Source organism: Ictidomys tridecemlineatus, chromosome 12, assembly GCF_052094955.1.
Source record: "Ictidomys tridecemlineatus isolate mIctTri1 chromosome 12, mIctTri1.hap1, whole genome shotgun sequence".
NCBI lineage: Eukaryota > Metazoa > Chordata > Mammalia > Rodentia > Sciuridae > Ictidomys > Ictidomys tridecemlineatus.
In genome coordinates, this window is record NC_135488.1 from 44,585,196 (window position 1) to 44,873,553 (window position 288,358).

The window sequence follows — 288,358 nt, forward strand, 5'->3', positions numbered from 1 at the left end:
GAACAAGAAGAGTATTTTCTATAAAAAACCTAGAACGTCCTTGGAGAAAATAGAGAACATGTACCACCTCCTTATTTATATTTATCAGAGAATTTTTAAAAAATGGAAGGGGTGTTGCAAGAATTTCACCCAATGCCAAGTTAGTGGACACTGTCCCCAAGAGACCTCCTGCACTTCTGACACCAATTGCAAGTCCGTGGTGTTTCCAGAACGACTCTCCCCTTTAACAACTTGTTAGAAGGACTCCCAGCACTCAGTGAAAGATGTCCTATAAACAGTTACAGTTTTTTACAGGGAAAGGTTTCTGATTAACATCAGGCAGAGTCCAAGAAAAGGAAGAAACAAACAAGCAAAAACACAGTTTCTGTTTGAGTAACTCACTGAGGAGACAAGGCACAATACCTTCCCAGCGTTGACCGATGCCAACATGGAGTATTGCTCTGCAGGGAAGCCAACCTGAGCTGCAATGTCCAAAGCTTTTCCTGGCGCTGTCTTCTGCAGGCACAATCCGTCCGTGTGGCTGACCTCAGTGTCCAGTCCTCATCCACCAGCATGACCCAAAGCTCCCACCCTGTTACAGAGTTGGCCCATCTGGTGTGGTCAGCCCCCATGCTAAGTCACATTGTTAGTACAGACACGTAAGGACTCCAAACATTCACTTCCTGTGTACCCTACTAAAGATGATGCTGGAATTTGTGTTCTCTTCTAGAACTAGGAAGAACACTAGAAAGAGGTGATATATACTTTTTAACAGATTGCAAAAAGAAAGAAAGAAGAAGGAAAAGGGAAAAATTTTAAAAGCCTACAAATATTTTACAGCTCTATTTCCTCACCCTTGAGTCTGCCCGTGTGACTTATTCTGATCAAAACCGTCTCTGCAGACCGTGACGTGTTTGTTCTGTTTTCTGGTGCTGAGGATGGAGCGCGGGGCCTCACACCTGCTGGGCAAGTGCTGTATCACTGAGCTACAGCCCAGCCCTAAGACCTTGCTGTTTTTGAGAAGGACTGGCCAGCTACTCTGTGGGACGCCCTGCACTTTGGGTTCTTTTCGTGTGTCCTCACGATCAGATCCACATCGTGAACCTCCGGAAGGAATATCACAAAAGGAATGGCAACCTTCCTCCGGGCTGTGCTGCATCCATTTTGCTTTTGGAGAACTTTCAAAAAATCCTCACACAACTTCCTCATTTTGACCAACAGAGTGTGGCGGGGATGACAAATGATTTCCAAACATAGGCTCAAGGGGCCTTTGCAGATCCTGCTCTTGTGCTGGGCATTTTCCCTCAGCCGTGCGAACAAGGCTGGCCTGCTGCAGGATGAGAGGCCCTGCAAAGAGAGGCCACCCCAGCCACCCGAGCTGGCCAGAGTCTCCAGACCCAAGAGCATCTGCACTGGTGGACTGAGCAGAGGGGAGGCCTCGGCCACATGGAGGGCTGAACAGAGCAGAGGAGGGTTGGGCCAACTCTGCCGAACAGCATGGACCTCCCTTGGCCTCGGCAGAGGAACAATCTTAATGGCAAACTCGTAGAAATCCAAACAAACACAGAGTGATCGTTAGCTTCAGGAAAAGCAAGCGTCATGCATGAAATAAACCACCAGGCCGTCCTATGTGGCCCAGCCTTTGTGGCTGTGCCAGGGGAAACCAAAGTGGGCTCACTGTCCCTTTCCAGACCGTGTTGTTGGAAAGAGACGATGGTGTGAACACCCGGAAGTGCGTGTTATTCCTATCCCCATAAGAAACCGTTGGCCAGCACCTGCCCATGGCCCCACGTCTAGGCAAGCAATGTCACTGCCTCCCAGGTCTCCCCAGGCACCCAGCTGGAGCGGGGCACAGTCAGGGGGACACCGCCTTGTGCCCTGCTCCCAGGGCGGCAGGGCTGCAGGGAGGACTTCAGAAGACACCTGACATTTCAGGTCAGCCCCTGGTCCTCTTCACGCCTGGGTTCACTCCCCCTGGCTGCCCTGAGCAGCGGGCAGCCTCCATCCCCAGAACAGACCTGGGCTTCGGCAGCTGGGGTGAGCCCTGGAGTCGGGGCTGTTCCTGGTTCTAGAATTGACTCCGATATTTAATATCTTTAAGTTGGAACGGACCTCGTCAAAGATCTCTCCCCTTCCCAGCTCTTAGGAGAAACCATGGTACAGGCTCCTGACTTCCGGCCAGAAAGGATTGACATTTAAGCGACCAGTTGCATCTGAGGCATCAGAAGCCCCCGGGGACTTCCAGCCATCACTGAAACGTGCTGACAGTACAAATAGGCAGGGCTCAAAACACTGGACCAGATTCAGGGCACCGAGCCCCAAATGCCAAACAGCGGGGGGTCCCAGGCATGGCCTCAATGCCTATTTTTACAAGGAAGAGAGTTTTGTTGATTTTTTTTTTCTTTTTGGAAGTACTAGGGATGGACCCCAGGGGTGCTCCACTAGTAAGCTACTTTCCCAGCACTTTATAATTTTTTTATTTTGAGAAAGTGTCACAGAAAGTTGCCCAACCTGGCCTCAACCTTGCAATCCTCCTGCCTCAGCCTCCCAAGTCACTGGGATGACAGGTGAGTTCCTTAGCACCCAGATAGGTTTGTTGATTTCTTTAACCATATGAATAACAGGCACTGAGCCAGGCACTGTGTTGTACTCCTGTGATCCCTGTGGCTGCAGTGGCTGAGGCAAAAGGATCACAAGTTCAAAGCCAGCCTCAGCAACTTAGCAAGGCCCTAAGTAACTCGGCAAGATCCTACCTCTAAATAAAATGTAAAAGGGGCTGGGGATGTGGCTCAGTGGTTGAGCATCCCTGGGTTCAATTCCCGGCACCAGTCATCATCATCATCATCATCATCATCATCATCATCATCACCACCAAAGACATTTAAAACTATATAATTTTAAAAAGGGAAAGTAAAAATTCAACATTCGCCTCTACACGTTAACTTTTTAATGATTATCTTTTCAGATACGTGAATGGACATACACACATATCCACATATAAAATTCTGTTCAAATGGACTATGTACACAAATAATAGCATTTTCCAAATGTAGTCCTCCTTCCTGCTGTTCGCATGCCGCTCCAGCAACAAAGCTAATAAATTCACGTGCATTCCTGAATACCTTTCCTAGACATCATTTAGATATAGACAAATAGAAGTAGGAATTTTGGTTATTATAAAAGTGGCCTTCATTTATACACCTTTCTCTGCATCTTGCTTTCATCTCTCAGGAATACACCCTTATAATTACAATTTTTATGTGTTAAATTGACACATTCAGATAGTTGGTCAAACATTATTCTGCACATTTTTTCTGAGAGTGCTTTTGGATGAAAATTACATTTAAATCTGTACAATTTAAATGAAGCGACTTGAAGTGGCGAGCCCTCTCCAATCAGTAGACGGTCTCAATAGAGTGATATGGGCCTCCACAGGAAGGCAGAATTCTCCATCTGATGGTTTTCAGATTCACCCCCACCATCTCCCCTGCTGGATCTCCACCAGCTGACCCACACTGCAAGTTTGGGCTTGCCAGTCTCCATGATTCTGTGAGCCTTGAGCAAATCTTTCTGCTTTATATGCATTCTGTTGATTCTGTTGCCCTAGAGAATCCTGATAGCACAATCATTTTAAACACAGAGTTGCTATGAAACCCAGCAATTCCGCTCCTAGGTGTATTCCCCAGAGAAACGAAGGCATATTCACACAAAATCTCATACACAAATGATCATAGCAGCACCATTCCTCATCACAAATGCCTATCAATGGGTGAATGAACAAATAGAACATCACATGTCCATATAATGGACTCCATATCCACATTATTCAGAAAAAAAAAAAAAGGAAAAAGGCATGGATCCTACTGCAACAGAGATGAGACTTGAAGACAGCATGCTAAGCCAAAGACGCCAGACAGGCCAAAAAAAAAAAAAAATACTATGCTTTTATTTATCTGAAATGTTCAAATTAAGCAAAGCAACAGCAAGCCTAGAGCTGAGGGCATGAGGTAACTGGATGGTGGTGACTAAAGACTATGGGGTTGTGGAATTTCTTATTAAAATGATGAAAATGTTCTAAAATTAAGTGATGGTGATGATTGCATAATTTGGGGAATTTAATAAAATCCCCTGAATTTAAAAATTAATACATCAAGGGGCTGGGGTTGTGGCTCAGTGGTAAAGCATTTGCCTAGCATGTGCAAGGCCCTGGGTTTGATCCTCAGCACCACATAAAAATAAAGAAAATAAAGGTATTGTGTCCAACTACAACTAAAAGATAAATATTTTTTAAAAAAATTAATTCATCAAAGCACAAAGCAATATGAGCCTCCCTTTTGTGATAGACCTGCCCAGGATACATAATTAGCATACAATTGTGATGAAATATCAAATACACTCAAACTGAAGAGCATCCTGCAGAAGAGCTAATCTGTATCTTTCAAAAACGAAGGTCAGCCGCGGGCAGCGGCACACACCTGTAATCCCAGCGGCTCTGGAGCTGAGGCAGGAGGATCGTGACTGAGACAATAAGCAACTCAGTGAGGTCCTGTCTCTAAGTAAAATACAAAATAAGGCTGGGGATGTGGCTCAGAGGTCAAGTGCCCCTGAGTTCAATCTCCAGCACCATCAAAAAGGTCAAGAGAGACAGTAAAGGACAGAGGAAGTGTCTCGTGTCCTGGAATGAGGACACAAGACGCGCAGTGTGCACCCTGGGTTGTGCTGACCCTGCGTCTGATTCTAGAGAACTAATTCTTTTTTCTATAAAGGACATGAGTGGGACAATTTTCTGTGCACTAAGTAAAAGAATCACACCAATACTCATTTTCACACTGCCACTTATGTCATGGTTATGCAAGAAGATATCCACATTTTTTTTAAGAATATATGTGGAAATATTTAGGCAAAAAGAAGATGCATGAAAAGTCATCTATATCAACTAGGGTGAGGGAGGCATGGGTGTAATAAAATTTTAAGAACTGAAGAAGATGTGTGAATGGGAATATGAGAATTGTTTGTGACACTTCTGTAACTTTCATAGATTTTTGCCATTATTCCAAAATAAAAAGTTAAAAAATACATCATAGCAGTATTTCCTAGTCGCTCTTCTATGTCTAATTCAGGCTTCCAATGGCTGCATAGTGTCCTGTTATTTGGATGCACAAAGTTTATTCTACAGACCAGCATTGGTCCTGCAACCACTTTTCAGCCAAAAAAACCAAATTATATACATAAATTCTTATGTCTTGGCACTTTTATTTTCATAGAATAACATGCTGGGGGTAACGTTTCTGAGAAGAAAGTTTGTTTTAATTTTAAGTTTTTAAAAAATTATTTTAGTTGATAAATTAAAATTCTACATATTGGTCATACATGGCATGGTGTTTTTACTTATTATTTCTTGTGATGCTGGTGATTGAACCCAGAGCCTTGTGCAGGTGAGGCAAGCACTCTACCAACTGAGCCATATCCCCAGCCCAGTATGGTGTCTATACATTGCAGAGTGGCTAAATTGAGCTTATTGACTTATGTATTATCTGACACGCTAGTTATGGTTTGAATTTATGACGTTCCCTCAAAAGGCCAAGTGTGAGACAATGCAATAATGCACAGAGGCAAAATGAGTGTATTATGAGAGTCTTGACCTAATTGGTGGATTAATCCACTTGAATGTGTTAACTGTAAGGCAAGTGGGGTGTGGCTAGAGAAGAGGGTCACTAGGGTGTGCCTTTGGGGTTATAGTTTTTCCCTGGTAAGTGGAAATTTCTCTCTCTCTCTCTTTCTGTCTCTCTCCTTCCTGTTGTCATGTCCTGAGCTGCTTTCCTCCACCATTCCCTTCTGCCACGATATTCCACCTCGTTGTGGGCCCAGAACCATGTATCCAGCCATCTATAGGTTGAGACCTCTGAAACAATGAGCCGAAAGAAACTCTTTTCCTCCTCTGTGTTATTCTTGTTGGGTTCTCTGATCACGGTGATGAAAAAGCTGACTAGACAGAATTCAATACCCAAAAAGTGGGGGTTTTGCTGTGACTAACCTGACCATGTGGCTCAGAAGCCTTTGGAGCTGGATTGTGGATGGAGGAATTTTGAAAAGTTTAGAGGTACAAGATAGAAAAGCTTGCTGGGTGTGGTGGCACATGCCTGTAACCCCGGTGGCTCAGGAGACTGGGACAGAAGGATCAAAAGTTCAAAGCCAGCCTCAGCAACTTAGCGAGGCACTAAGCAACTCAGTGAGACCCTATATTTAAATTAAACACAAAATAGAGCTGGAGATATGGCTCAGTGGTTTAGTGCCCCCAAGTTTAATCCCTAGTACAAAACAAAAAAAAAAAAAAAGGAAAAGCTTTAGGATATTGCAAGTGGATCTTAGTCACCAGTTCTAGTGGGAACTCAGAAGACCAGAATACTAATAGGAATGTGGATAATAAAGACTGGGCTCATGAAGTTGCAGAGGAGAAGGAGGACTCCATTGGAAACTGAAGTAGAAGCCATTCATGTTCTGTTCTGGCCAACCCTGTCTACACTTGCCCAGGAACTGAGACTTTCTGTGAGGCTGAATTTAAAGATGATGGACTGATCCATCTGGTGGGTGGAGGAAATTTCAAGCCCACACAGCATTTAAGAGATGACATGAGTATTGTTGGCAGCTTTGAGCCACGTTTACCGTGAGGATGAGGAGCAGAAAGATTCCTAAAACCTGAATTTTGGCCAGAAAAAGGTGAGTGAAACTGGCACCCAGGAAGGTGTGGTTAAAGGAATTAGAGCCACTAAAGAAATCCTAACTTATTTATCTAGAAACAATAGAAAAGATGGCTTGAGGGCATCTCGGAATCGGCAAGACATACTTACCTGAGCCTTAAGAGTGTAAAAGTGAAAATCCCTTGAGAGGAGGCCATGGGGACACTGTGCTGCATGGGGGAAGGTCTCCTAGGAACGCATTTCACTGTGGTCAACCACCCAGCACTCAGAGGTTGCTGCAGCAGTGGGCCTCAACCACGGGGGCTGGTTCTGCAGGAGTGCAGGGTGCTGGCGTCCGGGGCCATGGAGGCTGCTGCTGATTAAAATGTGCCAATCCTGTGGGGTATCGACTGGGGAAAGCTGGAGGAATGGAGCAGAACAAGCCAGAAGGAGGCCACGTGGGCTGCCATCAGTGAGGTCCCTGGAGAGGAGCTACACCAGCCCTTCGGAGGGAACATCAGGATGCCATGTGCCCCAGATGCCAAACACGAAGCTACAAAACTCGTTGGTCCTGCCTCAGTTCCATCCCTTCTTTCTATGCCCTGCGTGCTCCTTTCGGAACAGACATGTTTACATTATATACGGTCTCCATGTGACTTGCTTTTGATTTTTACAGGGGCTTCATGCTGAAACCATTAACATTGCGGGAACTCTCGGAAATGGACTAAATGTATCTTGCGTTGTGAGGCAGGAATGAGCTTTTGGAGGCGGGGGGTGGGGGTGGGGGGTGGGGGGGGGAATGTTATGACTTGGATTATGTGGTGTCTCCCGAAAGCTCATGTGTGAGACAATGCAAGAAGATTCAGGGGTGAAATGTGCTGTGAGAGTTGAGATCTCATCAGTGGGTTAACCCACTGACATGGATTAACTAGGTGGTAACTGCGGGCAGGTAGGGTGTGTGGTTGGAGGAGGTAGGTCACGGGAGTGTGCCTCTGGGTGTATATTTTGTCCCAGTGAGTGGAGTACATCCTCCCTCCCTCCCTCCCTCTTTTCCTTCCTCTCCCTCTCTCCCTCCCTCCCTCCTTCCCGTTGCCATGTCCTGAGGGCTTTCCTCCACCATGCTCTTCTGCCATGATATTCTGCTCCACTTGCAGCCCAGAGCAACGGAGCCGGCCATCTATAGAATGAGACCGCTAAAACTATGAGCCTGAGATAAAACTTTTCCTCCTCTACATGTTGTTGTTAGGTCTTTTGGTTAAAAAATTAAAAAAAAAAAAACTGACTAAAATAATACTTATCCTTTATGTGTGTATTGTGAGAACATTTAAAATCTCTCTCAGCAATTTTCAGGAAAACAATGCATTGGTATTAGCTCTTTCACCAGGATGTAGAATAGATCTCTTCATGATTGCATATTGTATCCTTTGATAACAGCTTTCCAACCATGTCACTAACTCCTTGTTGCCACCATTCTCCACTTCTATGAGTTCAGCTTTTTGCCTTGTACAGAGTAGAGGTCATATAGAACTTGTCTTTCTGGCTTATTTCATATGCAATAATGTCCCCTAGATTTATTCATATTGTCACAAATATGAGCACACCACATCTTCTTTATCCATTCATCCATTGATGGACACTTACGTTGATTCCATATCTTCATTTTTTTGATTTTAATAACTACTTCTATATTGTTTTCCCCAAAAAGGCTACACTACTCATTTTTCCAATGGTATATGAGACCTTTCCCCAGATTCTCATCAATTAATCTCTGTAAGTTGCCATGTTTTAATTTGTATTTCCCTGACTACTTAGTGAAGTTCTACACCTTTTTATGTCAGCATTTTATTTGATTTTATGAAGATGAATTGCCTATTCATACAGTTTGTCCATTTCTTGTTTACTAATTTTCCTTAAGTTTTTAAGCTCTTTTGCAATCTTTCAATATGTATTAAAAATCACCCCTCTTCATTATCCATTTGACTTCTTACTACCCAGTTGATTTCTGCTATGGTTTTTAAAAGTGTCCTCAAATGCCCCAAGCCCATGACGCTATTGGGAGATGGATGGATCTTTAAGAGGGAGTTCTAGTGAGAGGCCTGTCAGTCATTGGGGAGTGCCCTCAAAAGGGATCTTGGAACCCCAGCCCCTGCCTCTTCCCCTTCCTTTCATTCCTAGCCATGAGTGAATGGGCTTTGTCCACCCAATGCTTTTGCCATATGTGCTGCCTTACCACAGTCCCAAAAGCAAGGGGCCAACTAATCATAGACTGAAATCAAATCTGTAAAACTGTAAGCCAAAATAAACCTTTCCTATTTTTAAGTTGATTGTCTCAAGTATTAAGTTATAGTCTTTGAAAGTTGACTAATACAACTTTATTTATAGTATAATTTGCTATTCAGAAAATTTTATTTAGTCAACTACATCTGTCTTTCCTAATATACTTGTGAATTTATCGACTTGGCTTCCACTGTCTTCGCTATCACAAGGGTAAAATGATGTTGGTTATATTTTCTTTTATGATTTTTATTTATTTGTACATTTTATATTTAATTTAGATGGAATTTTGAATATGAAGGGAGTTCAACTTTGTTTTCTTTCCTTTTTAGTGCATGGCTAGTGGCACCAGCAGCATGGCATACTCAAATCATAGACCAACCCAGACTCCATGAATAGTCATTAGAAGCCAAACTACCTGGTTTGGGACCCCAACTCTGTCACTTGCTAGCTTAGTTAAGTCACTTAGCTTTTCTGTACTTCACTTCTCTCACTTGTGTAAAACGGGGTCATAATACAATCTACTTCACAGGGTTATGACAATTAAATGAGTTAATGGAAATGCTTAGTACAGTTCCTAGAGCAGATTTGGAGTGAAATCAATATTTTTTCATGGTGCCAGGAATTGAACCTGGGAGTTCATGCATGGCTGGACAAGTGTTCTGCCACTGATCTACACCCACAGCCCTGGAGTCACACTTAACATTCATCTTTTTCAGATGCAAAGCCTCTACGTCCCAGGTCTTAGGGATAGAGGTCTCAAGTACATGGTCCACAGGTGGGCAGGACTTGAACCCAGGGGAACCAGTGTGTCCTCCCACAGGGAGGCCCAATCTCCACCAGCAGGCTCTCCTTGCCACAGGGTTCTTGGCTCTGGTCTCGAGACTCTCATCTGGCCCAAGGAGCAAACTCCCGCAGGACCAAGGCCACCACCCCCTACCCACATGCCAGGCAGTCCCTACCGCTGGCCTGACTCCAGAGAGGAATCAGGAAGTGGGCAGTTTATGAGAAAGGCATTGGGGTGATCTTCCAAATTTCCCCTTTCCCTCCAAACCTCCTCCGCCCTTCCTGGTCACAAAGCCAACTAGCCAGGCAGCGGACAGGGTGGGGGCATCCTCTGAGGCTTTACCACTTGCTACCTGTCTTCACGGCATTAGTTTCTGAGTGGCACCGGCTGCAAGGAATCCACACATCACAGACCAACCCAGACCCCACGAAGACTCATTAGAAGCCAAACTGCCTGGTTTGGGACCCCAACTCGGCCGCTTGCCAGTTTAGTCACTTAACTTTTCTGTACCTCACTTCCCTCACTTGTAAAATGGGGTCATGATAAAATCCACTTCACAGAATTATGACAAGTAAATGCGTTAATGGAAATGCCGTGTGAGTGTGAGAGGTACGAGTGCACTGCATGTGTACACTCTTGGGCACAAGACACCTGGGCAGAGTTGTCCTGGGCCACACTAGAACATGGTTAGAGACTGAGGTTAGGGAAGAACCAACTATCATACTTGTACAGATTCATGTGCTCAGAAAACAGGAAAGTTGGGGGTGGGGACAGGACCTTTTCCTCCCGACCCCAGGTTCCCAGGTAGAGGACTTCTGGTCTAGAAACAGCTCTGCCACCCGCCCTTCACCTCCACCGAAGAGAGAAATAAGCGAAGGGGCGGCCATTGGTGCACAGATCTTGTTGGGTAGAAAACAAAACAAAACAAAACAAAACAAAACAAAAAAAAAAAAACAAGAAATGCTTGTGATTGTTGGAAATCTGACCATATTTCTGTTTTTTCAGCCTGGTTTAATGTCCAAGTTTTCCTGGGTAATTATCTGGTTAATTAGGCTCAGCAGGTCCTAACTTTTCCTTTCAAATATCTAGAGCAGAAAAACAGGGATCAGAGAATGGGGTGGCCATGTCCAAGTCTTTTGGGCCATAAAGCCACATTGATTGTGCAGAGTTGGAGCAGGGATGTGTGGGCAACAGAAAGGCAGGCACCTGGCCCCTCCATTCCTTACCCGCATCCTTCCCCCTACTCCCGGTGTCCTTGTCCTGGTCCCTTTCTTCTGACCACTAAGGACAGAGTTGCATGTGTTTGGAAGTGCTTCACCCCTGACCCACATTAGCCTCCTCTAGCCCAGAGAAGAGAGAAACGATTGTAAGAAAGGAACCGAAGGCACAGATATGGCCAGGGCCTGCTAAGCTCAAGGGAGCTATTCCAGTCGTTCTGCTCTGGCAACCTGAGAGGAAAAGTTAGGATCTGCAGAGCCGGAAGGGATCCTCTTATGGTTACCAGACTCAGATAGGCCATTTGTTTTAAAGCCCTTTGGAATCTGCTTTTCCTCCGCCCTGGAAGTTTTGCACAGGTGGTCTTGCTGCTTGCTCCTCCTCACTCACCATTTTGCAGAGACAGGAAGCTGTCCGCGCACACAGGGAATCCCCTTCCCAGTGGGAGTGGCCTGCTGGGGAGGAATTCTGAGAAACAGCCAAGAGTCCAAAGCAAAACTCCAAGTTGTAAAGTGCATTTGCCAATGAGCATGGCCTCCACAGTTTTGAGAAATCAGATATTTCAAGGTTTGACTTTCTTTTCCTGGAAAAGGAATGGGAGACCTATTCCACCCCCAGAGTAGGTTTCCTGCATTCGCTGAGCACACAGCACTCACAGGAGCATTTGTGTGTGTGTGTGGGGGGGGGGGTTCGTTTGGAGCTTTCAGTCTTTTTTTTCCTGCCAGGGTAGGGCACCCCAACTCTTGTCCATTTTGCGCTCCACATAGATCACTGGAAACCCTCCTCCAAAAACTTCAAGTGCAGCCTGGAGGTGGACACGTGTCTTCATGTGTGAGTGTGGCCTTGGCAACCCTGTCACCAGATTGACATCAGAAACGGTGAGATCCAAGGTGACGGGTTAACAGGACTCACGTAGCATGGGAAGCATTATTTAATGGCAAAGGCACATTTTAAGAAGGTTGTGTTCATTTTCTATTGTTGCTAAAGCAAATGCTCACAAGCTTAGTGGTGGAAAACTGTACAAGAGCATCACCTTGCAGTTTGGGAGTCCAGAAACTTGGAATTTATTTTACCAAGTGCTGTTGGCAGGGCTGTGCTCCTCGGTGCGGGTCCTGTTCTTCTTCAAAGCCAGCAGCCAATCCTTTCCACATGGTGCTCTGCCCTGCTGCCTCCCTCCCGTGAGGACCTCGTGACTGCAGTGGGTTTACCCAAGTAATTCAGGATTCTCTCCCTCCGTCTCAAGATCCTCAATTTAGAAACTTCTGCAGAGTCCTGTTCACCAGGTCCCAGTCACAGTTTCCATGGACATCTTTGGGGACCCCGATTTTGCTGTCACAAAGGCTTTATCTGTGCAGCCAGTCTCCTTTGCCTGGGGACCCTCATCTGCAGATCTACCCAGCCATGGTGCAGTGATATCTTTAAAAATCCATCTGCTCTGAATAGACTTTTTTTCTTTGTTATTATTCCATAAGCAAGATAGACAGTATAACAACTATTCACACAGGATTAGATATGATCAGTAATGTAGAGATGATGTGGAGAATATGGGAAGATACAAGTGGGTTCTATGCAAACATTACACCAGATTTTAGAAGGGACTTGAGCATCCTCCGATTTTGGTAACCATGGGTGTCTAGGACCCAATCACCCTTGGATACTGAGGGACAACCCCATATTGTAAAACAACATGCTAGAGAAATACACGAGGCAAAGATGTAGAAACAACCTAGATGTCTATTAGCAGTAAGATGAATTGACGATCCTATTTTATTCTTGTTCTTTTTCTTACTGTACAGAAATAAGGATGAACCATGAGTCTAAACACCAATATGGGGGAATCTCACACAAAAAAAAATCTGGAGTGAAAGAAAGCAGGAGAATTATTACACATCATCTGATCCCATTTACATGAGGGTCAAAGAAAAATAAGATCTGTCGTGTCGGGAGGAGGTTGGTAGTCAACCTGTGGGGTGTGAGAGTTGTGACTGGAAGTGGCCCAAGGGGATTTCTGGGGTGCCGGAAAGTTCCAGTTTCCTGATCTGAGAGCTGGTTACATGGGTGTGCTCTGTTTGGGGAAATCCACCCTGCTCTGTCTACAGAAGGTTCACTTTTTCAAACCTATGTTATACTTTAATAAGGAATTACATTAAAAGGCAGAGGAGAGGGCAGGGGAAAAGCTCAGCGGTGGAGTGTGTGCTTAGAGTGTGTGAGGAACAGGCTCCAGCCCCAGCACACACACACACACACACACACACTCACACACACACACTCACACACACACACTCACACACTCACACACACTCACACACTCACACACACTCTCACACACACACACACTCACACACACTCTCACACACACTCACACTCACACACACACACTCACACACACTCACACACACACACACACTCACACACACACACACACACTCACACACACACACTAGGAGCACTTAATAGGAACACTGTCACAGTCTATTTCTGAGAAAACAGTCTATTCCCACTTCTCCTACCCCTTCCACTGAATCCAAGTCCAACTGATCATGAGGGACAGGATTCAACAATCAAAAGAGGGGAAAAAGGCAAACTGAACAGGAACCTCAGGTCCTGAAGGACAGCACCGTTTTGAGTTCTCAGATTTTCTTTTCTTCATTTTCTCTGTACCCCGAGCATGGGCCCAGGAGAGACCTCTAACCCAGAACTGCCCACAGTCATAGCAAATGAGACTGCAAACAGGAAACTTGTGCCCTTTGTCCAAAGGGCTGAGGGAAGGTGGGAGCACAAGTGTGCCGAGAACACACTCCTGTACCGACACCAAGGCCCGGGGATTTCTGAAGCAGACGCTGCCCAAGCAGAGGGACCCAGCCCTGGCCACACACCCGTGGTCCTGCAGGCTCCTACTCTCCCAAACCTCCACCAGCACCAGAGAGCACCCTAGATCCATGGCTCCCACCCTCAGCCCAGGGGCAGTGGCCCAACAGACTTCCCTCTCCGTCTCAGTGAGCACAGAGAGAGAGAGAGGGAGAGAGAGAGAGAGAGAGAGAGAGAGAGAGAGAGAGAGAGAGAGAGAGAGAGAGAGAGAGTAGGAAGCCCACCACCACCTGGTGGCTGAAGGAAAGGTCAAGGGCAGCCTTCTCCATTCCTGCAGGGAAGGCTCCGGAGAAGCCCTTGGGGTTCTTGTGGGCAAGACCGTCAAGGACTAATGGGGACCTAAAGTGGAACCAGAAAATGAAAGACCAATCCAAGCCTCAACCAAGTTGTCAACTGAATTACTGCCACAAAAGTAGACCACAACCTGAACGCCACACCAAAACATGGCAGGGCCTGCTGAAATGGACATTTTAATAGGATCAGTACCCTCCTAACATAATCTGCAATGTCCAAATTAGAAAATCACTTGTCATGCCCCAAACCAGGGAAACTGCAGCTTAAATGATGCCAATGTGGACATAAATCACATGTGGACCTCGGGTAAAACTGCCATCATAAAAATTGCTTCAACAAGCAATTAAAAATCCACTTGAAATAAATGAAAAAAATATGAATTCTCAGCAAAATAAAAGTTGTCAAAATAACCAAGGGGAAATCATATAAAGAAAAGTAAAATAATGGAAATTTAAAGTTCACTGGATGAGCTCAGTATTAGAATACAAGTAACCACAGATAGGATCAGTGAAATAGAATTCACTTACTCTGAACAACAAAGAGAAAATAAACTTAAAAAAAAAAAAATGAACTGTCTCAGGGACCTAGCGTTTATGTGCTCACTGTCCTAGCAGGAGAGGACCATGATTGTGGGGTTAAAAATTATTCAAAGAAACAAGGGCTAAAAATTCCCCCAATCTGGTGCAAGTCATAAAATTAGAGATTCAGGAAGCAGAGTGGGTCTCAAAGAGAATATGTTTTAAAATATGCAAACTAATATACTTAATAATTAAACTTCTGAAAATCAAAGACAAAAAATAATCTTTATACATTGCTTTCGATTTTATTTTTGCACTGTTGGAGATAAAACCAAGGGCCTTCTGCATGCCAGGCAAGAAAGAAATGTGACCCATCGCCTAGAGGGAAAAAATGATTTAAATGATTGCTGGTTTCTCATCTGAAACTACTGGGGTCAGAAAGAAGAATGAAACATTTTAAAATGAGTCCTGAAAGTAATCAAGAACTATATTCACGGACTGGGGGGGTGGCTCAGTGGTTGAGTGCGCCCCTAGCATATGACAGGCCCTGAATTCGATCCTCAGCACCACATAAAGATAAATAAAGGTATTGTGTCTATTTACAATTAAAAATAATTTTTAAAAAAGAACTGTATTCTTGGGGGATGGAAATAGGAAAGTCATTACTTTTGTATGTTCATACATGACCAGTGTAACTCCATATCACGTACAACCACAAAAAATGGAAAGCTATACTCCATGAATGTTTGATATGTCGAAGCACATTCTATTATCATGTATAAATAAAAAGAAAAAAGAAAGAATTTTTTAAAAAGCTATATTTAGTGAATCTATTTAAGATCAAAGAGAGAATTAAGGTTATGTGTTACTACAGAATTGCCCAGAAAAAAATGCCCAGAGAAAGGTATCATGATTTTAATGGTGATTCCTTAAAAACTAATGATGTTAAAAATCTTTCCATGGGCTTTTGAACATTTGTATATCTCCCTTGGAGAAATCTCTCTTTAAATCCTTTGTTGATTTTTAATTGGAATTTTGTTGTTGAATCACAAGAATTCTTTATATATTCTGGAAAATAAACATTTATCAATATATCATTAGCAAATATTTTCTTCTATATAGATTTTCATGTTTTATATGCGGAATATATTAATTGGTTGTCTTTTCACTTTCTTAATGCACAACAGTTTTTCATTTTGATAAAGTACGTATTATCTTTTTGTTGTTGCTTGTAATTTAGATATCATAAGAATCCCTTTAAATGTAGGTCTTTGCTCCATCTTGAGCAGATTGGATATATGGTGTGGGGTAGGAGTCCAATTTCTTTCTTTTGCTTTGTACCTGGAGTCTGACTCAGTACCATTTGTTGAAGAGACTTTTCTTTCTGCCACTGTATAGACTTGGTGTCCTTGTCAAATCCATCAGCCAGGTCCGAGGAACTCCATGTGCAATGCTTGTGTCTGTGTTGTCGACTCTATACCACCTAGACGTTACATCACCGTATATTGGCACTAAATATAATCATAGGAGGGGCAAGCTTTAGTTACGTTTTCCCACTGAAACACATTCAGACCCTGAGACACATCCTCAGCCCACCCATATGTTTTTGAAATGGTTTGCCAAGTGGCTTATTAGCAGAAAGCTAGATAAAATCAAAACAGTAAGAATATGGAAAGAGGAAGGAAAATAACATGCTAATCACCGATTGATATCTTTGCTGTTGACTCACAGTTTCCTCGAGCCAAAAGGGGAACAACTAGGGACATGGGTCCCCTCAGCAGAAAGGGAAAAGCGTCCCAGTCCCTCCTCCCTCCCCCTAGCCTTGCACACAAATTCTGAGACACTTGTTACGTGGAGCATTTTGGACAATAAGTTCCATAAGAGATGTTTCTGGTTTTGTTTTCTTGTTTTTTTCCCCAACAGCATTGTGTAACAATGAAGAACTGTATTTCCTACACGTGTTTCTGTTAGAAATCCTCTCAATAAAGTCTCCAGAGTTGTCCTGTCGGGAAAGGCTGGTTTCAACCAGGTAAAACAGGCTGGTCCCGCTGAGACCTTCCCCTGGACACTCTGACGTGCTCTCAGGAAGGGGCTGAACTTCTCTTGCCCCTAGAGACCTATTCACATGTGGTAGGTGTTCTAGGGAACAACCTAGAGAATACTGCTGTAGATGTTCTTCTCTCAGGGTGTCTTACCTCGGCCTGGAATTTGGTCAGACGTGCACCGGGCCAGGCTCTCTGAGGAGGGCCCAGTGTTTTGCTATTCCATGTGGCTGGCTCCAGGCAGAGGGATGGGTAGAGAGCTGATAAGGGAACAGGTGGGCTGGCAATTTTCTGTGAGTATTTTGAAGCCTAATTGGTATTCTTGCCCTAAAAAGGATGTAGGTACAGGGGCATCCGTGGATGAAACCTGAAGTAGTTTGGGATTCACGTGACCCCTGGAGAAAGCAATCAGTTGTTAAGATTGTGAAACCTTAACACCCCAGGGATTTGGGACACCAAGATGCCTGAGTTGCAGTTCTGAATCATATGGCGCAACTCAACAATCTTGCATGAAGAAATGCTGATGCGTGTTTTTGTTGTTGTTGTTTTCAAAAAGAACGTGAAAATTTTCATTCACAGAATCAGACTGGTCAAACTTCTCATAATCTCCTTAAATCTCTATGTAATACTGTTTCTAAAGGTGTTCCATTTAGTAGTCAATAGAACACTGCTATGGTTTGAGTATAGGCTTAATTCACCAACAGGGCAGTGGTAAGAGATTGTAGGACCTTTAACAAATAATTAGGACTCCATTTTCATGAGGGGATTAACTCCTATGCAAAAGCAGGTTGTTATAAAGCAAGTTTCTTTCTCTTCCTTCCATATATGTCCACTTACATTCTCCTTTTTTTTTTTAAGACCCTCAGCAGTAGCTGGTTGGAAGCATAAGTTAAAAGATTCTGATTTATATCTCCATGAAGCACCATTCTATTGAACCTCCAGAATCATGAACCAAAATAAACCTCTTTTCTTTTTCTTTATAAGTTATCCTGACTCAAGTATTCAATTATTGCAACAGAAAATAAACTAAAAGACAAATGCTGTAATTTTGGCAAACGCTCAGTTTAGCTGTTCTGTAGAAGATTCCATTTCAAGAGAGTAGACTAAAACCATCCCCCCCCTCACTTATTACCATTAAGCATATATCCAAAAAGAAATGAATACAGGGATTGGTCTGCAGTGGAAAAAAGTGGGATTAGAATATTATCCTGGGAGAAGTCAAGTGAAGGGAGCTAGGCTAAGATACATGCAAAAGAAGGGTACAGGGGGCCAGGGAGGAAGTCTCCCTGGAGAGGCTCAAGGGCTTTAGAACCAGAGGTGATGGGTTCCAAGAGACTGGCAGTCCAGTCTTTATCTCTAAGTGAAGAAACGAAAATAAAATTCCTCTTTAGAGAAATGGAGATTACTGGGCAAGGATAGGCCCATTTTGTCAGAATCCAGGTGTTTAGGAGATTCCCAGCAAAGACTTACCATTTAGCCATGTACCCAAAGCTCCCCACCAGCTCTCCCATTCCGACCTAATGAGGAAACAAACCTGCTTACACCATAGCAGAGGAAACTTACACCAGCCACCCAAATCAATCAGTCCTAAAAACATCAGATGTGTGCAGGTAGGAGGAGTGCGAAACAGTAAACAAATAAAAAGGTGAAGCTGGACAGTCACAAAGCACAAGTTAAAAGATTCTAATTTATACCTCCGTGGAGGAGATCCTACATTCATAAAACAAGAAGACAGTGCTATGAAAAAGGAATAAAAACTTATAAAAGAGCTGACTCAAGTAATATTCAATGGTATTGTTGTTGTTGAAAAATTGTTTACCTGCACCAAACTCAAAAAAGATATTCTTTTATAGTATACTTTAGGGGTATTGCTGGAGTGCTATTGTTTAACCTTTCACATGTAGAACAACAGTGATTTTGTGTACCATATGAGGTAGGGTTGAATATATGTATTTTCATATATGGACATAAAATGGCCCAGTTTCATTTACTGAAAAAGCCCTTTTCCCCACCATCTAGACCTTGTCATTAAGTGCCTCGTATGCATATTTCTGAATTTTATTTTACTTGATTGGTTAATTGCCTGTTCTTGCACTGATACCTCACTGTTACTTCATAATAAATCTTGATATCTGAAGTGAAAACATTCCAACTTTTCTTCTCATTATTATCTTGAAAATTCCTGTCATTTGCTTATCATATACTTTAGTTTGCCACTTTCCCCACTGCAAAAACAAAAAGGCTTCTGGGATCTTAGTTGGGATTATATTAAATCTATATAGATTATTTTAAAATAAATTAACATTTTTAAACCTTCCAATTGGTAAATATAGAATAACCCATTTTTTCATTCTTTAAATTCTTTAGGTTGTCGGTGTAGAAGTTTTGCAGTTTTTATTAAAATTATTTCTAGGATTTTGATTTTTTAAAAGCCTATAATAAATGGCATATTTATATTTTTATTTTGGAATTTTTGCTGCTGAACAGAAATATAATTGATTTCAAGAACTTTTATTTTGAAATAATTATAGATTCACTGTAAATTGAAAAACCAGTGGAGAGGTCCCTTTACCCTTCTAGTTACTGGGAGATTGACACTGGTACGATTCGTAGACTTCTTACAGATTTCACATCCCCAGCCTTTTTTTAATGTTTTATTTTGAAATGAAATATGAAGCCCCAAATTAGAAACACAATACCATAAGGACAATGAGATACTTCTACATGCCTGAGAAAATACCTAGAATACAGAACACTGACAATACCAAATGCATGAGGCAACCAGGACTTTTATTTACATTTAAGGTGGTAAATCATGCCAGGGTTTTTATCTGCTATCTATGACTTGTTTTTTTTTTTGTTGTTGTTGTTTCTGTCCTGTTTCTCATTCCTGTTTTCTTTTCTTGTATTCCTATACAAGTCTATCTTAACTTGTTGAAAGTGTTTTGAGAGCATTGGTTTTCTTAGTAGTTATTCTGTTTACAAATTCAGTTTCCTCAGCAGATAATAGGTTGATTCATGCTGTCATATTTCTTCCTGTTATGGGTTCCAATTTCTCCACATCCTTGCCAAAATGTATTTCCTGTTGTTTGAAAATAGCCATGCTAACGAGCAAGAGGTATTAGCTTAGTATAGTTTTGATTTGTGCTTTCCTTATGATGAGTGATGTTTGAGCGTCTTTTTATGTGCTTTCTTGGCTACTTGTGCATCTTCTTTGGAAAAATGTCATATTCAAGACCTTCAATCATGATTTCATAGGGTTAGCTTTGTGTTATTGGGTTGTTATATAGTCTACATGTTAACCTCTTATCAGATATGACTAGCAAATATCTCCTCCCATTCTGTGGGTTGTCTTTTCACTTCACATTCATGAGTTTTCCTGTTATCAAATATCCATTTGATTTGATTTGATTACAGTTCTGCAGAAATTTTGTCTTGCATTGAACATGATGAAATGATCCAATGCAACTCCAGTATCTGCATCACCTGTTTCTTTCTATAGTTTTTTTTTTTAATTTTTATTTTTCAACAGGCTTATTTTTGCCCATTCCTTGGGATGCCTGGTCATCTCTTATCTCATGCCAGGCATGTGTATAAAAAATTGAGACAAAATTTGAGGTTTACCAAAATTATGTTCCCCCCCCCCCACACAAAGAATGTGTTTCTTGGGAAGTAGTTAGAAAGGAATGACTACTATTAGGGGCTAATTCAAAGTTGGGTTTTAGTTTTTGAGAAGGACCGGCCTTTTCTTGATTTGCCCTTACTCTTAGGGTAAGCCTTTGTAAGGTACTAATAAAAAGATAGGGCTCTCTTATTTAGCGGGCCACTGAGATTTTAAGACTCACAGAATACCAAAAGCTCTGCTTCATTTTCTAGCTTCTTAGCTTAAAAATTTTTATTAATTCATTTTGATTCATTGTACACAAATGAAGCACTTTTCATTTCTCTGGTTGTACATGATGTAGCATCACACAATATGTGCTGTCGTACATGTACCTAGGGTAATGTTGTCCATCTCACTCCACCATCTTTCCTGCCCTCATTGCCCCTACCCTCCTCACCCTCCCTTTGCCCAATTAAAGTTCCTCCATTCTTCCCATGTCACACCCCCCCCCCCACCCACACACACTATGGATCAGCATCCACCTATCAGAAAGAACATTTGGCCTTTGGTTTGGGGGATTGGCTTACTTCGCTTCGTGTGATCTTCTCTAACTCCATCCCTTTACCTGCAAATGCCATAATTTTATTCTCTTTCAATAGATACCACAGTTTCTTCATCCATTCATCTATTGTAGGGCATCTAGGTTGTTTCCATAGTTTAGCTATTGTGAATTGAGTTGCTATAAACACTGATGTGCCTGCATCACTATCAAATGCCGATTTTAGCTCCTTTGGGTATAAACCGAGGAATGGGATAGCTGGGTCAAATGGTGGTTCCAATCCAAGTTTTCTGAGAATTTTCCATACTCCTTTCCATATTGGCTGCACCAATTTGCAGTCCCACCATCAATGTATGAGTGTACCTTTTCCCCCACATCCTCACCACACTTATTATTGCTGTATTCTTGATAATTGCCATTCTAACTGGAGTAAGAAGAAATCATATTTTTGAGGTCTATAAAAGTTAAACCTCAATAAAGCTGTTTATTTTCATTTTTTTAGTTGAACATGGGACACAATACCTTTGTTTTACTTATTTATTTTATGTGGTGCTGAGGATCATACCCAGTGTAAGACAAGTGCTCTACCACTGAGCCACAACCACAGCTCCCAATAAAGCTGTTTTTAAACGAAATGTAAAGTATCTTTAAGAGGTTATGGAGTGATCTCTGGGCCATTATTAATAAGAAAGGAGGGGTAAGTGAGGTCAGCAAAAGAATAGAATACAAACTCATTTGTTTATGTGTTCTTTTAAATTGGAAAGATACATTGAAAATGAAGAATAGTTACTTGCCGAGGTAAGGAAGACACTGGTGGAGAAGGGAGGGAAACTGGAACTCTGGCTAGACTTTCTTCTGCAGATTTGACTTAAGATAATATTTTATATAATCATAAAACAAAATTAAATTGAAAAGCAACACATAAAAATCTAAGACAAAATGAAATATTTACCAAACTGATGGTATAACCACTCTAAACCCAGAGTCCTAGAGAAATAGCCGATTCCAGGGCTGGGGTGGGAAATGAACAAAAAGAACTTAGAAACTTATCACACCAGAAGGCAAGAAAACTACCAAAGACCACTACCATCATATCTAAAATACTGAGCATCCAGTGTGAAGAGGCTGCTGCTGACCAAAGCTTGAGACCACCTGAGCACTGGTAATCCCGACTTTTCAAAGAGAGGGGACCTACCAACCGCCCTCAATGTGTTACATTCATTTAGATCTTGATTCAAATACACTGTTTTTCAAAAACACTATGAGACAACCAGGGACATTTGAAATTTGAATATTTGATAAAATAAAATTTTCATTAGATTTTGATGTGATAATTTTAGTGAATTTGGAAAGGATGCGGAAACATTCATGGATAAACTGTTGTAATATCTAGGGATTGCTTCAAACTAATCCATGAGGGATGAGGGGTGAGAGAATAAATCAAATGGTTAGCCACAGGTGGTGATAACTGAACAGGGTGATAGAAACAAGTCCGTTCTTCTACTATTTTCACACGCACCTAAATTCTTCCACTATAAGATATTTTAAAGTGTTATAAACTTAGCCCATTACTTATTTACAAATTGTGCACTTGATCTAGATTTGCTCCACAATAGTCAATGCAAGAAATAGACATTATCTTCAGAAATTGAAGCCAACTAGCTCCAAGCCGCCACTGGTTAAAATGTCGACACATCCAATCCGTGCAGTTTTGGTGGATGGCTGCTTCTCTGTATGATCGTACTAGGACCCTTGGGGCTTAGGAGTCATCTGGACATAGTCGGGAGGCCTGGAGCCCTTGGCCCAAGGAGATGCTCACTGTTCTTATCCGTGGGCTCCGTGCCCTGAGGCTCTGCCTCCTGTGACTGTATGTCCCACAACATGTCAGCTCCTCAGAGGCCTTATCACCTGGAGGCAGTTTTCAACCAGCAGAACCTCCTCCCAAACTCGTGCCCTGCACCAGCTTCAGGAAACTCACCCTCTCCCTGGTTGGACACCATCATTCTGCTCTACTTGCTAAAACAACGTCCCACAGACAGGCTGGCCAAAACAACAGAAATTCACTATTTTACAGTTGTGGAGCCTGTAAATCTCAGAGGAGGGTGCCAGCAGGTTGGTTTCTCTTCAGCCCTCTCTCCCTGGCTTGTAGTCACCTGCCATCTCGCTGTGTCCTCTCTCACTTCCCTTTGTGTGGTACACTCCTGTCTTCTTCTTTTCCCCACATCCTTGCCAAAATTGGTGCAATCATTGTGGGAAATAGTATGGAGATTCCTCAGAAAACTTGGAATGGAATCACCATTTGACCCAGCTATCCCACTCCTCGGTCTATATCCAAAGGACTTAAAATCAGCATATGATAGTGATGCAGTCACATCAATGTTTACAGCAGCTCAATTCATTATAGCTAAACTATGGAACCAACCTGGATGCCCTTCAACAGATGAATGGACTAAAAACTGTGCATATACACAATGGAATATTATTCAGCCTTAAAGAAATTATAGCATTTGAAGATAGATGGATGCAGCTGGAGAATATCATGCTAAGCAAAATAAACCCATCCCCCAAAACCAAAGGCTGAATGTTTTCTCTGATATTCGGATACTAATTCACAATGAGGGGCGTGGAGGGGGGCGATTAGGGAAGAATCGAGGTACTTTGGACTAGGCAGAAGGGAGTGACAGGAAGGTAGAGGGTGTGGGGATAGGAAGGATAGTAGAAAGAATTGAACATTATCACCCTATGTACATATATGATTACATGACGGGTGTGATTCTACATCATGTACAACCAGAAGAATGAGAATTTATACTCCCATGTATGTATCAAAATTCATTCTACTGTAATGTACAACTAATTAGAACAACTTTTAAAAGCCCTTGTTTCCAAGTACAGTCACATTGAGGATTAAGGCTTCAATTAATATTGGTGGGGGTACACAAGCCATTCCACCACAGAACCCTACTTTGCCTTCCCCTACCAAACTTCCCCAGGTGGCCCATTTTCTTAAACAGAAGTCTTGACTGTGAAGTTGTCTTCCAAGTGGCTGGAAACTTGTTTTGGTCCTGAAAACTTGTCATTTCCTCTGGTGGGAACCAACAGGAGCTGTCCTACTATCTCTCCCAGCTGCAAGAGTAAAACACCTCATACCAATAAATGTGCATATTACAAAATAATGAACCAGGTTCCGTGTCAGCTTCTCTCCCCTCTGGCCTGACTTCTCTTCCCCACCAGTTTTCTGTCTCTCTGATCTTGAGCTTTCCTCATAACATGCTTCTCTCAATGCATTATCCAGAGCCCCAATTTTCCTATTTTTAATAACAATTTCCATTTGATACCAAAGTGCAGTCTCCAGACCAGTAGTGTCAATACCATCTGGAAACTTGTTACAAATGCATATTTTCTGGGTCCACTTTAGACCTTGAGAATCAGCCATCTGGGGAATCAGTCACCTGCTCCAACAAAGTCACCTTATAGGGAAAAATGAAGTCTGATGCATGCTCCAGGGTTGAACACCTATGTGTTCATACCTATACAATGTCTTTCTCACCTGAGCCTAGCATTGCACCCTTCTTGGTGTTCCTTCAGGATCTCTATGTACTGTTCCTTCTTTTCTCAGGATGAATCTGAGCTAAAAATCAGAACTTCTTCCCTCACTTTTTACAGTAACATCAGTGTGATGCACAGAGGCCTGTACAAAGCATGATAGTTTGTCAATATTTATTGAATAGATAAATGACCTTACGCATATAGATCAGGAGACACTTATTTGGATGCAGATATTTCATGTTTTTCCCCCCTTTTTCGTACTCAGGATCCAAACCAGAGGCACTTTACCACTGAGCCACATCCCCAGTGCCTTTTTTTGGAGACAGGTTCTCACCAAGTTACTGAGGTTAACCTCAAACTTGCAATCCACCTGCCTCAGCCTCTTGAGTCACTGGGATTATAGGTGCGTGCCACCATGCCTGGCTCATGTGCAGTTTTATGTTGGTTAAAAAATAATCTCAAATAGTTGAACTTGATGATCCAGTGTTGGAGGAAGTCATCTAAGATGGGCTCAGGCCTACATGACAGGAAGGCATTACTTCTGGTGGACTGCATCAAGGCAAGATACACCTGCAGCCAGCTCACCAGAAACCAGAAGTGTGTGAATTAAGACAAGGGTTGTCCTTTGACACCAGTCAGAGAGATTCTGACCCAGACCCCCAGGTCATAATCTGAACTTTTAGAACTGTACAGGTTGATTCAGAACAACATTCAGAATCTTGTTAGTGACTAGGTTACATATAAATGAGCCGTGAGGACACGTTATCCAGCTCCCATGGCATTTCTCAGTTTCTATCACGTGGGTCTTTTCTCCATTCTTCCTTTCACATTTATACAATGGCAGGGACCAGTATTTATTTTCCCTACAACTATGTAAGTCTCTGAGAATTTCATTTCCCAACAGGATAGGCCCTCACTTGCTCTCCCAGGTGACTCAGAGGTCCCTGGACGAATGCTATCCCAGTGGGCAGGTCCTTCCGTCTAAAACCTTTCTCAGGAAAAGCGGGCACCTGGCTGTTTAGATCATACATCTTGGGACTGTATGTGGGGCACCCTGGTGGACACCCACCTTCTCTGCAGCCTTGAAGACATGAAGAGGAGCCTGGAAAAGACAGATCAGTGTTAAAATCTGTTGCGTTCACCTTATAGGGAAAAATGAAGTCTGCAAATCATGACTCTGCCCACCTTAGATTTTGGCATGTTTCTGTTAATACAGCCAGAACAAAAAAGTTTGTTGGGAGAAAAATGGTTTTCGAAAATCCGCATTTTTAATGAAAATGTGAATGAATGAAATAGATCGGAACCACACCACCCCACTCCCAACCAGCATCACAGGTAACATTCCAGTGGAATGTCAGCCATTCTACAGGCATTTGGCTCCAAACCATTAGTGACTTATGAGCTCTTTTAAAACACACATCAAAATACAAGCACTGAGATACAGAAAAGACAGCTGGTATTAGCCAACCAAGTCCTAGTCCTGGATCCTCCATTAATAAACTCTAGAACGATGCCCTGAAGGTTTAACTTTGAACAGCTCAGTATGGTGTTGACAATATTTGCCACAAAAGACTATGGCAGTGTCTATAAGGCCTTTAGCAAGATGGTAGCCATCAGCCACAAGCGTCTATCGTGCAGATTATGTCTGGTGGGAATTAAGATGCAGTATGTAAATATACACATTCAAGTCCAAAGTCTTTGTAGAAAAAAAATGCAGATTATCCCATTTTATAAAATGTTTGGGTTGGAAATATTATTTTTGAACATATAAGCTGAGTGTAATATATTAACAACTTTTAAATGAATGTGATATGTCAAACTAGAGACCAACAAAAATTATGGCTTGTGTTGCCAAGTTGATCTATTTTTGTGTACAACTTATAAGTTTTTCCTGCTGCCCTTGAATCATTAAAAAGTATTCCAAGAAGTATCTTTTCAAGTCCCTTGTCCATTGATTGAGATTACGTTATTCTGTTTTTACATTCTTTGAGTTCTTTATTCTGGTTATTAATCCTTTATTAGATGGATAACTGGCAAAGATCTTCTTCCATTCTCTATGTTGTCCTCTCAAACAAATGGCCAACAAAAATATGAAAAAAAAATGCTCAACATCTTTAGCTAATGAGAAAATACAAATCTATACTATATTGAAATTCCATCTTGGAATGGCTACTATCAACAAAATAAAAACAAACATTGGAGAGGATATGGAGATAAAGGAACCTTTATACACTGCTGGTGGGAATGTAAATTAGCACAGTCACTTTGGAAAGAGTATGAAGATTCCTCAAAAAACTAAGATGAGACAAATATAAACCAACTAAACCACTTCTGGGTATATACCTGAAGAATGTAAAGTCAGCATACAAAAGAGATACCTGTAAACCCATGTTTATTGTGGCACTATTCACAATAAACATGGGTTTACAGGTATTTCTGAGAAGAAACTTTTATTAGATATGCAATCAGCCTAGGTGATCATCAACAGATAAATGGAAAAAGAAAATATGGTGTATACACACACACAAAAAATGGGCATTGTTCAGCCATAAAGATGACTAAAATCATGTCATTTTCAGGAAAATATATGGAACCACAGCAACATTGTGTTACTGAAAAACCCTGACACAGGAAGGTAAGTATTGCATGCTTTCTCTCATATATGGAAAGCGTGGGGGCGGGGAATAAAAGGAAAAAGAAGACCTGATAGTGGAAAAGGGACTTTCAGGAGGCGGGAAGGGGACCGGGGACAGTGGGGAGGCAGAAGGGGAAGCAGAGAGAAGGGAAAGTGGGTGTGACCAAAGCACAGTGTGCGCCTGTATGGAAATGTCAGTGGAACCCTTCATCTGTACAATTAATAAGCATTCACAATTACAATTTTTAAAAGTACCCCAACATTATGGGCTTCTTACATTTTTTAGGTTCTTATCTTAGAATATTAACTATTTAAAAATTACGATCAAATACCTGTGAGCAACATAATTTTCTCATTACAGAACTAAAAAAGCAAATTTGCTGCCAACAGAGATATTCTCCACACTCCAAAGCATGGCATTATCTATTCTCATTGTTTGACCTTCAAAGAAATTTATATCTTTGGCCCATTTATTGATTGGGTTATTTGGGTTTTTTTTGGTGTTTAGCTTTTTGAGTTCTTTACATACCCTAGAGATTAGTGCTCTATCTGATGTGTGAGGGGTAAAAATTTGCTTCCAAGATGTAGGCTCTCTATTTACCTCACAGATCGTTTCTTTTGCTAAGAAACTTTTTAGTTTGAGTCCATCCCATTTATTGATTCTTGGTTTTTAATTCTTATGCTATAGGAGTCTTATTAAGGAAGTTGGGGCCTAATCCCACATGATAAAGATTAGGGCCTACTTTTTCTTCTATTAGATGGAGAATCTCTGGTTTAATTCCTAAGTCCTTGATCCACTTTGAGTTGAGTTTTGTGCATGGTGAGAGATAGGAGTTTAATTTCATTTTGTTGAATATGGATTTCCAGTTTCCCCAGCACCATTTGTTGAAGAGGCTGTCTTTTATCCAGTGCATGTTTTTGGTGCCTTTGTCTAATATAAGACAAGAGGATATTCAATCAATCAACAAATATATGAAAAAATGTTCATCATCTCTAGCAATTAGAGAAATACAAATCAAAACTACTCTAAGATACCATCTCACTCCAGTCAGAATGGCAGCCATTATGAAGACAAACAACAATAAGTGTTGGTGAGGATATGAGGGGAAAGGCACACTCAAACATTGCTTATGGGACTGAAATTGGTGCAGCCAATATGGAAAGCAGTATGGAGATTCCTTGGAAAACTTAGAATGGAACCACCATTTGACTCAGCTATCCCTCTCCTCGGTCTATACCCAAAGGATTTAAAAACAGCATACTACAGGGACATAGACACATCAATGTTTAGAGCAGCACAATTCACAATAGCTAAACTATGGGACCAACCCAGATGCTCTTCAGTAGATGAGTGGATTAAAAAAATGTGGCATATATACACAATGGAATATTACTCAGCAATAAGAGAATAAAATCATGGCATTTGCAGGTAAATGGGATGCAATTGGATTAGATAATGCTAAGCGAAGTTAGCCAATCCCCAAAAAACAAATAGCAAATGCTTTTTCTGATATAAGGTGACTGACTCATAGTGGGGTAGGGAGAGGGAGCATGGGAGGAATAGACAAACTCCAGATAGGGTAGAGGGGTGGGAGGGGAAGAGAGGGGGGCAGGGGGTTAGCAAGGACGGTGGAATGTGATGGACATCATTATCCAAAGTACATGTATGAAGACATGAATTGGTGTGAACATACTTTATATACAGAGATATGAAAAATTGTGTTTGATATGTGCAATAAGAATTGTGATGCATTCCGCTGTCATGTATTTTAAAAAGCAGTTAAAAAAATAAAGAGCATTATAAATTACTTTCACTTGCTATATATACTGGCATTCATGTTTAATTCGGGTTGGAAATCTGGGAACAGGTGGCATCATCTTCTGCAGCCCAGAGGGTTGCTAGATAAGAAAGCTCTCCAGGGCCAAGAGGACAACACTGCCTGATTTCATATCCAGCAGGGCCTGCCCATTTTCTGTAGTGGAAAGTCTAAGAGTTCCCAACTTGGTTACAGTGAGGAATTTGTCAGGGAGTTAGCCACACCACTGGGAGCCGGATGTCAAATGTACAAAGTGTTCTACAGAGAGGCCCTGGAGAGGGAGGGTGCTCATGGTCCTGGAGCAGGTCCTCTATCTTGCCCACTTCTGCACCCAGAAACTGTTGTCTGAATCCCCATTTGCTCAAGACCATTCACATTTATAAGGAATAGCAAAGCCATTTTGTAGAGAGATTCAAAATATTCTTGAAAGGTTTATAGACCATTTTTCCTCCTTTTCCAGTCAGGTAGGCAGATGCTGGAGGAATCTCAGACCCTACATCCCAACGAGCCTTCCTCAATGGGATGGGCTTGGCCAGCCATCGGGGTTTTCTTTTTGACCCTGCTGGACAGCTGATTGCTCCTTTTGTGTCAGGCCGATGCTGCCCTGTAAGCTCTACACACTCTTTCTAGCTCTGCCGCTTAATGCCTCTCCAAATAAATTAAGCCAACAGGGGGTACACTGAATCTCTTCCTCAGGCTGAGAATGTGTATAAAACCTTCAGCTTGGTGTCTGGTGCACAGCAAACACACACAATCCCATCGCCATCACTGTCATTAATACTATCCCCAAAGCTTTGGAGTTCTCAGCTGACTATATTTAGAAATTTACATAACTACATTTACTAATTATTTGTTGTTATTTCTTTCATCCAATCTTTATCAGAACTAGTTTATAGTGTACTTTCCAGCAGGACTGCTCTCCTATGATGAGGCTGCAGCTGGTCTAGCTCTCAATGTAAGTGTATCCAAGTGTGACCTATCATCTCTCACTTGTTTTATACAAAGTCCAAATTCTCATCAGCTTTTCGGGCAGCTACATGCTGTTCTAGCTAAAAATTATGAATCTTTTGCATATGAGCCACAGCAAGAGGCTTTGCTTTATCCTCAAGAATACACTAAGCATTGTTTTAGTTACTCATTAGTGCCCTCCTGTTTCCCCACAGGATCACCATACCTTAAGACTGCCTAGTACACAGAGGGTTGCTCAACTTGTTCAACTGACCAAAATGCCACTAACTTCCCAGAAGTTTACTAGTTCCCGCACTTACGCAACCATGAACCCTGCAGTGGGGGTGGGAGTGGTACACAAGGCCTCCTGGGAGGCAACACTGAGGAAGCATCCTTGATGCCAATAAAACACACAGGGCACAAGACAGGAGGATCCTTTTGAAACAGACAGGTGCATGCACCTATCCAGCATGAGAAAAGGAAGCAAGCCAGCCCTTAGGGAGAACCTACGTATCTAATCTTCAAACACAGAGAGTGTGTCCACCAGCCCTAGCTTGGTGTGGTTGGAGGCTCCCCAAATGGTCTGCATTCCAATTCTTGAGTCCCTGGACCTCACCTATCATGAGCCTGACACTCAAACTGTTTGAGGGAGGCAAGCCCTGGGTTTCAACAAGCTCCAAATGACAATGTACCTTGGTAGGAACCTATTTCTGCGGCTGCTTTTGGACTGTTTTGCAACTGAGGGATGAAAGATTAACTTCAGCTTTTGCTTAAAGGTGAGGGACTGAAGGCAGATACCAGTGACACAGATTAAGAACCAAGTGTAAAAAAAAAAAAAAAAGATACTGACACATGGGACAATGTGGATGAAAAAGCATGGTACTAAGAAGCTAGTCACAGAGGAACACAGTGAAGCGTGGTCTCCAGAGGCAAATCTGTAGCAATGGCAAGGAAGTTAAAGGTAAGCTAAAGCCGTGGGGGAGAGGGTTGGAAGATCAGAGGATAAGAGCAAGAGCGTAGGGTATCCTGTTGGGGGCAGTAAGATTTGTGAATTATGACAGTGATGGATGCACAACTCTGTACCTTAGGTGGGTGAACTCTAATATGGGAATTATATCTCAGTAAAGCTATTTACAAACATCAAGAAATCATTCAGTATCATTGACTGTAAAAATTCACTTGATACCGGTTTCAAAGAGATGTAGTCAGGTTTGGGTTCTGGTAAATTTGACGATGCAGGATCCTTGCTCTATCCACATCCATCCCCAAACATCCTGGGAGGTACACCCTATCAGATTTTTAGATTGAGATAAATATCAAATGCACAATCTCTGGACGCAAGCTATCAGACTGGAATCAAGAATGGAACCCTTGCTGTGTTACCAAACAACCCAAATTCCAACTGGAGTATAGAAAGGTCAGTCTAGAGCCCAGCCTAGTGGTGCTCCACATCCCTCCTGGCTGGTTGGCTCAGCTCTCTACCTTACCAGCCCCACGCTGCATGGCAGGGCAGTTTCTCTTGGATTTAACCCCAGTTTTCACTTCATGTTCATTGACAAAACATGAGCAAAATGTTTGTGTGCTAGTTTTCTGAGGGGCAGAGCACAAATTCTGGACTCACTGGTTATTGGATCTGAGAAATAACATGCACACACTGTATCCAACAAGAAATAGTGACAAAAGAACACCACGCCAAGTCATCAGGGCATAGGACAGGACATGCACAGGCAAGTTAGGGCAGCCCAAAGATGGGAGTTTCTGAAAGACTGAAGCACACACAGTATGATCGATCTTAAGATGAAGGGAGAGACCAGGTATGAGAACCTCATACAAGAGCACTCATTCCTCTTGCTTAAGAAAACGTAGTAATTACTTTCCCCAACCATTTTACTTTTTAAAACATTACAGCTACTTCTCCTAAAGTATTTTTTAAAGTGGTACAAAGCAGCAATTTTACTGCATCTTTAAATGTGATTCCAAAGTATAGAGCAGGTGTCAGCTATGGGACTGATTTGATTCTGGCTGCTTTCTTTAAGTGAAATCTCAACCAAACCAGTGGAAAGATGGAACAGGAGGACTCCACAGCAGTATCAAAAAAACCTCTATACCAGCTGCAACAAACTTCAAGTAGGACAAGAAGAGCAAGAGCAAAGGGCATCCTGTTGGGGCAATAATATTTATGAATTTTACTCATCTGGTGGCATGGGTATTTAATTTTGATTTTAAACTTAGAGAAATGACATTTCTAAGCACAAAGCGTTTATCAGTGGTTGACGTAGCATGCACAGCCCTGAAGGCACAGACTGCTGGTGAGAAATTATACCTGGCAGACCCACAGGGCATGGATGAGCTCATGTTCAGCCTCCACATTACATCTGCTATTTATATGTCAAATTCAGAAAGGCTACTTTAACTGTACTACTGGGTACAAAATATCATATTATTTTACTTTTCAATTCAGTTCAGACTTGCAAAACTCCAAACTTATTTCTTAAGAATCAGCTCTATCCCATTTTGACTTCAGAAAACTGAGGATGGACAGCTCTTCATCTATTTCTGAGAACTTCATGCAAACATCTGTTACTCTTATAACTTGTGCTGGTGATCATCAGGGCTGCTGGAGACAGCATATTTGGAAGCCAACTCTGACACAGCTGGAGGGTGATGAGAGGGAGAGTTACACATAAAACAGGGTGCTCACACAAGGGAAATTTCTGAAGCATCAGAAGGTATTTGAAACTCATGCCACATAAAATAAGGTGTCATTTTTCTTTATTTTTAAGAGGAAAAGGGGGGATGGGGACAACAATAATTCTCAATACACAGTAGACAAGTTAGCACTGTACTGGGAAAAAAAAAAAAAAAAAGGCCATGTACTTGCCACCAGTCTGCACTGCAGCTTCATGATTAGTGAATTTAATGCTGTCTATCGTTTGTATCACTACTTAGCAAACTTATAATTGGCAAAATTAGGGATTATAAATCACCATAAGTGTCTACAACTAAGTCAATAACCTACATATCCATAAAAATCATTTAAAAATAAACCATAAATATGTGATGCACATTAGTATAACAAAACCATTTTTGTAAACATTTTCTCCAACATAAAATGTGCATGATAAAAAAGTAAAAACACTGCACTCAGTACAAAAAGGGTTATTCTGATTTACAGAAAGGTTCTATTGAAGCTCTGGCTATACCTGGACACACCTGGGCTTTTCTTGTTTCGAAGAGCATTCCCAAAACAGTTCCACATTCCACATTTGATATATAAATTGAATACTGTTTGCTTCTGCAAAATCCCCATATTGGCACTTTTGTGGAAGGGAGGGGAATAATTCCTTCTCTAAAAGAATCTTGAGATTTCAATAGCTCACAATCTTTTATGAAGGAATCTCGCTGGCTTCTGCATTAAACTGTTACAACTCAATTTGGTTCACAAGGAGATGAGGCCAAGAAGCCCACTCCAGGAACCCATCCCACAAAGACAAACAGCTGTCCTACTTCAGCAAATCAAGCTGACAATGGATTTAACTATGCTCAACTCAAATACTAAGAGAGTGCCCACGGTGTGCCTGGGCTGTGCCAGGAGCACAGGCGGAGCTGACAGGAGGTTAGACTCCCTTCCCACACCCTCCTGAGGCAAAGTTCTAAACATTCCAAATTCCAATGAGATACCATTTTCATCATGTGCCAAATACCACTTAGATATCTGCCCATCTTTCACAGCTCTCTAAAGGCCAAGGAAGGGGCTGTAATCAACTAAACCATTCCTTCTCCTCTGGATAGGAGTGTTTAGCTTGGCATCTTCCATCTAATGAAAAGCCTAAATGTAGAGAGAAGATCAAATCAGGAATCTGATTCTGACTGAAGTCCTTTGGTGATAGAATCTGGCCTACTTCAAGTTCCTTTCACTGGTGGGATTAATTCTTCACCCTTCTCTGGGTTAACTAGATTAACCAACAGAAAAGGACCAGTTCTTCCTGCTTTGGCCATTAGCACTACAAGTCACATCATGGAAAAAACCATTTCCATCTCCTCGTCCTTCTAAGAAAGTAAGGCTTTCTCAACTTATCTAGTCTTTATGGGTATGTACATCTGGGTACTTCTTCTGTGTTTGGGAGCAGATGTATTTTCTTTATTTTTAACCAGATTTTTGTGGTTTAAAGAAGAGCCTTTGGGAAAAATACTGACCAGGAGGACGAGAATGAGAGCTGTTAGAATAAGTGTCAAATGGGACGGAAGCTGGGCAGAGGCTTGGCAAATAGGTGCAGGCAACTGTTACATTTTGGAGGAAAGAGAAAACAGTTCCCATTTTCATGTTATAAAAGAAAACCAGAAAGGAAGATCAAGCCTACAAACATGATGCTTCTGTCTGGGTAATGAAGAACAGAGCAGCTCTCATGCAATATTCCCACTTGAACACCAGAGGAAGCAAGACAGCAGAGCCATGGCTCTGAGCACTGTTCCTGCACCAAGACACGAGCACCCTCAGAGGAATGGAGAGATGACCAGGAAGCCATGAAACAAATCATTACTCAAGACATTTATTACAAATGTCACGAACATATTCATAAAGTAAAATTAGTTTAAAAAACAGAGAACAAGAGAGCAAGTGAGAAGACAAGAGCCAGGGCTTCCAAATTACACCTAAAACACAGGAAGATGCCATCTTTATGAATAAGTAGAATTAACTACATTCTTAAAATAGTTTTAGTGCATCGCATTTTTAGAAAAGGGACATATCCTCACTCCCCAGAAACGGTTCCTGAAACACTAAACAGTTTGTGTGACTACTCTAACATGATCACCTGTCTGCTACCAGACCCCCAATGGAAAACAAAGAGATCTCATGTGTTGTAGGCAACAGCTGCCCTTCAACCACTAATGGGGAATCTCATGAGAATAAAGCATTCTGCTTTCTAAGCTTAGACAGCAAACTGCATCAGCCACAGGATTATTTCCCACCATCATGGACAGTTTTTCTTGCATCTGCTTAGATTTCTGACAAAAATAACAAACCTCAATCTGATAGTTTTGGTATTAAGATTAAATTAAACATTAATGTTTTACTCCAAAAACAAACTAAATCACCTCTCAATGCATTAAAAACAATGAGGTAGGCAAAAAAATAAACATGTAGGTTGAATTTTTTTTCTTCTGCAAGTGCAGACTGTGGTAAAACTGTTGTTGCACTTCTAGGTTTAAACAAAAATTAAACCTTTAACTGAGGCAGTGCTAATACTGTCACACAACAAAGTTCTGGCCGTTAATACAAAATGCACACGTTCTCTTTTTCTTTTTTCTTTTTTTAGAACCATTTGCACATGATTTAGGCAAAACTTGGTACACAGAAAAAACGACTGAATTCTTGGCTAGGATACCCTTCCCCCCAAAAATTCAAAGAAACAAAATGGGACCCCTTAGCCCACCCCACCCAAACCCCACCCACAAAAAAAGTTATCCTAGTAACTGTGTCTTTCACATTTTATAAATATTAACTTCTTAGACCTGCACCTTCTTCTTTGTCCACATATTGTCACATTACAAAAAAGAAATGTCATTAAATACATTGTTAATGTTACTATATTAAATCTGCTCTCTGCTTCAGCAAACTGCTCCTTACACCACCACTTTTCACCTCCTTGTGCCCATTGCCAACAAAACTGATGGCGTGTTCATTGTCGCCACCTTCAGACACCCATAGGACAGAGTTATTCAGAGACAAGGAATTCTGGAGCTGTAGGAAAAGGGGTTCTTTCCAGTCTGATGCTCAACCCCAAACACTTCTAGCACCGATGGTAGAATCTGAACAGCACCAGCTGCAATGCAGCCTTGATTTATTTTTAAGAGGGGGAAAAGAAGAAAACAGGAATAAACTGTCAAAGAGAGGAGTAGGAAGGAAGGGAGAGAGGACCAACACGTGAGGCCTGCACACACAACTGTCCTGGCTACACCGGTGCAGCTCCAAGCTCCAGTTGCAAGGAATTCCAAGTTCTCAGGATCCTGAAGACTTTAGAGATCAGCAATCCCCAGATCACACTGCTTCTACCAGCTCAGAAGAGAAGTCCTGCCTAATGTCATGAAATAAACCTGACTGCTGCCACCAGACCGAACAGAGGCAAAGAACACCTGCAAAAGAAAGAGAAGTGCAGTTACCAGGCCTTTCAGTACCTTCCAGCACTCCAAACCATATAAACATACCCCAAACACGACAGTGAAAAATTTCTTTAATTAATTTAATTTACTTCAGAATCTATCAAAATTGTAGTCCATCACCAAACTCCATGGAAAATACACCATTGCTAAGAAACAACACAAACTGAAAGAAAGCCAATAACATAAGGTAACATTACCTTGTCGTTGCGTTCACATAAGAATTTTAGTCTCTGAGCCCTTTTGTGCATAAACACACCATCCAAGTGACCAGTTTCCACAGATCGGATCTCTATGGCCTTCTCGCCCCAGCCCATTGTCTGATTGGACCGGATATATGCTTTCAGGGAGGGGAAAATACAAATTGTTAAAGGTAAGAAAACAACCTTATGTGATATATATGGACACGTATGTACACACACACAAACATACCCCTAAAGCCCTTGTATTTGAGGATTTTGTTTTTAAGGATTCTGTAACCTCTAGTCTACCTCTGCTGAACTAATTTCCCTTATGCTTATCTTCAGAAATGGCCCTCCAAATGCAGTTTTTATCATTACAGTCATGAGAGAAGGTAAGGGTCAGAAACTTTGAGTAGACAGATATAGGGACTTCACTGCAACAAAACCAGGACAGTCTGGAGTATAAACACAAAGCTACTAAAACTTCCATACCAGCCTCTGTTCCTGAGTGCCAACAGTGCTTCTAGTTATGGCAGAGATACTCAAGAGTAAGTTTTCTCTCTATATATACTTCCCACAAAGCAGTTAAAACAAAACAAAAAACACATGCCGATTTTCTCTGGAAGTCTCAAGGATTAAATGAGAGACTGTGGTAACAGTTTTTAAACAGTATGTATGAGCTGGGCTGGAGGTATAGTTCAGAGGCACAGTGCTTGCCTAGCCTAGTGTGCCTAGGTAAAATCTCTAGTACCTTATCCCCCCTACCCCCACCACCATACAAATTACTTGGGAGTTTGTTCTAAAATAGATCTATGATTATCCTATTTCCATGGTTTACTATCTAACTTTTCACTCTTTCACTCCTATTGCCAACAACTCCACTAAATGCAAAATTAGTATGAGAAACAGATGCAGTCTTAGAAAAGACTCCACTTTCATAAATGCTCCCAATCCCAGGTGCTACGTACCTACAGATGTTGGCATCTCTCCCCACTGCAGAACCACATCCTTGGTGATCCTTCCATATGTGTTCACATAAACCCCCTCATCTTCATAGCACACCAGAAGCTCCATCCCATCCGTGTTAGGGAGGATAATAATTGCATGGGGTTTGATGCTACACTGGATCTACAGAAGAGGAATAGAGCACAGGGAAGCATGTGTGTAGCTATTTCCAGCACTGTCAAAGTGGTCAATAAGACTGCCTAGTGAGTGCACTGGTACCATATCCCTGGTGACATATATAGCAAAGAGGTAACATTCTGGAAAATTCATGTGACATGTATCCCAAGTCTACTGTTTACAGGTCATATACTCCACTGACACATTTCCTCAGGCCCCTGAAACTCATTTGAGTAGTAGGCTCCACTTGAGAACCTCTCCCATCCCGTAAGTGTTCTGGTCTGCCAGCAATCACCCAAATTCACCCCATGTTAGTCAAAGCAAGGGATGAGAAGTTTTCAGCAGGGCTTCAGAGAGCCAGAAAAGGATATTTCCACTTTTCTCAGAGCATGGAGCTAAGAAAAATGGTATATAACTTAAATACTCACCCCCACATCAAGGGGAAATGAGGAGACCCTGCTGTGTTAGTTCACTAAGCAGAGTAAAAGGAAAAAGTCAAAACAAAATGAAGCCAGTCAACCAACCATAGAGTGTGGGTTCTTTCTTACATGTGTTGGTAGATAAATGTCATAGACTGATCCTGAATCCACATCAACAGCATGGAATCCAGCACTGGATCCATAGATCACTTTCAACCTCTGGCCTTCCTCAACAGTGAGATCCACTAGTAATGGCTTATGTACCAATTCTCCAAATGACTACAAAGAAATAACCAAGAAAGAAACAGTAAGGTGAAATAGAACTTATACCTCTCAGATGACACTAGAGAAGCAGGAACCAAGGTACTCAGTCCAGGTAGTGAGGCAACAACATAGTTTTCCATCTGGGAAATTATGTCCTCAATCTCTCTTACCCAGTCCAAGCATTCTGCACTGTCACTTTCTATCTTATAGTCTTGATAAGAAAAACGTGAAAAGTGAAACAGGACTTTTTGCAGCATACTAGCTCTACTCAAATGCGGGTGGTGAAGAGAGGAGCTGTAGAGAATCATATGCTGAGAATCTGACCAATGCTGTCACCCTTACCAATATGTGCACTATAAAGACTCCTGCTGAAATTTTATGACTAAGACTGATAGGGTGACAGTACTATGATGTACTACTGCACAGCATATATGTAGTGCCTGGCTTTAGCTCTTCATTAACATTAGCACTAACAGCTCACAGGACTGGGATGAAGATGAAACAGATATAAAAAAGGTAATATTTGTAAAAGCAACTAGTATAAAGACCAGAACACAGAAACTGATGTCATTTCATAATGGGTTATCTTTATTCAATAACATTAGAATTTATTTATTAAACCAACATAATAGCCTCATTTATCCTGCTTCATTAGGTAATCACGCAACAAGCAATCAAAAATATAAAATTTCCAAATAACTAAAATTTACCCCTCCAATAAAATATATCAAAACTATTTTAATATAATTATTTGGGTCAAAAATTTCTTAATTTCTTGACCTGTGCTAAAATGGTCCAAGACAGTATTCTTATTCATACATTTATATTTAGTATAAACTAAGTTATGAAAGAATTATTAAGAATACAAATAAAAAATGATTGCTAATCTTCCATAGATTATTTCTAAAAAAACTTTACATTTAAATAAAGACTGTAGTCCACTAAAAATTTATTCATACCTTAGAAACCTAACCACCAGGGCTGGTAGTATAGCTCAATAATAAAGGTCTTGTCTAGCATGTGTGAGGCACTAGGTTCAAATCCACACCTCAAAAGCAAACAAATATAACCACCAGAGGTATATCTGTGATCAGTTAGTTACATGACAGTAGGTGTGAACTCACAAGTGGAAACAGTCCTAATTGTAAAACATAGTGCTCATTCATTTACCTTCCTGAAACGGTACTTGTAAAATGGCAAAAACATCTTATTTTAAAGTTTGGATGTTTAACTGCATTTTTAGAATTTAAGTAAAACAGAACCATATTATACATATTTTTAATTTTTTCCCACTTAATGCATATTATACAATATTAATAATTTTAATTAATACTCTGATGAACAGCTATGCTTTAGAACTGCTTGATCTTTATTCGCATCCATGTCTTTAATGGAGGGTGGAAGAGGTGTTTTGTCTTTTCCTGTTACTGCACTAACACATCAGTTACTGAGGGCTTAGAAAACAGTTGACTAAGCTTATTACATTACATTAGAAATGGCCTCTCTTATGGCTGTCTATTAGCACACAGCTTTATAGTGCTAATTTTAACTGCTCAGATTTTTAAAACTGATCCCTGGCTCTTGGTTGCAGCTTGGATGGCTGGTGCTATTTTTAAATGTACTTGATGATATTACCTTAAAGGCCATGAATTTGTGATATGGCTTAGGGGCCCACGCATAGACTTCCACAGAACTCTTCAAAGCTATTACAAGAAATTTGATCCTTTCATATTTTACTGAAAAACAAATATATAAAAAAAAGAGAGGCACATTATCAGTATCAACATAGAACTCTAACTTCTACAAACTTTATAAATATGTATTCCATTGATTCATCCAAACCAGGAAAGGGGCAAATTCAAATAGACATTAAGCTATACACTTTCCTTTCCCAAATTCTTTAATGTATAATCCATGTTTTCCCACCTTTCTTTAAATGTTGTATTGGATTCAATTCCAATAGTTTGGATACTATTAGTGAATGTTTTCACTAATGTTCCTAGTCTTCATAGAGTCCAAATATTGTATTATCAAGGACAATGCCAGGCATAGGATCTTAAAAGTCCTTAAGGCTTGGCATTGCTTCATAAGGACAATGACAGTTAATCAGTCTAGAGGCTCCAGAATCGCATAAAAAGAGGTCAAGTCTTCCATGCTGCTTTCCCCAAGTTCCACATGGGCTCCCACAGACTGAGGAACAAGAAGTTAAACCAAAATACTTCCGAGTCGTGAATTCTATTAATAGAAGAATCTGTGCACAAGATGAACTTATCACTCCAGGTCATTTCCTCATCTACAGTGATAATTATTTTTAGAATTCTACCAAGTTCTACACCAGAAAAGAAGTGGCAAAATGCATCTCTTTTCAACCCCAAAGAAAACCTGCAACCTTTCCATAGTTGCTTTGGTTCCTTCACATAGGTCCAAGACTACACACGATTTACTACTCTGATGCAGATACACTGGTGGCTTCTATATAAGCTACTTTACATCAAACTATTATGTGATTCTTTGTGCATGAAGGGGTGCTTGTTAACTTGATACCTTTTCTTTATTAAACTCCATGTATGATCACCTGAGTTAAGTCATTAACTTTAAGACAAAAGGATTATAAGAGATTATCCAAACCAGTCCTGTTTAAAAGCATCTTCTGAAATGTTGGAAATGCTTTGTCTATACTACCAATGGCAGGCAGATACCAGCCAAAAATGTCTATTAGGCAATTAGGACGTACTAGGATAACAGAGGAATTAAATTTCAAGGTTTACTTAATTTTAATTAATCTAAATAAACTTTAAAATTAATTGAAATAAACTGTTCCTTTTTTTCTCTTTCCACATTTTTTATTGGTGCATTATAGTGATGGGATCTGATGTTACATATTGGTACATGCACACAATATCATTTATCCAAAATCACTGCCCAGAATTTCCCCCCTCTCTCTTTCCTTTCTTCTTCCCCACTTTGTTCCTTTCTTCTACCAATCTCCCTTTGATTTTCATGAGCTCCCCACTCCTTCCACCTTTCTTTTCCTTTTTCCTCTTTTTTATGGAGGGTAGTGGGAGTGTGGGTGTGGGGTACCAGGAATGGAATCCAAGGGTACTTAATCACTAAGACACATCTCCAGCCCTTTTATTTTGAATCATGGGTCTCATTAAGTTGCTGAGGTTGTCTTCAAACCTGTCATCTTCTGCCTCAGCCTTCTGAGACGCTGGGATTACCACCAAGCCTGGCTTCCTTTTTGTCTCTAACTTCCACATATGAAAGAAAACATTCAACCCTTCACTTTCTGAGTTTGGCTTATTTTGCTTATCATAATGGTCTCTATACCCATCCATTTCCCTGAATATGACATAATTTCATTTTATTCATGGCTACACAAACTTCATTATGTCTATATACCACATTTTCTTTATCCTTTCATCAGCTGATGGACACCTGGGCTGGTTCCATAGTTTGGCTGTTGTGAATTGTGCTGCTATGAACATACGTATGCATCTATCACTGTACTATAATGACTTTTAATTTTCAAGATAAATACTGAGGAGTGATATATAGCTGGATCATATGGTAATTTCATGCATAGTTTTCTGAGGAAGCACCATACCGATTTCCATAGTGGTTCTACTAATTTATGGTCCTAACAACAGTGTAAATGCTCCTTGGTCTCCACATCCTCTACATCATTTATTATTGTTTGTATTCTTGATGACTGCCATTTTGACTCATAAGAGATAAAACCTTAGTGTAGTTTTTATTTGTTTTTCCCTAATTACTAATGATATTGAACATTTTTTCATATTATTTGTTGACCATCTATATTTCTTCTTTTGAAAAGTATCTGTTTAGTTCATTTGCCCATTTATTAATTGGGCTATTTGTTTTTTTGGTGTGATGGTTTTGGAGTTTTTTTTAATATATTCTATATATTAATCCTCTGTCAGAAGAATAGCTAGAAAAGATTTTTCTCCCATTCCATAGGTTCTCTCTCCAAATTGCTAGTTGTTTCCTTTGTTGTGCAGAAACCTTTTAATTTGACGTCATTCCATTTACTAACTCTCTTGGCATTATTTCTCGAGTTTCAGCAGTCCTATTGAGAAAGTCGTCATCTGTACCTAAAGACTGGAGTGCTGACCTTATATTTTCTGGTCTAACTCCTAGGCCTTTAATCCATTTTGAGTGGATTTTTGTGCAGAGTGAGAAATAAGATTCTAATTTCATTCTTCCATATAGGGTTAACCAATTTTTCCATCACAATTTGTCTTAAAGAGGTTCTTTTCTCCAGTGTATGTTTTTGGCACCTTCGTTGAGGATCAACAAAGATGCATGGGCTTGTCTCTGTGTCTTCTATTCTGTACTATTCAGCTATATGTTTTTAGGCCAGTACCATGCAGTTTGTTATTCTAAAACAGCCCCCTGTTCTTGGTGGCAACTATATTCAAGTTAATGAATGAATGGTGTTAGTTATACTTATCTCCAAAAAATATCTGTGATTCATTCTGTTAGAACAGCAGGCTTTAAGACTATTGTTTTGTTCTGATGAAAATCCCAGTATAATATAACACTATTGCCTCTAGCTCCCCTGTAGGATAATCTATTCATATTTAATTGAACTGTTATGAGAAGTTCATTAAATTTAACCTTTAGTTATACCTCAACAAATAAAAGTATATCATAAAAACACAATACAGAGAACTCTCGTCCTGAAATCTACACCACAGAAATAATACTATCTCTGTATCTCTGAATCATTATTAACCAATGAGCTGGGTGTTTTCCCATATTATATTATGGGAACAAAGGGACACAGTATAGTATGCACCTGCATAAGCACAGAAAACAAAAAACATGCAAGCAGAGATCAATGTTCAATGAATTCCTAATGTTAATCAATCCTAGACCAACCTCCTATTTCAAATCCATTAGAATATATTATTATTCCCATAAAACTTTGCCTTGGCTAAGGTCCATTATTTCCCCTTTTCATATGTAATAATGACTTTGGTTTTGTTCCTGTAGGATTTCACTTCATTGTGTGATATTAGATTAGGGAGGGGAGGGGAAGGGGGGAAAGGAAGGACAGCAGAATAAAATAGATTATTATTATTGCTGTGTGTATATATATACGTGACTGCATGACCAATGTGATTCTGCAACCTGTACACTCAGAAAAATGAGAAATTATATCCCATCTGATTCAATGTATGGTATGTCAAGATCATTGTGCTGTCATGTGTAACTAATTAAAACAAATTAAAAATTATTAAAAAATTCTAAAGAAAAATAAATAAATAAATAATAAAAGCTCAATAGGACTGGCAGACTCTCTTGATACCTTGTCTAATCAGACCTATCTAGGCATCTTTCTCTACAGAGCCAATAAGACATTTGCATATGATGTGTGACTGGTCTTTATCATGGAATTTTTTTTATATATATACTAGATCCTTTATTCTATTTTTTTCCTTTTAACACAAACTCCTTCTCCTTGGATGTATTTTTCACTCACATAATCATTTAATGGTTCTTCCTTGTATCATTGTCATCTTTTTTTTTTTTTTAATGGTGAAAATGAAATTCCAAATCAAGTTGAGAACATTAGAGTACAGGAACAGGGGAGGAAGGGAGGGGGAAAGTGCTGGGGAGTGATATTGGCCAAATTATATTGTTATTATGTGTGCATGTACAAATATGTAACAACAAATCCCATCAATATGTACAACGATAATATACTAATAAAAAATATGGGAGAAAAAACAAACAAACAAAAAAGATTTCACTTCATAAAAATCAATGCCTACATACCAAAAGGGACAGGAGTGGGGACAACAATCAGTTCCCATGAAACATGGACTGGCCAACTAGAAGCGTTTGCTAGTTACGAGCATGGCAGCGTTGTGCAGTGCACTTAATTAAAAACAATAAGCCACGACTCTATATGGATCACCCAAGTGTTCTATCATTGATGTCAAGGACCCACAGTCCTCTAAATGAAGAATGAGTTGGTATATAAGAAGGACTCCATGTCAACTGGCTTTCATTTGGCAAGGCTTCCTTAAAGAAATTACTTTGAATCACATCTTGGTTGGGGCGGGGGGAGACTAAGGACAGAGCAAGCGGAGGGAACAAACTGTTAAGCTCATAGGTACATGTGGCAGTAATACGATGTCTAAATAAGAATTCAAGATTAGAAGAAGCCTTCAAAACAGAATATCAGAAGGAGCCACATGTTTCAGAAGCAAGTTTCAAAGAATACATGAACATAAACTTAAACCCTAATTATAAACTTAACCCTAATTCATCTCTGGAAAAGCAAAACACTTAGGCCCCCACTGGAACTTACCAACTTTATAATGTACACATCCTTCCAAATCACCTACGGTTGTCCACCCTTGCTTCTTTTCAACTTCGGGATCATTGTGAAGTATTTTATTTCTTAACCAGGACAAATAGTAGACACGTAATTTATCCTTTTTGCCTAGCAAAATAAACAGGTATCATCAATAACAATAGCAAATGAAAGAAACTTCTATGAATACCAAATATCATTTCCAAGAGATTATTTTGCATCTAAGTGTAACCAGAGATTCAATTTAAAAGCTCTTCAGGTGGGCTTTTGAACCTACTACATAATTATCAATGGGTATAGGCATGGCTAAAAGGAAAGGTTTAAAAATAATAAATTCACACTTATACAGATGGATAGTTACCATTAAACCAGTAGGAATACTGTGACATTGTGAAATACATACTGTCCCTGTTTCCTGGCAAATTCCTTAGAATCTTCAAAGTGATAATGTGTCTATTTGGGTGTTGATAACTGGCTAGAGGCTGGCAGCCCCTGGGTAGCTTCAGAATCGGGATGGCCATCAGGAAGACCACTGCAGAATTAGCAGTTGGGACTTTTAGCCCTACCCCCACCATCCAGGGAAGGAAGAGTGGGTGAAGGTTAAGTTCACCTTCACTGTCCAATGACTTAGTCAATCATGCCTATGTAATAAAGGTTCTTTAAAAGCACAGAGCTCAGATGAACTTCTAGATAGCTGAACACACTGGAGATTCCTGAGAAATGGTAGGCTTAAACAAATACCACAAAGGAGCCACATGTTTCATAAAAAAGTGCCTGGAAGTCTTGTGACCTTTCTTTTTTACCTCACACAATACATTTCTGCATCTGTATCCTTTATAATATACAGCAAACATCTTTCTCTGAGTTCTGTTTGCCAGAAAAATCAATCAAACCCAAGGAGCGGGCTGTTGGAAGCCCAGTTTATAACAAGTTCTTGGGTCCTGGATGTGTAACTGGTGTCTAAAGGAGATATAGGATAGAGGGTCTTGTACAAATGAGCCTTCAATCTGTGTGCAATGTGATGCCACCTCCAGTAGATACTTTCAGAAATGAACTGAATTAGGGATCACTCAGCTGGTGTGACCTGCTGAAGTAACTGCTTGCTTGCTTCTCCTCACACCTGCACAACAACACAACCAATAAAGCTTATAATATGCTTTCACATGTATTACACCATCTGTCCCTCAAAACTCTCTAAAGTAGTTGTTTTTTCAATTTGACAGATAAGCACAGGGATTAAATCAATCCCCCATGCAACTGAGGGAAGATTCAAACCACTTGAATAGCTGATATCTAGATTATGTAATAAACTCCTATAAATCAAATAGAGATAACCATATAGAAAAACCAGGCAAGAACTAGAATAGGCTCATTTACTTCACAAAGGTGCTTACGGTTAATAGCTGAAAGTACATTAAAACCATGAAATAAAATTTTAAGACATGTATCAGAATGTCTAGAATTAAAAGGTCAGGCAAAGTGTGGAGCAACTAGAAACTTCATGAACTACTGCTGAGTGATTCTGAAGAGTTGGGCATTATCTATTAATCTAAAATATATGCATGCCCTACCTGAAGTATAATGCCTTCTCTTCTCAAAATAATGAGTTTTCTGAATATCCCAATACATCAACAAATGTGTGCACAAGAGCCTCCAGAGAGGAAACAACATACATCTTTCTACCAATGGCAAAATGAGTAAATAAACTGTGGCACAGTCACACATAGGGACAAAGGGGAACCAACTATGGCTACAAGCAACAAAAATTGATGATAAGCAAGGGCAGCTACACACTGCCAACAGACTAGAGGAAAAAACAGGAGCTATCATATCAAACAAAATCAAAACATACTCATTGGAAAAAATTCTAGGGAATACAGAAGGGAACTGCCTCAGTTTGATAAAGCACATCAGTCTTAATGGTTAGAAACTAGATGATTTCCCTCTGATATTTAGAAATATGGGAAGTAGGACTCCTCTCACATTTCTTACTAGACATAATATTGGGTATCCAACCTAATGCCTTAAGTCCCAAAACAAGGGAAATAAATAAGAATTGAGAAGGAAGAAATAAAATTACTATGTTTGTTTATAAGTAAAAAAATACCAAAGAATCAGCAAAAATCAAAACAAAACAAACAACCCACAAACAAAAAATTCCTCAAACTATCAAACAATTATAGTGAAGTTGCAGGATATAAGCTTATTACACAAAAGTCAATTATTTCCCTACATACTAGCAACAAGTAAGTATAATTTGAAATTAAAAACGTCATTTACATTAGTACCAAAATGAAACAGGTATAAATCTAATAAAATAGACCTTTTTGAGATCTATTTGAGGAAAACAATAAAATTCTGATAAAAAGTTTCAAGGAATCAAATAAATGGAGAGAGATTCCATGTTCATGAACAGGAAGACCCAACATTATCAAGCTGTCAGTTCTTCCCAACCTCACCTACAGATTTAATGCAATTCTAATGAAAATCACAGCAAGTTATTCTGTTAAACTGACTCTAAAATTTAAATGGAGAGACAATGCAGTCAACATACAGTTGTTTTTTTTTAAGTGTAGACAATTCCTGACTCATACTGCACAGCTATAGGAATCAAGACAATGAGGCTGACAACAAAGAGATCACGTGGAACAAAACGGATATCCTCAAACAGACCCACACAATCACTGTGAACAAATCTTTAATGAAGGAACAAAGACATCCAATGGAGAAAGTCTTTTTTAAAAAACCTTGGATTCGACGATTAGATAAAACACCAAAAGCACAATACATCAAAGAAAAAAATTAAAAGTTGGGCTTCATTAAAATTTAAAACATCTGCAAAGGACAATGCTCAAGAGAATGTGCAGATAAGCTACAGGCAGGAAGAAAATATTTCAAAAACACTTATTTGATAAAGATTTCTTTCCACTGTGGAATGATATTGGCCAAATTATATGGTTATACTGTGTGCATGTATAACATAACAAATCTCACATTATGTACACTATAATGTATCAATAAAGAAAAAATATGAAAAAACGCTTCTATCCAAATTATTCTAAGAATTCTTAAAACTCAACAATAAGAAAACAAGCATCCCAGTTACCAAATGGCCTAAAGAAGTTCAACACTGTATATCACTAAGAAACCACAAATTAAAACAAGATAACACTTGTAGTGCTATCCTCTCAGTACCTCTAAAATCTAAAATACTGACAATGCTGAATTCTGAAGGGAATGTGGAGCAAGAGAAACTCTCATTCATTGCCTGTGGGATGCAAAAATGATACAGCTGCTTTGGAAGGCAGCCTGGTAGTTTCTTAACAAAGCTAAATATAGTCTTTCCATGTGTCCTAGTTAGTTGTACTTGTGTTTACAAAACATACAAGGTGAAAGCTTATGTCCATGCAAAGAGTTGCACACAAATATTTATACGGCAATTTTATACATAATTGCCAAAGCCTGGAAGCAACCAAAATGTCTTTTAATAAGTGAAGTTATCAAGTTATACACACCTACATACTACATGATTATAATTATATGTCATCCTTAAAAAGGAAAAGCCATGAGATAACAATAGATCACTTATGGCCAAGGCCTCAAGAGGAAGGATGAATGAGGGGTTTTAAGGAACTTAAACTAGTCTAAAGGGTACAATAATACCAGATATGGGTTCTTTTGCTTGGGATATTTTACCCCCAAAATTTGTGTTAGGTAATTTAAGAATGTTCAGAGATGAAATGATTAGATTATGACACCTGTAATCTGATCAGTAGATTAATTCATTACATGGATTCATAACGTGAATGGACTACTGAGTGGTAATAGCAGCAGGCAGAGTGTGACTAAAGTAGATTACTGGGGGTATAGCCTTAGAATGTACCTTATCTCTGTCTTTCCCTCTGGTCCGCCACAGCCATGAGCTGAGTAGCTTTCCTCTGCCACTCCCTTCTACTACAATGTTCTGCCTCACCTTGGACCCAGAACAACAGAGTAGGGTGACCATGGACTAAAAAGCTCTGAAATTCATGCCTGAACCTGCCCTCTAAGTTGTTCTTGTCAGGTATTTTGGTCACAGCAATGAAAAGCTGACTAATGCACATGTCATCAAATGTTTGTCAAAACCACTAAAAAATAAACCACACAAAATGTTTTTCCTAATATAAACTATATATTTAGTTAATACTAATGAATTATTATTACATAATAAATTGTACAAATGTACCACACTAATAAAATATGTTAATAGGGGAAAATAGGTGTGTCAAAGCTGTGTACATCTTCCTCTCATATTACTGTAAATCTGCAATAGAGTTATATCTCTTTTAATCAGTACATCAGGAAATGTGCTAAGATTTAGCACATAATGTTAAAATATAAACAGTGTCTTAGATTCTGCTTTACTAAACAGACTTACCAGAAATTGTCACCAAGACATTTAAGCCCTCGAGTACATCCATTTGCTGAAACCGTCTTCGATTGATCAGAGGATATACCTTCCCTTGGCCACTTCTGTCCAGCAGCATCAGGCCACTCTCTGTGCCCACAAGCAAATTCACTCCTGTTTCATGGACACAGAAAAGCCTAAATTTTATGCTATGCTTAGCAAAGAGGCGGATTGTAAAGAAACGGTAATATTACCTACTTGGAAAACAAGACAGCTTCCTTAATTCATCAAGAAAAAGAAATGCCTATAATAGCAACCAAACTTCCATCACTGTATAGGAGTAATAGGGACATACTTGGACATGAGAAAGGATATAAGGGGAAGAACAGGGCGCCTCACCCACTCAGTTTCTTTCATAGCTCATCCACTTCCAGTTCTTTAATTCCTCACTAATGGTAGGAGCTCACTATCTCTGTGGCTTTACAGATCTATATCTAACTGGCCACATGAGATACTTCAACAATCCTTCACCTGACAGCATGGTGTCTTCATGCTTTCTTTATCTTCACTGGCAACCTTCTGGGATGAGTTTCATATAGATACAGGTTCCCTCAACTCCTTATCAGCTTATGAGTCTGCATCTATGCTCAGTTTAAGCTTTTCTTAAGATCCTTCTCTACAGGCATCAAGACACAACTGTACCCAGTTCCCTTGTTTCTCCATCTCTTAAGAATATTAAAATATTGGGAACTTTCTCTAGGACCCATTCTAACTTTCTGACCATGTACTTCCTACTCCTGTGCTGCAGTGGGACATCCCCTTCCATTGGACAAACTTGCTCTGCTTGTTTAAACAGAGACCCTGCTATTGTTATCTGGATGATAACATACATACCCACCTGTGCGTGAGCAGTTTCGCTACACCAATAACTCCTATTCCACAGTGTTCTATCTGTCCTTGTTCTATCTGCCTGCTTTTCCACCTGACACAGATTTCAATTGAAACCAGCTTCCCCATTTTGCAAAACTAGCCAAATTAGCCACCAAATCCTGGTAAGGCCTCCTCTGCTCTCCTTTCCCTTCTCTACCCTTTGTTCTCACTCTAGTTCAGGCTTTGGCAACCTTGTAATAGATGGACAGAGATCTTAATTCAGACTATTAAGACTTTCTCTTGACTGCACATTAAATCAATTCTCATCTTCCTAAAATCACCCACTGAGTCAGATTGTACCTTTAAAACCCACACACTCTATGGAGAAGAATTTTCAAAAGACTTAGGCTGGCATTCAAGACTTCTTGTCCTTGAACCACCATTTCTCCCTCTTTATCATTCTCTTATTTTCAAAAATGTTCCTGCTTCCTTGCGATAGAACTTTCATTGTCTAAACCACCTCTGTAACATATAGCACCAATTATCTTATACTCTGAGGGAACTGGGAACATATATGCTTGCAGTGATCATCTTTGTTGGGTAATAAACTCACTGAGATGAGGAATAAAGTATTTGTGCTTTTGTAAAGTATTTGCTCAGTCAACACTATCAGGGAGATGGAATAGCAGGGAAGAGTATCATGGCAAGTTCACACACACCCTATTTTCAGCAAATATGAAATGAATAATTGTGACAGCAATGAGAGAACAGCCTCCCAGAGCTTCCTCACAGATCTGTTCCTGCTCAGGTGGGTATTATGCCAACATCTGACGGATAGTAATTTACCCAAGAATCCTTTGAGGAAACTGGAAAGACGGGAGCCTAGAATTTACATTCCTAATTACCATCACTGTTAACCTAAACTCAAGTGAAAATGGCAGTGACTGGCACTGCCAAGCACCCAAGGATAACAGGAACAAGCCAAAGCACCACAGGTTAAACTATCACACCACCACACCACACCTGGAGTCCTCAAAAAAAAAAAAAAAAAAAAAACCTTATGAGTGCCAGAAATATTTATAGTTCCTGATAACAGTATGACCCAATGTAAGCACACAACTGAAAATCTATTCAGCACACAATATGTCTCCATCTTGCCCTATGGAAATAGTGTACAAGTGTAAGAGCATCATGCACACACAACTCCACCCTTCCACAAGTGCTTCCTACCCAGTGTGATCTTTTAAAATACAGTTTTTAGAGCCTGGAAGAATATCAAATAGCTTCAAAAAACTTCAAGAAAACCCCAGAAATTTGGGGGAAAGCAGAAGGCTGGGATTTAGAGTGAAACTTAAAAGTGAATGACCCCCACAAAAGATTACCCAGTTTCTTCTATCATCCATAATCTTCTTACAGAAAGTACCAAGCTAGACTGTCCAAAAAAAACTTTCTACCGTGATATAAATGCTTTTTGTCTGCATTGTCCACCAGACAACGGTCACATGTGACTAATCAATCACATGTGGCAACATCAATCTAAATGGCAAAAAATTGGAAGCATTACCTCTAAAAACTGGAACAAGAGAGAGATGCCCTCTTTCACCACTTCTATTCAACATAGTCCTTAAATCTCTAGCCAAAGCAATTAGATGAAAGAAATTAAAGGGATATAAATAGGAAAAGAAGAACTCAAAACTATCATTATTTGCTGACAATATAGAGAATCCAAAAAACCCTACCAGAAAACTTTTATAATTAATGAATTCAGCAAAGTATCAGGATATAAAAATCAATACCCATAAATTAAATGCATTTCTATACAGCAGTGATGAATCCTCTAGAGAAAGTAGGAAAACTAACCCATTCACAATAGCCTCAAAAAAGCAAAACAACAACAAAAAACCTTGGGAATCAATTTAACAAAAGAGGTGAAAGACTTCTACAATGAAAACTACAGAATACTAAAGAAAGAAATTGAAGCAGACCTTCAAAGATGGAAAGATCTCCCATGCTCTTGGATAGGCAAAATTAATACTGTCAAAATGGCCATACTACCCAAAGCACTATACAGGTTCAATGTGATTCCAATTAAAATCCCACCATCATTCCTTATAGAAATAGAAAAAACAATCATGAAATTCTTTTGAAAAAATAAGAGACCCAGAATATCCAAAGCAATCCTTATCAAGAAGAGTGAAGCAAGATGCATCATAATACCAGACCTTAAACTATTCTACAAAGCTATATTAACAAAAACAGCATGGTATTGGCACCAAAAGAGGTATGTAGACCAATGGTACAGAACAGAAGACACAGAGACAAACCCACATGAATACATTCATTTCCTACTAGACAAAGACACCAAAAACATACATTGTAACAGCCTTTTCAGCAAATGGGTGGGAAAACTGGAAAGCCATATGCACCTAAATGAAATTAAACCCCTATCTCTCACCATGCACAAAACTCAACTCAAAGTGGATCAAGGAACTAGGAATTAGATCAGAGACCCTGTGCCTAATAGAGCAAAAAGTAAGCCTGAATCTTCAACATGTTGGATTAGGCCCCGACTTCCTAAACAAGACTCCTAAAGTGCAAGAAATAAAATCAAGAATGAATAAATGGGATGGATACAAACTGAAAAGCTTTTTCTCAGCAAAAGAAACAATCAATGACGTGAAGAGAGAGCCTACATTTTGGGAGCAAATTTTTGCCACACACATGTCAGATAGAGTACTAATCTCCAGGACATATAAAGAACTCAAAATATTTAACACCAAAAAACCAAACAACCCAATCAATAAATGAGCTAAGGATCTGAACAGACATTTCTCAGAAGATATACATTCGATCAACAAATATATGGAAAAAAAACGTTCAAAATCTCTAGTAACTAGAGAAATACAAATCGAAACTACTCTAAGATTTCATCCTACACCAGTCAGAATGACAGTTATCAAGAATACAGACCACAATAGGTGTTGGCGAGGATGTGGGGGGAAAGACACATTCACACATTGCTGGTAGGACTGCAGATTGGTGCAGTCTGGAAAGCAATATGGAGATTCCTTTGAAAACTTGAAATGGAACCACCATTTGACCCTGCTATCCCATTCTTCGGTCTATCCCAAAGGACTTAAAATCAGCATACTACAGTAAACAGCCACATCAATGTTCATAGCAGCACAATTCATAATAGCTAAACTGTGGAAGCAACCTAGATGCATCTCAATAGATGAATGGATAAAGAAATGGCGCATTTGCAGGTAAATGGATGGAGTTGGAGAATATCATGCTAAGTGAAGTAAGCCAATCCCCCCAAACCAAAGGTTAATGTTCTCTCTGATAAGTGGATGCTGATCCATAATGGGGAGTGGGGGGAACACATGTGTATGGGAAAAATGATGGAACTTTGATGGGGTGAAGGGGAGGGAGGGGTAGGGAGGGGCCACGGGGGCAGGAAAGATGGTAGAATGAGACGGACATCATTACCACAGGTAAATGTATAACTGCACATATGGTGTGACGCTACATCTTGTACAACCAGAGAAATGAAAAGTTGTGCTGCAGTACAATGAATCAAAATGCATTCTGCTGTCATATATACCTAATTGAAATAAATAATTAATTTTAAAAATATTTGAAATGTAGCTCATGTAACTTAGAAACTGGGTATTTTACTTGAATTCGTTTAAGCAGGTACTCCCATAACAGGCAGTATCACTATGGATGATACTGATATTATATAACCTCATGGCATTAAATTAGAGTTTATGAGTTCTTATTTAATAGAAATCATATAAATATTAGAGTGACTTAATAGAAAAAGTTGCTGTTCAGTTTGAAAAAAATGTAAGAAAAATTAATATTTATTCCATGAAGTATACTCCACTTATTTTCATATAATTTTACTTCTGAGGTTGACCATGTTACTCTGACTAAATAAGACAAAATTTATTAGACTTATTTCTTCCACACGCCTAGGTGAGTCAATTCTAAATAGCTTTAAACTTCTCTGCACAAAAGACAAACATTCGCTGATAGAGCTAATGCCAAACAGACCCCATTCTGAAGGCTGAATTATATAGGACATTTAGATATTTTCCTTATCAAGTAGCTTAAAAGAGAAAAACAAAATACTCCTGTCAAGAATATGGTAGTCTACCAAAAACATGAATCATATCAAGAAATATATTATTTGTGGTTTTCAAAAATAAGTAGCACATAATATGAGTGGCAACTCCCCAACTTTGTCCTTCTGCCATGACATTTCTGCCTTGCTTTGGGCCATGCCCTATGGAATTAAATGGTCATGGACTGAACTTCTGAAACTGAGTCCAAAACAAACATGTACTCCACTTATAAAATAAAATAAGCAGCACATAAGTATAGAAATCACAAGATTTTACAGTGGGAAAGGAAAAAGGAATAAAAGATAAAGCTGAAAAAAATCTTTCATATCCATTAAAAATTGCTGATATTTTGGCACTTATATCCTACCTTTTAATTCTCTGTTATATTATTTAAAGTGCACAGTCACTGGAAAGTAGCAACCTTGAAAGTAGCCATCTTGAAAATTGAAGGCCTTAAGAAAAAATCTGAACTACATGATCTAATAATTTTTAATAATACATTTTTAACTTCGACTTTTAGATATAAATAAATCTTTTAATGCCAATGTTAAGAGTTCCTTCCTGTACTCATTTTAATTGTTCACACAGTAGTTTACTAAGAATTGCAACTGTGTTCACACACACACTATTAAATACACATTTATATATAAGAAATACAAAGCAATTTATAGCAATTTATGAGTCATTCATAAGATGATTACAGAAGAATGTTTGTTGCTAGCATTTAGGAAATGCAAAAAAATAACTTGTGTGTGCATTTTACCATTCAAAAATAATACCACCTATAATATATTCTGAAATTTTTCTTGTGGGGCTATAGCACCCATAGCACAATTTTAACTTTTCTGAATCTTAATCTTTCAGAAGTTCCTTTTTAACTGAGGAGGTAACTTAGATCACTGTCACAGCAGTTTTAAAAAACCCATCCATGAGGTACACCAATCCCCAAAAGCATCTCAACACACTTATTTACATAAACGTATTTGAATGTTAATTCATTTCCCTATCTGTTCTTTTAACATGATGATAAAATGTGAAGTTTCAGTGCATTAAAAAAAGAAAGAAAGAAAGAAAGAAAGAAAGAAAGAAAGAAAGAAAGAGAAAGAAAGAAAGAAAGAAAGAGAAAGAAAGAAAGAAAGAAAAAATGTCCTGAGATACTGTTGAATTTTCTTAGAAGTCCTGAAGGAGTTAATCAGGAAAAGAAAGATTTCAGAAGTCTCATTTTATAACTAATAAAAATTCAGAATGGGGTTCAGCACACTCTAGGGCACTAGTGAAACATAAAGTTAAGAATAAGACTACTCCCAAACACAACTATTCTGAATAAAAATAATGCAGCTTGATAAACACGGATTACTACTTTGAAAAGTATTGATTTATTTCACACTATCGATGTACTGTATTTAGGTAATGTTAATAGTTTTTTGGGGACACAAATGCTCTCAATGAAATCCTTTACTATGAAAGAAACTGATGAAATTCCACTCCCTGAAATGGTGGCAACTGACATCATGTGACATCCATGTGCTGGTGATGATGCTGTGTCAGGTACTTCCATAATGGCTACAATCCCCAAAGAATTATTCTTACCTTTATCTATGTGATTAATAAAGAAAAAAGCAATTATATATTATTAGAGGTTTCAGAATACTTTCCCAGTAGTTACAAGGCCAGAAATCCAGATCTCAAGGTATACAAAAGAAAATAGGTATATCTGCAATGGATATCAACCCAAAAACCTTGGGTGAGCAGCCAAGAAGGAGCTTATGAATAGGGTGAGAAGTCAAGGAAAGACTAAATAAAAAGAAGGTAGATAAGGAGGAATGAGGAGGCCCCCTTCCTCAACAAAAGGAAGTAGAAACACTTTTGAGGTTTGAAAGATGAAAGTGGAAGCCCTTATGTCAGCCCCAACTGTTTTTCCTATGAAGCATCAGGAAGGAGAGTGGCTAAGTATGCCAGAAACCAGAGTGGGTGAGGAGAAGAGAGCCGATTCAGTAACCTGAGGAATGCAGTGGCTGCTAGCATTTAAGGAACAAGACTGTTTATGGGACAGGTGCTGTGGACCTCAAACCCATGGATTTCATGTCTTCTACCATCTATATGTACAAATACCAAGAAAGTAAGACACTTTTCTGGGTAGAAATAGACTCGTTATTAAAAACAGTCAACTGAAGAATTAAAGTATATGCCTGGATGGCAGGTTTAGGACAAGTACAGGATCAGAGTTGGCAGGACGGCAAGTTTTAGAATTTGAAAAGGCAGATGTGTCCATGCAACCAATCATTCACAGATACCCTCTCACAGTATCTTTAGTTTGGAGGATGCTACACAAACACTGCAGGGATTCCACAGGCCAGCAGGTTCAACAGTCCCTTCCTACTGCAGACTACTTAAAAGTCTTGTTTGGATGTCAGTCCAAAGCCCAGAGAACAAGACAGAAAGAGAAACTGAAATATTTAAAGGAAAGCAACTCAATGAACTTTTTCGTTCTTGTAAATGCGGACCAAATGCTATCTCTTTACTGTTCTTTACACTGGTGTTCTAGCATTTGCCTGCTGAAACAACCACAAGTGCATAGGGACTCTCTTTGCCTATCAATGCACTCAGTAGAAAAAGCATAGAAGCTGCCAACCCTTTAAAAAAAAAAATCACCCAACTATGAAAAATAGTAATTCTCTAAAAGACCTGACCACTCTCCAGAATAAAAGCAAGAGGCAGAGTAACAGAAAGATACCTACCCCATAAGGCGGCACATAGAATCTCTGAGTTAAACCTCTTCTTGTATTTGCGAATCTCAGGGGTGTCACTCTGTGGCCTAGTATTGGTGGGGTTAACATTGACCACTGAGCCCTTCCGTGTAGGATCTTGCCTTATGGCTTCCGGTCTCATTCCATCACAGGAAAATCCCACTGAAACACAGTATGATTGAAATTATTTTTTGTATACACACCCACAACCATGCCTTCCTTCCTCTCTCACTATACCTCAAGTAAATATTCATATGCCATAAATGATACTTTGTCAAGAAAAAAATGTTTTTGTAAGAAATGCATACAGAAAAAGCAAATGCCTATGTAGTTCCCTGTGAGTTAAGGCAATGCAAGGGGGCTGGGAGGTTTCTGCACCCAAGGCCTGACCCTGTGCACAACCCTCCTGCTGTGCCTAAGCCACTTGAAAGATCAACACCAAGTGAACAAGTCTCATTTGTCAGCTACTTTCTTACTGCTACTATACTTACCCACAGAAGTCACTGTTGTCCCACTAGATGGAGAAATCTGTAGTAATCTGGGGTCTATAAAAGGTGTAAAGGAGGAGGAAGATTTGTGTTTCTGGAGTGTGCTACTAGCGGACTGTGTCTGCAATGTAAATTTCAATTTCATTAATACAAATGACATTTTAAAAGTGAACATAAAAACCAACAATAACAACCAAAAAAAACAAAAAAAACAAAAAAAAACACCCACACATATTTAAGTCTACTTTGGCATACTGCACTACTTCCCAATCCAAACCCTACAGACAAAACTTCCCACAGACATACTGCAGTGAGCCTCCATGTGGGCAGGCATACCCCTGAACAGATGTTTTCACCTGCAGCCAGTGGAGGAATCCCATCTCTTTCAGAGATGTACACCTAGGGAGCCATGCCACAAGCTAATAATAAAATCTATATTTCATGCTCCTGTTTTTATTTAAATTAAATAATTATAATGTAAACTCCTAATAGAGGCCTGAAATGTTAATTTCAATTCACTAATTTCCAAATTTATTCCCCTGCCTATTAAAGTCCAATTAATCTATGCTGGAAATCTGGCAAACCTTAATTTTGTTTTATTTATTTTAAATGGAGCCTCTTGCCAGAAAGTTACAGAAGCTTTGGCTGCCATTACTTTAGGCGCTTCATCATTAAACCCACACCAAACAGGCTCATTAGTGAAAGGTGCTAATGGTGAAATAAGGCATACCCTTTCCATCTTTTAGGAACACTAGTGTTTTGGCTAATAATGTAACTTAAGACACCCCCCCCAAAAAAAACCCACAAAGGAAGTGAAACAATTGTTAAGTGAAAATGTAATGACAATTAAAAACAAAACAAACAGGAAAATAAACTTGCCAGTTTAGTGAGTTAAGGGTTATAGTAAAATACAGTAAAATGGTGCAAAGTGTAAAATATAAGGAGGAATGCAAGTGAGATACACATCCCAGGAGCAAAAAAGAACACGTCTGATCAAGTGCTTTTATGCTTTATCATTTCACTCCCTCTATGGGCATCTAAAGTCGCCATTCTTATAGCCCAGGCTTTCCTGAGCTCCCCACCTGACACAGGTGGCACCTCACAGCCTTTCCTCCTGCCCCATGACTCAGTGGCCAACCCAGCTGGTGGCCAATGGGATGCTGAGCCTCCTCCTCAGGGAGAAGATTTTTCTAATTCTTCCTAACAAAGGAATGAAAATAGGAGCAGCAGTCAGGTAAGTGTTTATATTAATGAGACTGGCTGAAGCTACATGTTAGTTCAACTTCCCTCAATTCTTAGGTAAATGCATTTAAATCTAATCTCCCGTGAAGTCAAATTACTTATTTACAAGGTGCTCAAGGTGTACTCTGTAACTGCACTTAGCCTGATTCTGTTCAAAGTGCAAAGAATCACCCAGCTAGCACCCAGACCAAGTAGCACAGCCACACCACACACACAGGATTTCCCATACAAAGTCTTAAATTAGAAGCTCTCACTCTCCTTTGTCCTTGCTTAACATCCTAATTTTCTGTTTCCCCCAAAAGCATTTGGCCTTCTATCACACTTTGAGTAACTGTGAATTTCAAGGAAAGAAAAGCCTTTGAAAAGGGCTGGTAAAAACAAGTAAGAATACCAACCAACAACCCCCACCCTCCCAGCAAAAAGAAAACAATCCTGGCCTGTTTGAAGGAGATTCCTTTACAAGATAACCAGTTCCCTCAGGAAAGGCCAAGTCTGCTTAACCAAATTTTCCTATACTATATTTACTACATAAAAAGAATGAAAAGGGAAGTTTCCACAAATGACTATGAGAATTTCATGCCAAATACATAATGAATCTGAGAACACAGCAATCATTTATTTAGATTTAAAAGAAAATAAACTGAATAAAGAAAGCCATGCAACTATACTTATGTAGAGAAAGTAAATAGTGAACTGGCAAGTTTGGAGGGAAATCAATCTAGGGTTAAGGGATTTGTATTCAGATCTGAAACATGTTACTTGGGGGTTGGGGAAGAGGGTAGGTGACAGAAGAAAGCAAGGGAAGGGAAGGGAAGAGGGTGTCGGAAAGGTCTCCTTTGCAAACTAGCTCCTAGGCAGTGCTGGTCTAACCCCAGGAAAGCAGCCAGCTGTGGTGTGAGACATACCTCATTAGCAGTGAGCTTGTCCTGGGGTGTCTGTGGGGACATGGTGGGTGTCGGCTGGCTGGAGGATGGGGAGGAGGAGGTGGAGGAAGTGGAGGAGGAATGGCTTTGCTGTAAGAGATCTGGCAAGAGGTGAATGCGACCGGCAAAGCCATTGCTCTCATGATGGCTGGCACGCTTTTGGTCAACTGTACTCTGTAGAAAAAACAGGCACACTGGTCTCGCTCAAGCGCTGCTGACATTGCCTACGACCCTACTGATAACTGCTTTGTTTTAGGTGCTGTGTGACTTTTCAAACTCTGTTAAAATACCAAGGGAAAACCAAGGAAATTAGCCGGACTTGCTCACACTTGCTCACCAAATGCCTAAGCTGAGCCAACAGAATTCAAAGTGCCTCCTCTGGTGGCCACACAGCTCTAGCAGTTGATTCTTCCATCTGTTCCACGCAGGGCACTCACTTCTTACAAGACTACTCCCCCTTTTGTTCTTTGTAAATCTTTGTCTAAAGTTCTTTAGAGTACCCGGTGGCTTCTCTGGTCTTTTCCACATTCCTTCTACTTTCCATCCAAATGCATTGCCGTAGCATGAAACACACTGAGGCAAGTCCCAAAGACTAGCAGGGTGCCCTGTCCTGTTTCAACGAGGAGCATATCACTTGGATGAAGAAGGTCTAAGCTAAGAATGAACAGAGAGTTGTACGACACAGTGATCCAAACTGAGCACATCTGGTGGTACACATTTAATTCTTCACCTAGTGGGAAAACTAATATTCTGGAGCACAGAAGAGAGACCTTCTGACCCGTGTGCCCAAGTCTCCACGGGACTGGAACGAGGCTCATCCCACCCACCCTGTCCACTCCTACTCAAGGTCTGTGCCCTTACTCATTCAAGGTTTGTGCCCTTACTCTTTGAGCCTGCAAAGGACTCCCTATGACTTTTCTACTGCTCAGACAGACTGTGAGACTCAGCGTGGTGCTTGGATGAGGGCTGCCACGGGCATGCAGAGGAACAGCAATGTGGGGTGGAGGACTACCGGCTACCTTTGTGGCATGCAGCACACACCTGCCTCCCTAGCCCCAGACAACACTACTCTCAGGGTCTTGTTAACATGAAAACAGATGATGATGTAGAAACAGCATGAGTGAGTGAATGAGCAAGTGGGTTAATGACTATAGGAGAAGCTTGGCCTCTGACAAGGAGGATAATGGTACCTGGCGGACGATCAACGTGCCCTCCTTGGATGGGGTCATGGCTGGTTCACTTTCTACATCATCATGGACAATCATGGTTTTCACAGATTCTGTTTCACCATTGCTCAAATTCAGAGATGACCTAAGGAGACAAAATCCAGAAGTGAAGAACTCTATTCCCACAAGTCGAAGATATTCTATTTAGAATTTTTACCTTCTCAAAGTCAAAACGTGAGATGAGGCTACAGTATAAAGTCTTCTGAAGGAAAGCAAGAGTTAGGTTTGTCCCTTCAACAAAGAATTCTCCTGCTGTGCATTTTTGCATGAGCAAAAAGTTAGAAGGAGTTCTTATAGTTAATTTGTTATTCAACTGAAATTTCCTTTTTATCAAATCATTAAAGAAAAAAATAAAGCATATGTTGGGATGTTGAGGGAGGCACTGACATGCACATATACAGAGACAAAGGGGGAAAGCCCCAAAGCTCTTTGCTGCTTAAGCAGTGAAACTACATACTAATGCTCACAGAGTCTATGAGCATTAATCAGCTGGGGAAAGCTGTCTGGTTGCCACTGGGAAGACCATCCTAAAATATGCTAAGGACTGACGCTGCTCTGGTGTCCTCTGGTCCTGAGGTGGACTCGTCAGCCCCCTCCTGTTCCACGTCGTCATCCTCCTCATCGGTGGTCCCTGACTCCTCACTGGAGGAAGAGTAGTCCGTCACCTTGTGAGGTGGCCGCACATCCTCCACTGCTCGAAGCTCTTTGGCCAATGCAGTCAGATCCTAATGCACAGGGCAAAAAAGAGTGACTTAGGCAAAATGGGGAAGGTGATAAGGAAACACAAAAGACAGAGGTTTTTCATTTTAAATCTCAATGAACAGTCACAATGTCAGTTTTATAAAACTAATTTTCTATTTGCCAGTTTCATACAAAGTTAAGTTTTTATAATTTTTGATATGAAAGGGAAAGAAATAAAAATAGACTAAAAAATAGAAAAGAACATAAAAAAAGGTCAAGAATGTTGCAGACAATTCGAATCTTACAACAACGTAACAATCTGCTCATAAGATGACTGTATTTTTTTGTTGTTTTCAGATATAAGGCAAAACTCCAGATCAACCAATGTACACAGAGAAATCGTTGATCTCTGTTATAAAGACATCTACATATGACAAAAATGTTCTTTTAAGGGGACAATCCAGAGAGCAAGCTTCTAGTTAAAGCAGGTTTTTATTTAAATTTTTTCTCCAATTTTTAAAAAAATTTCAAGCCAACAGAAAAATGAGAGTTGAAGTGAGGACCAGTGTGATATTTTCCTATAAGTAACTTGCCGCATTTCTGAAAAAAGTTCACGACTATGAAGAGAGAAAGCAGTGACCTCTCATGTGCTGTGGGCAGAAGGCAAACAGGGCAGGCTTCCCACTAATCCCCTTTCCCAGCCTTACCCACATTTCCCCATTCATACCACTAGCGAAAGTGAACAGAAAAAAAAAAGAAGAAAAAATCCATATTAAAATATATTCAAAAAGGGCTTCACTACACTTTACTCTAGACTTTTCTATAGACATTTTAATATTCATATCTTAGAAAAAATTTAGTTGTTGATGGACCTCTATTTTGTTCATTTATTTATACGAGGTGCTGAGAATCAAACCTAGTGCATCACACATGCTAGGCAAATGCTCTATGACTGAGCCACAACCCCAGCCCTCAAATTTCTTAATGTAATTTTTTTTGCAAGGGAGGAGTCCTTTTGCAGAGGATAGAACTCTGGGGCACTCAACCACAGAGCCATTATCTCCTGCCCTATTTTGTATTTTAGAGACAGGGTCTCACTGAGTTGCTTGGCACCTCACTTTTGCTAAAGCTGGCTTTGAACTCACGATCCTCCTGTCTCAGACTCCCAAGATGCTGGGAATACAGACATGTGTGCCACCACACCCAGCCTCTCAATCTAATTTTTAATTTTTAAGAGTTGATTACTATATTTATACTCCACATTTTTAAGCGAGTCCAAATTTTATCTTTTTACTTGGGAATTTTAAAGGAGTATTTTGTTTTGTTTTTAAGGCAGGCCATGTAGCTTTTCTTTTTTATTTTTAGTAGTTCCAACCTAGTTTGCTTCCTTCCTACTGATGAGAATATATTTCTTATCTTTGCGCTTAAGCTTCTGAACAGGGATCAAGAGTAGGGCTATGAGTCTACTTAACTGGTGTGATTACAAGTTGTATGTAGCCTTTTATAGTTGCTTAAAAAGCTATATTAAATGATACTAGATGCATGAAGCATGTTTTGTGCATTAACAAAGCTGAAGTCATTAAGTTTAAGGCTTTTATCTCCTAGAAAAGATCAAAAAGGCAAGGTGAGGAAGGAGAAGGAATGTAGCTCAAAGGTGAGCTAGTTAAGAGTCATTCGGAAAGCTGGCTCTGAGGCTGAGCTCTTCAGAGACAGGGCTTACCACTTCGCCCTTCAGGACAGCAGCAGTTTCATGGAGTCCAAGAAGCCACCATTGATGAAGAGTACACAGAAGAGGGAGCATGGCAGAAAGAAGGGTATGGGGAAGAAGTACAGAAGTCAGTTGAAGCAGGAAAACAAAACTTAAACAGATCTGAAACTCCACCTCACCCCCATAGTTACATGGCCAGTGAATGAGACAGGGAGCACAGGGGAAGTACGTGGAGCAGCCCAGCCATCATCATCCCAGGGACTGAAAGCCAGAATTTAAGCAGCCAGTGAGTTTAGGAAGGTGAATCAAACAAATTTAGTCTAAAAACCAGCACTGTCAATGATCAAGTCATGAAGAATAAGTGAAGTTAATGCCAAGCAAAGCAATATAAAGGCTTTTCTTAAAATGAAATTTAATTAAGTAAAAACTACACTTTGTTCCGTGTTTCTTTGTATAGATGACTGAACACAAAGTGTACAGTTGAAACACTAGAAAACAGACTTCATTCTATACTGAGGACATTACTTAGGAAATAAATGCCTAAGGGAGAAGCACAACTGTATCTGGGTATAAGACAGTGCAATTCCTCACATCTGGGAAGAGCACAAAAGAAAAAACTGCAGGCCTCTCAAACACTGTGTGTGCATGTGAGTGTGCGCATGAACGGCTGAAAATCCAGCCCAGGGCCTTTGTGCATGCTAAACACATGGCTCTGCCACTGAGCTATACCCTGAGCCCCTCAAGCACATTTTTAATAGAAAGATCTCACTTAAGTCTAAAGTAAGCAAGACTCATTTTATGCAATCCTTACAGCAGGCTTGACAGGTCTAAACACTTCCTTTTTATCTTCAGGTTTTTTTGCGGCATTTTCAAGGCGCTGAGATGGAGAGCCTTCAGACTTGGATGATGCTGTTGAGTTCAAAAGAGACAAGAAAGACACATATAAACATAAGATGTATGTCACTGAGCTGTCCCAACTCAGAGTCTTCTGTTTCTCCCCCTTTTCTACTGCCCACTTCTATTAGCCCCACTCATGCAAGGTCCGAACTCAGGGCAAAAGGGAGACCCGAAGGCAGTCTGGTATCTTTCTAATGCCTTATTCAGAATTCTCCATCAACATACACTACTGAATGTATGCGCCAAATTAATACCTTACCTCAAGAACACAGTGGAGGCAGTTTTCACTACTATGATATCACCAATAATAATCATCAATAATACTGGGGAGAGCAATGGCCCTGGCGCTCATATTGGAAGAAAGGGGTTCAAATGGCAGCTTAGACATTTAGTTATGTTGGACAAGTCAGTTAATCACATTCAATTGTAAAGTGCTGCCAGTGATAAACACGTGTAAAGCTCTCAAAATTTAGCTCTGTATGATTAAATTATGATGTCTATTTTTGTCATTAGCAACCTATACTAAGGCACTGATTCATGACATGCAGCTACATGCAAACCATAGATTTTTCTTATCTTTCTTCTTTTTTTTTTTTAAACAAATGAAAGCCTTTTGATATAATGATCATAGCCCAGGGTTGTTCACAAGGAAAGAGCAAAGGAGAAGCAGCCTACATCTCACTCTGAAGCGTTCCCCAGAGCCGCTCTGAGACCCAGGGTGGGACCCGGGCTGGGATCCTGAATTGCTGGACCCTGAGGAGCTGCCACTGCCTGGCCTGGGCACCAGCTTCTCCACTCTCTCCCACAGGAGCCTGGGCTCAATACTGCTGTTAGAAAGAAAAGACAACAGCTAATGCATCGTCCCAAGACATAGTACCAAATGACAATCATATGCATGAATTGTGAAAAGTAGGGATGAGAGAACAGCCTCACACAACATTTCACATTAAATTTTCCAAAAGTCGTAGTGACTTTATGCATGGATTTTACCTTGGATATCTTCACCAACCAAAAATGCTAGCTAATTCTTATTCTTAAAACCCCTAAACTCCTCATTCAGGTCTGACACAAAATGTGACTGTTCAGTCTAGAAACATCACCACTTCTGTCATTGCAAATTTAATTCAAGTCTTAATATTATGAAAAACTTTACTTATATAATTATAAACACAATTATCTCTTGGATCTAGTATGCTCTCTCTTATCCATTGCAGCTCTCATACCCTGAACTTTCAAAGTGTACTTCTTTATCTGAGCTGCTTGGGGAATATTACTGAAAGCACAGGCTGGGATGGATTTCCCGCTATAACCAGAAAGACTGACAGCACACATTTGCTGGGTAAAGAATTCATAACACAGACACAGTCACAGAACACCACAGCCCTCTCTGGTCTCTGAAGATCCTTGGTTATTATCCATCTCCCCACTTCAAGTTATACCAAGGCTGGGCACATGCAAAAGGCCAGCCTTGAAAAGGTTCAGTAATGACCAGTTATAAAACACGCAACAAAATCTCTCACTTAGCATAATGCTGGTCAAGGAGCTTTCTGCAGTGATGAAACTGTTCTACATCTGAGCTGTGTAGTACTCTAGCCCCTAGCTACATGCAGCTACAGAGCACTTGAAAGGTTGCTGATCCAACTAAGGGAATGATGTATTAGTTTTTGTTTCATTTTAACTAAGTTAAATTTAATTTAACAAGCCACACATGGCTAACAGCTACTACACTGGTGCTTTAGAACCAGAAAACCGTATTATTTGGTTAATTTACTAGACTGTCAAATAACCATTGGCTATCTTTAGTTGCCTATCTATGATTTCTACACTATTCCACAGGCCTTAAAACTTTCTTTGGGTAGAAAACTCTATAGATTACATCTCTTAGAACTTCTTTCTCTTCTGACAGTTCCTCCATTTAATCTTACAGGGTCAGTTAGTTTTAACTTCAAAATTACTACAATATACACCTAGATTCCAACCCTCTTTTTACTCTAGATAAGTTGATGTTATTCATGTTTGTGAATAAATATATATAGATCTATCTGTGTAGATCTACATATATTTAAATCTTTTGCCCGAGAACATCAATGTTTGTGTTTTTATTAAAACAGACAACATAAAACTATAGGAGAATGCACTCTTCGTTTACCTGGTGGAGTTTCTCTGCCCTGCTTGGCTATTTTGCTGTCCACTGCCCTGCAGTGGGGAATCCCGACGGGACAGTACAGGGGAGCGAGATGTTGTTCTTACAGGAACCTTTAGATAGAAAATACAGCAGTTAAAGTATAGAAAACCTGAGGTGGAGAACAAAGATCTCCCTACCAAATGTATTTTTAAGATAGTCATCAACCCACTCACTCCCTCCCTAATCTTCCTCTGGTCCTTCACTGGTTTAGCCAAAAGCATCTAAGGAGCCAGGACAAACAGCCCTACCGTGCTCCTGCAACAATTAAATGATGTTTAATCTGCTGGCAGGGGACATTCAAGAGCACTTTGCTGAGATAACGTGAGAATCAGGAAAACAAGTTCAAGGAAATCAAATAATGGTCTTCAAATGGATCAGCAGAAAGCAAAGACTGGCAAGAAGCAAGGAAATATTCAGAAGAAGCAAATTCCAACTGGAAGAAAATTACACTAAAATGTGCCCTTTTGTTTAATTATACCGTTAAGTAATTACCCCCACCATCCAAAAATAAAAATAAAAAACCTAAATTTTGAAAAAGAAAAAAATTTTCCTTGAGATTTGCATGTTAATCTTCATTAGAAGACCTTTTCTGAAAGTTTTGATATTGGTCAATTTTAAAATAATGTTGTATAGCCTCTTATAAACCTATGAATTATGATTCTATTTGTTCTAGAACCATATTCTTTATAGAGTCTTCTCTGAATCAAATTTTGCTTTCTTATGTTTAAGTACAGAGTTAACAACAGCAATAAAAAGCTAATTGGCCACTGACTAAATATAACTGCCTAATTATAAAACTTGTTCCCCACGGTAAAAGGCTCCTTTGAAATTTCATTGCCCCTTTAATTCTGGTGAAATCACCATAACCATTATTAAAATAAATATTTTTAAAATAATAAAAAGGAAAAAGCAGCATACATCTGTCTTTCTGCTCCTTACCCTTGGAGGCACCTCGTCACTGTCTGATCTAGACCAAGCCTTTTGGGTGGGGTCAGGTACCTCCGACTTAGAGTCAGAGCTCTGACTGAGCACCTCACTGCGGGAAGGTGGACATGGGTCCTGAGAACGAAGATGGTGGTGTGCAAATTTGGGAGGAGAAGGGTCACTGAAGGAATGGGATCTCGAGACAGGGGAAACATTGTTCTTGAGAGATGCCAGGTGGGACCACTGTACCTTACAAGAAAACAAAACACAAAACATTCAATGCGTTCTGCATAAAACTGGCTTTTCTGGTCAATACCAAATCCAAAGTAGGAACTGGCAAAAGTGGAATGCAAGTTGGGGCAATATAATACAAGGTAACAGGGCAGTAAATCAGTTACAGGTCTAAATGAAAACGTGATCTGGGGAAAACAGTATGTTGAAAGAACAAATGTACATTTAATAAGGAAAACTCCTACTATCCAGACAAATGTTACAGATAGCAGTAAGTGTCAAGATTTATAGGCCTGAAGTGGGGCAATGGACTACATGCATATTGATGTCAAAGCAGATACTAGAGAGGCAAAGAAAGGCAGAAAATAGATCTCAAGATAAACACTGCTTAGGCAAACCCACCTACTGTCCTCCTCATACCACCTGGCAGTGTTGAGATTTCAGACCAAGTAACAGTACAACACATTGAATGAGCAAAGACAACCCCACCATCTGTTTTGAAAGACTATAACTTAAAAAAAAAAAAAGCCAACTTTGCAAATTCATCAACAATTTTTCTTATTTCTTCCCAGGGCTTAAAATACTCATACACCTTCACGCTAGTTCTGAAAAGAAGAAGGTGATTTCTTTAAGAACATTTAGTACTAGGGAAATCCCTAAAATGTCTGCTATTAGAATACTCCTCTTGGCAATTCGAGAATTATGACAAATACTTGTCAGCTGAGTTTATCTGGGTACTTTTAAAGTAGGAAAACAATCTCTGATAAAACCCATAAAATATTTTCACTAAATATAAATCTTATTCTTTTAAAATAATTGCTCCACATTCAACTTACATAATTCTAGCTACATATCTATTTTCTCAATGTATTTAATGAAAACAGAAAATACCAAATCACAACTTGTTTAACCTCCCAAGTATATGTAAGATGTAGAGTTAGCTCCATGTGTACAATATCTATAATTTACAGGTAAGCTTAAAATAATCCCAATTATTGGTTAATCCCAGACTTCTAACATGTTTGAGATTTTCAGGGCAAAGCATACAAATAAAATTTTTACCTGAAATTACAATCAATAATAGGGTTTAAAAGAGCCCCACATGAGTAAATTCTCCCCCTAAGAATGCGTCATAGGTATTTGCTTCAGCCAAAATCAACTTCAAAATAGGAAGGAGTATTCCCATACATTTAATTAATCATGAAGTAACTATTCAATAATTAAACTAATCATGAAATAACTCAGGAACTCCTATATTATACTGTTAGGGGCCAAACAGATTTTCCATTTGTGTTAAGCCTTATTTCCAGAACTGAAGCTTTTATTTTCTACTCTTCAAATCTATCTGTGCTGGGAAACAGTGCCAAGTTGTTAAAGTACCATCCAACCTAGTCGACTTGCCCCTCTTCTTTTACCTCTGTTTTCCTCTTTCCTGTCTTTTCCTTTTCATCCCTTATTCTCCTCGCAGACAGGCCAGCTCCTCTGGGGTTCACAAACTGTTGATCCCATGTAAATCCTCCTCACCCACACACCACTGTCTTTGCCTCAGTTGTGTTCTTCTTTCTTTTTGTTAACTCCTCCTGGCTGCAGTTCCCCGCATTGTTCAAGGAGATTATTTACTGTGTATCACTCTACAGCCATCAAGTAAATGTGTTTTTCAGAACATTACTGCTAGTTCTGTCTCAAGAACACAAACTTTTGTCCCCTACACACAAATCCCCCTGACAAGGACACCCAGGCTTAGGAACCTGAGTTCCCAACAGTTTGGATTCCACAGTACCAAGGGAGAAATGTCTAAATGTCAGCTATTTTCAGGGAGATAGCAAAATAAGTGTTTCAGGGCTCTCCGAGATCTCTGGCCTAGGAAATTTTTGCTGTTCTACAGCATAGCAACTTGATATTAAACCCAGGGCTGCGAACATGCTAGGCAAGGAATGCATTCCCAGTCCTTTTTATTTTTTACTTTCAGACAGTCTAAGTAGTTGAGGCTGGCCTCAAACTTCTGATCCTAGAAGCCTCAACCACTAGACTGCCTGAAAGTAAAAAAACAAAAAGGGCTTGGAATACACTTTGCCTCCTGTAAGGATCAGAATTACAGGTATGCACTACTGCACTCAGCTGCAGCTTTTCTCTTTCACCATACACACTCCAACCAATGGTGCTCCCTCACCCAGAAAAGGCGGAATGCTGCCTAGATGGCCTCCTTCAGAGAAATCATGCCCAATCTGCTGAACCATAAACCAAAGGGATCTTGAACCTTTTGAGAATCTGATAAAAGGCCCTTTTCAAGAAATACATGCATATTTAGACAAAAACGTCTGCACAGAATTTCAGGAATATCATTGGCTCCTTAAGGTCCACTCAAAGCAATGGGTAGGAGCCAGGGGTCACATAGCAAACACTTTTAAAATGATTGGGACAAAAGGTTCTGGTTCTTCTCTTCATGTGCTTATAATATTAAGCTTCTAAAAACTAAACTAAAAAGTCTTCTTGTTTTAGAAAGAGAAGGAGGCATTTCATATCTGATGGAAAGCAAGAAAAAGAAATTACTGACTCTAAATATCCTTACTAAGTTCAACCAAAATCCTTTAAAAAACGGTTTCTTTTTTTCCTATCAATTAGAGACCCTTATCTAGTAACAAACTAAGGGTGGCTGTTATAAGAAGGCCCAAGGCCCAGCGAGCCACACAAGTTTCCTCCACAACGGAAAAGCTGGCTGTTGCTACCTGTGGCTCCGCTGGTCTCTGCAGGGCAGGATGCACAGACTCGGAGTTGCCATTGGAAAAAGACTCTGATCGAGAAGGCACTGGTGGCTCCAATACTCTGCCTGTCTGCTTAGACTGGGCCTCAGGGGAGCTGTGGTTAGTTTTCCTAAATCTATCTTCCACCTGCAGCAGAGAATTAGAAGACATAACTCTGTGTTAGTAGGGAAAAGCAGAGATGTCAAAGAAAGTCTGAAAGTGGAAGAACTCTAAAAAGATAAACTTTCTGGTATTTTTTTCCCTCAGCTATATGAAAAGAGAAAGGCAGTTTGATGGCAAAAAAAAAAAAAAAAAAAAAGGGCAGATAGAGCAGGGCTGGGATTTGACTTAGGAAAAGTACTTATGAAAATAAAAATTAAGCACTTCAGCCTCTAAGATCTCTGTGCCCAGCCAGAGCTTTAGGATTATACATAATGATAAGCTAGAGGGAAAAAATCTGTCAAAACCAACTAACCCAACAGATTAAAGACTATTATCAGGAATCCAAAACATATTTCATTCCTCAGAAAATAAAGGCATTTCCGACAGAGCCACTTCATTCCTCAAAAAAATAAAGAGCATAACTCTTTCAGACCAAGCATAACACTTGTTAGACCTGCTACTTCTGAGAACAGACACAGTGGAAGGATGCCACCTACAGGCAGGAAGGAACTCAACTTGTGGAAACACACAAGTCCCACCTGCCCAACAACCCAGAATAGGGTGTACTTTGCTGCATCTAATGCGAGGTTCGGTTTAGCCCAGAAGTATCAGTTGATTCAGTAACATACAGGCCTAAAGGCATTCTTCCTCCAGGTATTAGTTGTGAAGAAACAGTAAACCAAGACTACCATTTCTCTTGTTTACATTTTAGAGGATGATTCTGCATACAATCAATCTTCACTTAGTTTAGCTTTCAATTCTTAAGATCTGTTAACTAAGGTACCCTGGTCCTTTATAGAAAAAGCACAAACCAGATAGGAGAGCTTGGGCATTTATATCCTCTACCAGCTAGAAAATAAAGGTGGACTATCAGCTGATCTTAAGAAGACTTATTCTACCATTAACACTGTACTACTCCGAACAATCAGTAGATTACTTTCCAGAGCAGAACCAATGTCTAAGCAAGCAAGAAGGAAGATACCTCACGAGTTCTGTCAGCAGGCTCGTAGTGGGACTTGGGCTCTGGGGTGTGGTAGCTGGGTTTGCTCCTTTCCTGTTGTGCCAGCGGCTGCTGCGGGAGCTGCGGGAGCTGCGGATGCGGCCTCCTGTGGTCATGCTGTAGAGACAGGAGATATGCTTGTTCTTGTTGCAACTGCCTCTGGAGCCTCTCTGTCTGCCGGTGCTCCTCCATCTCCCGCCATCGGCACTCCTTGGAGAGGGAGAGGATAACACTAAATCTATGGGACACTGGAGAGCTCGCCTCTTCTCTGGATTTGTGCTTGACTCCCCCCCACCAAGACAATCCCCTGGCCTCCCTTGTTTTATAACACAGCAAAATGGCTGGGATCTTACACAGAATATTACCTGTGGAGAAATATGATGCTCTTGCTAAGTGTAACATCACTGGAGAGCATGAAAGAATTCAATTTAATGTTGATTTCAGTAGTGTGTATACTAGGTATAAATCCTACAGCATAAGCTGCATGTTCGCTGAATGTCAAGTCCTGTTCAACACCTTGTGTAGCTACTAAACAAGAACAGTTACTATCTAACAGTGACTTACTAATGGGAAGTAAATGAATAAATAAAAGCCACCTTGCACTGTACCCAAGCAGTCTGACCATAAAGGATGTCTCCATTTGAGCCTGGCTGCCCAAGGCAAAACCAAAAAGATCTGGCGATCACCACAGCTTGACAACTTGGGGAAGGGACAAACACGTCCTAGTGCTAGGGAACAGGACAGAGGTGGGGCGTTACCAGTAACATGGCCTGCTCCTGGAGCAGCTGCTGCTGAAGGATTTCCAAGTGCCGCTGCTCCTCTTCTAGCTGTCGCCTGATATACTCCTGTCACACAGAAATTACCCAGCAATCAATTTATCCAAAAGAAAAATATTAGATCAACCTGCATGGAGCACCAAGAACTGCCACTCCAAACATCTTTGTGATAAGTCACTCAGTGATAAATACCTAATCTAAAAACACTCTATTGCTAAGGATTTTCCCAAGATCTTCAGATTGACCAGTAAGATCCCAAGAGTTTTATACATTCCAATGATATATACGTAGGTCACTGAGGCGTTTCTGTTAGGACGCCTCTATCATATACAATGAAGAACTTTAGAATGCCATCCTTTTATAGATGATAGACTCCAGAAAAACTGAAACTAGGAAAATCAGAAGGTTCTAATTAATAAAAGTCTGCTTATTAATTATGATTTAATACAAGAATGGCTCGTCAATTTTTGAAACCTAAAACCAAAAACTGTTTAACATAAAAGAAACATGACTTATGCTTTTTCTGATAATTCAGAGAAGGTACCTGGAGACTCTATTCTGAAAGCCATGGTCTGGGAACATCAGATTTGGACAACTCTACAAATAAACAGGCCTAAGCCCTTCAAAATGATGCATGCAGAAGTGTGTGAGTGAGTGTGTGTGTGTGTGTGTGTGTGTGTGTGTGTATGAGTGTGTGAAGGATGAAGATGCCTTTTATAAGAAGAGAATAACTAACAGGTAAACAAACCCAAAATACACCATGTAAAGAGGGAAAGACTGCATCTTAATGTTGCGTGCATATCATATCATAATAATTAGGAAAAGAGATCACGAAGCCTTGATCCCTCTAAGACCAGGAGGATTAGCTCTATGACTTACTATATACTCTCAACCTTCCATTTTTTTTTTCAGTCACTTCACTTGAAAAATGAGCATCAAAGATTTCTCCCAACTCTCATGTTTGTGGTAAGGTTCAAATAGGAGACAGTTATGAAATAACACTGAAGAGCAAATGACAGTTTAAGTAAAAGAAGTTTCCTTCCTTTTTGACAGTGAAAAAGGCTACCTACCCTGGAAGGGGAACAAACTAAAGGACACAGGGAGAAATTTATTCTAAAATTCAGGTTATGTTTGTTTTTGTTTTGTGATGCTGGAGATCAACCCCAGGACCCCGGTTACATTTCTGTAGTGTGTACAGCTGACCATCTCCTTCTTTCATGGCACATACCTTAAAATAAAAATTGTCATAGGTATAGGCTGAAAGGAGGTTTAAATTAACCAACAATTCTGGCTAAGAAAATGAAAGATAATACAGAAATCATGACATATGTAAATATCCATAGAGGCAAAAAAAGCCAATGGGGGTGTGTGGGGGGGGCGTGGTTATCCATAAAGTGGCAAAGATACCTGGTTCTGATTTGAGCATCATTCCCTTTCATTTATGCCTGACCCTACATGATCACACTATGCCAATAATTGCCTTTGCGATGGTCATGCAGGCTTACCCAATCTAAATGAGAAAAGGGACCTGTTTCCCAACTCATTCCTTCTTTTGAACAAAACAGAATTAAATTCTAGCTTGGAAGATCAAGTTATTATACTTATTTGTTTTCCGCCTTTAAACCACAGGGACAAACAGAAAAATCACATCTTATCCAAACCACAAAGGTCCTCCTGATGTACAATGAACATATAGAATACAACAAACGTATACAGATAGACACACCTAGGAATGAAGTGTGTCCTATAGCACTGTTAACATGGAAAACCTATTTTACAACAGAACAAGAAAAGCAGAGCAAAGCTGATTTTAGAATTTTTTCAAAAGAACTGCGGAATACTTGCTATTTACAAAATCTAATGACTACTAATTAATGATGCAGTGAACATCATACTCTCCTGTCACTATCAAATTATGAGAACTATCCCTAGGTAATTTTTTTGGCGGGGGAGGGGGGAGAAGAAGGGGGGGTGTACCGGGGATTGAACCCAGAACTCAGGGGCACTCAGCCACTAACCCACATCCCCAGCCCTTTTTTGTCTTTTACTTAGAGATAGGGTCTCACTGAGTTACTTAGGGCCTCAATAAGTTACTGAGGCTGTTCCCCATCCTCTTGCTTCAGTCTCTAGAGCTGCTGGGATTATAGGTGTGCACCACCATGCCCAGCTAAAGTTGGTTCTTAATGTCCTCATATTTAATATATCACCCAAAATGAATAATGAGGTAGGTATTCAGTATTAGGAACTGATAAGTATTTATTGAAGGATATACTAGATTTGACCAAGTGAATTCTAAATTGTGAATATATTTCTTTAAGATGATTTATTTCTCAAATGACCTATTATAGGATTTTCCCCCAAAAGACTAGTTAAAAGCTTCTTATTTTAGAAATTATTTCCATAGAGTAGGACACTAGGATATCATGTAGCGCTCTAAAAGTCACAGTCTAAATTTTGTCCCAATAATTTGAGTCTTCAGATTGTTTCTCAAAATATTCCCTACCATATACATTCAAAGAATAAGATACATTAGTCTTTAATTACCTTCTTGTCCAAAGTACAATTCACATAAGTGATAATTTTAATAACTGATTTTGAAAAGGATTAATATCAAATAAGGATGTTAATTATTGACTTTTCAATAATCAAAACACTATCTATATTGATATGCTGCAGTTTAACTTAATTTTAATTAAATATCTTAAGTGTATTTTTCTTAAATTAATAGGAATTATTTAATATTATAGATTGAACATAAAACTTTATGAATATGAATGCTCCAATTTGAATACCAAAATGTTTAGTTAAATTAAAGCAATGTTTTAATTTTATTCAAAATATTAATTAATGTAATTCTCATAGGCACACTATCATTGCTCCATTTTATAGATAAGGAAATGAAGATACAGATCGCTTAAAAAACTGAAACACAGGGCTGGAGTTGTAGCTCAGTGATACAGCACTTGTCTAGTATATGTTGAGGCACTAGGTTTGACTATTAGCACTGCATATAAATAAAATAAAGGTCTATCAACAACTAAATATATATATTATATTTTAAACTGGAACAGAAAGTAATTGATGGAAACACAGAGCATAAAGAACTGAGAGAAAAGTCAGGTCACACAGCTATAGGGTTCATATTTGGATTTTGTTGATTTAGCACCTAACTGGAATTACATGATCTCCAAAGATATCTGTACAATGGGCATTACTTCTATTTCCTATTGATTGCCATATTTCTCTATGCTTCATTATCACTAGGCTTATTAGTTATCTAATTTTCCAATTCAACTTTTTTTAATATGATTTTTTAACCTTCAATAACATCATTTTCATATTAAAATGAGATCACCTCTTTTTTTTTCCCCCCCTCTAAGAAGGCTATTGGGGGGGGCAGTTACTGGGAATTGAACTCAGGAGCACTCAACCACTGAGACACATCCACAGACCTATTTTGTACTGTATTTAGAGACAGGGTCTCACTGAGCTGCTTAGGGCCTTGCCTTTGCTGAGGCGGGCTTCAAACTCATGATCCTACTGCCTCAGCCTCCTGAGTTGCTGGGATTATAGGCATGGGCCACCGTGCCGGGCTCCTAGGTAATTTCTTAAAAGCTGGTATTTCCTCCTCTTTGCAGTCTACAGGTAAATACATGGCCAGAATGTTAATAAAACACACACAAACACATATATAACGTTATAGTTAAATGATCAATAATGCCAATACGGTAATAGATAAAAGAGTAGCACTGAAATTCCTATGAAAACATTAGTGATCAAGTCTCCAAAAAACCAGAGGCACATTATTAGTACCAAGGACTAATAGATCAGACATAGTTGGAAGTTATCACTATGGTTTATAAGTATTTTAAATTTTGAAATGTGAATTTCAAATATTATTTAAATCGGTCCCCATTCATATAATTTTCTTTATTCAAAGTTCAAAACAAAGAACAATTAATTTAAACACTAGAAAAGCAAGGAAGCTGGGCATAGTCAATTTTTGTTTACAAAAGTGGTTCACAAAACAAAATTTCTAAATACAGCTATCCATGCTATTAATAAAATCCTATAATTGAACCACGCAAAGTTGTTACTTTTTTAATGCTATATATGTATATATCAACTTATAAGCAAATACATCAAATATTCACTTAGTCTAAATTTTTTTGGAGACCACTGAGCTGATTCAAGGATTTTCTAAGATGTAATATCCTTGTCTTAAAAAAAGATGTAATATCTCGTCTTAAAAAAAAAAAAAGAAAAAGAAAAACCTTCTAAGACAACAAGAGACTCAACTTATTAGCATGCTTCCATGTACTTCAGCATTTTCAGATGTCCAATGTTCTGAGTGTGTATAGTATAGTATATGTGCATACGCATACACATGTGTGTACATTTTACCTCAAAATCCCAGCTTTACAAAGTAACAATCTTCACAAATTAACGGCTACAGCACTATTGGACTCACCTGTTCTCTTTCCGCTCTCCTCTTCTCTTCTTCCGCACGTCTCCTCTCCTCCTCCTCTTTACGCCTTCTCTCCAATTCCTCTAGTCGCCTCTTTTCTTCTTGTTCTCTCCTTCGCTGCTCACGTTCTTGCTGCCTTCTAGCTTCTCGCTCTCTCCTTTGTTGCTGCATAAGTAAAAATGTGTAATTACCAGGGATCTTTCAGCTGTGTCTTCCAGAACAGTTTGCTAACCAGTCAGTTACTGATAATGTAGTGAAGTTCAAAGATCCCAATTCTACTGGGCAATTATTTCCACACTTAACCCTTTAGCCCTGTATCTAACAGCCTTTGCATAAATACTCATCAAAGATTCCATGTTTCTGTGAATACTTATAGGGTTTTGATTTTGTTTTAATAACAATTATCCCCACTGCTCACTGTACCACAGCAATTACAAAACTACAAATTCTTTATTTTGGGGTTACTCTGTCATTAACAGTTCTTTGAGGCCAGTAAGTCAGAAGAAAAATACATAAGGGAAAGGAATAAAGGAAGATACAGGACAATTGAAGGGAGCCAAGGAATAAAAAAGAAGAAAAGAAGCATGTATCAGAAAAGGAAGAAATGACATTAGCAAGAGTAACGGGCACCATCATCATTACTATGAATTTTAAAATGCAACCACTGAGCTTCTTCTTACTACTAAGTGCCTGGCACTGTGCTCAGTATTTGACTTTTTAAATTTCATTTACTTCACCTAATATCCTTCTCATAACAACTATAAGTATCTCATTGCATCGCTACAGATGAGAAAACAGTTTAGAAAAGTTAAATAACTTGCCCAATGTCACCAGCAGCAAGCCACCAGGTATAAAAGCTTTTTATTTTGCCTCTAAAGCTGATGCCCTTGACCACATACCACCCTGCATCTGTCAGCAGGTGCACACAGTGCACCAAGTCACCAAACTCACTTTATCACTGCTCCATATAATCCTATAGTACAGAACATTAGAGCCAGCCACTAGCCTCTAAACTAACAGTTTCTCTCACATAGGGAAGTGAGAGTGTGGTGCTCAATATGGAGTCTAACACTGACCAAATCGTCCCATGAATATGAAAAATGACAGGCCCTTGGCCAGCACTGTCCAACAGAACTCTCTGGAGATAATGAGAATGTTCTGTTTCTGAAATGATCAATACTATAGTCACTAATGGCCCTAGTCATCAATACTGAGTGGCACTGAGCCCCTGAAATATAAGCAGCACAGAGGAAGAACTGATTTTTTTCACCTTTTCGTCTAATATCCCCCCAACTTTACCTCAAACATTTATAGTTACTCTCGGTCTCCAAAATCAAGTTTGTGGCAATAGTGTCAGTTTGGTGTGTCTCAGAAATGTGCTGGCTGTGTAGCCTCTAGAGCTGCGCTGTTCAATGTTATAGCCATCAGCTACATTTGGACATTTTAAAGTGAAACTCAATTTTGAGTGAAATAAGATGAAAAACTCAGTTCTTCATCTATGCTTACGTCTCCCCCTTCTACCCGTGTCTGAATTACTGACACCTACTGTCCTTCACACATGCCCTCTGGTCAAATGTGCTTTGACTCTTTAAGTAAAAGCATTCATTCTTTCACTGGACACTAAGTTCCCCCACTATTAAAAAAAATGTATAGAATCCACTTTCTTGATTATTCCCAAGTGCACCAAGGGAAGGGCAACCAGCATGAGAGGAAATCTTGATTATTTCCTCTAACTAAATGCTGTTTGGAACCACCATTTGACCCAGTTATCCCACTTTCTGGTCTATAAACAAAAGACTTAAAAACGGCATAGTACAGTGACACAATCACATCAATGTTTTCAGCAGCTCAATTCACAATAGCCAAGCTATGGAAACAACCTAGGTGTCCTTGAACAGATGAATGGATAAAGAAAATGTGATATATATATAGATAATGGAATACTACTCAGCCATAAAGAAGAATGAAATATGATATTTGCTGGTAAATGGATGGAACTGGAGAATATCCTGCTTGCTAAGTGAAATAAGCCAATGCTAAAAAACCAAAAGCCAAATGTTCTCTCTGATTGTGAATTCTAACTCAAAACAAAGGAAGTTGGGGAGGGGAATAATAGAAATCCACTGGATTAGACGAAGAAAAACATAGGAAAGGGAGTTTTCAGGGAATAGGAAAGATAGTAGAATTAAATGGTCATACCTTTCCTACCCTTGTATTTGAATATAAGAACAGGGTAACTCTACATCATGTAAAACCACAAGAGTGGGATCCTAAATAGAATAAGTTCATTTTATGTATGTATAATCTGCCAAAAGACACTGTCATATGTAACTAAAAAGAATTTTTTTTAAATGTTTTTAGAATGCTCTTAACAAGTAACACAAAGGATTTTTTCCAACATATTTGTCATCTAAACTTTTTAATAAAAATATTAAGTAGAAACTTTAAAATGTCAAAAGGAGACAGACTATATAGCTTATGTCAAAAACAAGCTGTCCAGGGTGGGGACACAGCTCAGTTGGTAGAGTGTTTGCCTTGCATGCACAAGGCCCTGGTTCAATCCCCAGCACCAAAACAAAACAAAAACAAAAACAAAAAACAAAGAGAAAAAAAAAAAAAGCTGTCCTATTTCCTAATCCTTACTCTAAAAGGATAAGTATTTTTAAAGCTTTCAAATTTGCCCCCATTATTTCTATCTTCCTTTGTTTTTCCTCTTTCCACATTTTTTATTGGTGCATGATAGTTGTGCTTAATGATGGGATTTGTTACACATTTGTATATATACACAATATAACAATATAACTTGACAATTATCACTTGCCAGCACATCCTTCTTTTTAAATAACTCACGTATGGAGCTATTTTTAAATAACTTTCTACCTTAGACACCATCTATTGTACTACCCCATCCAGTCCATATTTCCAATCCAGTATGACAACTTCTGGATAAGTAAAAACTACATGCATGACTAAGACATGTATGACTAACTTTCCTTTTATTTTTTTCCTGAAGTTACTACTAACTGCCTCTTTTTTATGTTGTATTTTATTTGATTTTCATTGGATCTATAATAAAATTACTGAGTGCCTTGCATTTTTTTAAAAAAACTCCTTTCAATATTCTTGAAGAATTAGTCCTTTTTTATCTTAGAGATTAAGACTCTATACACTAAACTACTCACTGTTCTTCAGTAACTCTATATTTCTGACCATCAACTTCCTGGGAATCATTTTACACTCTCCTGGATAGGATCCTCTGTTACCTAGAACCCTTATGATTTTCTTATTTTGCTGGAACACATCCTCCAACAGCCTTGTGGGAAAGAGTGCAGAAGAGGTAAAGGCTGTGAAAACTCTCAAAATCTTTCTTTCCTCTCATGATATACTGACAATTTTGGCTAAGGAAATAATTTCTCCTCAGAATCTCAGAGGTAGAATTTTATCTTTTAGTTTCTCGTCCTGAATAATCTAAGACCATTCTAGTTTCCCTTTCCTACTATACTGACTGCTTCCCAAATGCAGCTTTTAGCACCCTTTTCGTCCTCAGTTTCTAGATTTTCAAGTGTCTATGTTCCTTTACATGGTCCTTTTCTTCATTCATGTGCTATGTAACTGATGAATCTTTCAATCCAGATACTGAGTTCTAGAAACTTTTTAAAAATACTTTCTGTACATTGTCCCATCATATTCAATTCTAGGATGTCTATTAAACAGAAGCTGGACCTCCTGTATTACTGATTTTACTAATCAAATGTATCTCCCTCCTTTCTGAGTTAAGATTTAAATGAAGAATTCTTTTCATAAATAATCTTGTTTCATGAATAATCTTTTCTCTAAGGATAAGATTTTGTATAAATGCATGTGTATATGCATTAGGTGCATCCTGTTTTAAGTTCCTTTTTGTATTTGTTTTGAAATTTTTCATGTTAAAGACTTTTCTTAATGTTTGTAATCTTGGCTATATACTTACTAGAATGTGAGTATGCCAAAGATACTAAAAGACACTAAAATGCAAATCATAAGGGTTAATAGATGGACCACATCTGGCAACTATGATCATTTCATGGAAGCCTCATTTCCTTGCAAATGGCCAGTAAGGTCCAGAGAAGAATCTTCACAATATTCTGGGAATCATCCCAATATTCTTCTGGAGTTGAAGAAAGGATATGGTTGAAATAGGTGGCATTTGTAGTAAGTGTGACTGCCAGAACCTGGGGACTGAGTGAGGTGAGCACATCTGCAATCACGTTCATCAGGAGATTTTCACTAAATGCCTTTTTGCTGTACATCCCTTGGCATGCTCAGCTGTGCCTGATTGCTCCATGTTCTGAGTTCCTTCTGCTCCCTTTCCCAGGGGGAATACACTGGCCCTGGTGAGGTTTGAGCACAGTGGCCTGGCTGCACAGCCTGGGGAGTCTTAGCTGTCTTCTCTCTATTTCCCCCACCTTCAAAAAAATCCTGCTTTCAGCCCACCTACTGCTTCCCACTTCTGACTCTTCCAAGATTTGTACTAAGAATCAGCCTTCTTCCATGCATAATTTCCACAATTAAGTCTCTTTTCTGCTTTTTAAAAAAATCCCTGTTGTTTATGTTGTTTTTAACTTTTTCAGTCATTTCAGAGGGACTTCTCTATGAAAGTTTCTGCTCCATTGTTTTTCAAAGTCAATATAACTAAATATTGATTCAGTTAACTAAAATAATTAAAATTTATTATTTACTCAAAAGACATTAAAAAAAGGAACTAAACAACATCTCAAAAAAAAAAATAAAGGACAAATCTATCTAAAAAAATCTCAATTAGCAACCAAAAGCTTCCAAAAAGCCTTTCCTTCTTAATTTCATGTGAAATCTTAAGGTCTTAGTAAATTGCTTGAAAGCAGGAATCATTTTTTTTTTCAATTTTTCCCCCGTTGTAAATCATCTTCACAAGAAGATACATTATTTTGTAGGGAGGTCAGTTACATGCTAGCCTGTACTCTAACAAGGAGCTACTCCCTCAGCCTGTGCATTCCTTTTTTTTGTAATTAAATGTCACCCTCACACCAAGCATATGACATCCAAAATAAAGACTGCTGTGATTTTACCCAATACTTGGTAGTTAGAGTAATAAAAGATTCAAGAATTCATCCAAAGACGAAATCTAATCAAATACTAAAGCAATCTTTTCAAGATCACCAAGTAAGTGCACAAAGGCCTGAACATTAACTGTCGCTTTGCATAATGCCTCATGCTTCAGCAACACACTCTATGTCTCAGGGTATCATACAAAGTCCTTTGAAGTATTCTTAGTGGCTTTGGGACTCAAATTCGAGCTTTGAAGTCCAAGGGTCCACTTTCAAACAGGAATAAATTTGAATGGACCCTTTCTAGAGATACACACAGGACTATGAATGATTGACTTACCTATTTGAAAAAATATTTACTAATTAAGTCCCATGGGTACATGAAGATGAATTAGAAGCAGGCCCTCTCCTCCTCTAAGTCTTATGGTAAGTAACTTACATACATTAGAAGAATTCATACGGCAACGTGGAAAGTGTCCTATTTCCCAAGATTAGCCTATTCAGCACATCCTGGCTAGGAGATCAACCTCTTGACAAGGCCAATGGGCAAAGCAGATTATGGTTACTTACTCCTCTTCCCACATTATGCTCTGATTTTTCAAAGTGTAGTTTGGAACAGGAGCAAAAATTCAAACTATCAATCACAAAGCCACTCTAATGAGAACAAACTCTCCACTGCAGGGGGAGAGGGGCACATCAGGAACCATTAAAGTAAGAAAACCTACATTAAATTTATCTGAATAATTATCATGAAAACCTGGCTTCTTGTATTACAATCTCAAAACAGCCAAAAATGAAACATACACCATCAACATCAATCCTTAGTGAATTAACCATATGCCTGTCATTTCAAATAACAAAACCCTGGGGAATCTAATGAATATACCTTTTCAGGTTATCCTACTAAAAATAACAAACATGTTATAATCCTTTGAAGATTTTACAAACTGATGTCATTATTTTCTTAAATCATTTTTTTCTTTTAAACAAAAATCAAACAAATTGAAAAACTGAATGATGCTATAAAGTGATTTCCAAGTCTCTTAAATTATAAAAAGATTTCCTTATTAAATTTTCCCAAGCATGCCTAAGTAAATATGTACTTTTCCTGCAATGCTTTAATTATTCAAGTTCCCTTTCTAGTTTGGTATTTAAAGCAATGCTTTCATCTCATAATTCTGAAAACTTTTCTAAGTCACTCTGAAAATAAGGCCCATTTAAACATACTCCCCTGGATTTACTTGCTTTAATGGAAACTAGTAAACTTCAATAGACCAAGCCATTCTTCAGATTCAGCTATTTCTAAAGGTTTGAGGTCACATCACTGCGCACATATACTAAAAATGCTTGATTTTTTTTTTTAAATATACAAGTTCTGATGAAGCCATGGTGGAGAAACTACTTGCTTCTCTTCTCCCCAAAGACAACTCTTCTCCATCTTGAGACAACAAATAATATTTGCTGAATTAAACTAACTCTGAAAATTTTAACCAACCACTAGGCTAGGTGCCAAGAGAACTTTTAAAGATGTTCTTAAAAACAAGAATTTGCAAAAACAACTACTGAGTCACTGACTTGACATAAATCAAGGCATTAGCCATAGGGTCACTGGCTGCTTGGTCACTAGAATTACTGCATATACTACAGTTGGAACTGTGAAAAAGTAGCACTGTGCCAACACAGTACTCCTGATGTTAGATTCTAATGATTTGTAAAACAAAGGCCTTTTCTGTAGGCAATGTAAAATGAAAAAATGTTTTTTCTTTCTTTAAAATTCATGAATCACTGCTGGAAAGTCCTTGAGGTAAAGAAGTTCAAAGCATTCCTTCTAAGGTTTCAGAGTCAAGAAACATAAAACAAATACAAGGTATAGTTTCTTAATTTTTATGGAAAAATGTGGTTTTGCTAGTGCTAAAACTTATAATTGATAGTAAACCCATTTCACAAAGAAAATATTTTTTTCTCCTTCTTGCCTTTGTTTTTAATTTCTCTTACTTTCACCAAACTATAACCTTAGAAGTGCACATACTTCCTGTACCCTTCACTTGAGGGAAGCAGATTCTCTAAAATCACAGTAACACCTGAGATTCCAGTGCTATACACTTTGCAAGGAAAGATCATAAAGGCAGGAGATTATCTTATAATACCCACAGAAAGGATGTGAGGCAGGAGGATTTAGTATCACATCAGCAGTCTTCTAAAATAGAAAAGACACACAAATAATAGAAAAAGTGATCCACAGATCAATAAGTGAAGTTCCACGCTTGACCTCAATGGCAAATATTTTAAGTCTTCAGAGTATATATGGTCTTCATCTCACGAGAATGTGACTGAAATGGGATTGAAAATTTTGGGATTTATTTATTTATTTATTTCGGAGGTGCTGGGGATTGAACCCAGGGCCTTGGGCATGTGGGGCAAGTACTCTATCAACTTTGCTATATCCCCAGCTGGAATTTTTTCTAAAGGATAAGATCTAGAAACATCAAATACAAATTTAGATTAATATGATTTTTGTACAATTTGATTAAAATTTTTTTAAGAATGTACTATTATGAGGGCACAAGGATTACTAAAAACAAATCATCTCTAGAAACTTTTCTTTTTTCTTTTAATAATCTATCTCTATGAGATCAAAATAAAGACATACAAACCAGCAGACATGATTTTTAGTTATATACATAACAGGTTCAAAATCATACCCCAAGTAAAACTAATATAAGCTTATCTTAGCTTGCAGATCAGGCTTTCTCTGGGACACAATTTCAATATTTTTTATTGAACTTAAGATAAACAATGAGGATCGAACCTGGGCCGCACGCATGCCAGGCGAGCACACTACTGCTTGAGCCACATCCCCTGCCCAGGACATACTAATCTCATGTTAAAATTCTGTGTTCTTTATTCTTAAATATTCTGCATCCCTTAACTTAAATATATATAAAAATATAAAGGTATAGTTAAAAGTCACTTTTTGTTTGTTTATTTTTATGGTACTGAGGATGGAACCCAGGACCTCATGCATGTGAGACAAGTAAACCAACACTGAGCTACATCCTCAACCTAAGAGTAACTTAAATACTCCTTTGAAGTAAGTTAAGGCTTTTGGAGAAAAATGTTTTCATGTGAAAAAGTCTGAAGTTTCCAAAAAACATAACCATAATACAAACTGGAACCTAGAGGCCAAGAATGGAAAAGAAATCAGGTCAAGCCTGAGCAAGCCAACTTAACCACAATGGAAACACTGCACAAAGCTCATCTGATGCCATCTCTGGGATATCAATGCTCTGCATCTCACAATATGTCCATGAGTAACTGTAGGGCAGATCCTCAAAGTTTTTACAAGGAAGGAAAACATTTCTAAGACCTCAAGAATGTGAAGGCCTGCCAGTCCAAAGCACAAGCTTTCCTTTAGAAGTTCTTTGAATAGCTACACAGAGGATGGGTATTATCTCAGTGGGCTACAGACAACACACCTTGGAGTACCTGGCTACCAAGTGAATATGAAAGAGAAAAGACCAGTGTGGACATTTTTATTTTCTACCTCTTCTAGCCTCCGCCTCTGTTCTTTCTGCTGCTCGATTCGTTTCTGCCTCTCTGCCAGCAGCTGCCTTTTATACTCTTCCTGCTCCCGGAGCTGTTGCTCCTGCAATAGTTGCTGTCTCCGGAGAGCCTCAGAGCGTTCCTTGTTCTCCTGTTGCAGTCTCAGGAAATCCCGGCGGAGAGTAGACTCACCAGGCACGTTGACAATGGAACTGTAAGAGGAAGCAGGGCTTTCATGGGTATGTGCACATTACCCTGACCTCTAGGAAAGGTAGCAATTCTGGTATCCTAATCCCTTTCTAAATTCATTCCTAATGGGAGTCCCCAACTGACCCTAGAAGTTAAACTAAAACATCCATAGGAATGACTGTTACTTACAGCTCAATAGTCCCACATCTTCTTTTACCATTTAGGAGCATCTTAAAAATTCTATCTTACATTTTCGCTTGACAAAATATTTCTCTTATTAATCTAAACTCTGTAAAATGAAAGGTTACAGGCAACTTCACTTCACTGTCTTGCCCCTTGTTTTCCATCAGTAAACAAAAATATCAGGGCAGTCTTCAGTACTAACTGTTCCTTCATCTTCACCTTGTCAACCACCACGTCCTGTCATGTATGTCCTCCCCCAGTTTTTGTGTTCAAGTCACCAGCTGCACTCCATGGGTCTCATGAATTAGCCATTGCAGATAAATTAACCAGCGCCCATCCTAGCCTCTCTATTTCTCACCTTCCATGCTACCCAAAATATCATAGCTAACAAATCTCCTACAATTGCCTCTTATTCAATCATTCTCTAACCCCAAAACAATTTTATATATCCTGTGAAATCAGTTCGAACTCCTCTAAACTTTTCAGTTTAGAATAGATTCAAATCTTTTCCTACAGTAAAAAGCAAAATGTTGTTTCTTTAATAAATTCTCTTCTCTCAACAAACCCTCATTTTCAAATACATGGCTCCTGCAGTGATGTCATGAATGGGTGTCAGGAAAAACATCACTACAATCGAAAAATCCTTTACTCTTTGATTGATGTTCTTACGAAGTTCACCTTACCAGTTTTAACCCCTCAATCTTTGTATACTGCACCGTAGGAAGCCAAAAATAAATCAAAACATATAATGGATCAGTGCAGAACACACCTTAACACAGGAAATCAAATGCTGGTGACCCCATTTGTGAGAGGAGCAAAAAATGGGGGATGGGGGGTTTGGGGAAAGACTGCATAGTTTTTCAATGCAGGCCATGATTCTGCCTCATTCAAAATAAATATCCTTGAAGATTTTGCTGAGAAGAGCTCCAGATGACACAAAATTGGCCTTATGAGCAGGACAATTCACTGAGTGTGGGACTGATCTTCCCAGTGTAAGGCCTGCATTATCTGTGCCTTCTGGACAAGTAAATAGCAGGGACAAAAGTCTCCTGTCCAAGTTCAACACAGCCATGCACAATTCCAAGTTACTAGGTAGGGATTAATATGTAATCCTTGGTTTAAAAAAGAAAAAAAAACCAACAGTGGGTAATGAGATGTTTATAGGAATCTGTCAAAAAAAAAAAAAAAAGAAAGAGAGAGAGAGAGAGACAGAGACAGAGAGACAGAGACAGAGAGAGAGAGAGAGAGAGAGAGAGAAATAAGAGATAGCAAGGCACTTTCAAGGTAATTTAAGACTCCTTCCTATTACCCATGAGCCTTCTAAAATCCTGGCATCCGCACTAAGTGCAGTCTATGAACAGAGGCTGTGCCTTTACCTTGGCTCTCCTTCCTGTTCAGGCACTTCCTCCTCTTCTTCCTCACTCCCGCTGTACTCGTATTCAGTTTCATCTATGAAGACAAGGACAAGACAATTGAGACAGCTCATATCCTGACACGTGCCTACACACACAAGTATCTCCAAGAGCATTATGACAAAATATTAAAAATCCTTGAAGGTTTTGCTGAGAAGAGCTCCAGATGAACGAAATCAAAGTGACTAGAGCACCAGCAAATTCACAGAAGTTTATTCTGATGCCAAAATTGAAAAGAAACAGATTGAAACTAACCAAAACAACCAAGAAAATTTGTTTGGTTATTTTTAAATACTGGAGATCCATTGGGAGTACAGCAGAGAGAAAGGTTTGCTAGGTGGACAAAAAGTGAAGCATTATGTAGTAAGAAAACAAAATCAAATATTCCCACAATTTATAAGAACTAAACCAGGGAAAAACGAACCAAACAATATAGCAAGTGGATGGGGGAAAAAAGCTGCTCAACTTAAGACTAGACTGTAATCAAAAGTTTCAACATGAATAATTCATTTTCACTTCCACAAGTTTTATTTCATTTTCCTAAAAGTTGTAGGCCATTTTATAGGTCCCACTGCAAATGTCAGTATTCAACTTTCAGTGAGCCATTTTACTCCAAAGAGCAATCAAAACCACAGAAGCTGAAGAGACTTAAAAGTCTACACACACAAACAACACAAAAAAATACACTTGTGCTTTCTTTCAGGTATACAAGATGAAAATCAGTTTCCTGGTGAGAAAAACAGGCCTAAGGACTTAAAATATGGTTTAAAACCAATTTGTCAATCTATACATATGACGTTGGTTCTTCCCTATTCTGGACAAAGTTACATAAATTTTTTTTTAAATTTATTTTTTGGTTAGACACAATATCTTTATTTTGTTTATTTATTTATTTTTATATGGTGTTGAGGATCGAACCCAGGGCCTCACGCACACTAGGCAAGCACTCTACTGCTGAGCCACAACCCCAGCCCAAGTTACATAATTTTAATAGACTGATAGATACATGCCACCCTCTAAGGGAAATTCCAACCTAAATTATCACTGGGATCTTTTAAATGAGTATTTCATTATTTTTAAAATTTTGTACTATAAACCAGTAATTACTAACAAGAAGCTGAGGGTTTGTAGAAGGTGAATGTGAAAAGAAAATAAGCTGTTGTGACTTAAAGTTAAGAAAAAAAGGTTAGGCGCACTACTGTTTACATTGGCAAAATGTAAAAGATGAGGGATACTTGAGGTGATCCAGGGTAAGTACTTAATTAACACCTGGTACACAGCAAGACTATTAGCTGTTATGATTAAGTAACAGGAAAATCATCCAATATAAAAATAATATTTGACACAAATAGGGCTACCCTGTCAACTGTTAAAAAAAAAAAAAAAAGACTTGTTTTCAAATTTTAGTTCACTTTGTTACAATCACATAATTCTATATACAAAGCTTAATTACTTTTATGACTGAATACATCAATGGGAAAAAGAACACCAATCAAGGCTTCACTAAGAATATCTAAGTTGTCCAAGATGCAAATGAACATGCAAAAAGCTCCATAGAGGCTCCAGGATGACTCTGACCAACTCTCTCTCTTTGGCAGTGCTAAGAATTGAAGCCCGGGATACCTCATGAATGCTAGGCAAGCACTTAACTATGAGCCCAGCCTCTGACTATTTCTCTTTTGCCTTGGACTTGCTCTCTTTAGTTTCTTCTTTGACTTTGAAATGTATTTTAATTTTTTTTTAATTTCATGAATGGAATGCAGTTATGCAAATGCTGTTCTGTGAGGTTAGTGTAAAGTCACTAGGAGCCCAAAGATAAGGCATGTTCTGTACCTTGCTAGACAGAAGGAAAATGGGGCACGCCAGGCAGGTTTACAGAAAGAAAATAAAGATGCCGGGACAGAAGGGAACCCTCAGTAACTCGTATAACAGAATGTTTGTGTTGTGCAGAAGTAAGAGAAAAGTGAACCATGCCTAAGCATACCACCTGTAGCAAAATAAAGCAGCAGGAAACCCTGGTTCCTGAGCAGGAGAATAATATGGGAACACTGTCATGATGATGGTCCAAAACCCAAGTGAAGGAAACTGTAAGAACATCCAATATGAAGTAAAAAAAATAGCGCCACTGATGTGCTGCCAAGGAGAGACAGGAAAAACATTCCATCATGCTGAACTACCACAATGCCGATCAAACTGGTGTCAACTTAGGACACACCATACAGCTCTGGCTGCTCAGATCCTAGGCCAGATCACTGTACTGCACAGCAGAGACAAACTATCTGAGAACTGGCCAAGTGAGAACCACCTCACAGCTAGGGAAGGAGTGGCAAGAACCTAAAAAGAAAAATTTTAAACGATGAAAATAAAAACAGATTTAATACCTTTTTCTCCTCTCTTCTTTCTGGTTCTGTCTATATGATCCTTAAGTTGGATTCTAACTTGCCTTTCATTTGGTTGATCCCTTATAAAAGGATGTTTCAAAAGCTGCTCTGTAGAGGGCCGCTGCATATAATTCTTCACTAGACATCCTTCTATAAAACTAAAAAATTTCTTTGACCTGTAAGAGGAAGTGAAAAATATCATCAAATTTCTGTCACAAAGAGCAAAGTTCCAAAATATCAGTAATTTGTAAACTTGAAAACAAAGATTTTCAGGATCCACTATGAATACTCTGCAAATGCACAGGAACAATACAAGAATGCAAATAGGAACTCAGGTTCTTGGTGATCAGGAGCATGATTGTAACAGTTTAAAGAATTATACCATATTACTGACAATACACTACAAAGAGCATTGTGAAGGAAATCAGGTTTAAATGTACTGGATTTAAATCTAATGTTGCTCACTAATCACTAAGCCATGGGTAGGAGAAGCAGGAACAGGGGGAGGTCTTTGCTAATATGAAGTCAAACACAGGACAGATACCTTGATAGTTAAAAGATAAGGACAGACACAGGGGCAAAGAAGCCTTGCACTGACAAAATGCTGGGACTCTTACACCTGTTCATTTGACACTTCAACCAGATTTCATTTGGCTTAATATACAAAGGTAGGAATGACAGTTTTGAGAGGGCAACGACTTTGCCACCCTTACTATCAGCCACTTGGTCTTCTCTTATTCACAAGGACTCTCCAGCCCTGCCCTTAGCTAAGATACTCTCACCCACTCTGTTTTGAGACACATCTGTCATGTCTTTTGGTAAGTCTTTCCTGGCAACATTTTATCCTACATACCCTAAGACAGGAGACTTTTCTGGGGTTATCTGCACTTAACATACTGAACACTTTTAAGCTTCTGTCTCCTTTACTGGTTTGAAATAGTTCAGGCAGGAACAGTTCTCATTTTTTTTTTAACTTATTAGCAATGCTAAACTCTAAGCATGGCATACCACAAAAGGTATGTAATAAATTTTTGTTGAATGAATGAAATATTCAGTCTTTAGAAATATGATCTAAAAAATTAATTCGGTTCTTTCATTGTTTTAAAGAATCACTTTAATTATTTTTTATTTCTATTCAAACTTACTATTTTTTCAATTCAACAAATATTTATATATGTATTTGTTTATGGTAGGCTCTATCAGAAATGTATGTAGAAACAGAGAAAATTTAGGTATATCCAATAGCAGATATATAATTAAACTTAAGGAAGAGAAAAAGCAAAAACTACTACAGTGGGTTAGACATCAAGAAAAAGCAGATGTTTGATATGCCAAAGATGAGAGAGAAAAGACAGCATGAAGGAACAATACGAACAAAGGGGCAAAAATATCAGAGAATAAGAAGTCATTTTCTGAGATTACTATGAAAGTGGAGAAGAATGCAGAAATATGTTAGAATTGGCTCAGAGAAAGGCTTCAACATCAAAGAAGGTGTTTAATGAGAAACATGGGAAATTTAGAGAATACTATAAAATGGAATGCTCTAACTCAGAGATCCCTAAATCCTGCTGCCCTTGGGGATCATTTTAAGGAATTTATTAAAGATACAAGTACATGAATCATTCCCCAGACCAAACCCTGGAGTCCTGAATGAAAAGATTCCAAAGGAATTTTTTAAACGATGAAAATAAAAACAGATTTAATACCTTTTTCAACCAACATTCAGGAATCAACCATCTATAATATTTTCTTTAAAAATCAACAATAAATTCTGCTGGAAGAGAGGTTATTAATCATCTTTTTAATCATCATTTCTCCAGAAACAGTAATAGAAATTTACATGTGGTAGACAGCAAAATAGCAGTCCCAAAGAAAGGTTTTATGTCTGTAATCCTCTAACCCCTTTAGAATACCTGGGTAAAATGAGAACAATGGTGTGAATGGATGATCATGGAAGTCTGGTGTTAAGAAAAGAATCCAGGAAGCATTTATCTCTACCGATCACAACCTACACCACAATATTTTTACATCATTGTATATTGTACACATAGTACACAAAACTGCAAGTAATCGACAGAATAATCAGAGTGTGAGGTACCCTGAAGACAGAGCATTAATTTAGTAATCCTCCCAGTAAAAACTCCCTTCAATAAAATATGACAGGGAAAAGAAAAACAAGAATCACTTGGTTTAGGATGAGCTAGATAAAAAATTATTACTCCACCCCCTACCTTACTCCTAAGTGATATCCACTGTACACACTTGGTGTCCCTGGAGCTGCCTATCCATGATGCCAAAAGTTATCATATCTTAACACAGTGGACCAATCAAACTAAGATCTTTGCAATTGTGTGGCCTCTGACAACCTCTCTAAAACTGGTAAATGGAATTAGATGGCCTCAGTTATCTGGAATCCAATGCAGTTAAAGACACTGCATAAAGAATGAGAAAATCCAGCTAGAATAAAGATGGGGAAGTAAGAGTAAAATGTGTGAGGACCCAAAAAGTGAGGAAAGGGAGAAGCACAAAGGAAGCTGGGGTGAAAATGTATGTACATGTCTATACCCCAGAGGGGAAAAGAAAACTGCAAAAGATCAGAAAACGAGCAATCAAGAGCAGAGTAGACAGGAACAGCCAAAAGAACAAATCCTGAATGGAAGACTCAGAGACTTTGTGCATATTTCAGAAGAGACAAAATCCTAAGGGAAAAACATTAATTGGAAAACTAATAAGAATAGTTTTAAAAAGAAGAAAGGTTGGAGGTAAGAGGGAACCAGCAGAGCACAGTAGGTAAGCATCAATAAAGATAGATAAGCCCAAGAAACAGGAAGGAAAACAGAGAAAGGAAGAAGGCCCACATATATGTCTGAGGAGCCTGAGTGTAGACAAGACCTGATAAAAAAAGATTCAAGAAAAAAAGTTCAGGAAGGAACAAGTGAAAAAAAACTCTTGGGGTTGGGGTCGTCGATATCCAGGGCCTGGCAAATCCCTTAAAGATTTTAAAATCCACCCAAACACATACGCCCATAATACTGAAACTCTAAAGGCTTTCCTCAGGGAAGGCTGTCATCACAGCCCTCCCAGGGATCTCAGTGTTTCATGGGACACATGCAAGAGAGCAGCAAGGAGGAGAGGAAGGTGGCTGCCAAGGAGAGGGCTCCGGTCTGTTACTATGTTCTTCTGGAATGAAAACAAGCATGCCAAAAAAACACTTAATAACAATAATTATAGTAAACTCGTCCATTAATTTTAAAGTCCTATTTCATCTGAGAGATTTCAAGTCAACAAAGCTTTGCTGTTTTAATGGAAAGATGTTTAAAAGTATCTGTACTTAAAAGCAAATATTAAATATATATTTAATTTTATTTTTTTAAATATTAAAAAGAAACCACGTTATGGTGTTTCACATGATAACCTGACACTATTTTGTAAAGAGGATTTATCAAGAAAAAAAAGGACTAAAAATATTAATTTTTTTTTTAATTGGTGTTTGGCTTTTATAATGGTTGAAATTAGAATGGCCAGAATTTTACTTCAAAAGAAAGTAAAACTGTAAAGAAACAATAGGGATTTTAAAAAAAGAAAGAAAAGAACAACAACAAAAAATCCATACATAGCTTACCATTTTTTTGACTTCAGCCGGGGAGGAGGGTTTCTGGGAATGAGAAACAGTGCTCTCATTGGATGCATGTCACAGAGAGCTGGGGAGAGGAGACGGTTGTATCAGTATGGCACTTATTTTACTCATTCTTGACTTCTAGGGCTCATTCATAAGTAACACCAAACATTCTGTTCCAATTGCCCAATTAATAGGCTTCATGTCAAGCTGTCTAGACATCTAGCTTGGAACTCTGGGCATACCTTGAATTTCTCATTTAAAAATATAAAATATACAAAGAACAAGAGCAACAAGAAGAATGTACACTTTCAAACAGACATTAGACAGTTCTCATGAACTAAAGATAAAAATTAATTCAAAGTCTTAAAAGAAGATAAAAACACTTATGTTTTTTAAGCCATCCATAAGATTATAATGAAAATGGTTGTATTTTCACAGGGTTGTTCTAATAAGGATTAAATGAGGCACTGCTTGTGAACACACCTTGGGAAGGCCTTCATACAATGCCTGGAACAGAGTAAGGATCGTTAAGCCCTTCAGAGATGTTGCTGACTATTGTTACAGCTAGTATTATTATGAAAGAGTGAAAATGTGGAAGTAAAATGGAGTTGTCTAATTCTGTGCTATTACTACCTCTACAATCACTCATTCCAATAAAGATGGTCGGCACACATGTATGCATTAATGTCACCATAGGTAATGTGCATTTTCATGTGTTTATTTACCTTCAAGAGATTCTTATAAGGCAGCTGGGAATGTGGGGGTGGAGACGCAGACAAATAGTATTCCCATTGTGAAAGAAAACTGAGACAAAGGATCAAGCAATATTTCCCTGTCCCAATTCCTTAGAAAGAAACATGAGGAACATCTGGTATTCAAGGCAGACATCCATTTCTGTATTGCAAACTAATTTGTTGTCAATGATTTTTTCATTCATTCAACAAATATTTATTCAGCAACTATGTACCAGGCAGTTACACTGTCTTTCCCTTTTAGGGAAACCAGCAGAAAATATGGCTTTTTCCTTTTTTTCTGTTATTCTATCCCAACCCTGATCAAAACTCTCAATTTTATAAAGTTTTCATTGATTTAATCCAAGGAAAAGCAAACACTCTTACAAATTTTCATGAATAATCCGCCCCCGCCCCCCCAAAAATTCTGTAAATAAAAACAATGCCTCCATTTATTAAGTCAAAACTTAAGTAATACTAGAATTTCATTTTAGGAACCAGTTTAACTGGATATTAACTTTAAAATGCAAAACCCAAAATTACCAGTTATTGATATGATCTCAGCTTACACATGTGAATTCTACTTAAATAAAAGAAAATACAGCCTATACATACCAAGAGATCTCCATAAGGGACAGTGGTTATTAAGAATTTCATTTATAATGTTTACAAATGCCTCCACCAAGAATCACTTTATACATGAAACTACTCTTTGAAGCCTAGGAACTAGTTTAGGTTACATATTACAACTGGGCTAAAAAGTAAAGAAAAATTACTTACGGGGAGCACCTTCTGCCATCTCAATGGCTGTAATGCCACAAGACCAAAGATCACTCTGCAAAAATAAAACAGTATGCCATATTAGCTGCAAAGCCATTAACTCACTTATGACTATTCACACAACTGAAATAAAGGCTTTCTTTCAAGTGTACAAAACAAACAGAAACTTGCCAGGATATTAAAAGTGAAAACACAGTTATAGGAACATCTTACAAGTGAGTGAACAGATGATACCTAAAATAATAAAGATTAGCTGATTAAAACCACTCATCGCTGTAAACGAGACAGACACAGTTGATGTAAAAGCCCTCTAACAGCTCAGTGAATGTTCTCTTCTTCAGTGTGCACCCACATTTCTTTACAAGCATTATGTCTAGACTCCTGAAACAGATTTATGTTTGTTTTTATATTTTATGTTAGCACCTCAAATGTAATTAAGATTTTAAGTTTAAAGGACAGAAGCCATTCTTTACAAAATTCTTAAAACTATTCATAAAATCAATACTTATTCACTAATTCAAATCATACTATGGGGCCTTTGCAGTCCATCTTCAAACCAAACAAGGGAGAGATGGAAGTAAACTGTCTTTGTATGCAAGGACTCTATTCTTCTTGATTCCCCTGAAATGTTAACTTTAAATTTTGAATTAAACTTTTGTTCCCTGCTCAAAATTCCACAAGGGGGAGTGTTTTTGTTTTTGTTTTGTTCATTTTAATATCTGATAAGCACCGGCTGAAGAACAAATCTTATTTTAAAAAAGAAAAATATAGACAGTTATTGTCATTAGTATACATTTCATTTTTATGCTATCATGATCTTATAATTACTCAATGTTGCTCAATTTAAGTTTTCCAAGATTAACCTATAATTATCTTACAAAGTATAGACCCTTATGTTTGAATACAAGAATAAGAATAGACCTACAAATTTCTCCCTTACTTTTATGGAATTTTCCGTACTACAAGGGTGCAAAGGGCTTACTGCCTTAACCCAGAGAACATTTTGGCAGTGTCAATGGTGGCATAAGCAGGGCTGTAGGTTTCCTGGCATAAGGCAACACAAAGTACCCCAGCTCCTATGAGGTCATCTTGTAAGTTAGCTTTCCTTGACAATAACTGAACCTTTGCAGTTGACAGGAAACAAGAAACACATATTACATAGGAATCATCAGGCAAATCTAGAGAGTAGAACATTTTACAATAGACCCAACTTCTTAAGCAAGTCAGGTTCATGAATAAAAATGGGGATGCATTTTAAATTAAAAGCAACTCAATGGCCAAACAACCAAATACGTCCTGTCCTGCATTGATACTGGTTTGGACAAATCAGCTATAATCTTAATTAAGATTTTCAATTATTAACTCTGTATAAGGAATTATTTGAATTCACTTAGGTATGATAATATTTTGAGTACACTGAAAAATAGTTTCTAATTTTAAGAGATATGCAATAACATTAAAAAATAAAATGTCACAAAATCTGAAACCTATTTTTTAAAACTCCATATAAAAGATATAATAAAAATTCCTCAGATGCATTGATTTAATTTAAGCCTCAGTAATTGGGTACTTAAAATAAATACTGAAATATACTAGGGACTGTTAAGACAAACTTCACGATGAATATCACTAACAGGTACATTAACCACTCCAGTTTGTTTAATTAAGGTGATTTTTTTTCAAATAAATTTTTGTAAATATAGCCAACCTAAGTCTGATTACCAAATATGGATTTTATACCTGGATCAAATGCATTATTGATTCAAGTCCCTCAAGGTCACTCTAATAATCTCAATATATTTGTATACTAAATAAAAACTATGAAACTCAACAAGAATAATCTAAAGTTTTATAAATGTAGCTCTTATACATTCTGACAATATTTTTAAAATATATTTGATTTTAATATATTCCTCAAATTAAAAAGGATAACAAATGGGAGAAAATTTTTAATGTACTCATGAAGAAAAGTTCCATGTACTACATACCCAGTGGCCTGTACTGTCTGACACAAGTGCAATCCTTAGTGAAGCAAATGGACAAAAAAGTCGCTTAACACTGTTCTGAAAAATTTGCACCCACACAGGGGCTCATGTCTTCCTCGAGAAATTAAGAGGTATGTATGAAATACATAAGCAACCTCCATTCACCCCTACAACTGAGCAAAGGCCAGCCAAGCAGGTAGGTGCCTCTTACTCTGTAGTCGTAGGTGGCATCTGGGTTCTCATCACAGGCGATAACTTCAGGAGCCATCCAGTAGGGGGTGCCTATGAATGTATTCCTCCTTCCAACTGTCCTGTCCAGCTGAGCACTCACCCCAAAGTCAACTGTGAAAGACAGAAAAAGAAAGAAAAAGTAGAACATAATTTAAGATGCAAAGAAAACACTGGATGAAAAAGGTATCTTCAAAGTAAACTAAAATAGCACTGTTTGATGAACCTGCAAAACTCTTCAAAGTAGGACATTTCCAAAAGGAGTGCCCTTTCCAGAGCAAAGTCATTAAGACTGCAAGATCCTCTGCCATATGGAAACTCCTGGGAGGCGTGGTCCAGGATCAGCAGGGGGTCTTTTGCATGAATGACTACTAGTGCTTTCAAAGAACACAACTGCCATAAATGAGTACAGGTTCAGAAAAGTCCCAAGGAGAAATGACCTACACTCCAAATGATTTGGCTTCTTTGTTTTAAGCAGAATTAAGGTTTTCTTGAAAAGAATAAAGCATTGCTCTAAATAAAGAGAATAGGGAATATACAAAAAACATCCCCAGAAGCACTTGGGATTTCTGTTGAGTTTTCAGAGGGACTTTTACTTCCTGCCCAATTTAACTTCAGAGGAGTTCTGCTGAACTTCACGGGTGGGAGGCAGGGTTGACAGAAAGTTCACATCAGAATGTATGTCCATCAGTATCTACCAACATTATCACTACCTGCAAACTGCCATGACCCCAGTAAGAAGTGCACAGAGGAGTAGGAGCTGCTCATGCCAACGGGTCTATGAATTGCTGAGATAATTCACTGGTGTCAAAGGTTCCAATTCTGTGTACAGAACATGCTTGGGAATCAACTGGGCTGGGGGTGGGCTCATTAACTGAATGCTCAAGACAGGTAAGCATGGGCCACTAAGTAAGCACAGAAAGTCTGAGCAAGCTTCACAGCAACTTGGATAGCAACAGCAACTGATCACTAAGTAATTACTGAGGGACTATCATAGGCCTGGCAGCAGAAGGCCAATATACACAGGTTCATTGAAGTCATTAAGTGAGGACAACTCAAGGGCTTCCTATCTTAGCTTTAAGGGGAGTTTCCAAATACGAAGACTAGTCCTCCACAGGTGATCAATAAATACAGGCACTACACAACAAAGCAAGGATGAAAATTTTAAAGTACAACTATTGTGCCAAGGTTTTTGAAAGAAAGATGGGCTAAATTCTTGTAAGCATAAGGATAAAAAGTGTTTGTATAATGTTTCAATGAAAGAAAAATTAATTCTAACAGACTTTTAAAAAACTTCAAAGAACCATTATATGAAACTAGATGGGAAGAAGTTCAGATCCAGCTAAGGGAAACAAAATATTTTTTAAAAATCATTGTAAAGCCATCTCTGGGACGAGTCTACAATTATCTATCCATGCAGAAATTTAGCAAAAAATCTACCACACTGGAGGCAACATACTAGGTGTTGGGTAAGAATATACTGGTAAACAACAAAACAATCCTGGTCATAAACTCTCAGATCTTAAATTCTGGTAAGGAGACAGAAATACAAGAAAATAAATAATCATGTAATTATAAATTGTGAACAGTGCTGGGAAAGGAAAAAGAAACACAGCCCAAGACAGATAAGAGAGCCAAATAAAGCCTCCTGCAGATGAGGAGAAAACTTTTGGTTTCAAAATAGAGGTTAAATCTTTCAAATGAGGAACAGTATGTGCAAAAACCCTGAGGCAAGTTCTAAGAAGTGGGGAAAAAAAAACAGTGATTGAGAGGGGAAATAAAAGAGGCTCACAAAATGGGGTGGGAAAATAGTAGGAGCCAGTTCCTACAAGGCTTTTTATGGACCAGCAGAGTTCAAGTGTATTTTATCTAAAGTAAAATAGGAAGCCACTAAGAGTCTTTAAGCAGGAATGTGACATGGTCTCAATCAGTTAGTTGGCTTCTGTACAGAGAACAAATCAGAGGAGAAGCCCAAGAGAAAGGAGATTGGAGCCTGGCTAAGCAGTAAGCCCAGGCCCACATTTTTAAGAACAGGAACAGAAACAGAAAACATGGGTAAAAGAATAAACTTTTAGAAGCTTGGGTTGTAGCTTAAGTGGTAGAGCGCCCGCTTAGCACCTGTGAGGCAGTGGGTTCGATCCTCAGCACCACATAAAAATAAAATAAAGATACCGTATTCACCTAAAAAACTAAAAAATAAATATAAAAAAAAAAAAAGAATGAACTTTTAGCTAAATGTAAACAGGGCAGCAAGTTGCCTGAGGGGCAAGTATGCCACACATCCCTCACATACCAAGTTTCACCTCTGCATTCTCCGTAAGCAACACATTCTGACCCTTGATATCCCGGTGAATCACATGGTGAATGTGAAGATGTGCCAGTCCCTGAAAAGGACAGACAGATTAGAATTTTAGTTCTTTGTCCCCATTAGTAAACAGCCAGCAACACACCTTTTGTAACAAAGTATACGTGATCCAAAAAGTTTTGTTAAGTTCATAATTGGGACATAAAATTTTCTTTTAGCACATACCTAGGAAGACATCACCAATACTATCATACAGAAGAAACCCACCTAACCACAATTTCAACTGGCTAGTTTTCCCCTCCGCAACATGAGCACTTGTGAGCTGTGCCTTTAAGACACACTTTAGATTACCATCTACAGTTTCTCTGCTATAATTTGGGCTATTTGTGTACAGGGTGGTTCCTTTCCCACGCCAATGTCTATCTTTCAGTGGGTGACCATGGGTATATTTGCACTAGACAAATCCCAAAAGAAAAACAAAGGGCTAGAGCGGATTTAAATCTAGTTACAGAATGTCATCTTGTCTTCCCACTGTACAGTGACAAACTGCTAAGTGTTCATCAATCCCACCTCTACCCAAAGTGTAAAATGATTCTGAAAAGAGCCTTGTGTTGAATTAAAATATCTTTCTTTCCCAAGAAAATAAACCCTACTGGGCATATAGCATTTTTTGATGACCTTCTATCTGGAATGAAGCCCAAGAGCATGTCTCTCTTGAGAGATAGTAGAGGAACAAAACCACATGCTGCATCCAAATATGGTCTGAAAGATAGCAGCCATCATTCTCACAACTGATTTGTTTGTTTTATCCTTAACTGGAGAAGCTAAATATGAAGCCTATCTCCTTAAGATACCAGCAACCTATATACTCTGAAACATCTTGATCAAAAAGTGTAGATCAGGGCTGGGGCTATAGCTCAGTGGTAGAGCACTTGCCTAGCACATGTGAGGCACTGGGTTCAATCCTCAGCACCACATAAAAAATAAAAGTATGTTGCCCATTTACAACTACAAAAAAAAAAAAACTTTTTTAAAAGGTAGATCACGAATAAGGATTTGATTATTTTTATGAGATTTGTTATTAACATTACTTCATAGGATATGAATTAAATATAATAGTCACTGTAGAAAATAAATTTTTCTAACACGGGGGGCTCTAAATTCATTTAGTATTCTGCCTATGAAATAAAATACCTTATTTGATGGCTGTTTACTCTTTATAACATGGAATGTGCATATTACCCCAATAAGCACTGAATAGAGAAAAATGTCTAAAAATTTAGTGCCCTAGTTAGATAGAAAGGAAATATGTCCTCCTGTTAGCACGATTTGACATGGAAGAGCCAAGGAGACAAAAATGTCTACTTCTATTACTTCACATGAATTTGTTCTCTAACTTACAAAACCCCATTCTTATACTTTCACAGGCTTAGCAACAAACATTAAGTATCCATGTCTTCTCAAACCCATGTAGGCCTACATCTTGTTTCATTGCTAGCAGTAAATGCACATAGAACCATGCCTATCTTCCTGTCCACACACTGCTAAGGGATCACAACTTCTGCTTGGGAAACTGCTCAAGGTGTGTCTTAACAGCTCGGTAATGATGTTAACTTGAGTTATGATTATTCAGAACAATGAATACATTTTCTGTATGAAGTACCCAGGACTGTTTATGACTATTCTCATGCCAGAAGACAGGCCACAATTACTTCTCCTCAGCAGAGATAAGACAGAAATACTCTGTAAATACCGCATGCTCAAGGAAACTAATCAATGTTTCAAAACTAGGAAATATTTTTCCTGAAAAAAACAAAGGATATTCCTCAGCAGTGGTTATAGAAAGCTCTAGGTGCACATTCTACGTATGAAATACCAGTTTCTATATAAATGAGAAACTATTGCACAGAATATAAATGTGGAAATGCACTAAAAAGAACATACTGGCACACTGGCTTGCTGGTAAACTTTGTGGTCCAGAGAGTTTCAGTGGGTTGGCCTAAGAGAACACTTCTGCTGAGGGCTGAGGCCTACATATCCCAACCCTTGCCCCTTAGAAGAGCTCAACATATCATCTAAATCTATTATCTTTTATCTATTAAGGAACAGGGGAAAGCTCTATCACTACAGATACCTGCTACCCACAACCACGTCTGTGATAAACCAGGTTATCTGTTCAGTGGTGGTTGCCCTCCTTTTGCATGAAACCTCAACTTCATCTTATTATTCCACTTTCTCTACCAAAGCCAACTCTTGGCAACTCCTGTAACAAATACACATCAGAAGAGATACATTAACTCTCCATAAGGCATTTGTATGCTTTAAGTTAATCTGAACTTTTGTTGTAGGGAAAACTCCCATTCTAGATGACAGTAAGAAACTTCTTGTTTTAGACACTCAGAGATGGAAAAGAATTGTAGCATCACAAAAAGATGTCCATTTGCGTATCACACTGAAGTTGATTAGGAGCTACAAACAAATGCAGTTTCTTTTCAATGCTACCTGAGATTGATGGTAGTAAGATAGTTAAGTGTACATATTATACATGACAGGTAAACAATGCTTGTTGGGTATACAAAAAAATATAAACTATCTTTGATGTCTTTGACATCTGGGACATTATGCTAGAAGCTAATAATTCCCTGCTTAAGAAATCACATCATAGAATCATACACAAAAAAGATATTGTATACATGTTCAAACAGAGAATACTAACTACATAGTAACAACACATATGTACAGAATACAATAAGTGCTTCATGAACACAGATTTAATTCCAACAATAGTAATTTCATAGTTGGTCTCTGTGATGCCCAGAAAGTACACAGTAAATGAGCAGAAGCAGCAGCAGGACTCAAACCCAGTTGTGACTGACTCCACCATCAAAACCTCTTAACCATGGTTTCATCCTGCCTGCTGTTTACTGTAATCCTTCACTTGCATAGGACAGGCTAATTAGCTTCTCACTTTTAGGCTCTGCTTCCTAAAATAACCATAAAAGACTCTTATATTTTAATATAACAGTGATATGTGCATATGATTATAAAAATATGGTCCATGTACCACTACACTTCCTATTGGTAGACTATTTAAATAAAAAGAAACTAAACATTTATTTAGGAATTCTATATGGCAGTTTTTTAATCTGTAGCCTTGTATGAATCTTATATTTTGTTTCTTCTTTAAGGTAAAGCTACTGACTTTACCTATATAAAGAAATAAAATAACTACTACTTGAAGTTTTTTTTTTTTTTTTAATTAGTGGGGAAAGCAGAAGAACTAGATTTCATTTTAACAACACAGTGTTTATTTTTAAAACATGGTAGATAAATAAAAGTGCATCAAGTAATTTAAGTTTGTAATTTAGGGTTAAAGTAGAAAGAAACATGGTAATGGCTGAATAAAAAATGACACCTATTAGTAAGTTGTATACAAGTTTAAAATATGAAATCCTAAAAACCCTCTGCCAATGTATCATAATGACTTTATTATTAAAGAAACCACTGCTGCTAAAACAGCAGTTCAGAACCTTACTCTAAGATCATTAGGCAGCTTTGCAACTGGCTATAAATAACATTAAACATTAGAATTATTCTTTGTAAATACTGCTACAGATTCTATCACCTAATGCCAAAGTCTGCAAGATGATTTTGAAACCAGCATTTAGCACAATGAACCTTGATTTATTAAGCACAGGATGCCATTTAAAACCAATAGTTTTGAGATTATTTCTCTTCCTTCCACTCTTGATTTCCTTTTAAATCTCCAAAGGAAATTCCCACTGCAATTAGGTCTGAACACAAATTTGGAGAAACACACAAAAACTACAGATGTCCCTGGGTGTCCAGGTGGGAGGGAAGAGTGCTTATGCCATGGTATCCCTCAACACCTTCTTATACCAAAAATCTAAGGATGCTCAAGTCCCTTATTTGAAATGGTATGGTATCTTCATATAACCTACACACATTCTACCATATACTTTAAATCACATCTAGATCACTTATAATAGCTAATACAGTATCACAGCTACATAAATAATTTGCTATTTTATCATTTAGGGAGTAATGAAAATTCTACAATCTCAGTACAAAGCAATTATTTTTTGAATATTTTTGATCCACACATGCACAGTCTGTGGATATAAAATAATTAAATTTTTTTTTTGTTTAAATATACTTTCTTTAGGTGGGCTGGGGATATAGCTCAGTTGGTAGAGTGCTTGCCTCACATGCACAAGACTTGGATTCAAGTGCCACACCCACACAGAAAAGTATACTTTCTGCTTAAACCACGAAACCTAGATGGCTATACAGAGACCTAGGTTGTCAAAAATAGAATTATCTGATAGGTATAACTAATGCAAAGACAACAATGGAGCTAGGAAAATGCAAATGTAAATACAAGATCACCACTGAGGCACGGTAGCTCCTGCTTTCCTTACCCTCAGGATCTCTCTGGAGATGTAAGCAATCCAGTCTTCTTTGAGTGTGTTTCCTTTGGTGTTCTTCACAAGGTCTGTGATGGACCCAGCCCCACAGAACTCCATAACAAGCTACAGGGCAGACAAGACACATTGTGATTCACACACCAGCTTTCAGTACACTTACCTTGCAGAGAAGAGGAAATGCAGTTCCATTCACTCCCTTTCCTGGACACTTAGGCACGTGATCATTTCAGAGGCATCCAAGTTAATGACAGCTCGTTCCATGCCCCTGTGTATTCACTCTGCACATGTGGTCTGAGAGACTGGGAATGCCTAACACTCTATGGCATGTACCAGCCAAGATGCCTCTTCTAAGCATGTGGGCACAAAAGTGCCATTTGTTCTTTATCACTGCCCAATTTTCAGAAATCGGATTCAAGTGCGCTCTTACGTTCTTTCTCATTTTAACCTCAAACATGTTCTATTTTTCATACTCTATCATTATTAAATCATTTCGTATCAACTGGGTTTAATTTAAAAGGATAATGCTATTTTTTAGAATTTACATAATTTTAATGTAGTATTTACATCTGATTGAAAAATGATTACAGCTTTATTTGTATATAAACAGAAATTAACTATTCTAAAAGTTTAATGACTGAAGTTAGATAATAAGAATATTTTTTCACTTCTAACTAATGTTAAATATCATCTTGAATAAAAATGTCTTCATGAAGATATAAGGCTACAAAGTGTTGATTTCAGAAATTTTCCTAAATATTTATCGTTTTTAAATTAAGTATTATCATTAATTCTTGATTGACAAAAATTTTCTTATATTCTTTGCCTCACTTCCAGGTAATTACAAAAAAAGAAGAAATTCATTGAGTTTTCATATCAACTGGCTCTCACATAAAATTCTTATTATTTTTCTTCCAAGATCCTAATTTCCTTGCTATTATATGGTCACATTCCTCCTGGAAGATTGTTCCTGAAAGACAAAGCTAACTTTTTTCCATGCAATGTGTGAAATCAACAGCAAAGTAAACATTTAGTTTATCTTCAACAACAAAGGCCAAGGAAGCATTTAGAATCCACCAGCTACTGACCTTTCTTTGCTTTTCATTCCTGTCCCTTGCTAAGTTCTTTTTTTCCATATTTTTTGTTGGTGATTGTAGTTGTAAATAATAATGTTACATATTTGTACATGCATACAATACTACAATATAATTTGGCCAATATATTCCCCAGCACTTTCCCTTGCTTCCTTATCTCCCACTCCTTGGTCCCTTTTCCTCTGTTGTTTCTCTCCCCTAACTCACTCCCTCTCTGGGGGATTGGGTGGGGGGCCCACCAAGGATTGAACTCATGGGCACTCAACCACTGAGCCATAACCCCAGCCCTATTTTGTATTTTATTTAGAGACAATGTCTCACTGAGTTGCTTAGCACCTTGCTTTTGCTGATGCTGGCTTTGATCCTCCTGCCTCAGCTGCCTTAGCTTCTGGGATTACTGGTGTGCACCGCTGCACCCAGCTATTGTTTGTATTCTTGATGATTACCATTCTTACTTGGTGTGAGAGAAAATGTCAGTGTAGTTTTGATTTGTGTTTCTCCCAAAATTACTGATGATGTTTAACATTATTTCATGTTTGTTAGCCATCTGTGTTTCTTCTTTTGAGAAGTATCTGTTTAATTTGTTTGCACATTTATTAATTGGGTTATTTGTTTTTTTAGTGTGAAGTGAGTTCTTTATATATTGTAGACATTAGTCCTCTGTCAGAAGTATAGCTAGCAAAAATTTTCTCCCTGGGCTGTGGATGTGGCTCAAGTGGTAGCGCACTTGCCTGGCATGCGTGCAGGCCAGGTTCGATCCTCAGCATCATATACAAACAACGATGTTGTGTCTGCCGAAAACTAAAAAAATCAATATTAAAAAATTCTCTCTCTCTCTCTCTCTTAAAAAAAAAAAAATTCTCCCATTCTGTGGGTTTGTTCTTCTCATTCCCAATTGTTCCCTTTGCTGTGCAGAAGCTTTTTAATTTGATACATTTCATTTATTAACTCTGTGCATTATTTCCTTTGCTTGTTATATTGAGAAAGCCACTGCCTGTGCCTGATGTACTAGAGTGTTGATCCTATGTTTTCTTCTTGGACCATTGTTTCTGGTCTACCCTGGCACAATTCTTAATGCGCTTAAGAATATACTACAAAGAAAAGCCCACAAAATACTCAGAAACACATGCCTACCCAGAGTTGGTCATCGTGTCCTGGGGGGCTCTTTTTAATGAAAGCACCATAATATGTTGCAATATTTCTATGATGAGAATATTTCTTCAGCATGTTTATCTCCAGTTTGATTTCTTCTTCTTCATCCTTAAGAGAGGGGGGAGGAAAAAACAACACACAGCTTTTGAATGATATAGGGGACTTTATTTTCCCCCCACATATGCAATAACAAAAGAAGCTAAAGTTCTCTGTCCCTCAAGAAACAAAAGATTGCTTCATTCTCAGGGTTTCAAACTTGGCTCTCCCGTATTCTCTTTTTAAATAAGATAAGCAATGGAAGAAAAGATGACTTTGGGTGAGATGGAGGGTTAGGGGAATGAAGGAAACAAATGGTGGTATAAATCTGGAAGAAAAAAAACTGTTCTTATGAAAGATGAGAGCTAAGAAGCCTGTGGTCTTCACTTTTCTCTTACATACACCTAGGGAAGAAATTCCAGCCAGGGACAACTTGGAGGTTGTGAATGGTCTAGGTACATGTGTACACATGCAACAAAAAGCAATAGAGCACACACTCATAAGCAAGCATATATGTGCACACACACAACAATTTGAAGAAGTCTACTGCTTTAGCCTAGCATCTCCAGAACCTAAGGAAATTCGGTTTATAAATATATTTTAGATGAAAGCTCAGGTGGGTGTGGTGGCACATGCCTGTAATTCAACGGACTCAGGAGGCTGAAACAGGAGGATTGCAAGGTCAAAGCAACTAAGCAACACTCTACCTCAAAATAAAAAGGTCTGGGAGATGTGGCTGAGAGGTTAAGTACCTGAGGGGAGGGGAGAGATGAGGCAAAGCAGGGAGGGAGGCAGGAAGGAAGAATGAAGGAAGGTCCTATCAATATCATTAATTAGACATTAATGATGAGAAGAAATGGGGAAAGGAAAATAAATAAATAATCCAGTTGTGCATTACTGCTTTGGAAACCAAGCAGAATAAGACATGTAGTCACTCTAAAGTAGTGATTCTCAAAATGGTAGCTTTCCTGCTTGGTGTAAATATTATAAGATTATACTCCATAAACACAGTGCCTTAGAGCATTAATAGAAGATAACTACCAATACAGCAACAGAAATCACATGGCCAAAAGTACAGTCTACAAAATAATTCTCATTCTAACCCCACACATAGGAAAACCGTCCATCTGTGATTTAAATACTGCCATGCTGAAAGGAGCAATGAAAAATAAAAATACTCAATAAAAGTGTCTTCATTACAAACAAAACCAGTATTGAGATTGGCCAATATAGAAAAACAGGCCTGTTTAAGATCTTTCTTCAAAAGGAATCTTATACTAAAACAGAACAGGGTGGTGGTTTTTATTAACAGTACCAGGAAGCAGACCCCAAAGAAAACCAGAAAGTCCAATTCATCAAAAGCTTTACGTGTGCTCTTTCTATGCACTCACATTCATACACCAAGAATGATGGACATAATACAGTAATGTTCCTGCTCATTGGCAGGGGGCATATTGAGTCTGTTTGCTCTGAACTCTCCACAGCATGCTTTAGAGAAGCCACCTACATGGTCCAAGTAGGAAACAACCCAGGACAACCCTAAGGAGATCCTGTCAAGACAGAAAGGTTCTTAAAAAAAATTAGAACATGTCAAAAAACCACAATCAGATTCCTACTGAATGCCCTTTATGTCCCTATTGAAAGGGCTCACTGACCCAAATATTCATTTACTGCAGGCAGGTGATCAGAAAGGTTCGATTTTTCTATTCTTTTTCAAAATCAGTAACCTATAAGCTTTCACAAACACAAAAAAGAGCAATATTGCACTATAAAAGGAAAAAAGTCAAAATGCTAATTTTAGTTTGTCTTAGTAGAAAGATCGGCCAGCTGATTACTTTACATACTTTATGAATTTATTGGATTACAGAGGCTTGTTTTGTCCCTTACCCCTTCTTCCCTTCATGCCTACTCCTAGTGAAACTATTACCAGGGTCACTGTTCCTCTCATACTCTGCCAACACATTTCACTTCTTGACAAAAAGTAAATGCTGTTCAAGAGCATCCATGAGAAGCCAGGTGCAGTGGAGCATGCTTGTAATCCCAGTGGCTTGGGAGGCTGAGACAGGAGGACAGCGAGTTCAAAAACAGCCTCCACATAAAAATAAACAAATAAAGGTATTTTTTTAATGACATCATGAGAAAGAAAGAGAGAGAGAGAAAGAAAGAGAGAAAGAGAGAGAGAAAGAGAGAAAGAAAGAAAGAAAACAACCAGCTCACTAAAAGCAAGGCAATAAGCAACTCAGTGAGACCCTGTCTCTAAAATACAAAATAGGGCTGAAGATGTGGCTCAGTGGTCGAGTGCCCCTGAGTTCATTCAATCCCCTCCAAAAAAAAAAAAAAAAAGACTATCTATGAGAAACCTGATCAATAATTAAGGATCATGACATTTTTGATGAATTTCAATGATTTTTTTCTTTTAGTGACACGAATCAGAGTCTTCCAGGATCTAATTTATTCACCACTCTAGGAAGACTGGAGGGCTTCCAGGTCACTTGATGTTTTCATACCCAATGAGACAGAAATCAAGCACACATTTTGGAGTGCTTAAGGGTTCAGTACCATGCTGGTGCTCCCATAGACCACATAAAGATATTGGTAAAAATGGCTGGCAGAGTATCCTGGGGCATATTTAACTGATAGAGACACACCATTACTTTATGTAATGAAACCATGATGCATCAGGAACCATAAGACTCACACTGTAACATCTTCAGAACTGGGCTGCACCTTGGAATCAATGAAACATAACAACTTAAATGCAATAAAGTAGGATAATAGCTTTTTTAACAAGACTGAACAATTTAAATATCATCTAGAAATATAGTGATCAGACCAATGTCTCTTTCAAAACTATTTCCCAGGTCTTGAGGAGTCAAATTCTGAAGCACATGAAAATCATATTCTCCTCTCAAAATTATTAGTTTAGGATAATGTATACAGATACTTTGAATATTCCCTCTTTTATGATTTTAAAATAAATGATTAATAGACATGAAATAAAAGGACATTTAGCACCACTAACTGTCATTCTCTGTCTAATTATGAATGCCCACTCCTGGAAGGAAAAAAAAAAATCAGAAATACAGAATCTGCCCAATGGCTCTGAGCCAACTACACCTGGAATCCTAATTGTGACTAATGCTATTATACAGAATATACAGTATTTTATGTTGAACCAACTTCTGAGTTCCAGTCTCCCTTTGGAATTGTTGCAAATTTTATGCCAAATGGGGGTGTTGGGATATAACCATTATATAAAGCATATTTTTTTGCTGGTATTAAAGAAAATTTATTACTAAACTGTATTTGGTGCAAGATTAAGATACACAGAACACTTGTGAATATATACATTAATGCCGTGGCAACAAGGTGAAATACAGAAGTTTGGTGGTCTCGGGCTAACACTACATAGTATGTACCAATGAAGCAAGACACAGGTCAGGCAGTTAGTGTAGACAGATGGTCAGATCAGGAAGATGGAAGCTGCTTCAAAGGGAAAGAAAATGCTAATACTGCAGGATGCATCCCCTACACTCTTGGCCAAAGTCAATAACCCTGGGATATTGAAACGTTAATGCCTTTAGGACACATCCCCCTTCCTCTCACTCAAGGCCAAAGTCACCTGCCTCCAGAGGGACAGTCCTCCCAGTGGGGAATTATTAGTGAGTATTCCCTGGACTGCTCCCCTGCTAAATGGGGATAGGTATCCCTGAATTGCTCCTTTTCTACCTTTTTGATGCATAGGTGGGATAAAAAGACAGAAAACCTGTAAACTGAAAAACAAGATTCATCCCTCTCATGGACACCCAGCTCTGGGACCCCTTCTTGTGTTAATATTTTCTTTAAATAAAATTTGCTTTCTACACTTGCCTTAGCATTTCTCGGGTATTCCAACTTCAACCTATGGGGAAAGGGAACTTTCACTGGTAATGGGCAGTAACACTACCATTACCACCAAAGAAACAGCTTATTTAGCTAAAGAAGATACTACACTAAACAAACTTGGGACTGGCTAGAACTGAAAAGTAAAAACAATAACAAATTCCACATATGAAAAGAAAATTGGATTGGCGAAATTACATGGCTTTATATATTTTGTATTGTCAAAGTGCAAATTATTGTGACCTTTCTTCTTTAGGGGGCCACATCTTACACAAATGGAAGAAAAAAAAAACTAAAAAAAGAAAAGAGAAGAAAAAGAGGAAAAGAACAGAGTGACCTGACAGGGAGGTCTTTTGGGAAAGAAAGGAAGACTTCCTTCTGGTTTTTTCCGTGAGGCAGCTGCTTGCCTCCCCCAAGCCCCCACCCCGCCCCCAGCCTCCACGGTGTTTGAATGCAGCTGATGCCAATTAGCATTTTGGAAGTGGAAGCCAACTCTCACAGGGGGGGAAAAAAAAAAACAGGTCTTTGTCTCTGGCTGGAATGAATTAGTGGATGAAGTTTTCAGTTGCTTCACCTGGTGGTTAAGAGGATGGGGGAGGGGAGAACCTCTGCATAGTGGTAATTTTCACAAGGAGCACTGGGTTTGTGAGTGAGTCATATGACAAGTCATGCCCACTCCACCATCTCAGCACACAGGGGTGCACATTATTAGCATTCTGTTCTTTGTTTTTTAATGTTCCCTCAAAATGAGGATTAGACTCTAGTTACCTAAATTCTCTCATTTCATATAAGTTAAACTTCACATCCTAGGATTCAACAGGACCAGGAAAATTATCTGAGCTAATCATCTTACCACCTAGCTTCCATACTTTACAGAACTAAGTATCACTCAGGGACAGGTGAACAACTGGGAAAGGGCAATTGATTTTTACTGTATTAGTTGGAGAGAGGGCTGTAAAACTACAACTGGCAGATTTCTGTACCAAAATGTACAACTAAATGTACATTTAATGAAAATACCTATTTCTGAAAATCAGTTTTACAGATTGTTTTAGAAAACTACTATTGAGCTCTTCTTTATGACTGCAGTTTTTTTTTTATTTAAACACATGAAAACTTTATGCAACTTAAATTCACTGACTATTCAACTAAACATATACAAAGAAACTATGCAGGATAGATTCTAGAACAAAATTAAGGTTAGAGGATTTAGACAAAAGGAAGGAATGACAAGATCCCAATCCAAAGGGCAATTAGTCCCAGAATAAAATCCCAATAGGAAAACTGCAAATTAACAAAGCCAAAATAGGAATCATATACATTCAAGACATTCAAGATAGCATGCTCAAAAAAAGCAGTGTTTGGAACACACTTCAAACTAAAAGGCTCTATTTCTTAAATTATACATAATGTCACTATAATTTGTATATGTACATAATTTAGTAAATTTCATTCTCCTATATCTCGCCTCCCAGTCCTCTTCTTCCACTCCACTGGTCTCCCTTCTAATTTCACAGGATCAAACCACCCCCTTTCCCCTTTTTTTCTCTCTAGCTTTCATAAGGGAGAATACACAAGTCCCTTGATTTTCTGGTCTGTGTTGCTCCTTTGCTTAACACAGTGCTCTACAGTTCCTGCATATGTCATACTTTTATTCTTCTTTCTTTTCTTTTTTTTTTTGGTACCAGGGATTGAACTCAGGGGCACTTGACCACTGAGCCACATTCCCCAGCCCTATTTTTGTGTTTTATTTAGAGACAGGGTCTCACTGAGTTGCTTAGAGCCTTGCTTTTGCTGAGCCTTGCTTTTGAACTCAGGATCATCCAGTCTCAGCCTCAGGAGCTGCTGGAATTATAGGTAAGCACCACTGCCACTGGCTTCATTCTTCTTTATAGCTGAATAAAACTCCATTGTGTGTGTGTATGTGTATGTATGTGACATTTTCTTTATCCATTTATGTGATGATGAATACTTATGCTGGTTTTTTAACTTGGCTATACTGAATTACACTGCAGGGAGACATGCTCTGTATCTGATACTGAATCAATGAATTTCTTCTGGAATTCCAAAGTCAAAACATAAGGTCCTGAAGCCCTAAAACTGTTTTCCATCTTTCTTGTCTAAAGGCATAATACACAATTTTTTTTTAAGATAGAACAAAGTTTTCAAAGAGTCCTCTGCATCTCCTTCACCTTCTACAAAGTTCACCTCTTCTATTTTCAATATAATTCTATCACTCAGTTGGTATCCAAAAACTTGATAACAGAAAATTACATAACAACATTCACCTAGAAGAACAGGGGAAGACTTTAGATAAACTGAATGATGCAGCATGGTAAATACAACTTATTCCATTTCCCACTACTTCATGCACTCATAGACAATCATGAGACTGCTGCTTCCAAGAAACCACAAGAAGGCCCAAATTACACCTCTGCCTTAGCCCACCACCACCACCAACACCAAAAAGCTCAATATGGCAATCTTACACAATAAAACGAAATATGGCAGATTACTATTTTCTCTAGGCTCTAAAAGAAACTCCAAAGTTTCATGTCATTAACCTGCAGAAATTAAGTCAAGTCCCAATATATAAGGCCATGGGTTCAAGTATCTTCACAATACAACTTGTGCCAAATACCATACAGACTAGTGCCAAAATACCCTACCAAAAACCTTGATTGTACTCAAACTTTTTGAGATCCAAAATTCTTTACTATGAAATGGAAAAAGGAAGCAAAATCTAAAACACTCTGTAGATAACAAGAGTATGTCCCTGACATCAACATTTGCCAATTACAATCAATGCAAGTCTGCGTATATTTAGACAACTACATAACATATTTTAATGAATACACAGGGGAAAATAAGAAAAGCTTCCAAAGATTATTTCTATAGATAGTTTCTTCTTTAACTTTACAATTCTGTACAATTATCATGGCTAGTTTCCTAATTCAGGAAAAATAAATATTCCTCTTGCCTCCTTGCTACTCTAGGGTCACTGCTATCCCTCTGATAAGACTACTTACTCCACCAAAGGTCAGAGGTGCAGAAGAGCCTGATAAACTAAAGCCTTGTTGGTCAAACTGTACCAAATGGTTCTGACCTTGGCCTTAGGGTCATTTCTTCATATTTATACCAATCCAGACCCACAACTTCTTAAAATCAGCTCTTTGTAGGTTTATGTCATTCTTGGAACAGAAGAAGAGGGTAAGTGGAACATTGTTGTACTCTGTCTTCATTTTCCTGACCTGCCAGAGGGTCCCTGAAGCAGCACCTGGCCTCACTCCTTGCAGACCCTTGTCTAAGCCAGAAACAAACTCCATGAAACTTCCTACAGTACAAGTAGGAAACTAATAATATGTACACAGAACAGTGTTGTTTAAAACCCTAATCCAGCTCCAAGTAAGCAATGGCAACATCTGACCACAGCTCTGAAGAGTTTTAAGCAATACTTGTTTCTGCATTTCACACTGACCCCATCTGTGCACAAGTATGTACCTGCTTGCATACTTGACATGGTGAATTAGATCAAGGCTAGGCTCTAAAGAGAGTGATCAATAAAAAAGAATGAAGAAAATTTTACTCCCGGCCAAGATAAACTATCAAGCGCCAAATGATTTAACCTCCTACTTAAACAAGTAAAATTAACCAAACATATGAAAAGAGTTTATAATATCAGGCAATGCAGGACAGTGATCCCTGAGAGGTTGCCACACTTATTACCTCTTAGAAGAGATTCCAGGCTACAGTCCAGAGAAAAGAATCTCAACTACAGTCCAAAGGAGTCTATGAGTTAAGAAGATAGAGCTGAGTCTCTGGAGAGACCACATCAACTACAGGTACAGGACAGAATTCCAAAGAGCTTCACAGAAAGCAAGTAAGGCAAAGATCTGAGAATCTTCCTTGAAGATTCAGTATAGCATCTTCACCTCTGAGAAAACCACATACAGCCAGGCAAAGAGTTGAATCCTGAAAGAAGTCCATAGAACAGTATACCAGTGCTCACAGGGATGGGGAAAAATGCATTGTTCATATAACATTAGGGAGAGCACTCAATAGTGGGGCAAATTAGCCTTAGACCACATGCTGATCTGATTTAAAAAATAATAATAATAAATTAATTTTAAAAGAATGAAACTATTCCCAAATGACTGACTGTATTCCAGAACAAAGGTCAAGAATATTATAAAATGTAAGATATCTCTAGTGAGGTAAAATTCATAATGCCTGGCGCCTAACTTAAAATTAACAGGCATTCAAAGAAGCTAAAACATAGTGACTGGAGTTGTGGCTTAGCGGTAGAGCACTTGCCTAACACGTGCGAGGCGCTGGGTTCGATCCTCAGCACCACATAAAAAAAATTAAATGCTTTGTGTTGTGTCCATCTACCCCAAAAAATAAATATTAAAAAAAAAAGGAAGCCCAAGTGTTTAGTAATAACCCAGCAGAAACTGAAAACAAAAACCACTCAGTTAGAACAAAGAAGCTAAAACATACATCCATGGCAAGAGGGACAGGGATCAACCAAGTATAATCCAAAGGATAGAATAAAAGACAAAACCATTAAACAGCCTACAATCTACACCTCTAATGGTAGTCAGTATGTTCACAAAGGAACTCTAGGCTCAAATTATTTTATATTGTCCATTAAATCAGAACCCAGTGCATTTGGAAAGCAACAACTTAGATTTACAAATGCTTCAATTACTCAACCCGGGGTGGCAGAGTAAAAACTTAACAGATAGGAAAGTAGGAACAGATGACCTACCACTAAAAAACTATAATCATAATCTTTGAAAAACTAAATCACATGTAGGAAAAAAACCACTTCAATAAAGTTAATATGTAAAGTCATCATTTTAAATCATATTATTAAAATAATTTGTGTAATCAAAAAAATCCTAAAGTTATACCTGAATCAAAAATATAGACAATGTCAAAAGAACTATTTTCTATAGCCCATACTTGGATAGGTGTCGGGGTGGGGGCACAGCTGACGAGTATTTACATAACATTTATCTTCTTTTAAGTCTCACTTTACAAATAGTGGCCAAGCAAAGATTTTTTGATGTCTTATGTTTTCTTTTTCTTCTCTTTATTTTTCTTGTCTTCATTTCTACTTAAACTACCTCAAATCCTACTTTATGTATTATTCTGGTAACATTTCATGATATACCACAGTAGATGATTAAAAAAAGGGAAAAAGATGAAACAGAATAATGATCACGTGGAGAAAAGCACTAAAATCCTCCCTTGGAAAACAACCTGATTCCTACAGGGGCACCATTTGCAAACTAGTCACGCAAACTGACCTAAGAAATGCCAAGAGGGAGTTTGCTCTGAAACAAACCAGAATATTCAGCTAAAGCCCAGGTGAAAACTGGGTCCTCCTTGGAAAAGTCTAGTTGGGTGCACAGAAATTCAAAAAATGTGCCCCCCAGCTCACTCCAATTCCAACTATATATACACCACAGCCATGCTAACTGCAAATCTCGGGCTTCAGAAGAACCTAGAAAGGCAAATGAAAAAGGACAGTCGCGGGCTGGGGATGTGTCTCAATCGGTATCGGGCTCGCCTGGCATGCATGTGGCCCGGATTCGATCCTCAGCACCACATACAAAAAAAAAAAAAAACCCAAAGATGTTGTGTCTGCCGAAAACTATACATAAATAAATAAATATTTTAAAAATTCTCTCTCTTCTCTCTTTAAAAAAAAAAAAAAGGAAAAAAAAAGTGCAGAAGCATTAAAACCATGTGGATTCAGACAGATAACTGCCTTTTATGGCCCTTCTCTACAAAAAAAGCAAGTCCCAAGAAGTGACACGGCCTTGTTTATCTCAGTAGCCCAGCAGTGCTTGCTATATTAAACATGTTCCACTGTATACACCACAACACCAATAAGCTCGATTTATTTTCAATACAAAACAAGAGAATCCCAGACCTCAGTTTACTTATACATGGGATGAAGACAATATCTCATGGAACTCTAATCAGCTCCTAGCAGGTAAAACACAACCCAGGGTGAGCAATAAGTATCAACCCACAGTGACAGAACTAGGTAACATGAAAGACCTTCTGAGAGCCTAGCACATGGTGAGAACACATTATGATTTTTGGAAAATGAATTATAACTATCTCGGCTACTTTATTAACTGAATAATCCCAAATACAAACTGTTCCTGAAGCTGCCTGTAGAAAAGCCAGCCCCAGTTAACTCAGGTGATATGAACCTCTGCATCCCCCTTCCTGTTAGCAACAGTGAATAGAGAAGATTCAATTAAATGACAGGCAGGCTTACAATCTTGCTGCTGTGATGAGCTAAGAGTTCTGAACAAGAATGCCAGGTGCCAAAATTGCCAACAGCAGAGTAATCTATTTTCTTCCCAACTGCTATATTTAGGATGGGTTTATTACTCAAGAATGATCAGCAATGTGTCCCAACTACTTATGTTATTACCTCCATTCATACATGAACGCTACATACACACAACACTACTGATGTTCCTCCTGGAAAAACAAAAAGATGTGGAAAGTTCATAGATATCAAGATGACTGGCAAGGAAAGAACCAATTATCTTTCACATATGATTCAACTGGGAGTAAGACAATCTGCTGCTGAGACTGACATTCCTCAACTGCATTAGAGGAAAGGGTTGCTAAAGCCAGAATTAGACAGGCAAGGGTCTGATCCAGAGGATATAGGGATTGAAATGTTAACTCCTTCAGAGCCCTTCCTCCACCCTTATCAAGATAACCTGCCCTGCTCCAACCTGTTGCTAAGGTAACCTGTCTCAGGGATTGTCCCAAGCTACAGAGAGTCAAATTAGACCCTCTTCCTGCCCAGTTCAGGCCACCTTGGCCCCTTCAGAGCATCTACTTCTCACCTTCTGGCCATCACACCAAGCATTTGCTGGGCCTAGTCCCATACCCAGGAAGGAAAGAGATAAGGGGAATAGAGTAGGAGAAAGAGGGAAGCCTAGGATTTATACAAAGGCAGAACACCCTCCCTCCTGGGGATACCAGGATACCAGCTATGTTCCCTTTCTTCCTCCCCCAAGAAATCTATGTTACCTCCTTTTAAATAAACCCTGCTTTATATGCTTATCTTGGCATGCTTCTCTAATGTTATACTTCAACATGTGAGAAAGCAGAACTCTCACTGGTAACCAGCAGTAACATTACCACCACCAAGACAATGGACACTCATCCTGCAGCAACCCGAGTGGGTGCATTCTGGGAAACATTCTAATATTGAATTCTCTGTATTTTTTGAGAAAATTATATTTCATTTGAATGATTTTAGAAGGTATACAGGACTACTATTTACAAATGTGAAATTTTATTACATAAGAAGTGTTTTTCAGATTTTATAAGGGAAGTCAGTAATATAGAACTGATGTGATCCAATTGAAATAAACAGAAGTTAAACTTCTACAAATTTTATAAACATAAATGGTGCTATCCTAGCTTAAACCTGTTTCTTAAACCTTTTTATAATAAATTCACCTACTATCCCACCATCCCATCCAGCACCATAAGCAAGCTGCATACTGATTATTCAGAAAAAGCGAAAAAGTGAATTTCTTTTTTTAGATCAGAATACAATTTCTTGTTATTAATCATTCATTATACAGCACTGTAGGTTAATCTACTACTTACACATTTCACAAAATTGTGATAAATCATTTTTAATCTACAAATAACTCATTAACTCGATATAAAAGTTTTCCTTAAATGCATTCCCTCCATTCTGGAGTGTGAGTACTATGAGGAGGCAGAATGGAGGCAGTGGGAGAAATCTGGGAAGAGGATCTCAAGACACCACAGCTGCTCTCTGTCCATCAGCAGTCAAGTGATACCACTCCCTAAAGAACAACACAGTCCTCCCTCTCCTGGGATTCTCATCTCCTGCCACTCTGAATGACCATGAAATAAAACATATGGTCAGAGACTGCCTGGAATCAATCTCCTGAGGCTGGCCAAGTCAGACCAATTTTTTAAAAATAAAATTCTTAGGGTAAGGAAAAGAATGTAGTTGCTAAAAAGAGGACCATCAACTACTACATGCCCATCTTCAGAGTAATGGGGAGGGGAATTGGACTTCTTCAACAAAAAAAAATAAACCCATCACCATCATAGAAACAAACACAAAGTTAAGTCTCAAATGGTATCTCCCCTCCAAAAATATATATGGATTTATACAGTCCAAAATTTAGGCCATTTAGTTACATGCTGAAATAAATGCTCCAGTAAAGACCCTTAAAGGTCATTTACCAATTCAAATAAGCACAAAGGATACTCTCATTGAGACCTAGACCTGTCCAACTCATTTATCTCCAACCACCAATACAAACCACCAAATCCACCATCTGACATTACTCAAAAAATAAAGGCTAAGAAGTGGTTATGCCACTCTCCTTAACAGCCTTTTTAGAGCTTGTCCATTCACCCATCCATTGGTTCAACACATGTGATTTGCATGTACATATTCACAGCATGCACTGTGCCCTAGAGCTAGAGAACAGGCACTGGACAGGGAAATGGCTAGCTACTAAAAGAAACAACTAGGTTAACACTGACAGAGACTACACAGCACAAGGAAAAGGAAACAGGCAAGGGCAACCAGCTGCCCCAGAGGATAAGGAAAAACCATTCAAGGTGCACTTGGGAAAATCTTACAGGAAGAAAAGAACTCTGGGAAGAGATAGCATCAAAGCAATCCAAATGAGGATCCACAGCACACAGAATGATGCAAGCAATCCCAGGCACCAGAGAAAGTACATGCACATTCTTAAGCCCAGACTAACTATGCTATTAATAAAATACATCTATAAAGGATATCAAGAAAACATCTTCTTTTCTTACCAGAGGCTTGTAGCCTCACCTCTGAATCTATCAGCTTTATGCATAAGGTGCTCTCTTAGTGCGTGGACATTTACACACTGGTATATACCCAGCACCTAGTCTCGCTGAAGAATACTAAGCCCGAGGCTAAAAACTGACACACAACATAAAGAAACAGGGAAGATCAGTGGAGTAGGAGGAGAGTGAGGGAGGAAAGCAGGGAAGAAATTTGAAGAATGAATTTAATAAATTCATGTTACATTCTTATGTAAAAGAATAAAAGGGAATTTCATGTTTATGTAGATGTAGAAGCAAGGAAGTTTAGTAGAGGAGGGAGGAGTGGCGAAAGAGGAGTATGGGGATTGAAATCAAACTCTTCACATGTATGATTTTGTCAAAATAAACCCCCAAACTATGCATAGTTCTCTAATAAAAAATGAAAACAACGACATACAAAAGCACTATAATTTCTGTTTACAGAATTAATTGGATTTATCAGTTTTTCTAACTAAAATTAGATACAGAAGGGGAAGTGAGTTTAAAACTTATGGTTCCCTAAGGCTTACAACCTTTAAAGGTAAAACCGCAAAATCAAAAGGAAAGAAAAACATATGCCAATTAAGCTAAAGAGTACAGTGTAAAGGGGTAAGCTGATTTTGCAGTTCAGAACTACAATTTCTCAATGGTTAATTTGAAGACTGACATCCTCAATTACTTGGGGCGGGGGATCATAAAATCTTAAGAAATATTATAAACAACAAATTCTAGGGATAATTCTGTTTTTAAATGTATTCTGAAGTTTTTCAGATGTTATAAAAATAATTACCAGTTGAGAAGGAAGAATCCCCTACCATGTCCAGTACAAAAGTCAATGCACTGAACTGCTTATATGTCAACAATGTGTACACATTAATTTTAACACATAAATTTCTAATAAGTATTTAAGTATATAAATTAACATTATATAAAGTCCAATGAAATTATTACATACACATAAAAATGCAGTGATACTATGGCATCTTTTCTAAACATTCCTTCAAAATGAATAGCAGCTACTTAAGAAGCTGCATCCCAAAACCAGACTCAGAGGTGCAAGCCTGTAATCCCAGAGATTTGGGATTACTTGGGATTACAGGAGAATCACAAGTTCCAGGATAGCTAGCCAAAGCAACATAGAGAGGCTCTGAGTAACTCAGATCTTGGCAAAATAAAACATAAAAAGGGTCAAGGATGTGGCTCAGGGGTTAATCTCCCCTGGGTTCAAGGAGAGGAGAAGAAGAGGAGAGAGAGAAGAAAAGCACCTCAGACACAGCATTCCTTGTGAGATCTGAACCAGATTTACTCTCAAGGTTTGGCTAAAGATTTCACTGCTGGTTTTGCTACCTATTATTACAAACCAGCTATTCCTTCAACTTAGAATGAAGGAAAATAACATGCCCACAGTAGGGATGCACAGGCACTGGGCTATGTGATGTGTGCTCAAATAAGACAGAGCTACTTCCAATTCACAGAAATCTTCACAACTGCTCAGGAAATAATCTTGGGCTTTTGAATCATTTGTCTTCTAACTGTAACCGGCATTATTCCATTATGTTCCAAATAATTTTCATATAGTTGCAGAAGAGAACGATATTTGTTTGTTTGTTTTGGTGGTGCTAGTGATTGAACCTAGGGCGCCTTGTGCATGTGAGGTAAGCACTCTACCACACTGAGCTATATCCTCAGCCCCTAAGACCAGATGTTTTTGAAGTTGGTGCTGTCTCACAAACATGGAACCCCACATCTGTATCCACTGGTCACAGATAGGCCAGGCTGCTGAATGAAGTAGCATGATATGTAAAACAGTACCTAATATTTAAGTATCAGCAGAAATATACAAACTCTATCAAGAAGTTTCAAAATGTGAATTTCAAACAGTTACTATAAGACTTAAATCATAAATGGCTTTCTTGTTTTATTTATATTCAAATGAATTAATGAAGATTATGACAAAAATCTTGTCATCTAAGAACTATCTGACAAGAAAAACATCGATTCAATCCCCAGTATGTGTAGTGATTAGTCTACCTTTCAAGATCTTGTAAGCCAATATGGAAGAACAACTAAAAATAATAAACACTTTTGTGGGGCTGGGGATGTGGCTCAAGCGGTAGTGCGCTCGCCTGGCATGCGTGCAGCCCGGGTTCAATCCTCAGCACCACATACAAACAAAGATGTTGTGTCCGCAGATAACTAAAAAATAAATATTAAAAAATAAATAAATAAATAAACACTTTTGTTCAGTACTATGAAGTTACTTAAACTGACCTGTTCTTTAGTAGTTTACAATCTAAAGGTTACACTGTCCTGTCCAGGTGTATTGACAGAAGAAGTAACACTACATGAATACAGAATATATACACACTACAAGCTCAAAAACAGAAGTGTACTATGAAGTGGTAACTTTAAAAAGTTAAGAAAACTATATATTTGAGACTAAGCAAAGTTAAGGACTTCGTCTTCTGAATTATTTGAGAAAATCCTCTTGGAATAAATACAAATTGACTTTTAAATTAAATGCAACCACACAGACAAGCACATGTTCAACTGGAGGTTTCTTGAGTGACTAATAGCTTTACTTCACAGAAGACTGAAAACACACTCAAAAGTCAACCAGTAGTTAGCCTGGGGGCAGGGCATTATGGAAGGGAATATCTGTTCCAATTTTTTAGATGAGTACATTATTTTTAATAAGGCTTTTTATCATTTCTATAAGTTTTTAAATATATTTGCAAATATAAATGTAATCTCTATATGAAACTAAGAATATACACTAACATTGTATATTTAACTTAGTTCCTAAGTCAAAGAACACACACACCACACAACTCAATTAAAGCAATTAAACCAAATGATGAATTATGAAATTATTTTTTTCACCTATCTGCATTTTCTTCTTACAATAGCTAATTCATAGAAAAATTTAAACTCATTCCAGAAGTTGCTTAAACTTTCTGTTCCAACAGCTTTACTGATCTATAATGCAGGAATCACGAAAGTCATAGTGTACTATATTAACTTGTTTTGGGGACTCAACTTTCTGCCATCTAAATGAGTAGAACTAACCAGTAAAATTCAAAGGCCCAAACAACCTTGAACTTTTAAGCCAGAATGAAGAGCTGTGAAGAAAGCATTCTTTATGTGGGATGAACTCCCTGGAGCTACATTCATCTTCGAATTCTGCTGGATTAGAGTGGCCCAGCCATGGACTTGTGGGTAGAAGGAAGATACATGATCCCTGCACAGACAGGAAGACAGCAAGTCCTCTGAACAAGCTCCTAAGTCAAAGAACGAACACACACACACACACACAGCACCCACACCACAATCGTCTTCAGTTACTCTGGCCCGACCAGAAACATTAGGAGCAATGGATATGTTTTTCCATCCTCTTAATGGTGACAATAAAAACATACTAAGGAAAATAACTAGAACCTATGATCACTTATAAGGTAGCAGGTTAACATAACTTAAAGAAACTTGTAGGACTGCACTGTGAAGAAGGCCCTTTGGTCTAAATGTTACCACTGTCCCATGATTTTTGTCTAGTTGACTGAATAAAACTGACAGCTATCCTAACACCCTGCTACCCCATTCTACAAACTAGGGCACTAAAAAGCATTTTCAAAACACACACACACACACACACACACACACACACACACACACACACACACACACACACGGTTCTTATCAGTCACTCAAACCATCATTAAGGAAGACCATGTTGAGTTAAAGATGCATAAGGGAGAAGATCAGCTGGAGCTGTGTGAGCAATTGTTTTCACAAAGACCAGAGAGATAATGCTGCTTCATCCTGTAGTTCCAAATTTTAATCTATCTCTATAGCCAGTTCTTCCTTTTAGACCAAAGGGCCACAGGGGAAATAAAGAAGCCACCTGACAGGAGCTGGCAGGAAAGAAAGCTGCATTGAGAGGCAGGAGGCTGGGGGGTAGCAGAGGAAAGTATCTAGGGCCTTGAGGGTTTTTTCAGCCAAAGTGATATTTTAATATCTTTAATGAGAAGAAGTGAGCAAGGAAACTCATATTCACAATGTAAAAATTAATATGCTAGATACTGTCATTTTCATTCTGACAAAAGCCTAAGAGGTAAAAAGCCTCATTTTATGAATGAGGAAACTGAAGCTTTAAGGTTAATTCTAGACCGTAGTTTAATAAAGGATGTATTCCTATTTTGGGATAAAAACCAGGACATGACTATTCAATAATAAGGCAAATTTTCTATGAGACTCATAAACTATAATTCGCCTTGGAAGAGATGTATGGACCCTAAATTTATGTTCATAGGAAAGAGGAGAAAAAGGTTAAAAAATAGTTCAGTGATTACTCTAGAAATGCTTTAAAACCTAGAAATGTATTTGTTCTTTGTAATTCCTAATGACTTCTTTCTTTTTTCTTTTTCTTTTCTTTTCTTTTTGGTTCCAGGGACTGAACTCGGGGGGCACTCAACCACTGAGTCACATCCCCAGCCCTGTTGTTTTGGTTTTATTTAGAGACAGGGTCTCACACAGTTGTTTAGTGTCTTGCTCTTGCTGAGACTGGCTTTGAACTCTCAAGCCTCCTGTCTCAGCCTCCCTAGCCACTGGGATTATAGGCATGAGCCACTGCGCCCAGCTCCCTAATAATTTCTTTCCAGAGGGATGATATTCAAGTATGAGTAAATAAAAGCATATCTTGCTATTATTTATAACTGCTAGCATTTTTATTTTATATGATTACAAAAAAAGAGAACAGTATAAAAAGTGATCGATCATATCTCCAAATTCTCTGCAATAATTATATCAATTATAATTTTCAAGGACAAAGAAACCAATATTTAATATCTATTATGTGTTTTCTCAGAGTGACCCAAATACCATCACCAAATTTAGAGCATTCTATTTAATTACTCCAAGATGTGAGTGCCTAGTACTTACACAACATTGCACCTTGTTAGGAACCACCGTTTTTAAAACGTAAATACGAACACCAAACACCCCTGCTATGTTCCTATAGTGAACTGGGAAATACCACAGCATAAATAAAATAAGACTGGGACTCCATTCTGGCAGTAAGCTATGGTAGGTCAACTACCTCTTTAAATTCCAATTGCAATCATCCATAAATAAAATGAAGGTTCTTAAACTTCAAAAAACAGTATATCTTGGGTGAACAGCTAACTTCTCTTCCTCTGCTTACTAATTAACTACATAAGAACATCGAGGAAGGAATTCCATGTTATGGAAGTCTCAATTGCAATCTTAAGTTAGAATGAATTAACAGAAAATAAAAAATCACATTCTATCCCTACCTAAAACAAATTATATAGTCCTTCAGATTTTACTATGGCATCAATGCCAGTTTAGCTATTTTTAAAACATCTTAGCAAGTACCTATTTTTTTAACAGTTCAAATTTAATCTTAAAGTAGCTATTATTTTTAGGGATAGAAAGATAGAACAAAGAATCAGCTTTACAATCAGAAAAACATTGGTATAAGTCCCCAGAATTTGTTCTTTCATCTACATGAAGAGATGTTTGGGGCTTGGGGTTGTGGCTCAGTGATAGAGCACTTTCCTAGTAGGTGTGAGGCACTGGGTTCAATCTTCAGCACCACATAAAAAAGAATGAATTAAAGATATTGTGTCATCTACAACTAAAAAAAAAATTTTTTAAAAAAGAGATGTTAACCTTATTCTCAAAAACTGTTATGGTTTGGATGTGAGGCGTCCCCCAAAAGTTCACGTGTGAGACGATGCAAGGTTTGGAGGAGAAGCCATCAGGTTACAGTCCTAACCTAATCCGTGAATTAAACCCCTGACGGGAATTAAGTGAGAGGTCACTGAAGTGGTAAGGTGTGGCTGGAGGAGGTGGGGACTGGGGCATGGCTTTGGTCTATATATTTGTATCTGGAAAGTGGAGTCTGTCTGTCTCTGCTGCTTGACCAACATGTGAGCCACACTCTTCCCCATGATGTTGTGCCTCACCTCCAGCCCTGAGAAACAGAGTTGGCTGTCTACGGATTGAGACCTTTGAAACCATGGGCCCTTAATTAAACTCTTCCTCCTCTACAGTTGTGCTGGTTGGGTCATTTAGTCACAGTAATGAGAAAGCTGACTAAAAGTGCACTAAACTCAATTTCCATACCAAACTAATGCAGTCTATTATATCTAATGTGACAGCCATGCTTTTTTCCCTCTTAAAAAGTCACTGTGTTTCTATCACTCTATACCAGACATTCTCAACGGGAGCAATATTACTCAAGGGGGATCAAAGGTAGTTCTTTGAGGTAGAGAAAAAAAGCAACACTTTCAAATTGGGTTGTAATATCATTTAAGTCAGATTGAAACTTTCGAAGGTAATACCCAATAAAGAAACAGAGCAATTTTGCTCAAGTAGTTAAGAGAAAGAAGGTAGTTCATTTTAAAAATAGAAGATAAAGTGAGAAAGAATATGGGGTGGATAGCGTATGTATACTTTGACGAGAGAGAGAGAGAGAGAGAGAGAGAGAGAGAGAGAGAGAGAGAGAGAGAGAGAGAGAGAGAGAGAGGGAGGGAGGGAGGGAGGGAGCCTGAGAGCCCCAACACACTCTCTCCTGGATAGTCCTTTGGAGACTGTCAGAAACACGCAATGGCAGGGAGAAAGTGCCGCCAATTGGCTGAATTGGAAGAAGCCAGTATCAAGCTACAAGGCCTGCAGCATTTGACTGGCTTCTGAGAAATAATCAGAAGGAACAATAGGTCACACAGTCCATAAAGATCTCTCCCTTCTCCCTTTTGTTCTCATTCTCAGTCTAGAACAGTACATTCTTTACACTGTGTTCCCCTTCAACTGCAAAATGGTAAAATTGTTAAGCTTTACAGAGCTTTGCTTTTTTACCTGAGTGTTCTGGTTTTACTCTTTTGCTAGGAACAAGATGTCCTGCCATCTGTGGGTCCTTACCTCAGAGGTGTTCAAATACCTGTCTACCTGAAGTGATGATGCACATTGTGTGGCATTCAAGGCCTGGAGTGTGACTCTTGCCTTTCCAATAAAATTAAAGGCAGAGGCTGGGTTTTTACCTGGATGTTTTAGGCATAAATCAGGCTTTTACAGATTTGCTCACACAGCACAATCCTAAGAATGTAGAAGATGCTCAACAAAATCTGCCAACTGCCCAGTTCCCATGATCCAACAGACAACATACCCAATATTTTTCTGTCCCTAAAGAATATGCCAGGATTGCCAGTCCACAACATTTTAGTCTTAGGACAAAAAAAAAAAAAAAAAAAAGCTTTGACTGATCTACTAAAAACAAACTTTAGAAAGGTGAAAATGGTTGATTACTGAATAGGTCTTATTAGGTTCTGGTGTTTAAATAAATATTCTCATAACTATAGTAAGTTGGGAATCAAAAACCTGGGTTCTGGATTCATCCTGTGCTCACAATGGCGGTGAAGGCAGACTGATAGTGGCAGTAGTGAGACACTGAGGAGCCAGATGAAAAGTACAGACTATGGTGCTGAAACGGATTAATAAGGTGATACCCATCTGCTGACACTACTTCAATGGTGATTTTAAAACTCTAGAGAGGCAATAACATAATGGTAGAGACTGACCACTGAGGAGAAATGCTTCAATTAGAATTCTAGCTCTGAGCAGATTTATCCGTGTGTCTTTACTGGATGGGTATTTGTTATATATTAACAATAAATTCCTGTGTGTCTAATAGATCTCCAGGCACTGTTCTAGACACTAGGATGCCAACAGTAAAAACAATCTCAAGTTTCTAGATATTTTTGAGGATGACAGGGGTTAACTGTGTGGCTTTCAACAGGCCTCTGGCACATGTCACTCTTAATAGTTACTAAAGTTACTACTGCCTTTTTAATATCAGTGTGTAATTCACATGAACAGGTTTTGTTTTGTTTTTTAACTGTTATTTCCAGTCTAGCAATCTTGATTAATTAATTAGTTAATACCAGGTTTTCTCTCTTTTTTTTTTTCATTTATTTTTTAGTTCTCGGCGGACACAACATCTTTGTTGGTATGTGGTGCTGAGGATCGAAACCGGGCAGCACGCATGCCAGGCGAGCGCACTACCGCCTGAGACACATCCCCAGCCCCCCAGGTTTTCTCTTGTTCTAACTATTATAAAGAATTATATAAGATTGAGTCTTGACATAAAACAATTTCCAAATTGGAGAACCAGTGTTTCTGGGACATGGTTGATCCAACCTATAGAAAATTTTAACTTGTTTGGGGTTTGATATACCACATGCGAAACTTTTTAGAAATATTCCCAGGTCCAAACAGTTTTACTGAGGGGACAATTCTGAAGGGGTTGCTTTTCTTTTAACCTGTATCAGTATGGCTTTTGTGTGTTCCTTCACCTACTTTGAAATTGTCATCTGAAGTCCCCAAAGACAGACATTAAGGTATGTCTATATTCTTCACTAATATTTTATTGAAATGATAATTACTGGAATACTTTGAATCTTTAATAATGTGTTTGAACATGCCACAGAATTTAAATTTTTTTCCTTCAGTTTGGATTTTTAATATGGCTATTCTTAAACCAATCAACCACAATGAAACATCATACTACAGAGTACCACTTCATTACCATTTGACACACGCACACAGTTTGCCTCTTTTCTTTCTCCATTAACCCAAGAACGTTCAGCACCCTGCTTTAGCCAAAGGAAACAATACAAATGTAGGCATGACAATACAAGGTGGTCCATCATCCAAGTAATCTAGACCAAAATTTAAAGAGCTGTTTTCCAAAATGGGTACCTTTTTATATAATTTTGATTTCTAAACTATGTAAATAGTTTATACATTCAAAAGTTAAATCATAGAAAAAAAAACAAACCCTGTAATTAAATCTGTAGAAACTAAAACTAGTTACATAATAAATCGATAAACCATACAGGAAAAAAAGAAGGATCTCATGCTACTTCTGAACACAGGAATCTATAAATCTCCTTAAAAGAAAACATTCTAATGGTAAAGAGAACTTTTAGTGGTAACTGTTACTGTAATTCTGAAATGACTTTATGTTCACTAAAGCCTAAATGAGCAAATTATTTTTATTAGAAATCAATTTTTTTTCTAAGAGAAAAAACAAACACAGGAGATAGACAAGAAAGAAATTAAGAGAAAAATAGTTTTTAGAATAAGTGTATTTCATAATTCTGTCTACTCAAAGGGCCTAGAAGCAGTAATACCTGTGTAGCAAAGGAGATTCAGATATTGGTGTCTACATTTCCTACTAAGCAGAAGTAAGGCTCCTCAGAACAAGAGATTTCCCCTTTGTAGCAGGTGAGCTTCAATGATCTATTTTATCAAAACACAAGGTAGTACTCAAAATTAATCTACTTAAAAGGCTACAGATTCTTTTTTTTTTTTTATTGTTGGTCGTTCAAAACATTACACAGTTCTTAATACATCATATTTCACAGTTTGATTCAAGCGGGTTATGAACTCCCAACTTTACCCCATATACAGATTGCTGTATCACATCAGTTACCTAAAAGGCTACAGATTCTACTGGGAACCCACTGGGACCATGTCAAAGGAACCCACTGCCTAATTTGGTAAAATGTGACTATATAATAATAATAACAACAACAACAACTGTAATTGAGTTAATACATTGAATGAACAAAACTGCTCATGTCTAATAGCAATATCCAGGGAAAGAGAAAAGACAGGAGAGGGTGGAATAGGTCTGAATGGGTGATGCTAATACATACAGAAAACAGGAAAAATCATCCTTTTGCAATAGTAACTTACCCAGGCAAGGGTCATCAAAAAATTGCTAAAACCATTAGTTAAAAGCTTTGAGTGAACAGAATATCCACACCATGCTAATGTATCACCCTGGAAATTATTTATTAAGTATAAAGCAAATGATGCACCTTTATAGTGGAGAAACCTATTACTCACCTCTTCAAGCAAACATTCAAACTTGGCTTCACTAACAGTGAAACTAAAATTGATAAGTCCCTGATAATTAAGTATATAATACTTAAAATCACCAATGAGGTATTCTTGACAAATAATATTCTGCATCCAGTCATGCCTCACAACCTAATTTCCAGTTTACAGGAATACAGGAGAAAAAGGAACAAGTTAAAATGTAACATGAGTAAACTATTAGACAAATCCAGAATGCAGGATATTTTGCAAAACAACTGGCTGGGCTCTCCCAAAAGTCCATTTCTTTAACACACACAAAAGGTGGGGAGGCCGGGGCAAGGGGGTTACTAAGAATCATTACTAGCTTAAAAATGAGTTTAAAAAAAAAATAACCAAATGAAATGCACAAACCCAGATCAGACTGTGATTCAAAAACTTAGCTATAAAAATATTCTTGGCACAATCAAGGCTATCTGAATGTAGACTGAATATTAGAATGAAATTCTGGAATTATGATTATGTAAAGAATGTCTATTTTAAGACGGCAGGTTTAAGTATTTACAGATCAAGTATCATGATGGTACTGGTAATTTTAACAACAACATATATAACACATACATCTCAAACAAAATTTTAACACAATTGTTGAATTCAAGTAAAGTGTAGAGTGTGTTTATTATTTCAACAATTCTGTAATTATGAAAATTTTCATAATAAAAAAAGCTGGGGAAATGTTATTAAAACACAAAATAAAATTCTATCCTTACAGACATGCCTTACTCAAAGAGTTTATGAACCCCAAATAGGCACCATTAATGTCTAGTTAATTCATGTTTTTAATCTTAGAGGTTAACTGAAAGTAATGTTAACTCAAAAGTAAAAAGAACAATATAAGAGCCATTTATGTATAATAAATGTTTAGCATTAAGACATAAGAACTAAAATGAAAAAACTATCAAGAATATAAATTACTGCTGGGCTCAGTGGTACACACCTATAATCCCAGCAGCTGGAAAGGCTGAGACAGGAGGATCACAAGTTCAAAGCCAGCCTCATCAGAAAGTAAGGCACTCAACAGCTCAATGTAGACCCTGTCTCTAAATAAAATGCAAAAAGCAGGGCTGGGGATGTGGCTCAGTGGTTGAGTGCCCCTGAGTTCAATCCCCAGTATCCTCCCCCCCATAAACAAACAAACAAACAAAAAGAATATGAATGACCAATTCAACTATCCCTCAAAACACATCACAAATGAGTACATGTTAAACTGAGGAAATCTAAATAGGCTCCGTGGACTGAACAAAGTTGGTTTCCAGGTCTGTCTTTGTCCTAAGACATACAGGCAAACAAAGTGTAATGAAGCAGCCTAATTTGGAGTCCCGGTGAAACCCTTAGTTTATAAAAGCAATCACTTGCTCTGCTTTGTTTTATGCATGTACTCCAAATATGATAATGTACTACAGTTATGCAAGATACTATCAATGGAGTAAACTGGGTGAAGGGCACGTGGGACTGTCTTACACATTTTTCTGCAAATTCCTGTGAATCTATAATTAAACAAAACACACATTACAGACCTGTTGGGCTAGTATCATCCAGTCTGAATGTATTGCTAACTGTCTCCTTAAACTTATCCCAAAAGCCAATCAAAAGACATGCTTTCCTTCAAAACAATCCTTAAAAATCCTAGTCAATTCTTTTATTTTTTTAATAATTTTTTAGTTGTCGATGGACTTTATTTGTTTATATGTGCTGCTGTGTGCTCTACCACCGAGCTACAACCCCAGTCCTAGTCAATTCTTAATACTAGTGAAGAACAAAAGGAAATGTGAAGAGATCCATACATCTACAAATAAATGCCTCACTTCTAGACCCCTAAGTTTGCTACTAAGGTCTCATGTCACCTCGCTCCAAAGTGGAATCTGAATTCTCAATTGGTTATGTTTCCATATTTTTCACTTAATCACTAGTGAAGAGGGATCACATTTTTGCATTCAATTGAAGTCAGTTCCAGAGAGCTCAGCGCATTTACACTGCCAACAGCTAACTGCTAGGAAGTTAGCTGCCATTCAACTTCCCATGCCTGCAATTCTTCTTGCCTTCTGAGCCTGCTAACTTAGCCTCTCTATTTCACCTGAGTCAGAACAAGTTTTTGATTCCTACGCCCCCACACCAAGAATAAGTATTTGTATCTTTTTGCTCCTAAGATGAAACTGAGTGGAAATCAAAAACCAAGCAGAATCCTCCTTCATCATGCAAATCCTTACCAACAGCCCCTCCTGCTGGAGTTATAACCACGAGCATCAGCTGTAAAATCTCTTCACAAGAACAGCCAGGGAGCCCTTGCCATGGAGGATAGGGTTAGGGTTAGGATAGGCATGTTTTCCCAGCTGCCAGCTGCACGTGGTCCTCTATCCATAATCAACACTTACTCTGGGTCTTTCCTGAGCCACAGGTTATGGCAGAGGTCACTGCATGAAAAACAGCACACAAGAAGCATCACTGAAAGGCCAATATGCTAAAAGGTTGACTGGGTTTGGGTTTGGGGGGTTTTTTGTTTTTGTTTTTTAATTTTTGTTATTTTTTTAAAAAGTCACTATCTGGTTTTCATTTCACCTGAGCATATAGGTTTTCCATTATTTTTTTTTAAGGAGTCCTGAAAATATTTGTATTATCCATTTGCCCAACACTGTCTTAATTTAAGGTAAGGAAATACTTTTGTAGACAACTCAGCTGTAGCTCAGTGGTAGAGCACTTGCCTAGCTCACCTGCATAAGGACCTAGGTTTGATCTCCAGCTCATTAGGGGAGGAGGGAATCTAAGGACACATGAAATGCAAAACCATCTATTACACATGCAAATATGAAGTACTTTACAGCTATACTCAGAGATATGGTCTAAAGAAAATACACCAAAGCACCATTAAAGACTGTCAAAAGGCAGGGAAATATAAGCAACTACTTTTTTCTTTATACTCTCATATATTTCACACTTTCTTTCCACACTGACTACTATGTATTGCACTTTATAATCAGAGCCAGCTTACAGGATTTGGGCCTATTGGGTTACACCTGAGATGTAAAAGAGGGCATTCACTGGCTGGCCACGACAGCAGTGTTAGAAGCAGCAGCACAGGCTAAAGGCACCCTAGGAAAGAAACTTAACTCTCAATTCATTAAAACTCCAAAGCTTACATTTAAAAATGTTACCCACAAGTCTGCCAGTAAACAGGGCAAGAAGTATGTCAATAAATATGGGGGAGAAAAAATGCAGGCTCTAGTGCCACCATTTCTCAAGGCAGTGAAATATATACCATGACATGAATGGAGACTGTTATGGTCTAGATGTGGTGTCCCCCAAAAGCTCACTGTGAGACAATGCAAGAAGGTTTGGAGGAGAAATGATTAGGTTATATCCTCCTAATCAGTGAATTAATCCCTAATGAGATTAATTGAGTGGTAACTGGAGGCAGGTGGGGTGTGGGTGGAGAAAGTGGTTCACTGGGGGCATGGCTATGGGGTATATATTTTGTATCTGGACACTGGGGGTCTCTCTCTGCTTTCTGATCACCAAGATGTGAGCTGCTTCCCTCCCTCCACACTCTCCAGCCATGATGCTCAGCCTCATCTCGAGCCCTGAAAATGCAGCCAGCCTTCTATGGACTAAGACCTCTGAAACCATAAGCCCTCAAGTAAACTTTTCCTCCTCTACAATTGTGCTGGTTTAGTCACAGCAGCAAAACTGCTGACTAAAACAGAGATTTTCATAGGAAGGTACCCATGATCATTCCAGGCATAGAGATGACACTTCACAGATAACTCAACTACTGTACTTAAATTACAATAAGAATTTACTGCTCTTCACCACTCTTTAAACTAAAATTAAAACCATATTTAACTGGAAAATATCTAATTTCCCATTGAGCTGCATCCCAAGACAGTACGACTGTAACTCAACACAATAGTCCTTATCACAATTTGTTAGAGAACCTTTAGATTATTCACCAAGCAACAGCATTTTTTGCTTTTTGTCTGTTTGTTTGTCTCTAGTATCCTCTTTGATGAAAAAAAATAAGAAAAGAAAAGAAAACACTTCATGATGTGAAGATCAGCATAGTAGGAGGCAGCCACAGGACTCTTCAGATTACTGGAGAGCACACCAAACAAATCAGTTTATTAGCAATCACCACCTTTGGAAGACCCCAGATTTGAGGAATTAGGCTTGATTTAAACCTATTCTAAATTGCTAAAGCTGCTAGTTAATTCTTTCTAGAATCTATGAGATCCAGTGTTCAATCCTGTTGATAATTAGGCAAACCAGAAGCAATATGAGTGTACAGATAAAAATAATTTAAGCCAGGCGCAAGCACATGCCTCTAATCCTAGCCACTTGGGAGGCAGAGGCAGGAAGATCCCAAGTTCAAAGCCAGCCTCAGCAAAAGCGAGGTGCTAAGCAACTCAGCGAGATCCTGTCTCTTACACTCACAGGGACAGGGACATACACACACTCAATTTTGTTTGAGTTAAATTCTCCTCTTTCCCATCTAAAGCTGCACAGTAAATCCTCATGCAACCATCCCCATAACTATTTTTTGCTACTAAATTTTGCCAACAATCTGCTCAGCATTCTAACAGATGTTTCTGTTTTCCAACCTCTGGGAACTTGGCTGGTTCTGTTTTCTTCCCCCATGTTAAAAATAAAAGAAATGATACAAATGTGGCCTAATACCCTAGAGAAGCTTTTCCCCATCCCACACCCCTCCATCTTCTTGTTCATGTGACCTCCATGATCCCTTCTCAAATCTTTTCTTTTCCATTACAGAAGATGTTTCCAATTATGGTTCATTATATGCTGCCAAAGATGACATCACTCGTGTGTGAGTGTGTGTGTGTGTGTGTGTGTGTGTGTGTGTGTGTGTTAAGCAAATGCTACTATCTAGAGGAACCATTTGGAACAATTTAAGTCACCAGGTCTGCTACAAGATCTATGAACTCACAATGTCACACCAGGGCAATTTGTTTCAGTAATCAGAATCTTCAAACAGAATGATACTCTTATGTTGGTGGGTTTTCCTTTAAAATATGTGATCCAGTCTTACCTCTGTGACATCCATAACTTTGATGGCTGCCAGCTGACCCGTTTTAACATGTCGACCCTGGGAAACCAAGAAAAGATTGATCAGCACACTTTTGCACAGTCATTAAAACAGAATGGTTAAATTTTTCAACAAATCTTCTGTGTTTTGCTTATTAATTAAAGTGATGAAACAGTCCTATGCTTTCCAATAGAAAAGAGTTTCTAATATAGACAATCATTTTTTTAAAGACATCAAATAGAACAAATGAGTTCTGATAAAAGCATTAATTCCTTCCTTCTTCACTTTCTTTCTTTTAAAAAGTGGTGCATCTATATTTAATTTGCATATCATTATAATCAAGCAACTTAAATAACATGCTTCAACATGATAGGTTGAATACTTTTTCCTTTTTAACACTCCACATGGAAAATTTTTAAAAAATAAAATAAAAAAGATCAAAAGCCCAGACACTTGTTTTTATGTCAGAAATGGAGACCTGTCATTTTTTCCTGGTGAACTCATAATACTTGTTTTTTAATATTCATAAGAGTTATACTTAGAGCCAAGCAAATACCTGAGCATGAACCTCTTAAAGACTCAACAGAAATGGTCCCTCAACAAATGCAAAACAGAAAGAAATCCCAAGAGGCTGTCTCTCTGTGGTCTCAAGATGAATATAGTAGTGAATTTTTTATTTCAAACCTGAGGAAAATTCTCCATTTATCCTGGAGAACTTATGCAAGAACTCAAGTTAAAACTTGGAAAAAGCAACTACATGAAAATGACATTGTAAGACAACCAGTACTCTCAGTAACTGTGACCTGGCAAGTCCCAGATGGGTGGGCCTTGGGTGCCACTTCTAACAGTGGAACAACAATGTTAGTTACAGCATTAGGTTGTGGTGTACAATCGAGGTGCAAAGAAAAAGGCACGGCATGTGGTCAGTGGTCAAGCACAACCCAGGATAAAATGTGGCCAGACACTGATGCCCTCAACCGATCACAGTATCACACAGCTCCTATGACTATGGCAACTGAATCATGAAGCCAAATTATGATTTACTTGTTTCCAAGAAGAAAGAGCAGAACTTAAGAGGATATCGTACTAAATAATCCTCTGATACTTTCCATGTAAGGGATAAAAAGATCATCTCTATATATCAGCTCTCAAAACCTCAGTGGGTTTATTTCCAAATGACTAAAGCAAACTTCTCACTAACAGAAATCAAGAGATGGGGGGAAATGTCACACGAGTTGCCCTAGCTTTCCTTCTTTTTTTTAAAAACCTTTTATTTATTTATTTACTTACTGAGGGTCAAACCCAGGTCCTCACAGGGGCTAGGCAAGTGCTCTACCTACCGCTGGGCTACACACAACCCCAGTCCCATTCTTTTTTTTTTTTTTTTTTTAGAGAGAGGAGAATTTTTTTTTTAGTTTTCAACGGACACAATATCTTTGTTTTGTATGTGATACTGAGGATCGAACCCGGGCCACAAGCATGCCAGGCGAGCATGCTACCGCTTGAGCACACAGCCCCAGCCCCAGCCCCATTCTTTTTGAGAGGTAGTTACACAATGCTGGGAATGTGTTAGGTAAAATGTGGGGTTGTTCTGACAAGGTAACGCTTAAGATCCCTACAGTCAAAAAAATCCAAGGGTCTATGAAAATCCTTTCCAGATGTTTGTTTAGTGGTTATCGTTCTTTCTCTCTCTCTTTCTCCAAATAAATTAGCATAGACATCACCATAAGGAGCAACTAGAAAATCATCTGGGCTTTCCTCTATGCCTGAACTCAAGAATGCAAGTGTGTATTCTCATATCTTAGCATAAAAGTGTGTATTCTCATATCTTAGCATAAAAGCTCAGATTTGTGAATTCACTCAGCATTTGCTTAATATAGAACATGAATTTCCTTTACCAAGGAATTATAAGTTAGGACCTAGTAATGAATCAATTATTTTGATGACAAAAGTAAGATCATGCAAAGGCATTAATCTTTGTTAATACACACTAGGTCTCCAAATTAGGTCCCACTTTTAAATTTAAATTCAATCAAGAAATCTAATAATCCTGCTCCTTCCTAAGAAACAATAAAAGTACTAGTGAAAAAAGAATATGGGTTTCAGGCGCCTCTCCTTCCTCCTCAAGCCATCACTATATTTCCTTAGGGTAGCTGCTTAACTTTCATGAACTTCCTAATACTGCTACAAAACTCAATGTGTTCAGATGCCTGGTGCCCAGGCTATAGATGAAGTAGAGAAGAGTATGGAAAGCCTGGCCATTCTGGCCTGGCACACAGTGAAATCTCAGCTGAGTGTCCTTGTCCCTCTCATAAAAGGCCCATGGCCAATTCCTTCCCAACCCCCCAACCCCCAAGATTCCAACTACCTTGCACCTTGTTAATTTATGACCATTTGTAATTTTTGGAAAGCATGGCCAATTACAGAGGCAGCTATGATGCACTAACATAGCATGCTATTCTAATTACTAGGGAGAAAAAAGCAAACCTATAAATTTGAAACCACAAGTCATAATTTATCAAGTGAACTAGACCACCTTTGTGTAAAGTAAACAAAATGGCCAGCAAAACAGCCTGACCCCACCCCCCAAAAAAAATTAAAGCTCAGACTGAATTACTGAATATTACTATCATAATTATGAGCCTAAAAGTCTACAAGCAAAACATTTTTAAGGGATAAAAATGTATCTGTGATTTACTCAACACTACCCAAAAGAGAGTTTACTGACTGCCTCCAACCCAAGGATGAGCTACAAACAAATGTGCCCAATCTGGGTGACCCATGTGCCAAAGCTGGTTGACCCACGCATTGTGGAAGACTATAGCCATGCCTCTCCTGGCATCCCATTATCTATAACGCATGGCCCTCCTCTGTACTGCCTGCCTGAAGACAAAATAAACATAACAGACTTCACTGTGCTGGCAATTTAAGGATACACTGAAGTTTCAGGCTGTACATATAGTACATCACCCCATTTTAACCTTCACAGTATCGCTCTCTAAGATGAACAATGATCACACTCCATTACCTGAGTTGGGATTCAGCACTGTGTCACTGAAACATCTAACTAGCACATGGAGTGACTGATTGCACACTAAGTAGTATCAGGGTCTTTCTCTTGTACGTACACATTCTAAAATACAACAGAAAATGACTTTTTCAGTAGTAAATATGCATGCCTAACACATCCATTATGAACTCAACTTTCTTGTCCTATTACCCAGTAGCAGATGGCCCATCCAGAGTTATAAAATGCCAGACAGCAGGAATTAAAGGTTCTTGGCTTGCTTTATTTAAGTGATACCATGTAAACATTAATGCATTTATGAGACACTTAATGAAAAGTCTCCAAATACGGTTCATATGTACTTTTTCAATGAATTCTGAAAATCTCTAGGAGGGCAACAAAGCAAGTCCTTAACCTAGTCCACAGGTGAGAAACTGTGAATCAATTTCATTATTAAAAAAGTTATATGCCCAGAGGTACAATGGCAGCAATGATTACATAAAAAGCAAGAGATGAACTCCCACGGTTTCTACCAACTTGTCAAATTGCTACTATCAACTGTTTTGTTTTTAAAGACACAGCTTAAGTTATTTCCACTCGATGCTTTCAAAGGGAGTCATAATAAGATCTAGACTTAAAAGTTTTGACTCCATCAGTACTATTTTGTGGAAGTCTGACGGGCTCACAGTAACCAGAATCACCCCCTCGTCAAGCAGTCTTCATGGCTTTTGATTCATTTTTAGTTTTTAAATTTTGAGAAAATGAATGTTTCTTTTTTAGGAAGAAAACTTTTTGGCAGAGTTCCAAACTAAAAAAAAATGGTATATTTTTCAACTCTTCTTAGTATTTCTAACCAAGTCAAAATTGCCACCTTGCACTTGCAAACACACGTTCCAGGATAAATCATGCCACGTGGTTTTAACATGCAGGCACTGTGGCAGCTTTTCTGCCTCCACTGAAGTCTGTCCCCGGCCCTCAAGGAGCCTACAGGCAGAGGGAACAGCATTTAAGAGAAGCTTTTAAATCTCAAGAGAAAAACATAGCAATGTGCCCATCTTCTTAAATCCTCTACCTTCACCAAGTATTAGATAACTCCATTAAAATATATATGATGATTGAATATGTCCACCAAGAAGCAAACGCTGGAGGTTTTGTTCTCACCAAGAGGAAACATAAAGGAGGTGTCACTGAACCCAAGAAAGAGAGCCCTTCATTTAGGACTCCAATCCTAAAGGACGATTCCGCCAACAGTCCCATACTAACTACTCTATCAAGTAGTTTTAGCACCCATCCTTCAGCCTTCCCCCAAGTATCCTCCCCTAACCCTTAACAAGGAAGTACACTGCAATGCAGCACTGTTTCTGTTCAAAGTGCTTTCTACCTAGAGCTAGTCCTTCCTCATAAATCATAAAGGAATGATCTCTGGTGGCTCATTTAGCAGAGAGAAAGTGGATAGGATAATACAGAAGGAAATTCTACTGTGACACTATGTAAGGTAAGTGAACACATAACTTAGGAATAAAAATGTCTTCCTCCCTCAACAGCCCAGAGGGAGGCACATTTAAGCCTGAATGACAGTGAGCCTGGCCTTGTTACCTGAAAGCACTACATACTGAGATGGGGCTGGAAGAACAGAACACAGGCACCAGGAAGGCCCACTTGAGACATTTAATGAGCAAACATTCTCCATGTAAAATCTGTACTCTTCACACAACTCAATAAGTATCATTGTCTTCATCTTATAAAATGGAGAAACCAAAGTTTGGAGAGGGTTAGGTTAACCAACCCAAGATTCACACCCAGACCTTTGCACTCTTACATAGAAGTGGCACAATGTCCTATTTAACCAACTTATATAGGAACTGCCAAGTACACTATTCGACAAATATTTTATCAACATGACATTATCTTAACCAACAATATAAATGTATTTTCAACCCCTGGCCTGAACCTTCTATGATAAAGAAACACCCCACAGGAATTCCTCAGGGAACCCAAAGACATATATGGGTACATTCAGAGTCACACATCCATGGCTTTCTAAAACTGATAAGGGGCTTTTGTTTGCTCCCACCTTTAGCCCATCATAAATTTTTCTTCAATCAGTACTAAAGATCAAACTGCTTTTTTGCTGAATTTAATCAGAAACAAAAAACTTCAGATTTTAACTTCCTGAAATTGGCTTTATGTTTGCTTACCAGCAAAGCCTACTAATGCAAATCTCATCAAGCTGAAAACCAACTGCATTTCACCAATGCAAAGGATATGCCCTACATTTGTAAGATGATAAAACAAGGCACCAGCCTTCAAGGAGCTTGTAATTTGGAGGAGTGTTTAAATGCAAGCACACATACAAAGGACATTATCTGAAGAAACACACTGTGTGTCCAGGCACAGAAGCACCTAGGAAACATGACAATGCTATTTTGACAGGAAGGGCCAAAGGGACTGTTAAGGAGATATTACTTGAAGATCATCAAAGGAGAGGACATGGATCCCTCAAGATTTATAGTTCTTCCTAATTTCTAGAAGAGGACAGTAATGCAGGAAGCAACAGGCCAGGAGAAAAAGGGAGAACACAATGATTTACCCATAACTAGAAGTGTAACACAACCAAATCACCTCTCTGAGGACAAGGAGGGACATGTGGAGGTTGTCATACACTACACTTAACCAAGAAGATACTAGTCTCCCTCACAACACTGGAAGAAGAGATTCTACCTAGTGTGCAGGGTGTGCACCTGTTTCAAGAGGGGAACTAGCCTGGTTGCTTCTCATTCGCATCCAACTTGGAAAATGTTTCTTGATCATTGTTCCTTAACTTTTTAGTGGTGTTTTGTTGATTTAGTGGTGTTTATATTTTGGAAGGAAGAAGTGGTGGTTAACTTTCTCTAGTGAACCAATACCAAAATCACTTATTTTCATCCATGTTGCAAACTTCCATTTTAGACCCAACCTAAGTATTATATAAGTGGAATACAGAAATCCAGACTTTTAAAAATCAGAGTCTAATAATTTCACATGTTCTCTAGATTTGGGAATTACTTCCTCAAGACTGTATGAAAATGGCCAAATACAAATTCTCATCTCCCCTTTAGAATATGGAGTATTAATTAAAACAAAATATGCAGGCCAAGCACAGTAGAGCATGCCTATAATCCTAGCAGCTCAAGAGGCTAAGGCAGGAGGATTGGAGTTCAAAACCTAGCCTCAGAAACTTATCAAGGCTCTAAGCAACTCAGTGAAACCCTGTCTCTAAATAAAATACAAATAAGAGCTGGGGGTGTTGTTCAGTAGTTAAGAATCCCTGGGTTCTACCCCTGGTACAAAAAAAACAATACAACAATATATCCAAGTTTTAGATCTAATCTGGGGATTTGGGGTATGTGAATGTTAGATTCATACCAAGTAAATTCTAAAGAAAGACAACTATGTGTTCTGGAAAAACACCTAACTCTTGCCCTGAAGTTACAAGACTTCAGGAGTTCAAAAGATAGGCATACAATATGGTTCAATAAAAAGGTGATTTTATACATGAGAATGTAAACCCAGAAAGCTACCATAATTCATACCTCATAGTTAAACCAAAACTGGCCTATTAATTCTTCATCCAGAATACTCATAGCTCAACTTGAAAATTCCAATCCACTCCCCCTTCTGAATTTCCTTATTCTTATAGCAAATATGGAACCTCCATAAGCATGTGGTAAATGGCATGAGTTCAACACCAGGCAATATGCTGACCACTCTTTCCATCGACCCTAAAGGGCAAAGACCTGCTTAACTGGTTCTGAATTGTATACACCAAAACCACACGCCTCACTCATGAGTGCTGTTTTCCAGGAAGAGTCTATGAAAAATCCAAAATTACTGAAGGGGGAAGACATATTATCCAGACAGCACTCCATGAGCTGTCTAAGATAAGGATCCATGTCATTAACTTAGGAGAGAGTCTGCTTAGAACACTTGGGGAAAGAACTTGGTTTTCTAAACATCTCCCTGCAACAGATCAGGAATAAGGCAAGATGAGCCCACTGATCCATGTGCGGTTCTAATCACAGGCCTCCAAAGTGCAGAACATGTCTGAAGTAAGGTCATATTTTACACAGTTCATCCTTGTGACTACTACTTCTTATTAAAATCAACATCTAGGGCTGGGGATGTGGCTCAAGCAGTAGCGTGCTCGCCTGGCATGAGTGCGGCCCGGGTTCGATCCTCAGCACCACATACAAAGAAAGATGCTGTGTCCGCCGAAAACTAAAAAAAAATAAGATATTAAGAAATTTTAAAAAATAAATAAATAAAAAATAAATAAATAAATAAATAAAATCAACATCTAGTTATCTATTGGACCTCCCTTCCCTGACCAGGGTCATGGATCAGCAGGTAGATAAATAAAGCATAGGAATATGTGTTACAAAATCAGTCAGGACTTGTGATTTAATAAGACAGAGCTTTATTCCCTCAAGAGTTTAAAATTAATAGCCTTGATACAAAACTATACCTTCCTTGGGTTGGAGCTACATCTGGAAAACTATGCCTCAATCACAGTGTAGACTAATCATGTGTAGACTAATGATAAAAAGGAAAAATCAAAAATGGACAATATGATATGAGTTAACCTAATGCTACCACCCATTCCCCAATAAATGAGTCATCATTTTGCACAGATGAATGAGCAGATAAGTAAATTATGAAACAAATCTTTCTTTTCCTTTTTAAGGAGCCAATCTGGATAAAAATCTTTCTAAACCCTAAAATCTTGAATACATTAAGAATGCTTTTCTTAATGGCTCAAAAAAAAAAATCACTATGAACATCAATTTTAATCCTTGCAATTAAGTGACAGCCTCAGGGAATGTTACATCACGCAGGACAAAGGGTCCTGTTATCTGGGCTCTGCCTGCTTGTTCTGTCATTTACAGCTGTGTTCTAGAACTGATCGCTTCTCGGCCTTTTGGCTAAGATCACGTGTAGAACTGATAGAGGGAGGGAACAGGCAGCAAACTAAGACCCAGTTAAATGAGCTATCACTGAATCAAAAATCACCTCTGTATTATAGAAGTGTAGAGAGTTTAGATGAACACACAATGAAAGGGTGCAAGAGAAGAAATACTGTCCCGAGCATTTATGAGTAATTCTTTGAAGCGGGGTAAGAGCAGATTTGGCTTTGCAATGGGTTAGGTGAGAGGAAAGGGCAGCTACTTTTTCAAGATACCTGGTAAAGCTGCATGAAAAAGGTCAGTGTGCTTTTCAAGGGAGGTAACAGCCCTGCAGTCTGAACTATAATATCAAGTATGAGGAACTATGTTTGAAGGAGAAGACTGGCAAATCTAAAAGCAACAATGGTAAAGGGTCCAGAAAAATACAAGGAAAGAAAAAAGGTTTATTAGTATATATATTCTTTCAATAGAGAAAAAGAAAGCACTGGAAAGCATTCTTATTAAATCTAAAACAATGGAAATGTCACATTCTGCAGCAGCTGTCACTAACATTTACTGCCCACATACAATCGTCTTTCCTTCCCCTCATTTGAAAAGTCCACTTGACCGCAGGTTCAGGAATTTAAGTTTAAAACAGCAAAAGAACACTTAACAGCATGAAAAAAAAAAAAAAAACACCTCACCATTCTTTATGCAAACTTATTATAAAGTTCTTATATTTTAGATACTATGAGACACAGCATGTGACACTCAACAGATAAGTACTTACTTAGTAAATCTAATCATGATAAATCTGAAATTCTGTCATTATGACTGTCACAATACATTAAGAATAAATACTCCTGAAGCTAACTTAATTAATTCCAAATAAAAGGTAACTAACTGACCAATGGGAAGGAACTGCTCGGGGTGCCAATGTGGATGGGCTTCCCTACTGATCAGCTACGGAACCCCAGATGCAACAAAAAAGTAACAGACACAGCTATACCATGCCAACAATCACGAAGCCAGCCAGAGCACATGACCTCAGAAGGCATTCGACAAAGGAAAAAAAATGATTCAGTGAATTTGAATAAAAACCTTCATCATAATGGCAACACTGACGCAGAATGAAAGACAAAACTATTCTGTAGAGTTCCCCTCTCTTCACTCAAGAAATTTCTCTACATTTCTCCCTTGTAACTTCACAGGTACATTTGTTTTGGAATTATATCCATAGCATAATCCCAATATTGAAACATCGCTTTAATCATCACTAATGCACTCAAGAGAACTCAACTCTCTGGCTTAGAGAAAAAAAGTTCAAATTTTCAGACACAAATCAAAAGGCAAAGGACTAAGTGATGAAAGGGAATCTGATTCCATTTTGGGCTGCTGATCCACCTCAGTACCTGCCAACAACCTAACCGTCAATTAAATTCTTCTTTCTCAACATCTTAAGCTGACTGAAACAGCACTGTCTTTAAACCTAGATGTATTCACGATTCATATAAAGTAGAACTCTTAGGCAGGTTCACGTCTCCCTAAACTATTTCTAAACACAATTTTAAACTAGTATCTGTAATCTGCTTCTGCTGCTGTTATAGGCACTGGCAAAGGTTGGGAGGATATAATCCTTCCCTGCATGTAGCAGGAGGATAGTGCTTATTTCCTTCTGGTGTTTAGAACTCTTCATAAGATATTTCATTTATCACTCATAATTGCATTAATCCTTTAAAAAAAAAAAGGTAAATAAGAAACAAGAATTTTCCTTTGAGGTGCCATTACAGAGATCCCTTGCCAGAAATAATGCACCCTTACCCTCAGCTCAGGTTTTAAAGTCAAAGCATCCTCATGCAAATTCATGCCATGATTTCCATAGAGAATTCAACTTGCTCAAAATGAAAAAATAAATTGATTTCTTTAAATATGTTTCCATAGAAAACACAGAAATAGAGTTCTTGCCTCAATATCTGAAACAGAAAACTCCCTCCTCAAAGTTCTTTTGTTAAAATTCATGACATACTATGAGGAACCATATCATAAAAACACATGAGTTTTTCCTCAGTGTTATTTAACTGATTCCTTTGAATTGTACACATCCATTATAGCTTTCTCAGAGTAAGATCACAATGAAAGACTTTGTAAGTAAAATAAAAGGCAGTTTCATAGCACTACTGTTCTGCGTTCTAGCCCACACTCCACCTTCTCTGTATGATGAGGCCATGAGCAATACATTACATGACTGAAACAAGAGGCAAGATGAAATTCTCACCACGTATATGATTGCCTCTATCATTCAGTTTCCTCCTCTCCTTCTACTTCCCAAATAAGTGATAAGAAAGTATTCACTGTATGGTCTTTCTTTCAACAAATAGTTTAGTAAGTATATATTTATTTACTGTGCCTGGCACATAAAAATGTACAAATACCTTTAATACATTATACAAGAAGTCTTCACAACAACCTTATAAAGAAGAAAGAGGAAGAAAGCTCTGTGAGATTAGAAAAGTAGCCCAAAGTTACCCATCTAGAAAGAGGGCTCCAAAAAAGCCACCCTCTTCAACCCATAGCCATAAGCATCAAAATTCACCCTACAGAAATGTGAGCCAAATTTTAACTCTTTCAGTCATAAGAACACCAAAATTTACTTTTCCAAAATACATAGAAAATATTAAAAGTAAATTCTGATCATCTGAGTAAACCGCTCTGCCACAAAATAGACTTAATGACCCTAAACAAGTCTCTCAACTTCTTAGAAGTGTGTGACATCTCACTATACAATGTTCATGGTTCTAAGGTCTACTTCCCAGGCCAATATTTTGAATAACCAGGCCCTGGAATAGTCACTATGGAGAAATCAGTGTTCTGCTTCTTGGAGGGGAACACAAGCAATAAACAAATACATACACCTTCTGCTCTTTTAACCATAAATTCTGATGGCTTTTGGGGGTGGGGGCACAACTTACAGAAAAAACGTGGCAGGGCAAAATGGAAAAAGAATGGCAGTGGTGAAGAGGATGCTGTTTATACTGGGTAGTCAGGATACCCTATCATTTGGGCAGAAGTCAGATGGAAGTGATGACCTGTCCTTCTGGTCACCCTGCAGGACCTTGTGAGCCAGAATTAATCTGCACAAAAAGACTCTCACAGGCACTTAGGAGTGGGCCACATTAGCTCCATGACCTTTGCTGCTCTATGGCATTGCAGTAGCTTTGTAAAAGTTTCAGCTATGGTGATGTGGCTCCATTCTCTCGTCAGCAGTAGACAGAGCCCAAAGGACAACCCAGCGCTGCAGACAAGCTGTGCAAACAGGCACGGTCCGTCTCCAGACATGCCCAGCCAACACTGGCTACCACCTCTGGCAAAGCTCAATGTTGGGTTATACAGAAAAGGCTACAAAAGGCAAAAAACACAGGTTTAAAAAAAAAAAAAGAGAGAGAGAGATCTGCCCCATTTCTCCATCCACAGCCTGACTATATATTTGTTCTTCAGTAGTCATCTTTCAAGTAAAATTCACACTCAAAGTTAAGATCTGAATTCCATACTGACAGAGCATTTTCTAACTGCAAAGAAAGCAGTATCTCCCTTCATCCTGTACAGACAACAGAAAAAGAAAGTAGGGAGGGGGGATGGTTGACTTAACAATAAAATTCTTAATTTATAGTGCACATCGTTGTATATTACAATTTATGAAGGCTATGAGGTTACACATTTCAACTACTGAATAATACTAACAAAAACTATTAATAGAGCCATATTAAAAATGGCCTTCATCAGTTTGTTATAGGTTGCAGTTCTCCCATTTCAAATTACTGTGGCATCTTATTAAGATACTTTCTGTGAGTTCTACAGTCAGAAACCACTCTCTAGACACTAACAATAGGGTTATTCTCCCTGGTAATACTGACTAAATTGGACATCACAGTTCCCATAGTATTTTTTATGAGGGTGGAGGTTGCATTCTGACTTTATTTTTTTTTTTAATTGAATGTTTCAAAAATCTGGAAGTTGCACATTTTTAAAATCCAAATTTCTAATTTCTCTTAAAAAATGAACTTGTTAAAGCTACATCTCCAGGCTAGGCCAAAAAAAAAAACGTGTAGAGCCAAGATGGACAGCCATTCACCTTGAGCTGACAGCAGATCTCAGCACTACCCCACAACTCCATCAGAATGCTGGCATATGCACTTGCCAGGCACAGGCCCAGTGTTCTCCACTGGAGAATAACTGTGGTTCTTCAAACCACAACTGACAGTCACTGGAAGAGATTTTTGTTGTTGTTGTTGTTGTTGGGTGATTTTTCTTTGTTTCAAATATGCTTGGGTCTCACCCAGGCCTACTGGATCAAAATCACTAGAAGTGGGGATTGGGCATCTTAATTTCCCCCTTGAATAATTCAAAATTTCTGTAACCCTAGCCCCATGGGGAATAACGTCATAGGCTTCAGAATACATAATGCAAACCCAAATTCCTCCAAAAAACGTTGCAAGCCCCCCAAAACAACACTACTGTGGATCACATGTTACAGTAAATTCAGCATTATACTGCAGCTAATAAAATGTATGGTTATCTCCTGAACTTGTGAAAACAAACAGGTGTTGCCCTGACTATGGGAGAAGCCCAAGGAGCAGAGGCCAGAACACTCCAACATAAACAATGACTGGTAAGTGCCAAACAAGTACTCAACCTCTTTACCCCTTGAGGTGGCCATACTAATCCACCATGCAAACAGAATGTTTGAAAGCAAATGGCACTAATAATAAGTACACAAGGACAGCAGTTGTGAACCAAGGCTTCCTTGGGCAAAGGGAGGTATGGTCATCCTCTCTTCATCAAGCAGCAAGATTTTTTTCTTTTTTCTTTTTTAAGAAGGAAGAAGGGGAAAAACAAAACAAAACCAAAAAAAAACCCAGATGGCAAATCACTAATTACTAGCTTCTAAGTTCCCAGCCCCAGCACTAGCCCAGGCCTGCAAGCAGTATGTAATCAGCAAATGGTTTTTCAATGAATAATCAAGGAGCCAATTGGTGCTTGTGTGAGTAATCTATTCAGCAATTTGTAAATTCAGACAAACAATCTCAAACAGGAGGCACAATCTTTAAACCTCCCTGGTGATCTTAACTTCTCAGAGGCTTCCAGGCAAGACCACGTAGGCAGTTCTCCAACTTCAACAGATCATTCAAGGATAAACTTAGTGAGGTACACATTCTTTATAGGAAACACAATAAAATGAAGGTGGCCAAAAATGACCCAAGAATTGATTCATTTGCCTCTAGGGTGAATAGGGTTTCTCCTCTCCAGAGCCAGACACTCTTATTATTCCTTATGGGTACAGGCCAATGTTCCCCAGGAACTCAACCTACTACACTGTATAGTGTGGCCCTGCAAAACCACTGAGTCAACAATACACAGAAAACCTGGGGGGTTAAGATTAACTGTGAAGTCCTAAAATTACAAAACCCATGAATGCCTTCAACTAACAGGAAGGAAGTTAAGTTAGTTCATTAGTAAGTTCTCCATTAGTAAGAACACCTAGCTGGAAAGACCTGAGGCCTGTCTGGGAGTGAACTACAGGCCTCTGGAGAAATTCTGAGGGGTTGCCCATATTCCACCATCCCTCAGCTCCTCCAAAGCTCTTTCTGGGTCTTGAAATAGTCCCACCTACAGGGAGCCCAAGCCTCTCCCACACTCAAGACATTCCTTCCAAATCTGAACTCCAGGAAAGCACACATAGATGTGTCTGGGTAATGGACTATTTGGTATTCTATGGTTTCATCAACCTGCAAATGTGTGTTAAAACTCCATACAGACTGTACTAAAAAGAAAACTAAGGTCAATTTTACAATAATTTTTCATAAAATAAAAATAAAAAACTAAAGGGAAGCAGCAGTGACTCAAAACTAGGAGGTGCCTGGGCCCTTGAGTCTTTTTCTGTTTGCTCAGTGAGGGGCCCCTCAGACAGACACATCCGCTTAGGGATTTTGCTTTGTTGGCATTATCTTCCTTCCCTGCCCCGGCTGGCTTGCGGCCCTCTAATTTCCTATTCTTATCACACTGACATTCAAGACACTTGTAATTCAGAGTCTCCAATAGATTTGGGATCTTCAATTGGGAAAATATCAAAGCCAGGATAGGCATAATCCCTACAAGGTGCTACAGTCAAGGAGGAAGTGCTAGATGGTGGAAGGTGTGCAGCAAAGAACTACAAAGGGTCTCAAAGTTGATGACATTCACAAGCACTACCCTATACCAACATACAGGTGTATTCCATGACACTTTATGAAAACCCAATGCAAAGAAACTATTCAGTCAGATAAATCAAAGCAGAGTATTCACATAAAGTGGTAAATCGCCTGGGCTGGAATCCAGGGACAGTAGTAACATCATTACCTTCTCCTCCTAGACACCTGAGCCTCAATGAAGATGAGGACTGACACTCCATGTGTGAGGAGTCTAGTGCAGTGGACAGTACAAGGTGAGATAATTACTGTGACTGCAGAAACAATCCTTCACATTATGTAAAACAGATGAAAACACTAGGCAACATGATTGCCAAAGAGGACCTCATTAAAATTTGATTTATGCACTACTTGTCCCGTCTCTGTGCTGAAAGAGAAGCACACTATTATTACAGATTAGGTGGATAACAGAAAAATCAGTAGCAACCTTTAAAAAATAATAATACTTTCTTGAATGCACACGCAAAATAATCTCATTCAGGTCTTTGAAAAGGACATCACAACAGTTCACAATTGAAAAAGGAACAAAATTTACGTTAAGACAAACATTTCAATAGCTATATCTCCTTTAAATCAGTAGTTGTGTTCCTATGTTGATACTTGAAGAATTTTGATAACATTAACTAAAGTTCACCCAGTCTACAGAAATTTTATTAAATATCTTTTTTCACGTGTGTGAACTCCAACTTCAGACACAAGATTTGTTTAAAAGAGGGGACACCAGACTGTCAGCCCAGGGGAGACAATTTGCTCTTCCAGGGAATAAAATACAAACAATTTGTTTCTGAATGATTTTTAGGTGGTTTCAAGTCCACAGACCTCCAATCCTCTTCATCTGGGTCATGCCCAAGTAGAGGCCAAGGTCAACAATGTTTATATAGGCAAATCCTTTCAATGCATCCTGAGCCCACAGACTTTTAAACCCTAACATAGCAATCTCAGCACAGAGACAGGAAAACTTGGTATTGTGAGGGAGAACATGAAAGGCCCAGAGAAACTTGGCTAACCCAACATGGACTTCAGCATCCAGGCCACCACCAGCAGTTATATTTCAACCACCAATCTTAAGTAAACAAGCTTACTCTAAAACGGGGTAGGGATTTGGCTTCTATCTAAAAAATAAACCGTGAGCAGGGTAGACTGGGAATCTTCTCACTCTAGTCTCCACTTCTTTGAATGGTTTGACAATTCAGAAGCACATGCAGCTCAACTCGGCATGTGAATGAGGAGAAAGCAGTGGTGCTTTAACTGCTAGCAGTCCTGTAGGACTCAACTACTTATCTACATTCTGCGTGGCCTCCACACAGTTAAAAACATAGTGGAAGTCATGAAATCAACCAGGAAATTTGGCTCACAGGGAGACATGTAAGTAAGCAATGACAAAAGGGAAGGTAGTTGGTACACCTGAAAGACCTGGACCTCAGAAAAACGGATAGAGGAAAGGAGCCATGGTGCTGTAAGTACTTTTAAGGGTAACTGAGAGAATTGATCAGGGAAAAGCCTAAAAGCTAGCAAGTGGGGTGAGGGGGACAGCATGGGAACTATTTCTGCAACTCAAGTTCAGCTGGATCCTGACCACAATTTGGCTCCACATGGTGACAGTTGTCTACCCAGCTATCTGTTGGGGTAACTATGAGTCCTTCAGCAGGCTGCCATACAAGACAACAGCAGTAATTCCAAGAATCTCAGGTTGGCTTCTCAATTCAATCCAACAGAAATTAGGCAAGAAGAATACTGGAACAAGAAGAACCATTTATTTTAGAAATGAGGCGAGGTGGAAGACAAGCTGTAGCTGATCACATCATATGCACTACCACAGAGTTTTACGCGATGTTATCATTCTATAAAAAATTAGAGTGAACAAAAATGTTCTGTGAAATTTAAACCTAGTACTATTTTAAATGATATTATTTGAAGGTTCAAGCTACTCAGTATATTAATATATTTTTTCCAAAACTTAGTAACTGAGGATGAGTGATGAGTTTATCCTCCTATTAAATGTTTATGAAATATTATTTTGCTGATATAACAAATTAATAAAAAACAATACTATCTCACTAAAATGAATCAGCTAATAGGGTTGTTGTTCATCCCCCATTTCCATGAGACTTCTTCATTTTAGATGCACAACACCCAACATGTAGTTCAAAATCATGACTCGAAACGTATGTGATAAGAATCACAATAACACAAACATATGAGAACCCAGTTCATTTCAAATAAACTATGAAAGTACAAGCCACAAAACTGTAAATAACTGTTCCATTCTCTACCATTCCCATTAACTTATCCTTATTTCTTTCTAAAATTCTACCTGCCATGGTCACTCCTCTGTGCCTTCATTTAACAACCACTAAGGTCTATAAGCAACAGGAGGCAGGGACCTGACTCTGATGACTTCTAATTCTTACAGCACAGATGTACAAGTATTATGAAAGGAGCTGAAACACATTCAACCTCTCTGTAGAAAGTAACTTAAGGCTTTAAGATTCAGAAACTATATAACAAATATGAGCACAAGATTTTGGTAAAAGCAAAAGACAAAGATTTTCTTGCTCATCTTAAAATCAAAACATGAGTACATAAATAAAATGTTAGACCCTCACAGATTCTTCTCCTTTTATCTTTACAATCAAATCATATTATGGCTTTAAATTAGAAGAATTTGAACACACTTAAACCAACTGTGGCCACAGACATCCTATGTTCACTGAGAACTGGAACATGAGAGCAAATAAAACATTTGTGCCGTCTGCTGCAAAGCAGTAGCAACACTGCAAGAAAGGGCCAAAAGAGGGTATCTTCCCACCCAACACTAACTAGTAGCTCTTAAACCCTTAGGCTGAGAAGCACCAACATCAATGACACTTGACTGGAAACACCCTTTTGCCATGGAACAATTCTATGTGATCACCTAACCCAACCCTACCTTCTGCTGGTCCACTAACAAGAAAAACCCATTCCACAGATTGGGGGCAGTAGGGGCAAACAACAGAGGTGCGAAGCACTACCTCAAATTCTGCACAGAAAAGAAATGGATTATGTGGTTTATACTAAAGTTAGGAGAAAATATACAAAATTTAAATGTCAGGACTATAACCAAAATGCACAAACCTAAGCCAAATATTAACACTAAAGACAGTTATAAACCGCCCAAGGATTCTTTCCGAGGAAGCCAGTGGCCACCATATTGGAGAGCTGACATCACCATCGCCAGTTTCCGACAGATCCGACCCCATCACAGCAAGTTCAGAGATAGAACAGGAGAACCTAGAGATATCAGAAAAATGGACAGATAAAGAACTCAAGGCATACCTGACTAAGATGGAATGGAATCTTAAAGAAGTCATTAGACAGCAAGTTCAAACAATGAAAGAATACTTTGAAAGTGAATTATATAAACATATTCAAGAAGCAAAAAAATCAACTATCAGGAGATAGAGATTTTAAAAAAAAATCAAATAGTAATCCTAGAAATGCAGGAAACCATAAACCAAAGCAAAAACTCAAATGAGAATATTACAAGGAGACTACATCAAGTAGTAGTCAGAACATCAGATAATAAAGACAAAGTATATAAACTCGAAAAGACTATACTCAACGCAGAAAGGCTGGTAACAAACTACGAGCAAAACATCCAAAAATATGGGATGTCATTAAAAAAACAAAATTAAGAGTCATTGGGATAGAGGAAGGTATAGAGGTCCAAACCAAAGGAATAAGCAATCTGTTGAATGAAATAATTTTAGAAAACTTTCCAGGCATGAAAGATGGAATAGATTGCCAAATCCTGGAAGCCTACAGGACCCCAAACATACAAAACCATAATAGACCAACTTCAAGACATATTATTATGAAGATATCCAACACAGAGAACAAGGAGAGAATATTAAAAGCTACAAGAGAAAGGAGGCAGATTACATTCAGGGGTAAACCAATTAGGTTAACGGCTGATTTTTCATCAGAGACGTTGAAAGCGAAAAGATCCTGGAACAACGTATTTCAAATGCTGAAAGATAATGGATTCCAACCAAGAATATTGTATCCAGCAAAATTAAGCTTCAGGTTTGACAATGAACTTAAAATATTTAACGATAAACAAAAGTTCAAAGAATTTGCAGCCAGAAAACCAGTACTGCAAAGCATTTTGAGCAAAACAGTATAAGAAGAGGAAATGAAAAACAGCACACAAACCCAACAGTGGGAGATAACTCAGTAAAGGGGGGAAAAATAATCAAAGAGGAAAAACAAGCCAAATTTAAATAAATAAATAGACAGACAAACAAACATGATTGGAAGTACAAACCATATATATCAATAGTAATCCTAAACGTTAATGGCTTAAACTCACCAATAAAGCGACATAGGCTAGAAAATGGGATTAAAAAAACAGATACAACAATATGCTGCCTTCAGGAGACTCATATATATGATAGGAAAAGACATACACAGGCTGAAGGTGAAATGTTGGGAAGAATCATACCACTCACACGGTCCTCGGAAGCAAGCAGGAGTGCCCATACTCATATCGAATAAAATCAACTTCAAACCTAAGTTAATCAAAAGGGATAAAAAAGGACACTATATACTGTTAAAAGGAACCACTCACCAACAAGACATAACAATTATCGATATGTATGTACCAATCATGGTGCTGCAATGTTCATAAAACAAACTCTCCTCAAGTTCAAGAATCAAATAGACCACAACACAATAATTATGGGTGACTTCAACACACCTCTCTCACCATTAGACAGATCCTCCAAACAAAAATTGAATAAAGAAACTACAGAACTCAATAACACAATCAATAACCTAGACTTAACCGACACATATAGAATATATCAACCATCATCAGGTGGTTGATATATTCTATATATATCAGCAGCACATGGACCCTTCTCAAAGACAGACCATATATTATGCCATAGGGCAACTCTTAGTAAATATAAAGGTGTGGAGATAATGCCATGCATCTTATCTGATCATAATAGAATGAAACTGGAAATCAATGACAAAAGAAGGAAGAAAAAAATCCTGCATCACCTGGAAAATGAACAATATGTTACTGAATGATCAATGGGTTACAGAATACATAAAGGAGGAAATCAAAAAATTCTTAAAGATAAATGAAAACACAGACACAACATATCGGAATCTATGGGACACAATGAAAGCAGTTTTAAGAGGGAAATTCATTGCCTGGAGTTCATTCCTCAAATAGAAAAAACCAACAAATAAATGAGCTCACACTTCATCTCAAAACAACAGCAAATGTAGCAGAAGGCAAGAAATAATTAAAATCAGAGCAGAAATCAACAAAATTGAAACAAAAGAAACTATTGAAAAAATTGACAAAACTAAAAGTTGGTTCTTCGAAAAAATAAAGTCGACAGACCCTTAGCCATGCTAACAAAGAGAAGAAGAGAGAGAACTCAAATTACTAACATGCGGGATGAAAAAGGCAATATCACAACAGACACTACAGAAATACGGAAGATAATTAGAAATTATTTTGAAACCCTATATTCCAATAAAATAGAAGACAGTGAAGACATCGATAAATTTCTTAAGTCATATGATTTGCCCAGATTCAGTCAGGAGGATACACACAATTTAAACAGATCAATAACAATGGAGGAAATAGAAGAAGCCATCAAAGGACAATCAACCAAGAAAAGCCCAGGACCAGATGGGTATACAGCAGAGATTTACAAAACCTTTAAAGAAGAATTAATACCAATACTTTTCAAGTTATTTCAGGAAATAGAAAAAGAGGGAGCTCTTCCAAATTCATTTTATGAGGGAGCTCTCCCAAATTCATTCTATGAGGCCAACATCACCCTGATCCCGAAACCAGACAAAGACACTTCAAAGAAAGAAAACTACAGACCAATATCTCTAAAGAACCTAGATGCAAAAATACTCAATAAAATTCTGGCGAATCGGATGCAAAACATATCAAAAAAATTGTGCACCATGATCAAGTGGGATTCATCCATGGGATGCAAGGATGGTTCAATATACGGAAATCAATACATGTTATTCATCACATCAATACACTTAAAGATAAGAACCATATGATCATTTCGATAGACACAGAAAAAGCATTCAACAAAGTACAGCATCCCTTTATGTTCAAAACACTAGAAAAACTAGGGAACTTACCTCGACATTGTAAAAGCTATCTATGCTAAGCCTCAGCTAGCATCATTCTAAATGGAGAAAAATTGAAGGCATTCCCTCTAAAATCTGGAACAAGACAGGGATGCCCTCTTTCACCACTTATATTCAATATAGTTCTCGAAATACTGGCCAGAGCAATTAGACAGACGAAAAAAATTAAAGGAATAAAGATAGGAAAAGAAGAACTTAAATTATCACTATTTGCAGATGACATGATCTTATACCTAGCAGATCCAAAAGGGTCTACAAAGAAACTACTAGAGCTAATAAATGAATTCAGCAAAGTGGCAGGATATAAAATCAACACACATAAATCAAAGGCATTCCTGTATATCAGCGACAAATCTTCTGAAATGGAAATGAGGAAAACCACCCCATTCACAATATCCTCAAAAAAAATAAAATACTTGGGAATTAACCTAACAAAAGAGGTGAAAGATTTATACAATGAAAACTACAGAACTCTAAAGAGAGAAATAGAAGATCTTAAAAGATGGAAAAATATACCCTGTTTATGGATAAGCAGAACTAACATTATCAAAATGGCGATATTACCAAAAGTTCTCTATAGGTTTAATGCAATGCCAATCAAAATCCCAATGGCATTTCTTGTAGAAATAGGTAAAGCAATCATGAAATTCATATGGAAAAATAAAAGACCCAGAATAGCAAAAGCAATTCTAAGCAGGAAGTGTGAATCTGGAGGTATAGTGATACCAGATTTCAAACTATATTACAGAGCAATAGTGACAAAAACAGCATGGTACTGTTACCAAAACAGGTAGGTGGACCAATGGTACAGAACAGAGGACACAGAGACCAATGCACAAAATTACAATTATCTTATATTTGACAAAGGGGCTAAAAGCATGCAATGGAGAAAGGATAGCATCTTCAACAAATGGTGCTGGGAAAACCAGAAATCCATATACCACAAAATGAATCTGAATCCCTTTCTCTAGCCAGGCACAAAAGTTAACTCAAAATGGATCAAGGAGCATGATATCAAAACAGAGACTCTGTGTCTGATAAAAGAAAAAGTTGGCTCCAATCTACATATTTTGGGGTCGGGCTCCAAATTCCTTAATAGGACACCCATAGCACAAGAGTTAAAAACAAGAATCAACAAATGGGACTTACTCAAACTAAAAAGTCTTTTTCTCAGCAAGAGAAACAATAAGAGAGGTAAACAGGGAGCCTACATCATGGGAACAAATTTTTACTCCTCACACTTCAGATAGAGCCCTAATATCCTAATATCCTAATATACAAAGAACTCAAAAAATTAGACAATAAGTTAACAAATAACCCAATCAACAAATGGGCCAAGGACCTGAACAGACACTTCTCAGAGGAGGACATACAATCAATTAACAAGTACATGAAAAAAATGTTCACCCTCTCTAGCAGTCAGAGAAATGCAAATCAAAACCACCCTAAGATACCATCTCACTCCAGTAAGATTGGCAGCCATTATAAAGTCAAACAACAACAAGTGCTGGCAAGGATGTGGAGAAAAGGGTACACTTGTACATTGCTGGTGGGACTGCAAATTGGTGCGGCCAATTTGGAAAGCAGTATGGAGATTCCTGGGAAAGCTGGGAATGGAATCACCATTTGACCCAGCTATTCCCCTTCTTGGACTATTCCCTAAAGACCTTAAAAGAGAGTCCTATAAGGATACTGCTACATCGATATTCATAGCAGCACAATTCACAATAGCTAGACTGTGGAACCAACCTAGATGCCCTTCAATAGATAAATGGATAAAAAAAAAATGTGCCATTTATACACATTGGAGTATTACTCAGCACTAAAAAATAACAAAATCATGGAATTTGCAGGGAAATGGATGGCATTAGAGAAGATTATGCTAAGTGAAGCTAGCCAATCCCTAAAAAACAAATGCCAAATATCTTCTTTGATATAAGGAGAGCAACTAAGAACAGAGCAGGGAGGAAGAGCATGAGAAAAAGATTAAACAGGGCCGAGAGCTGGGAGGGAAAGGGAGAGAGAAAGGAAATTGCATGGAAATGGAAGGAGACCCTCATTGTTATACAAAATTACATATAAGAGGAAGTGAGGAGAAAGGGAAAAAAAACAAGGGGGAGAAATGAATTATAGTAGAGGGGGAAGAGAGAGAAGATGGGAGGGGAGGGGTGGGGAGGGGGGATAGTAGAGGATAGGAAAGGCAGCAGAATACAACAGACACTTGTATGGCAATATGTAAAAACGTGGATGTGTAACCAATGTGATAGGAGTTCATAAACCACTTGAATCAAATGTATGAAATATGATATGTAAAGAGCTTTGTAATGTTATAATAAAAAAAAAAAGAAAATGAGCATAAAGACATCAAAGCTAGAAACAAGTTAGGGCAAACACCCAATTTTTCTTTTTTTAAGAAAACTACGAGGAGAGGGGCTGGGGATGTGGCTCAAGCAGTAGCGCGTTGCCTGGCATGCGTGCGGCCTGGGTTCGATCGTCAACACCACATACAAAGAAAGATGTTGTGTCCGCCAAAAAACTGAAAAATAGATATTAAAAAAAAAAGAAAATAAAACTATGAAAGGAAGGGGGAATGGGGGGGAGATGGTGGAAACGGGGAGGGGGAGATGGGAGGAGAGGGGGGGAGACGGGGGGGGCGCAGAGGGGGGAGATGGGAGGGGGATTAGGGGGGAAACTGGAGGGGGTGGGAGGGGTGGACAACTCTTAGACAATAAGACAATAAATTTGCATATGGCTGACAAATGGAGGTCTAAGTCTTATTTCCTTCAAAACCACCCAATTGATTCAAGTTACATATGTAATTCAAATTTTGATGAAGTAACTTTAAAGAGACTCAGGTCATGCCACAAAGACTGTGAACCAGGGCTGCTTCAGAGTCAAACATCAAATCCATTTGGCTAAGTGACATAACTTCTAGAGCAATGGCAACTTTCCCACTAAATCTCATGATCACCCAGCTTTCCCCTGTCCAGCCCTCTCTCTGAAAGAGGAAATCATTCCAGTAAGTTTACTTTTCCATAATTTCAAAGATTCTTATATCACAGAAAGAGTGGATGGCTGCACCAGAACAATTTACCAGGTGAGGAAGGAAATTTTCCCAGAAGCTGTTAAGGATAAGGGCCCATTAAACGTGGTAAACAAAAAAGTGCATCTTTGAGACACCCAGGCCAACAAGAGCCACCAAGCACTTCCCAGCTACCTTGGTCTCAGAGTGTAGCATGTAACTTTTTGTTATTGAAGACTCAACAAGAAAGCTGAAAAGAGGCAAAATATCAGTATGGCATCAGGCCCCAGAGGTACAGGACTATAATCTCAGCTATTGGGGAGGAAGGAAGATAGGAAGGTGCAAGGCCAGCCTACACAACTTAGCAAAACCCTGTCTCAAGGGACAGAGCTGGAGATACAGCCCAGTGTCAGAGCACCCCTGGGGTTCAATTCCCAGTAGCAAAAAAAAAAAAAAGAAAAACAGTAGTACAAAGAAATATCTTTTGAGAAATAGAAATTCATGTGGATCTACATTTTTATTTTTATATATAATATATTAGTTGTTTATGGACACAATACTTTTATATTGTTTTATTTATTTTTATGTGGTGCTGAGGTTTGAACCCAGTGCCTCACTCATGCTAGTCAAGCTCTCTACCACTGAGCCACAACCCCAGCCCTGGATCTTAACTCATTGAGCAATTATTTCAGAAATGAAGATAACTTTCGTTTATTTTTAACTGAAATTTCAAAGTGCACAGAGGAGTGAAAGGAATGATCCTAAATAGAGTAAGTATCTGAGTAGCTAATGCCTAGATTCAATATTTGTTATCATTCTGACATTATTTAAATGTTTCTCCTACAAAGAATGAATATTTCAAAATATAGACATCTTAATACCTTCTTTCTAAATATAGATGGCAGTATACCCAAGCCTATATCACAGCTAAAAAATAACAACCGCATATTATCCAATACTCAGATGACATTCACATACTTACTTTAAAAAAAAATTAACTTTTTCTACAACAAACCTTCCCAGTATATTTTGTATTTATCTGATTATTCATTTGTGCTACCTGTGTTGTATTTTGTTTCTCTTAGCCACAAGTTACCTTAGTTATTCTGATTAACGTATTTTTGGACCATTTCATGGATTATGGTTTATGCCTTCACAGTACTGCAATGGGTTTCATGTCAGGTGGTCCAACTTAAGTGGTCCTAAACTTAAGTGGAAAAATAAGTATTTTAATCTAAATTATTTTACTTTAAAGTATTTAGGATTCCTGCAGATACATTTATAAAAAAGAATTCAAGAAAAAAAAAAGGGCAATATGAATTGGGGGGAGGGGCGGGGAGGTTAGAGGAAACACAGAATGAGGAAGAGGTCAGGGTCTTAATTATATTAGCCTAGACTATGAGTGACAAATGTAATCAGAAAGTGAGACGTCTACAGTAATTCATGTATGCTTTAGAAAAATCTAGGAGTTTTAAAGCAGATACAATTATTCAGATAAATAACACTGCAAAACTTTCCCTATAACTAATTCTTTGGACTCCATTAAAATGCATTTAAAAATGCAAAATACATAGTATGCCATCTTGTAAGCCATTATATACTTTGTAAATAGACTTTTCCATATATATTCACACAGTAGATCACTGTTAACAACTACTAGGACACAGGCAGGACTAAAATGTTCTTCTCAGTTTACAAATGGAAATTTGAGCTAAAAGGCAAAGATTCAGAAACAGTATCAAAACTAGGGTTAAATCCAAGTCATCTGACAGTATGAGAGCCATTCTAATAAGATGAATTACAAATTTAAAAATAAGGTTCAATTTGTGTACAATTTTTCAGAAACATCTGTATTCATGATACTGTAGTACAAAGCTATATATGCACAACACTAGTATTTTATATGCATAGGTTTACACTACACACACACACACAAATTTTTAAAAATCCTACATGTTCTCTTATTTGACTAAACATCTGTAAATGTGTTAAATAAACCCTCTTTAATGAACAGTAAACCCACACAGACTTCCCACATAGTAAAGTCATGTCACTAATTGCTCCACCCTAAAAAGAACAAAAAAATGTAACAGAACCAGAATCAATTCCCATCTGCTCAGGCAAAGCAGCATCTTTTGTTAACAGCACACCTCAGAGGCATGCAGCCTAGCCCTTCTCTTCCTCACCTGCCCTCTCTCCATTCTCAGCCTTGTGTTGCCACATCAGATTTTTGTTTGTTTTTCTTTAAGTCAGATTATGTTCTAAATGCATCAAGAGAGTTCTTTTTAGGTTAAAGTAAGTTTCCAAAATTAGAAAATAACCCTATTTTACAGAAGCATTTACACTAGAATTCTATTAACTACTTCTCCCAAAAACTCTGACAAGACACTTTTCACATTAGTTCATCTCTCTCTCTCTCTCTCTCTCTCTCTCTCTCTCTCTCTCTCTCTCTCTCTCTCTCTCACTGAAGTGTTGTATAGTCTAGAACCCATGAATGCTAAGGAGTTCTGCACCAGAAGTACTGGTAGATTTAAAATCTTTTGAAAAATTTACTTTACTCTTACTTCCTTTGGAGGACTTGTACACATTTTTTTTTTCACATTCTTATAACAATTCTGGTTATTCTGCAATCGAAAAGAAATTAACTGGCCAAAGTGGCCTCCAAAGCACTTGAAAAATCACAGTCACCAAGACAAAGCACAAAATAAAATGATACAAGTGTATGTGTAACAGTATCAGAAGTTACCTGATACTGTGGTGATGACTTGTAAAGTGGTTATAACCAAGTTGTGCTTTTACTCTTGGCCAAGTGAACCGTCTCCATCCAACTCTACAGCAGCCTGAGAGCCTTATCCACTGACTAGAGTAGAAAGTAAGAGTAAGCATGACAGAAATTCTGCTTCTTGTCTTCCTGTAGGATTCTTTCCTAGAGCTCTGTGGTAAGGGCGAAGTAGATTTATGCTCCCTACACAGATGCCACACCACAGGTCAGAGAAAGGGCAAGTAAGGAAGAAGAGTGAGGCTGTGGTCTGGACCTTTTGCCTGTGTGCTACTTGGCCATGCATTCCTATTATCTAGTTACTTATCAACCAATAATCAGATGTCACCCTTCTAAAAAGGGTGCCATTCAAATGGCACCCACAACATCCCAGCCCCCCACTGGTCCAAAACAGCTGCTGGCAACTAGCAAAAAGCATACTATTGCTTTCTATAATCCTTTCCTCTCCCAGTTCCAATTACACCCACACGGGGAGGCCTAGCACTGAAAAGCCAAGGAGGAGGGGACTGTATAAAGTCAGAGAGCCTCACAGCCCTCTGCTAGCCCCAGTGAGACAACAGTACAGCTTTGTGCAACACATGCTTGGGGGTGGGGGAACCTTCACAGTAATTTAGAATGAGGAAACTCTGTTCAGTGCCAGACTTTTGTTAAAGAGCTCCCATTTAGATGTTTGTGCCCTTAATAATCCCCCCCTGTGCCACTTTAGCCGTTTTACCTCCACAAGAGCTGACAACTCAGCAGATGGTATCAAAAGTACTTCTGTACTCAGGGTTGAATGGGAGTATGAGGGCCTGGGCTGGACAGAGGTTCTATTCAGAAGCGTCTCCTTTGAAAACTCCTCTGGCATTCTAAATCTCAGGAATTTTAAGACACTGTAAGGGAAAAAACTTCATTGCCCAGAGTGAGCAGGGAAGGGGACACCACCAACTACGCTACCTGTGCCAGCCGTGGATTTGTTGCCAAGGTGAAGCCAAGGTGGAATGAGCAGCTTATCATGGCTTGGCAATTTGCCAGATTCTATACTCACAGTAAGAAGTTCTTCAAGGTATTTAAATGTTTGATACACAATTCCTGATGCCAAAGGTTATCAACAGGATCATAACACCATCTACAGAATGCTTAGCTAAAAGTCAATTCACTTTCCATCATATGCTTTCTTTTTATATATATATTTATTTATTAGTTTTTACTTTTCGGCGGACACAATATCTTTGTTTGTATGTGGTGCTGAGGATTGAACCCGGGCCACACGCACGCCAGGCGAGCGCGCTACCTTGAGCCACATCCCCAGCCCCTATCATATGCTTTCTAATACAGAAAACAAGCCTGATACACAGGTGGTTCCTAGTACTATTTTTTCCAAACACAAGGAAATTAACTGAGAAGGGTTAAATAAGTTGCCCAAGCTCACAGACCTGTTGAGGCACTGACCTGAGATGCCATCAGGTTCTATCAATCAGTCTCCAGCCACAGCTGCCCAGACTCTGGATGCTCAGACTCGGTACTGGTGCTGCTTAAACTCAGTTCAGGAAGCAGATGTGGCCAAATGAAAATTAAGTGCTTTCTCTTCAGGATGCCCATTCTCACTGTAATTTAATTACCTGTCTACAAAGTGAGAGGATCCTCAGGGCAGAGCCCGACTCCTTCCTATATCCCTAGCACCTAGTATGAGGCCAGACACACACACATCTAGAAGTGATAGACAGGGTCCAAGCCACTGGAAAAGGTCAAATGCCACTGTCAGCACAATCTACAAAATCATAAAAACAAAAAGCCATGAGGAAAAAATATATCTAATAACAACAAACCCTAAAACCCTAATCTATATAATCTCAAATATTAAGTGTTTCCTTCCTTTACATAAAAACCAGAGTGCCTCCATATAGTACATTTAACCTCTATAGCAAGTTCATAAAACACAAATGTTCTATTTAAAAGTCTGGCTATTGTTGCCTAAACATTTTGTTCCCAGGGAGTTAAAGTTCTAAAGATTCTTTGGATTCGGTCTAGTCTTCTTTATCTAACTGCTAACATGTTTAAACATTCCATTTCTAGCTAAAATAAGAGATTTTTCATATTATTTTAAGAAACAGTATCTTTTTTTAAGTAAAACACTGTATCTAATTTATATATAAATGTCTCAGTATATCTAAGATCCAGCTTCAGAACCTAAATAGTATGAGACTATGAAAGACACTGAAATACAGCCTAAACCTTAAAAAAATAAAATAAAAAAGGAGGAGGTAGGGTTAAAGAAATAGCTCCGTTAACTTTCTCTTGTATTATGAAATAATCCCTTCCTTTTGCTCACAAATTCAGAGGAAATGCCAAGGAGATGGTGTCATGCAAGACTCCTTCAAGAAAAGGAAAACTGGTAAGAGCTCTTTCTAGGAGAAAAATGCCAAAGGAAACCAAAGGAAGCAAACTTTTTTACATAGAAATCTAACCTAATTTAATGAGCCTCTGTAGTCTATTGAAAACTAAAACAAGAACCTAAAGTGAAAAGGTAACCCTTCTTAAATAGTGTCAAGTACCCAAGAGGTCAATTTCTGCTTAACTCTGAGAACATGCTGCCTAGTGTTTGATTATTTTTAATGCCTATATTCCTGATTTCTGCCAAATTTCTCAAAAATTTTATTTTCTTCTTTAGACTACATGCATCCTTTCTCCTAAAAGCAATGCTATGGAATCATCCAAGGTCATCAAAGGAGAGTGGTTGCACTCCTAAAACCTGGGACTGTATGCTTTACTGCAACTGGTCAACATAAACATTTAAATGTAGTACTATTTGGATTTGCTTGTGCCTACCCAAGTAAAATAAGAAAAAGTGCCAGGAGTGGTCACCTCGTGCATATATTTATGGTTCAAATTATTCATAATGGCAAATATTTTTCCCTCCCAAGAAAAATGTCAAATTGTATTTTAATACCTTTTTCCTACTATAGAAAAGGAATATAAACTAAGAATGTGCTGTAATCAAATATTTCTCAAAGACTGATGACAAAGCAGAGATTCACTACCTAGCTTAAGCTATACAACTCAGTTTAAGACCTTTCATATTATTTTGATTGAAAAAAAAATTCACTGTCAAAAATGCAAACTGTATATGAGAGTCTATATTTGAAAAGAAAAAGAGAAGGCCAATGCAGAGAAAATGTGTCTGGAAAACTGGACATACTGACTGCTAATACACAACTTCCAGAAGAGTGGCCAATAAAGAAAGGAAAAGAACTCTGAGAAATTTGTAAGTGAGGATTCAGGCTACGACTAGTTTCCCTGTCTGCACCAAAATTCCCGTTAAAAGACATATAGACATGCACTTACTAGTGAAAACAAAGGCAGGAGAGAAAAACAAAGTACAAACTGCCCTGTACAGCAACCCTAGGTGTATTTGATAGGGGGAAGGGTCTGGCCTAATTCAGCTACCAATTTCAATAGTCTACTCCATATAATAAAAGGGGCAGGGCAGGGCAAGGCAAGGCAGGGCAGGGCAGGGCAGGGCAGGGCAGGGCAGGACAGGACAGGGCAAGGGAGGGAAGGAGGATACAAAACTACAGAAAGACCAGAAACTCTCACTCAGAGATGATACTAGAGGCATCCATTTCTGGAATTTCTGTCCTTTTAAATGGATATCTCAGGCCTTGCACTAATTTGCATGAACTTTTATTCCTTGTATTCCTGGGGTTGGAAATAATGGGAGAGACTGAGGTGGAAAGTAAATAGTATAAAAGGATCAAGAAGATGGACCAGGGTTCCCTTTTGCTGTGTTTAAGCAGCTATTTATTCTCTAGCACTGGTCATGTGAATTCAGAGCCTGCAAAATAGACAAAGGCTCTTTACTAGGAAATTAAAAAAAAAAAAAAATCTTTAAGAAATTTTAGCCCAGAATACAAGACATTTTCTCTCTGCTCTAACAAAGAAAGGGGGAGGGTATCAAAATGACAAATTTTGTCATTCTTGGACAAAATTCCAAAATCTAGCACCAGGACAATTCCTCATTAACTTTGCTTAACTCGTGCATATGAAATGTAAAAGCAGCTGCCCAGGCACTTAAAATTATTTCATTACTTCAATATGTTATGCTGGATAATAAATATTTGTTTTAAATTCTTCCTAGAACAAGGCACAAATAAATAAAAACAAATACCCTTAATCACACCCTGTTAATTCCCTCTAGTGAGACAGCAAAACTCACTGGGCTTCTGTGGTCACTGCTGGCACTACAGGGCCCTTCCCCTCAGCCTCATACTCCTTCCTGCCCTTCTACCTCCCTTTCCAACATGAGGCTGCTGAGGACTGAGAAGTTGTTGCTTTTAGCACCATCCAATATGGCAGGTACATTCCCTGGCAGCATTTTCCCAGGGCTTTAATTTACTTCACCTGGCTTAATGAAAACTTACATCAATAACCACAAACATATAGTGAAAAAAGAATGACACAACTCACACCTAGATAGTGATTTCCCACAGAAAAGGCCAGCAACCAGCTTCAAATCTTATCAGCAATGTGAAATATGAAAACATATTCACCATTAAGAGGACATCCTGCAGATGAAGTCTCCCTCCCTTGAAAGTATTTCACATTAACACAAAGAGAAGATGAAGACAGCATGGATAAACATCTCACACTGAAAAACAAAGGCAGTGCCATGCTGGCTGGGCTGGTCAATCATACTGGGAATCTGTCTGCTTCACTGTTACTGGAAATAGCCAGTAATGATCCAAGCCCCAAGGGCTGGTGTTTCCACCTTTTAGACAGAGTCATGGAGAGAGCTATGCTTTCAGTGGCTCCTCCAAAGCTCAAGCAGAAAACCCCAAGTGGGGGGCTGAGTTTGTGGCTCAGTGGTAGAGCGCTTACCTCACACGTGTGAGGCACTGGGTTCAGTCCTCAGAACCACAAAACAAAGTTAGTGTGTTCATCTATCACTAAAAATATTTTAAAAGAATAAAAAGTAGCATGAGCAAAGAAGCCAACACTAAAAAGTCTCTCATACCAAGGAGGTTTAACTTTTTCAGCCACAAGATTGAGGTAACTTTGTAAAAAGGGCATAGCTAACTAAAAGCAATCACCAAAACCTTTTAGTATGCTGGCAATTTCTACTATGAATATTGCTGGAAATTGTCTTCCATATAAGACTAGAGGTTGGAAATGTTCTTATTGGGCTAAACAAAATTCAGTGAATATTTGCAGACAAAAATGGTTTGGAAGGGTATCACAAAAGTGCTAAAAGTGGACTTGTTGAAATCCATATTACTATGTTTCATAAATTGGAGCTAGATGGGGGCTTTGGGGCCTTGGGATATTATGAACTTGATTTCTCATATTCTAGCACCTCAATCAAATAAAAAAGGCTGCTAAGACCCCCTGGGAATGCATTTCCACAGCCTCTTCCAACAGCACAATGAGAATGTTTATGTTCAAAATGCCAAAGGCAATTTCAAAAAATTTTATTTCAAACAAAGATTTTCTTTGAAAAAGGGTGCTATTGAGGAGGGAAGAGAAGAGGGATGGGTGTGGGCATTTGAGGGGACAAGAGTGAAAGTGATTTAACCACAGGCAAACTTGAGAAAAAGTTAAAGTCGAATGATAGCTCTACCACTGACTAGGTTCTACATAGTCTCAGGCAAAATGCACAAAAACCTCTAGGCCTCTGTTTCATTACCTAAAAAATGGACATCAAAATACCACTTGCCTTGACTGCATTAATTCGAAGGATTACATGAAATAGTGTGCATACAGTTATGCTCCACAACTCATGGCATGCTGGCTATTGTTACTATTATTGACTCTGCAATGAAAACAGAACTGGCATTGTCCTGTGGTCTGAGTCTGCCCTGGAATGCCATGGCTCCATCTGCATAAGGGTGCCAATGCTCCCTGCAGTCAGTGCCTGGCACCAAGAGAAACACAGCAATCCTCTGAGCCCCGTTTGTGAGCACAAACGGGATGAGCCAGCAGTGATAATGATGTGAAATATGGATAAGGGTGGTAAAAACTCTTGGTACAGTATAGTGGAATGAACCTGAACTTCAACCTAGCACCTTGCAGCTATAGGACCATAGGCAGGTAGTTTAACCTTGCTAAACTTGTAGTGTTCTCTTCAGCTCAATGGGAATTACCTCAAACGAAACTTTGCCCATGAAAATACTAGCATAGTGCCTGGCTCCATGCACTGTCTAGATCATCTTCTTTTCCTCCTCCTTCACCCTGAAACTTCTTAATTTCAAGTGACATTGGGCAGAAGGCACAAGCTTGTCAACTGTGATCAACAGAAAACAGGCTAGGTGATAAGTGAATAAGAACATGAGAAAATGCAGTTTAATATAGGGAGTGGCAATCTCTCCCCAGCCAAGAATGAACCAACATGAATTTGGACTAATGAGATAATGACACCTTTCAGATAAGAATATGAATCACTGAGAAACAAACTGTTCAATAAGAAACAAGCTGGCACACTGCAAACACAATCTGAGAAATTTAAAACTGTGAGGTCAAGTGTATTCCTATGCTATTTTCACTAAATTTCAAGAAATCTTTCATTCACAGACTGTGTTTTTGATACTTGGACTTCATTTATCCTTGTATATGTCATAAAACTTCTAATATCAATATAAAATTAGTTCTAATCCACTTTATAAATCCTAGAAAGAAGAGGAGGTTCAGAAGGAAAACATAACAAAATCAAATAGGAAACTGAAAGGCCACAAGCTTTTGTAAAGCACTGCTCTACAGCACTCTCAGGGAACATTCTCTCATGGCCCATTCTGCAGCCACTGAGGTCACCTGTCCTACACAGATAAGAACTAAAATATAAAATATTGGTTGATAAGAAAGCAGTGGAATGGCAGCTGACACTTCCTTCTGGCTAATGAGCACTGTGCTAGCTCCTCTGGGACCAAAGGGAAGCAAAAATAAATTAGAACAGCAACTCCAATTTGTAAGTAAATGTAACATGTATTGTCTAAGACAAGACTCACTGAAGGTACAACAAACCCAGTACATGGTATTAAGTGTAAAGGGATCTGAGTCAGTTGTAAGTGTGTTAACCTGGTCCCTCTCCTCCCCTTCTCTCTTACCACCCTCCTCTCTGTGTCTCTTCCTCCTACTTCTCTTCTCTCCTACTCATTCTCCTAGTTTTCACCCAGCTCCCTCCTAACCCATTTTATTTTATTTTATTTTTAAAGAGAGAGTGAGAGAGGGGAGAGACAGACAGAGAGAGAGAGAGAGAGAGAGAGAGAGAGAGAGAGAGAGAATTTTTTAATATTTATTTTTTAGTTCTCGGCGGACACAACATCTTTGTTGGTATGTGGTGCTGAGGATCGAACCCGGGTCGCACGCATGCCAGGCGAGCGCGCTACCACTTGAGCCACATCCCCAGCCCCCCTAACCCATTTTAAAGGGAATCCCAGAGACATCTTCATTTGACAGTACCATACACAGAAATTTCAAACCCACGACATTAAACTAGGACAATCACACACAGACAGCTCCTCCTAACCATTTCTCACAAGACATGTCCAATAAAACACCTATTGAGGAGTTATCTGTTTTGCATCCATTTTCCCCACCATACTATCTGTTCAATGAGGGAAGGCAGGGGCCATTTATTTCTTGGATTTGAATTCCTGGAAAAGTGCCCAATAAATATCTGCCAAACTAACAAAGGATCCTTAAGAAATTACCCATTCTTGTCTGAGTCCTACATAACACTTCAGACTCAAGGGGCTACTAAACTGTTTTCACAATCACCAGCTGGAACTTCTGAGCATTCTGCCTCTGCTGTACAAGCCTAAAGGGGGGAAAGGAAGAACAGCAGAATAAAATAGACTTTATTATTGCTATATGTATATACGTGACTGCATGACCAAAGTGATTCTGCAACCTGTACACTCAAAACAATGAGAAATTATACCCCATCTGATTCAAATGCATGATATGTCAAGATCATTGTACTGTCATGTGTAACTAATTAAAACAAAAAAATTAAAATAAAATAAAAATAAAAATATATACTTTGGACACAGAAAAAAAAATCAAACTCTAAATCTGGTGAGTCTACATGTGGCTACTGGGTACTTGGAAGGTGGCAAGTCCCAACAGAGATATGCTATAAATGTACATTATGCACTAGATTTAAAAAAAAAAAAAGCAAAGAATGTAAATGCCTGATTAATGTATTTGTTAAATGGTATGATAAAGTAGTAATAGTTTGGTTATGGGCTAAATATATATTAAAATTAATTTCAACTGTTTCTTTTCATATTTATATATACACACACTAGAAAAGTTTACATTATATGTGGCCTTTCACCATAGTTCTACTGGACAGTGCTGCTCAAGATTCTGTATTATGTCTTACCATGCTAAGACAAATTTCATTAAGTTTTAAACTCGGTCTTCTAACAGGTTTCTCAGAGTAAGGCAGCAAAAAAAAAAAAAACCTAGAATCTTAAGAAAAATAGGTAGTCTCTCTACCTTCAATACATTTTCCTTCCTTCAAATATTAACTGCTTCTGGGGGTGGTTTAAAATGTGAGACATGACTATCATGTCTGAGGTAAAAAGGACAGAACAGAAAAAGCAACATCATGTCAGCGAAATTCAAGGCCACCTGAAGAGCTCTAGGTAGCCCTGTTAAATGATAAGGAACACATAAGAATAGGGACCTTAATAAACTCTTGATCCAAAAAGTAGTAACAAATATTCTTCTTCTCTGTAAGTCAGTCACTGAGGCAAGGGCCACAGTTCTGACAGAAAAACTTTTCTGTTATTTTCACCATGTTAGAAATATTACTTATGACATGTAAGCCCTAAAAAGAAAACAAAAAGCCCCCAAATAAAGAAAAGAGAAGCATTTATCAACATAAATTATCAGTATGCACATTGTACAAGCAAATGAAAACTGAGGCAGTGAGCGCACCCCCTTCCAAACCTCCTTCAAAATATGCCCACATGGATTTTTTTTCTTTTCTTTTTTCTTTTTCTTTTTTTTTTTTCTTTTTTTTGGGGGGGGGGGTATTAAGGATCAAACCCAGGGGCACTTAACCACTGAGCCACATTCCAAGACCTTTTTGTATCTTATTTTAAGTCAGGGTCTTGCTAAACTGTTGAGGCTGGCTTTGAACTCCTGATCCTCCAATATCAAATTCCTGAGCCACTGGGATTATAGGAGGAGCCACTGGGATTATTAGGCAGGTGCAACTCCACATGGGGTTTTCACAGCTCACTCAGCCCAAACATTCTCATTTCAGAATGACTGAATTAACCTCACCAGTGCCCAAATAGAAAATTTGAGGCTAAATCAAAACTTGAATTACATAGTATTTATAATAATCTCTAAAGTAAAGAAACCCTCATTTATAAGGGGAGAGGGCTGCTTGTTGAATTGTTCATTTCACTTTAGAATTTAAATTCTTTTTTAAAAAATTGGTTTGTCCTTTCAGAGGACAATATATTCTAAATTATAACTGACATTTGGGGAAAAGATGAAAACTAGCTCTTACCCCTCTCTTTCATCAGGGCAATATGAATCATCACCCTTCTTTCTCCAGAAAATGCAATTAGGACTGATACATCCACATGCAGAATAGTTAAGTGTTCCCGTTCCCCTATTTGCTAGCCCTTCCTACCATGCATTGCAGAAAGAAGGCTACTAAGCAAGGCCTCTGGAGTGCTCAGCTCTACCTGCTGAAAAACAACCAGCAACAGGAGTTTTTCTGTGCAATGAAGGTAGACCAGAGAAAGCAGGAAAGGAGCACTAACTAGCTTTAGTTTTTACTTACTGCATTCAGGCCAAAGTTAGAATTAAATTAAAGGGGCTTCAGGTTCTTTGGCACACTCTTACTTTAAGAAACCTCCTAAAGTTGGATGACAAAGTAGCAAAGAGTGCTAAAGAGAAGAAAGTAAAGGGAGGATGGCAGGCAGTGTGGCACAGGAAGCTGAGGAGGATGAAAGAAGCAATTTAATTTAAGAGGCTTAAAGAAAACAACACCAAAGAGGTCACTGATGAGAAGAGACACTCCCTAGGTTACCAATCAGTTTTTAGTCCCCAGGCCCATTGCCTTGTGCTGCTGCCTCCTCAATCTGCCTGAATAAATCAAGGTCAGAACCTGCTGGTACCTGCCTAGGAGGCCTCTAAAAGATATCACAAGTGACCTGAGATCTCAGATTCACTGCAGAATGACACTCCTCCTCTAAAGTCAGGCTGGACCCAACCCCAAAGCACAATACTTTGAAGGGTCCCTTTCAATTCTTCCTCTTGCTCAGATGGCAAGACCCACTGGAGCATGTGAGGCCCAGGGCCAGTTCCCACAATTCTCCAATGCCTTTGGTGACAACCTTTTCCAAGGTAAGCCCTCTTCTTAGAACTTCTACACTAGTGAGGGCTCTTCTTTTCCTCTACAAACCCCTACCTGTTGACATGTCTGACTATATCAAAATGATGTAAACTCTTTGAAGACTGGTAGAACAATACTCATCTGTGCATCCCCACCACCTAGCACAGTAGCAATGGCATTTATGGTGTCCAGCCCTTAGAGAAACACTTGGCATGTACTGTTTTATTTAATCCAAATCCTCACAACACTGTTAGTTACTACTGCTGATTCCATTTTTTAAATAAGGGCACTGAGGATCAAAAAAATAATTCTCACAAGAGCCCATAGCTAAAACTAGAATAGGGACTTAAAGACAGGACTTGCTAACACCAAAGCCTAGGTCAGCAGTTCTCAACTATTTAGTCCCAGTACACCTTCTCACACTCATAAAAATTTAAAAGTCCATAGAACTTTTGTTTAGGTCAATCATATCAAAATTGATCTCATTAAAAACTAAAACTGAGTAATGGAAGAGGGAGGAAGGCACAAAGTAAAATGCCCTTGATTTAATTTAGCATGGGCAAGGAACCCCTCATTAGGACAGTCTATGATATCCTTAAGGGAGAAAAATACTTGTTACAAAGTCAAAATTAGGGGCTGGGGATGTGGCTCAAGCGGTAGCACGCTCGCCTGGCATGCGTGTGGCCTGGGTTCGATCCTCAGCACCACATACAAAGATGTTGTGTCCACTGAAAACTAAAATAAATAAATAAATATTTTTTTAAAAAAAATCAAAATTACCTGTTTATAATATGTTAGTGTTAAATGAGTCCTGAAACAGCTCAAAGCTGGATTTGACTCTCAGATCCACTTCTTAACTCTTTATGGCCTAAGTGAGAAAAATGACCTCTATAAGCTTCAGTCTCATCATACTAACAATGGGAATGATTAATGGAGGAACTTTAAGGCACAAAATCTGGCTCACAAACTCCCATATGTTGACTGTAACCAGTGCTGCTATTAATATTAGCTACAGAAAAGGAGATACTTCCACAAAACTTAGCAAGGTTTTCTGAACAGACTTGTTTCCTTCCCTTACTCTAAAAATAAGGTTCTTTTCAAAGAGATTACGGAAGAGCTTTGCTTATGCTGCCAGTGCAAATTAAGAAGACTAAAACCTACCTTCAAATATTTATTTTGCCCATCTGAATGTCAACATTCCTTTCTGTCTTTTAGTGTGCTTGAAAAGAATAGTAACTGCAAACCTCAAGGTCAAAAAGCACGACTTCTGGCTGAAGCTGTGGCTCAGTGGTAGCTTGCTCACCTAGCACATGGGAGGCCCTGGGTTCCCTTCTCAGCACCACATAAAAAATAAGTAAACAAAATAAAGGCATTGTGTCCAACTACAACTAAAAAATATTTAAAAAAAAAAAAAAGCACTGCTTCAAGTTTGACTCTACTGCAGATAGTATATGCCCTTATTTGTAGAGGGCTCCAGGTTTATGTAATAACTTAGAGGCACAATTATACAATATGGGCAATTAAATTATGATAGGGGGAGGAGACAAACATATAAATCATCTTGAATCCAAAGAAAGCAGATGTTTTACTGGAGGTTCAATAGGAATGTCCAGCCTGCCAGAATACTCAAAATCTGCATTCATGGGCCTTTAGCTTATAATCCAAATGCTCAAAAGCTTCAACTCTTCCTCCTCATACTTCCCCTTAGTATAAAATAATGGGAGGCCTCCCCAACAGCATAGGAAGGGTCACAGTCTCACACATAAGGAGGGAGGAGGGTTGACTACTTTAATTAACAAAACATTTACATGGTCTTCTTCATTTTCAGATTAACAGGCAGGAGCCTTTCTGGTGGCCCCAGGGCTGGCTGCCCCAAGACAGCTGACTTATCAAAGTGAGCTGAACTAAGAAATAATTATCTCTAACCTGAGTAAATTCTGAATTAATTTCCAGGGCTTAGAGATTCACTGAAAATTCTTTTATCTACCAACTGTAAAGGAAACAAGTTTCCAGAGTAGGGCTAACTTTTTTTCAACCTTTAATCAACAAAATTTAAAAAGTAAGGATGTACAATAATTCCTGGTTCTATAAGACACCAAGAGAGCAGATTGAAAAAGCAGCAGCCACCTCCAAGAAATGTACATTACAACTACCAATACCCCAGAGCCACAACATACCAACTATTATAGAAATAAATGTTCTGCTTAAATTACACTGAATTATCACCAAAAAGAATTTTTAAACCCTTAGAATCAAGTGATATTTCAGGAAAAAAATTCTTCAGGACTCCTACATATGGAGATTGGTATTTACATTTATATACTATTTAAAATATCTTCATAAAGGCTTTTACTTTTGGGGTCATCCATACTGTAACCTGAAGACAACAAAAATAGCACCTTCAGGAACTACTTCTCTCTCTTATTTCACATGCAAGGAAGGAAAGCTCCATGTTGCCTGACAATTTTGAGGAGTCCACAGCAGAGCTATTCATGGAATAAGTCATGAAACTATCGGTGATTTCAACTCCTGTCCTATCTCTTAAGTCCTGGATTCTGCTTTACAAGAATTACAATGAAACCATAGACACACATGCTGAAAAGAATATGAATATCATTCTCAAATGCTGAATAGAAGAATAAAGCAAATTACCCTACCAGAGCAACCAAGAAATAATGATGGCTAGCAATAATGGCATTTACTGTACCATTTGTCTTTACCAACACTATTTTATTTAACTCACAATCACTTCATGAAATAAGCACTATTGTAATTGGCCTGTAACTTGCAGCTCAAAAAAAATGAACTCTCAGAACCAGTCTCTTTCCCAGGGTTACCAACAATTTGGTGACAATCAGACAGTGATCTATATCTCCACTATATTTTCCCTAAGCTTCAGAGATCAAAGCACAGGAACCCAGAAAGCAAGGAGGGCAAAAAATGTGATCACCAGCTACAAAGGGGGTTACACCTGAGTCTGGTTAGAGCACTACAAAGCACAAGAATGATGAGGGAATAAGATTCAACATGCTTAAAACAAACAATTAACAACAACAACAAAACCAACTGAGACAAAAACTCTTCTGCTGATCATTACCCTATTTCTTTCATTCAACAAATCTCAAAACACTATATTGCTCTAAGAAGCAACTACTATGAATTTTGTTCAACCCAAACTGACTTTAATTGCCCCATATTTAAAAAGACATCCTCCTGCTTTTTTAAATCTGTGTTAATTCTAGTACTGACTAAAGGAATTTCTTTCTCAACATATCATGTCTAAGGCTGTACTATCTTTCAGACTGGGCTCAGTGTTCATCCAGAATGGCAGCTGCCTAGAATGTGGAGACTTTGGGTTCAATCCCCAGCACCACGAAAGAAAAAAAAAAGAAGTTAAAGTCAGTTTCTACTCAGAAACTAGTTTCCTAATTTCCTCATTTGATGGATTGAAAGAAAAATCAAGATTTATAAAGATCCTTATTGTTTGAAGCATGCCAGCCTTTACCTAGAAATGTATTTTAGTGATTTCAAAGAAGTAAAAGGAGTATCCTCTTTGGTTAGGAGGAAGAGGTGTGTAACTGTTGCTGTCTTTTAAGACAATTTCTCCTAGTTCAACCACAGCACTGCCATCTACTAGCAGGATGATGCTAGCATGTTAGGTAACCTCTCTGAAGTTCAAAATGATAACTGCAGAGCCTGTCATAGAGCAAGTGACCATCAAATATTAATTCCTGACATTCCTTTCCTTTCCATTCATTCCTGGCAAACTAAAAAAAGTGCAGAAAGAAAGTTAAAGGAGTCAGAAGTTCACATGAGAGAGCAAGAAGGGAGAACAGAATTGGGGGAAAGGGGAAGGGGTATCATTTGGGCCCTGAATAACAATGAGCAACCAGAAAATGACAGCTTTTTTCCTTTTCAAACTTACTTTCATCTGAGTCACCTGTTCCAGACAGAATCCTGGCCTTGAGCAATTCAAAGGAGTGGCAGAGAAAGGAAATGCATATTCTCTCTCTACTGTGTGCAATCATCAGCAGGTTTAATGAAACACTCCCCAGTCTTGCCTCCAGACCACTCCAGGCCTGTCTCTTCTCCCAATCTTACACTGTGACCCATCAAATGAGACAACAATTAGTAATAGCAAAAAAAAAAAACATTAAGTTCTAACTAATTTAAGTATCTGAAGAGATAATGTGCATTCAAAAGTTCTTTGGAACCATATAAACAACATGATGTAATTTTAAAAAAATTAAAAAGGGGGCTTGAGTTTGTAGTTCTGTGGTAGAGCACTTGCCTCACATGCATGAGGCACTGGGTTCGATCCTCAACACTACATTAAAAAATAAATAAATAAAAATAAAGATACTGTGTTCATCTACAACTAAAATAACATATATTTTAAAAAATTAAAAAGAGGACATAAGCCTCATTACAGAAGTAAGGGTGGATGCTTATTACTGACGCAGAAACCAAAGCTCTAGCCCCAACAGAAATATAACAGATATTTTAAATGTCAGAATGGCAGCTCTTTCAGATGACAAATACTTTTACCAGATTAAATTTTACTAGCAGCTTTATCATCTGCGTTTCACTAATTTGTCATAATGACTAATCGTTCATAATCAAAACTCCAAATTGCCCAACAGCTCCCTCTTTCCTGTGTGTGGACAGCTCATGATAGCATAGCAAGCATGCAATAAGGTGATAGTAGAAATGGCCTGTTCAAAGACAGCAAAAAAGAAATAAGGAAGGAGACAAACTGATAAACGCTTTTCCGCCAGATTTTTAATTATTTTAATTTAATGAATATCATTCTCAAATGCTTTCAGTCAAAAAAGGGTTAATTATCCACGAAGTACAAAGTACAATATGTATCAGGAGCACTAACTGCATCCCTAGAAATTATTTTCCAGCAGGAAGGATTAAGAAATTAGTTACAGAAAACTGTGAGGAGTGTTACAAAAATTAAAACAGGGAACTAGAGGACACATTGAAAAGGGACTCAAGTATGTCAAACAAAGATATACTAAATAAAACATTTTTGGATGAGTGAAACTCAGCAACAGAGTGAATTGTTATAATAGGCTAAACTGAATTCATTTGTATGCCAGGAACTGTGATAAGTCAGAGGACAGGGTAGTGAGCCCTCAGAGATTGCACAAAGGCAACTGTGCACCAAGTGATAAGACAAGAAGAAACAAAGTGGTAAAAGGGCTTGTATTCACAACCAGACCCACCTGACAAGTCAGGGAGGGCTCTACAGAAACCTTAAGTTCCTGGCAGGCAGGAGCTAGGCAAGCAGACTTGACAAAAGGTCAATAAGGCAGCAGCAAGAGAGAAAAGAGGACCACATGACAGGTGGGCCTAAACTAGAAGTGTGTTAAAAGAGTCTGACCTTTGTCATATGAGTAGTGGGTGACTGCTGAAGGAGTGAAACGATCAGGTTCCTGTTCTGAACAGATCCTACAGCTTATGGTAGGGGACATATCAGAAGTGGAAGCTAGGGGCTGGGGATGTGGCTCAAGCGGTAGCGAGCTCGCCTGGCATCCGTGCAGCCCAGGTTCGATCCTCAGCACCACATACAAACAAAGGTGTTGTGTCCGCCGAAAACTAAAAAATAAATATTAAAAAAAAAAATTCTCTCTTTAAAAAAAAAAAAAAAGAAAAGAAAGTGGAAGCTAGGAAGAATGAAGGCTACTATAGAGAACCGTGAGAAAACAAATGGGAATGGATCCTGCACACAGCAGCAGTGGCAGCAAGTCTACCATTTTAGCTTTCAAAGTATTTGGTTCAATTTGTTTTGTAGAATAAAACACCTGTGAACAGGAGATTTCATCACCTCTCTCATTTACCTCCTTGGTCCACTTCCATGCCTATTTCAATTTCTGGCTCCTATTCCAGCAGTAACCAAACTCGTCTTCAGTCACACTGTTCCACACCACCCTCCCCACTCTGCTGGATTGGTCTTTCCAACTACCAAGCTATCTATCTCCCTCTCTCCTGCTTCACACCATTCACCCTGCAGCTTCAGGAGGAAGGCTGAAATCCTTAGTTTGACAGAGAATCTCTGGCCTCACTGGCTGTTGGGCTTGGCTTACCCCAACAAATGACTGAAATGACTTAGGATATTCTGAGAAGTGTTTACTCCAAAACCCACAGACTTTTTCATTTGAACTCAACAGGAAACCCTGGTACAAAAATAAAGCAGGTGGCATCTACTTGGTGCCCTGACTGAGCTGTTCAAGAAGCACGCTGCTCAGATACCATCCAAAAAAAGAAGACCTTTGTTCTCTGACAACTTCTGCCTGTTTTGTACAGGGATGAATAAAAACAGGGCTAGCCTTGGCAAAAATAACTAGTCCAGAAGTTTGCTGTATATAATGCCATTTGCCCCTGCAAGACTGCCCCTCATGTACGCTCTACCTTCCTTTCTGCCCTAGAGTTAGAGCTTTGCTTCTTTCTAGTCTAACTCATGCTTGCCCTCACAACAGGGGTCTGAGCAACTAAAACTCAAGTCACTATACTGTACATCTACATGTTAAGCCTTCTACCAAGGAAAACAAAGGGCTTTGGTGCTGGACAAAGGAAATTTAATATCTGGTCCATAAACCCAAATGTTTGCTAACTGAGCTTAGCTCTGTCCTGACTCCTAGCCCCAACACATCTACCAAATAAACTCAACTGCTCTCAGCAATTCTCAAAAGTCCAAGGAGCTGAGACCTCTGAGCCCTTTTCTCAGGAGCCTTTTCTCGTTCACAACCCCTCCCTCATGTAGGCTAAAGCTTCAATCAGAAAACAGCAAAGGAGATCATGCTGCTGGACAGCACATACATCGCACAGATCCAGAACTTCTGTCGCTTGAACCTCTCTCCTACGAAGTAGCAACGAAGGCAGGCAGGGGAGAAGAGCTGGCTGCAAGACAAAGCAGTCAGCCAAAGGCCTGCCAGACATACACAGGCAGAAGTGTGGGGAAGACAAGAGCAGTTCTCAGGGAGCAGCCCAGGAGCATGAGGTCTCCAGGGTGTGCATGAACGAATGGGCAACAACCAAACACTGTATGTAAACTAATGCTGCTGAACTAGCATGTCACTACAGATACCAAAGAATGGAAATGAAAAGTGAGTGTATGAAAATTTAGGTTTGTTATGTAATAAGGCTGATTACAACCGTAAGTAAACTACCTGATGATATTAAATTATACTCAACACAACAATATAGATAATAATGTGCCTCAGATTTATCTGTGAAGTTTTTCGCCCAGTTTTTTTTTTAATCTAATAGTAAACTTTGTAGAAGTTGATTATTACCTATAGATGTAAAGAAAAAATGGGGGGTCCCCCCGAAACATTTAACCAAGTCACTATCTTCTTTAATATTTAAATTTGAAGATTTTCAACTAAAAATCATTTCACAACATCAATCTTTCTTCCTATCACAAAAACTACACCATGATACCCTCTATGACCCTCTATGATGGACAATAATCTCTACCCACTCTGAGGATTTTTTTTCTATCAATAATCTAAATAATAATAGAAAGAAAATGAAGAATTCTTATCAGATACTTCATCACATGTATACAGTGTGGACCAGCTGCCACATACTCTGCTAGATGTATGCACTAATACAACTCCACCCTGCCCTCAGCTTTTGAGGTCAAGATTGCTGAGCCCACTGAGTGGCTCAGGAAGCAAAGTCCATGACATTTCAAAGTCGAATGGCCAGTATGTGAAAGTGGAATTGGATTAGAAACTCAGAAGCCAAATCTGTGTTCTTCCTCTAACAATGAGGTCTCTCCTCTAACAGAATAGATGTTCCAGAGCTATAGAGCCCAAAAGAAGGAAATCCTGGGCTAGCATTATACAAGGCTATCTGTACACATGGCAGTTTATCTTCAAAGTAAAGCAGGATGGATCTGTCTGGTTCCAAAATTCATTTTTGTCCCACTGCCCCATGCATGCTCCATACACTTGGCCTTCTGGCCTTTTAAGCCAATCACCTCACTTCATCTAACTCCTCTACTCCCTCAAAATCAAGTGCTACACCTAACAGTCAAGTTGTCAGCCCTCAAAAAGACCCAAATTCTCATTCTGGACTTGACACCAACTTACTAAGACCTTGACCCTCTCTGGGCCCCAAGAGGATAATGGAGCAATGGGTCTTGTATGCCTCGGGCTCAGTGGTTTCTTGACATCCCTTCCCTTTCCTCATTTCCCTAAAAAGCTGGGTCTTTTCTTACCACTCTTGCACCCCATCAGCAATAGCCTCACGTCCCTCTTCAGTCACAGAGGTGCAGGTGCAACCTACAAGTCTGTTCTTGGCTGCTTTCCTACTCCTGCAGACACAGGCCCAGGTCAGGGAATCCAAGAGCATGCAAAGGCCAGAGGTTGGCTTTTTTAGCTCATTAGTCATTACATGACACAGATAAATTGTTGGTTTCAACTGTCTGAAAAGATACCTAAAAGACTTTTTAAGATGTAACAAAGGAATAGAGGTCAAGTGTCACGGGCTCAGAGTGAAAGGACAGCCACTAAACCCTAAACACATGAGGGACAATGGCTATACTTTCATCATTCCAAGTCCACCAGCATATAACATCTGGCGGGATGCAGGCACATGGTTAGCAAAGCTGCCTTTCCTTTCTGTCAGCACAGCAGCAGAGGGGAGATGCAGCCACATGTGGGAGATGAAGAGGCAAAGTCAAAAGTGCCTTTGAATTTTAAAATATCCCATTTTATGAACAGCTACATCTTATTCTCCTCAAGATGGTAAAGCCACTTTCTCTGAGAAGGTCACCTGCTGTTTTTCTGCAGCCCCAGTCCACACAAACCAATCTAGATTACACTCCCAAGAGGCAATCAGTTCTCAAAGAAATAAAGTCAACATAAACAAGCTCTGAAAGCTTATGAAGAAACAGTGCATGGGTTACTTCAGCCCTAAATCATACAGCAGCTACTTTTTGTGGGTTCTTTGAGCCTATTTCACCCCTGAGATTAAAAATAATAATAAATTATATTAAAATCTGCATCTACTCATTCAATGCTGGTTTTAGTATAATTACCACAGAAAACTACAGAACCAGCTTTCCCTCCTCAGTTCTAAAGAACAGTTAAAATTACAGAAAGCATCATATTATAAATCCAAACAAAATTACGGGATTTTTAATAATTTTCCTAGTCATTTGTAGAAGTGTAGGTGAGGTAAAATCCACTAACAGGAACCAAAACTTTTGCATTTAAAAGGAATCTAGAGTGCATAAAAATCAGGAACAAAGAATGCTATTCAGGTTCATTTTTGAAACTCCTTTCCCTTCACCCTGCCCCCTTGGGTATCATATCATTTTCTTTTTAAAAAATTTTCTGTTCTTTGCTTTGAAATTAAAAAACAACAACAAAAAAAAAAAAACTACTGTCCAATTCAAATTAAAGTAAAATTCCTACTATATGCTATTTGAGCTGAAGTAATTTGATAGAAATTGACATATAAGAATTGATGGTGGTCTCAAGCCAGGTTTGGCAGCACATGCCTGCAATCCCAAAAACTGGGAGGCTGAGGCAGGAGGATCTGAAGTCAGCCTTAGGAACTCAGCAAGGGCCTAAACAACTTGCTAAGACCCAGTCTCAAAATAAATTAAAAATTGCTGGGGATGTAGCTCAGTGGGAAAGTTTGTCCCTGGGTTCAATCCCCAGTATGAAAAAAAAAAATTATGGTAGCCTCAAAATAAAAATCCAGAAAATACCCTCAACCCTACTAAAAATCATTTCAATGTGTTTTCAGGTTCTGGATAAGCACTACACATTCAGAGTTCTGGAGTCAATAATAAGCAAGAGCACCAAACCACAGTGGGCGAGTGAGCAGTCAGCTCCTTCTACCACTCTCCCTGTTAGTCAGGTATCTCTTTGCAGTTGTGCTAACCAGCCAGGATTGACTTCTGCTGTAGCCCACGCAAACTGAAAAACTGTTCCCAATCACCATCCAAAAAAAAGGAGGGAGGGGAAGTGAAAAGAGAGCAAGTATTTCAGCAACAGTTTTGAGAGCTGGGACAGGTGATTAGATGCCGCAACCCGGCTGGGCACAGAATCACGAGCCACTCAAGCAGGAACAAAACTTTATTTTTGAAGATGCCGCCAATTCCCCCTACGCGTCTGGCCAGCAAGCCCGGCCACCCACGCGGTCGTGTCTACGTGTCTCCAGGTCGTGTCTACGTGTCTCCAGGAACCGGGGGCCCAGGACCTCCCCCGGAAAACCCTCCTACTATCCTTCCCCAACCAATGGGAACTCTCCAGGAGTCCAGAGCAGGCCAAGGTGAACAGCAGGAGTCCAATTTCCATATGAATGTAAATCTTAACATAATCATATCATCTCAATGGCTAGCTGGCATCACCTTAACCAAAGGTGCCATGCATCATAATACTTTGCTGTGGCTCCTAGCAATTAGATCTTAAGAGTTCTACTCTCTAGAATGGATTAATGTCATTATTGCAGGAGTGGGTTCCTGATAAAAGGATATGTTCAGTCCCTTGTATTAGTCCATTGCTAAAACAATATACCTGAGGCTGGAGAATTTGTTTAAAAAGCAGCCGGGGTGGGGGTGGGGGTGGGGGTGTAATAATTTAGTTCACAATACCAAAGGTTGAAGAACTTCACACTGATGGCCTGTTCAGCTCTAGAAAGAGTCCCCAACTTCATCATATGGATGGTATCACGGTGGGAACATTTGACAGGGGAAAAATCACATAGTGATACACCAAGCCAGACAGAAAGGAGGGGGCGGTCTGGCTTTTTTTATAATAAACTTCTTGCAAAAAACTAAGCAGAGTCTCAAGAGAACTAAATTAAGTCCTTTCAAGGGCAGTGTCCTCAATGATGGGACCAACTCCCACTAGATTCCACCTCTTACAGGTTCCACCACCTCTCAACATTATACCATGCTTCCAAACTCACAAACCCTTAGGGAAAAACCACATTCCAACAATAAGGGCCCCATTCTCTTGTCTTCTGGATTTGCTTGCCCTTTTCCAATGGGATAATATAATACAAAGGTCCTCACCAGATACCAATGCCATGCTCCTGAAACTTTTAGCTTCCAGGACTTTGAGCCAAACAAATACATTTCTATTTATAAATTACCCAGTCTCAGATACTCTGTTATAGCAGCAAACAACAAACTTAAACAACTACCATTCAATTCAACACAACTTTCTAGCTCAGATTCATAAATATCCCACAAAATCTCTCACAACAGGAGAAAAACAAGAAAAGTAATTTTAAGCCATGAATATAATCCCCAAATGGACCATCTATCACACTATTCTTTAAATCTGAAAGAAAATATGGGCATTTCAAATGATAAAAACAATTTTAAAAACATGGGGGAAAAGGGGTTTCAGAAGAGAATCTAAACTTATTAAAAGTCCCCCTTTGCAAGTGTTCTGGGGCCAGACAAATTTTAAAGGAAGGTCCCCTGAACACAGTCCATGTCTCTCCAGAGAAGACACACTCACAAGGGCCCCAGAGAGCTGCTGGAAGAGAAATGAGAACAGGTTCTCGCCATCTCAGATCATCTGTTCTCTGTATGCCGTCTGATGCTGTGCCAGCTACAGGCTGTAGGAGATGCCAAGAACTAAACCTTTCCTCAAAACTAGTTTAAATAACCCACAAGACAGGAAACACTTTGCCAACAGAGACAAAGTCAGACAGAAGAAGACTTGCTAGTCAAAGGTGGGCAGGAAGAATTACCTTGATGGATGTAGCCACCGCGAGATCTAACACCAACAGAATACAACTAAAAACAACACCACAGATATCAGTGGCCAATAAAGCTAACAAAACAAATACAATGTTAATTTCAAAAGAAATACCTAAAAATTTAGTTCATTTATTAACCATTCCTAACTTTCACTAAAGCAAACGTAGAATCTCCCAGACTAGGAATTTTCAAACTATCTTTATTGTGACTTAAGACAGTACAATTAAAAACACTACCCAATATACATATGTGTAAATAAAGGTTTCATAGTACATGTGATGCATTTTATTTCCTGTTCCATTAATTACCCAATAATTGGGTTATACTACCCACTGGTCAACTGCACCCCACAACTGGAGAAATGCTACTTGCTCGGTTACTTTACGAAAAATTTGAGGACAAGAGATTGTAAACATAATAGTAAACAAAAATATATTTCCTCAATACAATGTCTTCTACAATATCAAGCACATTTTTAGGGAAGACCTGGAAGGAAAGAAAAGTATAGAGAGGGAGGGGGGGGAGAGAGAGGGAGAGAGGGAGAGAGGGAGGGAGGGAGGGAGGGAGAGGGAGAGAGGGAGAGAGGGAGAGAGGGAGAGAGGGAGAGAGGGAGAGGAGAGAGAGAGAGAGAGAGAGAGAGAGAGAGAGAGAGAGAGAGAGAGAGAGAGACTTCAGCTTTAACTCTTTAACCTGCTCTGCTTTCATCTGTCGCTTCCTTTATAGCATCTTTAAATTCCTAAAAGTTTAACTTTGGTTAAATATTCACCAGTTTTTCATGTTACAGAATGATTCAGTTCTTAATTTTTCCAAGTTTCCAAACACAAATCAATTTATTTCACGTACTACAAGATCTAGACTGTGGAACCAACCCAGACGCCCTTCAATAGATGAATGGATAAAAAAAATGTGGCATTTATACACCATGGAATATTACGCAGCACTTAAAAATGACAAAATCATGGAATTTGCAGGGAAATGGATGGCACTAGAGCAGATTATGCTTAGTGAAGCTAGCCAATCCCTAAAAAACAAATGTCTTCTTTGATATAATGAGAGCAACTATGAACAGAGCAGGGAGGAAGAGCAGGAAGAAAAGATTAACATTAAACAGAGACATGAGATGGGAGGGAAAGGGAGAGAAAAAGGAAATTGCATGGAAATGAAGGGAGACCCTCATTGCTATACAAAATTACATATAAGAGGTTGTGAGGGGAATGGAAAAATAAACAAGGAGAGAAATGAATTACAGTAGATGGGGTAGAGAGAGAAGAAGTGAGGGAAGGGGAGGGGGATAGTAGGGGATAGGAAAGGTAGCAGAATACAACAATTACTAATAGGGCATTATGTAAATGCCCTATTAGTAATTGTTGTATTGTGGATGTGTAACCGACGTGATTCTGCAATTGTGGATGTGTAACCGACGTGATTCTGCAATCTGCATTTGGGGTAAAAATTGGGAGTTCATAACCCACTTCAATCTAATGTATAAAATATGATATGTCAAGAGCTTTGTAATGTTGTGAACAACCAATAAAAAAAATTAAAAAAAAGATTTAGGAGTATCTAGAGCAACGGTATCCAAACACAGTTGCACATTAATATCAAATGAAGGATTTACTTTTAAAATGCCATGCCTGGACCTCATCCCAGATTAATCATTGGGGACCAAAGATTAAATTAAGTTTTTTAAAGTTCCCAGATGTGATGGTGATGTTCTATATTCTAATGGGGGTTCAGGTTACACAGGTGTTTGCACTGTCAAAACTCATTAAGATTTGTATATTTCATTACATGTACATTTTTCCCCTAAAAGAAAGAAAATGTTCTAATAAACACTGTACTCTATTTGATAACATTAAAGTTGAAACTTTCAAGGTAAAGAGTACTGATTTCCACAACTTATTTTGAAATGCCTTTTAAAAAAAACAAGGCAGACTGATAGGCAGATACTTAGGTGAGAAAATAAACTAAACTAATAAAATGTTAAGTATAAAATTTAAGTGGTGATACATGAATATACCCCTAACTTCCCATCTGAATTTGGGGATGAAAGCTCCCCAAGTTATTGCAGTATACAGCCATTACTTTTTTAAGACTCTTTTTCGCCCCCTTGGGTACCAGAGATTGAACTCAGCACCACTCACAGTCATTTCTTCTAAGTGTGCAGTTTCAGCATCAGATTATTTGAGCTATAATCTTAAATGTTGCCAACTCTGGTTATTCCTTCAGTTATTTATGGGGCGGGGGAGAGAGAAACCTCAGTGTAACAAACTTCTACTTTTCTAGTTCCACACATTCTTCATTGTCCCAGCCCCCCCCCCTTTTTGGTGGTGCTGGGATGATGGAACCCTGGACTTTGTCCATAGTCCATGTTAACTAAATGCTCTACCACAGAGCTACACCCCCATTCCTATTTTACAATTTTAACACTAGCACCAAATGCCAAACCAAGAGACAATTGGGCATCTCCTGTCTCTCTTTCGTGCAAACTGCAAAAAAAAAAAAAAAAAAAATTATAGAGTCTAAAATAGACTCGCAGCTATGTATTTGCTATTGCTAAGTTATGTCTGACAAAAATAGTTTTATGATAAATTTGAGGACAAGATATTGTAAACATAATAATAAACAAAAAATATATTTCCTGAATATAATAATATCTTCTACAACACCAAGCATATTTTTAGGGAAGACCTGGAAGGGAAGAAAAGGATATAGAGGGAGGGACATACATACATACACATACACACACACACACACATACACACACAACTCAGCTTTAACTCTTTCAGCTGCTCTGCTTTCATCTGTCGCTTCCTTTATAGCATTTGGATTTATCTTTAAGGAGTTCTGCATTTACAATCAAGAGAATCTAGTGACCATACAAGGTTCTTTATACTGCTGGATAAAAGATTAAAAAATGCATATATTAATTTCTTGGATTTCCTGGGGGGGGGGGAGTAAACTGTCATGGACCTTTAAAATAAAGGTTCTGAGTTTTATAGAAGTAGACATTTTTATTTTGGAAGATGGTTGCTACATGAGTAAATGCTAACTGTCAAGTGTGTATTTCTACAGACCATTTGTAAACTACCCTAGCACACACATCATTAGAAAGTTATGAATTCAAACTGAATTCCTCTTCCATCTCACATGAAACAATCCAGCCAAACCACTCAAAAACATCTTCCTCTTTCCCATGTAGTTAAAGAAACATAAGGGGCTGGAGTTGTGGCTCAGAGGTAGAACACTTGCCCGGCACGTGTGAGGCTCTGTGTCCGATCCTCAGTACCACTTATAAATAAATAAAAGATCCATTGACAACTTAGAAAATATTTTAAAAAGTTTAAAAGAAAAAAAAAAGAAACATAATCTATAATTCTGACAACTAAGGCTCTTTAACTCCAAAATAAAGTCGTTTATGTTCTAAGTAAAGCTTGAGGCCTTCATGATGGCATAGAAAGTTATCAGTTGACCTACGCCAGCTGCAGGAGTGGAAAAGAGTCACCTGAAAAGGCCTGCGATAAACTCCAAGATGAGCAGGTAATATCAGCTGATGCTTAACTAATATTAAGTGTTTTTGTCAACAATAAAATCAAAACTAAAATACTAATAAAGGGGAGTGGTGGGGCTGAAGCTCAGTGGTAGACTGCTTGCCTTGCACTCATAAGGCCCTGGGTTCGATCCTAAGCACCACATAAAATAAATTAAAATAAAGATAATGTGTTCATCTACAACTAAAAAAATATTTAAAATAAAAAAATAGTAAAGGAGAAAGGCTCATAAATTCAATTAAGTAGCAAAAGTTTTCTGAGGAGTAATGTCCACATCCACCTGCCTACCCACATAACCCATGACCATAAAGAGATGCTTTCATCGGTTTTTAAACCCTACACATATTCAAAAGTACTCATCATAATTCCTCCAAAGTCCTTGAATCACTAGAAATAAACATAAGCCTAAAGACCTTTTATAATGCTGAATCCCTGAAGTTAGTACGGTTTCAAGACTCTCAAAGTTGCCACTCTAATATTAAATTGATCTGACTACTTTATCTTCACAAGCTTAAAAAAAAAAGAAACACTACACATCAAAGATCCCACACACAGGTCACCAGAAATTCAGTTAACTCCAGCTTTTATCTAGACTTCCACCAAAGAAATATGAGGTGGCCACAACAAATATGTTATAGGGGGAAGACGAGACTGAAGAGAGAGACTTTACAACTATTTAGATCCTATAGAATGCTACATGCCACATGTGAATATCACACAGGCATCCTGGCTCCTCCCTAAATCTTCAACCACAATCACCACCCACTAGAGTTCTCCTTTCATACCCAAGTGTGCTGAGATGCTGATTCAGGAAAAGGGCATTGTATGAGGGAATCCCTCTTTTCATGGTATCTTATAGACCTGAAGCCAAAAGGGTGATGACCAGCCCTATACTTAACACAGCAGATGCTGAGGTAGAGACTGAAGTAGAGGCTTATTCATGTGAGGGATCTGATTTGAGTCTGTTTTAAATGAGATGAGCATACTCCTCCAGACCTTATCACCGACTATTTTATGTCTACAAAATAAAAACATTAGGCAGAAGTAAAATGTTTCAAAATGCCACTTTTTTTGGCCTATCTTTTTAGTCTGGAAAACTTCAAACACACCACAAAGATGGAAAAGGTGGCAGAATGGTAATAATTCACGGTAGTGAAGAAGTACTAGCTTAAATTATTATATTATCACCAGCTTGAATAATTATCAATGCATGGACAGTCCTATTTCATCCTTATTCTGACCTCCTCCCTTATGCTATTTTGAAATGAAGCTATTTTGAAGTAAATCCCTGGTACATGCCATGTTACATAAAAAGACTTCACTCTATAGAAGTGAACACTATTGAAACTAGTACTTCCCAAACATTGCTAATCATTTTCAAAGGTTTTAAAAAAAGAGATTTCTAGGCCTCATCCTTAGGCCTGAGCAGAGTACTGGGATCAATTTGTTTGTAACAAATTTGCTCTCTGAGCCAATCTCCCACAGCTGTGAAAGAACTATTCCTTAAGTCCTAAGCTCAAAACTGATATATTGTTTTCATTCCCTCCAAAAAGCATCTTTTTGAATGTGGAAAAATACCAAAAACTGAGAAACCAGTGAAGACCTAAAACACTGTCTAGGGTTAGCCTGTGAGTGAAACCAGGTGCTCTGTAAATATTAATTGCCTTCTAATGAAATCCTGTACTAGGTTTCAAAAACCTTTTGACTGCACTCAACACTTGAGAAATGAACGGGCTCAGACTGGTCCACTCCTTCCTTTTGCAGAGAAGAAAACTGAGTCCAAAAAGATAAGCAGATTGGTTCAAGATAATTGATCTGTCAATGTTCCAATGAGGGAGCCCCTCCCAGCCCTTGATGCTACACCACTCACTAACCTGATGGCTCCGCCTGTTACCTATTTTCTTGGACTGATCCAGAATCTGTAATCTGTCAAGCAAGTGTACAAGACATCACCATACTAGATGGAGAGCTGGAACACTGTGTCCATCCCAAGTACCACAGGAATCTGAATGCATCATTATCAAACTGGGGCACCTCCAAAGGTATAATGTAAGACACAATGAGATGTGTCAAATATTCAAAAGAAAGAACCAAAGATACTCAGTTAATGCTAAGAAGACTTAGGGTATCATGACCAATGTCTTCATCATCTGGCTAGTCATTACTTAACTATGGCAGAAGTTACAGGGAAGAAAATGTCAGACAACACTGCTTTGAGTGATGTACCTAATAGTGACCATGAGCTCCTGTCCCTAGGACAAGGACAAATGACTGGCCAGAGATGCTGTGAGAGGGCTTTCTGAGCCTGGGCAGGAAGTCAGAATAAATTAACTCACGTACTCCTTCTCCAGTTACAATTACTTAATTCCACCAGGGCAATTTACATTTTCTTCTCAATTTCTTTCCAAGGGGGGGGGGAAGCTGGCAATAAAAAGGTTTAAAATAAATGGTTAATTCTTCAAACTTTGGGAAAAAATCATTGCCACGTGTAAGGTGAAACCTCCAGCTCTGCTCATCCTCACTGAGAATTCATCTGAGTTCTGGCCAGGGGCTCAACCACTAGAGGCACACAAGCAGGGAACAGACTTTTCAAGTCAATTCCAGCAGAATACGGTGATTCTGACAGTTCTCCAGATATTATGCAAAAACTTAAAAAAAAATGAGAACCTACTTTATCTACCTTCTGTGCTTATCTAAAGCCCATTTTTCTTAGGTTTCTTCTCCTCTTCCTCCAAAAGCAACAGATATCTTCTGGGAAATACGCTCCAATAAAATTACATACAAAGTTGTATATGTGAGATGAAATCTTTACAAACTCTGAAAATTAGCAAAATACAAAGGAAGAACCTCCAACAAAACACCTAGTTGAAAACTTTAAGTCAGTCAGAAAATCAACAGTAATTCACAACCTTTCCCATCTGAGGACAGGGATGGGGAGTGGAGCAGACCTGTATTTACCTCCTTCTCAAGAGATAAATTCCCACAATGTACTGAATGTTGTGTTTTCCAAAAGTGGGTTATAAAAAAAGGTAAGGGACTGGGATTGTGGCTCAGCAGTAGAGCGCTCGCCTAGCATGTGTGAGGCCCTGGGTTCGATCCTCAGCACCACATAAGAATGAAAAAGATAATGTGTCCAACTACAAGTAAAAAATAATAAATATAAAAACTAAATAAATACAGGTAAAAGAAATGGAGAGGAAAAAGAACTTCCAAATTCAATACCATCAGTTTCAGGTATTAACTGGACAGCTGTCATCCAAAATTCAATGGTTTTGAAGCTTGCATGCACCAGAGAGCAAGCAGCTTTTAAAAATCCTAATGCAGCCGAGCACAGTGGCACACACCTGTAATCCCAGGGGCTCAGGAAGCTAAGGCGGGAGGATCACAAGCTCAAAGCCAGCCTTAACAACTCAATGAGACCCTGTCTCTAAATAAAATACAAAATAGGACTGGGGATGTGGCTCACTGGCTGAATGCCCCTAGCTAGTACCCTCCCCCCCTCGCCAAAAAAAAAGTCCCAATGCCTGGAGAGCACCCTAGAATAATCAAGTCTGATTTCCTGGGGTTATAGCATAGGCATCAATTTCTCTCTTATCTCTCAGATGACTGTGATGTGCATGCAAGGCTGGGACTTGCTACTTTAGGCTGAAGATTTCAGGCTCCTTGAGAAGATTCTAAAGTATACCCAATTGAGAACTTCTGCCATGATTTTTCCTTCAGATTTCTCACCACTTCTATCTCCCTCAGCTGTAAAACACAGTTAATAGCCTCAAAGTCCACAGGAAGGTCACAGCAGGAACTCTGTTCACCAGGTGCAGCAAGAGGGAATAAAATTAAGCCAGAAAGTTGCTATCGGCTGATAGCAGAATCACTGTGTCTAACTTTTACTGGATTTGAAGGTTTTGTGGGGAGTAGAGAGGATTCTGCTCTAAATATCTACAATTTACTAGAGAAAGTGGAAGCATAGTTACCTTATCTTTATGACAATTCTTGAATTCAGTATCAATTACCACCTCCTCTGAACCAGTGGGTCAACTAAATTTTTTTAAAAAGTCAACACACCACCCTTAACACAATATTCAGATATTCCATACACTATCTCTGCCAGAGTCTTTTTTCCCTGCCCAATCAGCCATTCCTAGAGTTCACAAAGTCCAGGCAATTTCCTCTCCAGAATTTTTAAAAAAAAAAAAACAGAGGTCTAGAGGAAAAACCTGCATCTCTCCAAAGTCATTCAGAAGTATATTTTGAATTCTCAAAATACCTCCATATCACTGTCTTCTGTGAGGTACTGACAAATTCTATTATCAATCAAGTTTTAATCCTCTCTTGTTTTCAAATCTCAGAGACTACTTACATATTCTACCATAGAAATTAATGCTAGTAAAAATTCTATGCGTCTAAATGCAATTCAGCTAGAGTACAATGTTTTAAAAGCCAAATTATAAAACGTGAATTATAGGAAAATGGAGTATTAAAAAAATTATACTTTAAAGACTGGTTGCATCAACTCGGCCCAAATTCAGCCATACTTGAACTTGTTTTTAAAGTTAAATTAAGGTCTACAAAAGATAAATCTAGTAATTATTACCCCATCAAAAAAAAGGAACAAAAAGATTAATTAAACTTTCAGAAAGCACAATCTAAAAAATAAAAGGAAAATGATGTTTTTTTTAAAAAAGTTTATTACTGTGCCTGCACATGAAAGAAACTCAAGGAAAGTATATTTTTTAAAAATGAATGAGAGAAAGCCAGGGTAAATATCAAGTCATTTGAGGCAAAAATGTGAAAGTCCATAGTTCACTGTATAGCTGCAAATATCTTCAATAAGTCCCTCCACCTCACTAGGTTTTTGGGGCCCTTTTCTAGCCAAATGAGGAGGTGAACAAAGGCTTTCTGGAGTTTCTTCCAGAATTATCATTCTACAGTTCCAGCAATTTAACTTAAAAACAAATGGCCTTACCCTCCATCCCCAAAAGACACATACACTTAAACACAACTGCATTGTGCAGATCTCCTCCGAGACCGATTTTTAACTTGCTTCCTTCTCAACTACTTCAGCTCTTTCAGCTCTTCCTACCTTCCATTCCTTGCTCTCTTTTTCAGAACTCCTCAGTCTGGCTTTGAATTTTCTATTCCAACAATGACAATTTTTATTGCTTCTTTTGCTAGATGCAAGAGAGAGCATGTAATCAAGAACCAGAAAACATGCCTAAGAGTCTTTCCCAAGTTACCCACTTGATTACATTTACACCTGCCCACTTTTCCCCTCTCCTGACTCAAAACACAGCTGTTGTCTGACAGCCTGCTGTGTGAGTCTATAGCCTTCTCCACAACACCACAATGGCCTCATCTGTTTTTACTAGAAACTTACTGCCACAGCTTAGGCCACCCTGGCACCTGATCTACTATTCTCTCAAACACTTTTAGTTCTATGCCAGCATATGCACAACACACCAAAAAGGACCATGAGGATCATCATCAGTATATGATATTGTCATGTCACCAAATCATCAAACTGGATGGCAAGGAGGTAGCAGTACTTCATTGTACTGCCTTTCAACCCAGACAGTGAGGAGACAAAGACAGAGCATACAAGGGCCAAAGGGAGATCCCACATGTCTGTGACCCTAGTCCTGACCAAACCACAAAGTCTCTCTTTCCCCATCTGTCAACTTCCTAACACCCTAACCTACATAAATTTACTCTGTGATTCCCAGAAAGACTAGAATCTGTCTTCCAGATTCTAGTAATCTGAAAGTTACAATCTGTTCACAAAATCATCATCTTGACTGTACAGATACACAAGACACAAGAGATAACATAATCCTAGTCCAAATAAGATACCCTAACAGCTGTGTTCTAATGAAACATCTGAGTCAGCTGCAAACTACCAATACTCTTTCCTTCTCTAACTTCGTGGTCCCGCTACACTCTTAGTATTCAAAGTGTGTAATTACTTTTAACAGCATCCTGAAGAATATTCGAAATTCAGAGTCCCCGACTCCACTGTAGACATGCTAAATCAGAATCTGCATTTTAACAAGCTCCCCAGTTGATTCAAGTGCACACTCAAGTGTGATAAACTTGAAAGTTGACTCAAAACTAGAGCAAAAGGAAAGCTTCATGGTAGCAACATGTGCTCCTCCCATCACCTCCTCTGCCTCTCATCCATCCTTAGTGCCCTGGATCTCCTCTTTCCTTTGTCATCCTGGATCTGAAGCTCTCCTGATTTCTCCCTTCCTACTAATATCTTCTTCAGTAATTCAAATAAAGCATATAGATTCCCAAACTCCTACAAATCAGTCTAGCCTCCAGTATTAGCATTTTTCTCTTCTAAGTCTTCATCTCTCCAACTCTTGTTAATTCATCTAAACACATTACCAAAGGCTACTGAGTCCTCACTGCACTTACTACATATCTTGATTCTTTTCTAAACTCACCAAAACTATTGCTGTGGAACACCTTCCTTTTGCAAACATGTGTCTTGTGCACTGCACATGGAACACCAGACACTTTCACATGCCACCCACTGACACTGAAAATCCACCTGCAATGGAGTCCCAGTTAACTTCTCCTCTAAGGAGAGGAAGGTTATGAGTTTTCAAAATAACTGGCTGATCCAAGCCAAGAGTTTGTTCTTTAGCCTACAATAAAGAAATTAAGAGTTAATTATTCTATGACAGCCTTAAGCTGAGGCACTTGAACCTCAAATCATCACTTATTTTATTCATCCTAAGAAATCAAACATCTTTATACTTCATTTTCTGACACATAAGCAGCAGGTACAAACTAGTTAGTTTACCTGTAGCTATATCTCATTTCCCCTTAGTAATCAACATTTTGGGGAAGGAGACAAACTTGATTTACTGTCCTAGAAAACCAATGAGAAGCCTGCACACTGAAAGTTGGATATGCATGATTTCCCCTACCCAGCCCTACTCTCATTTCCTGTTCAGCTAAGAAAAGCAGGTCTAGCACTGCCAGAAGAGAACTGAGACAATCCTAAAGCCAAGGCAAAGTTTATGATGTACTTAACCATTCTGCTGTTATTACCCTATCCAAATTAATGGGTGAAAAATTCTAACTCCAGCCCTAAAACAGAACCCTTGGTAATAGGAATGCATTTAGTGACTAGAACTTTTTGTAATATAAAGATATTTTAAAAGGTCAACATTGTGTCTCAAATTCTATCCCCCAAAATGGAATCTCCCCAATATTCAAAACCCCTTTAAAACTCCTAAATAAAGGACAAAAGAAAGATATGAGATGTGGCTCAGCAGTAGAGCACTTAATTGCCTGGCATGTGAGAAATCTGGGTTTGATCTCCATTACCACAAAAAAAAAACTAAAATAGAGTGAATTCTAAAAGAATAAAAGGAAGAAAGGCCAGAAAGAGAAAATTATGACAAGACAAAGAAAGGCCGGCCAAGGTGCCTAAAAAGTTTACCAGCCCCTTATACTACGCAACCCCCAGCTAACTACCAGGTGAAGTTAGCTGTTTGAGGGGCCCTAGGAGACACCAGAACCACCATGCTGAGAACAGCCCAAATCCAAGTGTTGACCTACAAAATCATCAGCAAACAAAATAAAGCCTGTATTCAGCCACTAAGTTGGGGGAGGGGTGGATCTGTTACTCAGCAAAAGATGACTGAAATAGGCAACTATCACCATCTATTGCATTTATTTTCTGTGTTCTTCAACAGCATGAAAATACGGAGTTTAACCCTTTGTGTGTGTGTGTGTGTGTGCGCCAATTTTGTATCTCTATCATCTATAACAGTATTTTGTGTTGAATGAACATGCATTTGGTTAGAAGACTCTCTGGGGGCTGAGGATGTGGCTCAAGCGGTAGCACGCTCGCTTGCCATGCGTTCGGCAGGGTTCAATCCTCAGCACCACATACAAAAAACATAGCTGTTGTGTCTGCCGAGAACTAAAAAATAAATATTAAAAAAAAATAAGACTCTCTGTATTTTTTTACCTCTTAAAAATAAAGTTCCAGATTTATCAAGTGTTAAAATCATTAATACTCTAGAGCATAATCATTTTCTATATCTTCAGTAGGAAAAATATTTTGTATGTTATGGACTAAAGCTTCCAAAATTCATATGTGGAAGTTCTAGCCCCAAGAACCTCAGAATGTGGCAGTACTTAAGAGACAGGGCTTTTTAAAAAAGGTGAATAAGTTAAAATGAGGGTCTGGGGGCTAGGGTACAGCTCAGGGACAAAGCACATGCCTGGCATGCATGGGGCTCTATTATTAAAATAAGGGCCCTAATCCATTTGACTAGTGTCCCTATAGGAGAAGGAAATCTGAATCATCCTGAAAGACACTGTGGAGGCCTGTGAAGAGCAAAACCCATGCCGTACAAAACAAAAAGGTGGCTCTCTACAAGTCCAAGATAGTGGCCTCAGGAGAAACCAACCCTGCCATGGCCTCAACCTTAGATTTCCAGCCTCCATAAATGTAAGAAAATGAAATCTGTTGTTGAAGGTCCTCAATCTGCGGCATTCCATTATGGTAGCCCAAGCACAAATGTATAGGCATGGAGTTCACATACACTTGTTCTTGAGGCTACATATTTTTATCACATTCTCTGAAGAGCGAAAAGTTTAAGGAATTTATAGAAGTAATGAGTGGCAAGTCTTTTTTTTTTTTTAAATTAGCTAGGAATGGGGGGGTCTCAGTCCCATTTCTGTGACTAAAGAATTCTATAGGTGGGGCTTATAGTCTCTAGAACAAATAGCAGATACACTTTTTTGCCAGAGTTTGATGTAGCACTATCACACATTCTAAGTGTATTAAAATCACACTGTTCCTTGAAGTAATGCTCTGGATTGGATTTGAGGTTTATCTATATTGTATGAATGAAGTTCCAAGACAAAGATACTATACAACTTATTCTTGCCCTAAGGCCAGCAGAGTTTTAGGATTGTAAATGAAATGGAGAGCACGTTGAGTTTTATTTTTGGTAGGGTCAGATGATAGGTGATAAAGAACTTTTTCATTTATCACTGTTAAACCAAAATACTGAAAATGCAAAACATTCATTCTTCCTCTGAGCTAAAATGTTTTAAGCAAAATAAAGATTTTGTTTAAACAAAAATTTTTGATTAATCAGCTCTTGAAATTCAAAGCAATTTCTTAGTATTCCAAGGCCAGAATCTTCCATCTTTCTTAAAATTCACTGTATTCTGTGATAATAACAGGTTTGTTATCTTGGTATATAATTTGTACATATCCTGGAGACATTTTTTTTTACCATGCTACTTTCATAAGAAATCATAAAATCATTTAGAGAGATTTTTTTGCATGTAGATATCTTGGCATGGTTTCCATTCTTTAGATCTTTTATTTTTTCTTCCTCTGTATCATATGGTCCTTAACTGTTAGGATCACTAAGACTCTGAAAACATCATATTATTATATTATTCCTTGACCCATCTGCAGAGGGAAGAGGATTTGGGAATGTCTTTAGATGCTTCCTTACAAATATATGGGAGCCTTTCCTATGCATGATATGTACATAAGTATAAACAGACATTAGTTTGCGAAACAGTAAAAATTTTAATTGCAAAAGGAGTCTAAGTATCAATTCATAAAGCTTAGGGCAACTGCAAAATACTGGTCCTTGAAAGTATATATTAATGTCAGCCTTTAGTATCAAGATGAGCAAAATCAACAAGTTGTTTTGAAGAACTTCATTGGAAAGCTCAAACTTCCTAACTTAAACTTACTTCAAAGGTAATTAAGATAGTGTGATAATGGCATAGGATAGATATAGAGACCTATGGAATAGGAGTAAGAGTATAAAAACTTCAAAAACTGGGGGCTGGGGATGTGGCTCGAGCGGCAGCGCGCTCGCCTGGCATGCGTGCAGCCCAGGTTCGATCCTCAGCATCACATACAAACAAAGCTGTTGTGTCTGACAAACTAAAAAATAAATATTAAAATTAAAAAAAAAAAAACCTTCAAAAACTAAGGAATCCAGAAACCCTCACATTCAAGGTTAATTGGTTTTTGACAAGTATGCTAAAGCAATTCAACAAGAAGCCAGCCTCAGCAACTTAGCAGGAACTCAGTGAGACCCTATCTCTAAAAAATATATTTTAAAAAGGGCTGAGAATGTGACTCAGTGGTTAAGTGCCACTGGGTTCAATTGCCAGTACTAAAACAAACAAAAAAGGATAGAAGGACTAAATGTAAAAACTAAAACTAGAAAACAGGACTAAATTTTCATAACCTTGGATCAGGAAGTAGTTTCTTAGATATGACACCAAATGCACAAACAAAAGAAAGATAAATTGAATATCAAATTAAAAATATCAAAATTAAAAATGTTTGTGCTTGAAATTATACCATGAAGAAAGTAAAAAAAAAATTAAAAAAAGTAACAGAATGGAAGGAAAGGTTTGCAAATCAAAACCTCAATTACCCAGGCTGGCCTCACACTTGAGATCCTCCTGTCTCAGCCTCCCCAGTAGCTGGGATTAGCCAGGCACAGTGGCACATGACTATAATCTCAGCGACTCAGGAGGCTGAGACAGGAGGATCACCAATTTAAAGCCAGCCTCTGCAAAAGTGAGGTGCTAAGCAATTCAGTGAGACCCTGTCTCTAAATAAAATACAAAACAGGGCTGGGGATGTGATGTGGCTCAATGGTTGAGTGCCCCGAGTTCAATTCCCAGCACTGCCCCCCCCCAAAAAAAAACAATAGCTGGGATTACAGGTATGTACTACCACTCCCAATTTCACCCTATTTAAATAATGGGTAAAAAATGATGGTGGGGGGGTCCCAAAGAAAAGATTCAAAACTTAGTGTTCCAAGATCTGAATCTTGGAACCAAGATTCCAAGATTCCAAATCAAGTTTGAAACAAGCAAATAAAAAGATTCTCAGCATCATTAGTTACATCATTAGTTAAATGCAAATCGCAAACACTAAAATGAGAGAACACTCCACACCCACTACAAGGCTATAATGAAAATGACAGATAATTACAAGTGTTGGCAAGATGTAAAGAAATTTAAAATTTCATTTACTGCTGGTGGGAATGTATATAGTACTACCACTTTGAAATACACTCTAATAGCTCCTCAAAAGGTCAGAGTTATCATATAACTCAGCAATCCCACTCCTACATATAAACCCAACATAGCCCACACAAAAACTTTTATGCAAACTTTCATAGCAGCACTATGCCAAAGAGACCCAAAGTCAACATGACCCTCATATGTCCATCAACTAATGAATCAATATAATGTTCTATTTATACACACAACAGAATATTATTCAATGATAAAAATACAACGTGGTGGCACACGCCTGTAATCCTAGCAGCTCAGGAGGCTGAGACAGGAGAATCAAGAGTTCAAAACCAGCCTCAGCAATGGCAAGGTGCTTAGCAACTCAGTGAAACCCTTTCTCTAAATAAAATACAAAAAAGGGCTGGGATGTGGTTCAGTGGTCAAGTGCCCCTGAGTTCAATCCCTGGTACCAAAAAAACAAACAAACAAAATTACATTAAGTAAAAGAAGCCAATCACAAAACTTTTATGTGAAGTATCTACAATAACTACAAATATCTACAATAAGCAGATATTTCTACAAAGACAGAAAGCAGATTAGTGGTAGCCCATAACTAGGGCAGGAAGAAGAGAGAAAAGAGTGATAGGAGGATTGGAGCTTGGGGATAATAAAAATTTAAAACTGCTGACTATGGTTGCACAACTCTGTGAATATACTAAATTAAACAACTGAATTGTATGCTTTAAATTGGTGAATATTGTGGTGTTTGAAATCTTAATTAAAAAAAAAAATCAATAAATTTTTTTTAATGTTTCCTTTAAAAGCTATGGTTGCTCTCTTACATTCTCATAACCCCCACTTAAAAAGGGGAGGGCTAATTTTACAGTTTGTCATTGTTAATGAGTGGTAAATTAGAAACAGACTGCTACTGGCACTGGGCCTGCACTTCCAGTCAGGATGTAGTTAACAGGGACTGATTCACCTTTCCACTTGAAACAACCAAAACAACCCCACACAAATTGATGAATGGGTGGTGTTCAAGAAACTCGACATCAAGCAATGAAAAGATAGTGACCCCCGAAACATAACCTGCCTAAACTTAAGCACTTTACAGAGTTCTCAGGTCATGGCACAGGAAGAAGAAACATGGAACCCAACAGACTCCCTTAGCTAAGGAGAAGCAGCTGAGAGTCTGGGTAGATCAAGGCAGTTAAGAGTTTCAGTCAAAAGACAAAAGTGGCACAGAAAAAAACTCTGGAACTCTGAAGAGAAGCCCCTGTGTACTCAGCCAAAGCGCTGGTCAGTACACACATGTAAGAAAAATACCCAAGTCTGAAGAAAAACTACACATTCAAAAGGACTAGACAGAGCAGAGCTGGTGTTCACACAAGGAAGCAAACAGTGCCTGTTCAAACCAGACCAACTGTAATAACTCATAAGTCAGGGAATTAAGAATAGTCAGAAAGGTCTTGCACGAGCAATGGGGAACAGTTCATGGTAGACTGACCACGGACTGCTTCAGATCTACTTAACAAAAATCATAAAAGACCTGAAAGAAATAAATTATTTCTGTGTAACTTAAATGCATCCCAGAACAAAGCTCAAAAGTATGTACAGAGACAGGCACAGTGGTTCATGCCTATAATCCCAGTGTCTTGGGAGGCAGAGACAGGAGGATCATGAGTTCAAAACCAGCCTCAGCAAGGAGCAAGGCGCTCCGCATCATTAGTTACCAGACAAATGTAAATCACAACTAATGAGACCCTTCTCTAAATAAAATACAAAATAGGATGAGGATGTGGCTCAGTGGTTGATTGCCCCGAGTTCAATCCTCGGTACCAAAAAAAAAAAAAAGTACCGAATCTAAACAAGGTAAAATTAATAATAAATGGCATCCTTTAAAGGATTACTACACGGAGAAGCATAACCAATAATGAGAACAATTAGCTGAAACAATGCAAAATTGACACATCAGCATTACAAACAAGGACATTAAAGCAGCTATTGTAACATATTCCATATTTTCAAAAAGCTAAGTAGAAAGAAAATGTAAATCCTGGAAAAATATTTTTAAACACCCAAATCGGATTTCTAGAGATAAAAATACATTGAGAAGAAAAATATGCAGGATGGGATTACTTGGTAAAGTCAGCACTTAAGAAAAAACAAATGAGGAGCAATAAAACTATCCAAAATGAAGCTCAAAGAGGTTTTTTTTCCCCCCAAAAGTGTTATCAGTGAGCTGTGAGGGGCTCACAACTTCAAGGGGTCTAACACATATGTACATAATGGGAGTCCCAAAGCCTAGGCAGATGGAATATGGGGTAGGGGGAAAATCTTGATGAAACCAGTGAATCCACAGATCCAAAAGCTCAGAAACCATAAGCACAAAAAACAGGGGGAGGGCTGGGGTTGTGGCTCAGTGGTAGAGTGCTCACCTAGCATGCATGAGGCACTGGGTTCAATCCTCAGCACCACATAAAAATAAAGATACTGCGTCCACCTAAAACTAAAAACTAAATTTAAAAAATGGGGGAAAAAGTACAAAGTATGGCATAATCAAATCACTCAAAATCAAGGATAAAGGAAGTCTTAAAAGCAGTCAGAAAATAATGACATGTACATACAAAGGAACAAAACAAGGATTAACAGGAGTCTTCTCAATAGAAGCAATACAAGTGAGAATAAAGTAGAATAACCAAAATACCAAAAGAAAAAAATGTTAGCCTAGAATTCTACACCCAACAAAAATGTCTTTCAAAAATGATAGTGGGGGAAGGGGATATTTTCAGACATACCAAAGCTGAAAGAATTTGTTGCCAGCAGACCTAAATTGCCAAAAGACCTAAAGGAAGAAGAAATATGGATCTATACAAAAAATGAGAAGCACTAGAAATGCTGATCACATGAATACAAATATTAGCTTTCTTTTATTTACTGTTCAAATTTTTTTTAAAAAATTGTTGACTGTTGAAACAAATATATTTTGGGAGTTAGAGCACAAATGAAAGTAAAATGTATGCCAAACTACACAAATGGGTACAAATAGAAGAATACTACTGTAAGTTTCTTACACATGAAGTATGTATCATTTGAAGGTAGACCATTAAGTTAAAGATGTGTACACAAAACCTAAAGAAACTTACCAACTAAGTTATACACAAGTCAGTAAAAGGGATCAAATAAAATGAGAAAAAATTCAATCACAAAGAAGTGTAAAAAGGAAGACTACCAATGAGAGCAAGTCCTCACAGAGCCAGAAAAACAATATCCTGTATAAAATTTAGCATTAAAATTTTCATGTAACAGTAAGAATGAATATATTTTCAGCTAGTTGAGTAGTAAACTAATATAGCACTCAAAATTTAAAAATCCTGTTTTCCACTAAGATTAGAGAAGGATTAAAAATATTTACTTTAATTATTTTCAATTTTTTCTTTTTAAAAAGGCCCACAAAACCACTTTAATTAGTAGGTTCAGAAAAAGAAAATTTAAAAGCTACCATATTTTAAAGATAAAATGTGACAGCTCTTTTGTTCATATCTTCATAAAGCAAATACAGTCATGCCCTGCATAACATTTCAGTCAATAAAGGACCACATGTATAAAGGTAGTTCTGTAAGTTCTAACACCTACTGACACTGCAGCTATCTTAGTTTGTGTAAACACTCTATGACGTTCACATAATTGATGATATTGCCTAATGGCACACTTCTAGTGTCCCCATCAAATGATGCCCCTACTATGCAGAGAAAATAAAAAGAATGCAAAATTTCATCATTTCATCTTTTAATCATTTCCTTCCAAAACCCGAAGTATAGAAATGTCTAAAAGCTACCTGAATATCACAAACCTGTACACCACTGTTTCCATTTTACAGAGGTCCTTTCCAGCCCTAAGCTCATGGGGACCAGGAGCTGAACAAAGCAAACTCCCACGTGTAGGGCAGATATGACCTACTGGAGGCCGTCCATTCACCAGGCATCATTTCAGACGCTGTTCAAAGGACTTTCTGAGGTCTGGGGCATGAGGGCTCCTCCTCCACTTTCCTCTGGCGGACATGTTTGTGCTAAATGAATAAGCTGGTAACTCTCAAGTGATACAGGAGATTCAAAACAGCAGACGTTGGAGGCAAGGCACACAGCTGTATCAAGGCAAACTAAATACAGTCAATCACCATAATCAATGGAACAAACCTCCCCCATCTTGTATTAACAAAGATGATGAGTCACAGGATCAACGGCATCTTCTAAATCTGAAGAGACTGTTTCTCCTCACACATCTATGCCTCATCAGCCAGCACATCCAAGTTGTGTGCCATCTCATCTTCTTTATCAGATCTGCTTAGCTATCATGTTGTATGCTCACATAGGCCCAGCTCTTCCTCATCTGCAATACCATCCTCTTAAACTGTTTGTTCGTTTTCTGCCTTACACATTGGGCTTATGCTACACAAAGGCACAGGCTGACTGCCTTTCTTGTCCATTGTCACCAATGGTGCCTGGCACACATTACACATGCATTAAGTAGTTCAGTAATAAATGAATAAGAGAAATCTTGCCTACCAAATAGGCTTAAAGCAGTTGTTGACAATGAATCAAAAAACCAGATACTAAGCCCTCAAATACTGCTGAGTAAAAGGACTATGTACCCAAAAGTTTTGTTTTCATTTTTTTCTTCTGAAAATCAAAGGAGGGACCAATAAGAATGAATGAGAGGGGCTGGGGGTGTGGCTCGAGCGGTAGTGCGCTCTCGTGGCAGGGTTCGATCCTCAGCACCACATACAAAGATGTGTCCGCCGAAAACTAAAAAATAAATATTGAAATTCTCTTTCTCTCTCTCTCTCTCTCAAAAAGAGTTAACAAAATGAAAACTCAGCCCGTGGATTAAGAAAATAAGTGTGTGAACCATATATATGATAAGGGATTAATATATATATATATATATATATTTTTTTTTTTTTAAAGAATGAATGAGAGGGCTGGGGCTGTAGCTCAGTGTTAGAGCACCTGCCTAACATGTGTGAGGTACTGGGTTTGATTCTCAGCACCTCATATAAAATAAAATAAAGGTCCATTGACAACTAAAACTAAAAATTTTTAAAAAGAATGAATGAGAACACATGCACATAGAGCCAGAGAATTGTGATGCTCTAATACACCAAATTCAAACCAGAAAGGGCCTAGGGGCTGGAATTGTGGCTCAGTGGTAGAGTGCTCACCTAGCATGCATGAAGCCCTGGGTTCGATCCTCAGCACCACATAAATGTAAAATAAAGATATTGTGTCCACCTAAAACTTAAGAATAAATATTAAAAAAAAAAAAGAAAGGCCCTGGAATTTGAGACAAGTCCTATTAAGTGAATGAATACACCCAAAGAATTATGTTGCCATGTGAATGCACAATTTCAGGCAATACTCTGTGTCTAACTGGGGATCACCAATAAACTGAATTTGCCTTAATGCAAAACCTTAATTCAGATAATGCACTCTTTGACTGGAGATCTCAAAATTGAAGTCATAAAATTACACATCAATTACACAAAGACAATCTCAAAAACTGAAGCAGGTTTCTGGTAGTCAATTGGTATTCTTTTACTGTCATAAGCAGGTAAGAATACTCTCAAGCTCAAGAATTCGCAAAAAGTAAACAATTATTAAACTTAACTAGATTTTATCTGAATGCATTAATTTATTACTTGAAAAAAATCATAGAAGAATTTTAGAAAATATGAAAAAAATATTTTGAAGGTACACTTTAAGCAAATTAATATGAGTAAACTCATTTCCCCATGTAACACAGCAAGGCATTTATTTAACTTGGAATACATTCTCTGACCAAAGAGAATAGATTTTGTTTTGTTGTGTTTTTATTTTTATTTTTTAATATTTATTTTTTTAGTTGTAGGTGGATACCATATCTTTATTTTTTATTTTTATATGGTGTTGAGGATCGAACCCAGTGCCTCATGCATGCTAGGCAAGTACTCTACTGCTGAGCCACAACCCCATCCCTTGTTGTGTTTTTAATTTCTGGTGTTTCAATAGCTTCTGCTGGGGATAAAGGGAAACTCACATGGCATATCACATATAGCTATCACATAATGGAATCCCCAACAATTAGTGAGATGGAAAAACTAACCCAGTTACTAATATCAGTAACCTCACTAATATGTAAACTGTCTTTATGATGATAAGAAAGAAAATGGACTCATGTTTAAAGAAATGACTTAAACTCATAGTGATGAAAAACAGCCAGAATAGGGAAGGTAAAGCTCTGATTCAATCAGCCACCAGAACTAGATGTTTGGTTAAATTGATGAGAAATGGGAAGACACAGGCAGATAAATTCCTGGTCTTTGCTCCAGCACACAGCACCATCAGGTAGCTTTTCTGAACAAGACTGTGATGCAAGGTAAAAACACCTTCAGAAAAATCTCAACAACAACAAAAAAAAAAAACACACCCAATCAATAAGTGGGCAAAACAACTAAACAGAAATTTCTCAAAGGAAATAACCAATAAATATAGTAAAAAAATGTTCAACATCTCTAGCAATCAGAGAAATGCAAATCAAAACTACATTAAGATTTCATCTCATTCTAGCCAAAATGGCAATTATTAAGAATATGAAAAATAGGGCTGGGGTTGTGGCTCAGTGGTAGGGTGCTCGCCTAGCATGCATGAGGTACTGGGTTCTAATCCCAGCACCACATAAAAATAAAATAAAGATATTTTAAAAATAAAGAATATGAAAAATAAATTCTGGCTACGAAATATTTATTCTTAAGTTTTAGGTGGTGCTGAGGATTGAACCCAGGGCTTCATGCATGCTAGGTGAGCACTCTACCACTGAGCCACACTCATACACTGCTGTTAAGACTGTAAATTATTACAAGCACTTTGGAAAGTAGTATGGAGGCTCCTCAAAAAACTAGAAATGGAACTACCATACGACCCAGGTATCCTACTCCTTGGTATATGGATCACGAAAATCTGATACATACATACATACATACATACATACACATACACACACACACACACACACAATGGAGTTTTACTCAGCCATAAAGAAGAAATAATGGCATCTCCTGGTAATCGGATAGAAATAGAGAAAATCATGCTAGGTGAAATAAGCCAGGCTTAGAAAATCAGGAGTCAAATGTTTTCTCTCATATGAAGAAACTAGGGAAAAATAAGGAAAAGAAGGCCGTTGGGAAGGGGATCAGATTTCTTAAAAGATATAGGGAAGATCAATGGAAAAGAATGAAAAGGGAGGGAGGGAAAGAAATACAGAATGAATCTGAGTCATGTTATATAACATACACAAATGTACAAAAAACCAAAAGGAATTTCACTTGTATATATATGTAAAAATACCAATCAAAGAAAGGAAAATAAGTAGAATAGGGAGAAAAGGAGGAGGAAGGAAGAGAGAAAAAGGGAAGGGGAACTGGGACTGAAATCAAATTCTTGTATGTTTAATTATACCAAAAGGAACCCCAAAAGTATGTATAATTATAATGTTCTAGTAAAATAAAATTTAAAAAACTTAAAAACATCTTTTGAATTCACAAAAGACAAATAGTAGAAACAACTCCAATGCCCATCAACTGGTAAACATACAGACAAAATGTGGCACCCTCATACCTGTAACACTACTATGTAATAGAAACAAACCTCCACACTGCTACATGGATGAATATTACAATGTGTGAAGTGAAAAAAAAATTACATGGGAGAGACTACACTAATTCCATTTAAATAAAATGTTCAGAAAAGGTAACTTTCTAGAAACAGAATAATTAGTGATTGCCTGGGGCTTCAGGTTACAGTGGGGATTAACTGTAAATGGGTATGAGGATCCTACTGAGATGACCAAAATGTTCTAAGAATGCTTTGTGGTGAATGGTGTACCAAGACTAACCTGGGTGAATTTCATGGCATGGCTGGGGATGTGGCTCAAGCGGTAGCGCGCTTGCCTGCCATGCGTGCGACCCGGGTTCGATCCTCAGTACCACATACCAACAAAGATGTTGTGTCCGCCGAGAACTAAAAAAAAAGATCTCTCTCCTCTCCTCTCTCACTCTCTCTTAAAAAAAAAAAATTTCATGGCATATAAAATATATATCAATAATATAAGCTGCCTTATATTAAAAAAAAAACTGCCAAATTCCTTTGTGTCTTTAAAGTAATATAGCACAACACCACTTTATCTCTTGCCTCTCTCCTCCCTCATCTTATCTCCTGGGCCTGCAAATCCCAAATTAAGGGTCAGCACAAAGGTCACATACTAAGACACTGATGATCTGTTCCATTTTTGTTGATGATGTTGTTTCTATTATTATTGTTCTGGATGAAAAGAAAAATGTCTAAGTAAAACCATAAGTTTAAAAAGATACAACTTCTAGTTCAACATGATGGACTGATCACATTGATCATGGGACCTAACTCCCATAAAAACTATACGGTAAACCAAAAAACAGATAAGAAAAGATGGCAGCAGAGATCATTTTTACCAGGTTGAAAAACAGCTATAATGTAGACAGAGCAGTAAATGACTTAGAAAAGAAGAAAATGTTACAATCTAAGTGCTACTGAGAACACCACCAAGAGTGAGGAAGTTTGCCCCTAGAATGATGAGAAAATCATCATTTGGAAACAACCAATATCAAGTGAGGATGAAGGCTAAAATCAGGAGCACTGGTACAAGTTTGCACCCCTTTCTCTATCTCAATCTACTGACTATCCCACATCACTCTAAATCCCTGGGAATTCAGAACTTTAGTCCCTGAAGAGATGAAAGAAGTGATGCTCGAGAAGACATGGAGCAAAGTGTTGAATACAAGATTAAAAAACAGGGATTTACAGCCTGTTTTTAGGATTTAGAAAGGACCTAAAACCTTCACATCCCATAATTTTCTTATAAAGCTACTGGAGGCTGGGCATGGGAGGCTGAGACAGGAGGATTATGAGTTCAAAATCAGCCTCAGCAAAAAGTGAGGCTAAGCAACTCAGTGAGACCCTGTCTCTAAATGAAATACAAAATAGGGCTGGGGATGTGGCTCAGTGGTCGAGTGTCCCTGAGTTCAATCCCTGGTACTCTCCCCGCCCCCCTTGCAAAAAAAAAGCTACTGGAGGATGTGCTGTTGATCAAAAAAAAAAAAAAACAACTGTGGTATCCAAGAACAGTGAAGTTCCATGACAACAGCTATACACCAGGTTCAGGGTAATCACACCTACCCAGTTGTAAGGTTATCTCCAGGGTGGAAAAATTCAAATCAACAGGGTATCAGAAACAATAAATTATCTGACATATTTAGCATTAGGAAAAGTTGTTAAGAGAGGCTGAATTTTGCTAGCCATTTGATTTATCTTCTTGGGCATCTAAGAGGCAAAAACAAGCAAACACAAAAGTAAAATAATGAGAAGGGGTGCTATTTAAATAAGGAAATATAATAATATTCAATTGTTTGGCTCATATATAAATGGTATCTCCACAGTTATGATAATATAAACAACTATTATATTAACCCAAAATTATGACAAACTCATTTAAGGGAAGTATAGAAGCCAAATATCCAACTACTATTGAACTACAGTAGTTCAACAAGAATTAACTACTGTTGCAGAAAGTCAATAAATGTACAAAATGTATAAATTGAAAAATAGTGATATAAGCTCATAATGTAGATATATGGCAGTAAACATAAGATGTGGCAGCTAAAAGCATCAAAAATAAATGCCTCTGGGGAATAGGATAAATTCAAGTTCTGAAATGAGCATTTTGGTATCACCTGTTAAGTACGTGCATGCATAACTTCAGTAAGTTTAAGACTGTACTCATCATTTAGCTAAAATAAGAGGTTTTTAAATTATAATGTAAAAGGGTAGGTTTTTTCCTTTTAATTACTTGAAATAGCATAACTTGTGCACATTTAGCCCAGTTATACCGCTCAAAGACATTTGGCCACTAAGCACACCTGCTCTGTCTCCCTGCTTCTCAATGGTAGATGAATCAAGTGATGGGCATGGACAAGAGCCCCAAATTCTCCAGCTTGCTATTGCACCAATCAACTCAAGCTTACTAAGCAATCCAAATCAATCTTGCCAGTTCAGAGCATCTCAGAGTGTGGTCTACTGACTGGGTTACACAGAAAGATCATTTCAGAAATTAAGAGTTAAATGTGTAAAAACTTTTATAGCAAACTGACAGGATAACATTGTATCTTTTAGCTCTAATGATAAAAAAAAAATTTAAGCTGGTATTCTGTGTGTCTACTTTTTCATTTAAATTTTTTTGTGCTTTGTTTCACTAAATTTTAACATAAGAAAACTCTGCTGAGGCTGAGTCACTCAGACTTAAAAAGAGCACATGCAGCATGTCATTTGATGTGCTGGAGAATTCTTTGTGTCTGATTTTAAGTGGGCTGAGTGGAGGACCTGGGAAATGTAGACAACACAGGATCTACAGTTGATACTCCATTTTTGGCATTTTGTGTCCATTCCCCTGAATTTCTAGCATTCCATGAGTGTAGATTTTCACCTGTTTTGTTCACCATGACATACAAATACTCACAACAGGCCTAGCATTGGTAACAGCACAGTTAGTACTTGTTAGATGAAGCCAGCCCAAATGGTTGTTTTTCACTGCCTCCCCCAATTTAGTTTCCTAAATTCCTTATAATGCTACCAAGGTTTTTAAGTTCCCAGTTTTTGAATTTGAGAAGTCCTAAAACTTACCATTCTCACCTTTTCCTCTGAAATTCTTACAAGTACCTCCCAACATACATTGCTTTATTATTCAACCTAAAAGATAGCTATTCTTCTGCATAATGCCAGTAGTCTTTATCCCTAGATCAGTCTCATAACAAAAGATACTATGTTTGAAAAGTCATGATATAACATTATACAGCCCAAGAACATATGCTGCCACACTGCCACTGATAACACATTACCCTATCCTCCATTCTCTTCCTAGCCATCCTTCCATACATACAAAACAATTACCTGGACTCATACCTTGTAATAACATATTAAAGTCAATCAACTGTCAACTTCTACAAGTTAAATAAGTACTTGGGAATTTCTACACTGATAATCAAGGAACGGCCCCCAAATTACAATACTTTAACACTGGTAATTCAAGCTAGCCAAACTCAATTAGTGAAAAATCTTTTTAAAATAAATTTTCAAAATACCTACTTGCAAATACTCATTATATAATGAACCATGATCACCCACAATCCATCTATTTATGATAGAAAAAAAAATTTTAAATATTGATTCGAAAGCTAAAGAAATGACCTAAAATTGTCTCAATCCTTAAAATTATTACACATTCTAAATGAATAGTGGGATTTTGAGAATTTTAGCAGTCTGCACTTTTGTACATTTTACCTTGTATGTCCTAATACACCTTTACCCAATACCTAGGAATGAACCTGCCAGGTAACCCCCTGGTTGTGGCTCACTTCTCATCACAGTTCTGACCTCAATGCCTGGACATCCTATATCTGAAAAGGAGGATAATTGGCAATTATTTAAATATTCTATTGCAATCTGCCAATTTTTTTAAATAATTGAAAAGATTAAAGCACTGATAGTAATAATAGGAAGCCCAGGCATCATAAACTTAATACAACTGAGGAAGAGATGGAAATATTTGATACTAAGAGTGGCAAGCTCTTACCTCAGGTACTTGCTCGTATCTGTTAGGCAAGTATTTGCTAATAAAAGCAAAGAAACAAAATAAAAGAGCATATGTAAAATTTATATATTAAAATATCTCTCCATAAGGTAAAACATACTCAACTTACAATATTTAGTTCCCTGGGAATAAAACTCCTTAGATTATTCTTTAGCTCAACACACCTGTTCAGTGATATATAATTTCAAAAGTAATATGCAAGCTGGGTGTGGTGATACACACCTGTAATCACATCAACTCAGAAGGCTGAGGCAGGAAGACCTCTCAAGTTCCAGGCCAGCCTCAGCAACTTCATGAAACCCTATCTTGAAACAAAAACAATTTTTTTAAAGAACTGAAAATGTAGCTAGGTAGTAAAGTTCCCCTGGGTTTGATTACCAGTGCCAAAAAAAAAAAAAAAAAAAAAAAAAGTAGGATGCATTATTTCAAAAAATTTCAAAAATGTCTCTCTACTCCTCCAGGCTCAATCTGTGAACCTGTGAACACATACACTGTACCACAAGTATGTGGATAATATTTCTGGATTATAATAATAAGTAAAAATACACATCTATACAATACTTGCAGGTATGCAAATGAATACATATTTATTACAAAGTTTCAAGCAATAAAACCCAATATCAGCAGGGGTGGTTAGATTTTCTGTAAAAGCTTCTGATATTCCTGATTTAGTGAAAACAGCTTTGGGAAGTGTGGGTTTGATAATCTTTAAGAGCTACACATCAATACTTGTTCAACAGGATGGCTTTCTCCCACCTTACCGAAGTCCAGGATCTTTCTAGCATGAAGGAAATCCAGATATCAGAACAAGTCTGAACATGCCACTCAGCAGCAGATCAGCTGACACAACCCTCCTTCTAATGAAAACATCTAGTTCTACAGAATTCACATTGCTCCAATGGATGTCCTCACCTCCAATTAAAAACAAGAGATGCTACATTTAAAAGATAATATTTAGAGAATCCCTCACAAAGGTTTAAGTGCTTGCTCCAAAATGTTAAAAGTAATGATTTTTAAAAGCCAGATAGTTTATATGGTACTGTACCACTGAGCAATCAAAAATAATTTTAGCACTTTCACCTTGCTAATCACAAGGTTCCTCCTTTCTAGTGAGTAGTGTACTCATTGAAGAGACATACCAAAGCCTGCAGAGAATAAGGGGATTCAGCAACTTAAATCTAGCAAAGAGGGTTTCCCAAGTATCTGCCACAACGTCACCTCCTCTTTACCATCACAGCCACTACTACCCTAACTCAACCTTCATCTCCTCTTTCTGGACCATTGCCAGCTATCTTACCTGCTCCTTCCAAAACATCATCTACTCAAATCCCCTTATCCAGGGATTTCCAATCCTAACATACCCTTTCTTACCCCCAGTGGTGCTAGGGACTAAACCTGGGGTCTCAGGCATGCTAGGCAAGTCCTCTACCTCTGAACTACATCCCCAACCCTTTTTTTAATCGTCATCATTATCATCATCTTGAGACAGGTGCTCCCTAAATTCCCATGCTGGCCTTAAACTTGAAATCCTCCTGCCTCACCCTCCTGAGGAGCTGGGATTACAGACTGCTCCACTGCCACTGGGTCTGGCTCAAAAACAATGAAACTTTTCAGTAGCTCCTCAGTGTTTCAAGAATGATGTCCTCCTCAACTCCAGCACAAATAAAGCCTTCCTGAGACTCCCCGCTACTCCCTAAACCTCCTGCCATTCCCAAAGGAAACTCAGCCCTTCTCAGGCACACCCTCCCCTCCCTGCCTTTCTTAACTGAGGAGTACAGCATCAGCACAGTGGCTGGAGGAGGGGGCTCTCACAGTTAGCTCCTCTTACCACCAAGGTCTCTGGGTTGAGAGTACCCTACTGCTCAACCTCCAAGGTCTACCAGTACCTTTCCTCCAAGGACAGATAGGGTCAGACATGTTCCAACTTACATTCATAAAATCTATCATCCCTTCCTTGAACAAGCCCTGATTTCAGACACTTCACCTGCTGAATTCTAAACTCTGTAACAACTACTATTAATGGATTTCCCCCTTGACCCCTCACTGCAGTTCTTTCAAGATTCAGAATTTTCTTTTGGAGTCTGGCCATATGCCCACAAAATACAAAATAGCAGTAATTACCAAGAAAACCAAAAAATGGTGAAACAAATACTTAAACAATAAAATCCAAACAACATGAAAACAAATTTGATTTATTTCTGGCTTTAATTTGTCACGTTATCATTCATAAAAAAATGAAATTCTATTTATTCAACCTGGGGAATCAGTAAACAGACATACAGATCATTGTGCCACAGACACTTCTTTTATTTGATACTCTGAATGTAATATTCTGACACAAATTCACACAAAAAAAATTGGGGGATATTTGTACTGGGGATCAACCCAGGACCTAGGAAGTGCTAGGCAAGTTGTCTACCACTGAGCTCAACCCCATAAAAAATTTTTTAAAGCTTTAATTTTTGAGTATCCTTTCCTATGAGCCCTTAAAAACATAAAGCTAGAAATAAACCTCTCTGAACAGAATATAATGCTTTTCGACTATTTTTTAAGATAAATGTTTTATGCCATTAAATATACCCAACCATTTACCATTTTTTTCAGAGGTAATTTAAAAACTAGACACTATCCCCCCAAAATGTACTTTTCATAGAACATATCAAAACTCAGAAACTCTTGACTCATTTACTCCATATAAATTACAGTCCCCTCAAAATAAGCAACCTGTCACTGAAAAAAACAAAAATGTAGAAACTTTAACACTGAAATACATCAGCACTACAGGTTGTTCAGCTTACAGGTGTTTTACCTGACAATGTTTTTCTTAAAAAAAATTTAGTAATAAATTAACTGCTATAAGTTAACTCAAGTGTTAAGAATCTAATTCCCAAACCAACAATCAGCCAACAAAAATCCTAAATAAACCCCTATGCATAATGGTAAATGACTCTAGAAATTATACATTTAAAAAGAAAACAGAGATGTTTGTCTCTACTGAAGACAGTAGATTAAAGTTCCATGTACCAGGTCATAATCATCGAAGAACTTCTTATGATATTAACAAGTACCGAGACATATTTAAGACAATTAGGAAAATATTAATGCTGGATATTTGATATTTTCTAAATGTGATAATGACATTGTGGTTATATTAAAAGAAAAAAACTAAATGAACTGAAGTATTTAAGGGTAAAATAGTACCTGCGGTTGACCTTAAAATAGAGGAGGGGAGGAGGGCTGGGGATATAGATCAGTTGGTAAAGTGCTTGCCTTTCATGCACAGGCCCTGGGTTCAATACTCAGCACCACAAAAATAAACAAATAAATAAAGGAAGGGAGGGAGGAAGATACAGATGAAACAGGTCAGTCATGGAATGATAACCGTTAAACTGAACTGTAATTCTCTTTGTGTATATCTGAAAATTTCCAAAGTGGTAAAATTAACCAGCAAAATCTCAAGTACTACTTTATTCTGAATTATATGCAACTGCACAGATTTTTATAACTCCTTGGAGGTTTGCATAATTAAAGAATTTCTACTCAAATGTACAGACTTTGTAGTCAGAGCACAATTGTCATTGTCACTATCCCAAATACTTCCCAAATGTAGTCTCAGTAAATCTCTTTCAATAGCCTGAGCAGTAAAGGACAAGGAAGGAAAGAGGAAATGAGAAGGGGAAACAACAATGAAGCTGCCCAAGCTGTTACCATAAAGAGCACCCATCTCTTAAAACCAATTAATCCACACTGGGGTTTTATTCTTTCCTTTTTCTTATGGTTTCAAAAAGGTCTCCAACCTTCTAACTTACTTCACTGCCCTTAACACATATGCTGACCGAGGAATATACAAACAATCCAACTACTGTGTAACCAGGTCAAAAACAAGCTTTGGCTAACTCACTTGGAAGAGTACACTCACCACTTAGATTTGGCCAGAAAAACTGGGTTAGGGGAAAAAAAAAAAAAAAACCGCCTGGTGGTTAGACAAACATTGGGGCTGGGGAAAATGTCTTTAAGCCAGTTACCAGTCACTCAGTGAGTTGCAACACAATCTTTTCCAAAATTTTCCAAAGCCTTCCAAATTCTGTTGAGCCCAGCAGGAAGAGCTAACAGGGCTTCTTTTCAAATTCAAAAATCTGGCCCCAGCCCCAACAGTTAACCAACAAAACACATGCTAATTCACTTGAGATCACCTAAGAATAGGGACTCAAGTTCAGACCACAGGCCAGTCAGTAGTTGCACAGACCAGGGGAAGTTGGGGCTGGGGAGAAACGTTCCAGTGATAGATAAGGCTATTCATAAAGCAGAAAGGAGACAACAAGATCCACACTGCACTTGGCCTAAGACAAAGTCTACAGTAAGCCCTCCAACTCCCCCCCCCCCCCCCCGTTCTGAGTGAGACAATGACAATTCTTCAATGAACCACAAAGCCCTGCTTCATAAGATAATTTTTCTCAAGCCCAACCTTGTACCCACTCTTAACAGCTAGAAAACTCCCCCAGTGCAGATAACTTTCAGAAAACGTTTAGCAATAAGAAAACAAACAGAGACAGGGAGAATTTAACATTGTTTTGAATTTTCAAGGCCTGTGCCTCCCTCACCTACAGCTCTTTCATAATCTCCAGAATGTGCACTGGATAAAAATGAACAACACACTGTTAGTCACATCAGGTGTCAGCTACTCAGTGCAGACTCACAGTGTCCAGATTCTAGTTTCATTGGTGGGGGGAAGGGGTTGATAAAATATAAATACAAAGAATGTAGGCAAAGATTTGAGAGAAAGACCTGGGGTGGGTGTGAAACCAGGGCATCCTCTCTCCTCCCGGCTCTCCCTCATCTCTGTTTCAATTACACAGCTGTCAAACAGGTTATTCCTGGAATTCATACTTCATAATCCCCACACTGTAATTCTTCCTGCTCCTGTTGCCCAAACATACACTCCTCCCTGCTTCCCCAAAATATGTTTCCATCAGTAGAGGGTAAGAGAGCCAAAGTTGTGATAAAGTAGAAACAGGTAACACCAAACTCCCCACCTTGAGCACTTGGCAAGCACTCAGACGAAGAAACACGACAATTTTCTTGACAATTTTCAAGAAAGCCAAGACAGTGGTTTAGGATAATCATAGACGAGGCCTGCCTATCCCGAATTTTAATTGACACACAACTCAGGAAGTCAGATTTGGAGCAAAGGAAAAAAAAAAATCAGGTTGTCTTGGGGGGGGATCCTTTTCCATTTTGCTGAATTAAAGTGCATGCCTAACTGTGTAGCTTATTGCCTTATCTCAAAGCCAGGAAATGAGGTCTTTTAAGGCCAGTGTGAATACAAACTCGACGTTTAAAAAGCCAGGGGCTGCAAGGCGAAACCCCTTTCCCAACTTCAGCCCAGCGGCGTGGCCTCGGGTCAGCAGCGGAGTCATCACCCTCTGCCTGGTCCCCCCCAAGAAGTTTCGACAGGCCACGGGAAACAAAGAAGGCGCCCCACACCGACCTTATAGACTTGTCCATAGGTGCCGTTTCCAACCACCTCCACCAGCTCAAAAATCCCAGCAGGGTCCTGGAGAGAAAGGAGGGGAGAGGAGGGCATTTAGGAGACCCAGAACGCATCCATAAAGCCGGGGCAGTGGGAGAGAAAGGGCGGTGACAAAGAGGTGGGCTTCGCCCCGCGCGGCCCCGTGCGCGGGGGCGGCGGCCGCGCCGAGGGTCGCCCGGGTCCCCGCACTCGCGAACGGCAGACAAAGGGCCGCCGCGCCCGCGGCTCTGCCCACGGCGCCGCCCGAGCCCGCCCGGCCGCCAGGGCGGGTCCCGCTGCCCGCTCCCGCGCGGGCCCACTCACCCGCAGGGAGGAGAGGTCGATGTCCACCAGACTTTTTGCAGGGGAGTCGTTCGCCATTTTTCCTGTGGGCCACCCCCAAACGAGGCTAACGCTCGGTCTCTCTGTGGCCCTGCCGAGTCGGCCGCGGGACTGGCCGCCGGGACTCTCCTCGCGGGGCCGGGGCGGCGGCGGCGGCGGGACGGCCGCGCTCTCGGCCGCTCGCGGCTCTCGGCCCCGGGCCGCGCGGAGGGCGGGCGGAGCGTGCGCGGCGACGGCGCTCACACCATGGCGCGGGCCGCTCGGCCCCCGGGCGTCGCCCGCCGCCTCAGGCCCCGGCGCCCGCGCCCCGCGCGCCTCGAGGACGGGCCCGGAGCGAGGGGCCGCGGCGCCGCCGAGAGTGGAGCTTGCGAGCGCGAGGCGGCGAGACAAAGATCGCCCGGGAGGCGGGGGCGGGGGCGGGCGGAGGCGGGAGGCGGCGGCGGCGCGGGAGGAGGAGAAACGGGACACCAAAAATGTATTCCGCGGAGAGAGAGAAGAGCTCCCCCTTTCCTTCTCCGGCAGGAAAAGCGGGCGGAAACGCACTCACGCCCCGGAGCCCCGGCGGGGAGGCGCGGCGCCCGCGCGGCGTGAATATTCATCAGGGGTGGGGCCCGAACAATGGCCGGGCGGCGGCGGGCGGCGGGCGGCGGGCCGCGGCGGGACTCGACGCCCGGCGCCCGGGGTGGGGCCTCGGCGCCCGGCCCGCTCCGCGCTCCCGAGACGCCGGGCCCGGGAGACGGCGGGCGGGGATTCCCCCGGGAGGTGCTCGGCCGAGGGAACGCCCGGCTCGCACTCACCCCGAACGCCAGAGCCGGGAGCGCGACCCCAAGCTGCGGGCGACGCCCCTGGGGTCCCCCCCGCCCGGGAGGGGTGTGTCGCGCCCTGCCCCCGGCCGCGGAGGAGGGGCGCCCTCCCTCCTCACACCCCTCCCCCATCCCCCACCGCCTCCAGGTGCAGGGCCCTGAAGACCCCCGCTTCCGGTTTCCCGACGCCGTTTTCTCTTCCTTTCTCTCTTCCAGGCCACGTTGGTGACAGGGTTGTAGTTACCCGGGCTTCGCCGAGTGTCGCCCGGCTGCCCGGCCGGCCGTTTCCGACTGCGTTCAGAGCCTGAGCACTCGGCCTGGGGTCGCCAGCACCTGGAGGTCCCTGAGGGTCAACAGACAGGCTTCTTCCGGCCACCTGGGAAGCCAGGCAGGACCTGGGCCATCTGTTTAATCAAAGTCTTCTCCATCACATTCCCGCATCAGCCCAAAATTTCCATTGGCCGCGCATTACTCGACAGCAGGTGTTGGAGAAGAATCACCAGGAGGTTTTGCAAAAGCAGTCCCACCCCCAGGCTGCGATTCTGGAGGTCTTGAATGGGCCTGAGAACGTGCATTTCTGACAAGTTCGCAAAGGAAACTCACCTTGCTGTTACAGGAACGTAGGCCGAGAACGGGGTTCCACCGGGATGAAAAGCCAAGGCCTTTCATAACTGGGTTTCACAAAGACCACACTTTCATTGTCGTCATTAACTGCCAATTCTTGAGGGTTTTATGTACATCATCCAATTTACTGCACTGGGATAAGGAAACTAAAGGACTACTGGAAGATAAAAGAATGAACCCAAATCCTTAAAAGCATAACCTGGAAGGGGAGCAGGCATTGGGTCTTGGCCATCTCTTTCCAAAATCCAAGTCTGATTTAGCCATGTTAGTCTGCTCTCCCCACAATATGTGATGCACTCTCCTTCCTGACAGTTTAGTTTCTAGGATTTTTGACATGAGACTCTCTTGTAAGACTCCGACTAGTCACAGATTAGGGAAAATCGCTGTTACCAGAATGTTTTTATATATTTATTAATGCTTTCAAGTAATTTTTATTTTTATCCATCAACAGCAATGGAATTGACTATGAATACAGGTTAAATAATTTCTTTGGAGAACTAGACTGGTGCACTTATGAACTTTCAGACCACATTATTAATATTTTAATAGTGTTTACTGTTAATACTAGGTACACATATTACCTCATTATTTTTCACATTAACCTACTGGTACTCTTATCTTTCTCACTTTACACATTAGAAAACAAATATCTAAAAAAATTAAGTAACTTGCTCAGTGTGCACAGTGGGTACCCATACAGAAGTGCCAGCCCCACGCCCCCCCCCACCAGGGAGCTCCTTCTACTGGTTCAACACTAAACCCATGGCATGACCCACCTCAGACCACCCCTCTTTCTCTCAAGTTCTGTCACCTCAAGCCCAGCTCAGAACTCTCTCTTCTATAGCGTTTCTCTAAATCACCCTGCCCTCAAGTATGTTTTTCCCATATCATCATTGGAACACTTATTTCTCACTTTTGAGTCAGAAACTGGTCTCAAAGAACAGTACAAGCCTTTGGCTTAGCCATTGCCCAGGATATGAGGAAGAACAACACAAGTCTGTCCTCAGAGAGCTTGCACTCTGATAATGAGCATACAGCAGTTTCATAAATAGCCAGACAACAAGGCCAAACACTGTAAATCTGAGCAAGATGGAAAGAGCACTAAACCCGTCTGATGTTAAGTATGCTGGATGTGGGGCAAAACTGAACTGGATTTGAATGCTCATTCTATTATTTGTCAGTTGTGCAACCTTGCTCATGTTGCTTAATTTCTGAGCATCTATTTCCTCTTCTGTATACTAGATGAAAACTAGAGATAAGAACAAGAAATAAGAACTTAGGCCAAGGTAATAAGACCTGGTGACAGGGAATGCAAGAGGTCTGGGGATGGTGGATTCTCTAAGACTTGATATCTGATGGTGTGCCAGAAGGTGGCACAGACAAGGAGGTGAAAGACTTGTTCACAATTGCAAGATGATGTTCTGAGCAGGGGAAAAGATGGGGATTGCTGAGGAGTAGTGAAGAAGGAAGGTTTGAACAGCAATCTAAAGTTAGTACACTTTTCTCAGTAGAATAGTAGATACCTGCCCACCTTGAAAGTCCACTCCAGCTCCAAGGGTAGGGGCAGTGTTTTCAGTGAACAGCCGTGTATTAGATCAGGCTGCCATAGCAAAATACCATATTCTGGGTGGCTTAAATATAGTACCCCCTTCACCTTATTCATGATTTCACTTTCTGAGGTTCAGTTATCTGAGCTCAACTGTGGTCTGAATATATTAAATGGAAAACTCCAGAAATAAATTTTACAAATCTTACTTGTTATAATATATTGTTTTAATTGTTCTGCTTTATTGCTATTATTAATTTTTATTGTGCTTAATTTATAAATTAAACTTTATCATAAGTATGTGTGTTTAGGGTAAGAACATAGTATACGTAGGGTTAGTACATATGTACATAGTACACAGTACTATGGTTTCAGGAGTTCACGGGGAATCTTAGAAAGTATCCCAGATACAGATAAGGGGGGCTGCTGTAACAGATATTTATTTTCTTGCAGTTCTGGAGTTTAAAAGTTCAAGATCAAAGCTATGTATCATTCCGTTTTGGATGAAAGTTCTCTTCCTGGCTTGCACACAGACACCTGCTCCCTACATACATATATGACTTTTCCTTGGGGCATACTCAAGGAGACAGGGATGCACTTGCTGGTATCTCTTTCTATAAGGGTACCAATGCTATCCGTAGTGGCTTTATCCTTATGACCTAGTCCAGCCTTTATTACTTCCTTAAAGGCCCTGTCTCCAGATAATCACATGAGAGGTTAGAGCTTCAACACATGAACAGTGGGGTTGCAGGGACGAACTCAGTGTGTAACAAGCCTGTGGTATACAGTGCCAGAAAGGACCTTGTCCTTAAGAATCTATTTGAGGACACAAAGCCATCCAAAAAGATAATCAAGGTAGTTGATAGATTGGAAAATAAATACCAATTTGGCATTTTAGACCAAGGGAGAGGAGTGGGGAATAGCTTGCTTGGGCAAAGAATGAAAAATAGAAAAAGAATGAGAAGTCTGCCCACCCTGGGCAGAGGACGAAGTTCAGAGACCCCTGGAAGACAGTGTGTGTTCGTCAACCTTCTTTCACTGTAACAAGTCCCTGAAATGCTTGGCTTTTATAAAGAAAAGGCTTATTTTTGGCTCAGAGATGTGGAGGGTTGAGTACATGGTTGTTTGGTCCTGTTTCTTTTGGGCCTGTGGCAAGATAACATGGCAGCAAACACATGATTGGAGCAAAATCATTCATCTCATGGCAGCTGGAAGCTGAGGAGTAGGATTCCACTACCCCCTTCAAGGGCTGGTATGGTTTAGATACAAGGTATTCCCCAAAAGTTAATGTGTGAGACAATTAAGAATTTTCAGAAGTGAAATAATTGGGTTATGAGAGCCTTAACATCATCAGAGCATTCATCCACTGGTACTGATTAACTGGGTGGTAATTACAGGCAGATAGGGTGTGACTGCAAGAAGTCGGTCACTGGGGGTTTGCTTTAAGGGTTTATGTTTTGTCCAGGGTAATGGGAACACTCTCACCCTGCTCCCTCTCCTACCTGATCTCTCCCTCTCCCAGTCTCCCCCACCCCACCCCCTCTCTGATTCCTGCTGGCCATGTCCTGGGCTGCTTTCCTCTACCACACACTTCTGCCATGATATTCTGCCTCACCTTGGGCCCAGAGCTATGAAATTGGTTCTCTATGAACTGGGACTTCTGAAGCTGGGAGCCCCGAGACTTTTCTTCCTCTGATTTTTCTTGTCATGTCTTTTAGTCTTAGCATCAAAAAAGCTGACTAGAACAAGGGACACCCCAATGCCATAAGAGTTTACACTAGAGCCCACCTCTTACAGTTCCTACCACTTCTGAATGGCACACCCTGGGATCCTTAACATATGGGTCTTTGAGGGACACTTAAGATCCAAACTATAACATAATTGAGACAGTTTAAGTGGAGACAAACTGAGGTCAGGGGTTGAAAACAGAATCCAGACTATCAGTCACATCAAGAAGTTCTCTGGTCACTCAGGACTAGAGTAGCATTTGTCGTGGTTTATTTTGTACTACCATAATAGAATACCTGAGACTGGGTCACTAATAAAGAACAGAGACATTTCTTACAGTTGTAGAGGACAAAGCCCCAAGTTCAAGGGGCCCTCATCTGGCAAGGACCTTCTTACTATATCATCTGATAGTAGGAGGCAGAAAGGAGAGAGAGAGAGAGAGAGAGAGAGAGAGAGAGAGAGAGAGAGAGAGAGTGTGTGTGTGTGTGTGTGTTTCTGTGTACACCCACAAGTGCATGCAGAGAGAAACAGAGATGGGAAGAAGGGTCCAAACACATGACTTTTATCAGGAACCCACTCCCACAGTAACAATCCACTCCTGTGATATCAGCCTGTTGTGTTCCTCACGACTAAAACACTCAGGGTCACTCCAGGTGAACTGGGCTGCAGGAAATAATCACACAAGAGCAGAGATGCCTTTTCCTTTGGGTCCTGTGAAGGCTCTTCTGACCTTAAGGGTTCGCAGAAAGAGAGAGAGAGCCCGTGAGCCCATGAGGAGAAGCCATTCAAATGAAGCCAGGGGTCAAGTTTCAGGGGGTTGAGTCTAGCTTTGTGATGTCCACGGTCAGCAGGTTGACTAACAGCTAGGAAGGCCACACCCAAAGGCCAGGGAGAGAAGGGGACACACAAAGGGCGTTTCCATGGAACATTCTATCCCAAACAGGGCAAAGGGGTAGTAAGTAGTACAAAGAAATAGGTGAGTGTAGCTCCTGAAGACATGCCTTCTACTTCCTGGGCTGGAACAACGCCCAAGTCACCACGAAATGTAGTGATGGGCAGAGCCTCTTGCTCCAGGATGGAAGGTGTGGGTCATTCAGAGAGGCTCCCCACATTAGCCCATTCACGAAGCAGAGCTCCAAGATGTAATCACCTCTTAAAGGACCCACCTCTTAACATTCTTGGCTGGGAATTTCATTTCCAACGCGAGCTGTGGAGGATGTATTCAACCACAGCAACAGTTATGGTGCCCCTGAGCGGAGGAAGCCAAGGAAATGAATGCCTATCTTGTAGGGGTAGGAAGGGCTGGCAGTCCTCTTACACTCAGGTATAGGAGTTCTAGAGGGAGCTTAATGACACAGGAATGTTAGGTTGACAGTGACGACCCTTGTTCATCATTTGTTTCCTAGTTTTTTTCTTTGTTACAATAATATTTGGGGAAATGAATTTTAACCACAAAACAGAGGATAAGGAGAGCAGAGGACTGCACGGATATGATTTGAATGTTCAGGCTCACTAAGGACTAGGCAAACTGGAAGTAAGTGATCAAAGTATTAGTGAGCAAGGGGAATTAATCAAACAAGGGGAAAGATGGTTGATGTGAAAAAGCTCAGAGAGGAGAAGCATAGGCTTAAGAGTCAGAGGTCTGAGTTCTCATTCTCTGATGGACAAGGTGTTGAACAAATGCTAACTCGCTTGGCCCCTCAGTTTTCTAAAGTGAGATTAGGGATTGGATGAAATGATTGGCAGATCCTCTTAGAGCCTTGCAGACACTAATTTATATCACCCTGGTCTCAGCCCTATAATCATGTATATCTCTTAGCTAGGGTGGATGAGGGATGGAATATTAATGGCACAAGGGGAATACTATAGATTGGGCAGCAGGTTTCACACTTTCAAAGCCATCTATGAGCTTTGGAGGAGAGTATATAAAAATCTTTTAAACTAGTATACCAGCTGAATTAAAAGGAAGCAACTTCTCTAGTGCCTAACAGGGTAGAAGGCGGGGGAAGCAGAAGGCAGATCAAAGGGCAAAAAAAGAAGAAGTGGCCCAGGAGCAAGATCCTTGCTACCAGTTCAAAACTGTGGGTGTTGCCACATCTCTGATGAGGAAGTTATCTGAGCTCAGGTCTCTCAAAGGCAGATCCTAAGATAATAGTTTGGTTTTGATAGTTTATTTGAGAGATCATCCCTGAAAGCACAGTGAAGATGAGAGGAAAGTGAAAAATGGAACAGACATGTGCTAATGAATATGTTAATCAGTAGGTTATTACTGTGAGCAGTAGGGCTAGAAGTCCTAGTTTACTTATAGATACATTTTATGTGGACCTGTTTGTTATCTCAGTCTGTTTCCTTTACTGTAACAAAATACTTAAAACTGGGTAATTTATTTATTTATTTTAATTAGTTATACATGACACCAGAATGCATTTTGATTCATAGTACACAAGTGGAGCACAATTTTTTACTTCTCTTATTGTACACAAAGTAGAGTCATACCATTCATTCAATCATACATGTACCTAGGGTAGTGATGTCTGCCTCATTCCACCATCTTTCCTACCTCTATTTCCCCTTCCCTCCACTCCCTCCCTTTGCCCAATCTAAAGTTTCTCCATTCATTCCATGCCCCCATCCATTATGGATCAGCATTCACTTACCAGAGAAAACATTCAGCCTTTGGTTTTTTGGGGAATGGCTTACTTCTATTAGCATGATATTCTCCAATTCCATCCATTTACTTGCAAATGCCATAATTTTATTTTCTTTTAATGCTGAGCAATATCCCATTGTGTATATATACCACAGTTCCTGTATACATTTATCTATTGAAGAGCATCTAGGTTGGTTCCACAGTATAGCTACTGTGAATTGTGCTGCTATAAACATTGATGTGGCTGTGTCCTTGTAGTATGCTGTTTTTAAGTCCTTTAGGTATAGACCAAGAAGTGGGATAGCAGGGTCAAATGGTAGTTCCAAGTTTGCTAAGGAATCTCCATACTGCTTTCCAGATTGGTTGCCCCAATTTGCAGTTCCACCAGCAATGTATGAGTGTGCCTTTCCCCCACATCCTTGCCAATGCTTATTGTTGTTTGTATTCTTGATAACTGCCATTCTGACTGGTGTGAGATGGAATCTTAGAGTAGTTTTGATTTGCATTTCTCTAATTACTAGAGCTGTTGAGCATTTTTTCATATATTGATTGATTGATTGTATAGCTTCTTCTGAGAAGTGTCAGTTCAGTTCCTTAGCCCGTTGATTGATTGGGTTACTTGATTTTTTGGTGTTAAGTTTTTTGAGTTCTTTATGTACCCTAGAGATTAGTGCTCTGGTGTGCATGGGGTAAAAATTTGCTCCCATTCTTTAGGCTATCACCTAATTGATTGTTTCTTTTGCTGAAAAGAAGCTTTTTAGTTTGAATCCATCCCATTTATTGATTCTTGATTTTATTTCTTGTGCTTTAGGAATCTTGTTAAGGAAGTTGGGGCCTAATCCAACATGATGGTGATTTGGGCCTACTTTTTCTCCTATTAGGCGCAGGGTCTCTGGTCTAATGCCTGGGTCCTTGATCCACTTTGAGTTGAGTTTTGTGCATGGTGAGAGACAAGGGTTTAATTTCATTTTGCTGCATATGGATTTCCAGCTTTCCCAGCACCACTGGTTGAAGAGGCTATCTTTTCTCCAATGTATGTTTTTGGGGCCTTTGTCTAGTACGAGATAACTGTATTTATGGGAGATTGTCTCTGTGTCCTCTATTCTGTACTACTGGTCTACAAGTCTATTTTGGTGCCAATACCATGCCATTTTTGTTACTAGAGGCTGGGTAATTTTTAAAGAAAAGAGATTTATTGGCTCACAGTTCTAGACACTGGGAAGTCCCAAGAGCTTGGCACCAGCAAGGACCTCATGCTATTTCAACTCCTGCCTGAAAGCAGAAGCGCAAGCAAATGTGTACAGTAGGGACAAAACACAAGAGGTTGTCTCACTTTATAACAACCAGTCCTCAGGCTTACTGATCCAAACTGAAGAAGAGTGAACTCTAGAAAGGCCTTAATCCCTCCTAATGAGGACCTACCTTCTAAGAGAGCCACAATAACAATCAGATTTCAATCCATAGTATCTTTTTTTGTAGAAAAGGTTTTTGTAAACATTATTTTTAAAATACAGAATAATAACTATTTTAAACCTTTTAGGGCATTAGTGCCCTTTTATATATCTATGTCAGGATTGCTTAAGTGAAGTTGAATTGCAAAAAAATCCTTTACTTGCAAGATCCTCTTGGGGCTTCAAAATTTGGATCAGAGGTAACCCTAGCTTTAGAAACCAAGATGGCAGCCATAGAAGGTGGTTGGGAAAAGCTGGGTGGGGATGCTAAGAGTTGTCGGGGATGACTGGTATTGGTAAGTGGTTAAGTGAAAGGAATCAGGAGCTCAGACCTGTTAGCTGAGAAGATGTAGATTTTTATTTATACTTCCTCAGATATTTATATCCTCAGCCTGTGTAGATACATCCCAGGAAGTGGCAGGACAGGGGACCTCTCTTATGCTCCAGCATTTAATATGTCACAACTGAAGTAGAATCATGAGTTCGAATGCGAAGTATCAGATCCTGGCCCATATGCATCATTAAAGAGGAGATTTAATCATAATCAAGTTTATCCCTTTAAAAATGAATGAACCACAAGGTTCCATTAGCAACACTACAAACTCACCAGTGCTATCGATTTGCACTTCTCAGGTAATTAGAATGATTCCAGTCTCAAACCTTCCAAAATATGTCCTATATCAAAAGATTAAGTAGTGACATACCAATAATAAACAATGAACTGTAAATGTTGTATTTGTGAATTTCCTCTTATTTTGAATAAACACAAGTATCATTTTATCTTCTTTTCCATATCTACATTCTGTGACCAACTAGCTTAAAAACATAGTCAGAATCAGGTCAAGATGCCAGCTATGACTGACTTAGATCACCTGGCCTTGTCTATTCTTGGCTTCAGATAGGTCCTGGGGTTATTTGGGAGTTGAGGAGGGGAAGATGTTGGGAAAGGGTGGTGTGAGACAAGTAAGTATAGATGGATGGAGACAAGTCTCCCAGAAATGCACTTAGAATCACAAAAGGAAGGGCCACTCATTCTCGCCAAATTCCATCTTTTATTGCATTAGGACTTATCACTATTAGCTGTGTAGCTTAAGAAAAATAGAATGATTTGTCAAGAGCTTTGTAATGTTGTGAACAACCAATAAAAAAAAAATTTAAAAAAAAATTAAAAAAAAACATTAAAAAAAAAAGAAAAATAGAATGAATGTATTTAGATATGAAATGGTCCTTGTGGAGAAGCACTACACAAGCATAATCTTTAGAATCAAAGCTTAGCTCTTTAGTTCTACAGAAAGAAGAAAATGCAGAGAAGTCGGGTGCTAGCTGACAGCAAGAAGAACTGAAGATCGAAGATCTGGATATGGATTCAACATAGGCCACTTGTAATTGTCACCACTTATTTTGCTAATTCCAAGAATAAGGAACAGGGCAGGTGATCAAAAGAGAGAACGAGTAGCCTGGAGAAAAAAGGTTCAGAACTATTTTTAAAACCATCCTTTCAACATGTCAGACCTCTGAGAAAGTCCTTTTCTGCACCTCCATTCTATGCAGAGTGGATGAAAACTGTGTTCCTCAGAGCTCTAGGTTCTCTGGAGATGGTTCATGGCTTCCTGACTATTCCAAGGGATTTCTGGGAAGTTAGTAACAGTACTGCAAAGCTCACTGCCTGTACCTCCCTCCTTCCACCACACAAGTTCTGCTTTTATGTGTTGTATAAGTTAGGAATATGAGTAATATGTTTCTAAGATGAGATTTCCACTGCCAAGAGAAGTTGGGAAATCCTGAGTTAAAGTACACTTGACATCAAAGATTTCCATAATCACATGACAGAGCTATTTATTAAATGTATTTCTCAGTTCAAAACTAGGCTGCACTTTAAACACTTTTGGAATCACTGCTATGACTTAAGCAGCCATAAAGAAATGATGTAGGGCTGCACTTGTAGCTCAGTGATGGAGTGCTAGCCTCACACATATGAGGCACTGGGTTCAATTCTCAGCACCACATAAAAATAATAAAGATATTATGTCCTACAACTGAAAATATTGAAGAAGAAGAAAAAAAGAAATGATTCAGAAGTGGCAATCAGGGAACCTGGGCTGAGCTCTGGATTTGGTTCTACCAAAAACTAAACTGTCAGAATGGTTAGATCTCCCAGTCTGTTTTCATGAGACTATGTGTTGGTTCTCTGGATCTTTATTCTCATGGAATGCATAGATCTGAAGTGAGCTGTGACCTCAGTCTATGTTTGTCCCTATCAAAACTCATGTTGACATTTCATTGCCAATGTAACGGTTTTGAGAGATGGTGGGCTTAAGGAGACATTGGGGCTATGGGGGCTTCACCCTTTTTTTTTGAGAGAGAGAGAGAGAGAGAAGTTTTTAATATTTATTTTTTAGTTTTCGGCAGACACAACATCTTTGTTTGTATGTGGTGCTGAGGATCGAACCCGGGCCGCACGTATGCCAGGCGAGCACGCTACCGCTTGAGCCACATCCCCAGCCCTTGGGGGGTTCACCCTTATGAAGGGATGAATGTAGGTTCCCAAGAGAGTAGGTTGGTTATGGCAAGAGTGAGTAGTTATGAAGCATCCAGCCCCCTTTAATCCTCTTGTCTACCCACTTGTCCATGAGCTTTTCTGCCATGGCTTTAAAGCAGCACAAGGCCCTCATCAAAAGCTGAGCAGATGTAGCCACCTGGTTTTGGACTTCCAGCCTCCAGAACGGTGAGCTAAATAAGCCTCTCTTGTTTGTAAATTACCTAAGTCCAGGCATTCTGTTACAGCAACAGAAAATGGACTAAGTCATAGGGTCTATGAACATTTTTTTTTTAATAAAGTAGTTTACCTCTTGTTTCTCACAAAGCACAATTTAGAGATTTCATAAGATAATCAAAAGCATCTTTAAATTCCTTAGATTTAGTAGAATTATAAAATAAAATTGCCAGACAATAATCTTGGCAACACTGATTTCACTGAAAAGTTAAAAAGATGTCTAAAAAGTTTCTAGTCACATAGAAAATGTGTATTGTGATATTAATTTAAAATTTCACTGTATGAAATTTATCTGAAATTATGACATAGTTATTTAAAACTTAAAAACTAGTCATAGGAAAAATAATGGGAAGAATTACAGCAAATTTTAGTAGGTGTTGGCTATCAAAATTTCAAGTTTTTTTTTTCCTCCTTTTAAGATATGGATCCTGGGAATTTTCTCTATGAACATATCTTGTGATATTAAAAAAATTAATTTAAAAATAAAATAAGAAATTAAATAATCACCATTTTCTAGGGCTACTCTAACAAAGCACCATGGACTGGGGGCTTCAGCCAACAACTAGATTGTCTCACGATCCAGGGACTGGAAGGCTGGGGTCAAGATGGGGAGGACACCCTGCCTCTTCCCCCTTCTGTTTGGGACAGTCTCTGCTGTCCCTTGGCTTGCAGCTGTTCACTCCAGTCTCAGCCTCACTCCTGCTCTGATGTCCCCCCTGTGTGTCCTGCAAGGCTCCATGTGAGGGTTCCAGGCATACTGGAGGAAGGGCCCCTCTTTACCAGGTACATCTACAACAACTCTGTTTCCAGGTGAGGTCACATTCTGAGATACTGGGGGTTAGGAGAGGGTAGAGAAGCCACAAGTCAACTTGTAAGAGTAATTTAACAGTTTTGATGTTTCTTACTGAAGTTGCAGACCATTAGTCTTTCTTGCCCTAATGTAGTGGTTTCCACATTTCAGCACATGGGTAGTTTAGGAAAGTGTCAGTTTTGTAGTTTTTGCTATGATCCCCCTCACCTCCTGTCCTGTCACCCTCCTTGTTATCTAAGATGTATTTATTAGACACATGTATTTGTTGTTAATCTATCAAAATAAAAAAAAATTACACAAACTCTCTTTTAAGTATGAGTTGCAAGTTGCTTCCATTTACATTGAAATGACTCTTTATTTCTTTTTGGGGGCACTTTACTGTTGAGCTACATCCCGAAAAACACTTTTTGCATTTTCTTTTTCTTTTGGATACAGAGTCTCTTGAGTTGCTTAGGGCCTCATTAAGCTGATGAGGCCGACCTGGAACTTTGATCCTCCTGCTAGTGTTGCAGGCATATGCCACCACACCCAACAAAACTTACAAATCTTTCTTTTTTTTTTTTTTTACATACTAGGAAAGTTATGTAAAAAAAACCAGGAAAGTGTATTTTACATACCAGGAAAGAGCCATATCCCAACTAGATTGACTTTTTAAATAAGTAACTACAGTCTGCAAGTCATTTGTAAAGAGTGTCTTTAAAATTAAATTGTAAAAAATTTCTTAGATCTTTTTACAGACATGACAGGGAAGAGACTAATATGGGAAAAAGAAGACTAAGGTAGAAATGGATTGAAATAGAAGTTGATTTTGCCAAAAGGAATATTTTTTCAGCATTGAGTAATCTCCAGTATGAATGGGGTATTTGTGAATTAGCTAATGTTTTAAAATAATGTCTGGCTCTGAACTATGTTTTGTGACTATTTCTCATGGAAAATCTAGAAATAGGTTTTTTTGGTTTTGTTTTTGTTTTAATATTGAGACCTAAGTATGTCAATTTTATTTTTTGGAAGAATAATGCCTTTTGCTAAATTTGACAGAAACGTTTAACATAATAACATAAAAAAAGAACTATGGCATGACAAAGATAAAGCAAGCTTGACTGTCTTTATAATCCCTGAATATGACTATATTACTGCTGCATGCTTTGCAAGTGAAAATATTTATTTCTCTTGTTACATGCATTCATTTTTTTTTAATGAGAATGTCAGTGATATCTTCAGATTGGCATGCATATTCCATTGTGCTTTTATCCCCCCTTTTATTTTCTTTTTCTTGTTGGGAATGCTTTGTTTGTGAAAAACGCTAAGGAAATTAAATGCAAAGCTATGTTAATACTATGAAACTTTACTGCTTACAAGTCAGGAAATTAGAATTTGTTGTTCTTCTAGCCACTGGTATTTGGCTACTCTGAACATTATATGTCAGAAAATTTAAAGTGGGGCAGTTTTTCCTTACAGGAATTTTGTTGGGATACAAAAGTATCTTATCTCCCCAACTTAGTGCACAAGACTTTGAGCAGAACTGACCCAACCAGGAGAGAGGATGCTCACCAGCCCAGGGTCTTGTAGAGTTCCCACCCTCTCCCACTCCCAACTCCTCATCTGTCTTATAAGAAGGCAGCCAGAAATTATAGTCAGCCCCTCCTATCTTCAGCCATACCTGTGGGCACAACTGTGGATTGAAAGCAGGTGGGGTGGAGAAAGAATAGACTTTTCTTATCATTATTCTCTACGGGATACAATACAACACCTATTTACATAGCAATCATATTCTATGAGGTAAAAGTAATCTAGAGATGATTTAAAGTTCATTGGAGGATGTGCATAAATTCTTTACAAATCCTTAGCTGTTTTATACACAAACTTGAGCATCTGCAGATTTTTGGTATGCTAAGGGAGGGTGTCGTGGAACTAATCCCTGTATGCATCAAGGGTGACTGTCAACGGACACACCACCTGCACTGACATCCATGAGGTACTCATAGAAGATTGTGGTAGCTGTTCCCATTTATTGGGTGCTTACCATGTGCTGGGGATTGTACCAAGCATTTTATCTCACACTGTGCAACAAATACTTCCATAATCACTGTTTCGTGGAGGAGAAAAACCAAGGCTTAGAGACATTAAGTAATTTGGCTCTGATTGCACCTTAAATAATAGCAAATCTGGGATTAAAGACCAGATCCATTTGGGCAACCCATGCTTTTAACTGTTAAGTGGTGAAAAGATTCAATTCCTTAACTTGAAGGAGGCATATTTAAAAAAAAAAAAATCCTTCTGACTATAAAAATAATACACATTATTAAACAAAATGCAGAAAAACATAAAATAAAAATAAAACTCACCTATAATCCTTACTAACAATCACTAACATTTAATACATTTTCAGTTTTTCCCCTAAGCATGCTTATTTATTTATTTATAAATGTAACAGAAATTGTTCGATTTGGTGGCCTGCTTCTTTTTCACTTCATATTTGCTAACATTCTACATCATTAAAAAACCTGTTACAGGGCTGGGGATGTGGCTCAAGCGGTAGCGTGCTCGCCTGGCATGAGTGCGCCTCGGGTTCGATCCTCAGCACCACATACAGACAAAGATGCTGTGTCCGCCAAATACTGAAAAATAAATATTAAAATTCTCTCTCTCCCTCTTTCTCACTCTCTCACTCTTTAAAAAAAAAATAACCTGTTATAACCTAATTTTTTTCTTCCACTTCTTTATTGTTTTCGATATTTAAGGTTTTTCAAATAAAATACATAATTACATTTTCCATTAGAAAAAAGAAAAGTGGAAGTAATCTTACCATTTTTTAACAATTACACAAATGTGAAGGTTTCAAAAAGCATTTTAAATTTTTTTAATTTGTTTTAATTAGTTATACATGTTAGTAGAATACATTTATGCACTTTGATATACATAAATGGAGTATAATTTCTCATTTTTCTGATTGTACATGTACAACATAATTTTTAAAATATTTTTTAATTTTAGATGAACACAATATCTTTATTTTATTTATTTTTATGTGGTGCTGAGGATCAAACCCAGTGCCTTACGCATGCAAGGTAAGCACTCTACCACTGAGCAACAACTCCAGCCCACAACCTAATTTTTAATAGGTTGATTGACTATATCGTATTTTACCAGTCCTGTGGCTTTGGGTAGTAAGGTGTTTCTAATCAGCACACAGGTTACTGTAGTAGCCTCCCCTTACCTACCCATTAATTTCATGAGTTTCAGTTACCTGCAGTCAACCAAAATTCAAAAATGTTAAATGGAGAATTCTAGAAATAAATAATTCATAAATTTAAAATTTTGCTACTCTGAATAGCATGATAAAATATTCTGCTATTGCCATGAGTCCCACTTGGGACACAAATCATTCCTTCAGCCAGCAAACCACACTCTAGATACTGCCCATTCATTGGTCATGTAGTATGGGAAGAACTCAGCATGCATACGGTTCAGTACTATCCAGCACGGCAGGCATCCACTGAGGGGTCTTGGAATGTATTCTCCAAAGGCAAGAGAGGGAAGTATGGTAATTTCTAAAATAAATTCTTGAAATAAAATTGTAGGTTCAGGGCTGGGGTTGTGGCTCCGCAGTAGAGTGCTTACCTAGCATGGGCGAGGCCCTGGGTTCGATCCTCAGCACCACATAAAAAATAAATAAGTATATGTCAAGAGCTTTGTAATGTTTTGAACAACTAATAAAAAAATAAGAAATAAATAAATAAGTAAAATAAAGGTATTGTATCATGCCGAAGTCTGGCTGGGCACAATTCAGGAGCCACTTGTCAAAAGAAACTAACTTTATTTTTAGAACTACAAACGCCAAACAAAACAGCTCCTCAGGAAAAACCCTCAGAGCCCAACTGCCACCACCGGCTTCCACAAGCCTCTCTCCCCCACACAAACCTCACCACCTCCCACAATCCTCCTGTTCTTGAGGCCGATTGGCTGGGTTGTGTGGGCAGAGCCAAAGAAGTCCCCCAATGAGCAGCTCCGTGGAGGAGCCAATCAGCTAGATGTTGCTGGGGCCGCTGTGAGCCAATCATCAGCTGGCAGTCTGAAGGGCAGGGAAACAGCCCAATGAACATCACCGCAGAGGAGCCAATCAGCTAGATGTTGCTGGGGCCACTGTGAGCCAATCATCAGCTGGCAGTCTGAAGGGCAGGGAAACAGCCCAATGAACATCACCGCAGAGGAGCCAATCAGCTAGATGTTGCTGGGGCCACTGTGAGCCAATCATCAGCCGGCAGCTGGAAGTTTGCTGGCAGCTGGATCATCAAGCGGCAGCTGGAAGTTTGCTGGGGCCCCTTTGGCTGTGGCTCTCAACGGTATCCAACTACAACCAAAAAAATAAATAAATATTTTTAAAAATTGTAGATTCAAAGATTTTTTTAGTCAGCTTTTTTGCTGCTGTGAACCAAAAGACATCCCAAGTGCAATTAGAAGAGGAAAGGTCTGTTTTCACAAACTCACGTTTCAGAAGTCTCACTCCATCAATGGCCGACTCCATTCCCTGAAGCTCAATGCAAGGCACAGACACCATGACAGCAAAGTGTGATGGGGAAGAGTAGCTCTGGACATGGCACCAAGAAGCAGAGAAAGAGAGATACTGCACTCGCCAGGGATAAAATACAGATCTTCAAGGCGTGCACCCAGCCACACCCTGCCCACCTTCAGTTACCACTCAGGTAATCCCTATCAGATAATTAATTCACTGTCTGGGTCACAGCTCTCCTCACCCAGTCATTTCAATGCCAAACTTTCCCTCATGGCCTCACAGATGACCTTTGGGGGACACCATATATCTACGAACCATAACAAAGACTATGAACATTTGTAACGTTCCTAGTACATTTTGTCAAACTCCTTGCATAGAGTTCTGCTAAGTTGTAAGTAGGGAAGGTTTAAAGGTGGGGACTCCGGGCTCCAGTGCAGCTCTCAAGGGAGATGTCCCGGGGAATGTAGAACGTTTGTCACTTCTTAAGACATACCTGAGAGGCAGCAACCTGATGTCTCCCACTGGGGTCCAGGACGGACCCTCAGTCTGGTAGAGAAGGTGTTAGAACGGAAGAGGCCGCATCAGTGCTCTGCACTGCCTGCCCCGCTCCCAACTGTGGGTCCATGGCCCCTGAGAAGCACGAGGAACCAGAGCAGTGGAAATGCCATGACACGACAGGACAGTTTTGATAGGTGTTTTTCTGCCCATCGCTTCCTCTAATCCTCATCATGGCCTTGGAATGGCGCAGCTTCATAACCATCAGCATTTTGCAGAGAGAGAGAGAGTCTCAGATTTAAGCAAAGTGACTCACTCAAGCCCGCATCCCTCCGTGCAGAGAAGCGCCAAGCACGGTCTACTGTCCTTCAGACTCTCTTCTCCAGAACAGAGGCTTTCTGTGGGAGATCCTCCCGCTTGACAAGTGGAAATACTCAGCATTCTATTAAGGATCTTCTGAACTTGCTCAACAAGAAATTATTTTTCCACATTTGCTGAATTCCAGTCACATAATAGATACTATCCCAGACACAGATGGTCCCCAGCCTTTGGGCCTGAAATCTTGAGAAACCGACAAGCCTGGCAAATTTGAGAAATGAGGGGAATGCACTTAGTTGAAACGGGGTCTGGAAAAGGGCACTCCTGGTAATTACATGTCTGGCTCCACATTCTTGACCACTATTTAGAGCTCTGACTGACTGTGCAAAGACAATGCCCAGTTTGTTGGTCTGAACAAAGGCAAACGAGGTCCAACCCCAGGCGTGGTTCACGAACCTTCTGCAGTGTTCAAAGAAGAAAGGCAGGGAGGGTTGCAGGGTGTGAGGTGCACTCACTTTGCTGAAGATGGAGAACAAAATAAAGAGGATTTCCAGATATGCCTGTTCATTTCAGACGTGTTATCATATGTCACACACATTCACAGACAACTTAAACTTTACCAAACACCCACTTTATTTTGCGCAATACTCAAGCAGGGGAGAAATAAGAAGCACAAGACAATTTCTAGAAGAAGTAAGTTTACAGCCAAGGTCTCTGGGGACATGGCTGCTATTGGAATTGGGTGCTTTCTGTGTCTAAAATGTGTCTGCGATTGGCACCCAGAAGAGAATGTAATGTTGGACCACGAAGCTGACTCAGAGGGGTGAGTGATAAAGTGCAGGAACACAGGCACTTTCATATTTTATTTTGAAATTTGTACATGATAAAACATGCTTAATTAACAGGTGCTGTGGCACATGCCTGTAATCCCAGTGGCTTGGGAAGTGGAGGCAGGAAGATTGGGAGTTCAAAGCCAGCCTCAGCAAGTTAGTGAGGTCCTAAGCAACTCAACGAGACCCTGTCTCCAAATAAAATATTAAAAAGGGCTGGGGATGTGGCTCAAGTGGTTAAGTGCCTCTGGGTTCAATCCCTGGTACCAAAAGAAAAAGACAAAATGTTTCAGATTTTGGAGTATTTCATATTTTGGATTTTGAATGAGCGACGCACAACATGTGTAAGAAAGTCCTTCTTAAGTAATTAAAGTATGGTTAAGAGTCACAATGTTCACGGTTTTCAGGTGGCTCAGCCAAAACCATACATGTGGACAAAGAAATAAGCAAATTATATGAGTGCATATCCTACCATGATTTCAAGTTTTCTGTAGGTTTAAAAGTTTCCCTAAAAGAATATTAGGAAACCATAAAGGAGATCAGACCTAGTTTAATTGAATCAAATAATTTAAATGATTCTTATTTATTAACTCTAAATAGTGTTGAGATCTTTTCTAGACCTGCTGTTAATATAAATAAATATTGGTAATAACTCATCACAGTGAGTGCCAAAGCAGAAGCAAGGTCAGTCTTTGACCTTAGAAGGATGAGTAAAGAAACAAGTTCTTAGTGGGGCTGGGGTTGTGGTTCAGCAGTAGAGCGCTCACCTAGCGTGTGCAGGGCACTGGGTTCGATCCTCAGCACCACATAAAAATAAAACAAAGGTATGGTGTCCAACTACAACTAAAAAACAAAGATGTTTTTTAAAAAAACAAAAGAAACAGGTTCTGCCCCTACATGGCAAGGAGGCTGCCAATTGAGAGAGACCATGCTCATATTATCTTCCACGTCACATCAGCATCTTGAACAGGTTAGCACTCCTTTCACAGCTTTCTTTCTCTCTCTTGAACATTTTTATGACACCACAACCATGGTCATGAGAACTGGGCATCTATTATCTTAAAAATTGAAAATATAACAACAAACACAAAAAAACTACTGATTAAGTCCAACTTGGAGCAAATGAGCTTGGAAGAAGGAAAACCCTTACTTCCACTCTTGGCTCCCCACTCTTTGCCCACACACAACCTCTCATGCAAGATGTTCTGCAAAGCCTTTGGCATGAAAGGCACTATTTGATTGATAAATGATCCTATCAGGTAGAGCTGTTATAATGCCTATTTTACAGATGGGGAAATAGGTTGAAAGTAGTCAAGTAATTGGCCCAAGCATCATACATTGCAGAACAGGGTCTAAGACACAGCTTATGTGCTTGGAAATTTAAACCCACGCCACGGTTAGGGCTAACAGGAGAAATGCTTGGAGTTGACAAGCAAGAAGAGTAAGATCTACCAGCAGCTCATGAGTAAGGCAACTTATTTTCAGGAAAAATATCATGTGGCTTATTAGTGGAATTTTCTTGAAATGTTTCCTATGATCCAGAATTACAGGCAAGGTCCCCAGGCTGAGGCCAAGGAGCATTGTGAGTTCAGGAGCGTCCCCTCTTCTGACAGGGCCGACTGCCTTCCCTGACTCCAGCAGACAGGCAGGAGTGGTGTTGATGGATCAATACCATTTCTTTATTTTCATGGGGTATGTCTGTGTGGGGCTGGAGGAAGGAGCCCTTTCCCCTCCCAAAGCTAAGGGGAAGGGGAGGCTCTCCCAGAAATCCACTTATAGTGCTTGAAGGGCCTTCAAGGAAGGAAGTAGGGACCGTTTGTGTCTTCACTGGACATTTGCTTGGCTTAGCCAGCAGCCATACTGATGACCAGTGTCGAGCAGAAGAAAAGATGAAGGCGTGATAGGACTGAGAGGGAAGCCACAGCAGAGCAGCTGTTATGGTTTGAACAGAGTCCTCAGGTTTCATGTTCTCTAAGTGTCATCCCCAAAGTCACATGTTATTGATATTTGAAAGGTGGAGTGTTGGTCGGGTCATCAGGCCTCGGCTAATGAATGAACTGACCCATTCGTGAATGAACGGGCAATCACAGGAGTGGTTTTGTTTTAAAAGTGAGCTTCCTCTGGCAAGCTTGCTCTGTCTGGCCACTTGATGTCCTCTTCCCTGTCATAATAGAGCAAAATGGTGCTCACTTGAAGCCCAGCTGTTAGCACCGTGCCCTGGGACCTGCTAGCCTCCAGAACTCTGAGTAAACCTCCATTCTTCATGAATTAACCAGTTTGTGGTGGTCTGACATAGCAACAGAAAACGGACTAAGTGAACTATACATGCATCATTGGACTCCCCCAAGGACCAAGCGAACACTAAAGAAGGTACCTGGTCTTCAGACGCCTTACTAGTTTATCAGCGCAAGAGGCCATGTTCAGCAGAGGGGACCCAAGAGCAAAATGGACTGACTGCAGGTGGCTGGTAAGAACTGAGGCCTGGAGGGAGGAGAGAGGTTGAACTGAGGGTGGATTTCTCAGGGAGAGAACTGGGAGATTTGATGAGCACAAAAATATATATTAATGGAAAATATTTTCCCAAATCCACTTTTTTTCCCCACAATGAAACAGATAAGCATTAAATAATCTCCCACTTAATATTCTTTTGCTTCATTCAGAGAACTTTTTTCTTTTTTTTAATATTTAATTTTTAGTTGTAGTTGAACACAATACCTTTATTTTCTTTATTTGTTTTTATGTGGTCCTGAGGATCGACCCAGGGCCTCGCACATGATAGGCAAGTGCTCTACCACTGAGCCACAACCCCAGCCCCCAGAGCAATTTTTTCAATAAATATTTTAATAAGATTAAATTTGTCAATAAAGTTGTCTGTATTTATGGTCGTTTTAAATGTTTCACCAAATTTAGATGATAGGCTTTCTCACAATTCCTCTATGCATGGTAAAGCTCATACTTGGCATGTGTAAGTCCATGGGTTCAATGCCTAGCACTAAAAATAAAGGAATAAATGTTATTCCAGGCAAATGGATTTCCTCCAATGTCAGGGTCATGACACAAAGAACTGTAATTTATTTCTTCTAACTGTACACATAGGAGAATATTTCTGTACTCTGAAATATAGCTACTTTACTAAACTATACTATAGCTTCATTTCTATTGGTAGAATATCACAGTTTGTCTGGATACAGTTATGCTATATATTTGTGCTCCAAGCAATCAGAGTATTATTTCTAACCATAAAAATCTCACTACAAGTATTTTTATCTCAATGCTAAAATTTTAATCTGAATTCACAGTGCATGAACAACGGGAGATTTTTCACTTTTGACATAATGAACTTTCAAAAACTATATTTTGAATTCATTGGTTCAATTAGTTGGGACAAACAAAGACCATCATTACTAGATTATGGGTTATTTCTATAATTAAGTCTTATTTGTAGATATTAACTGGAATCATTTAAAAATAATTAAAAGGTTTCTTCAATGAATGAAATCAATCTGTTAACAATTATTTGTCACTTTTCACTCATGAACAGTTATTGGATCTAAGTGAAAACTCATGGGTTTTTAAGGTCATAGGTAATGTATGCCTTCTGCATTTCACAGGGTCAATTGCTGTTTTGGGGCATAGTGATCTTTAAAGTATCTACTCCTTTCCAAGTAGGTGCTGATGCTTCCTCAGCAGACATATGTCGTTTGGTTATCATCTGGTTAGTGAAATCAGTACGGTCCCTATGGTGGCTGGTAAATGTCAACAAGTATTTAGTGTGGTGTTAGAGTTCCAACATCAACATTCAGAACAATGGAAACCTGGTATTTCCTTTTCATTATACATACATGTTTTCTTCCTTAACCCCGTCAAATGCAGTGCAAATGCTCATTGTATTTCTCAAAATAAATAGTTGTAGATTTATAGATAAACTGATATAAAGGGGTAGATATATTTCTGTACATATTTACACTATAAATCACAAGTCCACTATGCAAGTGGACTTAACCCTCTGGAGGACTGTTCGACCTCTAGATCCTGTACATATTGACATACATCTATGCTATCATTTTCCATGTTTTCCACTGACCCTGACAATGATATCTCAGTGATCATTATGGACGCAGTGAATGGCAAGGGTAAGAACACTGGATATGTTCCCCACTGTCTCCAAGATTAGGAGAAATTAGCTGTCCCCAGCCGTTTTTTTTTTTTTTTTTCTCTGTACACTTTGTGTTTTCAGGATGCTGGTCTATAAACCATCCTTGAAAATGAGGCATTAGATACAGCACGACAGCATAGGGTCATCCGCCAGACTTGAGCACATGTTAAGATGAGAGCTCTGTTCACTGCACATAGGTTCACACCCTATGAAGCTAGAAGTACAAGGCACAGTTAGAGCAGACCCAACCTAGCTTAATAACAGTATTTAGTTAAAAAATGAAGTCTAGACCAAAAGACAAATCAGATTTGACCTCAGAAAAACTGGCATAAATTGGGACAGTCCTGGGCAAATGAGGGCACTCTTTCACTCTACCCCTGGGAAGTGAAGATGAGAAGACTGTGACTTGAGTTGAAGAACAAATTTTTGAAATGGACAGGATGGGCTTAAGTGTAGGAGTGAGTTGCTAAAACAAAAGTTGCAGGGAAGATGTGGAATCTGGACGAGTTGTTAAGATAATGCCATCCAGGGTAAAGGAGGGGGGTCCAATAACTGGGAGGCATAATTTGAAATAATTAACCCGTGTCAGGTGCACACCTGGTGAGTTGACGCTGCTTAGTGAGTTGAACATTTCCATGCTAATGAGTTCTCCCAGACACAGCTGTGCAGAGTGGGATTATTTCCTTCCCCTAAACCAAGTAAATTCCTATGAGGGCAGGTCACTAAGCAGGGAATGAGATTTGTGGAAACTGAGCTTGTCTTTGTGCCACTTCTGGAGAAAAGTCTAAAGTGTATTCAAAATACCTCTTTTGCACACCCACTCACGAAGACTTCCACCATCCCAAAGGGGCCACCCCCAAGAAATCTCCAGAGGGGCACACAGACTTTTACTCGAAAATCATAATCATCATTATCATCAACTACAAAGGACTAAGCAGAAAACAAAAGTGCTTGTCAATAGCTCACCTTGCAGACTTGGTCAGGGCTGCTAAAGAATTCTGTCTGTAGAAGGCGTTGCTAATTTTATGAATAAGCAAAGTGGCTTTGCAAATAGTCTGCAATTGTACATTGGAGACCTCCCTCTCTGAAATATCTGGAATGCCACCATTACTGATTGGCCCTTTAGAACGAGCACTGTTTACCTTCATTCATCATCTTCCAAAGTACACAAAGTGTACCCCCTTATCCCCAGTATTGCTTTCCATGATTGTAGTTATCCATGGTAAACAACAGCTGGAAAATATTAATAATTGTCTTGACACTTCCAAGAGAGAAACCACAATCACATAACCTTTATTACTATACTGCTGTAACTGTTCTATGTTATTGTTGTTAATCTCTTAGTGGGGCTAATTGATGAATTAAACTTTTTAATATATGTCTATACCTGTATAGTATATCTGTGTATCTATCTATCTATCTATCTATATGTAATGCTATATGTAGGTGTATAGATATGTAGGTATATAGATACAGATGAAAAATACAGTATATAAAGGCCTTGTACTATGTGAGGTTTCAGGCATTCGTTGAGGGTCTTAGAATATATCCCCCACCTAGAGGGAACTACTTATATATTACTGGTATGGAAACTATATTATTAAATATATTAAATTCCTAACATTTTAATGCAATAAGTTTCTTAGACAATTTACTATATAAGAGAAATTAGACTATGTGGCAATTCTGCACTTTTGAATTAAAGGATAGAAGGGTTAGGGAAGGAGGGCAAGTGAAAAGCAATACTAAAATGAAGAATGTGAAAATAACTCAAAAAATGGAATTAGCTGGTTTGGCCAAGCATCAGTCTTCACTGGAAGTGGACTGTGGGACAGTTGTTAAAGAATCCTCTGGGAAGCAATCAAAAGTGACTTTGAGGAAGCAATTTCTCCACAAAGATACTTCTTCTCTTTCCCCACTTTGTTTTAGAGACAATGTGTTTTTAAGATGAAGCAGAGAGAGCTGAATGAAGTTGCCTCATGGAAGAACTGAAGACAAGTTTTTATCCTGCTCTTTATTACAGGAATAATCAAAGCATAAGGTAACAAAGCAAATAAGAAAGAAGCTTCCATAGTCCAGAAATTTGAGGGATTCTTAGAGGATAGAAAGTGGATAGGATTGCTTTGTTGGCAAAACAGGAACAAGGAAACTTCTGTTTAAATTCAGGGTCACAAAAGCAATTCAATATACTCATACCTTGCTGGTGGGACTGCAAATTTGTACAACCACTCTGGAAAGCAGTATGGAGATTCCTCAGAAAACTTGGAATGGAACCACTCTTTGGTATATATTCAAAGGGCTTAAAATCAACATAAGACAATGATATGGCCACATCAATGTTTATAGCAGCTCAATTCACATTAGAAAAGAGTGGATTATTGCTAGAAATAGCACAATTTGCCATAGTTAGTAAGAACACATACGTGCATGTCATTGATCCCATTGAGCATGAAGGGCTGAAATTCTCCTATTAGAGGACAAAGAGTCTACAGGATTAAAGAAAAAATTAAGTTGCCATTACTAGTAGTACAGTGATTAGTACAGTAGAACAGACTCTGGCTCTCCCTCTTGGGTCTACCACCTATTAAGGATTTTTTAAAATATTTATTTTTTAGTTATAGGTAGACACAATACCTTTATTTTTATAAGGTGCTGAGGATCAAACCCAGCACCTCACACATGCTAGAAGAGCACTCTACCTCTGAGCCACAACCCCAGTTCCCCTATTAAGGATTTTTAAGAAAGCATATTAATAGTATTTGCTACCTACTTAATAGTGTTGTTGTGAGTAATAAATCATATAATGCATGTGTAGTACCCTGTTCTCCAATACATGCTTGTGTCTGTGTGAATATATATATATATAATGTGTTAAGTGCCTAGCAAATGGTGCTTAATGTTAGCTATTATTATTACTATGTAAAACACCTGAAACAAAATTATGGTTTAAATTTTCCAAATGCAGGAACAAGTAAAGGTAGAATAAGAAAATACTAATGAAAATAAGCACAGAACACTTAGTTAAAGCATGATGGATTGAAGATGTGCCCACTCCCTTCCCACCCACTAATGATACAGTAATGGGATTTTTTTAATAGGCATAAACTCATCAGGACAAAGAACTGTAGCAAAATCTTGGAAAAGGCGGGCTGGGGTTGTGGCTCAGTGGTAGAGTGCTTGCCTAGCAGGCGTGAGGCACTTGGTTTAATCTTCAGCACCGCATTAAAAATAAATAAATAAAGGTATTGTGTCCACCTACAACTTATATATATATATATATATATATATATATATATATATATATATATATATATATATCTTGGAAAATCTACACTAGCTGGGGAAAGTAATCTATTTGGTGAAGGATTAAATGACCGGAAAATACTAATACCTGTTTGGCAGTGGTGGAAGTAGAAGTAGGCAGCCTTGTGGCACAATCCACCAGAAAGACTCAGCATGGGAAGCATTCGGAATATGGAGGATAGAATGGATGTGAAGCTAAAAATGGGATTATTGTTGGAAAGTCCATATATGACGAATTAAAGCTCTAATGACACCTCCCACAAAAAGACTAGGGAGAGAAGGAACTAGAGCCACATTGGAGTCCAGCCTCAGGACAGGAATGAAGGACTGTAGTGAACATAGTAGAGTTAAAGGAAATGCCGCATATTGGGACCTATGAGATTCCAAGTCCTTTCCCTTCACGTGACCCCAAGAAAGCTGCTGGGCTGCACTAGTGCTTGCAGGCAATAGAGAGCCCGTTGTCTAAGGTATCCGAGTAGCTTAAGAGCAAAGACATTCAAACACTGGTGGTTGGCTTCCCCCACTACACTGCCCAGCCAGATGGCCTTGCAGTCAGTTCACTAGGGAGCAAGCCACACCCCTCAGAAAGCAGCTTCCAGTAAGGTTCCCCCCCATATGCTTTGAGAGACTTACTCCTAATTATAAAGGGTCATCTAAGGGTTGACAGGAAATTGAGGAAAGTTTCCACATAAAAGCAGTAATCAAAACAAAAAAATAACCAAAGAGAAAAGGAAATGTGGAGAATGAGAAGGTGGCTGGGCATATAACTCCGTGGTTGAACTCATGTTTAACATGAATGAGACTCTGGGTTCAATCCCCAGGACCAAAAAAGTAAAAGAGAGAAGGTAATTGTGTCTATGAATAAAGATTAGGAATATTCAAAAATGGCCTCAGGAATTAAAAACGTGATAATACACATGATATAATTAATTTAAAAGTGCAATAATGGACGTGAGTGAGCATATAAGGAAAAGCCTCAAAACGAAAAGATTGTAAGAAAAAAAAAAATAGAAGCCAGGTTTCCAAGATCTGTGTTATAGATACAAGTCAGAAATAGCCAACCGTGTGGCTCTTGAAAGATCTTTGAATTATGTGCAGTTACTTGGGCAAGTGGGTCAGGACCCTGTCGTGAGACAGGTGGAAGGGAAAAATTCAGTCAGGCTATTTTCTCTAGTAACTAATGACATAGTGAAGTTGGTGGGATCTCTTTTCATCAAACAGTGGCATATTATCTGGGTCATGGACTTCATTTCAGAACTGAGAATGAAGATCCTTGGTCCTTAATAAAAAAATAAATAAATAAATAAAAAACATTGCACAGAGTAACAGTGTTCCAGCCAGGCCTTAGAGAAGTGGCATATCAGTATGTGAAAAAAAAGGGGTCTTGCATTCAAGTGAATGTGGAGGATAGAATGGATTCAAGTGGAAGAGAAAGTAGACTACAGAGAATGTATGGATGAAAATAATGTGAGGCAGCAAGCACTGACATTCATAGCTGATAACATTATATTTGTGAGTGATCAGACAAAAGAAAAGGCATAAGAATGGATGAGTCTTCTTTGGCCAGTCTCATTTCTAAGTCATGTATCGTCTTTATAGTTTCTAAGGATAAGAATTAAAATGTCCTTTTATATACACATGCGTGTGTGTATACACACATATATACAAACGTATATATGTTTAAATATATACATATGCATTTACGTATATATAAAAGAAAAGATGAAAATAGACTAAAAATAAGGCTGGGGTTGAGGCTCGGTGGTAGAACACTTGCCTCATATGTGTGAGACACTGCCTTTGATTCTCAGCATAAGACATAAATAAATGAATAATAAAGGTCCATCAACAATGGAAAAAAAATTTAAAATTTTAAATGGATTAGAAATAATAGAGCATCAGTTTAGTGGGTTTCAGAAAGAACAAAGAGGAAACAAAGGAGAAGACATTATCAAGTCCACAACTGAACAGATCTCCAAGCCATAAAATCCACGAGTTTCTAAATGGAGAGTCTAATAAGGCCCAGAATAATGCCTGGAAAGAAATCCGTACTGGGGCAACTCACTTTGAGGTTTCATAGCTCTCAGGAGAGAAGATTCTCAAAGCCTCCTGGGAAACCAACAGGTCATAGACAAAGTAACAGGAGTCTGATTGTCATCACGTGTCTTAAGAACAAGACCAGAACCGGCATTGCCTTCCAAATCCCGTGACAACATGATTTCCAACATAGAAATCTACAGACACCTTCAAACTACCATTCAAATAAAGAGTAGGAAAAAAAAGACATTTTCAGACAGGTCACCCTCATCTATCCCGTCCTGAGAAAGTTGGACACCACCCACCAAAACAAGAGAGTAAACCAAGAAAAAGAAAGGTATGGGATCAACTACAGAATCCAGCACAGGAAAACAGACCGAGGGGACACCCAGGATGAGGGTAACAGAATTGAATCCGAGGAGGACAGCAACGCAGGAGGCCCTGAGGTCAGCCTCTGGCAGGAGGAACTATGTGCTGTGGACAGGAGATTTACTGTGGAAAGTTGGGATGAATTTGTGGATGAGTACTTAAAAAATCAGACAAGGCTAAATTTATTAGCTCCTGGGAAAACAGAAAATTATATCAGAAAGATATATAATCGTTATATATTAAGTAGCCTAGTTATGAATCATTTTAAGAGGCATAATAATAAAAATTGAATATTGACATAAACACAAATTATAACTCTCTCGAAAGGGTATGGGGGATGGAATTTGGAATGTGGTGGGATCACATAATAGAGAGAAACAGGGCTGGCGTTGGGGCTCAGAGGTAGAGCGCTCACCTAACATGCGTGAGGCACTGGGTTTGATCCTCAGTACCACATAAAGTAAAATAAAGACATTGTGTCCACCTATAACTAAAAAATTTAGAGAGAGAGAGAGAGAAATAAACTATTCCACAACAGGAAATGGATGAAATCTAAAATTGAGAATTGAGAGATAGTAGTGGGAAAATTATCATTTAGAAATATGGATGCCATTATTGGAAAAAACAAGGTAGTGGGCGATTGTCTCTAGGGAGAGGAAATCAACGGTGGAGGGGGCAAGGTCAAGAGTTTATTTTGTTTTAACTCTCATAAAATTATTTGACTTTTAAATCCATGTACCTTAAAATTAATAAAGATCTAAAATAAAGACGATTAGGATGGCACTCTTAAAGTCAGGAAAAAATAGGATTTAAACTAGAAGCATTAGATAAAATGAGAAAAGATACTTCATAAAAGGTCATTGTTGTAAACCTTTTTCTGCTATATACCTTTAATATATAAATACGCAAAAATGTTGATAATTAAAAAATATTACTGGAACCCTTTAACCCAGATCTTTCTTAGAAATTTACAGATTAAAAAGAGAATTTTTATATGTATATGGAATATTTGAATAACAATAGTAACCGTTAGAATGCATTTATTTATTTATTTATGCACATCCATGTAAATATTTGCGTGTACATTCATATACTTCACATACATTCTTTTCAGTTGACCTCAGAACACTCATAAAAGATTCTATTAATTAGGCCACATAGAAAATTTCAGTATAGTTGCCAAAGTACAAATCACATATAACACACATTGCTGTACAGTCTCTGGCCACAAGGTAGTAAAATTAGAAAGGAGAAATAGCAAAGTGTCAGCCAAAAAGAAAACAAGCAAACAATTAGCCTGTAAATTTAAAAAAGCCATGTTTACTTTCTACAATTAAAAATGAAATTTTAACTAAAATTATTAACTCTTTTGAAATGAAGGACAGCGAAGGTAATAGGACCCACACACACACCGAAAAATAAAATTATTCCATTGTAAAAATACAATGGAATAATTCTTGAGAAAGAAATGTATACAGTTATTAGGAGGAATTAATTAAAAAGAAAGAAATTAGAATATTTAATCAATAAATTGATTTTCTTGAGGTGAAAAAGGGGGATAAACTTGCTTTTGGTGACCTGAATGACCAAAAAGAAATGACATGCAAGTACACAAAATTAAGAAAAGGGGGGCTGGAGATGTGGCTCAAGCGGTAGCGTGCTGGCCTGGCATGCATGCGGCCCGGGTTCGATCCTCAGCACCACATACCAACAAAGATGTTGTGTCCACCGAAAACTACAAAATAAATGTTAACAAATTCTCTCTCTCTCTCATCTCATCTCTCTCTCTTTAAAAAAAAAAAGGGATAAACTATAAATTCATACCAATAATTTTCAACTTGTAGATGAAATGGAAGATGCTCTAAAAAATGTACATTTCTGAAAGTGACCTTTTCAAAAACAAAAACTACTTTATGTGGATCTAAATTTTTTTACTGTGATAAAATAGGCACAATATAAAATGTGCCATTTTAACTACTTTAAGTGTACAATTTGGTAGCATTAATTCACACTATTGTGCAACCATCACCACTATCTATTTCCCAACCTCTCCATCATCCCCAACAGTAATTCTGTAACCATTAAGCAATAATCCTCCATTCCTATCTTCCCAGACTCTTGTTACCTCTAATCTACTTTCTATCTCTACATTTTTGCCTGTTCTAGTTATTTCATATATATAGACTTATATACTCATTTGTATTTTTGTGACTGCCTTATTTCAGTAAGCATGTCCTCGTAGTTTATTCATGTCATAGCATGTAGCAGAACCTCATTCCTTTTTATGGATAAAGAAGTCCCATTGTGTATCTATCCTACATTTTGTTTTCCATTCTTCTGTTGATGGACGTTTGGATTGTTTCCATCTTTTGGCCATTGTGACTAATGCTGCTCCAAACAATGGAGCCAAAAGTGACTTAAAGAAGTAGAAAACCACAACAGACAAACTACTACAGAGGAAATTAAAATTAGTGAAAAAAAAATCTATGTTTAAAAAGCTCTTTGTCTCAGCTACAGGAAAGTTCCTCCAGACCCTCAGGATATATAAAGATTCCAGACATAAAAAGTGTGGTAACTTCCCTCGTCATTCTATAAGGCTAGCATAATCCTGACGAGACAAAACTCAAAATAAATGGGCTAAAAAGAAACCTATGAAGAAACATCACTGAAAAATACAGATGCAGGGCTGGAGTTGTGGCTCAGGAGCAGGGCGCTCGCCTAGCACGTGAGAGTCGCTGGGTTCAATTCTCAGCACCACATAAAAATAAAGAAAATAAAGATATTGTGTCCAGCTATAACTAAAAAAATTGTAGTTGGACAAATAAAAAAATAGATGGACGCAAAAATTCTAAAATGGGAGTTCCAATGAAATATTGACAAATGGAATTTATCTGCATATTTAAACACTAATTCTAATAGGACTGGCCAAGTAAGGTTTGTTCCAGGATTTTAAGTTGTTCAATGATACGAAATATCTTATTGTAATTTAAAATTTACAATGTAAAGAAGAAAAGCAATATAATTATCTCAAGTGTAAAACAATATTCTGACTAAATTTCAACCTCTCTGAGCAAATTTAAAAAAAGAAAGAAATATCCTTCAGTAAACATTATCCTTAATGGTGAGTTAATGGAAGTGCTCCTATTGTCAAGAAGACTTGTTTTGGCCACTATGGCATAAATCATGTTGGATACTCCAGAAAGTTAAACCAATGCAAGCAGAGAGAGGAGGCCAAGACACCAGGAATGAAAAAGGAAAAGCTGTCTTGATTTGCAGATGGTATGACGTTCTGGAAACATCCGAGAGAGTTTACAGAAACAAAACAAAACAAAAACACCATAAAAAGACAAGTTTTAGTAAGACCAATCCTGTCATGGTTTGGATTGAGGTGTCCCTGCCAAAGCTCCTGTGTTAACTGGGTGGTAACTGTAGGCAGGTGGGGCTTGGCCCCAGGAGGCGGGTCGCGGGAGATGCTCTGGAAGATGCATCTTCCCTGGGGTCCCTCCCCCATCCCTCCAGCCTTGGCTGCCGAACTCTGCCTGGAGCTGAGCACTTTTCTTCTGCTGGGCCCCTCCCCTCTCCTCTGGCCCAGAGTGATGGAGTCAGCTCTCTGTGGACTGAGACCTCTGAAATCGCGAGCTTCTAATAAACTTTCCCACCTCCAAGTTGTTCTTGGCAGATAATTTGGTCACAGCAACTAAAAATCTAACCGAAACACACACTCAGACAAATGGTAGTTAAGTACTTTAAGACTTCGTGGGAAAGATGGACACTTTCACATCTGCCACAACAAATACTTTTAAATCGACTTACAATGAGATAAAGACAAATATTAAACTTTAAAGAAGCGTAAGCTAGATAAATGGAACAGAGAACCTTGTTCATAAACCAAGAGACCCAATATTGTTAAAATGTCAATTGTCTCGTTAGCCTGTGAATTCCCATGCAAATTCCATTGGGATCTTTAGGAAAACTTAGTCAACTAATTCTAAAGTGCACCAGTAAGAGGCAATGAACAAGAATAGATAAAAGATTGAAAAATAAGGATAATGAGAGAGGTAGTGCCCTGCTTGATAACAAGATAAACGGCAAGGCTGTAGCAATTAAAGCAGGGAATGGCTATGTGGGGAGAGAGAAGTGGGAAAACATCCATTTATGTGGAGACATTTATTATATCACCCAAGTGGCATTTCAAATTAGTTGGGGGGAAATGATAGGACATTTGCTGTTCAATGCAGAACTAGATTCCTACCTCACATCCCATACACCAACAGATTTCTTCTGAATTAAAGAATTTTTTAAATAAAAACTTTGGGACATAGAAGAACATAGTGAAGAATGTAACCTCTTACTGACAGGGAAGACTTCCTGAGCAATACTACGCTCCAGAAGGGCTCTCTGGGGCCAGGCTACAGTCCAACGAAGGGCCAAATCCAAGCCCTGCAGGCTGCCTAGGAGGCCCCTCCCTACCTCAGGTGAGAACCGTCCAGGGACAGAGAGCTTCCAGGGTGCTCAGTCGCTCACACATGCTCAGTCACACAAAGCCCTGTTTAGTGAGCCCGGATCTAGCACACTAGGGATCAAGCAAGCCAGATGTTTCAAGGGCTTTAAAATGCCACTCCTGAGCTAACCCATACTAAAGACCCCAAAGCATCACCATGCACTCCCCCCACGAGAGGAAGACCTACAAAGCTCTTGTGAATTCCTACCACACACATGACTTCCGCTAGAGATTTCATTTAACGCATTTGAATGGGCTCATAGTTTATAAAAACTGATGGCACACAGCATTGCATTCTAACCAGTGCTGTCCAATAGAACTTTCCATGATGGTGGGGTTACCCTATATCTTCCCTGTCCAGTAGCCACTAGCCACGTGTGTTTGTTGACACTTAAAATGTGGCTGGTATGACAGAGGAACTCAGTGTTTTATTATAGTCTAATTGAAGTATCATGTGACTGTGGTGAATGTGTTGGATGGACAGGTTTTAACTTTTACCAGTCTCAGCCTCAAAGCCTGGTGGAAGTTCACCGTGAGCCCACAGAGGACGTAAACCAGGATTGCTAGGCAAGGAACCAGGAGAGTATGCAAAACCTAATTGCATTAGTTTCCTGCTGGTACACAACTCCAGTGGCTTAAAACAACACGAATGAACTCCCTTACACTCCTGGAGGCCAGGAGGTTGGCTTAAGTTCAGGTGTGGGCAGAGCTAGTTCCTCTCAAGGTGGTAGAGGAGGATTTGTTTCCTGATTTTCCCAGCTTCTAGAGGCTGCCTGAATCCATGCGCCTTTTCCTCAAGCCTGCAGGTTAGCATTTCCCAAATCTCTCTCTCTCTCAACTCTGCTTCTATCTTCAAATCACCTTCTCTGGCTCTGACCTTCATGCCTCCCCCTCAAAAGGACTCTGGCGATTCCTCTGAGGCCACTGGAATAATCCAGATAATCTCCATCTCAAGATCTTGATGCCTCCTGACTTCTAAGGTAACATATTCAGAGATTCTGGGGATACAGATGTGGGCCTAGTTGCGATGGCAGTGGGAGGGGCGTTATTCAGTTTACCACCCAGGGTGACCAGCCTTCCTCATCCCGTAAAATCCGGGCTAATGATCACTGCCAGAAGCTGACCTGGAGGTGGCCCCAACCAGGAAACCTCCGTGTGGACCCCACACTGCTAAGTGAGGCGTCTTGAATTCAGCACAGCAGAGTGGACACAGCAGGGTCCAGATCCTTGGAGAAAAGATGGTTAGACCCAGCAGAGAGAAACTCCACCCCCAGTTCCTGGGAATGGTAGCCTGGCTGCAGCCTAAAATGGGGGGTGGGGGGTGGGAGGAGGGGGTGCCACATTGAGAAGCCAAGGTGAGAAAGTGGGGATGTCCGTGAGAGGGAGCCTGCACATTATCTTGTGGACGTTGGAGAGGTATTGACTGTTTTTTAAGCTGCAAAGTTATATAAACGGAGCAATGTTTAAAGAAGATTAAGCTGGCAGTTGTGTGCAAGTGGGGCCAGGGGGTGGGGGCGGGGGAGGGTGGGAATCTGGTGAATAAATACAGGCAGGGAATGATTTGTCTCAGAGGGAGCAGTGGGAATGGGGAGAGAAGAAAATATGTGTAAGAAACATCCTGTCAAACAGCAAATGCACTATAAATACCACTGCTGAGCTAAATCAAAAATGGCAGCAATATCTTAAATCATTTTGGAAAAAATCATTTCCATTTTTATTGGTTTATACGCTCAAGGAATTGTGTCATTGTAGAGTCTGTTAAATGGTTTTTATTAATGCCTACAGCTGTCACTACACAATATACTTTTAACAGGAATACACTGAAACCTTACCATATATATATATATTTAATATGTCTGTATATATACTTATATATATGCATATATATACTTATATGTAATATATACTCATATAGACATATATATTTAACATTCAGTTATTTGAAAGAGCATAATGGCACAGGTATTTAATTTGGCACAGATAAGATGTGAGGCTCAGGATTGCTTTTCCAGTTGCAGCAGCAAATAAAATATATTTTCACCTTAGGAAGTTGTGACATTTATTACCTTTCACCTGAAAAAAAAAAAAAAAAAAAAGAACGCTGCTTTTGCTTACCAGATGGTCCCTTTTTCTATGGCTTGTGTGCCATCTGGAATTTGTTTTGATAAATCTAAACATTAGGGCTATGTTATCTTCCCAGCTAAATATAACATTTAGTTAATTAGCCTGGCAACCTACGCATGGCTCTCACATGCTGAACAACATAGTACTGTAGCTGTAGTTTGTATTTTGGTCACTGGGAATAAACCACCAAAGAAAAATCAATCTACCCCCAGTGACCTCTAGAACAATTTTGTAGGAGGAACCAGGCAGGCTGGAGTCCCCAAAGAGACTTAAGACTCCACCCTGGGGACTTGTGGGTGGCTGTGTCCGGAGGGATGGGGGATTTGGATATGCGTCAGATCCTGTATTATTGCTCAATGGGCTCATATCTCCAGGCACCTGAACATGGCCAGAAGCTTTATCTTCTTTCAGAAGTTCTTAATTTTTAGGATTGTACATACACATAAAAATGTGCAGTTGTTTTCCAAATTTGTAACAAAAATAGCAGCTCTGTGCTAGCCTTTCCACTCCAGTTCCCACGAGGTTAACAGTTTATTTTGATTTTTGCTTTCATATTTTTCAAGAACTTGCTTATGTTGCTATTTTCTTCATTTTTCTGCTTTAATCTTTTCCTTCTGCATAAGAAAACAATTGCTCTCATACATCACAATTTCCCTTCTAATCTAAGTCTATTCTACTTTTAGTCAATAGTATTTGTATTACTTTGACTATGGAAATATTATTAAAAGCTTAGCCATGTGGAATACTGTGCTTAACTACATTTTCTTTCTCATTGGATTTTTTTTTTTGCTTTTCTATTAGAATAATAACAATCTTAATTTTTCTATTTATGTTTTTATGTACCAATTGCTAATTAATCTCCATTCTTTTAAATCTCCCCCAATATAAATTGCTCCTCCTAATATTCAAACAGTAGGTCATTTTTTTTAAGAGAGAGAAGAGAGACAGAGAGAGAGAGAGAATTTTGTAATATTTATTTTTCAGTGGACACAACATCTTTATTTTATTTTGATGTGGTGCTAAGGATCGAACCCAGTGCCCCGCGCATGCCAGGCGAGCGCGTTACTGCTTGAGCCACATCCCCAGCAGGAACAGTAGGTCATTTTTAATTTTGTGTTTTCCTCTTGGGGCCACTCTTCCTGTGACCCTCTGAGCTCCTGTTTCAGCCTGTGCTCACTGTCACCCCGGACAGCCCCATCCACAGCTGAGAGCTGTTCTTGGATGACAGGCTTGCCTCTGCTTGGACCATTCCCTCATCCAAATAGAAACCACCTCTCTCTATTTTAAGAAAAATAGAGAGAAAATAAGGTAAAGTTCTTGGAATTCTGTTTTACCCTCACCATGACTGAGGTTTTGTTAGCCGTAGAATTTTAGTTTTGAAATCATTTCCCGCAGCTGGTTAAAGGTGTATGATCATTGTCTTCTAGTTTTCACTTACAATCAATTTGATCCACCCATATTCCTAGTCTTTCCTCAAAGCTTTGTGTCTTTTGTATACATATATATAATTTTTTTTTAATGTGGTGCTGAGGATTGAACCCAGTACCTCACACATGCGAGGCAAGTGCTCTACCACTGAGCCACAATGCCAGTCCTTTTTATTGTCTTCTGCTTGTCATTGGTGTTCTGAAATTTCTTGTGACCTGGAATGGTTCCTTCCATGTCTCTGGGCACTTGGTGAGCCCTCTCCACCTACTAATGCACATCCTTCCTTCCCAGGAAATTGCCTTGTATGCAGATGGTTTGTTTCATTTCCTCTCTTGGCTTTTCTCTGTTCTTTCATTCTTGAATTCTCTTCCAGATATCAGAGCATCTGGATTGATTCAGTAATATTTTAGAAATCTTTTTCCAGCTTTTTTTCTTCTTTTATGGACTTCCATAGATCTGGTGTCATGTTCTTAATTCCTAAGAGGTCCCTTGTCAAAATCCCATTTATCACCTCTTATTCTCGTCTCTTGGATGCCACATCTTTCCTTATCTCTCTAAGGATATTAACTGTATTTGTTTTCTTCTGCTCTTTGCCTATTTTTTCCCTCCCCCTGCAGACCCCCAAGCTTCTTTTACTTTAACCCTTGTGGTTTATCAGAGCCTGTCTCAAATGAAAGGCACGGTGATCCTCAGCTGCCCATTCACAATTAAGAGCTGACACTCAGTGAGGTAGTGTTTTCTCTCAGGCAGGTTATTTCTGTCGGGGGGGGGGGCAGTGCCTATTTGCTAGTTATTTGTGTTTCTGGAACCAGACTGGGGAAGAGATGAGAGATGTCACTGTCCCGAGTGTTGACCTTCACCCTGCTTTTGGTATGACAACACCATTCTTTTTTTCCATTCTTCTTCTTCTTCTTCTTTTTTTTTTAATGTTGGTACTAGTCTCTAGATTTTTTAAATGTTTATTTAGTTGTAGGTGAACATATAGTATCTTTATTTATCTTTATGTGGTGCCGGGGATTGAACCCAGTGCCTCACACACACAAGGCAAGCACTTTTCCACGGAGCTGCACCTCAGCCCCGACAACTCCATTCTTAGCTGTTCCTGCTGTCCTTTGGGCTATAATCGGAACCGGTAGCTGAGGATCACCGTGCATTTCCTTTCTGGCCCAGTCTCTTCTTTCAGTGTGGTGGGGTAGTTACCCACAGTATGAGGGTGGATGTGAAATTCAGATATAACTGATTCTTTAAATGACCTTGAAACAATAGATCTGGGTTGTTGTCTTTTTTTTCTTTTGTTGTTTGTTTTGGTACTGGGGTTTGAACCCAGGGGACACTTAACCACTGAGCCACATCCCCAGCCCTTTTTAAAACATTTTATTTATAGACAGGGTCTTGCTGAGTAGCTTAGGGCCTCTCTATGTTGCTGAAGCTGCCTTTGAACTCACAACCCTCCTGCCTCAGCCTCCTGAGCTGCTGGGATTACAGGTGTGCTGCACCACGGTTCCCAGTTCAATAGATCTGCCTTTAGTCTCACTTGGACCTCTGCTTGTGTGGGGGGGGGGATCAAATCCAATAGTACTTGACTACTGAGTTACATCCACAGTCCTCTCTATTTTATTCTGAGACATGGTCCCCTTAAGTTGTCGAGGACCTCACTAAGTTACCCAGGCTGGCCTTTAACTTTCCATCCTCCTGCCGCAGCCTCCTGAGTCTCTGGGGTTACAGGCGTGCACCACCATGGCTGGCAATGGACTTCTACTTTTAAAGGCAACTAGTGCCTCTAATTCTTGAGACTTTGTGATTTTATTCTGCACAAATCCACCTACTTCTAAAATTACTCCTCGGCCAGTTGAGATTTCATTGTTCTCAAGGATACAGAGCCACTAGCACAAACCCCTGTGATTTCTGGGTTTCAGAATCTGCTGCTGTCCTTTCCTCTCGTGTTCTGTGTCCTTTTACCCACCGGTTTAAATTCCATGTCTGTATTCTAGTGAAGCTTTTGGAGGCAGTGGAGGTAAAGACAGGACTTGATCTACCATATTTAACTAGATGTCCTTCTAGAGGACTTTCCAAGTGAATCTGAGGTTCTGATGACAGGAAGGTCTTTAAACCAGGAAGCTGGATGACAGGAGCCATTTGGATGTGAGTGACTGAAGGGTGGATGATGACCTCATTGCAAAGCAGTCAGTTCTCAACACTTTCAGAGGGTTTGTCGATTGCACAACATTTTCTAGGGCTGGGTTTGGGGACTAAAGAGGGAAAACTGAAGTGGTAAATGTAAACAGTCCAGATTCCTGGTGGAATTTCTTCTTATTAATAGTTTTTAAACCTCACTGGCTTTAAAAAAAAATTTTTTTTTTCCTGGCATCTTGTTGTGTTACCCAGCCTGGCCTCCAACTTCTAGGCTCAAGTGACCGTCCTGTTTCAGCCTCTCAAGTATTGCAACTATCAGCACATACATCTACCATACCCGACATTCATTGACTCAATTTGTGGCAAACAGAGGAAGTAGGTGTATTAGTACCTTTTCTGTTGTTATGACAAAATAGCTGAGGTTGGAACTTTATAAAGAAAAAGAGTTGCTTAGCTCAAAGCTCTGGAGGTTCAAGAGTATGGCACCAGGGTCTGCTTGACGGATAGGGCCTCAAGGAAGATGAGAGCACAATACAGAGGAGATCATGTGGTGAGATAGGAAGCCTGAGCCAGGAATGGGTCAGTCTTACTTTAAAAAAAAAAAAAGGAAAAAAATCACTCTCGTGAGAACTAAATCACTCCTCAAGACCAGCATGACTCTCTTCTGATGCTCCCAATCACCTCTCAATATTGCCACACTGGGACCAAGTTTCCAATACAGGAATCCCTGGGGAACAAGTTACTTCTGAACCATAGTCATATTTTTCTTTCTTTCTTTTTTTTTCCTTTTGGTGGTTGTGGGGGGAACCCAGGGGCACTCGGCCACTGAGCCACATCCCCAGCCCTGTTTTATATTTTATTTAGACACAGGGTCTCACTGAGTGGCTTAGCGCCTCACTGTTGCCGAGTCTGATTTTGAACTTACAATCCTCCGACCTCAGCCTCCCAAGTTGCTGGGATGACAGGCAGGTGCCACCGCGCGCAGCATTTCTTGATGGATATTTTGGAAAGGCAGAGGTCCCCCAAATAGGGCGAGTGACTCTAAGATTCCATGTACCCTGCAGGCCTTTCTCACTGGATGTTTCCTGTTTAGCTTGCTGGCCACCTCTCTGAGAACTTCCCCATCTTCCCAGGTCCCTGGTGTTTGTGAAGGGACAATGGAAGGGCCATTGGAAACAAAAAGAGAAGCCACCACCCAGGGCACGTGCCTCTGGCCTCCTTATGATAGCCAAGGGGGAGACAGCTTTGACTGCTGTGTCTTGGGCCAGTAAATTCCTTTTCACTTTACCTAAAAACTGATTTATGTCTCCAAGCTTATCACTCGAGTTGTTTTATTTCTTTCCTTCTCTTCGATACCTCTAAATTCTATGATAAAAATAGGGCTCGTTGGAGTCATTTCTCTAAACGGTCCAGCTGGATGAAATTATTAAGTCAGCTAATAAAGATTATCTTTAAAAGGAGTCCCAAGACACTTAATAAGCATTAGTCATGTTTAATGACACTGCCTTTTCACATGTCACCCAGAGGTCTTAGGAAGAAATCACTCATTCCCAGGTAGTGTATACAGAGTTTAGTATGCTGTTGATGCTCAAAAGTGCAGATTGAATCGACTCAGCCAATGTGACCCGAGAACAAATCTATTTCTGTGGCGTGCTCTCTACCCTACACACATGCATCCTCCTGGACTAGGAGTTCCTGGGCTAAAGGGATTCTTTCTTCCTTGGCACACACGTTCTCTGTGGTGCATGTAGTGAGTGGTGTCTTAAACTAAATGGGACAGTGGTTGGGTACCTTGCAGAAACGATGATTTTGCTTACTGAGTGTAAGCTTAGACTTTTGGTTGATTTAATGGTTTTGATACAGGGATTGTCCAGGGTTTTGGCTCTTGCAGTTGCTTTTCTGCTGTCACTGTGGCCCAGAACAGCATGAAGCAGTGAGAGGAGCATTGTCTGGACTTTGGAATCAGGCATAATTGGGATTAAGTCTTGGCTCAGACACTTAACAGCTGTGTGACCTCAGGCAAATTACCTAACCAGGCTGAGCCTCAGAAGACTTATCTGCAAATATGTACATGACTGGGCTATTGTGTAGATGGGAGGTCACGTAGATAATAGCACAAAGTGCAACCCATGGAAGTTCCTGTATGAAGAATAACATAACAACAACAATAATGATTTCCACTACTCTAATGGGCACGAGAACACCAGATCAGTTGTTAGTGGCTGCCTTGCACATCCTACACCCAGGGAAACCACTTAGAGTAAGAGGTTGCTTCACCATAACATGAGGTATCTATGGGTGCTGTATAAACGTAGGTGATGCCTGAAGTCCTATCTCTATCATTGAACCTAGCTCGACACAATTTAAGCTACATACCCCGTTGGCTCCAGCCTGCTTCTTAGGTAAGAGCAATTCGCCTTGTAATCTAATCTTTGAGGTAAAAACCCTTTCCTGGTGGGATCCAGCCAGCCCCTTTAGAATCCAGTGAGATCCTCTGCACAGTGCCAGGTCCCAACTCAGAAGACGCCTCTGATTCTGTCCCTGCCTCTCTGGTGGGACTCCCTTCCCCAGGTCCCCTTCCTTGGCCTGCTTCCTCATCCTTAAATGTCATGACTGGGACAGCCAGATGATCCCACAGGGCGCAACTTGAGAAGGAGCGTGAACTCCAAGACTGGCTGACCAGTGCTGGGTTTCCAGCAGGGAGAGGTTCTTTTACCTACAGGGGGAACCTGACCGAACTTCCATAGGAACACACCACAGCGAACTCCACCTTTACCTGTATTCATAAATGCACTAATTTAAAAAACTGTAGATACACAGGAGAAAGATCAATAGAAGAGAGAAAAGGGAACAGGGAGAGGGAGAAGAAGAGGACATGGGAGAGGATGGGGAGACTGAAATGGAGCACATTATATTCCATGCTTATAGTCCATGTCCAGATGAACCCCAATATTGTGTATAACTGCCATGCACTCATAAATAATCATAAGAAAGAAGAACCTGCTTGATGGGTCTCTTTCCAGAAAGCTAAAGTCCTTGGTGCTGCTCCCAGATGCTCCCTCCCTTCTCCTTGAGTGAATCGAAGCTCCCTTTCATTGATTCTTATTTTATCAGCAAGCTCTTCCCCAGACTCTATGGATGGGCTCTGACCTATAATCAGGCCCTGATCTATGATCTATGGTTTCTTTGTGTTCACCCATAATTTCTTTCTTTTGGTCTATCTGCCAAATCTTGGCCCAATACGAATTTAATAATGGAAATTCTATTCCTAATGGACACTTGCCTGGTTTCTTATCTTTTAAAAATATTCTTTTATATCTGTTGTCTTATAGGATTCTTTCAACAGCCTTACGTGGGAAGATGTTTCCCTACAATTGATAAATGTAGATGGTGTGATAAGGGATGGGACCTGGATTAAAACCTGGATCTCCTGACACCCACTATTCTTCAGATCTTCAAAGTCCTTATGTCCATATTCTGTCAATACCCTTAGGACTTAGGATAATTTTTTTTTTATCACCTGTAAAGTTTGACTATTGCAATAAAAGTAGCCCATCAAGCAAGGGTTAAAGGAACATGGAAATTCATCTTGCTTCTTGAAATGCTGACGTAGGCTTGTGGATATTCACAACAGGGAGGCACCTTGGAAATCATCAAGTCCAACCCTGCACATTATACAGATGGGTAAATAGGTCTCTACAGGAAATGTGCTTTGTCCGCCGTGGCAGGTTAAGTTTGGCGGCTACCTGCAGAACTTTCAGGAAATGGAAGGAAAGGTAAATAGACTTCTTGGACCAGTGCAGATTCCACCCGCTCACAGACCCACACCCTCCCCCTGGAGTATTATTGGGTTTGTAGTAGACACACAGTGGACTCTGATGATATGAACTCGTGCTCCCAGGTCACTCCTAGGGATCCGAAGCATCACCCTTCCAGGAAAATAAATGAGCCGTGCTCCTTCTGCATCTTTCTGGTGCCTGTCCCCTTGAAGCTTCAGCATGGCTGACTTAGGTGCAGTGAGCTACAGAGGGGAAGGGAGGAGCTGAATAGACAGCACTTGAACCATCTTGGCTCTGGAACCTTCCTTAGTCACTGTGCTGTCATTTTCTTGAAGCTGCAGTTCCTCAGATCTCTCAGCCCCAGGCTCCTTGCCTGTCCACCTGCCTCCTCCTCCTGTCTTTCCTGTGCTCCCAGCATTCCCAGCTTCTGTAGGCTCCCTGGCTGCTCTGCAAGCCTTGCACAGCTCTTCCTGCTCCCCCGTGGGACCGATCCCCTCCCACCCCCACCTGGGTTCTCCCCTGCTCTGTGCTTCTCCTCCGGCTCCCTGGGGCTGCCTCCCTGGACCTCTGCTTCTGCGTGTTTGGAAAGAAGCAAGAAAGTCTGTCTTGCGGGGTGTAGAGCAGATGATTAAAATCACACTAGTACAGTGCCTAGCCCAAAGGAGGCCCCCTATAATGGGAGCTATTAATATGATTTGCAGTGGTGTCTCCTCTACCGATTGCAGACTCCTAGAGGTTAAGGACCAGGTCATTCATCTCTGTATCCCTGTGTCTGGTACCTATTAACTGCTTAATAAATGTCTACAGGACAGAATGAAAGAGAACCATCCTGGCTGATTGTGTCTACGAGCATCTGCTGCTCACAGTCCTGGTGGTTTCCAGACTGTTCGCTAGCACGATGCTTTACCCAGCCAAAGATGCCAGCCTTCTGACTGGCTCCTCTTGTCCACCGGGACTCAGCCTTATTACCAGAGGAGAGGGTGACCTTCACACAAGCTTTCCTGGATTTGTTGAAAGAATAAATAAAAAGGGGAGAAAATAGGCGTCTTTGTTGAAGAACGTTCTAGAATGTCAGGATAAGGATTTAGGATGACATGGTTAGGATTGCTGGCCACAGACACCCTTTTGCTCAAGGGCCGATTCTGTCCAGCTGGGTGGTAGGCGTGGCTCCTCACATACTCGTCACCCTGGCTGTGGGTCTGGGCCTTGTGAACGTGAGCTGCCCCCCAGTCCCGAGGTGCAGAGGCACATGTGGGTCGCACACAAAAGTGACTTTTGATTCCGTTCAGAGATCAGGTTTGCTGAGAGGTTTCCAATTACCAGAGAAATTTGTCCTGTGACAACTTTTATGGTGTGAGGGGCTAGGGTACTGCAGAAAACCAGCCAAGAGCTCTGAAGTTCCACCCTTGGGTCAGGCTACCAAGACCATCAAGTCCATGTGCTCACCCCCGGGTGAGACAACAGAAAGAAGTGGTGTGTGGCAAAGGCTGAGTTGGCTACCAGAATAACAAGAGCCGTAAGCTTCACAGTTTGCCCGAGCTGCTTAATTTCTCATTTAATTCCTAACTTTGGAAAGTGATGTTTGCCTTTCCAAATCTCACCCATTCCTTCACAAAACCAGGCCAAGCCTCTCTTTCACAACACATCCCATCCTCTGGCCTGTTTTTGGTCTCCTGAGCATGCTCTCTGAAACCCTAGATCCCTGTGTCTGGCCCATCTCTGGCGGTAAGTGCTGTCATTTCTCTTTTGCATTATTGTTAATTATAAAATCTCTTGCTGGGTTCAGTGGTGTGTATGCCTGTGATCCCAAAATTCAGGAGGCTGAGGTAGGAGGATCACAAGTTCAAAGCCAGTCTCAGCAACCCAGTGAGGCCCTGAGCAACTTAGACCCTGTCTCAAAAGAAAAAAAATAGAAAGGGCTGGGAATGTGGCTTGACGGTGAAGCACACCTGGGTTTAATCCTAGGTATCATTATAAACAAAAACAAACAAAGACAACTTTTGTGTTTTTTCATCAGACTGCCCTGCAAACTCCCATTTGGATAAAAATCCCCTCATTTCCTCATGACACATAGCACCGTGCCTCGGCTGTGGGGTGTATGGTCAATATTTCTTGAATGAGCAATGGAAAAACTGAAGTAAAACCTACAATGAGACTTCAAAAACTACAAAAACTTTTAAAATCGTGGAAAGCCTCATCTAATTATTTAAAGGTAAAATTATCAAGTGATTTAGAAAGCTAAGATAATTCTTTGGAGGACAGGGAAAGTCTTTGTTCTTTTAAACACACCTGTCTATTGTGTGACACCCTCAAGGAATAGACCCGATTTTTCAGTCCTTTCCAATTCCCGTTAACTAGCACATATTTAGCATATTTTTTTCTTTCCTGTTTCTTTTAAAGATGGAAATATTTTTTACTGTTTTACCTATTAAAGAGTGACACATGTTTGATGTAAAAATTTAAACAATGTAGCAATCAATGTAAAGTAAAAAGTATCAAGCACACCATAGGTCCATGTGGAAAAAAGATATTCACCAATGTTTTCCCACAGTTTTAATGCAATGTAAGTGGTATATTTATTCTCTTTCATCTATTCTATCTGTAATCTGCTTTTAAAAAAGCTATGCCAGGGGCTGGGGATGTGGCTCAAGCGGTAGAGCGCTCGCCTGGCATGCATGCAACCCGGGTTCGATCCTCAGCACCACATACCAACAAAGATGTTGGGTCCGCCGAGAACTAAAAAATAAATATTAAAAAAAAAAATTCTCTCTCTCTCTCTCTCTCTCTCTCTCTCTCTCTCTCAAAAAAAATACATAAAAATAAAAAATAAAAAAAGCTATGCCATACCATGGCCCCCTTTGCACAGAGATGCAAGTCGGTCTCCCCCACTCCCTAGCAGCCACACAGTTCTCTTTATTACCTCTTTAGAACTCTAGGCAGGTTTCAATTTTTGCTATTAAAACCACACTGCAGAGACATTCTGGCCCATAAATCTTTTTTGGCATGTGAATATTTCTCGGGTTACCTTCAGACATGGAATTTATGTGTTGAAGGGTATAAACATTTAACATTTTGATAGATTCTGCCAAATTTCCCTCCAAAAAGTTTTTGTTTTTCCGATCTATATATCCCCAACGTGAACTAAGGCGGCCCCTGGGCTTCCCTGCCTCTGCAGTCTTTACTGGCGTGTGTTGAAAAACTCGTACATTTTACATGATACTTTAGTTATGTACTGCTGCTGGCTTTCCCAGGTTTCTTTCTTTCTTTTTTTTTTTTTTACATAGAATGTGTTTTCTTTGACCTTCACAAATAGTTGGTGGGATAAGTAGGGAGGCCTTATTGTTTCTGTTTTGGAATTTCAGCCAGGAAGACTTACCCAACAAGTCAAAAAAGCCCTGTTGGGGTGTTCAGTTTCTTTAGCTAAAAGAAGCCAAGTGGAGGAGGGAGGAGACAGGTGGCTTGGTGGGTTGACATCCGGCCTGTCTGGGTGGCTGCTCAACTCAGTGAGCTGGGGAGAGGACCCACTGTCTTGCTAGGGTCCTCTGCGAATTTATTTGCAAACTATCCTACTGCTTTAGCTACATTGGGTCACCATTATTTTCTGAAGCGTAGTTTGCTAATTCTTGAAAACAGGACGCCCAATGTCATTGTTACGTAGAAACTAACATAAACTATTTAGGGGAGAGGGTGATTTGATAATCTGAGGCTACTTTGCTTCTGCAAACGGTAAGTAGATCAGGCAGGAAAGTGGCTTTCTGTTGAAATCAGAATAGAAAGTACTATGTCCTAACGTAGGCCAGATGACAGCTGAGGCAAGGTGGAATACTTAGGAAGGGACAGTGACTGGCTGCATGAAGATTTATTTATTTATGTATATTTATGTATTAATTTTATTTGTTTATTTTTGCGGTAGTCAGAAATGCACCCAGGGCTTTCTACCACGAAGCTAGATTCTGTGTCCTTTTTATTTATTTTTTTTATTTTGAGACAGAGTCTCACTGATTTGCTAAGGCTGGCCTTGAACTTGCAATCCTCCCGTCTCGACTTCCCCAGTGGCTACGATTAGGTGTGCGCTACTGTGGCTAACTGCATGATATTTATATGGACTAGACCACACTGTCTGATATTATCCAGCCACTTGTGGCTATTGAACACTTAAGATATAGCTAGCATGCTTGAAGCACTGAATTTTTAATTTTAGTTAACTTTGGTATTTAAAAGATTGAAATTAAGAAAAAAAACTGACAGTTCAATTATAGTATTGGAAAACTTTTAAGTAATTTCAATAAGTTGGGTACGTGAAAATACTTTTCAATGCTAAAATTTCATGAAAACTAAAATCTGCTCAAGTGTTTCTGATGAAAATTTAGCGTTCAAAGTGAAATATCTTTGAGTGTAAAATATACTTGAATGGCATAGTATGAAAAAAAAGAATGTAAAATAGCTCAATGATGTTCATGTTGATTATATTTTGAAATGATAGTACTTCAAATAGTATTTGATTTAAACAAAATGCAATATGAAAATTCATTTTATTCATTTTGTGGTTTTTAAGAAATCATTTTATCCATTTTTAAATGTGATTCTGGGCATTCACTCTTCCATTCATTTATTGGGAATTTACTGAACACCTAACAGGTTCCAAGTGCTGAGTCAGCAAAATTGCAGCAAAACTCAGAAGGCTCCTTGTAAATTGTCTGCACAGCAGCTGAAAACATACCTGTGTATATGTGGGTGTGATCCCAATGACTGTCACATTCGTAACACAAACATTAAAATAACCATTGTTTTTCCCTAACTTTGTGAGTTAAATTCCTAGCTCATTAATTTGTAGACTATTTCATTTTCTAGTACATATAATTAAGGCTCTTTCTTTTCCTTTCTTTTGTTTTGTTTTCTTTCTTTCTTTTTTTTTTTTTTTTGAACCCCAGGGTTGCTTAACCACTGAGTCACATCCCCAGCCCTTTTTTTTTATATTTTATTTAGACATAGGGTCTCACTGAATTGCTTAGGGCCTTGCTAAGTTGCTGAGGCTGGTGGCTGGCTTTGAACTCATGATCCTTCTGCCTCAGCCTATTGAGTTGCTGGGATTACAGGTGTGTACCACCATGCCTGGCCAATGTGTGGAGTTTTCAATTATTAGTTTTAGTATTCTAGAGCTACATTCTCTTAAATCTCTTTTGTGGAAGAGACTACAAGTTGCTTGCATAATCCTGCTCCATTAAAATTTGTTGGTATGGACTTTTCTCAAACCCTGTATAACCTTTATGTAATTACATTTTATTAATAATCCTTGCAATGAAAGAAATGGGTGTTACGCTAATGAGGGTGACCATGTCCTGTATGAGTTTTTTTTTTTTTTTTTTTTGGTACTGGGAATTGAACCACTTAACCACTTAGCCACATCCCATACCTTTTTATTTTATTTTTTTTATTTTGAGACAAGGTCTCGCTGAGTTGCTGAGTCTGGCTTGGAATTTGCCATCCTCCTGCCTTATCCTTGGAGAGTCTGGGATTACAGGTGTCACCACTGCACCTGGCTCTATATGAGTCTTAATGAGAGAGAAATTTTGAATAAATCAAAAGGTATGTTTGTTTTTTCTGGGCACAGGAACTTATGGAACAACAACAACAACAAAATTTAGATTTCTTTGTAGATGGATTGTTAAAAAACAATTAGTAATATTGATCTCTAATGTATTGTGGCTATCAGGGATGACATCTAAAACCTTCCATAATATATTTCTAAGGACTGACCTGAGACACAGAGATGAGAAATTGGAGAGGAATGGAGTGAAACCCACCTTCTGTCAGTCAATCAGACAACAAATAGTTATTGAATATCTATGACATGAAAGGCCTTGTGATAGGTATTGTGAAGGATGGGATGTTAATGGTTGAGAAATAACTAATTTCATATATTGACTCATTTACTATTCCCACTAGTCCTATAAGATAGAGATTATTATTGGCTTTGAAGCAGTTCAACTACCTTAACCATGGTCATATCAGCACCAGAGGGTTGATCTGGGCATGTTTCCCGGGTCTCAGTCCCAAACCTGATATGCTTGGATACATTCAGGAATGCGGTCTCCGTTCTCAGAGAGTTTCATAACAAGGAGAAGATAAGATACGTTCAGATGAACGGTGAAATCATAATACAAACTCTGTCATGAGCAGCTTTGGAGGCTTCGTGGGAAAGGATGGGCCAGAAGAAGAGGGAGGAACGAGATCAGTCCAGGCTAATGAGCAGCGGGGGCACAGGAAAAAGTGTCCATTCTGATGGTAGGGTCAGGGCCAAGTGGGACACAGCGGTCAGCGGCAAATGGACCCAACATCTTTCCTCCTGTCTTCTTTCGTTGTGTTCATGCCTTTTTCTCACCCATTCTGTTTATCTGAAGCTGAAGAATATTTTTTTTGGATACTTGTGGTTTTGTGTTTTGGTGGCAATGGGTGTGGAACCCGCACGGAGGAGTGGGAATATGGCGTTCTTTTTGGCAGAATCCTTCCAATTCCCTGAGGTTGGATTTCGAGCATGGGAGAGGAGGGGGCTGGCGTTGTTAAGCAGGGTTGTGCCGAGAATCAGGGTGGTGGAGAAGGAGAGTGGGAAGATGGGTGCACTCAGTCAGCATTTCCAGAATACCAGTGACACGCCACCTTACAGGGTGCAGTGCAGTGGGCTGAAACCAGGTCAGGATCAGGCCCCTTTGGAGTGGAGGAGCAAGAAGCCAGAGAGAGGGGCCCGGCCATTGGGGCGGGAGGACCCGTGCGAGCCACCTTCCCCTGCCTCTGTCATGGGCAGTGTGGCCAGAGCACAAGACGGTGAGTCAGCCCCACCCTGCTCTGTTCCCAGTTTTCTTCTGCGTCGATGACAACCTCTTATGTCAAGTCACATCACCACCCCAGCCCTGGAATTCCCGGCCAAGGGGAAGTGGTACCCTCCTGACCAAGTTCCCACCCGGAGGAGACGCTCACATGCCTGCAGACCACAGGTGAGGGACCCTTGGTGACATCTTCTTTCTCCTGTTTCTCCCCACAGCTGCCACGGTGGGAACTGCGTGAAGTGAGACCCGCAGGTCACATGCAGATTTGCCTCCGAGGTTCCAGCTCACGCTCATGTCCCCAAGGAGTAAATCTTAATGTCGTTAATTGTACCTGTAACTGGAATGTGCCTTAACTGTAGGACAATTTAAAAAATTACTTGAAATACATTTTAGAGTGTTTAAGGCAATTTCATCCCAAATAATGCCACCTACATCCAACTATGGGAAACATTTTGGTGAATATCTTTGGAAAAGTATGTGTTCCTTTTTACAATATACATTTTTTTAAGTTTCTCTATGTAAAACAATGCACACATTTATTTAATTATAAAAATATAAGACAGGGTCCTATTATACATACTGCTCTGAAATCTGCTTTTCTCTTGCTTTATAATGTATAATGAACATTTTCCTGACACTGAAATCATTTTTAACAAGATCGTTTTGTAATATATATTTTTTAGTTGTAGGTAGACACAATACCTTTATTTTATTTATATATCTTTTAAAAAAATATTTATTTTTAGTTGTAGTTGGTTGGACACAATACCTTTATTTTATTTTTATTTTTAAGTGGTGCTGAGGATCGAACCCAGGACCTCGCAGGTGCTAGGCAAGAGCTCTACTGCTGAGCCACAACCCCAGCCCCTTGTTTATCTTTTTATTTGGTGCTGAGGGTCAAACCCAGGGCCTCATGGGTGCTAGGCAAGCGCTCTGCCACTGAGCCACAACCTCAGCCCCTTTAATATTTACATTCTCTTTTTGTTGATGGGGTGTACCTCCCTTGGTTTCCTCTCTGCATCACCAGGGAACTACTGCCTTGGGTAGGAAAGGGTTTAAGACAAAAGAACTATTTGCATCTGGGTCCTGTCTTAAAATAGTTTCCTATTGCAGTAACAAAATACCTGAGGCCAGGTAATTTATAAAGAATAGAAATCATTTTGCTCATGGTTCTGAGGTTGGCAAGTCCAAGATCTGGGTCATGGCATCTGCTTGGCACCTGATAAAGGCCTTTTGCTGTATCATGCCCTGGTGGAGGGTATCACATGGTGAGATGGAGCAAGCTACTAGTTCCATTCTTTCTTCCTCTTCTTACAAAGCTGCCCTCATTACCTCATCTCATCAGTTTGACTTCCCAGAGGCCTCACCTCCAAATCTATCAACATATGAATTTAAGGACTCCCTCCTTCCTCCCTCCCTGGCTTCTTTCTTTCCTTCCTTGAGCTGGGGATGGAATCCAGGACTTTATCCACGCGAGGCAAGCACTCTAGCACTAAGCTACACCTCCAGCCAGTGTCTGTTGCTTTAGAAAGAGGTCATTGTCATACTAAGGTCACAGTACTGGAAAAAAATAAGATAAAATTGTTGGTTGCTGGATCTTCTGGGCTAACTCTGTGTTTCCAGACTTTTCTGTTCCAGCATTTCAACAATAAGGCTGAACGCGGAGACAGAGAGCGCAGGCGTAGACTGAACCAGACTGCTGGGTCTGAACCCTGGTTCATCACTTGCCCATACATTTGGCTTGCACGACTCACACAGCCCCTTTAAACCCCAGGGGGATAGCGCTGGGACCTTCCTGGTACAGATGATGGAACCTACATGATCCCTGAGCAGGAGAAAGTGTGGCTCCACATGTCCCTGAAGGTGTAGGGCTGACCTAATAAAAGACCCAGCTTAGAGACCAGACAAGCTTCTCAGAAAAGGCAGGGCTTGGAGAGGTCCTGCCCACACAGCAGGGGTGGGGAGGGCTTCCAGGGTGGAGACTGGGTCCTGTGAGACCAGTCGGGGAAAGCCAAGAGTCAGGGAGTTCAGCTTTGTGTTCTGCTGAGGAGTGAGCGGGAGTCAAAACAGGAAACCGGAGCCTCGGAGGCTGGCTGCAGAGAAGGTGCCCCAGTTTGGGAAGAAATGAGGAAATGCCAAAGGCTTTCAGCAGAGGCCCAGGGCACAGATGGGTAGGATGGGGTAGGAGGGGAAGATGAGCCGGACATGGGGTCCCAGGAAGCCGTCATGGAAATCCAGGCTGGTAGAGCCCGGAGCGTGAGGAATGGCGGGGGAGGAAGGTCATGGGAGGCAGGAGGGTTGCGGGGCAGAGAGAATGGGGGAACCCGTGGGGGGTATTACCCAGTCCCCAGGGGACGGGGCTGGCTTTGAGGGCCACGCAACACAAGCGCCCCTCACTTGGCTTAATGTTCTACTGTCACTTTCTTGACCCTCTAAATAGATTTTGAACAAGAAATCCCACAAATGTTGAGCAAAGTCTCACAAGTTACTAGTCACTCTTGGATGGGGCCCCACAAAACGTTTGACCTTGGACTTGTACAGAGGCGAGAGGAAACTGAAAGTGTAGCAGGGGATTTAGGTGAATGGAAATGAGAAGCAGGGTGGTGTTTTGGGAGAGGGCCCGCCGTGGGGCGATGCTTGAGAATGCGTTGGGAATTTGGTCTGAGAGCTCAGTCCAGTACTTTGAGCTATAGTTAGTTGTTGGGAATTCACATCATCCCATTAACCTTTTCTTCAAACACCTTTGGATTGTTTTGTTTGGTTTTAATGAGAGACAATTACTTTTATAATGAGAAACAAAATCACTAAAACCATTTATTTGATGACAATATCCATGCAGCTTTAGAAGTAGGTACAGGAAAGAAACTGTATTTACCTTTTTTGCTGTACTGAGGCTTGAACCCAATGCTCTTCCGTTGAGCTACTTCCCTATCCCTTATTATTTCATTTTGAGAAAGGGTTTGGTTAAGTTGCCCAGTCTGGTCTCCAATTTGAGATTCCCCCTTGCTTCCTGAGTCCCTGGGATTCCAGGCTTGAGCCCCTGTGCCCATCTAAGAAGAATGTTTAAAATGGGTCAAGAACTGAATCTGAAGAACCACAGTTGTGGACTAAATTGTGTCTCTTCCCACCCCAAAAGTTCACATGTTTTGATGTCCTAACCCCCAGTTATCCCAGAAAGTGACTTTAATTTGGGAAAGAAAAGCAAGGTTTTCTGGGGTGTCATTAAGTTATAACAAGGTCATTAGGGGGTCCTCATCCAATATGTCCTGAGAAGAGGAGATTGGCGCACATAGTGGGACTCTGGGAGGACACAGGGAGAAGAGGGACATCTACAAGGCGACTAGAGAGACCGCGTGTGCCCCGTGGGGATGTGGCGAGTGAAGCCCCAGGGTTTCCTGTGCCGGAAGCTCAATCCCAAGTGTGGTGGTGTGGTGGTGCTTCCTTCAAAAGGGGGGATCTCACGGGGAGGCTAAGTCACTGGGGGTGCTCGGCAGGGAAAGGATTCCTGTCGTTCTCCGGGACTCTGGTCAGCTCCTGAGAGAGCGGGTTCTCAGGAAAAGCCCAGGCCTGGTCCTTGAATGTGTCTTCCTCTCTTGTCATGCCTATCGTCCTCCTGTACTCTGACCACTGTGGCGCAGTCTGCCAGGACACCTTCACCAGATACCAGCAGAGAAGCCCGGGCCATGCTTTTGGGCCTCCAGATCTGTGAGCTAAAGGGAACTCTTTTCTTTCCTAATCACCCAGTCTTGGGTACTCTGTCAGAGCCATGGAAAACAAACGAATGGACCAAACCAGCTGACACCTTGATCTTGGACTTTCCTCTTCACAGTTGTCAGAAAGGAAATGGTACCTGGTGTGACAGCAGCCCTCGCCGACTAATACAGCCACTGTCTGGAACAGGAAGAGGTGGGAAAGTCTCCTTAGACAGCCCGGAAATGGCCAGAAGAGGTGGATGAAGAAAGAGATGAGGTCAGAGAGCAGAGAGCCCCTGAAGGACGGGGGATCGTTGCTGGTGCAGACGGGGATGAGGGAGCCAGAGAGGGCTCGGCTTCCAGAAAGCTGCAGAGCTTCGACCAGGAAGTTGCCATGACCTTTGATGGGACCTGTCCCCGGTCCAGCAGGGGAAGTCCAGGTGCGCTAGGTTAGGAGGGAAGTGACATGAGGCTCCAGGGCCAGTGTACCCTTACCTTCCAGAAGTTTCCATGTGAAGGTCAGGGACAGACTTTTTTAGGGCAGGGGAATCCCTGGGTAAGCGCGGCTGGAGAACCCCCAAGGAGGGAGCCCAGCCAGGTTCATGGTGCCTCCTCCATGTTTGTTAAACGAGCGAGAAGCATCAGGGGGAAGGTCACCAAGTTCAGTGGGACAGTTTGGCACTGCATCCACTGAAGGAAGTGGTCGCTGTGCTGTCTCCTAATTCAGGACAGAGGGGCCCCGCCCCTGGACTGCCCCTCCTGGCTGAGCTCCACCCGCCTGGTTTCCTCTGACCTCTGTCCTTTTGCCACCCCCCTGGCTGAGTTTGGAGAGACATTTGCCGACTGTCTTCCCATCTTCCAGCACCTGTCACTCAGGGCTGACCCAACTGCAGAGCAGAGGCCAAGTCTTCGAGGTCGGTGACAGCACTTGCCTACAGACCTCTGAGGTCAGGAATCCAGAGGGGACTCTGGGCTGCTGTGTGCTCTCTGCTGTTCCTCATCCTGGCTCCAGGGCCCAATCCCCAGGCAGTTTCCTTGTTTTCTTGGGCGATGAATGTTAAATTTCCGGACAGTCTTAGCTCTAGGACCCTCCTTCCTCCTGGCTAATAGTTTTCGAACTTTTAATGAAATGGCTAAACCCATGTTTCAAGTAACACAGAAATTCTTAAAGTATCCAGTTGGCTAAAGGTACATTGTATTCGTATACATTTCCATTATAAAGTCGAACTTACTCTATTCACACACCATAAAGCCAAGCAAGGTGAATTACAGGCTGCTTTAATAAATGGAACAAAAATAGAAACTGGGGTTATGGGAAAACGTTTTTATCTAGAAGCCACCAGCCTCAGGGCTCACTTTATTTCTGAAGTTTGCTTTTGTCACATTGTAAGGAGAAATTCTTAATTTGCACAGATAAAGGATTAGAAATTAACTGTTTTTCTAAAAAAAAAAAATCAACTGGCCTTGCAACCTTGGGATATTCTTTAAGTAAACAGCAAATGATAGGAGGTTTATTTAGAAATCTTCAAAAAATAACTTATCTTTGCAACACACTTAACCTGCTGATATGCAGTGTATTCTATGATTGTGAAGAACATATTTTGAATCTATTATAGTACAGTATACAGAGTAATTTAGCAATTTTAAAAAAAATGGAATTGGAATCCAATATTTGTGGAAACTTGAGAGGTGTTCTTATAGGATGTGGATTGAGATCCAGTGTGCTGGGAATCACCTTGAGCCCCAACCTGGTCACCAACCAATACTCACTAAAGACCTACTTTGTGACAGATTCTGTGAGGGGGAGGGGCTGAAGATATAGAAAAAAACATACGGCTTGTCCTCACCCACCAGGATTTTGGCCTGGAAGATAAGTAGAATCAGAGAAAAATTCCATCAAGTGTATCATTAGCATGATGTTCTTAGAGCTCTGCAAGTAGGTAATTGGGGACACTGGGGTGGGGAAAGTGGGGTGGGGGAATGTGGGCTGGTTGTGCAGGGTTAGGGTGCAGAGCAGGTCTCTCCGTGCTGGTGATACAGTAGTTCCCCACTTACATTTCAGGACTCTGTGCAGATGCTTGAAGCCACAGATTGTACTGAATCCTGTCTAAAACTGTTTATTTTTTTTTCCCTAGACATATGTACCTATGATAAAGTTTAACTTATAAGTTAGGCAACAATAACTACTAATAAAAAAGAACCATTTTAATCATAAATTGTAAAAATGGTTATTTAAAACTCATCATCTGTGTGTTTCTAGAATATTCTATTTAATATTTTCAGACCCTGGTTGACGGGGTGACTGAAACCATGGAAGGTAAAACTGCAGAATGTGGGAGGGGGCTACTGTATCAGGAATCGGGGGACCAGTGTACAGAGAGAAGGAATTCCTTAGAAGGAGTGCAGAGGGCCAAGTTAAGGAAGAGTGCACAAGTCTGTATGGGCTGGTCTCAAGCTGTGAGTGATCCTTGGATGTGGCTGGTGCAGTTGGGGAGCTTGGGAAAGTAGGCAGGTTCAAGTCATGGAGGGGCACTTCAGGACAGTAAAGGGGTACCTCGGTCATAGCTTATTAGTGACGGGCAGCCACGGAGAGACTTTAAGTGAGAACATGCTTTGTAGCATTTGTGCTTTTTAAAAAAGACTCAGATGCAGCCAGAGAGATCACATAGTAGTCTATGATGAGGCTAAGGATGGTGGATGCCAAGTCGGAATGTGCCCTGAGCACAGCGAAAAGCTGAGTGACACTAGCATTGGCATGGCTTGTCGACTGTCTCTGGGGGATGAAGAAGAGGAAAAAGACAAAGAAGCCCCTTCACAAAGTTCTGCTCAGCGGGATCAACTATCGCATGAGAATTTGCACCCAGGTCTTTCTGCCTCTGGGGCCTTGGGTGCAATCGCACAGAGGAAGGGCCGTCTAATCAGAGTTGTGGTTCTGAATCATCTTGGGCACGGACCCAAAGGAAGTGTGTGAAGCCCCAGCCACACCCCATGTGAGGGAATTGGTCATTCTTCATGCCAGTTTTGCTTGTGGCTGAGAATACGTGGCGGAGTAATCTGTGTGGGATGAAATTAGTCAGCTCAACCAAAATTCAGATTTCTGTGCAGAATGCAGTTGCAGAATGGAGTTGCTTTCATTTTTGCAAACCCCACAAAATATTGAAAAGGTAAACATATTTCTCTTTGGTTTTTATCATGGGACAAGAGTATATTTTCCAGATAGATCCTGAATGCAATGAACCCAACTGGGGAAAATACTGAATGTATGAACTTCAAAGCAAGGAAAAACAACCTGAGTGTGTGCATATCTCTTAGTGTGACTGCATTCCTGTGACTTTGTCAGAGTTTGGTAATGTTAACGTCAAATGGCAATCGCAGTAGGAAAATAAAAATACTATGTAATCACATTGTTGAAATGTTGGAAGGGGAATGGGTGGGGAGTTTGTGTGGTTTTTAAAACAGGAAGCTCTACCATGAACTGTGTCATTTCTAAAGCGAGGGAAGTCCCTATAAACTATAAGAAGAGCCTGCACAATAGCAATTTGATGTTTTCAACACATTTATAGTTCATCATAGTAAACACACGACTTTTTGCCAACTCCTGCAGTATTCTTTGAATGTAAAGTTACTAAATATACTCCAAGGCTGGCTGCTCTGAGTTTTTATAAGGCCAAAGAAAAACTCCTCTTTAGTTTTGTGAAAGACAGAATTGGTTGCATGTCAGGATGATTTCAAAATTTAACCCTTTTTTTTTTTGTGGTACCAGGGATTGAATCCAGGGGTGCTTTACCACTTAGCCACATCCCCAGCCCTTTTTATGTTTTATTTTGAGACAGGGTCTCACTATATTGCTTAGAGCCCCCCTGAGTTGCTGAGGCTGGCTTTGAACTTGGGATCCTCCTGCCTCAGGCTCCCAAGGCACTAGGATCACAGGTGTGTGCCACCGTGCCTGGCTAGGTTTTCAACTTCTACAAAACTCATTTGAAATTGTAAGGGGGAAAGGTAACAAAGAAATGTTGCTTACCAGCATTACTGGAAAGCAAGCATGGTTTGAAAGATGCCAAAAGGAATCACATGGAGAAACTCTCAAGGTCGTAGGAAAAGCTCAGAATGACTCTCTGACTTAGGGTGTGTCTCCCTCAGCTCCGAATGAAACTGGCTCAGATGAGACTCGGGTCAAGAAGTTTGTGTCTGGAGAGACAGACAGCCTGCGTAAATGCTTGTGGCAGAATGGTCCCAGTGAGCTCTGGCTTCAGGATCCTTGTCCCTGCTGGGAGGGGAGAAGGCTTGAATGGCCAGTGTCTTCTAGGCAGGGATCCCCACCTTAGAAGCTGCAATGAAGCCTCCCAGGGCTGAAGGACTCCCCCATTCTGTGATAAAGCAATTCTCTGGGAAGATGGAAGAAAGTGAAAATGAATCAAAATTACATCATTTAAACAAAATGTGGATGGAATATGACTCAGCAATTAAAGAGAATAAAATCATGGCATTTGCAAGTAAATGGATGGAGTTGGAGAAGATAATGCTAAGGGAAGTTAGCCAGTCCCAAAAAAACCAAAGGCTGAATGTTTTCTCTGATAAAAGGAGGCTGATTCACAGTGGGGTTGGGAGGGAGAGCATGGAAAGATTAGATGAACTGTAGAGAGGGCAGAGGGGTGGGCAGGGGAGGTTGGGGGAAGAGGAGGTTGAGGCAAGGGGTGTAAAAAGATGGTGGAATGAGATGGACATCATTACCCTAAGTACATGTGTGAAGACATGAATGGTGTGACTATGCTTTGTATACAACCAGAGATATGAGAAATTGTGCTCTATACGTGTCATATGAACTGCAATGCATTCTGCTGTCATAGATAACAAATTAGAATAAAAAATTTAAAAATAAATTACATCATTATCACAGGGCATGATGGCACAAAAAACAAAAGGCCGGGGATGTGGCTCAGTGGTCAAGTGCCCCTGAGATTAATCCCTGGTACCAAAACAATAAAAAATAATTACATCATTATTTTTGTTTTTGGTACCAGTGATTGAACTCGGGAGCACTCGACCACTGAGCCACATCCCCAGACCTTTTTTGTATTTTATTTAGAGACAGGATCTCACTAGGTGGCTTAGCGCCTCGCTTTTTGCTAAGACAGGCTTTGAACTCATGATCCTCCTGCCTCAGCCTCTGGAGCCGTTGGGATTACAGGCGTGTGCCACTGTGTCCGGCTACATCATTATCTTAACCAAATGGTCAAAAAGAGGAGATTGCCTCAAATCTTGTGTTTACGTGGAAAGCTAGCATTTAAAAAAATGTTTATTTGTGAAAGCTGGCATTTTGATGATGAAAATTTGCGGTTGCAAATTTCCTGCTATCAAAAAAGAAGTGGGTTAAAAGGGGTGGAAATGTTGGCACAGTGTGGTGGTAAAGACCATGACCCTGGGGTAAAACTGCCTGGGTTTGAATTCTCCTTCCTCTACTTGATGGCTGTGTGAGGTGGTCAATTCTCTCTGTGCCTTGGTTTCTTCCTTGGAAGAATGGGCGGGGGAAGAAATGTGAGTCTTGTGAGCCCTAAGTGAGTGAATACTTTGAAAGTCTATGGAAGAGGTCACTTGAAGAGCCCAGGGGTCTCTGTGCAGTCCGACCAACACTGGTCACTGGCTGGCGGAGCTGGTGGGACCTCAGCCAAGCACCCACACCACACAATTCCTCTTTGCCTTTGGCTACTGTGACCTATAGATTCCTGACTTTCTTTCTCTTCTGACTCTGTGTTGAGCTCATTCCACCAGGATCCCTGCCCAGTTCTTCCCTTGGGGATCTCCCTGTGGGCCGCCCCATGCTCCCTTCTGTCTCATCCATGTCCACGGGGCAGTGCACACAGGGGTACACAACATTCCTCCTGCAGCCCACACCTCTGCTGAGCCCAACCCGGGTTTTGTCTGCACGCTTGGCAGGTGGAAAGCCTGAGCTATCTTCTTGTGTCCACCTGTGGCCCTCTCTGGTTGTGATTGGCCCAGCCATCCATGAGGACCCGGGTCGCACCTTGACTGTCCTCTTCCCTACCCAGTTTACCCACAGACTGTTGGCTGGACTCCAGTGTTTCCTAAACAAACCTGTTCATGGCTCTCCCGCCTCACTCAGTGGCCCTTGCCGGTTCTCTGGCCCGGCTGTGACCTTATAACTTATCTACCTGTACCATCAACATACAGTGTGGCCAGGAGAATGGTTAACAAGCACTGGCAAATTAATCAGGTCGTTTGTAGATAATGAGTACAACAAAGAGAAACGCACCAGGGTAATCAGTGAGAGTGACAGCCAGGGGCTGGGGACGGCCCTCCCTGCAGAGGAGACATTTGAGGAAGAGGATTTCAGGTCTGTCTGGAAGGTGCAGATCCCTCCATGGAACAGGCTTGCAGGGCTCCAGAGGTGGAGTGGTTACAGGCTGGAGATAAGAGGAGGAGTAGGTCACCAGGAGGTGAAGGTCACAGAGGCCTGCTCCTGTGTGGTTCTGGAGGCCTCGAGGGGAGTTTAAATTTAATTCAAAATGCAATGGAAAAGCATCAGTGGCTTCCAAGCAGAGGAGTGACATGTTTTTATTACTAATGTTTACAAGAAATAATGACTTTGTATCTTGATTCAAAATATATCTACTGAGAATTTACAACGCCATGCAAGCCGCCATGATGTCTGCCTTAACCCAAGCTCAGAACGAGGGAGTTGGTGAATCATGGACTGAAACCTCCAAAACCATGAGCCCAAGCAACCCTTTTCAATAAGTTGATGATCTCGGGTATTTTGTTACAGTGATGGAAAGCTAATGCTGGGCTGGGGATGTGGCTCAAGCGGTAGCGCGCTCGCCTAGCATGCGTGCGGCCCGGGTTCGATCCTCAGCAGTACCACATACCAACAAAGATGTTGTGTCCACCGAGAACTAAGAAAAAATAAATAAATGTTAAAATTCTCTCTCTCTGTCCCCCTCTCTCACTCTCTCTTTAAAAAAAAAAAAAAAGAAAAAAAAGAAAGCTAATGCAATGTTTGTTCACAAAATAAATGGAGGATGACTCCTGAAATCTGGTTTGTTAGTCTCCTAACTAAGGATGACTTCCAAAGCCAACTGGCCAGTGATTGTGTGGCCATCCATGCAGACCCACAGACCAGAAACCCAGGGCATCTTGACTTTTCAGTTTCCTGAGTGTCATGTCACCAAACCCTGTTCATTCTGCCACCTAACCGTCTCTCAAATCTGTTCTCCTGGCGTTCTCAGACGGGAAATAACAAGATGAACCTCCCACACTGACACTGCTTGTGTCTTCTAAATCCAGGATCAGGCTGTGCAGAACTTGGACCGGCATCCACACTTGTCTGAGTCCAGAGCTCAAGTTCCTTCTTCTGCAAGGTGTGGTCTGATGAGCATGGCCCTGCAACCTGGACCTTGGACTATGACTCTTCACCCATCAGCCAGTCATTGAACACTCCAGGCTTGGTGAAGTAGGTCTGCTGACAGTCCCCTTATCTCTTTAACACTGGGATGAAGTAAGTTGTATTGGACCAGAAAACATCATGCATGTGGAAATGTGAAGTCTTACTAGGACTGGGGATGGGATTCCAACAGGCAAAGGAGCTGCAGGCTCCTACTGAAGTGGAGAGACCAGCTGAGCTGGAGTGGTTTTTTCCTTTTCTGCCCAAGTTTTCTTGATCTTTCCCTGTTTCCTGCAGCCTCTTATGGGGTTGGGGCTGCCTCCCTCCCCAGGCGCCGCAGCTGCAGCCACAAAGCTTAAGCTCCTGGAACTCAAAGCTTCATTGTGTGACCTGTCATCTATTCCCAAGGATAATATTGTCCTTTGTCTTCTGTCCACACTTATTATCCCCACCTGCAGTGACTGTCTAAGGGCACCCACATCCTGAGACCCCAGGCCCCACTTTGCTAACCCAGACAAGTGGTGGAGTGCCTCGGCAGATGGGTTTACCTGGGCAGGCAACGATATTCCAGGACAGAGCCTTCCCCTTGGTAACCAGAGTCTCATTCACATGGAACAGAGCCAGGCAGAAGAGAGAGGTGGACAGCTCTGTGCACAGCTCTGTCTGCCTTTGATCTTGCCCCCACGGTCCTCGGAGCACCCTGTTCTCTCTCCCACTCATTCTCCTGCTCTGGGCCAGCACCTGTCCCATGTCACTTACTTTTCATTTGGATTTTCCAAAGGAATAAGCTGTCGAGATTCTGACTTTCCTCTGACTCCTCACATTCTAAACCACTGAAGCATTTGAGCCCTCAGTCCCATGTTAGATAGTTCATGGCTAAAGCATAGCACTTGGTGGCCGAGAGGGGCACAACTTGATCAGTGTTCCCAATACTTTTGGCCCTGCTAGGGTACGACAATGACCCCGTTTCACAGACGAGCAGGAGAACTTACAGAAAACCCCAGCAGGCAGCATCCCCATGGGGGCCCAGGGAGGAGAATACTTTTTGCAAGGAAAAATGAAGCTGGTGCTTTTGTTTATGAAGAATCTTGGCTTTTTGCCCTCGTTGTGAACCCACAGCCCGTTGAAGGAAAGCTTGCATCCTGGGTGGGATGGATCTCCTCCATGTCAGTGTCTTCCAATACCATGTCACCTCTCTGCTCCTGGTTTCTTTAACTTCCCCAGGCAAGGCCTGTTCCTTGTTCAAGTGCTGTTGGGCTGTGCCCTTCTTCAGTAAAATAAGTTACCTTATTATCTCTGATCCAAATTCCCTGTGGTCAGCTGCTCACATCTCTAAGATAATGCAAACAATACTAACTTCTGTTCTCAGTTGCTGATCTAAAAAAAAAAACAAAAAAAAACCAAAAAAAACCACTTTTTTTTTTTTTCTCCCATGAAAACATGAGTCAGTTTTCACAGGTGGAGAGCTGTGGCTTTTGCATGTGAGGTCTGCATCTGTCAGCGGAAGAACAAGATGACCAAGCCCATCCAGACCTAAAGAGCCGATGCTGTTTCAAACAGCTCCGTAATGCATTCACGCAAATTAGCAACCCTGGGCCCCAGGACACTGGAACCAATGTTCAACACTCAAGCAGCTGGCTCTTTATAACAGCCTCACACTGGAAGCTGACCAAATGTCTATCAGCCGGAGAATGGATAAATAAATTGTGGGATATTCACCCCATGGAATACCAGCCAACAGAGAGAATCAACCGTCTAGAAGTACACACAACAATCTAGATGAATCTGGCAGACATAAACATTGCATGGAAAAGCCAGACACAATGTACTCTGTGATTTCACTTATACAAATAGGATATTGGTTACTCCAGGAGGTGGGCAGTGACTAGAAGGTAGAGTGAGGGCCTTTTAGGGTGCTGGTTATGTCCTGGTTAAACGGGTAGATTCAGGCTGTGAAAATCCATTCAGCTGGGCACCTGTGATGTGTGTGTTTGTTGTTGTTGTTGTTGTTTTTTGTGTTTTTGTTTTTTTGTGTTTTTTTGGTCTGCATGTTATCTTCAATGAAATCAAAACAAAGCAAAACTCATGGATTTGGCTTTGTCCAGGTGCATTCTGACCAGGTGTGTTTTTTAGCTGTGGTCAGCCTGTAAAGATAAGCCATCCTTTCTTTCATAATAAAGTGATCCATGGGGGAAATAGTAGGCAGCTACCCAGGATTTCTTTTATCTTGTCTTAAATTTTTTTTCTAAAATATTAGACTTACTTAGAAATCACGGCTTAATCACACTGTAAGTATCCTGGGAATATTTCACAACAGTTGTTTTTTTTTTAATTGAACGAAGGAAGGCAAAGGAACATTCTTTCTAATTGCCTTTTTGCTGGCATAAGATCTTAAGTTCCTGTGACTAAATCTTGAATTTAAAATTTTCGTTTTTTCTTTTTTGGCTGGGGAAAATGAGAGGAAAAAGAGATGGTGATCATCGATAGAGTCTCCTTGTAAATAATCATAATAATACCTTATGAAACATGTTATTTCTTTTTAAAAATAGAAAAGTTATCACTCAGACAGTAGCTTTGAGGAAGAACAAATCCTAAGGAGTCACAAAAACCTGCATACCCCGCTAACTTTAACACTATTATGTTACACTTCTGAAATGCTATGTCATTATTCTTAGAGAGTGTTGTAATACATTTTGGGTGACTGAACAAGAAAGTCAAACCCTTCATCTTGTGGTTTTAAAACATTCAATTTTCTGGGAAGAGTGTGGGGAGGGGGATGGAGAGAAGATGGTTGATAGGTACAAGAATGCAATTGGATAGGAGAAAATGTTTTATGGCACAGTAAGATAACTACGGCTGACAACAATTAATTGTACATTTCAAAATAGCTAGTGGAGAGGATTTTGAATATTCTCAATACAAAGAAATGATAAATGTTTGAGATGATGGATAAGCTTATTACCCTGATTTGATTATTGCACGTAATATACATGTATTGAAATACACTGTACTCCATAAATATGTAAAACTACAGATCAACTAAAAATAAAAAATACCTAAGAAATAAAATGAAATATGCAGTTTTATTTAAATATAACTTTTTCAAAGACATGTAGGATGAGTCATTGCAATGGTTGATAACACAATGGAATTTGCATTTCAATTTCGCTCTGGTGTAGATGTTATTTTATTCAATTGAGATGTCCTAATATCCAACCTGTTTCAACCTGCCTTTAAAATAAACTGTCTCTGGTGGGATATGAACTTTGCAGAACATACTCCTGTCAGAGCCAACACAGGGCTTTGCCTTTGTCAAGTTCTCCTGCCAAGGTCAGGCTTTCAGAAATAGATATCTGATAAAGGTGGCTGTTCCTCATTAACCGTAAAACTTTCTGCCTCGGGGAGACTTCCAGGACTGTCACCAACCTGAAGTCTTCTTAGGCAGTGTCTCCCTGATCCAAAGTGCTTAAGACCAGAAGCCCTTTGGGTTTTGGATTTTAGACTATCTGCCTCTGCATAATGAGATATAATGAGATACCCTAGAGGCAGAAGCCAAGTCCAAACACAGAATTCATTTGTTTTGTAAACACACATAGAACCTGAAGGTAATTTTACACACTATTTTCAGTGTACCTGCGTTTTGACTAGAACCTGTGCCAGTGAGGTAAGATGTGGAATTTCCCACTTGCGGCATTATGCTGGCCATCAGGAAGTTTCGGATTTTGGAGCTTTTCGATTTGGGGGTTAGAGATGTTCATATTAGCATCAGGCACAGAGGGAAAGAGAAGCAGGGAAAATAAATATAAATAAAAATAAATACACCTGAACTTCATAGAGCAACAGCCCAGGCAAGGTTGGTTTTGTGTGGAGATACGGCCTGGCTCTTTTTTAATCTTTTCAAACAAGCCACACGCACTTGTGCCCAAACTCCAGGAGGCCCCCCATGGCATCCATGTCTTATTTCACGAATTATCTCTTCAAATGGAAACGGAAATTCCTAGGTGAAACTCACTGCCTTGACAGATGCTTCCCGACAGCTTTGGGGGAAACAGCAAGTAGTATCCACGAAAGATGGGCCTGTAGGTTACGCTGGCTGTGTGGACGCTGGGGATGGCTTTTGGGGGGCTCTGACTGTGTGCGTCGGGTGCCTACACAGGAGAGTCCCATGCCATACCCAGGGGGCATGGGGTCACCCTAGTCTAAGCAACATATGGACTGGAATTGCAGAGGTCAGTCATAATGCTGCTTTGTTGTCATGGCTGTTTTTAATGCATGGCTGCCACATTTGCTCTTGACATCTCAAGTGGGTAGGGGATGAGAATCTGGGATTCTCTCCCAGCCCCTCTGGGCTCCCCTTGAGGAATACCCTTCACATCTCATTAGACCTGCCTGTGCCATCTGGACCGTGTCAACCTTGATCCCGAGTGTGCCGGAGGGGGTAGGTGAGCTGTGCGTCGCTGCTCCTGGCAAAACAGCAGGGCTGTCTGTGTCCCAGGAGCAGAGGGCTTAGGATCTTGGCCTGAACTGCAGCTGGCCTGCATTCAAGTCACAGTTCTGCTATTTGCTGTGTCATTTTTGGCAAGTTACTCCACCTCTCTGCACCCCGGTTTCCTTACTCACTCAAAGGACTCGTCAAAACTTATTTTTAAGAGTGGCCGCGAGGATTACATGGGCCAAGACATGCAAACTCTTAGCCTGGGACTGGAATATAGTAAGCCTTCAGGAAATGTCAACTTAAATGAATAAATAAATACAAATTCTTCCACGCTGCCCGAGTGGTCTGTGTGTACTTCTTTACTCCTTTAGTGTTTTCTAATATGGAAACAAGTGATTTGTGGATCATCGGATGTTGGAAGGAGTCTTTGGTTTTAGTTTGCTTCCAACTCGCCTAACTTAAGACCTTTGTTTTCTGCAGTGCTGGTGAATGGCCGCTGATTCCCGCTAGGGCTTATCTCAGAAGGGAGAGCTTTCCACCCCCCAAACAACGCTTCTTGTTGTTCTCTGTTCTGGAAGGATTTTCCTTGCACTGACCTGATCTCTGCCTCTCTTATAACTTCTCCAGTTAATTTCAAGTTTCCTCTTCTTGCTTCCAAACGTGATAGCTTTCTGTATCTTTGAAACATCACCGTACCACCTTTTTTGTTTTTGTTTTTGTTTTTTGTTGCTGTTTTTAATTTGTCCATTCGAGCACTTTTTATAAGACTACCTCATGCAGTAGTTGATGCAGGTTTCATAGGTTTACCTTTTTTCTTATTGACACCTATCTGGGGAATCAACCCCCTGTTTTCTCAGTAGGTTGGATGGGGCCAGACACCACCATCCCACTTCTCAGTCCCAGAGGTAGGCACGGGTCCAGAGTATTCTACCACCCTGAATATGATGATTTGTCTAGGAATTGGCAGGCAACTCAAGCTGGACCGCACAGGGGGTTCCCAGAGAATGCTGCTGTAATTCAAGGGAAAGAGAGAAGTTCTTTTCTCTGCAACCTGCGTCTCCATAGTTGATAAATTTATGGTCGTCTTTGCCACAGGTCTGCAGTTAGAGAAAGACTCATGATAACATAATCTGAAGAACAGGACATGCTCTGAGCTTCCCACTTACAGATTTGATCCATGTGCTCTCTCTTGCTTAAGCTGGCTCAAACTGGTTTTCTATCACCTACAACCAAAGATATCCTGATGTATCCAGATAAGGAGTTCCCACAACAGGACTCAAGGGACTGGCTCCATGTTCCCTCCCGGCCCGGGTGGCCCTCTTATGGATACCCAGTGCTTGGTCATTGTTAACATATAGAAAGGCTGTTTCTCCTCAGCACACCTTGAAACTCAGAGACAGGGGAAGGAGCTGGACGCTTCCCCCAAACTACCTAAATAAAGTTGTCAGGGTCAGGGTGTCTCTTCCACCAAAGAGGAAACATGAAGCATAAGCACAATCCAGAAACTGTTTGCTTACCAGGCCAGTGTCCGGGAAACAGAAGTCAGGGGAGAGAGCTGTGTTATGGAGAAAGAGGCATCAAAAGTTGCAGAGAAAGCAAGAGAATCCCTCTGTGTCAGGGAGAGGTGGACCAGGAATTGTGTCTCCTTCCAACTCTGACCCATAGCTTCCCTGCTAAACTGAAACCCACAAGATACGTTCAGAGGAGAGACCTTGTTTTTAGTTGTAGATGGACCAAATACCTTTATTTATTTTTACGTGGTGCTGAGGATAGAACCCAGTGTCTCACACGTGCAAGGCGCACACTCTACCACTGAGCCACAACCCCAGCTCCAGAGACCTTGTTTCTTAATTTTTATTTACAAAAGGATCTTTCTTCCCTAACCCCCAAATTATGGAGTGATTAGGGAAGTATAGAGTTACTTTAGAGAGAGAGAATTCTCAGTGTTTATTTTTTTAGTTCTCGGTGGACACAACATCTTTGTTGGTATGTGGTGCTGAGGATCGAACCCGGGACACACGCATGCCAGGCAAACGCGCGACCGCTTGAGCCACATCCCCAGCCCCCAGAGTTACTTTAGATTAGGAAGAGGGGAGTGAAGGGTGGGAGTGCGTGTGGAGGTAGGAAGGTAGGAGAATGAATCAGACATTGTTATCCTATGTACATATATAACTCTACTGCCGGTGGGATTCTACATCGTGTATAACCGGAAGAAGGAAAAATTATACTCCATTGTATATGATGTATCAAAGTACATTCTGCTGTCATGTATAACTAATTAAAACAAATAAAAAATTTAAAAAATTATGGAGTGAAAATGATATCCAAGTTTCTGCAAGAGTCCAAGAATCAAATATCCACTGTAGTGTTTAGTTTGCTGGGGCTGCCATAGTGAAGTATCAGAGACTGAATGGCTTCAATAACAAAAGTTTATTTTCTCACAGTCCTGGATTCTCGATTTCAAGACCGAGGTGTGATGAGGGTTGGCTTCCTCGGAGGCCTCTTCCTTGGCTTGTAGGTGGCTGCCTTCTCTCTGTCTTCCTGTGATCTTCCCTGTGTGCCAGGGGCCTAGCCTCTTCTTAAGAGCACACCAGACATATTGGCTTAGGACTTACCCTAAAGACTATATTTAATCTTAATTCTTCCTTCAAAAACCTTGTCTCCAAATACAATCACATTCTGAAATACCGTGGGTTGGGACTTCAACTTCAATTGGAATTTTGGAGGGACCAATTTAGCCCCTCACACTTAGCAACTATACGTTTTTAGCCACTGTAGCCAACTACCAATCGGACAATGTTCAGGCAATTTGGAAAGCTCAGTAGCTCCCATTTTTCTGAGGAACAGGATAAACAGGTCTTCTTTATCCGTCGTGTACTGCATCACTGTTTCCACAGAGCAGACAAAAGTTAAAGAAGTCAAGGAGCACTTGGCCGCAGAGGCAGCCTCAGCCATTTGCTGAGAGGAACCCAATTGTCCTAAGGCAGCCCAGGCCGACCTCTGCTCAGAACCCAGTGGAAGCCTGGATCTCACCCTTTTCCAGCGTGGCACTTGTGCACCTTGGGGACCAGGGACGGAAGAGGGGCCCTGGTTAGAGATCAGAGGTTCACATGGCCCACTCTTCCTTAATAGAAGTCTCTCTGGGAGCTTGTTGATTGAGTTCGGCTGTAGGCACGTTCATTTTAACAAGGAAGGGCTCAGATCCTGTCTGAGATCTTTTGCAACAATGTGCAGATTTAGCAAATTGCCCATATTAAAAAAAAATAATTAAATGATATACGACAATGGTGTACATTACATATAACCCAACAGGTTATTTGTACTTGGAAAACTACCATTGAAAATAGGATGAGAGGGCAATTAAACATTTAAAGTACGCCATTGAAGATGCCCACTTAAAGGAACTAAGATTGCATCTTTATTTTTAAAGTCAACTAACCGCTGCTATTTTGTTGATTAAAGACCTTCTGATTTTCATGTTAAAACAGCACAGCCCAGAGGGCCAGGAAGAGCCGAAAGAACCAAAATGTGTGGGATCAAAGATGGCCCTCTCCTGTCTTTCTCGCTTTTCTTCATTCAGCCACATCACGAAGATCTTTGTTCTGTCCTTCTGATACCGGAAGCTCAGGGCCACCTTGGGGACTTTGTGCCTGCTGTATCTTTGCAGGGGATCCTGTCTCCTAACCTGTTCCAGGGACTCATCTTCATCACTCTGGTTCAACTCAGATGCCAAACATCCTTAGGGAGACTTCCCCCATTCCCCACTTCAATCCCAGCTGCCGTCTCTGTCCCAGTGATTCTCCTAGTGTGCTGCCCAGAGCAGCAGCATCTGCCTCACCTGGACATTCGTTAGAGATGCAGATTCCCCAGCCCCACTCCATTCCTACTGAACCAGGAACTCTGGGGATGGGGCCCAGGCATCTCTGAGTCAACAAATCCCCCAAGTGACCTCATTCACGTTCAACTTTGAGGACCACTGTTCTGTTCCATTCCTTGAAATGTTTTCTCCCTGGCTGTTATCATTCTCCAAAATGATCTGATACTTGCTCATCTCTTACTGCTTTTCCCGTATTAGAGTCAAAGACTTATAATGAGGATGGAAATCTCTTTGACCTCGATCTTTGCTATAGGTTCTGAACTGTGCCTGGCACAGAGAGAAGGACTCCATAAAACTGGCTGAATACTTGAATGAATGACAGACGGGAATACAACTGGGTGGAAAGCTCTGGAGTTAGACAGTCTGTGGAGCCACGGCTCTGCCCCTGACTGTGAACAAGGTATTTAATCCTCCTCAGATTATTTCTCCCTCTATGAGATGGGGGGGCAGAAACGGAATCTATATCAAGGCATTTATTAAGCACTGCAAATTAGATGATCCAGGCAGTGCTTGATAAATGCCCGCTACTATTTCAGCCAGTTCCCCTTTTCCTTCAGTTAATCAGGGCAAAGAAGGGGCCCTGAGGGACAAGAGACCCCAGGAGGAATGTGGAGGGAGGAGAGAGAAAAGGTGTATCTAGGTGCAAAAGGCCCTCATGTGCAGGCGAATAAAGGCAAGAGCTCAGGCAGGTGAGACCTTTTGGGAGTCCCAGGAGCCATATGGCTGTGAAGAGACAGAGTGTTTGGTAAATGAAATCTGATGAACTTGGTGGGAGAACCTGCTCAGGAAGCCTGTAGCTCCAAGGATCAGAAAGGGGAGCCAGAGGGTAAGAGGAAGGATCTGGAAAGTTCTGGAGGACCCGCTACACATTGTCATTGTCCCTCGTGTGAATCTGTCCACTCGCAAAGCGGCACCAGGTTGTGCGCTTTCCTTAGATCATCTGCTGTTTAGAGCAGCAGAGATGTGTCCCCGGCTCCCCCTGTTAGTGTGCATCTCACTTAACAAGAGAGGCTCGGCTCAGGGCTGGCTTCATTTGAAGATGCTTTTAAAACTGTTGTTCTCCATGGCAACTAAAGGAAGAGATAAGTGAAAAGCTTTGCCCAAATCCCCAGGTTTCTCCATATCTTCAAATTGATCTCAATTACCGAAGGAAAGTGGCATGACATAAACAGCAATCTGCTTTTCTTTCTAAATTCCACGGCCCGATGCAGTGTAGTTTAGCAAACACTGTGGCAATGCGTCCTAATTTAATAAAATTCCACAGACCACAAAAACATGAACACCCAAAGGGAGAATTTAGGCACCAACTACTTACACTATTAAAGACTTCTTTCTCTATCCCCACAAACCCCGCAAAAGGATCTGAAGTGGTGTGCCTCTAAATACTTAGGTTTCTTTGACCTGTATATTTAAAATGTATTGTACAGAAACTCACATTAGGCAGGATTATTGGGAATAGTTGCATACAGAGGGAGTTCTGATAAAGGCAGTCTTCATCCCAGTGTTGGCGGAAGGAGTCTGCATGTCCCCATGGCAACAGAAAGGGGGCCTCCCTCCTGCGGCTCCCTCCCTTCCTCTCCAATCCCAGCTCTCTCTGGGGATGGGGCTTTTGGTGATGAGCTCAATAAGGACCAGTTTGTCTCCATCCAAACCCCAGCCCCCCTGAATCTTAAAGACCAGCCCCTGAGATTCATGCTAGGGACAGGTCTACTGACATAAGGTAAACTCTTCTCTGTTCATCTTTGGAGTTCTGGTGGATGCTGAATTGACTGTGTGGATTAGTACCACAAGGGCTCAAAATGTTTTAGGATGCAGGTGGTCAGTTGTCCTGTGGACGATTCATGAAGGTAAACCTTGGGGTCAGGAGGCCAGAGAAAGACTGGATCCTGTCCCTTCTGCTCCAACCAGTCACCAGCAAGGTTGGTGACAGTCACCTCTACCTGCCTTCTGTAATTCCAGCTTCATGTCACACTCCTGTGCTTTCGGCTCTTTCTTGCCATTAGGCATTCTTGGGTCAGGGCTGGTGGCCTTTCAAAGACCCATACCGATATTTTAGATCTGGAAAAAAACGTGTGAGCTCCTACACACAAAAATAAAATATTGAAATGGAAATAAATATTTCATTAGGAGTCTGCAAAATGTAACATGATATCGGTGAGTCAGCAGTCACTCGATTCAAGCCTTCTACGGTGACATAAAAACACACCACCAATTTCAGTCGTTAGAAAAAAAATTAGGTCATTAAAAAAACTCCAAATTGGAATCATAAAAATTATACAACAAAAATGTATATGTTCTTGAGATCAAAATATTCTGTAATGGGTTGGCTATGAAAGGGGCTGAGGACTTCATCGGTCTTAAAATGACCGAGACAGAGTTGAACGCCGCAGTCCTAGCCTTGCGCCTGACTTCACTGCTTAGGAACTTTTCCATCTAAAGCAAATCAATAAAACTCATGGAGCAATGCTTTCTTGTTTGCAAAATGAGTTTCAATGAGATCAAGGTCATTATGGTAATTTGTAGATGGAAAAAAAAATGGTCTATGAAATATTGATTTATTTCCATTGGTGAAGAATCTGAGGCAAATCTGCAGAAATCAAAGATTTTCTCATTTTTCTGAAGATCTTACTACTACACCTGATCCTCTAGGAGTGATGGTTGCTAAGGGAGCAGTGATGGGGACAAAGGGCCTCTCTCATGTACCCTTAAGTGTTCCTTGGGCCTGGTGAGGAAAAGTGGAGTTTTTCTCTTTTAGGCACCAATTGAAAATAATATTTGTATGTTTCTTATGCTTCTAAAATTTATCTGGAAGGAAGGTAACAAAATGAACGAAGGCTGAGCAGGAGACTGCAGAATCCAGATAGTGCGGGTTCAGCTCCTCCGCCTATCGGTTTGTCTTGCAGAGACACCGGCAACCAAAAGCCAGTGGCATTTATTTTAAAGCAGTCTCCCTGTCCCTAGAGAAACCACATAGAAGTCCATCCCATCTCATCTCAATAAACACTCCTTTAGTGCTCCCTTTCTTGGCCAGACCTTGCCCAGGGTGGGGCTGTTTGGGTCAGAACTGCTTGAAGCCTGGAGAGGGGCTTGCTTTTGGCTTGGGTGGGCATCCCATGGGCACCGGCTTGGATTCCAACTGGAACGAGATCAATGGCAATGATTCAGGCGTCCTGGTTGCAAAGAAAATGCAGTAAAATCTCCCCCATGCCAATATTGATTTATTTAAAACAGAACCTAATTCAGAGCAGTTCCAACCCTGCAGTTAATTACTGTACCATATTGTCCAATAAAAAGTATTTTAAAATTCTAAATCTGGTTAAATTGGAATGCCCTTTTCTTTCCCTCCCTCCCTGCAGAAGTATTCAAGTTTTCTGGATTTACTGAAGGAGCAGAACCTTTTGAGGGTTTCTAGGATTGCTCTTTGTATTGGGTGTTTGATGTTCTTGTCTCCTGCTCACTGGTGGTTCTCCCTGCAGCCTCTGCTTTGATGAGTTTGGTTTAATGACCAACTCTGAAGATATTCTGAGCACTGGAGTCTCTAGACCTATGCTCACCCATTTTCCCTAATTTTGGCTATCCTATCAGTTATTTTCAGTTCTATGGGTTTGCTCAAGATCTAGCCAAGAGTTAATCCTTCTAGAAGGCTTCCTTGGGCTACCTCAGACCTCAGGGACCTCTCCTTGGAACTTTTGTGACCTTAAATATCATGTTTTAGTCTGTTTTCTAATACTGTAACATAATACCAGAGATCCGGTGCTTATAAAATGAAGAGGTTTATTTTGGCTCACAGTTCTGGAAGTCCCAGAGCATGTGCCTCTATCTGCTCAGCTTCTGGTGGGGGCCACATGATGTTCCACACAGGGCAGAAAAGTGGAAGGACAAGTCGGTGTGTGTGAAGGAAGGATGGGACAAAGTGGACCAACAATTTATTACAACCTGCTTTTGACAGGGGATAGAGCTGGGTGGTAGAAAGCTTGTCTAGCATGTGTGAAGGTCTGGGTTCCCAGTCCTGTGAAAACAAACTAACAGCAACAATCACAACAACACAAACAAATCTGCTTTCATGATAATTCACACTTATCAGGAGCTCCATTGGTATCTTCATGAAGTTGGAGCTCCCGCGACCCCAGAACCTCTTGAAGATCCTATCTCTTCCTACCGTTTCATGGGCCATGAGATACCAACATGAGTTTTGGAAGGCATAAACCATATCCAGACCATAACAGTGACACACTTACCCAAATGAGATTTGAATTCTTCTTTGGATCCAATTCAACAGTATCTGTGAACTCATGTGACAGATTCTAGAGAAGATGTAGAGATGAACAAGTCCAAGGTCCCCACCCTGGAGGGGAAGCCCATGAAGGACGGGGACCTGGAAGGGGAAGGTAGAGATTGATGCTGTGGAGGAGGAGACAGGAAGCTATACGGAAAGGGCAGCCTTTGTGCTGGATTTCCAAGAAGCCAACAAAAAACAAATTCAAAGCCACAGAGATGAATGGGGTTGGACTTGTCCGACGGTAGAGCAAAACTTGCCAAGGCCCAACGGGATTTTTTTTTTTTTTTTAAAGAGAGAGTGAGAGAGGAGAGAGAGAGAGAGAGAGAGAGAGAGAGAGAGAGAGAGAGAGAGAATTTTTAATATTTATTTTTTAGTTCTCGGCGGACACAACATCTTTGTTGGTATGTGGTGCTGAGGATCGAACCCGGGCCGCACGCGTGCCAGGCGAGCGCGCTACCGCTTGAGCCACATCCCCAGCCCCCCCCCTTTTTTTAAATATTTCTTTAGTTGTAGCTGGACACAATACCTTTATTTATTTATTTATTTATTTATATCTGGTGCTGAGGATGGAACCCAGTGCCTCACACGTGCTAGGCAAGTGCTCTACCACTGAGCCATAACCTCAGCCCCCCAACCATGGGATTTTTAAGAGAAACATGCATTGGAACCAGACTCTTAATATTGGGATATTGGTCCCAGAACTTATGAACTGTATAACCTCAATTTCTTTAAGTTCTCAGTTCCCCGACCAGGAAGTGCAGTTAAAAACAGTACCTAGTATGGGGCTGGGATGTGGCTCAAGCGGTAGCGCGCTCGCCTGGCATGCGTGCGGCCCGGGTTCGATCCTCAGCACCACATACCAACAAAGATGTTGTGTCCACCGAGAACTAAAAATAAATAAATAAATATTAAAAATTCTCTCTCTCTCTCTCTCCCTCTCACTCTCTTTAAAAAGAAAAAGAAAAAAAGAAAAAACAGTACCTAGCTGGTTTGGTTGTTGTGAGGATGAGCAGACGTAAAGCACGTGGAGCAGCCACGTTATTACAGGGTCAGTGGACTGTGATCTGCTCTGGAGAAGAACAGAGAGAGATCGCTGGGGAGAGTCCAGGAATAAGGAGTCTGACTGGGGTGCAACCTGTACACTATGTGGGGCGGTGAGTTTGGGCCTGTATGTCTCGGTCAATGGGAATCCTGAATTAATCCTGAACAGTTCAGGGAGGTGATTTTGTCATAGTTAAAACTAATGAGGAGAACCCTGTCTTACACCTTCTGGTATTCTCTCCTGCACGGGGAATAGCTCCTGCTTCTCTCTGTGTACTTTGGGGAGTGAGTGAGTGAACCGCAGGCTGAAGGACCCTGGCTTTTATGAGGGTAGCATCACTGCCCGCCATCCGACTGCAGGGTTCACTGAAGCTCCTTTATGGGTTTATCTTTTGCTTCTTCCAGACTCCGACACCCATGTGCTTACTCATCACTCTCACTGTGACCTTTCTTCTTTCAGGCCCCTTCTATTCTCCTAGGACATTTGGCCCCGACGTAGACTCTGCCTCAGAGTCTGCAATGTCAGTGTGTGCAAGTCCCCATCCACCAGCCTTCTAACGAGCTCACAGACCAGTCCCCACTCTGGGCTCCCCCCTACCACCCTCCTAAGCTCCTGCACACTGCAAAAGAAGTCATTAAATTTAGTTGCCAGGATTTACTAAAAGATAATGCCGTCTGTCTCCTACAGTGCCCTCAGTGCTGCCTAGTACTCCGCTAACCCTTTAAAAACGAAATATTGCAGACATCTGCAAAACCCACACAGGTCAGTGAATTGTCACGGATTTAACCTCCACATGAACACCACCCAGGTCAAAAATTAGAATGTTGTTGACACACCTGCACATACCTCCTCCTGATGACAATTACTTTGTCTTTTCCCTCAACTACCACCGTCCTGAAGGTGTTGGTAATTTCATTGCCTCTCTTCGTAGTCTTACCACTTAACATGCACCATTAAACACAATAATTTAGTTTTTTCCATTCTTTGAACTCTCTCTATATGGAATTAAATAGTAGGGGTGTGTGTGTGTGTGTGTGTGTGTGTGTGTGTGTGTGTGTGTGTGTGGTGTTTTTCTGTTTTTTTTATTTGTTCTTTTTAATCAT

The 288,358-nt window shown here is 39.7% G+C and overlaps 1 protein-coding gene across 50 annotated transcripts; it reads right to left on the bottom strand.

The window, feature by feature from the left end:
- Nucleotides 1–34,300: 34,300 nt before the first annotated feature.
- Nucleotides 34,301–213,572, bottom strand: Map4k4 (mitogen-activated protein kinase kinase kinase kinase 4). Of its 50 annotated transcripts, none has more exons than XM_078028779.1 (33): nt 213,318–213,572; nt 212,973–213,038; nt 140,154–140,223; nt 132,963–133,019; nt 105,143–105,268; nt 102,912–103,022; nt 98,458–98,548; nt 96,148–96,278; nt 93,952–94,006; nt 92,444–92,522; nt 88,822–88,997; nt 86,405–86,477; nt 84,658–84,868; nt 76,054–76,215; nt 71,565–71,651; nt 70,789–71,016; nt 69,630–69,791; nt 66,688–66,921; nt 65,713–65,819; nt 64,239–64,390; nt 63,478–63,575; nt 60,827–61,002; nt 60,242–60,362; nt 59,034–59,225; nt 56,890–57,007; nt 56,390–56,560; nt 48,679–48,822; nt 44,256–44,390; nt 39,548–39,648; nt 37,754–37,927; nt 37,076–37,235; nt 36,126–36,265; nt 34,301–35,901 (listed from the first exon to the last, which is right to left on the bottom strand). In XM_078028779.1, exons 2-33 carry the CDS (start codon nt 212,987–212,989, stop codon nt 35,818–35,820), a joined length of 4,143 nt encoding a protein of 1,380 aa, XP_077884905.1. In that variant the 5' UTR covers nt 212,990–213,038; nt 213,318–213,572; the 3' UTR covers nt 34,301–35,817. The 50 variants fall into 50 exon arrangements, with proteins under 50 accessions (XP_077884905.1, XP_077884917.1, XP_077884889.1 ...); XM_078028791.1 differs by lacking the exon at nt 140,154–140,223 and adding an exon at nt 62,679–62,687 and having other exon boundaries at nt 37,778–37,927; nt 64,239–64,387; nt 70,789–70,923; nt 213,318–213,518; XM_078028763.1 differs by lacking the exon at nt 140,154–140,223 and having other exon boundaries at nt 64,239–64,387; nt 70,789–70,923; nt 213,318–213,518.
- Nucleotides 213,573–288,358: the final 74,786 nt, after the last annotated feature.

Coding starts and splice junctions, on each gene's coding strand:
- Map4k4 (XM_078028757.1), bottom strand. CDS start 213,374: ATGGCGAACGACTCCCCTGCAAAAAGTCTGGTGGACATCGACCTCTCC. Junction 96,279..98,457: donor GAATGCAGAGGTGAAACTTG/GTATGTGAGGGA, acceptor TGTCTTTCACAG/TTGACTTTGGGGTGAGTGCT. Junction 39,649..44,255: donor ATGTGTACATTATAAAGTTG/GTAAGTTCCAGT, acceptor TTTGTTTTTCAG/TAAAATATGAAAGGATCAAA.